Raw genomic sequence first — 288,358 nt, 5'->3', positions numbered from 1 at the left:
ATGCTCTACTGATGTATACTTTGCCAAAATACATTCTACTGTCATGTAGTACTAAAGAGAAAATAAAAAGAAGAGAGTGAGATAAATTCCCAGTCCCCCCTCAAATTCCTCTGATCTATACAATGTTGTTTTCCCTTAAAGCTGTAAGAATGTGGCAGAGCCCAGCAAATCTCCCCCCTGGCCACAGGTGGACTCACCTAGGGTCTGCTTACTGTTCACTGTGTCACCTGGACACAGTAAAGAGTGAAAGGACTCCCAGTCCTGTTTGTCACTGCCTCTTTATTCTGTGTTCTCTATGTCTTTGTGGCTTGGAGGGTACTTTTGGTGATGGTAATAAAGTATAAGATGAATGGATTTGTCTTTGGTCGTAGAATCTTTGTTCTAACTACTTCCATTCTGAATCGAACAAAAAAGCACTTTGAGTCCATTAACAACAGGTGGGCAGCAAAGCAGCCCACGCCAGCATCCACCAAAACGACAAGAGAAAAAATTACCAAAGGTTGTCAATTCACTAAAGTGCTGAGAACTGAAGGGAAAGAGAGGAAAGGACCAAAGAAGTCACAAAGGGAATTGAGTCGTACCCAAGCAGACGACAGACACCAAGAGCTGCCGCCACCCAGGAGCCATTGTTCAAGGTAAAGACACTTCACCCCAAAATCCGCGTCTGGAGACCTGGAGAGGAAGAAGGAGCTACCTGGGAGGGCACTGATAAAGCAAGGTTTGCAGAAGGCTCCAAGGGTCCATCTCTCTGAGACATTTTGGCCCCAAGCTTAAAAATCATCTGAAAAAACCAGAGTTCTTCCCAGGAAAGGGTAGAATGTTGACAATGGAACCGGAATCCCAGAGTAGAACGGATCCCTCACCAATCCTAAAAAGAGACTGCCAATACAAATGCCCACCCATGCGCTCAGCCCCTCCTGCAAGGCAACAGTAGAGGAATCCACTTAAATGCCACCTGTGCTAATCAACGTGGGCCTCCTCATGAGCATGCTTGGGCAACACAGGCTCTGCAGACCCCGGAGGAAGCATGGAGGCAACAGCCAACCTGAAGGAAAACACAGGACCCTAAAGCAGCAGCACCTCTAGAGGAACCCAGAGGTGTTCAACCCAGTCATCTTAAGGAGATTTGAAAAGAAATGGCTTCTGTAAAGAAGGTGCTTGGGTCAGGAGTGTGGCTCACGTGCAAGGCCCTGGGTTCAATACCCAGCACCACCCCCCCAAAATTTTGAAAATCAAAGAATAAGGTGCTATGAAAATATATTTGTTAACAAAACATAAGAGAGTATTCCAATGGGGAAAGCAAAAAGATAGATTGTATAAGAGAAAAACTGAGCAACATAGAAGATTAATCAGAGCCAACATCCATAGAGAGAACTGATTGGACACAAAGCCACAGAAAGGAGGGAGAAAAGAATTCCATAAATATTTCTGAGGTCGTTATGCTGAAAGGCCCACCACTCACTGAGCAGGATTCCAAAAAGACCAATATCTAGACATAACCTAGATATGTGAATAAGGAGAAGTTTCTAAAACTAGCCGAGGAAACAGTTTACCTATGAAGAATTGACCATCCTATCAAAAACAACTACGGATGCTAGAAAGCAGCAGTGGTCCCTATAAATTTTTGACTAAAGTTATTTTGAACCTAGAAGTCAGCCAAGGGAGAGGACAAAATAAAGATATCTTTGGACCTGCCAAGACCCAGAAATTTCACTTGAAAAGTTACCTGAGAATATAGGCCAGCAAGGATCTGTGGAAATAAACATCAACCAAACAGGAGTGAGCAGAGTATTTACTGGAGCCTTCTGTAATGAGCCACTAATAGATTTATTTTGGTCAGAGACTAAAAAAATAAATAAAAATAAAAAGGAGAAAAGCTTTATAGTGGAGAAAAGATGATTCTGGGTGCACCCTGACTAGAGGTCGTGGGCAGAGGGGAGCTGCAGGTAGACTGGCCGAAGGAGGCGTCCTGTAGGTTTGGTTAGAGGTACGCATTTGGCTTTTCTCTAGTTGGTTCCAAATTGCAAGTGGGGACAAAAGTTAGTGGTGCTGTCAGATATTAATTAAGTCCTGGATGTTTGGGGCCTATTGTTATCATAAGGCTTCCTGGGCTGGTTGCTAGAGATAATGGTCTGACTTCCCACAAGTCTGAATTATCAATGTGAATTAATTTCCTGGGCTGTTTACCGTGGATAACAGATTGGTCTCCTGGGCTGGTTGCTGAAGCTTGTGAATCAGAGTTCTGTTATTTTGTAGAGTCCGACCATTGCTTGTTTATATAGTCTCTCAAACCTAAGAAAGAGATGGGATCCAACAAACGGTGGACTAATGAGTACACTGAAAAAGTTCAGAGTGGCACAGTTGGGAAGAATTCTGTTCCCAAGTGGCCATTTTCCAAGTAGAATCACTAAGAAATGGGGTGTGCGAGTAATGTGGTAAAGGTATGTCAACAAGAAAACAGACATATGCAATTAGAAATCCCAGATGTTGCTGGAAGCCCAGGTATTAAATAAATGAAACTTAGACTATTTTGAAGAACCGATAGCCATACATCAGAAATCCGTCCGACTTTGGTGCATGAAACAATCTCCTTTGAGCAGCAAAGACTTCGTGACACAGGATTCCATCTCCTTCTCCATAAAGCCAAATGCTCTTCTCATTCTTCAGTGAATATTTTTTATTTTTTTAGGAAATCACAATACTATTAAAGCTATGCATTGACTTTCAATTTTCAACATCAACTTCTATGTAAACAAAGCGTGAAAGGATTAATTATGTCTACAATGTGACATGGAACTAATCTCCACTATGAGAGTGTCAAAGTCAGCCCCCACCAGTTGGGAGGAAGAGAAAGAAGGCAATGTGGTCCTCATGTCCTACAACATGTAGAAAAGCATGAAAGACTAAATTCATAAATCAAGGAATGAAGGTTTGGGTACGTTATTTTAAATCATAGAATAAATAAGAGAATAAGAATATAACAAAAATTGATAGGAAGGAAATCGGAGAAGATATATGCTTCATCTACCATAGTGAGGAGTCGATAAGTACTTCTTATTGATGAAACAAAAATAGAAATTCAAGAATATTATTTGAGTTATGACTAAAACAGGAAAAATGTGAATGAAGAACAGGAAAAGCAACAGGGATCGGAGGGTATGCTCTCCTTCCATACCCTTCTGTACTGTTTCAACTGTTATTTCCCTTGGCATATGTAGTTAATATTCTTTTCTTTCTTTTAAATTTAAAAAAGAGGTCAGGATTCAGAGGCAATACCCAAGCATTCCCATAGAGCTAGCTAACTTCTTTTTCTCAAAATAACCCCTACCTTGTTATTTGACTCAGCCTCACCCACTTCATGGTTTCAGTTCAGATTCTCCTTGGAGAGATGAGGGTAACATTTAATATACACTCGTTTTACTTTTATTTTATTTACAATACTGGGATTTGAAGCCAGGGGTACTTTACTACTGAGCTACATCTCCAACCTGTATGTGTATGTGTCAGGGGGTGGCACTAGAGAACAAAGCCAGGGCTGCTTTACCACTAGACATCCCCAGCCCCTTTTTTACTTTTTTGAGACAGGGTCTTTCTCAGTTGCTCAGGGTCTCACTAAGTTGTTGAGGCTGGCCTTGAACTTGCAAACCTCTTGCCTCAGCCTCTGGAGTCACCAGACTAATACATATTAATTGAGTAGAAGCGAAGCTCATGATTTCTCCATTCAATGAATATCCACAGAGCACCTATAACATGCAAGGCACTGGAGATACAGGAATGAACAAAACTATCCCTGTCCTTAGGGAAATTATTTATATTCTTGTGGGCAAGACAGACACCAAATTAAAAAAAAATATATATATATATATATATATATATATATATATATATATATATATATATAAACTTTACCCTTCCTTGACCTGCTGAGAAAAAAATACTGCAGGTTCTTGGGCCCAACAAACTCAGTGCCCACTTCTGTTACCAGTTACAAGATTCTGAACAAATGGCCAAACCCCTCAACTCCAGTGTCTCCATCTGTACACTGGGGCTTCCCACCTTTTAGGGCTCTTGAAAAAGCAAGAATGCATCTGGGCCACCATGTGGAGTTACACTCACTGGATTTTCTTTCTCTTATAAAACAGAAATCAAAGTTTCTAACTCTTTGGAAATGAACTTCTAACAATATAAATTATCACCCTGGTTCTGGTTTAATATGAGCCAAATAAAGAAGTCAGATTTAAAGATAACCTGAGAGACGTTTAGACTTTGACCTTTTGGTGTTGATGACTTTGAAAATCAGCAGAGTGAATCTTCATTCAAATAAGTTTCTCCTTCCCAAAGTGGATGCTATACTGTCAGTCGGGTTTCTGTTCCTGTGAATTAAATACCTGCCAACTTAGTGGAGGAAGTTTATTTTGGCTCACAGTTTCAGAGGTCTTTACTCATCGTCGGCTGACTCCACTGCTCTAGGCCTGAGATAAAGCAGAACTCATGGCAGAAGGGTGCAGAGAAGGAAAGCTCTTCAACTCAGGCAGCCAGGAAGGAGAAGAAGCACTGGGAGTCAGGTTCAAAATACATAATCCCCAAAGCACACTCCTAGTGACCCACTTCCTCCAGTCATGCCCCACCTGCATACAGTTATTACCTAGTAATACATTCAAATTATTAATCCACCAGGTGGATTAATCCATTGATAAGGTCACAGCTCTTGTATTAATCATTTCACCTCCTACATTAACACAAGAGCTTTGGGGAGAACACCTTATATCCAAATTATAACATATTTTGGACTTTAAATGTCTCACAAAGGCCCATGCATTGGAGGTTTTGTCCCCAGGGAAGCACTATTGGGAGGTGGTAGAACCTTTAAGAGGTGGGGCCTAATGGAAGACTTTTAGGTCATTGGGGGTGTGTCCTCCAAGGGGGTTGTTAAAACCCAGTCTCTTCTTCTTCCTCCCTTGTTCTTGCACATGAGGTAAGCAGTTTTGCTCTACTGTGAACTCCCACCATGATGTGCTACCTTCCCCAAAGCAACAATCATGGAATGGAACCTCTAAAACTAATTCAAAATTAACCTCTTTTTCATAAGTTGATTATCTCAGATAGTTGTTATACTAACGGAGAGCTAACTAACAGCGTGCTTGGAGAAACACTGTATCATAGGCTCTATAGTCAAATAGGAACACAGCATATTACAGCCCCCTCTTAGAAAGTCACAATGCAGGTGAGTATAAAGAAGACCTTGAGAAGTCCTGCCACAAACAGACAATTTCTCAGTCTACTTCATCACAATCCTCTCCACCCATTCACCCACCAAATAGATGGAGCACAGCCCTGCTAAAACATCCCCTACCCTAATCCACTGAATTGGTGCTTAGCAGATCACTTTACAAAATGCTGAATTAGAGGATTTATGGATTCTGTTTAGCTCAAGCCAGAGTTAGTGTTCACAAGTTCCTTAGCACTAAAAATAGTTCATAAGACTTAAGCAAGGCCCACGTGGCTAATAGCACACCCCACCACGTGCCCTGATTCTCTTGATGTTACTGTCCTTAACATCCTGTGGGTGGCACATGAGTGGTAGAATCCATCTGAGTCCAAGATGCAATGAACCTACCATGCAGTCTGTGAACCCTACTGGGGCCCCTCTGGGTCAGGTGTCAGGTCCAACAGAACCATCATGCCCTGCCATATAACCAGGGCTGGGAAATTCACCCCAAGAACACCCATTCGTCAAATAGCTGACTAACCCTGCAAACACCCCTAGAACACAAAGGCTATCCCAGTGGGAGGTGCTTGGCTTCCAATGGTACCCCTGGATGCAGCAGCAACACATGCCCTCAGCCCCCTTTGGGCTTCTAGAGCTGATTAAAATAAAAACTGCCCTTGGCCACACAGGCTTTGCCAGAAAAAGAGTTTTGGGGACAAAACTGTTGCTGCTGGGAAAAAATAGCAAATCAAAGGGCATGACTGGCATTTCCTTCTGTCTCCCCGACGTCTTCATTGTGAGCAGAAAGTGCAGTTTGAATAACACTGACAGCTGCGGGAGGCCCAAAACCCACAGTCCCTCCAAATGGCGAGTTCCATTGCTCCCTCCTCTCACTTGGTGGCATGCAGGCTGTCACCTGAAGCCTTGCCCAGCTTTGTTCCCTCTTACAGAGACTGGCTGGCAGCAAGCCTTGTGTTCTCTGACATTCACATGCCACATCAAGGAGCTGTGAAATTGACACAAAGCAGAAGGTAGAGGGACCGGTGGCTGCTTGGGGCGGGGGCGGGGGGGGGGGGTGATCAAAGCAGGAAAGTCCTCTCCCTCCAAAACATTCTTCCCCACTGGCTCCAAATGCTCAAAGCATCAGAGTAAGAGTTTTATTTCTTCAGCTGAAGGCAGGAACGGCAAGTAGGAGGTCCGGCAGGTGCCACTGTTCCCTCCTCTGTGTCTGGGCAGACGTCACTATCAATCTGGAACTGTCCTTTGCCTGCGTAGGTGACTCAGCACCCGTTTGCAGCCACTGCCCCACTAAACTTCTCCTGAAGTTGAATCCCACTAAGTAGATTTCCCACAGTTGTAGGAAATCATTTAAAATAACCATACCAGAAAAAAAAAAATATGCAGGGAAACAGATGAGAGATGAAAGAAAAATGTCAGGTTGTTGATAAACGCTGAAACTCGTGAGTCTGTGTGGATTCCTTATGCTTTTCTATTTATGTTTGAAACTTCCACAGGAAAAGTTTAAAACACACACACACACACACACACACACACACACACGTGTGTATACAGATACACCGTGCACTTGTAAGCCAGCCCTTCCTGTCTGCTGTCACTTTAAACAGTTATCAGCAATTTAAATTAGAATGTGAATGAGGGATTTTTTGCCATTTTTTTAGAGCAAATTTTGATAGAAAAAGAAGATGAGCTGATTGCTCAGCAGGCAGGCCAGCAGTTGGGAAGAAGAGAGAATCAAACATATTTAAGAGGCAGGGGTTCCCCCAAAACATGGAAGAGTGCTTGCTTGGCAGTTAGGGCTGGTAACATTGAGAGCAATCGGCCTGGGATTGAGAAGTTGGGTGCAGGAGTTGAACAGCCGCATGCCCTCGCCTCCTTGATTTCCGAAGCATTCATTTGTGCCATTAACCATCTCTCTTTTTGGCATCCACCAGCTTGAGAATTAGAAGCCAAGGTTTGGATTTGAGGTAGGAACTCTGAAAGTTTGTGCACCAGCCCACCTGTTGTTTCAACAAACCCAGTTTTCAAATTAATGGCTCTTCTTTTTTCTGATCCAAGGACACCCATGGAACTGGTCATAGCCTCCCCCTGATTCAGTATTAGAAGAGTTCATTTCTCACCATAATGAATAGAACTATTTTCATTCAAGCTTCAGATGAGACCGCCCTTCAAAATGCCGTGAAGTGGGAGAAGTTGGTTTTCCCTGCCCAGGAGCCCAACATCTCCTCTTTCCATTATGTTCCCCTATAAACTCAGACTGCTCCTCTCTTCAAAAAAAAAATCAATGAAAATGTAATTTTACTATAAATAAGAATATCAATTCTTAAAGAGTTCTGGAATCAAAGACGGGTTTAATGACTTGGAGTTATACACACAATGGGATATCTATGCAGCTGTCAAATGGGTGTATCAGATCCATAGAGCTGAAAGAAAAAGATTTCCAAGATACATTATTTAGCTCAGGCAAAAGTCCAGTTGCTCTCTGGGGACAAGATCATTCCCTGCCTGGAGATAAAGTCTTCACCTATTAATCACCAGAACTGATGGCTGACCAAGCCTGCCCCTCAGCAGAAAGCCAGAGCCAAATGGTTGAGCACAATAGGAAGCTGAGTTTGAAAATGGCCTTGTGCCTCATTTCAGGAAAAAGTAAAGCTCTTCCCCTCTGTGTGGACATCTGACAGCAGCTGAAAGGGACAAGGCAGGCATGGCTTTTGCATATCTACCCCGGCTTCTTCCCGATGGAAGGCAGTTGCCTTAAGTTCCAAACCTATAAGAAGTAAGTTTCTGAGCATCTCACATTTTCCTTGTTTTCTTCTTTTTATATCTGAGAGTTTAATAAAAGTCTTTGAAAATGTTAGGAGGTACCACTCATGTTAGAGACAAAGAAGGAAAGGAGATGTTGTGTTTCTTGGGTCCAAATTCCTAAGGGGAAGTCGTGTGCCCTCAGAAGAATGAGATCCACTAAGTAAAACCCATGACAGAAGGTGAGTCCTCCAGGGCCAGCTCCTTAGGGGTTCACTCGTTTCTGGGTACACGTTTACGACTCTTCTCTGCAAGATGTTCTATGGTTTTCTCAGCAAGGTGTGGCAGAGACTGCCACATCCTCCCCTAGTACTATGATTTTCTCTGATCTTTGGCCAGATAAATGTCTGTGGAAGAAAAGACCCCATTTCCCAGCCTCCTTTGCTAGTAAATGTGGTCAATCAACAAAGCCAAAAGAAAAGTAAGAGGATATGGTAAATGTGATTTCTGGGTAGAGCCCTTTAAGAGAGAGTTTCTCTTAAAGAGAGGACTCCTTCCTTTTTCCTACTGGCTGGAATGGAAGCACACTGGCTGGAGCTTGAGCAGCCCTTTTGGACCACAAGGTAAAAGCTTTATGTTGATGATAAAAGCCTGGGTTCCCAATAATTTTGGCACTGACATCCCAGTTTAAGACATCCTATATTTATGTGAGGAAATTTCCTTAATAAACTTTAATTCAAGCCACTGTTGTGCTGGATTTTCTGTCACTTATAGTCAAGCTTAAACCTGGATAATAGATATAGAAAAGTCTTCTATGGTCTTTTGCCTAAAATGAATTCAGTGACTTTATCAGGGTGTGTGTGTGTGTGTGTGTGTGTGTGTGTGTGTGTGTGTGAATCTTTTCAGAGTCCTGAGGGAGCTCAGCAGCCACTTTCATCGAACCAGGAGTCAGGGCACTATGGAGGGCTCCAGAGATGCCACCTCCTCTATTTTCACAGAAAATCCCTCTTCCCTAGAGGTGGCCTGAAATTCTGTTCTCTTTTCTGCAGCCCACCCATGGGAGCACTGGCCAGACGGCAGACTCTGTGCTCTGTGGGCAGCACGTGGGAAGGAGGCTCTCAGAGGCGTCTGCTGTACTCGGAGCAGCTTCACTGATTTCTTTGAAAGTTCTGGTGACTAAGTCAGGAGGGTCTGATAAAGAACCCAAATAGTGATTCTAGACTTTTTAATCCAACTTTAACCCAATTTAATCTAAATTTGAGTAAATTTTATCAGCATGGATCTTCCTTTTGGAGCCACTATCTCAGGTGAACCCACTGCCAAGATGCAAATTTTCATAAGAGCCCTAGCAAGAACAGCCATCATTCTCAAGGTTGAACCCATGTGAAAGCCCAGATTCATCCCAATCAGCAGTGGCTGGTTTTGCTGGCGAGGACATGGAAGATGGATGCACCCATGTCTGTTAGAGTCTATAAACAAGTCAAAATAACACCTGGCATTTAGCCAGGGGAATGTTAGAGTTCGTAAACAAGTCTGGATGGTGCCTGGCAAAATGCCAGAGGGAGTGGTTTGAGAAGTAACAAAAGCTAGCCATGAAGTGTGGAGATTCCTTATTGGTTGACTGATGTATCTAGTTTATGCTAATTAGATAAGCTGTGTGGAATGTATAAATACTGCTCCTGTCCTGCAATAAACGGCTTCCACTCCTGCTGTATCAACGTACACAAGTTATTCGTCACCCCCCCTGATTATTCTGCTGCAGCCGGACTGCTGCACATGTCCATTTACAAATTCCAAAGGAGTCCACTTTTGTTATTGAGCACCACTTCATGGTGGTGGTACGAAGTCATCTTACAATTGCCCCGGGAAGAATAAGAGAAAGAAGGTGAAGCTGTTTGTTCTGAAATGCAATGAGCCTGGGGAAACTGGTCACCCTCTCCAGGTCACAGCCAGCCGCCTTGACACATGGCACTGTGTGGCACTGTCTGACCCCTGCTTCAGCCTAGCAGAAGACTAGGGTACCTGGCACATGATAGTAAGACTACAACTGCTTCAGGTATTGAATTGTATTCCAATAATTAGAATGCAAAGATCTTATTCTTAAAAAAGATAAAACTATGGTAACTGAGAACAGATTCATGGTTGCCAGGGGTTACAGGTGAGGGGAAGGTGTGACTACCAAGGGACTCATCAGGCAGCTTTTTGATGAAATGATTCTCTAACTCGATCATGTAGGTGTGGTCCCATGAAGTTATACCTGTATGAAAACTCAGAGCTATCCATTTAAAAAAAAGTGCATTTATTGGATCATGGTTTTAAGTTTTTAATGTCTCTTCTTCTAACTGGTCAAAAGCTAAATGGACCCGTTGACTAGTTCACGACAAAACCAACAAGGAGACGTAGCCACTCCGCCCAGGCACCAAAAGCATCTAAATCCCAGGAGTGTTGAAACCTATACACAGAGGCCACCGTGTCACCTGGAGAAGGTCACAGGGATGAGCTCTTACACCACAAGGGGCAAAGTCATGGTAGAAGCGCAGTGGGACAGTAACTAGTCACAAGAGCTATTACATCTTCTTATAAAGGGACATTCTCAGTGCACAGTGATTCTCGGGAGCTCTCCAAAGTGTACAAAACAAAGAAATTTGCAAAAGAGAAAAAGAAAATGACCAGTTGGTTCGACCTGAATAACCAGAAAAGTTACCACTGCCAAAAGACAAAATAACAAAATACACAGTGTAAGCGTTGCAGTCTGTTCTGTGTAGACACTGCCCAGAGGCTTCCAATGACTTACAGAAATCTAGACGCAACCGTGGAGCTGGCAGAGAGGTTGGCACACAGAGAGGAGACCAATGAGGTTGTCTCCTACTAGCACAGTGCAATGAGAACAGAGAGTCAAAGGTAGGTTTATTTATGTGCAAGTACCAAAGTAGAGAACTTGTACCCCTCAGTGCTTGGGGACAACTGGTGCCCACTATCCCAAGGAAGCTCCCATCTGCACCCTTCCTAATGACATGTGTCCTTGCTCCAGGTGTGACGGCTGGGATGCTTGCTGTGCCCTCACCCCTTATCCTTGGATCACCCCAGACTCCAGGGGCAGCAGAGAAATGCGCTTCCTAGGCAAATCCCACGGACCACCTGAAGTACCCCCTGTCTCTCTATTTGCCTGCCTTGGGGCTTTTTATCCTAAATTCTTGGAGCTAGGAGCACAGACAGTTTGAAGGAAAAGGATTAATACCCTTAAAGGCAGCGCTCAAAGGAGGAAGTCAGAAATCCGTGAATCGGCACCCCAGCTCCCCCCAGAGGGATGCTTCTGACAGGTCCTCCTCCAGCCTGAGCCCCGCTGCCACCAGGTAACGGACCCCACCCTGATCTTCCTTCCTCCCTCCCTGCCTGCCTCTCCTGGCCCCCTGACTCCTTTTCCTTGGATCACATCACAAATAAACTCGCTGCTCCCAAGTCCTTGTTTTAGGATTAACTCTCAGGAAAACCCAGACTCCGAGAAATGGCTAGATGATTACTTCTTCTCCAGCTCACTCATTCCACGAGACCCCAGAGCCGCCTCTGGAACGTAACTGCACATTGTCATCAAACACCAATGGCTGGAAAACCTCCCTCTCTTAATGTCAGTAACTAAGCTAAGATGCTGGGGCTGCTTCTAATTAGGAAGCTGCAGTCATTTCTCTCTGCCATTTCAGGAAGCTGATGCTTTCCAGTTTCCAGGAGCCTCCCACCCGCCAGCCCAGGCTCCCCTGGGTCCCTGGCTGTACCCAGCAGGTCCTGACCACTTCTGTCTTCTGCCCTCGTTTGTGTAATGAGCCCCCGGAGGCTGGCGTTCTAAGCATCGCGGTGGCCACTGGCAGGCTTGCAATTTCTTCACTAATGAGGGAGGTGAAAGGGCCTGCCGAGCAGCCTCTGCTCCCCAGCGGACTCCAGGTGGCACATCCTCCTCCCTCCTGCCTCAGTCTGTTCCAGCCTGCTGCCTCCCCGGTGCAACTGCTCAGGTTAAGACGCGTCAAGATGGAAAGTTGCCACTTGATTAAGATAAAAATAAAATAATCAAAATATGTACCACGTTCCTCCTTTGAACAGATGGCCAGGGAGCTCGCCTCGTAACGCTGAACATCAAAAATGAATCAGAGGCTCATCTTCCCGCATAATCAAGAATGTGCTCACTGTTTGTACAACAGCCAGGCGGGAGCTGGAGATGCTACCAACAGAGGTTGAGAAATGACAGGGAAACCATCCATGGATTCCATCGTGAGCCGGCCTGAGCCTTTTCCACAGCCTGTGGGGCAACACCCGCCTACCTCACTCACCGTGTTCCTGTTGAGTCAGGGAGGGGACGCAGCGCTGCAAAATAAATGGAAGGTATGTCAGGAGGGCCCAGAGCGCCCCTTTATCAGGCTGTACCTGTTGACATTTTTTCTGAAGAAAGAGCATCGCTGCCACCTGATGCTCTTTATCTCGTGGAGACATCCCAGTTAGACACTTGTCACTTCACTCCAGTTACAGCCCTCCAGTGAGCACATTGGGCGATGATTTATTTGTTTTCTAGTCTTCACTCCCTGAAGCTCCCTAGACACGAGGATCAAGGATCGTTTCTTATGTGACTTGATATCACAGGGCCCAGCAAAGACCTCAATAAATGATGAATAAATAAATGAAAATCTGCAGAATGATTCAAAGAGCCTCCCAGGTAGTGGGGCTTCCTCCGTTCCCTTTGCTCTGTTCCCCATGGCCACCAGTTCAAACCTTCTAAAACCTTCAGTGAGGCAGAGCTACAGGTGCTGAGACAAAAAGAGGAAGACACAGAACCCTGTGTGTGGAAGATGCATGTGATTGATTTAAAATACAGGGAGGAATATCTACATTACGGTGTATCCATGTTCCTAAATACCCAAGATACCCAAGAGAATGAAAATGTTCATGTCCAGGAAGGGGATGGGAAAACAACTTGGCTTTTTATCACCATCATTCTGGACCTGAATTTTTACCTTAACAAGTGAATTTCTGTTTTTCCATTTAAAAGCTGGCTAATAATTATTTTAAGAATCACTGGTTAAATTACTCCCCCACTCAAAAATATTCGTTGATTGGCTATTTCCTTCAAGTCCATTAATCTCTTAAACCTCAACTTGACTTTCCAACCTTTCCTTGATTAAAGCCCTCCCCAGATCTTCTGGTTGGTAAATGAGGCTCTGTATTATGGGATCATTTGTGTTCGTCTGCAGAACTATTCACATATATCATGGTTCCCCTTCCAGGCACATGGGAGGATTGAATTTCCCTGGCTGCTCTGAAGCTGGCTGTGACCACATGTCACACCCCAAAAGTGCACCGAGGAAGGTAGACACACAGCTATGGTGGGCACCTTCTGAGATGACTCCCAGTGATCTTACCGCCTGGCATGTGTCCTCTGTGTGGTTCCCCAGAGTCTAGGCTGGTTCTAGTGAGGAGCTTCCTAAGAACAGATGATAGCAAAAGTGATGGGCTGTCACTGCCAAGGTTAGGTACTAGACAGTGGCTTCAGACTTGCTGGCATCTGTTCTCTCTCCTCCCTTCCCTCCATCTCTGTCTCCTTTCATACACTCACCCTTATGGAGGAGGCCATCCATGAGCCCTCAGGCCAACACATCCTGCCAATAATCAATAATCCTGCCAATAATGTGGGTGAGCTTGGAAGTGGACCCAGGACCAGTTGAACCTTGAGTGTGGCCCGAGCAGACCCCTTGACCACGGTATTGGAAGAGTCCCTGAGCCAGAGCACCCAGCTAAAGCACGTCTGGATTCCTGGCCCTCAGAAATGGTGACCTAAGTGCATGGTGTTTTGAGCTAAGTTCTAGCACATTGTGTTATACAAAAACAGAGAACCAAGACAGAGCCACTGCACTATCCCTTTCCACGTGGTGATCCTGAGAGTACAGGTAGAAAGGGACCTTATCCCTGGGCAGCTATGAGGAGTAAACCCCCTGACCAAACCATCCTGAACAAGTAGGATGGACAAGATAGGAAACCTTGGTCTATTGGGATTGTTTGTTATTGCAGCCTAACTCACTATTCTAACACATTACATATGTGAAAGTACTGAAATCTTGATTGACTGCCTCGTCTCTTGAGCTCTTGAGTCCACAGTTCCCTCATATGGGGAGGATGGCTTTGGGGATCAAACCCAGGGACCTGTGAATGCTAGGCAAGCACTCTACCACTGAGCTACTCTCTCAGGAAATTTCAATGTGCACTCCAAATTTAAAGAATTACTGTTATCACCTGAACATCGTTCCTATGTCCTGACCTTTGGACCCCATCTCTCCTCTCCAGAAATTCATATCCACACTCTTTCAATTCAACCTCTCCCATGAGCTACTCTCTAATTACTCTGGTTTATAACACCATCTCCTCCTCTGAGCACTAATCACCCCTCTACTTCTCTTTCCTAATACTAATTACAACTATAACTAATTGTGTGTCTATTTATCCAGTGTCTAGCATCCTTGTTAAAATATCAACCCCAAGAGGACAGAGATCCATCCGTTCTGTTCATCCTTATGTTCCCAGAAACAGGCACAGCACCTGACACAAACCTCTAAATGAACAAATGAGTGAATTCATACATTTTCATCCTCCCTCCACATGCACTTCAACACACCCCTAGAGTGTTCTGTTAGTTATTTTCATCTCTTACATTCATGGACTGTATCTCCTAAGTAGATTGAGTCCCTTGATGCAAGAATGGTGTCCTTCACTCAGTTAGTTCACCCCACAACCAGAATGGTGCTTTAACCTACAATAATACCTAACTCAGTGGTTTGCTCATATTTGGAACATGATAATAGATAAATTAATATGTCATGTGCTCAACAAGTCATTTATGATGAATTTAAAGGAGACAGTAGTGTGCATAATGAAGCAATAGAGTGAGTGAGTGAGGAGCAGGCGTTCAAGTAGACGAGAGTCTTCTTGGAGAAGGAGAGCTTAGGTAGACTTCATAAGAGGCAGAGAAATGACCTTGCACTTGGCTGGTTATGGTATAAGGACCAGGCTAGATACTATGTTTTATTTTGTTTAATTTTCAAATCAGCCCTACCTAGGTTCTATTACCCCCAGTTTATAAATGAGGGAAATAGGGCACAGAGAAGTTAAGTGATTTGCCCAAGTTCACAGAGCTAACAAATGGCTGAAGCAACAACAAATGCAGATCTGCCTCTCTCCAAAGCCCATCTGGTCCTACCACACCAAAATATAAGTTTGGATGTAAGCCTGGCTCTGTCATTGCTGGTTTTGTGGTCTTGGGAAACATACTTAACCTCTCTTGCCTCAGTTTCCCCATTGGGGTTAATCGGTACCTATCTCATAGGGTTGTTGTATTAAATGAGGTAACATGTACCGTGCACGCCTGTAATCCCAGTGGCTCAGGAGGCTGAGGCAGGAGGATCATGAATTCAAAGCCAGCCTCAGCAAAAAGCAAGGTGCTAAGCAACTCAGTGAGACCCTGTCTCTAAATAAAATATAAAATAGGGCTGGGGATGTGGCTCAGTGGTCAAGTGCCCCTGAGTTCAATCCCTGGTACCAAAAAAAAAAAAAACAAGGTAACATGTAAAGTACTCAGAACAGCACCTGGCCTGTGGTAGGGACTCAAAGAAAAGTCAGCCATTGTTTGTTACCTTTTCAAAAGTAGGTATCAGAAAAAAAGACTTTTCCCCCTCCTGAAACAAAATTTCTATTAGTGTCCCTTTCATTGACATCTACTTTTGTGTGTTATCCCTACAGCCTGAGCTTTAGGATCACAGGAAAGAGTTTCCCGGACAGACAAGGTCGGGTGGGAAATTCAGCCCATAGCACTCTATCCCCTCCTCTGAACACCAATCACCCCTCTGCTTCTCTTTCCTATCACTTATTACAGCTGTAACTAATTGTGTGCCCCTGGCCTCTCCCTGGCTCACACTTGGCCCTCCTCAGCCTGGACCCCCACTGCACTAGCTCAAGGGCTGGTGTGCGGCAGGCTCTCACACATTTCCCATGACTGTCAACCACTCTGACAGATCCTCACACAGGACAGGCTGGATAAATTGCAAGACCTGGTGCAAAACAAAAAAAATGTTCAAGACAGCAACAACACAGCACCAAACCAAGCTCAGGCCTTCGGTGGCCTCGCAGGCCCCCCTTGAAGCTGTCCCCATCCTCCCATCTCTCCAGCAGGGGCCAGAAGGGCTGGGAGAGTGGGAGGGGAAGGAGCCAAGCCATCCCCACGTGAGCTGCTCCATTCAAGCAAAGCCTATGTCCACACCCCCTTCCTACAAATGAACTCAGTATTTTGATTAAAAACCATGATAAACTTGTGGGTGCAACAAAAGAAGAAATTGACATTTTAATACAACTCATTAGAGCACCTTTATTAACTCCAGAAATAGAAAGAGGATATAAAATAAAAAAGATTAGTTTAAAATCAACACCAGGCTGGTGAGGACAGCCGTGATTCCAGGAACATTAATTGCTGGGTAGTCTCATTACTGATTAAATAAGAAATCTCAAATACCATTAAACAATTGTGATTAAATGTATGTCATTCTAATTGAATGTGTGGTTTATTGCCTTCCTCTGAATCGGCAGGTCACCTTCCTGTTTTGAATATTTGTAAAGGGCACATCTATGCGGTGACAGCGCAGAACCATTATTTCTCAGAGAGCCCTGAAACCCTCAGAGTTGTATCCTAAAATATGGCTGTATTTGCAGGTGGTGAAGGAACGGGCCGTACAATAGGGAACCTGAAATGATGAAAATAAATCCCAGCTAATGTCACGGCTGGGCACTTCTCTCTCATCTCATTACCAGCTCTGGGTTTTCTGATGCCAGAGTGGCTTGCCGTCTCTCTGCTTCTGCAGTCATTTGAGAACCAAGGAGAGCTGGGCATCTTCTTGGCTCAGGGAGAAAATTCCAAATCCTTGATACTGGACCTGGTTGCCAGGCACAGGGGGGTACACCTGCAATGCTGTAATCCCAATGACTCGGGGGGGCTGAGGTAGGAGAATTGCAAGTTCAAAGCCAGCCTCAACAATTTAGTGAGGCACTAGGCAACTTAGCAAGATCCTGTCTCAAAATAAAAAGGGGCTGGGGATGTGGCTCAGTGGTTAAGCCCCCCTGGTTCAATCCCTAGAAAGGAAAAGAAAAGAAACTGGAACTGGTTGAGATCACAGTGAAATGGAAATACTTTGGTCTAATCTCTCTTTCACTTCTACAAAGGAGCCTGGGCACAAGAGTCTTTTTCTATGGCCCCTTCTTTTTGGTTTTCCAAGGACAAGGACACAAAATTAATATTGTCACCATCCCAACTGATTTTTTATACTCACCTACCCCTTGGGCTATCATCTCTTCATTCTGCTCTTTCTTTGGCTTGAATTAAGAGCCCAAGTGAAGCAGGACATCTCCCATGTATGTCCATGGGCTGTCCCCTGTGACACATCGTCCCAAAAGGCATCTGAGTAGCACCAGCCCCAGGCCCACCCTGGAGAAAACTACAAAGTAAATTATTCTTAGCAGTTTTTCATGTGAAAACACACACACACACACACACACACACACAGAGTCACTATGATCTTTCTGAACTCCAGGTCTGATGATATTACCATTCTGTTCTAGGTAAAATCTGGCACTTTCCCACCAGCTGAGCCTCCAGGGTACTTCTGAACCCCTCGTTCTCCCACTCAGTATCTCAGTGACATCTCAAAGTGCACAGACTCTCAGTAGATCCCACACACCTCTGTGTTTGACTCACAATTATGAGGAAATAACTGGATATGCTGCTTCTCCAGAAAGCAATATCCCTCTGGTAAAGGCTCAGTCAGTCTCTGTTCCTAAGGGCTGGACTCCTGTACCACCAGGGGGCAGTCAATATGCTTTCCTCTGTTTGTGCCACCAGGTGGCCTCCAATACAGCCAGCTGGGAGGACAGAAGGTGCAGGCTGGTGGCCCTGTGGTCCTGAGAGAGATACTGCTACAGAGTGATATGGTGAGACCGGAACCACCCCAAAGCTGTCCACTGTCTTTGAGACCAGGATGACCTGGACCAGAAGCTGCGGAGGCGCCATGGCACTAGACCAATGGTAGGAGACCAGCCTGCAGGTGCAGCCTCAGATCCCTGTAGGTGGAAACCACAGGCTAAGACCTCCATCAGTTCTGGGGTTCCTGGAGTCACTGGGAGCAGAAGACTGCCCCAAATAATGACTATTTAAAAAAAAAAAAAAAGAACTTCTCACAGAGCTTGGCTAACAGGGACTCAGAGCTCAGCTTGATTTGATTAGCTACTGTACTGAAGTGTCATGGAGCCACCACACAACACCCTTTCCCCTCCTGCCTGCAGGATGGCTCCTCCCGCACCTCCTCCGGGAAGTCTTCCACACCACTCCCCCATGCTGCTCCTGTCCACACAGCTAGGAGAGCACTGATCACACCAGGTGCCAGCTGGGTGTAGACAGCCTCTCCCAGGCCAGGTGAAGCCCTTCCTTGTGTCCCCAGTGCCTAGAAGCATACACACAGAGCACATGCCCAGGAAATACTGAAGGCTGGAGGAGGGAGGGATGGAGGGAGGGAAGGAATATCAGGCTGCCTAGAACAACACACCAAGACACCCCCTACACATCATCACACAGGTGCCTATGACTCTTGGGCAACCCACCTCCTTCCTGGAGTCACTGAGAGGCAGTAAACACTAGTCACAAGCCCAGCCTCTGCAGCCAACTCATCTAGGTCCAAATCCTAGCTCTACCACATATTAGCTATATGACCTCCAGTAAATTTTTCAAACTCTCTGTGCTTTATCTGCAATAAAGAGAATAAAAGAACACCTAGTTCCTAGGGTGACTGTGAGGGCTTAATGAGGAGAGCATGGTAAGTGTTTAGCATGAGATGAGTGCTACAAGATGGTTGCATTACGATTACTTGAAAACCTGTCTCCCCGCTGGACCGGGAGTTCCCTGGGGATAAGAACTGTGTCTAATTTCTTTCTATACATATCCAGCACTTAGCACAGCCCCTGGCCTGGCTTAGAATAGGCATCAATAAATGTTTGATCAAAGAATGAAAGAATGGTGCAGAGTTTAGGTCAGAGCATATGCTGTTCGAGCCTGTGGAAGAGACAGAGGCCCCGAGGGCTGGGGGTGGTGTCAGCTTTAATTAAGACTGCTTGGGAAGGGGCGAGCAGGTTTGTCATTGGCTGGGAGGGATGAGACCAAATCTCCAGGGGAGTCTGGGCTGCTTTAGAGAAATTTCTTAGAAGCCCCAAAATATCAGGATAAAGAAGGTAGATACTGAAAACAAGAGAAAAATCTGTATCTGCCCTTCCCTTCCATCCTGCCCTGAGTTCAGGAAGCTCTCTTCTCCTCCCTTCCCAAACCCAGAAAGAGCAAGACACAGCAAGGCTAGCAATGGAAAGTGCCCTAGTCACTCCTTTTGTGTAAGAACACAGTCAGAAAAGGTAGACGCTAACATAGCTATGCTTCTGCATTCCTGGTCAGTGCTCCTCTGTCCACCTGAAATAAATGCCGACAGACGGACAATCACGTGATTGACAGCTTGCCCCCCCCCCCCAGATGCTCACAGAGAAAGGCTTTCTTTCCTGTCTCATCAATTCTTCTTCGGTACAAAACAAAAATCAATTACAGCTCACTTCAAATTTACAGCTTTCCCAATTTGGAAGTTCAACTTTTAAGCCTGCTTTAAATATTCTGTCTGAGGGCCCCAAGCCTAGAGCACCGAACCTCTAGACTACAAACACACCAAGAGAGGGTCTGTGGGGGGTAGTCCAGAGTGATGGCCACCTCTGAAGAGTTTCCCCACAGCAGAACTCGAAGTCAAAGGCCCCAGCCTGTTCTGGTTCCCAAATCTCATTTCATTTCTGCCATGTACCACCGGCTGGGAGGTGTGACAAATTGTCTTATCTTTGTCTAACCTTTGTTAGACCCATGCTTGCTTCAGGGTTTAACTTTAATATATGGCTTCAGTTTAATAGCAAAGTGGTTCTCTTAAAATGTCAAATTGTAAAATGCTGAGTCATTCACCAAGAAAAGCCGGGTCCTGAGTAGAAATTAGAATCACTGGGGCGCACAGAGCAATACCACATATCCTCGGTCTAAATCGAGGGAGACAGAGCTTCAAGTTCAGATCGAATTTAGGAGGTAGGACTGAGCTCCAAGGGGACTGTTTGCTCTAAAAGACAGGAATGAATCAGATGGAATGATCAGGCTTCAGTTGAAATATTGTCACTACTAAAAGTAAACACAGAGGCATAGATGTGACATTCAACATTTTATGTACTTAACAACTGACTAAGCTATACTAAATAAAACCAAAACTATGAAGAGAACCAAGCAAATAGTGCTGGAGATGTAAAAAAAAAGAAACAATCTTGCCAATATGCCTAGAAGGTGTTTTTATTTTGCTTGATCATTGCTTTGTCTTTATAAGTCAATTAAACGCCATGGTAATAAGTGTTTTAAGCGGAACCGTTAATGAGTCCTAAAATCAGTGGGCAAAATTCGATCAGAAACAGGATATTTAGAAAGTATCTACCTACGAAATACTTATTAATTTCATGAGTAAAAGTAGCAACTTCACAGTGGAGGAGTCTAGCAGCCCCCACCTTGAGTGAGAGGTCAAAGTCAACATCGCTAGTAATAGAGCAAACAGACCATGCACCCTGACATGATGCCCTGAGGAAAGCTATCCTTTCTATGGTATTCTGGCCGAAAGTACATGATCTGGGCCGGGGATGTGGCTCAAGCGGTAGCGTGCTCGCCTGGCATGCACGGGGCACTGGGTTCGATGCTCAGCACCACATAAAAATAAAATAGAGATGTTGTGTCCACCGAAAACTAAAAAATAAATATTAAAAAAATTCTCTCTCTAAAAAAAAAAAGTACATGATCTGTATTTAAGTCACAAGGAAACATCACATAAACCCAAATTGAGAACACTCTAGAAGATAAATGACCAGCATTTTTTTTTAAGTTTTCAAGGTCATGAGAGCCAAGAACTGGAGGACTACCCTCCTGTGGTCCTGGATTTGGATCCTGTTCCTGAAAAGAGACAGTAGTGGGAAAACTGGCAAGATTAGAATTAACTCTGTAGATTAGATAATAGTACTATATCAAGGTTGATTTCCTGATTTTGATCATCATACTCTTAAATCATACAAGATCACCATTTAGGGGAATCTAGCTAAGGGTTGTATGGGAACCCCTTGTACTATTTTGGCAATTAAATTAATCCAAGATGAAAAGTCAAAGTTTTAAGTGAATTTAAGAACCTCGAGCCAGGTGTGGTGGTGCATGCCTATAATTTCAGCAGCTCAGGAGGCTGAGGCAGGAGGATGATGAGTTCAAAGCCAGCCTCAGTAACTTAGCGAAGACCTAAGCAACTCAGCAAGACCCTGTCTCTAAGTAAAATATCATAAAGAACCTCAATTTAACGATTAGAAAGATAGAAAGGGAGGGGGACCCTTGTTCTGCAAAACTCCTGTTTCCCAGTCACAGAAAAAAAGAATTTTGTTAATGGTTAAGAATTATCAAAAATATATGAATCCAGCTATATAAATAATGAAGCATGTCACTGGGTTTGTTTGTTTTTTTTTTTCCTTCCCTAGAATTGGGTGAAATCTGCACATTTTTCAAGACAGCTCTCAGCTATGGAGCTGAGAGCACTGGTATGAAGGAATGCCGAGTGGCTCTTCTGCTTCCTTCATTGCAAAACAAAACCCTCACCCCCAGAGGGAAGCCAGAGACTGGCTGAGCTACCCTTACTCTGTCCTGCCCTCTATGAGGTGGATGCACCTTGGTGTCTGTGCTCAGAGGTACAAAGAGCACAGCTGCCTTACCACCACACAGGGGGCATGGGCACACCGCCCGAGGTTCACCATGGGCATTCTGCTGCACCCGCCTGCTGCACCTGCCTGCTCAAAGGGGACATCAGGCTAAGCAACCAGTCATACTCTGGACCGCCACATTTGACATCTCTGGCTTCGGTTGCCTTCCCTCCCTCTAGGGTTTCCAATCCTGCTGGGTAAGGCCTGGGATGGATGAGAGTCCTTGCAAGGGACCAGACAAGCCCCCCAGGCACCAGCACAGTCCTGCTACTTAAGCCTTTGAGCTGCCAGCTCCCCGCAGCCCCCAAATCCACTTGCACCTGCTCTTCAGCATGCTCCTCCCTGTCGGGCTGCTTGAGAGGCACACTTTACATTCTACATCAACAGGCCACGAGGCAAAGGCACAGCCTGGGGATGCTGGGTGTCTGGGTCCGGCAGAAGAGGTGGCTGGGAACCTGGGCTCTCTTACATGGAGACGGGCTGGGAGCCCTCCAGGCTGCTCCTACTCCTTCCTGAGCCCCCTCCAGAGAGAGATTTCACTCATTCCCCACCAACAATCCTCACACCTGCTACCAACAGCCTGTTTCTCACACACAAAAATTGCTTTCTGCTCTTGAGGGGCAGCAGAAGTCCCCAGTTCCTGTGGGCATCACGTTCCCTGGCTCACAGGGCAGGGGCCAGGCAGGCAGCATTTGTTAGCATCTACCCATCAAAGTCACTTTCTGACCTACCCACTCATCTCTTATCTCCCTGCTTCTGCTCCTCAGTCTCTGTGGGCAAATGGGGAACAGGGAGGCCTTCTGGATGCTGCTCTTACTCCTCATGAACAGCTGAGTTTACCAGTATGTATTGAGCCCCTCCTGTCTGTCAAATACCACAATTCTGTCCATGGGATCAGCAAAAGGCTAATTAGAATGCAAGTTCTGGCCCTAGAGTTTGCTAGCTGTGCATCCTTTGGTGAGTCTTCACCCTCTCTGATTCTACCTACTACCTATGTACAAAAGAGACTATCATATGTACCTTGCAGGGTTGTTCTGAGGCTCTGATGAGATGGTAACTATAAGGCACCTAGTGAAGAGTAATACCCATGTGGGATATTCAATAAATGCTTGGTTCCAACCTCCTTAGTAATATGATTGCTTATTAAGCATACCCATCTCTGATATAGGTATTTCATATACATTATATCATTTTGTCTGTCAGCCTATAAGGTGACCATCTTCTTGCATGTTAGGAGACTTGAGAGAGGCCAACTAACTTGCTGGAGATCATAGGGCCAGAAAGTAGAAAAGTCAAGACTCAAATCTTCAGGTCCCAAACACCGCGCTTCCTGGCCTTCACAGTGTGGTCTCCCTCCTGCTCTGTCACACCTCAGGACGTCCACAAAGGAGGCCACTGGGAGGCACCAGATCCCAGAACTAGAAGCAGGTACCAGAAAATACCCCAGTTCAGAACCCACAGGAGCAAACCCCATAGTGGGAGGAAAGGTCGAATGTATAGTCACAGACTTGGTTGGGGAGGTGGAGGGTACAGTCTCCCTGGCTGACTGAGCACATCTGGGGGACCTGGGTCAGGTGACACTCAGAGCCCTGCAAATGGTTGTGGGGGTCAGGGTGCTGCTTAGATTACCTTCCTTTTTCAAAGTGTGGCTCCAGAAGCCACAGCATCACCTGGAAGTTGGTTAGAAATGCAGACTCTCCATTAATCTCTAGGATATAAAGAACTCAAAAAAAGTTAACAGCAAAAAAGCAAATAATCCAATCAACAAATGGGCTAAGGAACTGAACAGATACTTCACAGAAGAAGAAATACAATCTATCAACAAATACATGAAAAAAATGTCCAACATCACTAGCAATTAGAGAAATGCAATCTGAACTACTCTAAGATTTCATCTCACTCCAGTCAAAATGGCAATTATTGAAGAATACAAGCAAAAATAAATATTGGCAAGGATGTGGAGGAAAGGGCACACTTATACATTGCTGGTGGAACTGCAAATTGGTGCAACCAAAATAGAAAGCAGTATGGAGATTCCTCAGAAAACTTGGAACGGAACCACCATTTGACCCAGCTATCTCACTCCTCAGTCTATACCCAAAGGTCTTAAAATCAGCATATGACAGTGACGCAGCCACATCAATGTTTATAGCAGCACAATTTGCAATAGCTAAACTATGGAACCAACCTAGGTGCCCTTCAACAGATGAATGGATAAATACATTGTGGTATATATACACAATGGAATATTACTTAGCCTGAAAAAATAAAATTATAGCATTTGCTGGTAAATGGAAGGAGCTGGAAAATATCGTGGAGTTACATTGGTTGTATGTGCCTCATCATAATGAGATCTTAATTGGAACAAGTTATGCTTATTCTATGTAATGCATATTTCAAATATACTCTGTTATGTAAAAATTAATTAATTAATTAATTAAACATAAAGTCCGTGGTAGGAAGAAAGTTTGTAAAATGTGGCTTTCCTATTAAAGAGTCTTCTGATTTAGAGTGGGGGAAAAAACAAGAAAAAGCATCATGAGAATCATCAGGTGTGCTACACAGATGACTCGATAATCCCTCACGAGAGCCCCCGAGACCCCACAGCACCATGGGAAGACTGGTGCTCCATTTCACTCCAGTAACTCCACAGGCCTAAGAGTCATGGCCAGAACTGCAGTTCCCTCAGGATTGAATCAATAGGCTTTATTCCAAAAGTCACGAGCAGGTGGCACACTGAGGGACCTTCCCAGGTCACAATGAGCCTGTTTCCTGAAAGCCATAGGTGGATTCAACTGTTCCATGTCTCTCTCCCCACCCCCTCACACACACACACACACACACACACACGAGCACAACCACAGTTGACTGGATGAAGGTGGTCATCTGACCCAAGCCAAGTCATTCAAATTCTTTTCCTGGAGTCTGGAATCAGGACTTAGAGGCATGAGTTGGGTTACTTGGAGAAGAGGGGGACTCAGGAGCCAGGAGGCTTCCATTTTACGCCATGCACAAGGCAAAATCTTGTGTACCTCTTGACACCTGACAAATGTTAACAACATCTGTTATTTGTGAACAAAGGCTGTTCAAGAGATACACTTGCAGCTTGAAGCAGAGGAAAAGGATGAACAAAGGGCCTGGGTTCCCAATAGCTTCAGTGTTCTCAGTCGCAACTCTTAAAAGGCCTGCTATTCCTGGAGTCTGTAAGATACTCTAGCATCCCAACAGCCATCCCTTGGTATCCATGGCGTTTGGTTCTAGGAGCCTCAGGATACCAAAATCCACAGACACTAAAGCCCTTTACATAAAATGATGTTGAATTTCCATACAACCTCTTCACACCCTCGTGTGTATCATTTCTGAATTACTTATACTGCCTAATACTATATAAATACTTTGAAAATAGTTATTATATGGAATCATGACCCCAAAAAAGTCTATTCATATTCAATACAGATTCCACTTTTTCCAAATATTTTCAATCCACAATTGGTTGAGTTCACAGACATGGAACCCATAGCTAAGAAGAGTGGGGTGTGTGTGTATGTGTGTGTGTGTGCGTGTATGTGTGTGTGTGTGTTTTGCACTAGCTACCATTGGTTTTTGTTATTAGTGAAAAAAAATCAAATAATCTTAAATAAGACTCCAGGTAAGAAAATTACATACCATTCAATGACTATTTGACATGGCTACAGTCTACCAATACTCTCCCTCCTTAAAAGGACTATGCAATGAGATTTAGTATCTGAAGGCAATGTTAGACTGATTTAAGTAATTTAAGACAAATAGAAATGATGAATAAGTAAGACGAACTAATTCCTAGACCTAGTTTCTTAAGGTAAAATAAAATCAAGTCCACTTAGAGTTTAAAAAACAAAATAACATCTGGCTAGAAACTATTGATAAAATATCTCCAAACTTCTCTCTAAATTACCTATTATACTAGGAGGGACAGAAATTTACAACAATGAAAACAAAGATTAACCAGCCACCTATTACCAGAATATAGAAGGAATTTCTATTAAATAAAGTTAATAAACTTTCATAGAGCCAAATAATCAATGATTCATCTTATGCAATTGAATAGGCCCATGTACCTAAACAATGATAGACTTTTCCCTTCCCTGACTTTCTACCCCAGTATAGAAGCCCAGGAGCAGGTCAAACAAAAATCTGCCTCTCTTCTGTGGGTGCTACTCTTTGGAGGGCCAGAGAATTGTTCTCTCTCCTCCAATTTATCTACATTCATTCATAGAATTCAATTGTTAGGAAACTGTAGAGCAGGAAGTGATGATAGAACATATTTTGGAAGGCATTTTTCCCATACATAATGCTTCATAGGCAAGACAAAGGCAATTAGTGCTACAGAATGAACCTACTCCATCAGTTCTGAGTGTTCAAGAATAGGCAGAAGCAGAAGGAAAGCCCACATCGGTCCAGCAGGACTACACAAGGAACACCCATCAGTTCTAGAGACTGGTTAGTAGCTGTGCATCTAAGTGGCCCTCTAGCCACAGACCTAGGTGTGGGGTAGTGAGCAAAACCAAGAAACCCACACAATCCACATTCCTTCTCTGTTAGCAAGCACCAAGTCTCCCTAGAGCTCAACTTGCTTAAATATCAATAAAGACGGGGTACTGCATGGGGCTACAGAAAAAACCAATATCGCATAAGGGGAAAGTGGCTCACCCAGAAGGCTAACCTAAAGAAGCATACCTCTGAGATGATTTACTATAGAAATCAGAAGAAAAGCCTAAGAAATGAGCATTATATCTATGAAAATCATAATATATCCCCATAAAATTGAAACAGAAAACCAGAGAGAAGCCCGAGATAAACTGATATCAGGATGAGTTTCAAAGACTGGCACTAAGATGACATTTTAGGTTCTTAGAAAATATGGTGGCTAGGTCTAATTCTGATTCTTAAAAAATGAAACAACACAAAACTGTTAGAATACCTAGATGCACCCATTAGGTAAAAAAAGATTGGAGTTTTTAAAAATCTTTAATATCTAAAATAATATCAAACAACATTCAGATCTCAGCCACTCAGGTTTCAGCCTCTTACTTGTGAAGGTTGTTCTTTTTTCAAATGTTGGAGCAAATCAGACCATCACAAACCCAGATGGATGGCATTCTATAACATTTTTTTTAGCAGAAATGTGGAAGTGTTAAAATAAATGCATTACCTCATTTCACTGTAGATTTACTTTCTTCTTTAAGTAGCAACAGTAAATATTTAAGAAAGCAAATCCCAGGGAAGTTCTCATAGAAATTTTGCAAGAATTTTATGAAAATCTTTTAGGAAAGGCCAAATGGTGGTTTCAGAATATTATTAGAGTAACTTTAGCTGCTGTACAAATACATACGACATTTGTATATTGGCTGAAATACAATAGAGTTTATCTATCAAAAAACATCTGTCACTTACAAAACAGCTCAAGGGGAATGCTTCAGAAGGCAAGAGTAGCCCTTCTACCTTTGGGCACCCAGGCTAGCAAGGGTTCTACAATCTTGATCATATGGCCTTCAAAGTTGTCACCATCCTATCCTGACACTCAGATGAAACAAGAAAAAACAGCACTGTCAAGGTTTGGATGTGAAGTGTCCCCTCAAAAGCTCCTGTTAATGTTGGAATATTCAGAGTTGAGGTAATTAGATTATAGGAGCTGTAACCTAATAAGCCCAGGCTAGCCTGAATGGACTAACCGGTGGGTAAATGGAGGCAGGTGGGGTATGGTTGGAGGAAGTGGGTGTCCCCTGGAAGGTTTTGTCTTCCCAGAAACCCCTTCCCCTTGCCCTCCACTGCTTCCTGGCTGCAATGAATAAAGCAGCACCTTCCACCATGCCCTTCCACCATAATTATTTTGCCTCACCTTGGGCCCCCAGCAATGGAGTTAGCCCACCATTAAATCTCTGAAACCATGATTCCAAATACAAACTTTTCCTCCTGTAAGTTACTGGGTATTTTAGTCATAGCAATGAAAAGCTGATTTGCATACAAGGATGCAAGACAATTCTTTCTATACATTCACCCTTTTCATAAACTATATTTTTCACTTTTTATTTCCTTTAACTTTTAGAGCAAAAAGAATTTGAATGTTCCTAACACAAAGAAATAATAAATGTTCAAGGTGGTAGAAATGCTAACTACTCTGATTTGATGTATATATGTATTGAAATATCACACTGAACCCCATAAGTACACTTTTTAGGAATCAAAGTTTTTAAATTTTTTCTTAATTAGTAAAAATTTTATTTATTGTAAAATATGATTGTTTAAATATGTATACATTGTCAAAGGTTAAATTAAATTAATTAACTTATGTATTACTTCGATAGATTTCTTTAACTCATTCCTCCTATCTAACAAACTTTGCATCCTTTGACCAACATCTCCTCCAAACATCTTCCCCCTTCCCTTCCCCAGCCCTTATACTCTAAGAGTTCAACTTTTTTAAATTCCAGGTATAGTAAGATCATGAAATCATTTGTCTTTCTTGCCTGGCTAACTTAACAATGTCCTACAGATCATTCATGTTGCTGCAAATCACAGAATTTCCTTTGTTTTTAAGACCGAATAGTATTCCATGCCACATTTTCTTTATCCATCCATATGCTGAAGGACACTTACATTGATTCCAAATCTTGATTACTGTGAACAGTATTGCAACAAACAGAGGAATGCAGAGATCTTTGACTTGATTTCATATCCTTTCAGATATATCTGCAGTAATAAAATTGCTGGATTGTATTATTATACAATTTTTAAAATTTTGAGGAATTTCCACATGGTTTTCTATAATGACCATATAAATTAACATTCCCACCAATATCATATATGGGTTCCCATTTCTCCACATTTTTGCCAAAACATGTCTTTCATCTTCTTGATAATAGCCATTCTAACAATGTGGAGTGTTTTTATAGTTCAATATTTATTTCTCAGATGATTAGCAATGATAAGTTTTTAATAAACCTATCTTATATTTGTATGTAATAAAATAAAGTTTATTAAGCAATAATTACAAATTATATATGAGAAGAAATAAATTAGTAGAATGGGCATGGCAGAAAGTCAAAAGTAGGGGCTGGAGTTGTGGCTCAGCAGTAGAGCTCTCATCTAGTATGCGGGAGGCCCTGGGTTCAATCCTTAGCACCACATAAAAATAAATAAATAAAATTGACAACTACAACTAAAAATTAAAAATATTTTTAAAAAAGAAAATCAAAAGTAGTATAGATGATAAACTTGCAGAATACAGAGAAAGAAAACAAAGAAGTGAAACTGTTGTTGGATTCTATGACAACTGTTTTCTACAGAATAACACTTGGGAAATAAGGTAGACTTTTAGAATCAGTGGCATCTTGTAACCACTGTGGACCAAGGAGCTGTCATGGTAAGGTTTTCATGGCCTGGGCATGGGTGAACTTGGTCTCAGCTGCTCATGTTGTAAGCACTTTAATTGAGTTATGTACATTGTTGTGATTACATGTGAATTTAATTGCCATTTAAAATGTCTTTTAAAAGATTACACTATGGTTTGGCATTGAAACAAGAAGTTATTGTGTATGCAGAAAGGCGTGGAATTGGAGCAGCAGGATGTAATTTGATGTTACTGAAGCAAAGATCTGTTATTGGAGCATGACCGCAATTTTTTTAAGTATTTTACAGGACCCAAGAAAGGAAGGTATCTTTTATCTTTAAGTAGAAGCTGTGTTGTGTTTTGTAACTGAGATGCATGCAAAAAAAAAAAAAATTGCCTATCTCATGCCAAACAAAGCAACTAAATAGAAAAGAAACTGCCAAGTTCCTCAAAAAAATCAATGAAACATACATTAAAAAAAAAAAAGCCAGTGTGATTGACAATTTCACAGGACTGTAATTATAGCATTACATCAATTTAATTGGCAGTTTTTCCTTCCTTACTTGTACATAATATAGTGTTTCTTACAATCACTAACAGTAAGATACAGTAAATATAAAAGTTGATAGCTACGGAAGACCAAGAATGAAAATTCAGCCCAAGAATTATTTTCTCAAGAATTCCAGATCAAAAGAGAAGCAATAATTGAAGATATACTAAAAGAAAACTTTCCAATAAGAAATCAGAAGAAGGAAAGCTAAGAAGAAAGAAATGAGTTCACCATGTTCCAGTAAAAGTAACCAAGAGGTGAGTGCAATGGTACACACCTATAGGACCAGCTACTCAAGAGGCTGAGGCAGATTGTTTGAGCCCAGGAGTTCAGGCCAGCCTGGGCAATATAGAAAAAAAAAAAGTAACCAGGAGAAACTCACATTCAGAAATATCCAGACAAGTTTTAAATTATAAACAAAGAACGGTTCCATGAACATCTAGACCAAAGAAAAAGGAGATGGAAAATCTAGGAAGGAATAAGAATCATGCTGACATTAGTCTCCTCTTCCACAATAGAGCAATCAATGCCTACGGATCTCCAACATGGAAAAGATGTAGACTCAAGAATTTTACTCCCAAATAGGTTTTACTTAGACAAAGAAATTCAGTATGTTTGCAATTCACATATTCTTCTTTATATCATTTTAATAAATATATTCCAACTGCCTGAATAATGAGTTGACATTAGGAACTCAAAAATGGGAGCATCAAAGTATTAGAAGGATGAGCCGTGAGCTTTGGACCCGATTCAACATAGAGATCATTCTAAAATAATTAAGTATGGTTAAAAGGCAGAATATAAGCTTCAAAAATACTCTAAAGAGCCATGCAACATCAAAAAATAGTAACCCATATCCCAAACTCATTTCTAACTAATAAACTTTCAAGTAGGAAGGGGACGCCAGGGGAGTAAAAATGTACAAAATTCTTCATCCCGCACAGTTGTGAGTCTAAAAATGCCACTTTATTCTTGTCTTCAGAGAAATATTGTTTGGTACTCACATTTTTAGAAGTATATTATATAGGAGAGTAGGGACTGTTTTCTAAAAGATAAATAACACTTGGCCCCTGCCTCAAGATATTTACAGTCCAAAGATCTTTGGCCAACACACCAGATAGATTTCAGTTTGTTACAAGAATAAGCAAATATTAAACTCCTTCACAAAAAGCCTGAAGACAGCCAGTATCCAAAAGATGTTTAGACCTTACTGCCTGCCAGTGTTTCCCATTCCTTCTGGCAAAGATTCCTACAATCTGGTGTGAAGGGACAGCAGCATTCCTGGTCACTGTGGTCCTCTGTATAACTGAGGGTAGGTCCACCTGATTTCAGTGTGATTCATGACAATCCACAAATGGACTGGTCTTGTTCAGTAGAACCACTAGTGTCCTGAAAAAGACATAAAAATTCAGACCACAGGAAAGCTTTTCATGGTAACTATTGTCACACACACAAAGTGCTGAGGCCCAAAATCAGTATATATACATTTTCCATCTACAATTTTAGAACTGCCATCCAAGTAGGTGCCATTTTCCAATTTTATAGCTAAGGAAACAGATACAACAAGACTGTTCTTCAGAATTACACAGCCAAACAGAAAGGGATCTCCAAGTTAGAAACTTCTGGCTCAAGAGTTCACTGTATCCTACCATTCCACTTTCCTAATCCAAGAAAAAAAGTGAAGAGAAAATTTTATTGAAGTATTAGTACATATCCTGCCTCTTTTACAAAATAATGAAAATAAAGCAATGCACTGAACTAAACATACTGTCACAGTAGCTCATTAACCTTCCCTAAAACATTCACAAATAGAATAGCAGGCTGTTCTAGGGCCAATGAGCTTTCTAACAAAAAAAGATTCTGAGATATTAGTCTGCAGTGTGCTGGTCTCAGGTTTGATTGGCAAGTACCAATTAAAGGGCCTCGGTCCTCTTTGTGTCTTGAGTATGAGTTCCCTGGGCTAACACTTCTCTTGCCAGGAAGGAGGATCAGATGAAGTCGCCGACTCCCTCTAGGTATTACAAGTTCTACTGACTTGCTCCTTCTGGCTTGCTGACTTGCTCCTTGAGGACAGGACAACATTGACAAGAGAAGAAAAGTGAGGGGAGAGGGGATCTGTAGTGTGAAATGTTAAACATCAGCAAGGAGGAATTTTTAATCTTAAAGCCCCCCCCCCCAAAAAAAAAGATTATTCACAATTTAATACGATGGTGTTTCCTCCTCTGTGTATGGAAGAGCATAGCTCACCTTAGGGTTGTTACAGAACTGGAGCCTTCCAGGAAACTGAGGCGGCACAAAGACCCCCTCCCCTTGAAACCCTGATTCTTCGGATCAGGTCAGAAAGATTTCAGACATGTTGCTCAGAGTAACAGGAATGAGTTTCTTGAATGGATAGGGAATAGGGAAGGGGGACACTTTCAAGAGGGAGAGCAGGTCCTCTCACAGAGGAGAGGGGAACAACATGCCTCTCCAGTACCCCAGTTTTATTGGGGTGAAGAGACGTTTCCAGAGAGTCCCACCCAGGTCCACCTCTTGACTTTTGACTAACAGAAGGATGACATCAGACTTTCAAGTCTCCACTGCCATGACCACTCTAGATCACTTTGGTCCAGGCTGACCAGTTCTAATTGGATTCTGAACCATAAAACCTCATCTTTATCTCCCAGAGTTTCAGGATCTGGTCTATGAAAAGGGTCATAAAGTCTCCCCCTTCAGGGTAACTTGGGTTCCTCTAATTCACATTATTTCAGCCTGCCCTTCTCCTGAAGATAACAGGTAAAGAATGTTCTAAGGAATGTGACATAGCCTGTCCACTCAAGCCAGGAAGGGCTGCAGATAAACTGCTTCTTGGAAAAGACAGCATGAGGGGGTCAGCTCAGTGGTCCCATTTTATAGAATAATCCCCTTAACCTTGTGTTCCCACCATTCACACCTGTTTGTCTCCTAACAGTATTACCCTACTCAGTGACTTGTTTCCCATAAACCTGTGCACACAGTCAGACCTCACCATGCCTTGGGGATTGATCCAACCCCAACCCCCAGGCCAATCGACACAGAGAAGCCATCGGCTGCAACTCCAGCACCAGCGTCCATCCCCACTCCACCGCGGTTCCTCCTCTCTGGGACTGTGGAGCCAGCCCCTGAGCCCACCGCAGGGCCGCGCCCTCCCTTGCTGCTCCGGGCCCAGCTGGCAGTGCAGCTGCTGCAGATGGGCGGCGGCTGCCACCTGTCGGAAGTCTCTCTCCCAACCGCACTCAGCCGCCCCGCCCCAAAAACCCTCCCGAGGATTATCTGCCTGGCGGGTGGCGGCTCTCCGGGCAGGGCTGCCTACAGAGAGAAGCATCTTTCTTTTAGGTCATTCAGGCCACGAACCCATGTAGGGAAGTGTGGATGTGTTTGGCATCCACCTTCCTCGGGGATCTGGCGGGCCTCCTGGGAATCCGGAAAGACTACCCAGCCTGGCCTCCGGGAATACTGCATTAACAACCTGAACCCCAAACCTGGGCGAGCCAGCTCTACCTGAACAGTCTTATCAGTTGGAAGGAACGCAGGCTACAGCAGAGATCTTTAACCCCAGATTCAAATGTCAGACCGCCTGCATTAGAATCCCCAGGGCAGAGACCCAGGCAACTCTTTTTGCAGAGTTCCCCCAGGCGATCCAAATGTGCAGGCAGGTTGTGGACCCTCCCAGTCAGAATCTAGATGACCTCTTCTGATTACCCCCACACACTCTTTATGGAATGAACCCAAAAATGACAGCTCACCACCACCCAGCCCAGGGGTTCCAACCTCCTAGCTCAGGCTATGCCTGGTGTCTTAGGAACTGTTTTCCCAAAACCCCTAGGCTGAAAGAAAGGTGTATGAGTTCTGTCCGTCACCAGGTGAGACACCGGATAAGTATGCCTAACAGCTTAGTAGCCACTGGAGTGCATATGCATTAACCCCAAAAATGATATTTTTATTTCATTCTTAAAATACCACAACTACTTACTAATGGGATGTAGCTATTGGGCACTGAAAAAATTCTCGAACCTTTTAATTGGATTAGACACTGTCACCCCATTTCCTTTCCTATATTGATTTTCCCATGATACTTGCTGTCACAGCAACCATTGAAAACCCAGCCTCTGGAAGATACTATATTATCACAAAGCATGTGGGGCTATGTTTTTTTTTAATTTTTTTTCTTTTCTTTTTTATTATTAGTTGTTCAAAACATTACAAAGCTCTTGACATATCAGATTTCATACATTTGATTCAAGTGGATTATGAACTCCCATTTTTACCCCGTATACAGATTACAGAATCGCATCGGTTACACATCCACGTTTTTATATACTGCCATACTAGTATATACTAGTGTCTGTTGTATTCTGCTGCCCTTCCTATCCCCTTCCTATCCCCCCTCCCCTCCCCTCCCCTCCCCTCTCCTCTCTCTACCCCATCTATCATAACTCATTTCTCTCTTGTTTTTTTTTCCCCCTTTTCCCTCACTTCCTCTTATATGTAATTTTGTATAACAATGAGGGTCTCCTTCCATTTCCATGCAATTTCCCTTCTCTCTCCCTGTCCCTCCCACCTCTCGTCCATGTGGGGCTATGTTGAAACTGCCAACCATCCTGAACTGCTTAGTAGTTTCAACATGTCTGACAGATGTCAAGTAGCATCATAACCTTTAACATTCCCACAGATGACCTGTGGACTCACTACAGCACCCCAAATACCTTGGCACAGACTTTGGGAACAGCATAGCCCCACCCTGCTCACCATCTCAGCTCATTCCATTCTCCCCAAGGTTCAAGGTGATTCTGCTGAAAGGACCTTCTTGCTTCCCTTGAATCCACCAAGCACTTTCATGCACTTTGTCCTTGTGCTTTCTCTGCCTGGAAGGCCCTTCCCCAGGTCTCAGCACGTCTAATGTCTCAACCTTCATGTCCCTGTTTAAATGTATCTCCTCCCTGAAGCCTTCTCCAGCCTCCAGCCTCCCCCAAACCACCCTCTGCATATTGGCCTTTTCCTTGTCTTTGTAGCTCTTACCACCATCTGAAACGATCCTGTTTACTTGCTTATTTTCTATCTTCCCACTAGAACATATGCTTTTGACAGCAGAACCCAAAATGCTCAGTAATAAGCAGTCAATAAATAATTGTTCTATGAATGAATGCAGCCACCACACCCAGATCAGATGAAAGGTCTGAATAATGTGCTTCATTTGTGCTATCCCTGTGCTCTTCACACAGCCTTCTGAAAATAGATATTAACCCCACTTGATAGATGAGGAAATCAACATCCAGAGAAGCCTTCAAGTCTTCATAACTGAACTGACTGAGCTAAGATTCAAATTCAGGTCTCCCCAGCTCCAAAGCCTGCTTTTTGTAAAACCACATTAACATCCTATTACATACCTTAAATATACACAGTAAAAAAAAAAAAATTAAACCATATTGCCTTCCATGTGCTTCCCATTACCTGCCTTGAAAAACTGAGGTCAGAGGCAAAGTCAGGAAATGGAACCCGGGAATTAATTCCTAGACTCAGTAGAGAACCTGGCCCAGTAGACATTTATCCTCTAAGGTCCCAGCCCCCCACCTCTGAGAGACCAGCAGAGGTGTACCCCAGGAAGGCCTTGCGCTGCTATTTCCCCTGACTGTGAGTACTGGGGAGCCTCTTGAAGCCATATCTTCTGGACTGGTGCTTATTCCCCTATAAACTTAATGACACATGTCACAGTCATGGCTGCCTCTCAGAGCCAAGCTCCTATGGTTTATCCTGACAGGTAGGAGGCGAGGGGGTGCTGCACTCCAGGATTTGGTGGAGCACAGTCATGCCCCTGTGCTGCACTGTGTACTGAGGGGACACACATTTAGACAGTCCCTCAATGGGACAGGATTATAAGGGCGCAGGTATCTGCAGTCCCCGGGGAATTTTAGGTTGCCACGGCTCCTTGAGAGGAACAGCAAAGGGGACACATGAGCCAGAGGTTGGATGACTGGACACTGAGTTTGAGAACTTTATACAAAATAGAGATCAAAATTTGGTCTGTAAAGTCAGGGAATCTGTGCTTTGTCATTTCCCCCTCTTCATATGGTTTGATTTTTCCGTTCCTGTTAAACTGGATGGTTCTGGCAGAAAAACAATTCACTTTTCCCTTCCTCGTGACTATACTCCCCTTTACCTGGTCCTGCTGACTGCTTTTTCTCTGAGGTAAAATTGTGTTGGTTCCTCCTCCAGGAAGCCTGCCCCGGCTCAAAATACCCCACTGCACCCTGGTGCTCACTTTGCTGCATTGTAATTATCTGTGTGGGGACCTGTCTCCCCACCCAGGCTGTGAGCTATTCTGAGGCAGGAACTCATTCACTGTTGTATCTCCAGCCCTTAGCACCATGCTGGACAGAGTTAAATAAATACCTGGGATAAGATGAGTTACTAAATTATCAGACTACATGATCTGACAGATGGTTACCATAGTTCTAATCTCTGTGCTACAAGCATTCATAAGACCTTGACGTTAGAGGTCATGTAGCCCAGCACACAGGTCCCTTGTCCCAAGATCCCTGCACTGAGAAGGGTAACCTGAAAAAAAAACCACAAAGGCTAAGAGAACAACATCCAAGGACAGGCTGAGCCACAGGCACTGTCATTTCTGAAGGCTGAGCTTGTGTCACTGACAGCTGTTCATGATCTTCTATCCCGGGTCAGAGCTCCAGCCTCTCCAGCTCTGCATCAGATCACTGTGATGGCTTCTTCTTGGCCTGGTGACATCACCTCCATGATCAGCAGAAACCTAGACTCCTGCCCAACAGAAATAGTTTTCCAGGAAAGCAATTAACATGAGACTGGTAGCAAGGAACAGGCAACATACAAGAACAAAGGAGACAGCATTTAACAGCAGAGTTTGCTCTGCCTTCCCTGGGACCCACACTGGGACCCATGGGTATTGGACTTTAGGCCCCAGCCTCTGCCCTGGTGCTTTGTTTCAGAAACACAGAGGACCTCTTTAATCATAAGCAGAAAGTATGGCTGGCATGGGAGTCTGTAGAAACCACCTGAGGTCAGCAAAGGAGAGAAATGCCACAGCTCAGGAGAAAGGCCAACTCTCACCTCTGCCCGCAGAGAAATGGCGGCTTCTCTGCAGCTGAACCTGAAGAGGCTACAGAGACAACAAACACAAGGTAACCAAGTGTCTAATGACAGGCAAGAGCAGAGAATGCAGGAAGGTCATGGGGACAAATGAGAAAGGACAGAAGAAAGAGACAGATGAGCACAGAGAGATGAAAGTTGAGAACTTAACGAATTGAACACGTTTTTGCAATTATTGAGAGTCGTGACAGCATGAGGAGGGTTATGAAAGATAACTAGAACGCTCTAGATCTCTTTGCTGTTATCTCCAAAGCCAGACTTCATCTACTTTTAGCTCCCCAACTGTAATCACCCAGGGCTTAGATCCCAAGCCCCTGCTAACCCAACTGCCGACATGTCCCATGGCCATTTGACTTATCACAGCTGCCTCACTGGGAGTCAAGAATGGCCCCTGAAGTGGAAGCCCTTCACTCTGGCCTCCCCATCATAGGCTTCTACAATGGCACCCACTTGCCTTCTTTGGACCAGTTGTTACTCATCTCCCCCTGACAAGCAGCCAGGAACCTTCAGGCTCTGGAGTCCAGAGGAGATGGTGCCTCATCCCCATCTAAGGCCTATCTCCCAAAACCAGCATGTGCCCCAAACCACCCTCTTCCATCCCACTTCCCTTCCAGAGGATGCCACTCCCACCCACTGCTGTCCTCATGGGCTCAAGCAAGACCCTCTCATGATGTCACACAATGACATGTTTCCCAAAGTCTGGCTGATTATGTTCTTGACTTCCTGGGTGAGACATCAAAGCTCAGCTCTAGGAGCCAAAAAGCTCAGGTTCTTTTTAGTCCCATTTGAATACAGGCTAAAATTTGGAGGTCCAATCCCACTAAGGTTCCCTTCACATGCCAATATCAACAGATTCTCTCAAAACTATCAGTTCAAAGTTGCAGTTTCATAAGATGACACTGCAGGGCTGGCTCTGCCTGTCCTGTGCAGCCCACCTGCAGCTCCCTTGTCCCACCACCTCCAAGCCCTTCCTTCTGTCTAGAGCATCCTACTCACCCCCGCTCAGAGGACTTGTACCCTGCCCTGAACATCTGGCTGAGACACACACCTGCCTGACACATAGGAGTTGCTCAACATGCTTCTCAACTGGAAGGGTGATTGAAGGTGGGCATGAGGAGATAAATCCTCCAGGGCTACAGTGGGAACACTTGCTGGTCACAAAAATCTAATTTTATTACAGATGCTGAATGCAGGAATTTAACTCTGGGAATATGCTGCCAAATTCACAAATGGGGAAATCTGCATTTGTGAGGTTCATCTATCAAATTACAGGAGAGACTGCATTTCACAAAGTTCCTTCCTTCCCTGGACTAAGTTCTCACCATTGGAAAAATAAGCAAATTTGACTTATGTCACTTAAAACACCTCCGTGTTCTTTCTTGAACTCAGAAAAGCCTGCATTCCAGCTTTAGGTAACAGGTCTGATCCCCTAGGGCTCAATGCTGGGTTCCTGAGTGGACTTGGAGAGTCAATGAGCTCACCTCTCACCAGAGACTGGTGAGAGACATGTACCTTTGAAGTTATTTAAGCCATTGTTTTCTTGGGAGTTTGTCTTACAACAACTTACAGCTCCTTGTGCCCTAAGGAATAACAAGAGCAAGCAATTTCCTGGCAGGAGTCACATCTGGTTTCAGCTCACAATAGAGATAATACCCTCTGAGGAGCAACTTAATATAATGTGGTGGTTCGGAGCACTCCCAGTAATACTAAAGTTTCCCCAGGGCCTCCCCAACACCACCTATGTTAAAGGACAGTATGGCCTCTCTTCCAACAGCTTAGTTATCTCTTTCCCCTTCCTTTTGTGTCCCCCTCTCCTTATCCCTTCAAGGCACAGAAGAGGGACCCAACAGTACCAGCCCACAGCCAGCAGCAACACTGGCCAGCTGAGTAACCTTGAACAAGACACTTGCCTCTCAGGGAAACCTTTCCCTCCTTCCTCATAGTCAAGAGCTGGGTGAGGTCAGTGGTTCTCAACCCCAGCTATGCACCAGAATCACCCAGGAAGCTTTAAAAAAAAAAAATTGGTCTGACATGGGAGTCAGCATCTCAATGAAAATCAAATTTCTGTTGGGTAGAGAATCTCTACCTTGGGAACTAAATCTAGTTCTCAGATTGACTTCATCAAACCATGTTGCTCTGGTCATAATCCAGCCCTGCACTGCCTTTGCTGGATTTCGTGTCTTATTTATAGCCTAACACTGAGAATACAATCAGATATCACACATTGTAGATTCTTGCTTTTCCCTATAAAATGCTGCTGTCTTCGTGACTAAAATCCCATATTTCTTGTGCTTTGTTTCAGAATGCATGAATGGAACTCTAATGGGGGAGGGGAACTAAGATCAGCTGCCTTTCAATCCTACAGGGTCTCCAACAGATTTCTATAGCAGAAAGAACAGGATCTGAAATAATTTGACCTGGATTTGAATCCCAGCATTGCCAATTATTCGCTGCATAGCTCCAGCAAGTGACATGGTAGCATCCCCTCTGAACAACATGGCCACTTTAACTGTGGCCCAATAGCATCCTGCATGTTGCACAGCCAGAAACGGCAACCCTGACTGAACCCCAGAGTCCAGTTTCTTTAGCTATAAACTGGGAGTGATAATAACTACTACACAGACCTGAGGCAACAATGTAAAACAGAAAGCACCTAGCATATATAAAGTGCTCGATAAATGTTCATCATTTTCTCCCATTTCCCCTAAAGTGCCCTATATCTCCAAACTTATGCATTTGTACCATGTGAGATCCTTGCAGGACCTGCGGAGAGGCAAGGCAGGCTGAGATGGGCACCCTGACCAGCAAGGCAGCCGCCAACAGCTGTGCAAGTGTGCATTACACACTCCTGTGCCTTTTGCTTTGTGATCTTCATAGGTTTGTCTGGTTCCTATCTATCACGGTTTTCTGGAAGATGTCTGTGGAGTGTCTGAAGTAGTGCCTTTTTCTAGATTTGCTCTATCAACCAGCAGCCATCCCACTCTCTATGCCCCAATGCAACATTATCACTCCTCTACCAACCAATCCACCCACCCACAAAGTTCTAAGGATGCCCCTCTCAGGGGTACACAAGGCATTCTTTGTGCCCTTCAACATTAATGACATGATGACAATGGGAAACACAGAGAAACAAATAGAGGGGTTGAATTCCAGCAAAAGCTGTCTTGCCACTTCCATTCTATGGGAGCTCCCTGCCCCCTCCAATGCAGACAGATCACCCAAGCTGCTAGGCAGGGTCTCTAACAGCCACTACACATGAGCTTCCATGTGGGGTAACTGACACCCACATCCATCCTGCCAGAGGTATCCCCAGACTGTTCTGTTTTGTATTACACCTCCCAGCCATAGCAACAGGACACAGATTCCTCAACAGTCAGCGCATAGATGGTCAAAGGTTTCTGATATGACTCAGCAACAAAAAAGGGGGACAAGGTATCAACTGGACTTCCACCTTAGGAAACAGAATTGTTAAATGCCAAGGAAATAAGTCAGTTGGTGGTGAGGGCAGAGGCTGAACTTGAGGTCAAGGAGGAGAGAGGTTGGAAGGACATCAGTGAGCCGGGGGTAAACCCAACAATGAAGCAGCAGCAGCCACAAGGGAAAGAATAGGCAGGAGTGGGGTGCAACACAAGGCAGTTGTCAGCCTCAAGCAGAGGCCCCAAGAGAAGCAAGGTCACCCCTGCTGTAGGGAACTCAGAACCAAAATGCAGGCTCTGTGGACATTCTTGCTGCCTTATTGCTCCACTGTCCTTTCTACTCCTTCCCCAACTTCACTTTAAAGGGGTCTGATTACCACAACTAAAGAACTCAGCTCAACGATGTAGCAAGTAGAGATGGGCAGAGAAAATCAGGAAAGGAAGCAATTGATAAGGAAGCCACCTCAGAGAAGAATAATTATTCCACAGTTTCTGGGAGTTATACCAGCATACATATAACCATTTGCAAATTCTTGTTTAGTGAAATGTTGAGAAACGTGGAAATTGAAGCCAAGTTCTCTTTCATGGGTCACTCTGCAGAGTTGTTCATTTTACTTGGAAGGCAAGATGAGAGGCTTTGCAATTAAGCTCTCCCAGTGGCCTCCCAGTGGCTCGCCTTGAAATACACCCTTGAGGCCACTAGAGGGAGATGCTTCCTCGTGAAAATTCACAGCCAGCTCCCACAACAGGACAGGGAAAGAAGCTGAGAAAAGTACACACAAAAACATGTCTCCTTCCGCATGGATGCCTATAAAATTCCAGGTAACTTTGTAATACTGAATATTCCTGGTAAACTATGGTACCTAGGAGAAGTAGCATTTTATTTTAATTTTTTATTGGTTGTTTTTAGTTATATATGATAGTAGAATCCATTTTGATATAATTATACAAGCATGGAATATATCTTATTCCAATAAGGACCCCCTTCTGGTGGATGTACACAATGGTGAGATTCACTGTGGTGTACTCATATATGTACACAGGAAAATTATGTCAGATTTATTTCACTTTTTCCTTTTCCTATCCCCCCTCCCTTCCCTCCATTCCCTGTTGTCTAATCCACCGAACTTCTCCCCCCATCCACCCACCCACCCACCTTATTGTGGTTTAGCTTCCACATATCAGTGAAAACATTCAACCTTTGGTTTGGGGGGATTGGTCTATAAAGTAGCATTTTAGAATAAGTCTTACTGTCATATCCTAAACTGAGCTGTTGGATTAAAGGAATTCACAGAAAATCTAGGTCAGGAGATATTACCCATGAAGAAAAGTAGGAATAGGAGTGACGAGAGCCAAAATCGAATTCTGCCTATGTTAGCTTTTGTCAAGTTTAGAATCTCCATGGCTCCAAGACTTCAGAGCCTCAAGAGATTTCCAAGTTTTACCATAACTTTTTTTCACTTGCACTTCAATGACAAAACCATCACCTTCTAGATCAAGTGGATAACTACATCACAACTAAACCTACCACCAAGGTTGTAGGGAGCACACTGTACTGACACCAGGTAACACTCCCAGATCTGCATGAGCAGAGGTCACCCAAGCCCAAGGGTCACACGACCCCCCACAGGACACACTCCAGGAAGCATCACCCACCCATAAAACAAATGCTGCCTGTATGACATTTAAGCTTTGTTTTGGTTTGGTTTGGGTTTTCCAGGAGTGAGAGCTATAAGGAACTGAAACATTGGTTATACTTTAATCACACAACTTAAGAAAATAACTAATTTAAATAGAATCTAAGAAATAAGTGATCAATTACTGAATCATACACTTACAATTACTTTCGACAACCCTATAGCCCCAGCCTCCAGCAGTGCAGAACGGAGCACACTGAAAAGGATCCTGAGGAATGTACTATGTGGCGCCACCACGGCTGGCCTGCAGGAGGGAAAGCACCTTTAACAGCAGAGCACCGTGTTCCTCTTACCTGTCTTCTCCCGAGGTCAGGCCTTGTAAATGAGAGCCAAGTCTGGGGTTTTATCAGAGGCTGCAATGCTTTGGATCTTAAATGTCTGCCAAGGCCACGGGCTGCAGGCCCAGTTGCCTTGGTCGTGGGACGCTTTGGGGAGGTGATTGTCCCCCTCCACAATGAGCAATATTTTGCCCTTTAACTTGTCATTATTTAGACGTTCATTAATGCTGTTAATTAGCATAAACTAAATTTCCTCCATTTCATTTCAGATACTCAGAATTGTTACAGACGCTGAATGCAGGAACTCTTGCTCAGCTCTGGGAACATGCTGCCAAATTACTCATGATTCACAAAAAAGGAAAGCTGCATTTGTAAGGTTCGTTTATTTAAATTACACTCTGGGTAATAAAGGGATGCCAGATGTGTTTCATTTCACAATCTACATATCATCTTTCCTCAATTCTTAACATAGCCCAGACAGGATTGCTTCCTGCCCTTAAATACTGAAAACACAAATATTAAAACAATGTCTTGAGCCCTGCAAGTCAATCTTCATGTCATTGGAGAGGAGGTAGAATTAGCATTCAAGAATGGTTTTGTAAGAAAACCCAATGGAGACAGAAGCAAGGTGCAGGGGCAAAATGGCAGAATAGCAGGATGGCAGAAAAGCCCTTGTCCAAGTTGCCAGTTTTGCTTATATCAACAGGTCACATTAAGTGACTGGCATCCGTAGTACATTATTGTTCATCGTGTCCTGAGGCAGGTTACAGAGTTAGCCACATTATGCAGCTTATTTCTCAGTTACATGCTATAGTTGCAATATGCAACTTTAGGAGTTTGTGTAGCTCTCAAGAAAGTCCATTGTTTAAAGTTACTTTTATGTGGACAGGTTCAGGTGCAGCAGAGCTTGGTGAAACATTGTGGTTGTCAAACGAGAGAATTCCTTTATTCCCAGGAGCTGAGTGCCTGACATCAAGATAGAGGCTGATCAGACTCTAGCACAGTATCCTCATGTAGGGCATTGCCACAGCAGCTAGGCATTGCACATGTATTGGTTACCTTACTAGTTCCTGGGGGGAAACTGCAAAATATTTCAAGTGTGGAAAACAGGGTACCTGTTACCCGCCAGGAATTTGCTCACCAGGGGAATGCAGTCCTGTACATTTCCATAGCCAGAGTCCTTACATGATTTATTCCAAAACATGCTGTCCCAGCAAGGAACCTCAATTGTAAAATAATCTTCCAAATGGGACATTAGGATGATGGGTGTCCCTCCTCACTTGTAGTATCATCAACTGACAAGCTGTTTTCACAGGAAACAGAATACCTGCAGAAGGAGTTATTAACCTCCTAGAAGGGAAGAACATAATCATTCCAAAGCTCCAGGGTCAACCACAGCAATACAGAAGCACCCTGTTCTTTAAAGAGCTCGCCGGAGGAAGAAAAGGACATTTTAATTCTGCTGAGGCCCTAAAACAGGGGTCAGCAAAATATGTCCTACAGGTCAAATCCAATTTTCTACCGGGATTCATAAATAAAGCTTTACAGTAACACAGATACAGCTAGTCAGTGACACACCGTCTATGCAGTTAATAGATTGTTTGACCCACACAGCCTAATATTGACTATGCGACCCTTCACAGAAAAGTTTGCCAACCCCTCTCTGGAAAATTTTCAGTTATACTCCAAAGATTTTTAGGAGCACAACAGAAGACAGCCGTCGTGCTAGGTGACTCAGGAGGCTGAGGCAAAAGGATAGCAAGTTCAAGACCAGCCTCAGCAACTTAAGGAGACTCTGTCTCAACAAAAATTTTAAAAGCTGGGGATGTAGCTCAGTGGCAAAGCATCCCTGGGTTCAATTCACAGTACCCCCCCCAAAAAAAAAAGCAATCATTTCTACAGCAAAATACCCTTACTCCATCCCTTTATCTCTTAGAAACAAACAACAAAATTAATTCCATCTGTACAATCCTCACACTCCCTCTAAAATCTGTATCATTCTTCTGAATTCAGAGAACAGAAAGTTTAGACATGGTCCTTATTAAATACTTCCATCCTGGTAGAAAACCTGGAGGGAGAGAGAAAGTTTAGGTTGGGTACCACTTAACCACCTTCTTACACTTCTAACTCTCTAACATCTATTTCTTTACAAAAGTGAAAAATACCTGGAGTAAAAAGGATAAATGTTCTACTTACAGAAATCAGAGAAGATAAGCAACTTGCCTCCAATTACACCAGACCAAAAAAAAAAAAAAAAGATGTTTCAGGAGGGCTGGGGTTGTGGCTCAGTGGTAGAGGGCTCACATAGCATGCACGAGGCACTGGGTTCAATCCTCAGCACCATATGAATGTCCAATAAAGATATTGTGTTCACCTAAAACTTAAGAATAAATATTTTTTTAAAAAAAAAAGATGAGGGCTGGGGATGTGGCTCAAGCGGTAGCGCGCTCGCCTGGCATGCGTGCGGCCCGGGTTTGATCCTCAGCACCACATACAAACAAAGATGTTGTGTCCGCCGAAAACTGAAAAATAAATATTAAAAAATTTAAAAAAAAAAGATGCTTCCAGAATTGAAGATTCATGCTACCCACCCTATCAAAGACCAATATTCAAGAGACAAAGAGTTGGTAGGAAGGAATCAGGTGTGTTGAAGGGCTGGCAACTTGAGAAGGTAGAGGGGTTGGCTGAGTCCCATCTCTGGGGCTCAGGGGTGCAAAGGGATTTTAAGGGAAGGAGAGAAGGAACAGGGCAGGAAGGGGAAGTACTGGGAAGGGTTTTCCTCATCCAGGCATTATCTCCTTTTTTCTTCTCTGAAACACTGTGCTGGACCTTGACCTCCTGGAGCTAGGTCCTGTCCTTGCAGACCTTAGTTTACTGCAAGTCCAGCCTCCCAGAAATTTATAGAACTAAAGACTAAATAGGGGTGTCACAAAGGTCACCAGATGTTCTGGGTTGGGTAAATCTAAAGAAAGCTTATTTAGTAATTTATGTTTTAACCATGTCAGTGGAACTTCTCTTGCAAAAAGGTTAGAGAAAGGCAGAAAGGCAGAGAGGGGAACATGAAGGACAACTGCAAAAGAGCAGCCCTGTTAGAAGGCAGGGTTTCCACAAGGCACAGCCAGTATGAAAAAGGCCTAATATAAGATAACTGTAGTTTTGTGGGTTAGTCTCTGTGTCCTCCATTCTGTATTATTGGTCTACCCATCTGTTTTGGTGCCAATATCATGCTGTTTTTGTCACTACTGCTCTGTAGTATAGTTTAAGGTCTGGTATAGTGATGCCACCTGCTTCACTCTTCCTGCTAAGGATTGCTTTAGCTATTCTGGGTCTCTTATTTTTCCAGATGAATTTCATGATTGCTTTTTCTATTTCTATGAGGAATGTCATTGGGATTTTGATCAGAATTGCATTAAATCTGTATAGTGCTTTTGGAAGTATGGTCATTTTGATAATATTAATTCTGCCTATCCAAGAGCAAGGTAGATCTTTCCATCTTCTAAGGCCTACTTTGATTTCTTTCTTTATTGTTCTATAATTTTCATTATATAAATCTTTCAATTCTTTTGTTAAGTTGATTCCCAAGTTTTTTGTTTGTTTGTTTGTTGTTGTTGTTGTTTTAAGGCTATTGTAAATGGGGTCGTTTTCCTCATTTCCTTCTCAGAGGCTTTGTCACTGATATATAGAAATGCCTTTGATTTATGGATGTTGGTTTTATATCCTGCTACTTTGCTGAATTCATTTGCTAGTTCTAGAAGTTTTCTGGTGGAATATTTTGGGTCTTCTAGGTATAGAATCATATCAACAGCAAATAGTGTCAATTTGAGTTCTTCTTTTCCTATGTGTATCCCTTTAATTTCTTTTGTCTATCTAATTGCTCTGGCTAGAGTTTCAAGAACCATGTTAAATAGAAGTGGTTAAAGAGGGCATCCCTGTCTTGTTCCAGTTTTTAGAGGGAATGCCTTTGATTTTTCTCCATTTAGAATGATTTTGGCCTGGGGCTTAGCATAGATAGCCTTTATGATGTTGAGATTTGTTCCTGTTATCCCTAATTTTTCTAGTGTTTTGAACATGAATGGGTGCTGTATTTTGTCAAATGCTTTCTCTGCATCTATCGAGATGATCATATGCTTCTTATCTTTAAGTCTATTGAGGTAGTAAATTACATTTATTGATTTCCATATGTTGAACCAACCTTGCATCCCTGGGATAAATCCCACTTAATCGTGATGCACAATCTTTTTGATATGTTTTTGTATTCAATTTGCCAGAATTTTATTGAGAATTTTTGCTTCTATGTTCATTAGAGATATTAGACAAAGGTGCCAAAAACATGCACTGGAGAAAAGATAGCCTCTTCAACAAATGGAGCTGGGAAAACTGGAAATCCATATGCAACAAAATGAAATTAAACCCCTATCTCTCACCATGCACAAAACTCAACTCAAAATGGATCAAGGACCTAGTAATAAAACCAGAGACCCTGCATCTAATAGAAGAAAAAGTAGGCCCTAATCTCCATCATGTGGGATTAGGCCCCAACTTACTTAATAATACTCCTTTGGTGCAAGAATGAAAATCAAGAATCAATAAATGGGATGGATTCAAACTAAAAAGTTTCTTCTCAGCAAAAGAAACAATTTGTGAGGTGAATAGAGAGCCTACATCTTGGGAGCAAATTTTTACTCCTCACACATCAGATAGAGCACTAATCTCTAGGGTTATATTAAAAAACTCAAAAAGCTAAGCACCAAAAAAACAAATAACCCAATCAACAAATGGGCCAAAGACCTGAATAGACACTTCTCAGAAGGTGATATGCAATCAATTAATAAATATATGAAAAAATGTTCATCATATCTATCAATTAGAGAAATGCAAATCAAAACTACTCTAAGATTTCATCTCACTCCAGTCAGAATGGCAGCTATTATGAATACAAATAACAATAAGTGTTGGCGAGGATGTGGGGAAAAAGGTACACTCATACATTGCTGGTGGGGCTGCAAATTGGTGCAGCTAATATGGAAAGGAATATGGATATTTCTTGGAAAACTGGGAATGGAACCACCATTTGACCCAGCTATCCCTCTCCTAGGTCTATACCCAAAGGACTTAAAAACAGCATTCTACAGAGACACAGCCACATCAATGTTTATAGCAATACAATTTGCAATAGCCAAACTGTGAAATCAACCTAGTTGCCCTTCAATAGATGAATGGATTTTAAAAAATGGCATATATACACAATGGAATATTACTCAGCAATAAAAGAGAATAAAATCATGGCATTTGCAGGTAAATGGATGGAGTTACAGAAGATAATGCTAGGTGAAGTTAGCCAATCCCCCAAAAAAAACAAATGCCGAATGTTTTCTCTGATATAAGAAGGCTGATTCATAGTGGGGTAGGGAAGGGGAGCATGGGAGGGATAGATAAACTCTAGATAGAGCAGAGGAGTATGAGGGGAAGGGAGGGGGTATGGGGTTAGAAATGATGGTGGAGGGGCTGGGGATATGACTCAAGCAGTAGCGCGCTCACCTGCATGTGCGGGGCACTGGGTTCGATCCTCAGCACCACATAAAAATAAAATAAAGATGTTGTGTCTCTCTCTTATCTCTCTCTCTCTCTCTTTAAAAAAAAAAAAGAAAGAAAGAAATGATGGTGGAATATGATGGTCATTATTATCCAAAGTACCTGTATAAAGATACTAATTGGTGTGACTAAACTTTGAATACAACCAGGGATATGAAAAGTTGTGCTCTATATGTGTAATTTGAATTGTAATGCATTCCACTGTCATATATAAATTTTTAAAAATTACTTTAAAAATAAATAAAATTTTAAAAAAAGAAAGAAAAAGGCCTAAATGCACTTGAGGTGCCAGGAGTTTAAGTCAGGAAGAGAGAAAACAGCTGGTGAACTAAAACTAATAGCTCCATATTCTCAGTAAGCCTCAGTCCCCACGCCTGCATCAACCCAATACACATCCCCATGTGGCCTTAGAAATACACCTCAGGCTGAACTCAGTGGCACACACCTGTAATCCTAGAGGCTGGGGAGGCTCAAGCAGAGGATTGAGAGTTCAAAGCCAGCCTTAGCAACTTAGTGAGGCCCTATCTCAAAATGAAAAATAAAAAGGGCTGGTGAAGTGGCTCAGTGGCTAAACACCCCTGGGTTCAATCCCTGGTACAAAAAATAAATAAATAATATATATATATATATTTAGATCATCAGATCTCCTGCTTCAGGGAGCATAGTTAGCACCAGCACCGTCATCCAATCCATCATGAAACACCCTTCGTCCCCTGGGCTGCTCCTGTTAATCACCAAGCTCAGCAGCAGTAGAACCCACTTTACCATGGTTTTGCTTAACCATGATCCAAAAGTATCACATTGAAAACCATTCTGGGAGCCTAGTATGTGAAAGGCCCTAGGTTCAAACCCCAGGACAGAAAAAAATCACCCACCGGGAGTCATCCACAAATTTTAAGTTACTTTTATACAGTTATAATTGTTCAATTTTATTGTTAATTTTTTACTATTCCTAAATTATTTAGATAGGTATATACAGTAAGGGTTCTTTTCTTACAGGCCAGGGGATTTCTCTAAAGGGTGTTAAAAGGAAAATTTGTTGAAACAATTAAATTCAGTACAGTTTCCTTGAGCAAAATAAAAGCAATTAGTGATCCAGGCAGTTCCCAGAAGCAGAGCAGTTCTGAGAACTCCAACCAACAATGTGATCAGTCAGCCTTCACAGGAAAACAGGTCCGGCCACACACAACAACTTGATTGGCTATAGCCTGGTCAATTAGTTACAGCTTAACTTGTTCACTGTGTATAGCCTCATCAGGTAACTGACTACAGGGTCTTCTGCAACCAGCTAATCCTTCCTATGAGTAAACTCTGTATTGGTCTGTTGGGCCCAATGCAGAAGCTCAATCCCAAACCATGGCTTCCTACAGAATTTTACATGGTCAACTTTGGAATGAGGACTCTCCAACAACCTGGCCAAAACTGTCTTAGAATTGTGCTTTACTCTGTGATTCTTTCTACCCACTCCGTCTTCCTGTTCCTTCTCCTTCATATTTCACAGGTATTTTCTCCCTATAATTCTCCAATTCGTACAATCCCATCTTGGCATCTGCTTCTCAGTGGACACAACACTGGACTACACTGATGGGACCTGATCTGGTCTCTTGGGCTCCAGACCCTTTACAACTTGGATGTATCCTGGCTTGCCTCCCAAAGACTCCCAACTGCTTCCAGATGAAAAGTCTCTGAGCATGGCCTCCATATACATTTCCTCTTGTTGCTGTACAGATTATCATTCAATGTCTTCAAGCAACAAAAATTTGCTACCTTACAGTTCTAGAGGTCAGAAGTCCAAAACAGGTTTCACTTAGCCGAATTCAAGGTATTGGTAGAGCTACATCTTTCTAGTGACTCTAAGCAAGAGTTCATTTCCTTACATTTTCCAGTTTCTGGAGTCTGTCCATTTTCCTTATCTATGGCTTCTTTGTTTTTCATTGTATTTATTTGAGGCAGGGACTCACTATGTTGCTGGGCTGGCCTCAAACTCCTGGCCTCAAGTAGTCCTCTTGCCTCAGTCTCCGCAGTGGCTGGGACTATGAGCATACCACCAGGCCCAGAAGTCCCTGCCTCCCACCTTGAAAGATAGCAACAGACTGGAGTCAAGACTTCCTATCATCACGTGACTCTGAATCTTCTGCCTCCCTTTTCCTCTTGCACAGGTAAGGATACATTAGGCTCACCTGGATACGCACCCTAAAGTTTGCTGATTAGCAATCTTCATTACCCCTTACTATCTAATACAATCACAGGTTCTAGGGATTAGGAGGAGGCATTATTCTGCCTACCACAGTCTCCACAGTCCTTCATAATCCACCTCCAACCCTCTTGCCCAACCCCATTTGAAGCCAGTTCAGAAACACATACAACATCCCAAGGAGTATTTCCTCCCTCAAGAAAACCATGTGTTTTCATATCACCTTGTGTTTCCTCAAGGACCCCCCAGAGGGTCCTTGCCAATATCTTCCATCTTCCAGTTAATTTAACTCATTAAAGAAGAAGCTCCACCCTAAGCCACCACAAACCACTGGAGAGCCTGTGCACAGCAGAGGCATATGGGAAGGCTTAGGTGCAGAGGATGAAATCCAGCCCACATTCAGCTCTTTAAGCCAGGCCTGCAACTGCAAGCATCAGGAAGAAGGTAGCATGCCCAGGGAAATGTGCTTTCCTAACTCATCTGGCCAGAGGAGTGATGTATAGAATAACTTTTACCTAAATCTTTCTTCCTCTAATTACACCATTTTCTAACTGCACAGCCCTGAGTTACATATTTCCTATTTGCTATTATGATATTGTATACATATTTACTATTATTACTATTAACATTTGTCAAAACCTATCACCCCTCACACTACAGCCCTCATCTTTCCATAAGGACATAGACATGTATTTTTTCCCATGTACAATTTTTTAGGCTTCAATAGGCACCTGTCAAATTGTTTGAAAATGTTTCTGAATCAAATTGTTCAGTATTTCTTCAGCAAGGCTACTGAGCACCATCTGCAAATCATGGCTGTGTAATAAGTTTTACACACAAATGCTACCACCAGAGGAGCCAAATGGTAAGGGTCTATACCCAGATTACCTGCAGAATAACAAATTATTGTGTTATGGTATTGTAGTCCTGGCAATGGGTGTCTCACTACATTTATCTCTTGACCAACTCTTAAGAAAATATTTGTAATGTTAAAAGAAGAACAAAACAGAAAATGCTGGGGTGGAGGAGAGCGGCCCCCTCCACTGAGTGAAAAAGATTGGGATTTAAACATCTTTTTAACAAATACAACACAGTAACATGCAGTGGCGGAGTCAGAGACAGCCTGGGTTAGAACTTCTTTTCACTTACCAGCTGTTAATCTTGCCAAGTTAAGGTGGTTGTTGTGAGGATGCAGTAGATCATCAGGCATAAATGGAGGCTTCTCAACTGAGACCAGAAGATGGGAAGGACTTTTTCCCCTTTCTTTTTCTTTTAGAGAGGTGATGAGGCAGCGCCTCTCTGGAATCAAACGGGCTCTTCTCCACCTTGGTCAAGATGAGGCCATGCTTTACAAAGTTCACATGACAAAATAGTTCACATAGAGCCAGGCAACAGGAATGAGGGCTTCAGGGGCTGGGGGGAAAGGTTGAAAGAGGAATCCAGGAGAAGAGAAGTCTAATGTTACCCTCAAACAGCTGAGAGGGATGGGGAGGGGCCATACCTGCCAAGTGCCTCTCACAATGGCAGAAATAGACCCATGTCTAGGAGCTACAGGGAGAAACCTAGATGCTTAATACAGAAAGAGTTCCTTGAAAAGAGGCCAAACAATTGTGGAATGGGTTGACCCAGCTGACCTCAAGCTTCGTTTGGATGTGATACTCATGGAGTCCTATACCGTGCGGCAGTTAGTCTTGTAACAGAGGCCAGGGGCCACTTCATGCTTTTCTTGCTTTGAGTATAAACCTTGCATGGTTGTTGGATTTTTTTTCTTATTTTTTCTTCTTGCTCTCCTCCTCCTCCTCCTCCTCCTCCTCCCTAACTGTGGAGGAAGTAAGATTAATATTCTTCCTGTCCTAGGTCCAGTCATCTGACCATAGGAATAAAGGAATCTAGACCTAGGAACTGGTGCCAGAAAGTCTGAGAAACAGCGCTCTCAAAATCACCATCAGAACATTAATCACGTCTACTGATAATTACACTCCAAGCCTAATCCCTGAATTTCCTTTTTAAAGACCTTTGTTCCCTCTTGTAGGGGAGATCAATGGTTGTCTACTGTTCTCTCCATTTGCTAACAAATCAGTAAAACTTCTTTTTCCTTTTTCTCAAAAACCTTGTCTTCATTATTTGGTTCAGCACCGGGGACAAGGACCAAACTTTTGGCATCTGTCTCACCACCTTTAAGAGCCCTTCCATCTCTGAGAATCTACAGAAAAGGAGAGAGGTGGTCAAGGGCTGCCTTCCCCCTTAGGGGTTCTTTGCCACTCATACCACTGCTTGACACCAGGGGGCGGGACTCCTGCCAAAGGAGCCATAGCACTGAGGATTCCAGAACCAGTGGGAAAAGTTAATTGCCCACCCTCAGCTAAAAGACTACCTGTGAGGTAAGAATAGTGTTGTGAGTCCAGCTTGGCTGTGCTCCCGCTGTTCCAAACACATTGCAAAAATAAAAATGAAAACTATAAGAAATAGACAGGCTGGAAAAAAAATGTATAAACATCTCTTTGAATTAGAAATGGAATAAAACCCCAAAGCAGTGAACAGGGTTGAAGGTATAGCATACATATATTGCTGTGTTCCAGATCCAGAAGCTGGCAACAGTGGGCAGGTGCTCAGTTTTGACAACAGGTGTAACAGAGCAAGAAGAGAAGAAAAAGGAAGAGGAGGAGAAGGAAGAAGAGGAAGATCATCAAAATCACTGTACTGCTTAAAGTCGACCTTGGATGAGGTTACCCCAAATTCAGAAAGGAGGCTGAAAAAAATTGCTCCAAATACTGCCTAAGGTTACAACTTCCTAAGAAACTCTGGGCCTGTGGAGGTGGAGGACAAAGCCTCTCTTCCAGGAACTGAGCCAAGCTACTCACTGTGCCCACATCCAGTCACCTACCACCATCATAAGTCCTACCTCCAGAACAAGGCTCAGGGGACACAGGATGCGGGAGAGACCAAGAGTTTAGGAAGCAACCACAAAACCTATCTCTAGACAGGTAGAGTTGAAAACATAGAAGAAAATGGGGACATGGATCCAAAAGCTTCCCAACTGAATGACCCTGCAAATCCAAAATTATAAAACACATAAAACCTCAGGTTAAGCAAAAGAGCCAGCAGCCTCAACAATCTGAACATGAATCACCCAAATGAAGGCAGCATAGCACACATACATAAGCAAGCTCGAGCAACAAATGAAAGCATGAAGTCTGTCGTGCAAATGGGCCAACAGCCAAGCAGCACATTCAGTTGGCCTAAAGTATCAATTCATGGACATTCTGCTAGAGCAGCGCCCACTGGTTAAACTCACCAAGAGAACCAGGACACACATTTGAGTTCTCATGGCCCTTTTCTCCTAGGGCAGCATAAAGCAGTCAAGCATAGCCAGACGTCAGACTCTAGGATTGTCTGAGACTGAGACCTTTGAAGCTGTTGAGTAGGGACACATTGACCTCTTCCTGGAGTAATCAGAGAAAGGGTTGCAATAGCAGAATCAGATGGCAAAACTGGGCTCACTGCTCTTAGTGGGAGGTAGTACAAACACTTTTCCATGAATTGATACTTAAGTCCAAGCCTTGGGGTTTCAGCTGTCTGACTTAGCAATCCAGTGACAGGGACATGTGCTCCCCTCTCCAGGTGTGATGGGGAATGAGGGCTCAAGGTTGGTATCCAATCTTTGCTTTTGACCAGGATTATTGATTGCCATATGCACAGTGCCCATTCCCATAAATCCCTACAGGAAGCTAATTTCTTTTCTGAGAAACCTATCTGTAAGGGATCTGTCCTAGACAAGTTGACCCTTGCATTTCAGTATCCATTTCAAAAGGAACAAATATGTATATGAAAAATATTTTTTAATATTGAAAATAAAAAATTTAGTGATTAAATTTAAAAACAACAAACATAAAAATATCAACTGTGGACACAGTTAGAGAGGGAATCAGTAATTTGAAAAGGAAGCCCTATAAAATTCAACCAGAATACAACCCAAGGAGCAAAGAGATATAAGTATTAAAGATTAGCTAAAATGGCAGGTGGACCAAGAAGATCTAACAAACATCCAGTAAGAGTTTCAGGAGAGAATGAAAGGATTGGCAAAGAAGTCTTTGCTTTCATCCTCTCTTCCTCTCACATCCCACATCCAATCCCTCAGCAGATTCTCTTCACTAAACCTTCAAAATACATTCTGCATCTGAACTTCTTCCCATGCCTCCACCATGATCCAAGCCACCAACACCTCTTGCCTTCTAACTGTAGCCCCCTCACAGCTTATAATCTCTGCAGGAGCCAACATGATCACTCTAAAACATAAATCTGGTCATTTTACCCCCTGCATAAAGCCCCTGACAGCTGCCAGTCACATTTAGGTCTACAATTTCCTTCACTCTCTGACCTTCAGTGGGCACTCCCTGGCCTCCTGCTGGCTCAGCTCCACTGCACCTACTTTCTTGCTGCTCCTGCAGCCTGAGGGGCACTCCCATCTCTGGGCATTTGCCTTTGATTTTGCCCCTGCCTAAACGAAACATCCTCTATATAACTGTATGGTTCCTTCACTCCCTCACTTCACTCTGGTCTCTCTGCTCAGATGTCCCTTCATCAGAGAAAGCCTCTGTATCCTTCTGTCTAAACGCCCCAGTCCCCAGCACTGTCACAACAGATGTATGGAGACAGAAAAACCTCTTCAGCAAATGGTGTTGATATCATGGGTGATCTGTAGGTGGTGGGGAGGATTGGTGTCTTATCTCCCACCATCACAAAATTAATCACTGATAAATCCAAGACCAAAATGGAAGGCAAAATTTCTATACTTTAAAAGAAAATGGAAGTGAATGTCTTTTTTGAAGGAAAGAATTTTTAAACCAAGTCTCAAAAAAAGGACTGACCATAAAAGGAAAGTATAAATGTGACTATGTTGGTATTTTAAATGCCTATTCAACAAAACATGCCACAGAGAAAGGTAAAAGGCAAGCCACATTTTAAAGAAAGATGTAACCAAATAGGGTAACAAGAAAATGTACAAAGAGGCATTTCGTACAACACGAAGCCAAAATAGCCACATCATAAATGTGAGAGAAAAAAATTAAAAGCTTATATTCACTAGTGTAAGGGAAATGTGCCTTTAAACAATGAGATGCTGACTGACACCAGATTTACAGAAATTAAAGTCTGATGATTGCAAGGATTAGCCAAGCTGTGGAGTACTATAGTCACTAGAGAGGAAGTGTCATTTAACCAGAGACTGAAACGTCAGAAGCTACACGGCGAGAAGCTGAGGGAAGAACTTGAGAAAACTTCTCTCAGTGAGGTCGTGAGCTGGGAAGAATTGGGGAAAATGAGAAAAGGGTGATGCAGCTGAAATTTGCCCCCAAGAAGTGGGGTGGGATCACGGAGTCACACACTGCTGAATGCAGAATAAGTGGGGACAGAATCTGAGTTTGCAGAGAAAAGCCTGTGCTTGGATGATGAGTTGAGCTACATGCAAATTGATTGTTGGTGGCCCGCCTCTCTCTACCTCCTTATTCTCTTCCTCCTAATGCCAGGAGCAGCCACTGAAATAAGGTGAAGATAACTTTAAGAAAAACAATTTCATGGACTGGGGTTGGGGCTCAGTGGTAGAGCGCTTGCCTCTCATGCATGAGGCGCTGGGTTTGATCCTCAGCACCACATAAAAATAAATAAAATAAATATATTGTGTCAATCTACAACTAAGAAAGTATTTTTTAAAAAAATCTCATATTATTCATCCATAAAAAGAATAAAATCCTGCCATTTGCAGCAAAATGGATGGAACTGAAGGACTCCATGTTAAGTGAAATAAGCCAGATAAGTACCACATGTTCTCTCTCATGTAGAAGTTTAAAAACTAAAAGCCCACTTGAATGTGGAATATTGATTACTAGAGACTTGGAAGGTAGGGTGGTGGATAAAAGGAGACTTAGATTTGATCAGTGCATACAGTTGTAAAATCATACTGAACCTCACTGATATATACAATTAATACAAGTTAAGCAAAAACAAAATAAATTTTTAAAACTTTCAGAATCAAAAATTCTTAACAGCTAAGCCCAGTGCAAGTGAGGGACTTTGCATTAGATTCATGATAAATCTGATTCTGCCTATACATATATCTACACATGCATACATATATGTAGATATGTAAATATGTATATATACATATATATCTATGGATATATCTATGTGTGTATATATGTATATTTACACACACACACACACAGAATCATGATGTGTGGTGAATTTGTTTCCTTCTGAATTGCCTGACTGTATCACTAAACTGGATGGCCCATGAGGGAGACGCCATTTTCCTCACCACCTATGGCAGTGCTTATCACAGACTAGGGTGCCAGGTGAATACTCAAATGTTGAATTAAACGTGTGAAGTTCACCAGCCCCAAGGAGTAAAATTGATGTCCTTGGAATCTTCCTCTGCCTGTCGCTCAGAACCTTGGCCTCTCTGGCTCTGAGCTCTGTAGCCCCACACCAGCCCTCCTCCCCTCTTCTGTCTCCCATGGTGGCCCTTCTCCCTTTCCTCTCCCATGAGGATCAAGTCCCTGAACACTCCCTGGGTGTCCTATGATCGTTGCTTTTCCACCACTGTGCCTTTGATGCTGAAATTCTCTTCTTCCCAGCATGTCCAAATCCTACACTTCCTTAGAGAACCAGGTCAAAAGCTCCTCCTTCTCTACCATGCACTCCCTAGGAAGAGAACTCCCACTCTGATTCCCATCTCTCTATCTACCTCATTTTATTGCTGTTTATGTTCCTTAAACACCAATACCACCCCCCGTGCCCAGCTGACAATCTCCAATAGTCTGTGTCGTGTTCACTCTGCTGCACTACGTCTGGCACTTACAACTGGACAGCCAGCATGGAGAGGGATATGGAAACTCAGGCACTTTGAGAAACTCCACATTGGGCCACATGATTGGCCAAAAAGCACCTGGAGATCATCCCTCGCACCCTGTTGTGGAGATGACTGCAGCAGAAGGCCAAGGCCTGAGGCTGATCACAGCAAGGCTGTCCAGGTCCTGCTGATGCTGCTGTTTGGAAGTGCACAGCTCTCTTCTGACTGCCCTCTTCATGACTCAGACCCTCTGCAACCCAGCTCCTGCAAGATCAGGCTCAGCCCAGGCATCTCGAAAGACAAGTGATAGCAGAGTAACCCAGTGCTGCTTTTTCCTCATGAAAAACCCTCGAGGGTAAGGTGTCTCCTCACCTAGAAACCTTGAGCCCTCTGTAGAGTGTCCCCAGGGCTCCCAGAGCAGTCTTGAGTAACCCAGTCCCACCTGGGCCCTCTGCTGATATCTAGAGGTCTAGAGGGTTTCTCTGTGTGTGTGTGTGTGTGTGTGTGTGTGTGAGAGAGAGAGAGAGAGAGAGAGAGAGAGACAGAGAGACAGAGAGACAGAGAGAGAGAGAAGTGGATATATATCTCACAGGGGTAAAGTCCTTGAGGAAAGTTCTGAGTGGTCTTTGTGATTCCTCCCACCCCACTAATTAATGCTGGCTGAATGAATGAATGAATGAATGAATAATGGTCCAACCCGAGGGCCTGGTCATTCGTTTGCTACACAAATATTTATTGAGTACCTACTATGGTATACCGTATAATAGAGGGTGCTGAAAAACACAATGTCAAACAAGATACTGTATTTGCTCCCAGGAAAATGGGAGAAGTACTGAGAAAAAGCTTCAGTACAGCTCTGGGGTCTGGCAAAGGACTTCCAGAGGCGTGGCACTGGCTGAGCTGGTGGACCAAGGTGAAGCTGGGGAATCTCAGGCAGAAGAACCTGAGGAGCATGTATGATCATCCTTTGGAACTTGGAGCTCAGCTGGAGGAGAGATAGGCAGAAGCAAATGCCCCCTCACTTCACATCCGCTCCTGCCCTTCCACTCCCACACACCCCACCCTCCAATTTCCTCAAGAATCTATCAACCAGGAACCCAGAGTCTCTGGGTGATCTGTCTGCTGAGTCCCAAGCCTTGTATTACTGTCCCATTAATCAGTGTCATCATCAGTGGGCACTGATCCAGCCCACACCAAGTGTACCGAGGCCTCTGTAGCTTTATCCACCGGTTCTTTGGCTTCCTTTGCAACACCCTGATCCATGAGGATCTGTGATGGTCAAACCAGGCACATTCTAAACCCTAGGAATTCTGTGTGGTTTATAGTTTGGCCATTGAAACCAAAGATATCATCATTTCACCCAAACCCCTAGCACCAGAGAACTCGTCTATCAATTTTTGCAAAACCATTTGGTTACCACGTCCTGTTAGCACTTTCCTGGAGGAAAGGCAGAATTTGTCTCCTAAGTCTATGTCTTCAGAAGAAGCAGGGCAGCATTCTACATCCTTCCAGCTTCATAACATCAGGAGAACCTCTCTTCACCTCCTGACTCATTCAGGAAACCCAGCCACACACATCCTCTATTCAGAACACCGAATCATGAGGGTTTGCCTTAAAGCTAACATTGGTGATGAAAGAAATAAAAGCATGAGGATCGTGTCATCCTTAGGACCACTGGCAAACACAAGCAAACTCTTAGAGGAAGCTGCTCTTTTCCCAAAAAAGACAACTTGGTGATCACAGAAATATAGCATTTTCATTTCTTAATTTCTGCCCCAGAATGTGACTCTGTTTTCTTTAAGAAGCCAAGACAGTTGACCTTCGGACAGGACACAGTTTATGGGGCAAGCAGGCACCCTGCTCTCTAATGCTTGGTCAGACACTCCAGAAGTTGTTACTGTGCTGCCCCATTTGGCAAGAGGGAAGGGGAGATGTCTGAGCTGGGACCTGAAGGATAGGCGATCCCTGGCAGGTGGGAGAGATTGGCAAGGGCTAATTAGTGGAGGGATTTTACGGGCCCTATTACACAGTCTGGATTTTATCCTATAGATAATGAGGAGCCACAGAAGAATTCCAAGTCCCGGTCTGTGGCGTCAGCTTTGCATGTTAGAACATTCACTCTAAGTAGGGATGAAGGATGGAAAAGACTAGGAGCAGAGACACCAGTTGATAGACACTCTCAGTGTAGCTGAGCAAGAAGTGCCAGGTGCTGCCACCAGACAGGGATGAGCAAGAAGGTAGAGAAAAACAGTGTGGCTCAAGGAGGGTGCGCCTGCAAGACTTGATAACCAGTCCACCGGGGGTTAGGAGGAGAAGGGCAAGGAGGGCATCTCGCATGCCGACCTGCCATCTTCCACGTCAGAATACAGGAGGAGAAACGGGTTTGGGAGGAAAGATAATAGCCACCTTGTAGACACGTGGAGTTGGATGTCTCCACAGGATACCCACGTGCCAATGAACAATCATTGGGTCTGGCACCCTTAGAGAGGGCTGGGCTGGAAACAACACAAAGGATTTCCAGTGATCCTGCCATCTCCATTTAATGAGTAAAATAAATAAATAAATAAATAAAGACCTTGGAGAAGTAACTTGTTCAGACTCGCACAGCAGCGAGTCATGGGTGCAGGAGAGAATTCTGACACTACACTGCAGGGGAGGGGAACAGAGGCAGAGGTCACCTCCTGGGAGGGGCAGGAAGGGGTCTTCTCATGGTGATTCCAGGGGTCTGGGGACCATCCAGCTAGAAGCATGCCATCTCTGGGGTCCCATGTCTTCAAAGACAGATTAGTGAATCTGAAAAGTGAGACCTGCTAATTCAGTTATTACCTCAGCCAAGTCACTCTCCCTCCTAGGACTCATTTTCTCAGCTGTCCAACAAAGTTGACAGAGGACCCCTGTGGTCTCTTATAATTCAAACATACAGGATTCAGTAATTTGACTCTAATTTTCTCATTTTTAAAATAATTTTCTTTTTCGGTACTGGGGATTGAACCCATGGCCTCATTCATGCTAGGCTAGTGCTCTACCACTGCGCCACACCCCTACCCCAATTCTTTCATTTTTAAATATAAGCCCAGGACCATTTCTTTTCTAAATACTTTGCTCCTGACTATAATATTAATATGTATTAATTGAGAAAATTTGGTAAAAGGGAAGAACTCAAAAAAAGAGATAAAAATCATAAATATCACCAGGTCGAGACAACATTGCTAATGTTTTTCTATCATTTCCACTGGTCTTCTTATATTGTGCAAAAAAAAATTTTTGTTGTTGTTTGTTTTTTATGAAAGGAATTAAGTACTAGTACTAGCCAGTATTAACAGCATCTGTGACCTGTTAGCCACAAGACCGAGTACTATTTAAACATATCACCAGTCTTTAGAGCAACCCTGTAGGGGAGAGATCAATGCCTCCATTTTACATAAAAGAAAACTGAAGCACAGCAACAGATAAAGCAACTTGCCTGCGGCCCTATAATCAGTGGGGAACAGACCAGAATTCCTACCAACCAGCTTCTGAACTATCCTGTTTTGTGTCTAGTTTGTTGTTATTGTTTTGTTTTGTTTTTTACTTAACTCATCTTTAACATCTTCCCATTTTTCAAATACTTTCTATACCACATTATTAGAAGTTTATCAGAAGGCTTCAAGATATTAATCACACAGTCCCTTACAGGTTAGCATTGAACATGTTTCCAATTTTCACCATCATGAACAATGCTGGGATCATCTTCATTCCATATTTTTTTTCCACTCAGCAGCAATAATTTCCTTAGAATAAATTCACAGAAGTTGACTATCTTTGTCAAAGGGCATGTGCATTCTTAAGGCTATTGATCAATAGGGTCAAGGTGCCCTCCAATAAATCCAACAGCTATTCTTCCTTTAATAATTTGTAAATGTTCCATTTACCTGCAACCCTATTAATGTTGGAAATGATCTTAGTTTTATTCATTTTCTCTGATGTCATAACTGAACTTTCTTGATTATTAATCAAGTAGCACTTTCTTCTAAAGTCATTGACCATTTATTTCATAGTTCACTTTCATAAGCACTTGGAAGACAGAAAATAAAGGAATGGGACCAAAGAGAAAGAAAAAGGAACATTAATTTTATTTATTTAACAAAAACCAAGTTTTGTTTGCATATTTAACATATGCGGGACGTGCTATAGGCACTGCAGGCATTAAAGAGAACAGGAACAAGCAGATTGTGAGCGCCTACTCTGTGCTCAACAGCAGGCACACTAAGTGCCATAAGAGACTCAAAAGAAAATACAATATATTTTTTTTAATTTCTCTCATTGGTTGTTCAAAACATTACATAGTTCTTGACATATCATATTTCACGCATTTGATTCAAATGGGTTATGAACTCCCATTTTTACCCCATATTCAGATTGCAGAATCACATCAGTTACACATCCACTGTTTTACATATTGCCATACTAGTGTCTGTTGTATTCTGCAGAAAATACAATATTTATCCTCCAGGAACTGCAAAGCCAGCTGGGAAGGAAGAAAGCTAACAGGAGAAGATATTTTGAACTGGATTCCTCCCTTTTATCTGTTCTTCCATGGAAGTGCGTTTCCATGTCCTCTCTGGCTTGGTCGGGACAGTCCTAAACCATTGCTGTTTGCCACATGCCTCTGTTCCCAGATCACCTGAGAACTCCAGGACAGGGATGGCATCTGACTCAGTTCCTGTCACAGTGTGTCAGTGATTGATTTCATAATCCTATTCAGTGATGTAGATTCAGAACAGGTGGCCATGTCCCCTACCCACTCCCTGCAGCCCACCCCATGTTAGTGCACTGGCACCTGAGAGCACCAGCAGCACAAGCTGGGTACTCAGATACAAGGTGACCGGAATCGACATTGAGTTAGCACAAACGACACTAATTGATCCATTTGATTAAATAACCGGCCACGCTCCCTTGAATGGCCAGAGAGTTGCTTCTTCACAGGGCTGTGTAGGGATTCAGGGGTTTGGGTTTTGTTTGTTTTTCACTTTCTCATCGCTGATGTTCACATCTCCTGCCTGGCCTTCCAGGCCCCGCAGGCCATGTGATCATCACCAGCCACCTCATCAGAGTACCTGGCTTGGAAAACCAGCTACAGTAGTCTGACCACGTCCATCTCCTGGGCAGCCACCATCCTGTGTTCCCCTTTCACTTGGTGCACTTGGCCCGCCCTCTTGCCAGCTCCATCCCCTTGCCCTGCTTGGAGCAGCCTACACCCAGCCACTGCAAGGTGTCCTTTCCTTTTTCTCTAAGGCATATCTCATAGGGCCACAGGCATTTCCAGAGTTTTCCATTTATTTCCCAAAGCTTCTAGGACCAGCACAGTGAAATAAACACACTGAATTCAAACACCTATGAGAACGCCACTGACTGGGATTTCAAGGGTGCTTCAAATTAGTGCGGGCTAGATGGGCTGGGAGGGACTAGCTGCCCAAAGGCAGGATTTGAACCTGACTTAAAGTCTAACCAAGATGCTCAGGAGGCTGAGACAGGAGGATCATGAGTTCCAGGCCAGCCTGGGCAACTTAAGAGACTTTGTCTCTTAAAATAAATAAATAAATAAATAAAACCTGTCAGTAGGATCTAGAATTCAATGATCATATGGGCAGGAGGGACTTGGCTTCCTTCCTCTTTTCTTCCCTTTCCACACTCCTCAGGGCTTTCAGCATGACAGAAAAGAGATGGATCGTTGTTAGCACAGTAGAGCATTGAAGGAAGACCGGTTTGACATGACTCTGAAGATGCTAGGGGCCTGAGTGCCTCAGGCACCCACAGGCCTCACGGTGGGACCCTGAGAGAGGTCAGCAGATAGAAAAATCTAAGAGGACGACTGAGGGAGAGGGAAAGGGTGGACCAGAACAGGAAGGAGGCTCCCAGAGATGTGACTCAGAGGTTAAAGTGAAGCATGTGGGGCGATCTTGCTGCATCCTCCGAGTGCCACATTTATCAGTTGATCACCCAGCTCTCTAACTGGTAACTCAATGCCCTCCCCAGGCCATCAAGGACCTAGAAGCCACAGTGTATATCATATCTGTCATTTATCAGGCAGACCCTGTACTAGGAGTTGCATCTGTGTTACTTCATCAAATGCCACCAGTTACTCTGTGCCCAAGATCCCCATTATCCAGTCTTTCAAGATGAGGGTCCCTCTTCCCATCCCAGGCCAGTTCTGTGTTCTCCCCCTTGGGACTTGTCTTCGTCAGTTTTCAACCTCTCCTTCTTTAGGATTCTCTGCTTTAATTATGCTCAAGTTTTATAGCATTTAAAAATAACAAGTAAGAAACTCCCTTCACCTGGCCCAGCCCCCAGCCTCCCTGCACCTGCCTCTCCTTCTCTTCCGCAACCTGTACTGCCCTCCCCACTTCCCCGCCTCTGCTTTCCAGTTCAATCCACTGCAGTCTCTGAACTCCTGTGCACCACTTCTTAGTCAAAACCACCAATACCTTCGGATTGCCTAATCCAGTGGGTAATTTTCTATACTTTTCTTACTGTTGCTTTTGATCCTATTGCCTGCTTTCTTGGTCTTGAAACTTTCCAGTCCCCAGTGATACTCTTTTTTTAAAATATTCTTTTAGTTGTTGATAGATAGACCTTTATTTTATTTATTAATATATGGTACTGAGAATGGAACCCAGTGCCTCACACATGCCAGGCAAGTGCTGAGCCACAGCCACATGATAACCTTTTTATATCATTGTGAGTCCCTACCTTGGACACCCCAATTAGTCACTGGGGTTCCCTGTCAATCAGTCCTTATTCTACTGTTTTTTTGCATCCTAAATAGAGTTCTTAGACAATAGCATCCATTGTTGAAATTTTCATTGTCATCTGTATTTTAATAGTATCCCAAATCTATACCCCTGGCCGGAACTTCCCTACTGATCATCAGATTTGCATATACAATTACACACTAGACATTTCCACAGAGACTTGCCAAAGGCACTTCAAACTAGACCCATCTAAAACTGAACTCATCATCTACATCCTTGCCCCAACCCTGCTCCTCCTATGATCCCCATCTTAGTCAAAGGCGCCACCAGCCATCTCCCCAGGCAGGCAAGACACCTGGAGTCATCCCTGACTCCGCCCCCTCTTCAGCAGTCTACCTCTGATAACTGCTCTTTTGATTGCCTTATTTTAATAAATCTGTCCCCACCCCTCTAGTTCCATACCTACTATTTTATGATAATTTATCATCACTTACCTGGACTATTGCCAAAGCCTTCTAACTGGATCTAGTTTCAAAGTTTTCACTCTCACATCCATTCCCCCCACCCCACCCCCAGTCACAAAAACCATCTAAACTCAGATCTGGCCATGTCACTCTCATGCATTAAAACTCTGTTGCCTATAAATAGGGTTCAAAATTCTTGGCATGACCCATAGGCCTCCCATGACGTGGTCCCTGTTTATTCATCAGCATCAGTGCCTGTCACTGTCTTGATCATGACACGTCAGTCATTCCCTGGTCACACCAGGCCGCTTCGCACCTCCACACTTCACTCCTCCAGGAATACGCGCCTCACCCTCCTCACCCTCCAAAACAGCTCACCCACCATGTGCACCAAAAATCCTTGTTTCCCTTTCTTCTTACTCCTCAGTCATCCTCTGCTTACCTCTGCTTTAGCATTTACCCACTATTTTGAAATGATCTGTGGATGGACTCCTCTCCAGACACCAAACCAAAAACTAGCTATTCGAAAGGAAGGACAACATATTGGTCTTTGTGTCCTTCCCCTAAGGCTTATCACAGTAACTGCCACACATTTGGCCCTCAAAATATATATGGAATTTATTAATTTTCACAGCAGGGCTATGAGGCACGTATTGCAAATGAAAAAAAAATCAGACTCAGCAGGTCACATGCTGGTAGATGGGAGGACAGTGATTTGAAACTAACTCTAAAGTCAGGATGTAACGGAGGGTCTTTCAGGTACATGCTGGAAAATATGAGCCAATCACAGAGATGGGAATGAGCATGAGATATCGGTGCTCCATCCCAAGGAGGTGGTCTGTGTGAGGAATCTGTGGAAATGAAGGTGACGGGAAGAAGAAATATGGACTTGAGGCCTTGGCATTGTTGGTTCTAAGCCCTAAAAGGCTAAACTGCCTAGTAGCGCCAGCCAGCAAAATCTAGATGCTGGGCCTGAGCCAGCCAGGGTCCCCATGGATGCTGCAATTCTGCTCCACAGCCATCTTCTGTCCTATGCTTATTCAGCCTTTGCTTGCTGAGCAAGTAGATACCACCTCTCTTGGGCATAAACTTCCAAGAGATTACTGGTATAGATTAAAATAAGGAATACCCATGGACTCTTCAGAGGATATTAGAAGAGAAATAAATTTTTACAGACCTATGTGAAAAAGAGCTAAAGCATCCCTTAGCCTCTCCTGGGAGAACCTGTCCCTCCCCTACTCACCCTCCAGCAGCCTTTCCCAACAACCCAAAATGCAGCAGGTAGCCAGCAAAAGGCGTCAAGAAGCAGAGGCACAGGACAAGGAAACCCCAGGTTCAGGAATCCACAGAATGAAGGGAATAGTCTGAGACAGCCATAATAAAGGGAGTCTGTTAGACATAGCTAAAAGTCCCACACCTGTGTGCATCGGAACTTGGCCCTCCCCTGCACACCTTTTTCAGAGTGCCTACATTGGAAGATGCTTCCTTCTGGACAAGGAAGACAAAGGACTTGGAGTTGGAATAATTACAGTTAGAGAAAACTAAAAATATCATCTGTGTTTACAAAACACAGGAGGAGGCAGCAAGGGTGTAGATAACAAAGGATAAAGATAGGATGCCCTACTCTATAACCCCATGCCAAACAAAGGGGCAGAACCAGAATGACCTCATCAGCAGGAACTCTCCAAGAACCCAGGCCAAGAGCCTGCCTTTTGTCCTCATCTGTCCTCTGGGGGGTCAAGGCAACCCTTCACTTCCCCAAAGCGTTCTAGAAACAGGAGAGCTCATTTCCTGCCTGGGGAAAGGACTGGAACAGAGGACTTCTGGAGCCCTGGGCAGCCTCAGCCCTACCCATATCCTCTATTCACCAAGGGAGACATTCACACATCTGCTCCTAGCCTTGTTTCTGTTCTGCAAACTGAGATAAGGGCCAAGTTTCATAAGAGAATGGAATTTGTTGTCGTCCTTCTCCACCTCCCTTTAGCCAACTCCACCCCAACTCAGCTGCCATGGAGGGCTCACCACCAGCTGGACAGATCACATCCTGGAGCCCCAGTGAAGCACACAGAGCCTTGACTCACTTTTCATTGCTCAAGAAGGGACAAAAGCCTGGGAAACTTGGAGTTCCCCTGTGGAGGAGGTGTGGGCAGCTCCCAGGCACCACCTCAGTGGAATCTCTCCAACAATAAGAAGGAAAACAAACATTTATGGAGAGCTTTCTCTATGCCAGCCATTGTGCCTTACCTGTATTATCTCAATAGAAGCTCTCAGCAACCTTATGAGATGATACTACTACTATCCCTATTTTATGGATGAGGAAATAGACTAGTTGAATACATTGGTTGGAGGTCATGTGGGTAGCAAATGGAAGCACAGAGATACAAACATGGACCTTTCTTCTCCACTTCAGAGATCCCTCTCTCATACACCACTCAGGGGAGCCATCTTTATTAGCGCCACATATGTCTTCCTTCTCCTTGCATGAACTATGATACTCCCCTTTTGATAATTGCTCACATTTTCTGGAGCGTAAGCCTCCTGAAGTTAGAATTTTTTTCAGTGCACTTTGGTAGTGATATCAAGAACATAAATGCTGGGGCTGGGGATGTGGCTCAAGCGGTAGCGCGCTCGCCTGGCATGCGTGCAGCCCGGGTTCGATCCTCAGCACCACATACAAACAAAGATGTTGTGTCCGCCAATAACTAAAAAAAATAAATATTAAAAAATTCTCTCTCTCTCTCTCTCTCTCTCTCTCTCTCTCTGTCTCTTTAAAAAAAATCTGTCTTAAAAAAAAAAAGAACATGAATGCTAACCAACAAAGTGAAGGATTCAAAACACCATGAGTATTTCGTAAATGCTATTTATCCGTTGTTATTAAAGTCATTAATGTTTCACATATCAGGTAATTCCTCTCCTATAGAGCAAGGTTTCACAATCTCAGCAATATGGACTGTTGGAGCCAAACAAACCTTTGTGTTGGAGACCTCCTGTACATTGCAAAAATGCTCCTGACCCCCCCGCTTACTAAATGCCAGTAGCACTCCCACCCCTGGCTGTGGCACCCCAAAATGCCCCCAGACATTGCCAGATGCTCTTGTGTGGCAAATCACCCCAATTGAGCACTATTGATCCAGTATAAGCAAATAAAATGATAGCACTTATTCTTTCAGAGTACACAGCAAGATAATTTATTCTATCCACAACAAAACAGCTTTTATTACTCCTAGTTAAAAAAATGAAAGTTCTTGAGAATTGCTTATGAAACTCCTGGAATACTAATTTCAGAAAATCAAAACAGTCTTCCTATTATGCCTGAAACAAATCACTATGTGTCTGCTGAGCTTTGTAATGAGATGTCATGAGCTAGTAAGGCCTGTGTTCAAATTCAGCTCCCAATCACTTATTGTAAAAAGATGGAGTAGAAATCAGTATGTGTACATTTCAACTCCTTTGCCTATTAACTAATGTCTCTGTTCCTGTAAAATGGGGAGATGGTTCCCAACTATCATAAAAATTAGATACTGGTAAAAGCAACCATCTAGCAAGGTTTGGATCAAGAGGACTTGAAAATAGTCACTTCTCTCAACTCTCCCACTGTTACCAGGCCCTTGAAAGCATCAGGCATGTCTTATTTCTGTTTTCTTCACTGTTCAGCAGGGCAGTTCTCAAATCTGGCTGCCCCTGAGAATACCGGTGGAGCTTCCAAAAATGCTGATGTCCCAGGGCTGCACACCAACTAAATCCGAATCACTGGCTTGAAAGCATGTTGTGAGTACTCAGATATTTATTCATGACAAGGTAATATTACCTTTCATATAATTTTGGTGCCAAAACTTTGATGGTAAGATATTTGTATAATTCTAAAAAAATCAATAATATTAATTATCAATACATTATAACTTAAGTAAATCAGCATTCCCAAATGGCATCCATTATATTCTTAAGAAGAACGTATTCCATTGGAACATTTAAATTTTATTAATTTCTTTTTTTAATATTTTATTTTTTAGTTGTAAACAATACCTTTATTTTGTTTATTTATTTTTATGTGATACTAAGAATCAAACCCAGGGCCTTGCATGTGCTAGGTGAGTACTCTACCGCTGAGCCATAACCCCAGCCCCAAAATTTTATTAATTTCAATGATCATTTAATTATCTTTTACATGCTATAAAAGAAACAAATCTTTGGGGTGGTAATTCTCAACTAAAGAAAATGTTCATAGATGATGACTTTTTACTTCTTAAGTCCATGCTTTCTCAAAATTTGAGGAAATTTTTTAAACTAATATATCAATAACAAATTACATAAGTGACAAAATTTCTTTGATATGCAAGACTAGAAATACAACCTATTCATTATCAAGAGAGTAGATATTGTCATTTGTTTTTGTTTTTAGGAAAGCTAAGCTGCTACAGAATACAGTTATGATATTTAAATGCTATCCCATGGTATCAAATCTGTACAAAAGAAAAAAATCACAGTTCACCATTAATGGCAGAAGTTAGTGGCATTTAAGGCAATTAAGTGATCTTCCTGTGACTCAGTTAATCAAATGTAATGAAAAGAGAAGGAATGGGGCAGGACTCAGGCTGGTTTTCAGTAGCTATGTGAGTAGTTGGGCCACCCCTTGGAAGTGCACATGACGGCAGCACCTCATAAACTTCACAGGAGCAGGGACTCTTCTTCCAGGGCCACCACCACACACTCAGAGACACTCGGCAAATATTTCAGAGACAACGAACCCATCTTTCTCCTACTATCTTGATCTTTCTAGCTTTATTTTCCCTAAGTCCTTAATTTCCTACTTTTTAAAGCTTGTATTTCTATAAGATTTTTTGTAAAGTACTGGAAAATCAATACACTTTTCAAAAACAGAACACAAAGGAAAATCCCCTGGGTGGTGTATTTCCTTGACTTTGCCCCTGGGGACGTGTCTCCATCACACCCTTGTCAGACCACCATGCTAACCCACAGCTCATCCTGGGGGGTACATTCATGCCCCACTGATTAATCTGTCATATTTTTTCACCACTGAGCTCTCTGGTTTTACAGTAGGGACAATGAATGCGGTTGAATTGCTTAAAAAAAAAATACTACACCTTTCAAAGAAATTTCTAAGCATGGCTAAACAGGAACTCCAAGGAGCCATGTATTTCTAGGCACTGACCTGGACTCGCTTAGCCCTCTTCAGGGCCCTGCCGTGGGTTCCTCTTGGGCAAATTCTTGACTCTCAGGGAAGAAACCCACACCAGCTGACCATGTAGTGACGAGCCCTCCTCCTCCTCCGCTGGGAATGTCTTTTCTCCTTCCTCTGCCATGTGAGAATGGAAGCACTGAGCCCTGACTTCTCTTCTTGTCTCATTTCACTTGTTCCCCACCAACTCACTCTCACCAGACCACTACTGCTGCACTCAGCACTTCAGCTGAGATGGATTTCCACCTTTGAGGTACTACCGACTCTAACATTGGGAAGAGCATCTCAGCACCCTTCCTAAGACACAACCCTCCAGCTCCTACTTTGATGCCAGCCAACCCTGCTTTGTGCCACAGCAATACTAGCATTGCCGGAACAGGATGCGAGGTAAATCTTTTAGATCCCTGGTTTCCAGACTTTGAATTGGAGACCCAGATAAGGTGCTGATTTTTCATTTTGCCGAATAAGAACATTAAGAAAGCAAATAGTTAAAAAGAGGGAAAATCTACTATATAATCTACAAAGAACTTAGCTCCATATAAAAAACACATTCTTACAAAATGTCAAAAAGCTGTAATGTTCGCATAAAAGGCAGGCCTTTAAACTGAATAAAAATTTTACTTTCTTCTTTAAAAGAAATCACTGTTTTGACCTCATTTCTGTCATTCCATGCAGACAAGTGAGCAGTTTTTCAAGCCTGTTACCAGTTTGGAGTTTGGCAACAACTGACCCTAAAGTGTCCCCTAAGGCAAGGTGGTGTTGAGAAGCTCACGTAACCCCTAACTCCAGCCTTCTGACTGCTGAAGCAGACCAGGCAATGTGAGTGAAGAAACCTGCAGATCCCACTGTGCTCTTGACATATGATTTATGATAAATGAAGCCACAGATGTGAGCACCAGAGAGTCTTGAGCCAAGGTTAACTATGTAATAGTGAACTTCACTCCATGTTCTATAAAATGCACAAGGCACGCTAGAATTAAAATGTGCTGCATCTTGACTACATTCGAATGTAAAGTGCTGAGCAGCAAACACAGATCAACTAGAGTGTGGAACTGTGTGGTAGAAGAAAACCCCAGCCAGTGGGAAGGAGGCCGGGACCGAGCCTGTCTTTGGGACCAAGTGGTTCTGTCACTTCGGGCAAGTTGTTTCATCTTTCTGTGCTCAGTTTTCTCAGATGTAAATGTGAGAGGTACATTAAAATTATTTCTTAGGGCCAGATGAGCCTGAAAATTCTTGATGTAATATAAAATAGTGTGTTCTCCCTCGGAGAATGTATAAGGCATCAAGGAATAAGAAGGATGGTCTGCAAATTCTAAAAGGCTGACCACCAAATTACCCCTAAAACACAGGGGTCCTCACAGTGGGATCCTTGAGAGCAAAAAAAACCACTGTTTGAGCCAGCGAGCCAAAGGCACAAGTTCATTCATAAAGCAGCACCTGTGAACTTGAGCATCCGTTGTGGGCAAAGGAGCCCCTTCCCCACCCTGGTGGCCCTTCTCCTAGAGCTAGCGCAGTGGCCTGCCATCAGGAAAAACAACCTAGGTAGTCCTGACTTTGCTTCAGGCTTGTTACATTATCTCCTTTAAACCTTGGCAAGATCCTGCAAGGTTGGTATGTATTACCCCCATGATATAAAGAAGTCAACCGAGGCTCCGATAGGTTAAGTACAGGTGTCTTACAAGGAACAGGATTCAAACTCAGGCCCCTCTAAGGCCTGCACTCTTTCCCCCGTGTTTGCCACGTAGGGTTCCTCACACCTCTCTCTCACTCAGGAGACAGATGATTAAATGATTAAATCCCAGAGTTCCTCAGACAGATGACTCCTGCCTCCACCAGTAGTCGCTTCGGTGACTTTAAAGGAACCTCCCTTTAGACTTGACCTTACAAGACCAGCTCTAGTATCTGATAGCTATCCATCCCAGGGAGACCAGCCATAACTCAGGTGCTCAGCAGCTTCCTTTGGCATGAAGAACTCCAGTATGAAAGCTCCAGGCAGACTGGCAAGTTTGGGGTACACAGTGGTCTTAGAACCTGGTGTTTCCAACTTGAATGATTAGTCTGACATCCAGTTCCAACCCAGTTTACTCAGATCAGCTGCTAAGCCCTGGCTGTTCCAGGTAGGGTCCAGGGACTGGCAGCATCATGATATCATCTGGGGGCCTGTTAGAGACGAGGACTGTCGGGCCCCACTCCAGACCCTCTGAATCAGAGTGCATGTTAACATTCTGCTCCCTGTGACTGGGACGCACATTAATGTTTTAAAAGCACTGCTCTGGAATTACCTAGGAGGTTTTTTAAAGTGTGAATTTGCAAGGACTAGAGTCCAGAATTCTAGAGAAAGGGGTGGAGGAGTAGAGGGAGGCCTCCAAAATGTCTATTTAAAAAAAAATTAGTTTTCTTTTGGTCCCACATCCTAAGAGAAATCAAACCCCTTTCTGGCTAGAATCAAAGAACAACTTTTATTTTATTTATTATTATTATTTTTTTTTTTTTGTCAATGGCTTCTCCTATAACTAGTAGACACTGCCTCCTCCCTAGGGGTAATGCCAGACTCTTCACAAAGGCTCTTAGACTGAGCGCAATAAATTGAATGTAGCAATGCTGCTGAAATCAGAGCTTTCTCTTCCTGGTTGTTCCCCATTCTCCCTGTTCCCAATCATCAAGGAGGTTTAGCCTATCATCCCCATATCAATAGCAGGACTCTTGTGTTTTATTTTCTCCTGATCCACTGCCTCAATCTGGTACAAGTGAAGGAAGGAAGGAAGGGAGGGAGAGAGGGAAGGAGGGAAAAAAAGAAATTAACATGTTAAAAATCTGTAAGTCAGGCCCATCCCATCCTCCAAAGCAGTTTACATATATTTCCCAATTAATACACATAAAAATATTTAAGATTGATATTTTTGCTCCAGTTTTCAGAAATGGACACTTTGTAGGTGGACCTCAGGGGCAGAGCACATGCTTAGCATGCTCAAGGTCTGGATTTAATTCTAGCACAGAGGGTAGAAAGGTGAACAGTGGAGACAAAAGTTTAAGTAGGTTAAAGGTTCTCTCAAATCCAGGATTCTGAACAGATATAATACTTAAGCCCTGACACAATCCTCCTACTATCCAACTTGCCTGCATGGCTAAAATATTTATTGTGAGATAATTCACATACCACAAAATTCAACTCAGGGGTTTTTAGTATATTCACAAGGTTATAATATCATAATCACTATTTCCAGAAACATTTTCTTTACCCCTAAAATAAACCCCAAACCAATTAGCAGTCGTTTTCCTTTCACCCTTTCCCCTAGTACCTGGAAACCACTTTCTATCTCCATGAATTTGCATAATCTGGATATTTTGTGTAAACGAAATCACACAATATGTGGTCTTTTGTGTCTGGCTTCTTTCACTCAGCATAATCTTTTTAAGGTTTACCCATGTTGTAGCATGTATCAGTATTTCATTCCTTTCCCATAGCTGTATAGTAGTCCATTGCATAGACATACCACATTTTGTTTCTCCATTCACAAGTAGATAGATAAAGGATTGTTTCCACTTTTTGGCTATTTTGAATAATGTTTCTATAAACATTCATGCAGAAGTTTTTGCATGGACATGTGCTTTTATTTGGGGGAGGCATATACCTAGCAGTGGAGTCCTTTGACTGTATAGTATGAACTCCATGTCTAATTTTCTGAAGAAATTTCAAATTGTTTTCTAAAATAATTGCATCATTTTATATTCCCCACCAGCAATGCATGAGGCTTTCAGTGTCTCCATATCTTTGCCAACACTTGTTATTCTGTGTTATTTTGATTATAGTCTGTAAAGTAGTATCTCATTGTATGGTATCGTGTGTGTGTGTGTGTGTGTGTGTGTGTGTACACCCACACTGGGATTGAACCTAGGGCCTTGTGAATACTAGGCAAGTGCTCTACAACAGTCCTTTTTTTTTTTTTGAGATAGTCTCACTAAGTTGCCAGAGCTCCCCTTGAACTTTAAATCTTACCTCGGTCTCCTAAGCAGCTAGAATTCTAGGATCACCACCCCACCCAGCTTGAGCATTTGTATTTCTTTTTGGAGAAAGTGTTCAAATCCTTTGCCATTTAATTAGATTATATGTCTTCTTCTGTTGAGTTACAAATGTTCTTTATATATTCTGGATAGTAGGCCCTTACAGATCCATGATTTGCAAATATCATCTCCCATTTTTTAAGTTCTCTTTTTCACTCATAGTACCCTTTGAAGTACAAAACCTTTTAGTTTTGATAAAGTCAAATTTACCTATTTTATTTTCTTTGCTTATTTTTGCTTTAGGCATCATACCTAATAAACCACTGCCTAAACTAAGGTCATGAAAATTTACATCTACAATTTTTTCTAAGAATTTCATAGTTTCACATTTAGTTCCCTGATTCATCTGGAATTAATTTTTAACAGCATAAGGCAGGGGTCCAGCTTCATTCTTTTGCATGTGGAAGTCAAGTTGTCCCAAGACCATCTTTGCTAAGTGCTTCTCTGTGTTTATTTTAGGGCATGCCTTAGACTAGGTAGGCACCTGGTCAGGTGGACAGTTTACAACTCTGCTTTAACCTTCACCTCCTGCCTGTCAAAGCTTCAAGTTCAGCCAAATGGGAGAGACATTTCTTGGGTATTTCCTGGGCATGTTCGTAGCCCCACACAAGCACATGGCTTTCAGGATTCCCAAGAATTTGTTTGAACTTTTTAAAGCCCACTGTGGACTTCTCATCCTCTAGTCTTTTGATTTTTGCTCAGTCTCTTGTTCGTCCCAATGGAATCATTGCCTCAGGAAGTGGCAAATGTTTAAAAATTCCTGCTGATTTTTTTCATGCTTTTATTAGCATATTATATTTATGCATACTATTTGGGTTCATTTTGACATAATCATATTGATTTTTTTTTTACAAAAATCATAGTGATAAGACTGTTCACACAGAGAAAGTTCTGAGTCAGGTGAAATAAAGACAAACTCAGAATTCAACTTTATAAAGCAACTTCCAAATACTGATACATAGTGGCAGTTTTCTATGATGAGAGATTTTTGGAAAGGTCCAAGCCCATGCTGTCCCCTTCCCTTGGCTGTTATTTTGCTGGTCTTCACAGTTACCATAGGTATAAGGTTGTTTGCTTACAAGGCCCCCATGGAGACGGGGCCAGGGAGTAGAACGAGGCAGGTTAAAATGCCTCAAGGCTTACTGTTCTTGGTGATATCCAACCACTTTTTTAAAATGAATATTTGTAGATTGTTGCTGGACTTTGTTTAATTTCCAGAGTTCTAAAAAAGTTGATCTTGGCCAGTGCTCTTATGGTTTTATGGAGGAATGGCTTTATCAGAGGTCCTCACTCTATTACTTTAAGTTCTTTTCTCGAAGGAACACTTTATAAATATTACCTTGATTCAATCCTACATTCTGGGGGTATTTTTGTTTTGTTTTGTTTTGTTTGTACTCACAAAGTACCCTATTTCTTTCCTCTTTTCTCCTTCAGTGAGTAAATTATAAAATTCAGAGGGGAGATGTGAAAAAAAATCCTATTTCCTGATTTTTTTTTTCTTTTTAATAGTTTCCTTGTATTATGGCACTATGGACCAAACTGTCAGGAACAAGGTGGACCTAAGCTGTTTCCTTCCAAAGAAATAAAGAAAAATCTATATTCAGTCTTTCTGGCTCTGTACCAGTCACGAAATGAACTCGAGATTGGAGACATTTCAATTAAGGAGGATTGGAAAAGGATGTATAATAATTCAACAAAAGAGGGCTCCTGCACCCAGATTTCTTGCAGGAGAAAGAACAGAGCTTTTAAACAGACCAAGTATGTGGTAATTACTTGTGTGAATTTCCCTCCGTTGGTGTTGAACACTTCTCAACTGCTTTCCCCAAATAGCAGATGCTGAGATGAGTGAGAGCAAAATGAAACTCTAAGTTGAACATTTCCCTTCTTGAGCAAAACTGGAGTAAGTAGGTAAAGGATCATTAGGGACAGGTGACTAGCAACTGGTGATTCATCATTGCTAGTGATGTCTTGAACCAAATTCCAGAAGGCAGTGTGCTTCCAGGAGGGGTGGGACAAAGATTTGCATGTCTGACCTCATGCAGAAGCTCAGCCCCAGAGCATATAAACAGGGGAGCGGTCTTTGTCAGCCTCACCAGTGCCAGGCTCAGCCACTTCCAAACACAGCAAGGCCATGGCAGTCCCCCGATCCATGTTGCTACAACTGGGGCTGTCTCTGTGCTGTGCACTGTACTTTTCTTCTGCCAGCCCTACACATTACAAAGACAACTGCATGGTCTTTGACACATTCGTCACCACCAACAACTCCAACATCACAGTCACCCCAGACGTCTTTGAGAACAACACAAACTACACAGGTGAGTAAAAGCCATTCTTTCTGCTGTCCCTTGTTCTCTGAGGGGTATGAGTCACAGGTTCAGAGCACACCCCTCCTTCCCTGCTTTCAGTTACGAAAAACATATGCTTTTAAATTGGTCGGGAAGTGAGGGAAGAAAGAGAAAGAACAAAACTATGTGAGAAAGTGGACCAAGGGGACTATTTCTGCAGGTTCCCTGGACCACAGAGGCATGGAAGTCCAAGGCCCAGATTAACTAAGCCCAGCAAAAGCACACCTGGCACAAATTCTCTGACAAATAAAATGGGCATTTTTATCATTTTAAGGGACATAACTGCGTTGCGGTATATAGTCTTTTTTTACATCCATTTGACAAATCAGTGACGCAGTGATGATCATACAATTCCAGGAGGCCTCATTTGCACTTAACCTAATGGGCAAAAAATCTTACCAACTAGACAGATGGGGAAAACATCACCATCCCACTTTATATGTGAGAAACTCGGAGCTGAAAGAGGTTAAATGCTGTGCTCAGGGTCTCACTGCTAGCAGGTGGCAGAACCAGCTCTTGATTCTTGGTCTTTCTATTCTTAATCCAATGTTTTCCTTAGAAGTGTCTAGAAAGTATTTTATAAATCCCCTTTGGGGAATCAGTCAAACTCAGAAGTCAAGGAACATGCTCTCTGTCCTGGATTGAACCTAGTAACCCCAGTACCACACACACAAAAAAAAAAGAATGTGGGTTCTAATTAGTTTCATGAGGCAGCAACAATGTTTGACATGATGCTTTATATGTAAGAATGTATTTAGTCCACAGACTGAGGCACAAATGCTAAGTGACTTCCTCAGGCCACAGGGCACCTGGAACTGTGGAGCTGGGATATGAACCAGAGACCTGACCCTGACTGCACATCTCTTAATTACAGAAATGAGAGCCAACACTCTTTACTACGTGCTGGGTACTATCTAAGGGATATTATTGTCCCATGAGAATGGAGGCACAGAGAAGTTCAAAATTTCCCTAAGGTCGCTAGAACGTAACAGAGCTAATATTTGATCCTAAATAACAAGATCTGTCTAGCTTCAGATCCAGTCTTCTTATCCCCTGTGCTATCCCGCCTCTCTTAAAAGTCTAACCACATCGTGCAGAGGACTCCAGGGTGACAGCTGCACTCACAGTCTCCAGATTCTTGACCTCAGCAGGTGAACAACCATGGCATGCCTTCACACACTCAGCCTAGCTTATCTGTTCTTTCTACTCTTTCCTGGGGACTGCCACTAAGTGCTTGAGTTGTGATGGGGCTAACTAGGTCCCACTCCCTCAGGCAGTGGATCTCATTCTAGCATGGCAGGGAGGATAGTATAATATAATGAGTACCAAGTAAGTATGTGCATGAATCAAGGATTCATAGGCACTGTGGCAAGAAGGCCAGCAGGGCCCTGATGTCATATGCCGTCCCATGGGGTGAAGGATTTTTGTTAGTGAAGTGGGAAAATGAGAAGCTTATCATGTGAAGACCCTGTGGAGACATGGCAGATTTCTGAAAGGAGGGCAACAGGAAGACAAGGTGATCCACTGGGGGAAAAGGCAATCACAGTGTTTACAGAGGCACCAGCAGGAGCCAGGAAAAGGGAAGGGGGAAAAGAATGAGGGTTCTTTGAATGTTTTCCCATCTATGCACATTATCAGATTCCATCTCAGAAGGGACATGTGAGGTCTCTGTGGTAATCTAACTCGTGATGGGAATACTTTTAAGTTGAAGATCAAAATCCTCTACCCACAGGGATAAGAAGAGCCAGATTCCACACCAACAACTACCCAGCAGGCTCCGTGGCTGCCTTTGTAGATCATCACTGCCAGGACTCAGGGCTTCTAGGGACTTTGAGTAAATGCCGACCCAAGCCAATTGCTTTCCTTATTTTGGTTTCAGAATTCTTTTATGTTTGAGCATTGTGTCGACATTAGTAAGACAAGTATAAATGACTTGGCAGATACCAAGAGACAGTCACAGCTCAGGCAATATCTTAGAACAGGTTCCCTGGGTCTGTTTTGATTTTAGGAGACAAAAACCCTTAATGCAGTGGCATTTACTCTAAGCCTGTGCTGGGTCAGCATCTGCCTCTATTTTTTTTTTCCTCTTTGGGCAAGAGGGATATGATTTGCTGGCCTTTCTTTCTTAACTTGCAGTTTAAAGTGCCACATCAGATGGACAACTTCTAAAATCAATCAGCAAGCAGTTATTTTTTTGCCCTCCAGGTGCCCAGAACTGGGATGGCCAGATACTGACACAGATGAAACCTCAAAGTATAATTTAGTTCTCAACTTTACAGTAAAAGATGTAAATGTTTCAGGTGTGAGAGGAAAAGCGGGCTAAATTGGTCCAGAGAAGGGACATGGGCAGGATGTTGGAGTGGAAGAGGGGATGGGAAGAAGGGAAGGATTCCAGACAGCAGCCAGACATGAATGAAGACCAGGGCCAGGGATGGGCCCGGAGTGGGCTAGGTACATTTGCAGAACGGGGAGAAATTATTCCTAGAGCAGAATACAAAGAGCAGAATGAAGCTTGGTTTTAGGGTCCTGAAAACCATGTGCTGGGTATTATTATTGACCAGATAGAAGCAGAAATATTAAAAAAAAAAAAGCAGGAATTTTTCAATGCTTTAGAAGGAGGAACACTTGGACAGGTATGTGTCCTGGTGCACAGGTTGTGGGAGAAAGTCTGGTCTGGCCACAGTGTTGTAAGGCAGCCTGAGGGAGAAAAGCTTGAGGCCAGAAATCCAGGGATACAGGTGCCTAGGAAGGGAGAAAAGAGGGTTTAATCCAGAGTGAAAGGGGGAAAGTAGAAAGAACAGGCAAGAACACATTCTTAGAGAACCGACAGAGTTAATGACTATCTGAATGATATCATCATGCGTCACCTTCCGCCATGATGTAGGACAAATGTTAGGGCTCCCTGAGCAAGTCGGGGCTGGTGGAATTGGATCAGCTGATTTTGATTGGCAAAGCAAACAACTAGCCAAGAGAAATGTAGTGTGCTAAAAATAATCACATCTGCAATTTATTTAGCATCCACAATGTGTTAGATTTTAACATTCTTCTCTTTAATCTTTCCAGGAACATCTCTAGATAGGTATCATGATCCCAGATAATGAGGGGTAATGTCCTTATCCCCAAACCCAGAACAGGTGTAAAGTGGGCATTCAAGAAATGGGTGTAGTGTGGATGAACACTAAGAAACAAAGGCTCAAAGGTGACACAGCCTGCTGCTGAGTTTTAGAGCTAGAATTCAGTTCAGGACTGTTTGAGCTACATGATCCACTTTCTCTATTCTGTGATGAAGTCTTTGAAGGCATTCAGGTGGTGAGAGATCCCTGCAGACAACATCAGCCTAATACTGAGAATTCACTCATGAGCCATCTTCTAAGGGAGGAAATGGAGAGATTGAAATATTCTCTTCAAATTTTCTCCCCCAATACATATAAGAATGCTGAAATTAACAAGTATCAGCAAGGTCCCTGTAAGTAAATGCCAGGCTGGATCACAAGGGAAGACTCATCTGAGCAGAGAATAAGCCTAAGGAGTTATTTGACAGGTATTTAGTTTAGGTCTCAGAGCCCCCCCCCAACCTCACCCCCTTCCCATACCTTCAACATCAGAGCCCAAGAGCATTAGCACTCCTGGGATGTACTTTGCTTTTACTTAGCAACAGTATTATATTCCTGGAGCACATCTCAAGAGCCCACCTGACACTTTCACATCCATTAACCATCCTCACACTCCCCTGGAGGAGGCCAAGCCAGCCCAGCTCAGAAAGGTTTGGAAATTTATTCCTAGGATCCCACCCCTCTGTAGCAAACCAAGGCTAGAAGACAGGTCTTTCAATCACCTTTCACTGTAGAAAATTTGGAAACACACCAAAAAAAAAAAAAGCACTAAGAAAATTAAAATCATCTAATCACTACCAAGAGGTCACCACAATTAACATCTCAATGTATTTCCTTCCAGACATTCTTCAACTTTTTCAAAAATAGTACCATGCTTTATGTACCCATTCTTTTTTTTAATTTTTTTTTATTCTACTTATGTACTTATTTATTCTTATGTGGTGTTGAGAATCAAACCCAGTGCCTCACACATTCTAGGCAAGCGCTCTACCACTGAGCCACAACCCAGTCCATCTATGTACCCAAGTGTCTTTCCTCACACTTATTTTGATTTTGTGCCCCATGCCCTGGCCCACACTGCAGGTGTCTGATGGCTTTCTCACTCTTTTCTCCTAGTATGGGTTCCTGTGAACGACAATGACAGCGCTGTGGTCCTGCAGGCCTTTGACAAGAACAGCCACTCAGTGGGCTTCTGGCAAGACGCAGATGAGGACTGCAACCGCAGCGCCCTGTATCACGTGACCAGCTTCAAGCACCCACTCCTCAAGGCAAACTGGATAGTCTCTGGTTCTGAAGACTTAACTGAAGTTGAGCTGCAGTAAGTACTTGTCTCACTTTGCTTTGGGCTTTTAGACTTTTATTTGGGTCTTTGCAGTTTTACATTGACCCAGAGGATTAAAGCACAATCTGGATGCAACGCAGAAAAACCAGAAGTGGTGCTTCTTTTCTGCTTACCATTCTCTGCCATGCCTTTCACCTGTGCATATGCATACAGGCATGCACGCGCATGCATGTGCATACATACACACACACACACACACACACACACATGCTACCACCACCACCACCACCACCACCACATCAGTTATGTTCCACATAAACAGAGAAAACTGGGCACCATTTTTCTTTCAGATTCTCTATATGCAAACTAGAGAATCACTGTTTAAAACACAGATTCATTTTGGAAACGGCTTATTAACAGGAAGGTGGTGATTGTGTAATAGAACAGGTTTCCCACTGTCACAGAAAATGAATGCCATCAGATTCTGAGGTGAGGCTACTTAAAGCTAGCATGACATTTGAACAACAAACCTTCCTCCCAGCTCTGGATTTGATATGAGCTTTACCTTAGGAACCAAGTGCTGGGATGTGTTTGTGTTCTCAGGCTGTCATTTTGTACTGAAAGGGCAGGCCTGACTACCAGGCTATGTCCACTGTGAACAGCCCAGTTTCTGGTAGCTGGTGACCCTGATGGTGAGTCTGTTGAGCTGTTTTGCTCTCTCCAGTCATGCTCTGGCCTGGTCTGACTTAATTGGTTTCGGAGGAGGGACTACAATGCCCACAGGGTGACATACAGGAGCAGAAGCCCAAGGGAACTGCTACTGTTCAGCCTCACAATGACAGCAGTTGCTTAGAAGCCAGCCAAGCCTAATTAGAATAAGAACTTTCCTCCCATCTCACCTCATTAAAGCCTCCACACCCCATGCAACAACAGAAAAAGGACCAAAATGACAATCTGCAAGAGAAATAGCACAATCCCACTGACAGCCTGGTCTCAGACCCCTCTAACTCACACACCCACTAGAACACGCCAGCCTCTGCTCATTCACAATGTACACGCTACTCTCATGGCCTTGATGGGCAAGACTGACTCTAAGGGAGGGAAAGACAGGACATAAGTGACTCCACTGTGGTGGGCACTGAGCTGAGTAGGGAAGAAAGGGAATGTGAGGAGGTCCCAGCCTGTGGGAGTTCACTGTGAGGTCAGAGAGACAAAGTCCAGACACCTCAGCTTCCCCTGTACTTCTCCCCTGATGGAGATCTGTCTGGGTTAGGAACAGGGAGAAATGACTTCATATAAAAAGTTACTATTGAGCCTATAGACAGGTACAGCCAGGAGACATGTCACCAGGTGTTATAGACAGAGCAACTGTCTTGAACAAAGACGAGAGACGTGTACTAGCCTGTGAGGAATTCAGCCTGGTGAAGCTGGTGGGGATGGGGAATGGGAAAGGCTGTCTGGAAGTAAGACCTTGAAGGATACTAGTCAAGACAACATAGAGCAGACCAATATTGAATGATCTGCTGATTGTGTCATGGAGAAAGTCAGCACAAAAGAGGTGAAGAGGGTGGGGTGCCCAGGAAAGGCAGAGATGTGAGCTGAACTTGTGTATCCTGCAGCTGAGATCCTCACCATCTGTCTCACTAATTTTCCCTCCACAGAGTCTTCACTGTCAATCTCAACCGGACGGCTACACTTTCTTCTCTGAAACTAGGAGGAAAAGGTGAGTTCCTCTGAGGCCCATTTGCATTTTTAGCAGTATACTCAACTGTCCAGGAAAATTACTTTGGGGGGGGGGGGGCTAGGAAAAAAAGGCACTGCTTATTATGTATTACCCAGATATCAGTTGAGGATCCCAGTACCTAGGAACCTCTATAAGATTTGCTCAAACTCTTATCTCATGCCCTTTGGAAAATAAAGCCCTCACCAAGATCTCTATAAATTCCTAAAGGCCTTATAGTCTCCGAGTTACTGTGACTCCAAACTCCTATTTCCATAGGATCTGTTTTTATCCATTATTACATAGACATCTATATGAAAATCAACATCCTTTTCCATTTTCACAGAGAATCTCTTCCCACACAGAGCCTTCATTGGGTAGAGTAAACAATTGGCCAAAGAATGTCAAATGGGGGTGAGGATGGGAGTGGAGAGTTATACCAAAAAAAAGTTGATATTATAGAAATATCGATAATTTTTCTGGATGCAGTGGTACATTCTATAATTCCAGTAACTCAGGAGGCTGAGGCCAGAGGATCTACATTTAGAAGGCAGACAGCAATTTGGGGAGACCCTTATCAATTTAGCAAGACTCAACCTTACTCCTTCCGGAGATTCCTCACCTATCTTCTCCCTTCTCTGTCCCCTTCCTTTTCTCTTGCCTCCTTGTACTTTTAACTCCCAGTAGGGAGTTAAACTCAAGAAAGGAAGTTCAGAAAACATGCAACTTGCCTAAGATGACACAGAAAATCTAGAGCAAAATAAGATCTTCCATTCTACATTTTATACTGTTTTTCACTTTTCTCACATTAAAACTAAAAAAAGATAATCTTGTCCGATGAAATGTTTAAACATAAGATTCACCCAAGAATGAGAAACATTAGTCTTTCTCAGTGTCCAGATAACAGGACTTCCTCAGGAGCCCAGAGCACTGAAAGACATCCAGCATGCTGCCTATTTTCCTGCCAGTCATGCATTGCAAAATGTGCTCAAAGGGAATAATTATTTCCAACAACAAATTTTAAAGTGATTATGCCTAATGAAACTATTATATGAAAGTCTTCACTGTTTCCTTGGTGGCTTTCCCTCTATGAGAGAACTGGGATGTTATTTTCTTCCTCGAGGACATTTTTGAGATGAATACTCATGTAAATGCTAAGAAGGGGAGGGGAAGTTCATTTCTAATTAGGCCCCCCTAGCTTTATGTTAATAAAAATCCAGTTTAAAAAAAAAAGAAAAAGAAAGTAGTTATGTTCCAACTCTTTGGCTCCACAAAATGCCAGAGAATATTTGTCCTAGGGAAATGTTAAATGAGATAAGTCAATGCCACCAAACTGGAAAGCACACCCCACGCCGGTGGAAGATTGCCTTGGTCTGGGTGAATTATTGGACATTGCCCTTCTTCCTCATCCTGTAGTTCCCTCTGTGGTCCACTCAAACCCTACTACTGCCAAGTTCTAATTTTTCTAGGATCAGACAAGCCCCCAGGACTACAAGTCTGGCTTTCTCTGCAAGACAACTTCAGAGAACCAATGTCTGGTCATGTCCCTGCATGTGAAAATGACCAGAGTTTCACAAACCAGAGCCAGGGGTTTCCATTAGTTTTAAAGCAGTTAAAGGTCTAAATGATATCAACTTCTCTCAAGTTCTTGACATTAGCAAGAAGAATAAAGGTCTGCCACTCTGGATCATATTTGCCCTGATTAATCTAATATTAAAGACATAAAGATATCTGAGGGCAGACTACCTGCCCCAACAATAAATTCAGCAGTCATATTTATTCAGTAGGTCTCCCCCTCACTTTGCAGGGCTGTGCACACCTCAGGGTGGAGGCTTATTTTTGTACTTAACACTCTACCCCCAGCTGTCCCCTCCTCTGCACATATCTGGCACTGGAGAGTGTTGACTGCATTTTACTCATGAACTCTGGTGCCGGAATTCTGTCAGGTGAGCTTCTTTTTTCTGGTGCCCACCCACCGTGCAGCAGAGGTTCTGAGATCATCAGTTGTTTTTTGTTTGTTTGTTTGTTTGTTTATTTTTTTCCAGTGACAGCCACACCCTGGACCTCCAACCACATGAACAGCCTGACCACAATCCCAACCATAACCAAGACCATAGCCAAGACCACAACCAATACCACCATCAAGACCACCACCATGACTACAAACATGACTACAACCATGACTACATCCAGGACCACATCCAGGACCACAACCCTAGCCACAACGAAAAGCTTGGCCGTCAGAGCACTCAGCAGTCCCATTGCAGGTGCCATCCACATCCTGCTTGTTTTTCTCACCAGCAAACTCCTCTTCTAAAGCAAACAGTGATTGCTCCACCTGCAGCGCATCCCTCCATGCTCAGCTCCCATGCCTGCCACGGCTGGACTGTGTGAGTGAAGGCTCCGCATTCTCCAGTGTGCACCCCACTGTCTCTGCCTCAGACCACAGACCTAGGGCACTCACTGGTGTATCTGGGTCACACAGATGTTCAACTGGGTCTTTCAGGACACAAATTATGTTTTTTGTAAATACTTAGACCTCCTCTGACTATCACCTGGAGTTCTGCCTCTCAGTTTAACACGTTGACAGCCAACCTGAGCTTTTGTTCATTACCAAAGGATTCCTTTGACCTCCCCCCCCACCCCCACCCCAGTTTCTGGGGGAAGAACCCTTTCTTCTTTTTAAGACAATCTCAGATTTCTGATCAAACCTGCTCAGGTAACTCATGGATGAAAGGGAAAGGAGAAATAGTCCTGAAGCTACTGGCAGCTTCCATTCTTATTCACACCAGTAGCTTATGAAGGGCAAGAGAATAAGAAGATACAATGTCTGAACAGGAAAAAAATGACAGGAAAAATTATGTCAAAAAGGCATTTTTTTTCCTAAGTTACACCGAGTAAATGATACTCCAAATAAACGTGATGAATGTGTTAAATTCAAAGATAAGTCTTTAATGAATGATTAATATAAAAAAAACAGAAAATTCTAGTTTTATTCATTTATGTATTAAAAAATTTATGGAATGAGTGTGTGTATGTCTTCAAGGTCAAACCTAAGGATAAATTTATCTCGGTTTTCATTTTCCCAAGTACAAACTTGTCATTTTCCTCTTAGTAGTTTTCCACTAAAAAAAAAGGGGGGTTGGGGAGCAAAATACAATATTTATAGTACAATATAAAACAACAACAACAACAACAAAAACCCATGGCATCTCCAGTAACAAGCTTAAAATAAGCAGCAAAGTTTTCTTTTAATAAGTATGCTAAGTTCCAGGGTGCCAGCACTCTCTCCTGATCCCTAAAATCATGTGCCTTGTGCAAGTTTGGACTCCATGTTTCCCTCTCCTCCTTAGAACATTCGGATGATATTCCTTACCACTCCCTGTTGTTTGGGACTGAAGAAAGCCCCACTGCAAATACTCAAGTCTGCTTATTCATTAAGGCTTGGCTTCATGAGTAACCTGCCACAGAGACAGGTTGGCTGTGATTCTTTTCTAGTGTCCAAAAAGGTCACTAAACAATTAATTTTCCCATCCAAAAATTTCCATCTACTAATTTAGGGGCTGGGAAAAGTGGTGTGCTCCTAAGCTCTTCAGAGGTAATGCTCCTGAATTTGGTGCCACACCTACCTGAGGGAGAAGTAACAATGGTTCCTGCAAAAGGCTGAGCAATTTTATGGGATGAGGGAGAGCCCATAAATATCCATTTGTCAACATTTCTCTTACACTTCATGATTATTAATATTTAACACCATAAGAAATATACTAGTTTTTGTACTATAAAAGTTCCTGCTTCGGTAAATATTTCAACCCTCTCCCCTTAGAAAATATATAAAAAGAATTTTACTACACTGAAGTCTTATATGTATAACACTTTTCTGATCTTGACAATGGCCAGCCCCAAATGCTTCAGGTTCAATTATCAACAAGTATATATGGAGCACCTACTACCTGCTACGTATTGTTCTAGGCTCTTGCATAAGGCGAAGATCCCTTCCCCAGTGGATCCCAGCCTCAAACTTTCCTCATAAAGTTTTCAATTCTTAAACATCTTCTATGTACAAATGCTGTTAGGTGCTTTTACACATGCCACAGGTAATATCCTCACACAAACACACTTACCTGATGATTATCGATATTTTAAAAGATTAAAAAAAAAACTGAAGTTCAGAGAAGTCATGTAAGTAGCTTCAATCACAGAGCTGGAAAAAGTCAGAATAGGAATACAGACCTTCAAAACCTCAGATTTCCCATTTAACCACGATGCCCTGAGTTGGCACTGACCCTACAGTCAACACTTGCCCTGCTTCCTTGTGTGAGTGTATAGCAACAGCAATAATAGTAGCAGTGATGACTATTCAGTATATAGTAGCCATTGTTCTAATATGTCTCCATGTGTGCCTCTCTGGGTTTGTCCTTGGAGTTTGTTAAAGTTTCTCGAATGTGGAAATTCATGACTTTTATCAACTTTGGTAAGTTGTCAACCATTCTCTTAGCATCCTTCTCTCCTCTTCTTCTAGAACTCTAATTATGCATATATTGGTACACTTGATGGATCTCACAGGTCTTTGAGACCTTGTTCATTTTTCTTCATTCTTTTTTCCTCCTGCTCTTCAAACTGAATAATTTCAACTGACCTGTCTTCAAGTTCACTGATGCAATAACCTCATCTGTTCAAATCTGCTGTTGAACCTCTCTAGTGAATTTTCTATGTTGGCTATTATACTTCTCAACTCCAAAATGTCTACTTGGTTTCTTATTATAATTTCTAGCTATTCATGGTAGGCTCTGTTATTCAGATGTCATTTTCCTGGTTTCCTGTAATTCTTTGTCTATGGTCTCCTTTTGCTCTTTCAGTATATTTAGGACAGTTAACTTAAGTTTTTGCCTAGTAAACTAGTCTCTGCCAGTTACTAGGCTTCCTCAGGGACAGTTTTGTCAATATTTTTTTTTCCTTTGGCTGGACTATACTTTCCTGTTAGAAACAACAATTGCCTATCTACCCAAAGGAATTCTGAGGAAGTAGGAAAGAAAATTGTGTGTGTGTTGTTTTCTTTGTAGGAGAAAAATAGCTGCTGTGGGGATAAATGAGTTAATATATATAAAGCATATAGAACAGTGACTGGCACAACATAAGCACTATCTAAATATTATACTTTAATGCCTGAAAGGCATGTGCTGATCGTGCAATACACGCTCTGATCATGTAGGAGTGCTTCAGTAGGAAGAGGAGAAACTGGCGGTCAGGCAAGAAGAAAGGAGTTATGTAATCTGAAGGAGCTATGTAAGCCTTTCTTCCTCCCGCCCCATTGATACTCTGTCCTTTACTCCAGTGCCAATCAAATAACGAGGACAAGGTTTTGAGAAGAAGGAAAACAAAGTTTTATTGATTTGCTAGCAAAGAATGCGGTAGACTTGGGTCTCAAGCCTGAGATTCTCTCCACCAGGAGGAACACATGGCTTGGTCTCAAGCCTGAGATTCTCTCCACCAGGAGGAACACATGGCTTGGTCTCAAGCCTGAGATTCTCTCCACCAGGAGGAATACCAGGAGGAATACAAAGGCTTGGGATCCAATTATCAGTAGATATAATTACTTAGTGTCCATCAGGTGTCCTTGGGAGAGCTTTGAGAGAGTGCTCCAGCTGCCAGGTGTGGAGTCTCTTTATTCTGTGGGCAGTGTATCACTGTGGGTAGTGAAGGACAAGAGAGCTTAGCCTAGGATGGGAGAAACCTTAGTCTTGTTTCCCCCACTGCTAGGGAGGAGGAGAGAGTAAGATAAAGAAAAGTTTGTTTGTTTGTTTGTTTTTGTTTTTTAAAAAGTCAGTTTTAAAATAAGCCACCTGTGGTTGAGCAGCAAGGTTTATATTCAAAGCATTAAGTGTTACATTTGCCCACTGTCAATTTTTACCTTCTATTTCTATGAGAAAATAGGTGATGACATCTCCAAGCTCGCTGAAAATGGGTGACAAAAGGGCTCCTTAGACTGGGGGGATTTTACCTGTTATTGTTATTTTTTTGTGAGATTTTACTGGAAGGGATGAACATGTAATATTAACCTTAGAGGGGACCTGGGAGAAGCAGGTCTGTGTACAGCAGTTATGATTTGACTGATTTGTTGTATATACTTATTTTAGTCAGCTTTTTCATCACTGTGACCAAAACATATGACAAGGACAATGTAGAGGAGAAAAAGTTTATTGGGGGCTCACAGTTTCAGAGGTTCAATCCATGATCAGCCAACTCCATAGCTCTGGGCCCAAGATGAAGTGAACATCATGGCAGAAGTGCATGGGGGAAGAAGGCAGCTCAGAACCCCGCAACAGGAAGCAGAGAGAGCTCCATTCATCAGTGACAAAATATAAGCCCCAAGGTCACACCCTTGTAGCTACTACCTGCCTATAGTTACCACCAAGTTAATCCATATCAGTAAATTAAACCACTGATTAAATTAAGGCTTTCAAACCCAATCATTTCACCTCTGAAAAATTCTTGCATTGGCCAACACATGAGCTTTTGGGGGACACATCATATCTAAACCATAACAACACTATTTTTATCTAGTGGGGTATTTTCTATTACAGACATATTTTCCCCTCTCCCCCTGGGGTACTATGAAGGGTCTGCCATACACTATTATAGGGGCTCAATGTAAGCCAACTTCTGGGGGCTACTGGTATTCAGAGGAGAGCACTTGGCAACACCTTATCCCATCACAAATGATTGTTTTAGCATAACTTAGCCATTCTTTTCCTAAAATTGATTAATTTTGTCCATTTTTTCTGTAGATTGGGATCTCCAGGATGCATGTAACTTTGTTGGATATCCAATGCTTTGCTCACTTGTTGAGTCACTTTTGTAATGAAACATGATTCATTGTCACTCTGCATTGAAGAGGGGAGACTGTATCTTGGGGTCAGCTCCTTTAAGAGGATTTTTACTATCTCCAAAGCTTTTTCTGTTCTGGTAGATAGCCTTAATTTATCCTGAGAAGGTGTTTATCACTACAAGCAAATGTCTGAAGTTTCCCCTGGCATTGGGAATTTGGATAGAATCTATCTGCCAATTATCAGAAGACTGAATTCCTATTGAATAAGACTGAATTCATATTGCGTTCCTTTTACAGCAGACCTACCTTTTAGTTTATGGATTATTTCTGGTACATAAGACACAGTTCTGAATCACCTGCTGAATTATCTATTGAATGTGAGCCCTTACAAGGACTTGAAATTCACCAGGGCACCTTCTGGCTGCCCTATCAGCATCCCTCCCACAGTGAATACTCTCATGTAGGTGTTTTCCCAAGCACCACATCAGTGCTTCCAGCAGGAGAATGAGCACCTGGGAACTCCGTCTTCACTTGGCAGTGCTATCCCAAGAGTCAAAACTCCATTCTTTGGTCCATTTCTCATCCTCCTCAGTAAAAAGAGGTTTGTGTTAGTCTAATTTAAGTTGAAGTATTAGGGTCCCAATAAACTCTTTGTTCTTTATGCCCCTTCTAACGGCCCTATCAGCAGCCTGATTTTCTTGCCACATAAGTGTCAGTCTTCTGACAGTGCATGATTGTCACCTGCTTTGATTCAGCCATAGCTGGTTTTCATGCCAATCTTCAAGAGCATGTTTAATGTCCTTGTTTTCATCAGCAGTAAAGAGATTCTCTTCTCTCTCTCTCTCTCTCTCTCTCTCTCTCTCTCTCTCTCTCTCTCTCTCTCTCTCTTCCTCTCCCTCTCCCTCTGTCTCTCAGAGAGCTCTATGTCTATGCAATAACATGAAAACATATTTTGAGTTTTCCCTCTAACAGTCTGAAAGCTCTTGTCAGAGCAGTTATCTTAGTTTTCTGGGCTAATTTTCCCAGCTGCAAAGCCTCAGTTTTTAGTAACTGCTGTTCTGTGACCATAGCTTATCCAATTATCACTGGCCATTGTCCATGAAGCTGTTGCTCCCTTCAGTGAAGAGGTCTCAATCTGGCTCTGTGATAGGCTGATCAAACAAATCTGACCTTCCAGAGTAAATAGTCTCCAAGATCGGTAAGCAGTCATGTTGTATTGGCCCATTATCATCTGCTGGCAACAGGGTTGCAAGATTTAAGGTGGACATGATTTCAAGACTGACATTTGCATTGTCTAATAGGATGACCTGGTATCTCTCTGTCCTCCCAACAGTCAGCCAATAGTCGTCCTTCTTTTTCACTAGACATGGGAATTGGTGATTCACAAATACAGTAATATATTGCCCTAGAGTGGACTTCTCAGCTTCTTGTAGTATCTCACAAATGACAGCCATACCCAGAGGCTGGGGATGGGGCATCCTTTTGTTTTGGTCAAGCTATTTTGATAAATAGGCTACTGGTCAGGGCATGCCTCTCAATGCCTGTAGGAGAACTCCAAGGGCTATTCCTTGATTCTCATGCACATGCAATCTAAACTCCTTTTATAAGTCAGACAGAACTAGGGCCAGGGCTGTGAGGAGGCTTCATTTTAACTTCTCAAAGGCAGCTTGGCATTCTGGGGTCCAAATCAAAGGTTCTATTTCTGCTCTTTTTAAGGTCTCATACAGAGGTTTAGCTATTGGTCCAAAATTCAGGATCCAAATATAGCAGAATCCTGCCATTTCCAAAAACTCAAATAACTGTTTCCAGTTCCTAGGTTCTCCAAGGTTCAAGATAGACAGTTTCTGATCTGGACATCAAACATTGGGTTCCTTGGCTAATCTGGAATACCAGATATAGGTGACTTGTTTACAAATCTGAGCTTTCATATGGACACTTTATATCCACAAGAGGCGAGGTGATCCACTGCAGTAATAGTGTTTGAAAGGCAGTGTTTGTAGGTGGGGCTGGCTATAAGCAGGTCATCCACATATTATAAAAGGATTCCTTGATTTAGTCATAACTCTCACAGGTCTTTTGCTAGGCTCTCATTAAACAGAGTAGAACAGTTTTTAAAGACACAGGACAGTCCAGCAATACTAGGTGGTTACTTTGGCAATGGACTCCTGCCTCTCAAAAGCAAAAATAATTGGGACTTTCCTCCCAGTGAGATGTAGATGCAGGTTTGTATTAGTCTAATATAAGATGAAGTATTAGGGGCCCAATAAACTGTGTTGTATTTAAATGTATCCCTTAAATCTAGCACTGTGAACCAACCGTATTTACTTGGCACTGCAGTCAGCAGGGTATATGGATTTGGCACTATGGTGTGAATATTCTGGACAATATTATTTATAGCTCTTAAGTCTTATACAACTCAGTACTAATCAGTTTGAGGTTTCTTACCAGGCAGCATAGAGGTACTGGGGATCTGGCAAAGCCTACTCAATTCATGTTTTAAAAATCTGTCTAGAAAAGGCTGGCTCCCTATCAATGCCTCTCTCTTAAGGGGGTATTGTTTCTTCTGGGGTGGGTTACCTCCTCAAGTAAAGTCCTGATTGGGATAGTGGTAATCATCCTTCCCCAGGGTCCTACGTGCCCATAGGGGCTTCCTCACTTTCTAGCAGGCCTTCAGCAGAGTGGGCAAGTGAAAGCTGGAATCAGAGCATGTTTTCTGGTGGCACTTACAAATGGAGTCATTGCTTTTGGGGTGAGAAGTTTATCTGTGCATTTAATGTTGTCCCAGGAGAAGAATTGGACATTCTGCCATGTACAGAAATTGCACTTTAATTTTTGTTCTTCTAGCTTGCTTTCAAGGGGTTGGAGTATTGAGTCTGACTTCTTTGAATGTGTCCCAGTGAAACTGGGACATATGGATCATCCCCATCCTGTTTTATGTACATAACATCCATAAAAATAGACAGAATGAAGTTAAATATATAAGTACTTGATATAAGTAGGAAATAATATATGCAAAAATTTCCATACTTATTAATACAAGACCAATACATAAAAATAACTTTAGACACAGATGCTTGAGTCCAACAAATTCAAAAAGCCTTTCACTGAAATGACAAAATACGTACACACTGCATGTTTAACGAGTTTTGGAAATTTTTTATAATTATTTTAATTGTTGAGCCCTTTATGTGTATTCATGTGTGTATTTTAAGCCTAAAAGATCTACAGTCAAACCTCAGTTCTTCCACTTACTGGATGGCTTTGAACAAAATTCTTAATCTCCTCAAACCCCAGATACTTCTTCAGTAAACTGGAGGTGATTCCTACCCTAAAAAGTTGGGGTGATGGAGACAACTGATGCATTATGAGGACTGGCATTATATTAATTCACAAAAAGCCAAAACATCAAGACAATCTCAAATAAGGTGGTTAAGTTGCCTTTTCTCTGTTCTAATCACTGTTTTCTCCTTCAAGAATGGAATCTTGACTTTCTCCCTACTTCACTGGGAATTATTGAGGGTTATTAAGTTAACAAATCAGGTCATTGTTTGCTGAAAAAACACAAATACTACCTGTGATACACAATGAGTTCAGTTTCACATTCCATTCACATTCTTGCTCTTAGGGTCAAAGAGACGAAATGATAAAAAGCATTGTTTGCAAAATCACCTAAGGCTCCCTGCTAGGGTAAACCTACACTCCAAGAGCTGGGGAAGAGCAATAACCATGTGCAGCTTTTCTGGGCTGCTAACTAATGATGATGTGGTCAGAGGACAGCTATTGATTAAAAGAACTTTAATTCAGAGTTCGTGCTTATCTTTATCTAAATTAATAGTTGAGGACCAGGAGATTATACTAAAGAATGGAAATGGAAAATTCCCAGGAAGATAAAGTTAGCCAGAAAAACAGGTTTGGTGGAAGTCTTGGGAAATCTTACTGTGTGGTGACTGTTCTCTAAACTGTAATGCATTAAGAATATCTGAAGTTCAGTATTAAATCTCAAAAAAATTGTCAAAACCATACTCTACCAATTCTTTAGAGATGGCAAGTGTATACATTTATTCAGTAAATAATTAGTTCTCTTGTGAGTTCCACACCACCACAGATCCAAAATATGAAGAAAACAAAAAAGTTTCTGTACTAAATACACACACTTTTTTTCTTACTATTAGTCCCTAAGCAAAACAGCATAACAGTGTTAACACCTTTACATTGCATTAGGTGTTATAAGTAACCTAGAGGTGATTTAAAGTCTACTAGAGGATATGCATAGGTTATATGCTAATATTATCATTTTATACAAGGGACTTGAGCATCCATGTTTTTGGTATCTGTGGGTGGTCCTAGAACCAATTTCCCATGGATAGGAGGGATGATTATATTCAGCACCTGCACTGTAGGAGGCACTAAGCTGGGTCCTGGGAAAACAAAAGTGAACTATACAGGCACGGCTTTGGTTCTCATGACATTGATATCTTCATGGTTGGGATGGATACTAAACTAGTATATAAATAAATAAAACAAAAGAAACCAATATAGAAAAAATTTTAACTGACAGAAAGGTGAGTGCAAAGTATATCAGCAAATAATAGAGGGCTTCTACCTATTCAGGGTGATCAAGGAAGGTGTCTTCAAGAAGGTGAAGGGAGGGCTGGAGTTGTAACTCAGTGGTAGATTGCTTGCCTACCACATGTGGGGCACTGGGTTCAAACCTCAGCACCACATAATAAGAAATAAATAAAAGTTGGGTTTTTTTTAAGTGACATTAAACTGAAGTCTGAAGAATGCTTAAGTCTTATGCAGGGGAATGAAGAGGGTAGGGAGGTGAGGGAGGGTAGCTTTCCAGGCAAAAGGGGAGCCGATGCAAAGGTCGAGGAAGGAATGAAATTGATATGCCCTCAGACTTGGAAGGCCAATGTGAACAAAACAGTGAATGGCTTGAGGCTGCAAGTAGGCAGTGGCTAGATCACACAGAGCTTGATAAACTAGTGTGAGGTGCTTGGATTGTATTCTAAAATCAAGAGGGATCTTTCAGGAGATTATATGGGGCCTGAGGAGATCTCAATTGCTCTTTCAGAAAGACCCATAGGAGTGTGGAAGAGAACCAAAGTACAAGTAGAAGACAAGTTAAAAGACCATGTCAGAACTCCAGGCCAAAACACGGCAGCTTAGACTAGGGTGATAGCATCAGAAATGAAGACAATCAACATGAAACATTTCGGAGGTAGAACCAGCAGAGCTTTCTGATAGATGAGATGTTAGAGGTAAGAAAAATCATTAATTCTTCTGTCTCAACAGCTGTTAAGCACAGGTGAGAGTGAGTTTGTGGCTATTTTGAAGGAAACAAACCAACTGATGAACCAATGGAAAGCAGAACTACTATGGTGACAATTCTGCATTTGGAGAACCACTTGCCTCTACCTTTCTTTTGTAGCAATAACAGTTCTCTCTGAGGCACTGTAGAGACCTTACCAGTTTATCTGGGACATTTTCCAAGTGTCTTACAGCAGAATCTTGCTGTAAAGTTAAATTGTGTGAAACTAACAACAATTTTTCTGTATGTGAGGAAAGCTAGAAATATCTCAGACATAACAAAAGCAAAATGAGAACGGTCTGTTTCTGATCTTTAGGATAATTTCAAGTCCAGGAGGAATTTGAAAATTTGGTATTTGCAAAGCCAAATGGATAACTTATCACAGGTCTAGTGTACCAGTGACTACATGTACTGAACTGATTGTAGTACTCTGGCCATTTTCATAACCCACCAGTGGTTACATCAATTAAGGCAATACCAATGAAAGCTGAGCTCTGGTCATTATGCTCATGAGATTCAGTGACTATATTCTTCTTAACTTCACCTTAGAATTGGTTTTACTTTCAAGAATTGTGCTTCCAAGATTTTTTTATATCCCTACCCACAAAACCCACAATTCCCTCTATAAACCACCACTGCTGCTCTGATATTTCACTCCTGCAAAATGAAATGGGCTTTATTCCTCTGGCATCAAAAACAGCATGATACACACTTTCTGTCTACCTTCCTAGCCTGTCTCCTGCTATCTCCATCACACTTTTCACACTATCAATGTAAATGTAATCTCCCCCCCTAGAGTGTGACCTAGACCTAGTGACCTGCTTCTAAGAAGTAAAATATAGAAAAACTGGTTAGGCTATAAACGACTATGACATCAGTTTTGCAGGCACTTCCCTTGCCCTTTATCTGCCCACTTGGATGGAGCAAGCTGTCATGCAGGAGAAGCTTTATAAAATACCTACATGGCAAAAAACAGGAACTGAAGCTTCAGTCCAATCCCCCACGTGGAACTGGATCCTGCCGACAACCATGTGAGTTAGTTGGGAAGATCCTTCCAGGTAGATCCTTGAGATGACTGCAGCCTTTTCAGAGACCTTGGACCAAAGGTCACAACTAAGCCACCCCTGGCTCATGGCCCACAGAAACTGAGATAATAAATATATGCTGCTGTAAATCATGTTTAAGCTATGCTTTGGGTAATTTGTTACTCAGCAATAGGTAACTAATAACCTCACCAAGTAGGATGATTGTAGGGATAAAATGAGGTACTATAAAAAGTACTCAGCAAAATGCCTGATGCCACATTAGGCACTGCACAATGTTAACTTGATCCTCCTTCCCCCATCTCTTTATTTCTACTGCCACCACCATGGTCCAGGCACCCATCACTCCATGAATAGATTCCTGTAGTAGCTTTGTACCTGGTTTCCTTTCTTTCCTTTGTCCAGTTGGTTACCTTCTTTAAAAAACAAAATTTCAACAGCTTCCTTACTTAAAAGACAAATCAAATTGACATTCAAGGATGTCCGGACTGTCCCCATTCTGTATTTCCAAGCTCATGTCCCACAACACTGTCCTACTTCACCATTATTCTACTAAGATTAACCTATTCACTATATCCCCAATATGCCTGCATATTCCCACCCTAGTAGCCTTGCCAAGTAACTTTTACCCTTTGGCATTCAGTCCCAAAGTTTTGTGCAGTGGCAGTATCGTAGCCAATGAGTCTCGTAGTCTCTCTTTTCTCCTGAATTCCAGACGGCCACTCTCCTTCCCAATCACTGTCAGTACCATTAAGGACTTACCTCCTTTACAAAGCTTCCAAACCTCATTACCCCGGAATGATCTTCTCCCTTCTCTATAATAATAATATTTACTCATTTGGTATTTAAAATCATCTAAGTATAAAATAGGCAGAAATAATTCAGAAAGTACCTAATCCAAGGACTTAACTTTACAGGTAAAGAAACTGAACACCAGAGATAAGCATCAGTCAACTAAATATTAACACCTCTAGGGCCATAATTGAGCCTCAAAACTTTCAGGTTATTCAAGTCTAAAAATATGTGCCAAGTTCTCATTATGTATGTAACACTATAAAATTTCAACAATTTTTAGCAATACACCATTCATTTATTCAATGAACAAAAATTGAGTACTATTTACTAGCCACTTTGCTTAAAATAAGGACTTTGCCCACCAGGAATTTACAATAAAAAGGGAAGAAAAACATGAAAAGTAATAATTGTAAGTTTGATATGGTCTCTGAAAGGAAGAAAAAAAATCACCTATACCTGTTTTTGGTCCTCCCATCCATTTACTCATCTATTCACTCATGAATTTGGTGGATGAATGGATGAATGACTAGATAGATAAACAAATAAAATTCTTTTCCTAAGGAGAGAAGGTAGGGGGAAAATGTTTCCCTTGATGCAACTCATGAGCAACCAACACCTTGAGTGTCATTATTATCAAGAAAAACATTTCTCTAACATATCAGATTTGAAAATTTGGCATCTTTTTAAAAATCTGGAAATATAAATACATTGTCCTTTTTTGAGTCTATGTTTTGAAGTCAGAAAAAATCTCCATTTTTAATTTATTTGCTGAGTAATCTTAAGCAAGTAGCTTAAACCCTCTCAATTTTCTTATCTGTAAAATGGGAATAGTAACTACCTTACATGGTGTTTGTGAGAGTTAAAACATAAAGTAACTTCATAAATAGTAGCTATACTGCCTTTCAATCATTACAAAACAGTCTACATAGATAAAAACTGAGTTTGATAACTACAACACATTCAAATTTAAGTGGGCAGTGATTATGAAAATTTGTAATAAAATTCCTATAGTTACTTCCTCTCCAGAATAAGTCTTCCTTTGCAAAATTTTCTAGAATCATGATCACTGCATAAGTTTTTTATTTCTTCCAGGTAGCAACATTCTGAGAATCCAGAAAAAAATAGATACTATGTGGAGAGAAATATAAAATCCTCCGTTTAATAAGTTTAGAATATAAATGAACACAAGAGAATAGCTCTTTGTGCACAGCAAGCAAATACATTCTTGTGGACTTAGTCATGAAGAAAAGACACCAGAGATGAATGCCAAGAATATAGTTCAACTTATACAGGTGGGTTTAATGATCAGAATAAAATGGGATCAGTCAGGAAAAACTGCATACAGGAAATACTTCACAGAGTACCAGATCCTTTTTAACATGGTTTAAAATACATCGTTATTCTGCAGTCTTCCAAGTTTAAATTATTCAGGTGGCTATAAAGTCTGGTGTTCTAGACAAATACATATAATAATATACTTATACTGTATAGTATGTTCAATTGTTGTTCCTCACTAGCAATTCATAGTTCAATACCCATGTAAAGCTGCAATGACTAATGTCCATGAAAGCAGCATTTACGTCCATCTTTGTATATGTATTGGCATTGTACCACCTTAGATAATTTGTGTGTTTAACTTTCACTCAATAAATTTGTGCCTTTAGCATACCAAAAAATAGTAACCAAGGGAGTTCAAACTATATATATTGTCTCCAGATTTTGTAGTCATCTGAATTTTTATTTTTTTATTTTTTATTTCTTTTTTGCTACACTGGGGATTGAACCCAGGGCCTAGCACATGCTAAACAAGTGCTCTACCACTGAGCTACATCCCCAACCCTTTTTATTTTATTCTGAGACAGAGTATCACTAAATTGCCTAGGCTAGCATTGAACTTGTAATCTTCCTGCCTCAGCCTCCCAGTAGCTGGGACTGTAGGCATGTACTACCACACCAGTGCTTAATTTTATTTTTTTATAAAATTCATCTACTTTAAATTGCATAAGCATTTCTACCGTTTATATTAAGAAAAATGAATTCTAAAAATGAGATAAGAGAATACAAGAAAAATAGATTTTTCTTTCAAATATTAACACACCAAAACATTTTGCTGAAAATAAAGTGATTTTTAATCTATAGATAAAGGACTCTCTAAATGATATTCAGGATACATTACAAGCTTTATTTTATTAGATTTAAATTCACAACAGGTCTTATAATGATTTCAATAAATCAGGCACTTCAGAACACAATGTAATACAACAATTATGTGGTGACTACTTAATATTCCAAGAGGATAAAGATCTTTTTTAAATGTGGAAGGAAATTAGTCTTTCTACAGTGTTAATCCCTAAGAACTATTCTCCTTTATAGACTACAATATTATTGTCAGTTTCATGCACTTTTACTTTATAAAGAACTCCCACAGGAAGAAATTTTTGGAGGTTTTCCCAGATATATACAGCTACATTTTCTGTCGTGCTGTAGAGAAAAAAAAAAAAAAAGAAATTGAAAACACAAAAAATAACCAAAATTTCATATCTAATAGTCACAGAAAACAAATTCTAGTGCTCAAAGATATCATTAAACTAGAACTTTAGAAATCACACAAAAATCAGATAAAATGTTAAAATCAATTCTTCTTTCTTACTATCTCTATAAAGCAAGATGGTGACACCCACCTTACAACATCTGCAAAATATGGTACATCTAGATCCAGATTCTTGTGATCAAGGGGCTTCATGATAGCCTCCTACACACAAAACAAAGGGGAAAACCACTGATTTTATTCATGACTCAAATTCCATACGGTTCTACCTAAGTCTCTAAATCTTACCCTATCATTTAGCCACTAGCTCAGTACTGGTAAGTGATATATCCATGTCTTATAAAGCAATCTTTCCAAGGTTTAAAGCTGTAAAAAATAAAGTCAGGTCCAGTTCCCTGCAATGATTAGTTATCCTTGTTACTGAATGCAAAGAGGTGAGAAACTAAAAATTAGAATTGCCAGGGTTTTCTCGAAATACAAGCCACTGTGATTCAAAATTCAATTTAACACTTCTTGAATTCTGTCAAAAAAGTTACCAGAAATGCTTTTCCACAACAGTGCCACCTATGAAACAATGCCACAATATCATTAGGACAAACATCCAATAGCAGTATATTTTATAAAACAGACCTGGACTGGAATTATGTAAGTAGCTAAATTTCTGCTATAATAATTTAAGAATGATCTTGGGCTCTCAGAAGAAAAATTACAAATGTGTAAAGACTATGTTACCATTTAGATATGAGGTATCCCTCCAAAAGCTCCTGTGTAAGACAATGCAAGAATGTTCAGAAGTGAAATGATTAGATGAGAGATGTGACCTAATCATATTAATTAATTAATATGATTAACCAGTGGATTAATCCACTGATATGAATTAACTGGGTGGTAACTATAAGCAGGAAGGTGTGGTTAGAGGAGATGTGTCACTGGGGGTAATGCCTTTATAGTTTATATTTTTTCTCTGGTAAACAAAGGGCTCTATCACTTTCTGTCTCCCCATAACCCCTCCGTCTCTCTCCCCACTCCTTCTCATTCTCTCTCTCTCTCTCTTGTAAACACACAATTACTTCCTAATGCTTACATATATTAACACAATGTTTTTCCTCATCATTAGCAATGATTGTAATTGCTTTTTTTAAATAGGGTTTTCCTTTAAGTTCTTGTACAAAAAATCAAGCATTTGTGAAACAATCTAATTTTCTATATTATATGTTTTAAGGGTGCATTAATAATAATAACAATCATTTCATGAGTAAAACTAGAACAATATTTTTTAAAGGTACATCTGGATCCACTAGCTTTTAAAAATGATCAAACAATCAGGCATGGTAGTGCATGCCAGTAGTACCAGACACTTGGAAGCTTGCAAGTGCAAGGCCAGCCTGAACAACTTAACTCAATAACTTAGCATCTCCAAAATAAAAAACAAAAAGGACTGGGGTTGTAGCTACACAGTACAGCGTGCTGGGTTCAATCCCCTGCACAAAAATAAATAGATGATATAAAATGGATCAAATGAAAAGATATTTTGAATGAATACCAAAAAAAAAAAAAAAAAAAAAGATATCAGCTATTTCTCCCTCTGGAAATAGCCCACAGTCTCCCATGAATGTATATTCCTTGCTTTACCCCCAAAGCTTCTCTCTCACTCTTAAGATAGCCCACATTCTTCCTTGAATGTGCCTCTGTTTTCCTAAGTAAATTTCTATGTCTTTGAAAAAAATAAAAAGGAAGGAAGGACGGTAGGTAAAACAAATACCTTTGCTTTATCTTCAATCTCAGTTCAGTTTCAGCTTCTCCACAGAAGCCTCTTCTGCAGACTGCTTGTGCCATAAGCACACAAATAGGCGTGTACAGTGTACGTTAGGTATACAAAGGAGGAAAAGAGCACAGCAAGCCCCTATGTAGTATTCAACTATATGTGGGCTTTAGAGCTCTAATTATTGTTTTACATGGTATAATACTTGGTGTATATATATTGTATGTCCTTAGAAGACACAAGAATTCTGTCTTCATAATTTTCCCATAGTTCTTTCAGCACAGTGCTATTTGTTTGTTCACTCATTCTCTTATTGCAACCAACAACTTTTGAGCATTTACTTTTCTTTAACTCCTGAAAAGGTAACACAAGTACCCTGTGGGTTATGTCTCGTTCATCTTTGTATTCCTAGCCCTGAGCTCAAGAACTGTTGCAAAGTAGGCAAGAGTTTGAATATATGGATACGTAATGGGAAGAAATAATGTTTATTAACATCATTTTTATGAAACAAATGTCAAATTTTAGAATAAAAGTAAGCTGCAGAGTTGATGTGAAGAACCAAATAAATGATAGCCTAATAAAATCAGCTAGATGGAAAAAAGCCTACTCTCAACTTTACAACATGACCTGGGGCAAGTCAGTTAACTGCCTGGCATCTCTCAATCTTAATCTATGGAATGGAAAAAATGGTTTGGATGATCTCTAAGATCTCTTACAATGCAAGAATTATATGATAACACAATCAGTAAGTTCTTTATTAAATATTTGCTTCTGTGTTATCTCTGTAAAGAACTGTCCCTAAGTTTATAGTAAAGACAAAGTGAATAATAAAGGGTGATGTTAAAATATAAGGGCAAAGGTATAAGGAATATTCAAAAAGGAAACAGAAAACTTCAAGGAGAAAATTGTGTCCTGAAATAAGGATAGAATTTGTGAAGTGGAGGAAATCAGTATATTCCGACAAGGAATACAAGGTAAGCATGCTACTTGCACATCACCCCATCATTACAACACAGCTTTGACTACTTTCCATTAAGGAGACTTTTAGAAGGCCATGAGAGCAATTTCTCCAACTATCCTCCCAGGCCCACACCCAACTCCACTCACAAAGTCATGGAACCCCAAGTGATAACTGACTGGGGAGGTGGAAAGGAAGTCACCAAAAATTATGCTGAGGATATAGCACAGAGGGCATTTACCTCCATATATTTTTTGAGGTCAGTCAAATTCATAACCATTCCTGTAACAGGATCAATCTAAAGAAGAAACAAGGGTAAATATTATTCTGAGAGGCTCTTCACATCAAAACTGCTGGTAAACTATCTTAGAGGCTGTGCAACATGCAAACTGTGCCCATATTTGCCTGCATCCCAGAGACGACACTGATCTCAACACAAAAGCACACATGCATCAGGCATTCTTTTCACTGCACAGCTCTTCCACCTGTCCACAGACAGCACACAAAGACGACACTTAGGAAAAGAAAAGACCTAGAATGGCAGCAGTTCACCACACACAAAAGCCAACACTGATGAAACTGAAACACAAGTTTTCAACATAGAATCCACCAAGGAGACTGAAAGAAAACTCAGCAATATAAACAAAACCACACAAATATGTTCAGCACATACCTCTCCATATACTGTCACCTCAACTATGGGAAAGAAAACAAAATTAAAAAAAAAAAAACAAACATGATTTTCAAAAGATTAATATGAAAGCACATATTAGCAACATAAATTATTAGATGTCTGGCCCCCAAAGCTATACTTATATTTTACCCAAAAACATTTGTCCTTTTAGCTATCTATGTAGGAGGCTAAGGCAGGAAGATCACGGGTTCAAGGCCAGGCTGGCCAACTTAGTGAGACGCTGCCTCAGAATTAAAAAAAAAAAAAAAAGATTTTTTAAAAAATAAGGACTGGGGATATAGCTTTCAGAGGTAGAGTGCTTTCCCAGCAAGTGCAAACCCTGTGTTCAATCACCAGTACTGAAAAAAATATATATCCTTTCAGTTAAGACCATTTTATCAACCAAAACAAGACTCAACCAAGACAGAAGAGCTTAGTACTAGCTTTGACTAAGTAGAGGAAATTAGCCAATGCCCAAAGGGGTATAAATTCTTATCTGTTTATACATGTTTACATGTTTATATATTCTGCTTATATATTTATCAAGGTGTATCTGGATCTCTACCTGTAAAAGCAAAAATGTACATGCAGGTGTCCATCTATACACCAAACTGGCCCATTTCTGGACAGCACCTCTGAGCAAGCAAAATTACTACTGGGCCTTAACCTCATCCCTTTAACAAGAATGAATACACAGTTTACAGTAATACTTTGTTAAATAACAAGCATTTGCAAAGCATTTGAAAAAATTCAATCAATGCTTTACAAATTAATAGCTTCTATGAACTTGTACTTTTTCAGCTCCACACAAAAACCATTAGGTATTGTATGATAAGTGAGTACACCAAGAGTGAGAGGTATCATAGATAAACTAAGAGACAGTAACTAAATTAGAAATCTTGATTTTTCTGACCCCTTGTCTGGTCTTTTTTAATGCCACCATCCCAAACGTTGCTATCCTCTATAGCTTTTATAGCTGTTTTTTTGAGTCTTCAGCTGTGTCTCAAAGAATCAAGTCTCTTATCCTTATACAAGTTACTTACTTTCTTGGAACACGGCTGGCAAAGTTTTAGACACAAACTATTTTTCTGCCATACAGTATTCTCAGGCAATATTCCCCTTTTATTACTCATTGTTTACTCAAAGAATACAATCTGGAGCTGGGATTGTGGCTCAGTGGTAGAGCACTTGCCTAACATGTGTGAGGCACTGGGCTCGATCCTTAGCACCACATAAAAGTAAATAAAGGTTAAAAAAATAAATCTTTTTAAAAATGTGAAGGATGTTATAAAAAATATAATCAATTTTTTATTTTTTGTTTTTTAATTTAAACTGATTTTTAACTTACACATAAATATCACACATAAAAAAATTAAAATAAATAAAATTGTACATAATAATGGCATGCCATGTGATGTTTCATTACATGTATACACAGTAATAATGCCTCAACTTTTACTGCCCACTGAAGTTCCCAAGGGATATTCAAATTAGATGAAAATTCAAAATTAACAACACTTAGCTGTTGTTAATGTTTAAGTTAGGTTAAACATATCTATTCATCTGTGAGGTGAAATGTCAAGACACATCCAACTAAGGCAACAGAGCTTTTCATTTTTTGAAGTTCCATTTAACTTCTGATTCAAGGCTCAACGCATTCATTCTATCCTTAAGGCCCCTTACTAGTCACACTTGCATTTGCTGAACACTCTTTCACCCTTATTGAAGGGATAACATTTCATCCTCTCCATATACTGTTTTTTCTCTCACCTTTATAATTGTTCTCTCACCTTTATAATTGTGCCCATGGCCATTCGGATTATTGCATTTCCCAAACAGTTTTAAGTTTTCCTCATCACTCAAAGATTTGCTGAGCAAAAGAAAAAGAAAATCAGCATGACACAGTATCAAATTCAGACTCCCTCTCTGTTCCTTACATTATCTGCTCTGGTCTTTGAAGAGTTTCAAAATTTATTGTTACTGTAACTCACCAAATAGAAAAATCACTTTGATTTCATTACTCACCTGTACATGGGGAACAAATGTACACTCCCTAATTAGACTACTGTACTGCAAAAAAAAAAAAAAAAAAAAATAGCATAAACAAACCTTAAATTCAATCCCTCTGCTGCACAGGAAGATTCCAACTACCTTGATAATGGTCCTTTCATTTTTCAATTCAACAAGGATTTACTGATAACCTACTATGGAAAAGGCAAGAGTAGAATGAAGCAAGGACATACAATTATAAACACAAGTAGATGTTTGTCCTCAAGCAGCTTAAAATCTCATTTGCCTGAAAAATAATCCCATGACTTCAGTTTCCTCTTTAAAAATCTTGCTCTACTCTGCCTCAACTTTTACTGCCCACTGAAGTTTCCAAGGGATATTCAAATTAGATGAAAATTCAAAATTAACAACATTTAGCTGTTGTTCCAGGCAGAACACAATTTAATGAATTTATATATCTATACCCACTCAATCTCAGCTTCTGAGTTCTTAGCTCCCTCATACGTTTGAGCTTCCTATTATAGAATCCCTTTCTTTTTATGGTTGTTATTATTTCTCCCATTTTCTCCTACTTCTCACTCTAAGAGCGCTACAATTCACAAAGCTTTTGCACAAAATTCTCTCAGAAATACAGATTCTTGTACTTAACTCGTCACAAAATTGGCCACATTGTAAGCTCCAGATAGGAAGCAGTGACAAGTGTGTATGGGTCCCTGTCATCTAGTAGAGGGCCTTATCAGCACAAAACAAACCCTTTCCAGCAATGGATGGATGAATCCTGTTATGCTCATTTTACAGACAAGGAAACGCAGGCTCAGGGAGTGGAACTAGCTAGAGAGGAGTGCAAGAATCCTCAAAATCAACTAATTATTTGGTGCAGGAAGGCAGTCTGAGTGCTCGGGGTGCAAATCCCAGCTGTGCGCCTGCTTAGAGAACAGAACATCAGGGCTCATTTCATCTTTAGTAGAAAGAAGACAAAACTAGCCTTGTCATTATATTAGATTCGGTAGCTCAAGCTCCTAGCATACAGAATTAGCTAAAGTCTATGGTGTTTGCGATGCTCTGGGTACTGTGTAATATAGGAGAGTTAACTTCCGCTTAACTTCACACCACGGGGTAAACTAGGTGACTCAGGGTCAGAAGCCAGTGAGTGGAGCCTCTGGTTCGGAACCTGGGGCGACCCCTCCGCACTGGGCAGCGTTAACCAGCACGCTTCACGCTCCAGGGGAGTTCGGCCAAGTCCTGAACCCACTGCTTTCCTGCGCAGGTCCCCAACTAGGGCCCCGGCGCGCGCGCACAACCCACCCTAAGGCCGCCGCCCCAGCCCCACCCGCTCGGGCTCGAGCCCGCGCAAGCAAGCGCGCACGCCGGCCCCGCCCCCGTGGCGCTTCACGGCGGGGCGGGTGCCCGCCTGCTGCCATCACACTTGTGGGCGCGCCCCACCTGTGCAGCCGGTGGCTCGCGCTGAAGGAGACTAGGCGGGACACTCGCGCCCGGCGGCCACCGCCCGGAACCACCTTGCTCATGGTCTTCGGCCCCGCACCGGGCGGCCTGCGTCTTGTCTCTCCGCCTGCAGCGGCTGCGCAGTGCCAGCTTGCGCGTCCCGGAAGCGGTCTTCCAGGTTACCGCCCATCTCGTCCGCGGGCGCCACACTCCGCCCGCTGGAGGCGGTTATCTGTGTCTAGCTATCTAAACACCTTCGAGCAATGGGTCGGGAGTTAAAGTCCTTAATTTTGTAAGTCTGCGCAGTCAGAGGCCACCCATGTGCTTAGGGCTTGTATGGGCACATTTTGTGTCCTGCAATGACCTCTGAGCCGTCCCTCTAGAAAACTCTGTCAGGGTTAATTAGAATAGAAAGCTTCAGTGGCTGTGTGCTCTTATCAGGTGAATCCCAGAGCTGCAGTCCACAAACTGCTTAATAACACCCGAAATTTGAGGGCATCTGTAGGACCAAGGGGCAATCGGAGATGACAGAACTATAACTTTCGGACTATTGTGTAAGACTCTAATTTAAATTCCAGGAGTTGAGGCTGGGGCTGTGGCTCAGTGTGCCTAGCATGTGTGAGGCACTGGGTTCCATCCTCAACACCATATAAATAAATAAATAAATTCTAAAGTCACACTTAACCAACCACAAGCGTGCATGGGCCCATTGTTAAATGGGTTGGCATAGCCCAAACACATACACCCATGTGACACATTAACAGGAAGAATGGATGCCTTCGGAGCAAAAGGGCCTTGTTTCCTCACATCTACTGGCAAGGATGTTCCCAGTACTGTTCACCTTTTGAATCTGTTTTCTCGTTAAATATGTACTAGACACCTGCCAGGTGCCTGGCACTGTTCCAGCCACTGGGGACGACAGCTTACATTGTATATGAGAGAAATCAGATGATAGAAAGCAAGACAAGTCAGTGATTGGTAAGAGACTAGGAAGTTTCCTGTACATTTAAGAAAAGGAAGATAAAAATAACAGGGATGGTAGAAACAAGCCCCAGTGGTGTTCTCTTAAATATCTTCTGTCTCTAGCCATATCTTGTGTTTATTAATGCTATATAGCAAACATTATTCACTCATTTTTCAAATGCTTCTCTCTCCACTGGGCTGTAAAGAGAGGACTTAACAGAACTTAAAATTTTAAAGATTTTTTGAGATAAAGCCTACTCCGAGATTAAAAATTTTTTTAAAGCCCAGATAAGTGAATTACTTATACAAGATCACTCAGAAAAGAAACAATATTTCCCAGATATTGACTATATTACAGCTATATGCTCTCTAATAATCAATGGTTACACACTTCACTCATTCTGAAAATGTTTTAAATAGAATATACAAAAACAGAAGGAATTTATGAGAAATTGTTTTAATTACACGTTTTAGTAAAATATTTCATTGCATTTGCAGTCTTTCCTCTAATTTGTTCAAGCTAATTCTACACAAAGGTATTCACCAAATTCACCTTCAATAGTCCAGTTAAAGTTGTATTGAAACTCCTCCCAAAATCATAAATTTAAGTTCTAACCCATAGACCCTCTGAATATAGGTTGGGAAGGTTTTTGCAGATGTAATTAGGTGAGATGCAGTCATTAGTGTGGGCCCCAATTGAAGATGACGAGTGGATAACCTTATAAAAAGGGAAAATAGTCAAGTGTGGTAATCAGTACATACTTGTAGTCCCAGCTATTCAGGAAGCTGACACATAAGAATGGCTTGAGTCTCAGAGTTAGGGGCCAGCCCAAACAATAAAAATAAGTAAATAACATAGTAAGACCCCATCTCAATAAAATAAGTTAATAATAAAAAGGGAAAATTTTACACAGAGACAGACTCATATACAGGGAATGCCATGTCAAGTACAGGGACAATGCCATCTACAAATCAAGGAGAGAGGCCTGAAAACAAATCCTTCCCTCACAGCCCTTGGAAGGAACAAACCAACCTTAATGTCACACTTGCATCTTTCAGCTATAATTCCTGCTTCACTCACACAAGATCTACTAGCTCTGTGCTTGGTTCCTTTTCTCAGGTTTCTTTACTCAGAGGCAGCTCCTATCAGCTCCTATTAAGAGGACCCATAAGATAGTGAAATGGACACATATTAGCTTGTAACCCCCATAGCCATCACCCTCCAGCCCTTATTTACTCAATAAGTTAAAAAATGTTTACTCAACATCCTAATGTCAGACACTTATGCCAGAATAACATAATGATGAATAATGAACATAAAGTTCAGTTAGTGGACGAGTCAAAAAGAAATAATATCATGACAAACTAAAAAAGACTAGTTCTGTCTCAGAAGGTAAAGGAAGGCTTCAGAGAGAAGCTGAACTGGATTTTTAAAGGACTTTACCAGATGGATAAGTAACAATTGTAGGAAGAAGATGGCAAGAACAAGGGAAATGTGGAAAATTTCCACATAAATGTAGCTCATTTAGTGCCTATTGACAAGTTATTGGTTACAATAGAGACTGGGTGAGAGATGATATTGTAAACATTGGAGACCAAATTATTGAAGGGCTGTGAATGTCCCTCTTTAAGTATAAAGGAAAGAAGGCTCCACCCGCCTACTATCTCCTTCCTCATTTCTCTCCAATAAAAGGGAATTTTCATTTCTTGAATCATTTCCAGGTACATTTCCTGAGCCTTCTTTACTCACAGGCAAGGTAAGAATGTGTGAAAGTACCAAAGATGGCTGTGGCTTATGGTCTGGAACTATGTTCCCGTGGGGAGGGGGGACTGGGCCCAAACTCCTCACCTCTTGTAGTCCTGGCCATCTAATTCACCTTCTCTTCTGCTTCTTGCCCCTGTGTGCTGCTTTTCAGGTCTAGATTCTAAGCCTGCTATCATTGGCATTCATATTTCTTCTAACCCAGGCATTGATCATCTCTCTTCTTTTCCCCTCACTCATACACTATATACTCCCTTTCTTTGAGTCTCTGGAACCTGGCTAGTGATTGATGGGCTAGGGAAGAGGCCCTACCTCTGTGCTGCACCTTAGTTATATGCTCAATTTACTGGAACTTTCTGCATTGTATTACCAGGCACAGTGCTTAGATTATACAATGCCATTGATCTTTTTTATCTTTTTCTTTGGTGTGTGTGTATGTGTGTGTGTGTGTGTGTGTAATTTGGGTTTTTTTTTTGTTTTGTTTTGTTTTGTTTTGTGTGTGTGTCTTCTTCAGGAACCTTGGCAGGGCCAAGGCAAAACTCAGGCATCCTTGAGTCAAAAATCTTATGAGTATACTGCCAGCGTTTGTATATTTGAACATCACTCCCTGTATATGAATGGAGTAAGAAATATAAAACAGAGGAATGATGACATCAGATCTGTATGCTTCCCAGAGGTCAACCAGAGTCATCTTTACCCATGTCTAGCTGATAGATTAAACTTCCCTAATTTGTCTGAGAAAGTACAATGAATGCCTTTTCAGGGACTTCTGTGAACTTATCAGAACTTATGCTTCATGACTGCCTTGGGCTCTTCGCTTCCTCATCTGCTACATTGGTTCTGTTAACCCCTTCTTGCCATTCTATAGATGCTTTTGTGTTTTGCATCTCACAAAACCAGACATGGTTCTTGGCCCTTTTACTTGTTGTCACAATACAAACGCCCCACACAAGACATTTATATGCTTTGAATGCTTCACTAAAGAGCTCAGGGTTTGTGAAGTTTGAAATAACTCTTAAGAAAAATTAAAGAGGAAACCAATTATGTTGGTCCAGGACTATACAGAAAACCTAACTAGGAGTTCATAGGTGCCCCCAAATTACATGTTTGGCAGCCTTCTTCAACAACAATCAATATGTAGACAGAGCCTGGACAGTTTAACTAGCCCAAGATTGGGGTTCACCCAGGGGAAGGGGGTGTAGCTGAAGGGAAATAAAACTAGGGGTTTTGAGGGTGTTGGCAAGAGTGTGGTTTACTCTGCTCCTTAAGGCTTCTGGTAAAAACTGCTGGGGTTTAGAAATGTGGAGATTATATGGTCTCTAGTGCCACCTGTTGCCCAACTAAATAAAGAACTACTGGCTTTTCATCCATCTCTAAGAACTATTACCTGGAGATTAGAAGAAATGACTGGTTTTAGTCATAACAACCACCTCCAAAGGCTGAGCTGGGAAAAGGTGGGGATGAGAGAAGGTAGTCTGCAGGAGGGTCAACAATTACAGTAGCATCTGCAGTGGACATCAGAGAAAGAGCCAGTTTAGAGAAGGCCTCCAAGCATGAATGGGCTAGCTTCCTGCTATCCATACCTTAGACAATGATAACAGGCTGGTTGTGATGGAGAGAACAAGGTGCTTTTCAGATCTGGATCTAAGCCTACTATCTATGATCACTTATAATTCTCACAGGACCTCTGTCATCCACCTATATTTTTTTAATTTTTATTTTTTCTAAGTAGTTATACATGACAGTGGAATGCATTTTGATACATCATACATAAATGGAGTATAACTTCTCATTCTTATGGTTGTACATGATGTAGAATTACAAAGATCATGTAATCATATACACATATAGCTTAATAATGTCCAATTAATTCTACTATCATTCCTACCCCCATACCTCCTCCCCTCCCCTCACCCTATTCTGCCCAATCCAAAGTTCTTCCATTCTTCCCTACCACCACCACCCCCCAATTATGAATCAGCAACCACTTATCAGAGAAAACATTCAGCCTTGGTTTGGAAATGTTAGCTTATTTCGCTTAGCATGATATTCTCCAACTCCATCCGTTTACCTGCAAATGCCATAATATCATTCTTCTTTAAGACTGAGTAATATTCCATTGTGTATATGTACCACATTTTCTTTATCCATTCGTCTGTTGAAGGCACCTAGGTTGGTTCCATAGCTTAGCTATTGTGAATTGAGCTGCTATAAACATTGATGTGGTTGTGTCACTGTAGTATGCTGATTTTAAGAGCTTTGGATATAAACCTAGGACTGGGTCAAATGGTGGTTCCATTCCAAGTTTTCCAAGGAATCTTCATACTGCTTTCCAGGGTGGTTGCACAACCACATTATTGCTTGTATTCTTGATAATTGTCATTCTGACTGGAGATGAAATCTTAGAGTAGTTTTGATTTGCATTTCTCTAATTTCTAGAGATGTTGAACATTTTTTCATTTTTTATTTGTTGATCAATTTTATTTCTTCTTCTGTGAAGTATCTATTTAGTTCCTTAGCCCATTTATTCATTGGGTTATTTGGTTTTTATTGTTGTTAAATTTTCTGAGTTCTTTATATATCTTGGAGATTGATGCTCCATCTGAGATGCATGTGGTAAAGATTTTTTCTAATTTTGTTGGCTCTCTCTTCACATTATTGATTATTTCCTTTGCTGAGAAGAAGCTTTTTAGTTTGAATCCATCCCAGTAATTGATTCTTTTTTAAAAAAATATTTATTTTTTAGTTGTACATAGTACCTTTATTTATTTTTATGTGGTGCTGAGGATCAAACCTAGGTCCTTGCACGTGCTAGGCGAGCGCTCTACTGCTGAGCCACAACCGCAATCCCCAGGAATTGATTCTTGATTTTACTTTTTGAACTTTAAGGACTCTTGTTAAGGATAAAGATTTGGGCCTACTTTTTCTTCTGTTAGGGCAGGGTCTCTGTTCTAGTGTCATAGTCTTTGATCCACTTTGAGTTTTGTGCAGGGTGAGAGACAGAGTTTTAATTTCATTTTGCTATATGTGCTTTCCAATTTTCCTAGCACCATTTATTGAAGAGGCTATTTTTCTCCAATGTATGTTTTTGGCATTTTGGCCTAGTTTGAGAAAACCATATTTATGTGGATTTGTCTCTGTGTATTCTCTTCTGTACCATTGGTCTACATGTCTATTTTAGTGCCAATACCAGGCCATTTTTGTTACTATTGCTCTGTAGTATAGTTTAAGCTCTGGTATTGTGATGCCTCCTGTTTTATTATTCTTCCTGAGGATTGCTTTGGCTATTCTGGGCCTCTTATTTTTCCAAAGGAATTTCATGACTATTTTTTCTATTTCTAAGAAGAATGTTATCATGGGTGGGGTTGTAGCTCTGTGGTAGAGCGCTTGCCTTTCATGCATGGGCACTGGGTTCAATCCTCACCACCACATAAATAAATAAAATAAAGGTATTGTGTCCATCTACAACTAAAATTTTAGAAAAAAAGGAAGAATGTCATCAGAACTTTCATAGGAATTGCACTAAATCTGTGTAGCTCTTTTGGTGGTATGGCCATTTTGACAATATTAATTATGCCTGTTCAAGAACATGGGAGACCTTTCCATCTTCTAAGTTCTTCAATTTTTCGTTAGTGTTCTGTAGTTTTCATTGTAGAGGTCTTTCACCTCTTTTGTTAGAATAATCCCCAAGTATTTTTTGAGGCTATTGTGAATGGGGTAGTTTTCCCAATTTCTCTTTCAGTTGATTCATCACTCATGTATAGAAATGCATTTGATTTATCGGTACTGATTTTCTATCCTGCTACTTTGCTGAATTCATTTATTAGTTCTAGAAGTTTTCTGGTCGAATTTTTTGGATCTTCTAAATATAGAACCATGTCATTGGCAAATAGTGATAGTTTGAGTTCTTTTTTTCCTATTCATAGTCCTTCAATTTCTTTCATCTAATTGCTCTGCTAGAGTTTCAAGGACTATGTTGAATAGAAGTGGTAAAAGAGGGCATCCATATCTTGTTCCAGTTTTTAGAGGGAATGCTTTCAATTTTTTTTCCATTTAGAATAATGTTGGCCTTGGGCTTAGCATAGATAGCCTTTACAATGACTTTTATAATGTACTACTGAACATACCTCATCCATCTATCTGATGGTGGCAAGGACTCCATTTTAGTTTTCTTTCATGTATTCTTATTATTAGCTAGAGGGAAATATATCCAATAAATGTATATTTAAAACTCTTCTCAAAAGGCTATATTACCCTTGCTTAATGATTTCAAGGACAATCCCTAAGAAAATATAAAACCATAATTTTCTTACAAATTCTGTTTTTAATAGGAAACTTAAAACCAAAGTCTGTGGTTTGGGAAGTAAGATGCCTTCTTCTCTCTTTTCCACAGAGTACATTCACTTTAAATCTAGTTCCCAGACCTTGAAGTTATCCCATCAGATAGGTACAAATGTGCCGTGGAACCCATAAGGCATTTGCACAGGTACCTCTGCTCGGCCAAGTTCTTCAAAGTTCCTGGCATCCAAGACAAGGAGAAAATTGTTTTCATTCTAGAAAAGGAAAGACAATATGAACATTCCCTTCAAAAATCAGTCTATCTCCTCTGGGTGATAAAGTTCCTAAGAAAGAGACCATGTCTTATTCACTTTATTTATCTAGCATCAGCATCTAGTACAATGCCTCACCTATTCACTCACTAAATGTTTGCTGAATTGCTGAACTCGACTGAAAATAAAATTGTGGCTGAGTATTTTTACATTTAAAGCAAATTAAATTCTTTACATCAGTCACCTTCATAGGATCTCTTTGAATCTAACAGTCATTTTACCTGGCCCTTTCCAATCCCCTAAGAGACACAGAAATTTTTTCTTCTGAACTAGAAATGCCTCAATTTTTGTGTTACTTTAGAGCTGTTCAAAGAGCAGCATTGCAAAGCAGACTGAGATTGCCCTTATCTAATTACATGAGTGCCACATGTATGGCATGAGGACCAAACCCTTGGCACATATTACTAATTAATCACAGTATTTTTCCACCAAACCATTTCATGGCCAAGAATCCTATACCCCAGGCAGCCACTAATAAATGATCAAAGCTGGTACTCAAAGTGAACCTATTTGCCATTATATTGCCCCTGACAAGGAAGTCATTCAGTAAATAACAGTATTGAGATACTATGCCAGGGCTTAGGATATTGGACTTTGAGGTCAGGACTTTGAAACTGGCAATATAGATAATTGGCAACATAACTGGCAACATAAAAATTATATAAATATTAGACAAGAAGCCAGTAGACTTACATACTGGCTTTACCACTAGGAGATCTGCTACAAGTCTCCTTCAACTACTTTAAGCTATAAATTCCATATTTTTAAAGTGGAATCCCAAAAAGTTGCTTTGATAACTAAGATACTATGATTAAAGCACTTTGTAGTGCACACCTGTAATCCCAGTGGCTTGAGAGTTCAAAGCCAGCCTCAGCAAAAGTGAGGCCCTAAGCAACTCAGTGAGACTTTGTCTCTAAATAAAATACAAAACAGGGCTGGGGATGAGGCTCAGTGGTCAAATGCCCCTGAGTTCAATCCCCAGTACCCTCCCAAAAAAATACTTTGTAAATAACAAATTCCTATGCAAATGTGAGTTATTATTATGATTCTACAAATAGAACTTTAAAACAATAATAAAGTATAGACCTTGATAAAAGGATTGGTCAAAGGTAAGAAGGGGAAGAAAAGGAAGATGGTGCCATATAGGAATCAAAATAAACTATGGACTGCATCATTCAATATCATCCTCAAACAACTCAATGCTACTTTTTTTCTGACTGGTGTTAGGGAAATATATTACCTGCTTGGGAGTGATCACCACAGAAAGAATAACTCCATCATCTTCTTCTTTAGCTCCTGGTACTGGAACAAAAATAGGTTCTGAGGGATAAAAGCCATCTTCTCTCCAAACCTGCAAAGTCCAAAAAAAGTATTTTATAAAAGGCCATTCATGGTGGGAAGCTTTCTATAGCTTCTGTTACTCCCAGTATGAAGTGGCTGTTGATAGAATATTGCAACAATAAAAAAAAATCAGGCTGAGTTGAATACAGGAGAGGATTGGGAAGCTTTGGCAGCCCCAGATTCCATCACCATCAAACATTATTTGTGTGATTATAATTTCCCATCAACCTGAAATATTTTTCCAACAACCTCAACCTCACATATTCTCCTACAATAACATCAAACATAGAATTGGTTTTTCTGGGTTTGGTGTTCATTTAGATTTCCTAAAGGAAACATATTCACTTTTCTTTTTTTTAATATTTTTTAGTTATCAATGGTCCTTTATTTATTTATTTATTTATTTATTTATTTATTTATATGTTGTGTTGAGAATCGAACCCAGTGCCTCACATATGCTCTTACACTGAGCCACAACCCCAGCCCCATACCCGCATCCCAGATGATTCCATGGTTCTCAAACTTAGGAAAAGAAAATGGTTTAGCTGTTTAAATATTAAACTATCAAGAATGACCTTAAGCAAAGCAAACTAATTCTAAGGACAGAAAAGGTCTATGAAAATTTCAGAAAAAGATAAAGGTTTTTGTTACCTTCAGTGACTTGTTTACCACATCAACCTTCATCAGAGAATCCCCCACCAAATGCCGAAAGCCACAGGCATAGAAGAAATTATACTTTTTGCCACTGAACTGGCCATAGTTGATCTGAGGAAATTCAATGCCTCCTTCTTCCTCTAGGTCCTCATGATGTAGATTTTCATGAGAGCACCAGATCTAAAAGAGGTCCCAAAAGGATCTGAAGTGGTTGTTTAATTGTCATTTATTTTCTTTAGTGTAGGTCAGTGACATATCATTTTTATATTGTTACTCTTTCCATCATGACTGCATAGAACATTATCAGATTTTGTGAATAAGTTGTCAAGTGACATGGGAGACGGAAGTAGCTTTTTATTCCACTAAAGACATTGATGGCTGCACATTGATATGTCTGTGGTAAGTGCAACTCATTTAGAAGGTGAGATGGTCAATGATAATCTCAAATGATTAGACAATGCACAACAATTAGAAAGTTTATATATCTGTTTCAAAACACAAAAAGGATAGTCAACACAGTGTTCATTCCTACTCAGTTTCTATGATTCTTGTGTAAGCAAGGTTTCATGACCTTACCCTGCTCAGCTAAATGTTATAAAACCTATTGGGCACCAAAAACATTCTGGAGAAGAGCCAAAGACTAAAGTAACACCACTGAAGTCAAAGTTTTAGTCTACTGTCCATTCATAGCATACCTTCCCATCACTCTGTTTCACAGCACTGGCTGAAGAATAGGACAATGGACTGAGGTTCTCTCCTGCAGGGTCATTCTCACTGATATGTAAGGGCAACACAAACCTTCGAGGGAAAGATAGGGCTACCGAATTATAGACCTGTTGAGGAGACAGAAATAAACAGATGAAAAATTGTCATACATAATAGGATTACAGCACACCCCAATAATTTGGATGCAGTCAACATTATTGGCATTCTTAAGTAATTATATAAACAATAATTTCCATTCATTCATTCAACAAATATTTGTTGACTATCTACCATAGGTTAATTACTATTTTAGACACTGGGGATATGCAGTGAACAAAGCAAAGTCTTTGGCTTCATGCAACTTATTCTAGTAGCAGAATAATAATAAATATTAAAATTATACAATATATGTTATTTAATTGGCTTCAGATGACCAAATGATTAAAGCCAGAGGTCTGCAGGACTAAATAGCAAGGAGAGGTGCTCTCTACTTCAGATTGGTTGTGAAGTAAAGGATCAACCTACAGGCCTGGATTGCTCAACCCCTGCATATTGTTGAGAAATGCCTGTTTTCATGACTAACCCTTGGCTGAGTCCTGGGAGCTGAGTTCTTGGAATGTTGTGTGTGTGTGTGTGTGTGTGTGTGTGTGTGTGTGTGTGTGAAGCCTTGAATCACACAGGTATTTTATGCTAACAATGTAACTGAAACAAACACCTGAATTCTCCTGGCAGTCTGGAACTTTAGTAACTAAAATTTGTCCTGTAGGGGCTATATTCCTACATGACCACTCCCAGATGCAATTAACTTAAAAATTTAGTGATTAGGTTTAATGGCCAAAAATGCACAGATGAAGAAAGAATTTTTAGATACTAAGGCAGTAGAAAAAAATAACCCCCCAAGAAAATGCTTAGAAAGAAACAAGGATAGAAAATACTAATAGGAATAAAATGACAGAAGGATAGGGTGAAAAGTACTAATGTAAGTGTACTGTAGTCCCCCTAAAAAGGAGAAAATGGTAGTGTCTTCATAATATCCCTGAGGCAAACTTCCAGTTCTTTGAAGTGGGACCTCATAGATCTGTATTCCAGGAATAAGAATAAAGCTTCAGCTATAAAGTTGAGTTACAGCTGCCAGACATGGGAATACTCATTGCTCGCAGTACAAATATTACCATATGCAATATTTGAAGAACTAATGGGTGAAATGTTTCAAAATTATAGAAAGACATCAGACAATATATTCAAGAATCCTTAAAAATCCAAGTGAAAAAATTAAAAGGAAAGCATTTAAGATATTATAGCTTTTTAAAAAACAAAGAGAAAAATTTTAAAGCAGCCAGAGGAGGGAAAAAGATAAACTCAAAGAAACAAAGATTAGATTAACAAATGATTTCTCAACAGGAATCAGAAGACAATAAAATGATATCTTAAAAGGGTTCAAAGAAAATAATTAACAACAGGGCTGGGGTTGTGGCTCAGTGGTACAGCACTTGCCTAGCACATGTGAGGCCCTGGGTCCAATTCTCAGCACCACATATAAATGAATAAAATAAAGGTCTATTGACAACTAAAAAATTATTAAAAGAAAATTTTTTTAAAAAAAAAAGAAAATAACTAACAAATTAGAGTTCTTTATCCATAAAAACATTCTTCCAAGAAGGAACAAAAATACATTTTTTCTAACAAATAAATATCCATCAATAGATGAACAGATAGCAAAATGCAGAATCAAACAGAAAAATATTCAACCTAAAAAAGGGACAAAATTCTGATACATGCTACAATATGAATAAATTTTGAAAATATTATGTATGTAAAATAAGTCATACACAAAAGGATGTATGTATGTAAAATATGCAGATTCATGTACGAGCATATCTGAAATAGAACAATTACCAAAGGATGTTCTTTAGTTAGAAGAACATGTTTCCAGATAGAAATGTCTGAAAGACTAGGAAGAATTAAAAGCAATAAAAAAGGTATAAATGAGGTCAAAAGGGGTAGTATGGATAATTATGATTACATAAGGAAATGATAATAATAATGCCTTTTAGTATTTAAAAAAGAGAGAGAATTAAAATATACAAGTAGAGTAGAATATAAGCCAGGAGTAAACAAAGGGACTTAAAGTACTGCAGAGTCCTTGCATTGTCTGACAAGAAGTAAAAAGACCAATTTACAATGTATTTTAATAATTGCTTATATATTTAAGTCTCTAAAATAATTGCTCAAAGAACATAAAACTACCAAAGTAATGGGCAAGGTTTGGGGGAGTGGAGAGGCAAATTAAAAAATAAAATGTAGAGAAGGTGAAAAAAGAGGAGAAAAAGAATCATTATACAAATAAGAAACAAATCGCAAGATGACATATTTAAACCCTGATATATTAGTGCTTGATTCAACTAAATAGCTCAATTAAAAGTAAGGAATTACCACAGTGGATTTTTAAAATACATGCTGCTTACAAATACAAATTTTGAAAGATTAAAAGTAAAAGGATAGAAAAGTTATAGCCCGCAAACAGCAAGTAAAAAGTAAATTTTAAGACAAAAAACATTGTTCAGAGGTAAATATTCAACAAACTAGAAAAGTAAAACAATTCTAAATTCATATGCACATAATAACAGAGCACCAAATATGTTAAAGCAAAAATTAGAAGGACTATATGGATTAAACAAAAAAATCTATATGATATTTTAAAATATATCTTTTAATAACCAATAGATCAGAAATCAATAAGGACAGAGAACATTTGAATATTATTAGCCAATGTTATCCAATTGACAAACATGAAAATTACATCCAAAATACAGAATATATCTCCTTTTAAGATGCATATTTTTAATACGGCATTTTTTTAGTTGTAGATGGACACAATATCTGTATTTATTTATTTTTATGTGATGCTGAAAATCAAATCCAGTGCCTCACACCGGCGAGGGAGGTGCTCTATCATTGATCTACAGCTCCAGCCCCTAAGATGGTACATTTTTTAAATGAACTTACTTTGGCTCTTAAAGCAAATCTCAATACATTGCAAAGTATTAAAATCATACAGTAAAATTAAACTAGAAATCAGTGACAAAAACAACCCAGAAAAATCCCTGTATGTTTGAGAATAAGAAATAAAGAAATACTTCATGTTTGTATAAATAAGTCAAAATATACTCTACGGTCAGGTATTTCTAAAAAGGACAAATAAAATTTTTTAGAAAGAAATAAAGGTATGTATTTCAAAGAAGAAAAGTCAGTGAAAATCAGAAAATGCTTTAACTTAAAATTTAAAAAGTAATAAAATACATCAAAACTTGTGGCGTGCAGCTAAAGCTCTCTTAGAGAAAAATTTACAACAGCGAAAGTTTAAGCTAGAAGGAAAAAAGATGAAAAACAACAAACTAAGTTAAAATAACTGTAGCACATCAGCATGATGAAAGCAGAAAAGAAAATAATAAGAGAAAAAAATGGTAAAACTGAAAACACACGCACACACATTAAAGAATATCAACAAAATCACAAAGATGATCTTTTGGAAAAGCCTTATTAAATCAATTAGATCCTGACAAGCTAAACAAACAAGACAGACAATGAAAACAACCATATTAGGAATAAAAAAAAAAAATGTGAGAAGGGGTAGGGCAGCCCATCAATTGACTACATGCATCTAAAAAATACCAGATGATCATAGTATAGGTAACTTCTACCAATAAAATTGAAGTTTTAGATGACATGGATTAATTTCTACAAAAACACAATTTACCAAATCTGACACAATAAGAAACAGAGAATTGGAATAATCCTATACCATTAAAAATAGAATTCATAATTTAAGGTTTATCTGTGGAGAAATTCACAGGCCCAAAAGGCTTTACTATTAAATTATTACAAAAAATTTAAGAAATAATGCCAATTCTATATAATCTCACCAGAAAGAAGAAAAAGAAAGAAAAATTTCCAACTTGTCTGAGATCAGCAAAACCTTGAAACCCATACCTTATAAGGGCATTATAGAAAAAAATTACAAGTCAATTTTATTCATGAACACATGTAAATTATTAGCAATATTTAAATATTAGCAATGCAAATCTACCAATGCATTAAAAAGAAAATACAAAAAAAAAAAAAAAAGCAAATACCATGCAACCAACTGGAATTTACTTTAGGAATGGAAGTAAAATTCAAAATTCAATCAATGACTGTTCTAAACATTCCTTAAGAATCAATCATTGTGGGCTGGGGTTGTAGCTCAGCGGTAGAGCACTAGCCCAGCATGTGTGAGGCCCTGGGTTTGATCCTCAGCACCACATAAAAATAAATAAATAAAATAAAGTCATTGTGTCCAACTACACCTAAAAATTAAAAATAAAAAAGAATCATTCTACTTTACCACATTAATGGGATAAAGGATAAAATTTATGTTATTATCTCAGCAGTGCAGAAAAACTTTTGATGATATCCAATATCCATCCATGATAAAATTCTTAATAATATAGGAATAAAAGGATACTTTCCTAATCCAATAAAGTGTGTCTTCATTTTAAAATTTATTAATAATTTATGTTCATGCACAACCTGCACACAAATGTTTATAACAGCTTTATTCACAATCACTGAAAATTATAAGCAAACAAGATGTTCTGTAGAGGAATGGATACTCAACTTTAGTACAAGAGAATATTACTCAATTATAAAAAGAAATGAGCTATCAAGACATAAAAAGACATGGAGGAACCTTAAATGCATACTGCTAAAACAAGTCAGTCTGAAAAGCTTATAGATAATATGATTCCATCTATATGATATTTTGGAATAGACAAAACTATAGATATAGCAAAAAGATTAGTTAAGACAAAGAGTGAGCTCCAATGTAAATTATGGACTTGCTAGTAATAATCGGTATTGGTTCATCAGTTTTGTCAAATGTACCATAACAATGCAAGATGTTAGTGGGGGGGGGGACTGGTTGGAGAGGGAATATATGGAAACTCTCTATACTTTCTTCTTAATTTTTTCTTTAAACCTAAAACTTCTCTAAAACATAAATCTATTAACTTATTTTAATATACAGTAAACAGCATGCTTAATGATAAAATGCTGAAAGCTTTTCCTCTCAGATTGGGACTCAGACAAGGACATCACTATCACCACTTACATTCAATAATGTACTGGAGATCCAGTGACATAAGACAAGGAAAAGAAAAGATCAAATAAACAGTTTAGAAAGGAAGAAAAGAAAATGTCTTTTTTTGCATATGATAAAGATAGTGATATGGAAAATCTAAAAGAATCTATGGATTTTTAGAATTTATAAGACCCTTACATTATTGACTACAAGATGAATAAAAATCAGTTGCTGAGGAGGATTCAAGATGGCAGACTAGAGAGAGGCTGCATTCTGTGTCACTCTGTGACCTGGGATTCAAGTAGTGGGAATACTGTTTCTCTGCAAGTGATTAGTGGACCCCTGAGAGCTCCTCCATTGAGGAATCATGGCTGCAGTGCCAGCACAGGACTCCTGTCCACTCTCCCACGTAGGACCTCCTGGTACCCAAGAAGGACCATCAGCATCAGCGCCTGCGCAAGACTCCTGACTGCTGCCCACATGAAGGATTGCTGGCTACAGTTCCCATGTGGAAGCCCATCTACCAATGTGGGGCTCTGCCTGTGGCCTCCATCTTGGGACACAGCAACCACAACCATAGTCCCCTACATGCAGTAGCCTGCACCTGGGGACACTGCACAGGGTCCGGAGACAGCTGCCAGCCACAACACTACATGCCACAGAGCTGCATCTCTGAACACACGGTACATTGCCACCACCCAGCCTCACCCAACCTGGCACCCATGGGTGAAAGCAGCCGCCTCCATCTTGGGACACCTTCGTCACCATCTTTAGTTGGGGCAACCCCCAGCTTGGAACACTGGCTGGGGCTTAGAAGCAATATCAAGGTACTTAAAATCCCCAACTCCCTCCTCTTCCAGACAGCTAACCTGGCACAGTAATTGCGGCTATGTAGCCAGTCCATATCTCGCAAAACCTGGTCCTGACCAACTGCTCTCTGACAGGTGCGTAGCCCACAAGACTCCAGAGAGAAAGGTTCCTTATTGGTAAGTAGAAATGGAAGGGGTGAGTGAGATACAGTTTAGAAACTAAATTAGGGACTAGGAATTGTGAGGTTTACAGACAATATAAAGAGATAAGACCACAGGCCCACATCACACAAGCCAGCTCCAAAGGAGATCCTTGGGGTGCATTTTTTTTTCCTTTATACTAAAGGAAAAACCAAACAAAGGAGAAACCAAGTCAAGTTAAATACCAAAAATAAACAAAAATTACCAGGAAAACAAATCATGTCTCAATAATAACCCTGAACATTAATGGCCTAAACTCACCAATCAAAAGACATGGACTGGCAGATTGGATTTAAAATATATATATATATGCTGCCTTAAAGAGACTCAGCTCATAGGAAAAAGACACGCACAGACTGAAGGTGAAAGGTTAGGAAAAAACATACCACTCACATGGACTATGGAAACAAGCAGGTGTTTCCATACTCATATCAAATAAAGTAGACCTCAAGCCAAAGTTAATCAAAGGGGATAAAGAAGGACATTTTATACTGCTTAAGCGAACCATACATCAACAAGACATAACGATTATAAATATATGTATATATGTCCCAAACAATGGAGCATCTCCATTTATCAAACTCTTCTCAAGTTCAAGAGTCAAATAGACAACAACACAATTATCCTGGGTGACTTTAACACACCTCTTTCACCACTGGATAGATCTTCCAAACAAAAGCTAAACAAAGAAAATATAGAACTCAATAACACAATAAATAACTTAGACTTAACTAACATATATAGAATATTTCATCTTTCAACAAGAGAATACACTTTCTTCTCAGCAGCACATGGATCCTTCTCTAAAACAGACCATATACTATGCCACAAAGCAAGTCTCAGCAAATACAAAAAAGAGAGAGATAGAAAGATAGAGATACTACACTGCATTCTATCAGATCATAATGGAATGAAACTATAAATCAATGATAAAATAAAAAATAGAAGCTACTCCAATACCTGGAGACTAAATCATATGTAATTAAATGAACAATGGGTTGCAAAAAGCATCAAAGAGGAGATTAAAAAATTCTTAGAGGTAAATGAGAACACTGATACAACATATTGAAATCTCTAGGACACTATGAAGGCAGTACTAAGAGGAAGGTTCATTGCATAGATCTCATTCCTTAAAAGAAGAAAAAGTCAACAAATAAATGACCTAACACTACATCTCAAAGCCGTAGAAAAAGAAGAACAAATCAACATCAAAAGCAGTAGAAGACAGGAAATAAATGAAATCAATGAAATGGAAACAAAAGAAACAATTGAAAAAAAATGACAAATCAAAAAATTGGTTCTTTGAAAATAATAAATAAAATTAATAAACCCTTAGCCATGCTAACAAACAGAAGGAGAGAGAAAACTCAAATTACTAACATACATGATGAAAAATGAAATATCACACCAGACACTATAGAAATACAGAAGATAATTAGAAATTATTTTGGAAATTTGTACTCCAATAAAACAGAAAATATTGAAGGCATTGACAAATTTCAGAGTCATATGATTTGCCCTAACTGAATCAGGATGATATACACAAGTTAAACAGATCAATTTCAAGCAATGAAATACAATAGGGATGCAGCCACATCAATGTTTATAGCAGCACAATTCACAATAGCTAAATGTGGAACCAACCTAGTTGCCCTTCAGTAGATGAATGGATAAAGAAACTGTGGTATATATACACAATGGAATACTACTCAGCATTAAAAAAGAATAAAATCATGGCATTTGCAGGTAAATGGATGGAGTAGGAGAATATAATGCTAAGTAAAGTAAGCCATTCCCAAAAAAAAAACAAGATATGTAATATCCTTATAATGAAAAGTACAACATTACTGAGAGAAATTAAACAGGACCCCAATAAATGGAGGAATATTCCACATTCATGGATTAGAAGACTCAACACTGTAAAGATAACAGTCATCCTCAAGTTGACATATACTTGCAATGATCCCAGTCAGGTTTTTTTCCTTTGCAAAAACTGACAAATTGATTTGAAAATTTATGGGTATACAGAGAGCTAAGAAAAACACAGGCAATTTTAAAAATGAAAACAGCTAAAAAACTTAAACTACAGATATCAGAACCTACATAAAGCTATAAATAGTTAGGAAGTATAGGTAAACTTATTAATAGGTACTGTTTTAAGATATTTTAAAATAAAACTATAAATGAAAAGTAAAACTAAAGACAAAGCAAATTTATATTATATAATACAAGAGCAAGTTTTACCTTGTATTTAGTATCAGGAAAAAGTGAATCTCTTCAGCCAGATGAACTAATACACTGGTGGTCCATTTTAATATCCTTCCAGCAAATGTTCAATATATTCAGTGCTTAAATGTAATATAGAACTACTCACAATGGCTTCACAGCACCTATCTTAGCTGTCTTTACCATGTTTTCTATTTACTAAGCATTAAGTAAGCTACTTCAAATTATTTTTTAATATTAAATAAACAAATGACAAACCTGTATCTTCAATGCTCTAAAACTACTCTCCCTCCTTGTTTGCTACAAGAGGGCAAGGGAAACGGATAATTCCAAAGCCAAAGCCAGATTTTGACTGCATCACAGCTATCCTGCCAACTGACAAATCAGTGACGTTTACCTGATCGAGCCCTTCCCCAGATTTCCTGAGATTCTGTAGTTGGTAAATATCTAGGTTTCTTCCATTATCTTGACAGCACATATCAATTATAATACAGCCCTCATCCTCAAAGGCATTGATTTGATGAAAAGTAATAAAAGGTTTGCTGTAGTACATCCCTGGAAGAAGCTGCAGGGGAAAACACAAACTGAGGTTGGTTGGTTGGTTTAACATTTTCTTTTCTTTCCTTTAGGGAACAGATCCACAAAATTCAAATTAAGGATACCCCTACTCCTTATATTGTACACCCAGTAGTTACAAAAGTAGAATCCATAATGTAGAAACAAATGTGCTTTAATTTAATTGCTTGCTTAATTATTTGATATAGAACAGTCAACTGCAACAACTAATTAGAAAGTCCTCATGAAATATGGTCCAATGTTTTAAAGGATAAATAAATTCTTAACTACATAGTTAAATAGAAAATACTACTACTTCGTAAACCTATTAACTAATTAACTAATTTTTTTCAAAGAATTAATTATTTTTCAAAGTAATGCACTCATTATTAAAATTTTTTAATGAAATTCAGGTAGAGCAAAATTAGAATAGTACTACTTGGAAAGGTTAAAATGTAACAGCACTGTTATTAATCAGGAGTATAAAAAGATATTCAACTAACATGGCTTGGACTTTGGTGGGGTTATCATATTGACATGTTGATAAGTCACAGAAGGAACTAATGGAAGTATCACTGCAAAAGTTACAGAGGATCTCTCATGAGTACTATTCTCTTTCGCAACTACTATGATAGGGAAATCCATGATAAGAGAGTTTCCTAGATGCCATTTTAATTGAATCAGATAATTAAAAGAATAAAAACATTTTCTATAATTTTCCAATATGTAAATACACTGTAGTAATTAATAACTAGCCCAACCAACAAAAGAAGGTGATATTCTTGATTAAGGGTGTCTTAAATAATGCTGGTGACGATTTAAAAAAAATCAACCACAAGGAAATTCACATTTGAGTCCAACCATTTTCATGATAAATATTCTCAAAATACTCCACCTGTCCAGTGTGTTTATCCACCACATAAAATCGGGTATTATACTGAGGTTCCCAGCTTATCCCATCTGAAAAGGCCTTTCCTCGAATTTTAGAAGTGACAATTTTCCACAGGTTCATCTTTAGAGGCTGTTCGATGAAGATTATATAGTTCTTTGTCATTCCTAAAAGGTTCCATCAAACAATAAAATATTATTTAGCAAACTGGAATCGTATGAAATGTGACAGTTACAGAACCAGTGCCTGGACATATTATTGCTGACCTAAACAAACGACAGCCAGAAATACTTCTTCACTATTTCCCAGCTTTGCTAGACATATTTCCTGTTCCTACATAAAAAGGGGAACTGCTTAGAATAGCTTGGGTTGAATGTCCTCAGCTTATCTGACATCTTTTTTATATTTAGACTATTTTGGTTTATGAACAAAGTAAAGTGTCATTTATGACCTGTACATTTATCCTTATTCCTTTTCTATTTATACTGGGGGTATATATACACCTAGGAGCATGGCCAGAACTATTTAAAATACAGAAAATAAATATTCTGAATAGAAGTTGAAGGAATCTGTGTAGAATATGAATTTGCCCCAAAATATATAGTCTAGACCTTTTCATGTATGATGATTACTTGTGGGCTTTAAAGTTGCCAAAACTGTGAACTGTCACTTAACTTTTTGGTAATTTCTTGCACTGAAGTTAGAAAGCTAGCAGTTAGCTAAGTTCATTTTATTTAGTCAAGCACTTCTTCTAGCATAAGAAGTGCTTGACTAAATAAGATGAACTTAGCTGGTATTAAAATGCAAACCTAGTATTATCACAACACTCTTAACAAACTATTAACACAGCACTTGCCAAAACAGGGCCCAGTGCAATTTGCCTCCTCTCTGGACTCACCAAAGCTGTGGTAGTAAGAAGGTTTCATTTTCTCTTCAGAAGAAATAGAACATATCACCTGGGCTCCATGTATTGTTTCCCCAAGGTCCACCTTCTCTGGAGGAACCCGAATAATATTATAGCAGGAACCTGGAAAACAGACCTGTCTTTACTGTTTACATACATTTTAGAATAATAAGGAAAAAAAAAAAACCTTACCCTTGTCAAGGACTTGGCAGTTAGTAGGCAAACTATAAATAGTTATTGATAGATTAATTAACATCATATTTGATAAATCAGTCAATGAATGAATAACTATTTGGATGATATTTAAAAATTTTTATCTTGGTATTAGAATTGCCAGTGTGGGTCATGATAAACTTGGGTAACATAGAATTTTGCAATCTTCAGTCTTCTTTTGGAACAAAATAACTAGCTAGTTCTTGATCTGCTTATTCTGTAATTACATAATGAGTACTTCTAAACTCCAGACACTGTGCTAAATGTTCTAAGCATTATATCCCAGGGATTTGTATATAATAGTGTAAAAATCTCTTCTTTTATAAAGCTTAAATTCTAATAAATCGTATAAGTAAAAAGTACAATGCGTCAGGTGGTAATAAGTAAAATAGAAAATAAGCCAGGGAATGGTGATCAATAGTGACTGTGTAAGGGTAGGGCTACTGTTTGCACTTTTAAATCTAGTAGTCTGGGAAGGCTTCACTGAGTAAGTGGCATATAAATAAAGACCTGAAGGAAATGAAGAAGACAGCCTTGAGGTTTATCTGAGAGAAACTCATTCCAGACAGAGGGAAAAGCAAATGCAAAGATTCTCAGCCAGGAGCAAATTTGGAGTGTTCAAATAATAGCTGAGACCAGAGTGGTTCTATCATAAGGAGGAGAGTCTAAGAGATGAGGCCAGAGAGGTGGGAGTGGCTTAAAAAGGACTACTCTGGATGCTTATACACTAAAGTGCACCAAGAGCAGCAGTAAGGAAACTAATAGGCTTCTGCAATCATTTTAAATTAAAGAAGATGGTGACTTGAAATAGACTGGCAGCCATGGAGTGGTATGACATGGTTAGACTTTGGAGACATATTGAAGGCATTGCTGAAATTACTTTTTAATCAATTAAATATGGATGTCAGAGAGATATGTGAAGGATGACTCCTAAGTTATTGTCATGAGCAACTATAAAAATGGAGTTCCCATAAACTGAGATGAGAAAGACTTATTTTAAGAAGAGAAAATTCATGGGGAAAGATCAGGAATTTGGTTTTCGACAAATTAATTTTGCAATGTCTATTAGACATCTGGTTAAAAAAAAAAAAGATCACTGGGACTGAGGTTATGGCTCAGTGGTAGAGTGCTTGCCTTGCACGAGTGAGTCCCTGGGTTCCATCCTTAGCACCACATATTTAAAAAACAAATAAAATAAGGTATTGTGTCCATCTACAACTAAAAAAAATTTTTTTTTAAATCACTGACTAAGCAACTAGATATAAATTACTGAGTAGACCCAGTTGGAGATATGGACATGTTTAAGACCCTATTACACATTTATAAAACATCATGCTTCAATGATTAAAGAAATGACAAACTCTATGGTTCAAGAGCACTGACTATCTTTAACCGATTAGTATGAAAGACATATTTTAAATAAGTTATTAAAAAACAGATCAATTATGTTTAAAGGATTTTGTTAATTTTAAAAATGCTTTTAAAATATCTGGGAAAGCTAATAAAATTGAAAGTTTTCTGTTTCCAAAAGATGGAAATTAATGGCAAGCACTTTATTACAATGAGAATCACTAAATTTCCCCCAAATGTAACCTAAGTAGTTGAGCTCCCTGGAGCTACATGTACATTGAGTTTCAGTTCAAAAACTTCTCATTAAACCAAATAATCCAGTGAGAAAAAAGAAACAGTTTCAGTGTTAGTTGGGATTAGAAGACAAAGGAAACATTTCCTGTCTCTGTAATTGGATTAAGTGGCAATTACTCAATTCACTGAATTTAAACACATTAGTCAATGAACTGTGGTAACTGCAAGTTTTAAAGGCATTAGTCAAGGCAAACACACCCAGGAAACACCCAACAGAGGGAATACTCAAGAAGATAAGACCCGTCCAATACTGTTAGACTAACTGGCAGGCCCACCAGAAGTTTGTGTAAACAGCAACTCAATGCAAAGTAATCACAAGGCACAGCCCCTTGTGATTAGAGCTGGATTTCTCAGGGAGATGCAGGAACACAGAGATCACCCAAGGATCATATTTAAAAATGCAAATTTCTGGCCCTCTTTCAGTTCTACTGAATCAGAACCTGAAGATAAATAAAACTCAGTGATCTACAATGCTGGCAAGCATTCCAGATGATTCTTAGACACACTGAGGCTGAGGATCACAGATCTGATGACTATTTGTTCTAACATAAGTAATCCTGAATGGTTCAACAATATTTTTCATATGAATGAGTTACAAAGTGATTTACTTGATCAACAGAGTTGATTAAGAAGTATACTTTTGAAAGGCAGCAGAATACAACAGACACTAGTATGACAATATGTAAATCAATGGATGTGTAACTGATGTGATTCTGCAATCTGTATACAGGGTAAAAATGGGAGTTCATAACCCACTTGAATCAAAGTGTGAAATATGATATATCAAGAACTATGTAATGTTTTGAACAACCAACAATAAAAATTTAAAAAAAGAAGTATACTTTTCATCAAAAAATACAGGTAGACAAAATAACCACTGAATCAGTATATCCATTTGCTGAAATATTTTACCTAGAAAGATGTTTGCTGTTCCCTATAACATTTCTGAAGAATTCACCTCTTCCTGGAATTACAGAAGAGGAGTGGAAGCTGGATGCTAGGGTGTCCAGGGCATCCTATCTGTACTTTAGCCAGTAAAACACAAAACTGCCATATTCATCTTCATATAGATTCAGATGTGTACATATGAAATACACAGGAACAACCCACAAAGCCAATTACTCACCAAAAGTATACCATTAACTTATACAAAGGTTTCATAGGTCGTAGATGGTAAGTTAATTGATACCTAAATAGAAAGATAATCAGAAATATCTAGTACTTATACTAACACACTCCTTTTCAAACAGAGATATGTATACTCAGGTATAGAGACATGAGTTTGCATGTTCTAAGAGAATGGATAGATAGGTGAAAAGTTCCTTAACAAGTGAAGGAAGAAATAGTGACTAGGTAAAGACTGGGTTATAGTGACTAGGTAAAAAAAATAGCAATGCCATCTTCTGATGGATTAGTAATCCATTGTGATGGATTACTAATGAGATGGTCTAATAGCAAACCTTTGAGTGTGAGTTGGGCTTGGAATCAGGTCTGGTAAGACATGGAAGCTTACCTAAGCAAGTGACTTAAATTTCCTCAAGATTCATTGCCCTCATGGAGAAAATGATAACACTTCCTCAGGAAGCCATTATAAGGATTAAATGAGAAAATATAGAGGAGAATGCTTAACACTGTCACATGGCAGTTACTTGATATACATTAATGATCATTACTGTTAGAAATTTCTGGAACAGATTGATATGCAATAGTGAAAGCATGTGAATGACCAGGAAAGAGATGTGGTATAAATAATTGTGAATGCAACTCCACTATGATTTTAACTTTCTTTGTAGTACATTATTCTCATGACAAAAATAAATTCCTTTCTATGTAATAGTCGATGTACCTTCCCTATATGTGCTTGCTGCAGCATTCTAAATTTCTTATACTTACGGTATGGTACTTCTTAAAAATTCAAGTTCAAGATATATTTACTGAAAATCCCTACAACACTTGTAAAACAAAGTCATGACGGAACATAAAAATGTAAGTTATGCTGAAAAGGACAAATAGAAAATCAGCTGCTAAGCAAAGGTGCAAAAGGACCAGAGAACAGATACTTAATCATATATTTAAGCTCAGTAATGCCACTTTGGAAATTTCCTTCTGAATCTTTCAAGTGAAGTTTCATGTGTTTACATCTTAACCATAATAAAACAATAGAAGAGGAAGACAGTTAACTCCCAATTATTTCTAAAAATACCTCCATCCCAACTTTACCTTGTGGTCCATAGGAATTCCCCATATTGTATGCTGTTCCATCTGGATCATAATGAGGATGTGCAGTTGCTCCATTTACAGCAATAAATTTGCTCCAATCCACCTGCAAATTTAAGATCATTAGAGATTTTTAAATATTACATGCACAGATCTCTACTGATATGCATAAGTAGTAGAGACATGTAAATTATTTTTAAATAATATATGAAAACTACAGTATAAGCCCTAATTTCTTACCTCTGAGAAATCAAAATTAGTTTTCCCACTAAAGAAAAAGAAATTGAATCTAAAAGCCAAAACCCACCACCAACAACAATAACCTAAATAGATTTATCCAAGATTAAGGGAAAGTTCAAAAGAAGCAAAAGAATTAAAATTAAAATTTTAGTCAATGTGTTAAAACAATATGGATCTGAGGCTGTGGTTGTAGCTCTGTGGCAGAGTGCTTGCCTAGAGTGTGAAGCACTGAGTTCAATCCTCAGCACCACATAAAAATAAATAATAAATAAAGGTATTGTCTCCATCTATATTTTTAAAAATATATTTTTAAAAATATTTGAAAAAAAATATGGATCTAGACAATCTCCAGTTCAATACTATTCTGCTAGAAAGAACATAAGCCTATCAAAGTAAATCAGTAATATTCTATTTCTCCTCTACCCTAACCTTCAGATATTAGGATTAAGTTTTCTACCTTTAAGTAAAACCAACCCCATATTCCATTCTAATCAGGACAAAGGATGAATGTGTTCTGAATCAATGGATAACTCTGTTTTTGTGATTAAGCCTCCAGTTTCTCCTACTATTCTAAAAAAGCATTTTGAATGGAAAGAAATGTTCGGATCTATTTTATTCATTTTTTAACCTATACATTACCTTTTCTATTTTTTCCAGAGTTTCAATGTCCACTTTATTCATAAAATTGGTCTCAGTGCTCATGTAGTAATCACCCTTGTACTGCACATAGTTGACATTGGTGTTGTCTGTCATGGCTGAAACCAACCATCAGAATTATTTTAGCATTAAGAATTTACTGTAGTAGACACTAAGTATATATTTACAGAGAGAAAATAGCTTCAACATCCTCTCACACCAAACAAAACATGTTTTTCAAAATTTATATTTGCATGGATTATAATATAATAATTTTAAATAATGGTCACTATCACCTACAAAATTCTGGGCATGTGAAAGGCTGCTTACCAGGCCGTTCAAACTTTGACAAGAAACGTTCAAAAATATTTTTGCATGGATCAGGAAAAGCCAGTGTGCCAAATTCTGAGATCACAATTCGATTTCCAACACTGTTGGTCTTATATGTATCACTCTGTAGAAACTTGCTCCTGTATGTCACTGTGCCTTTCTCCATCCTGAACTGATGAAGCAAAGCCATTCCATCAAACCAGTGACTGTACCTGCAAATTCGAGAAAAGAACAGAAAAACATGTATCAGTAAGAAAAGCATGCAGTCAAAATTAAAGGTGGAATAACACATCCACATTTCAAACGAAGAGATAAGAAGATTACATGGACTCCCAGTACTACCTGATTATTCAGAAAGTTTAAAATTCAGGGAAGATGGCATTTTGAATATCCTTTTTGTATGCTTTTCTTCTATTAATCTTCCCTACATCAGTTTAATACTGGGGATTGAACCTCAGGAACAACAGCAACTTATGTTCTCCTAAACGTTACCCTTGTTAAAAATCTCACATTCCATAAGGCTAAAGAAAAACCCTACAGTGTGAATCTTAAGATAATTCTGAAATTTACCCTGCAGCCAAGAGACTAGCTTAAGAGGTTATAGAAAACTTGGCACCTTACAAATTAGAACAAGTTCCTAAGCTTTTCGAAATAGTTATCTTCATAGCTTATATATATATTAAATTTTCCGTTTACTTTAAATTTTTTCAAATTTTTCACAATTGTATAAAGTAAAATAAACAGGATGACTGTCCTTCCTGCATAATCATTTTTTTTAGAGAGAGAGAGTGAATTTTTTTAATATTTATTTTTTAGTATTCGGCAGACACAACATCTTTGTTTGTATGTGGTGCTGAGGATCGAACCCGGGCCGCACGCATGCCAGGCGATCGTGCTACCGCTTGAGCCACATCTCCAGCCCCCTGCATAATCATTTTTGTCCTTATAATTATACTAGAAATGTTCTACTTAAATGATAGAATATTGAAAAACTGTGAGAAAAAATTTGTGGTTTTGCTTTTAAAAGGGCTTATTATGTGGTCCTTTCATATGCTTGACAGAGTGAATGCTTAATGATAGGTAAACAAAGCTAACATCATTGTCTTAAAAGGCAATGGATGGGCTGAGGTTGTGGCTCAGTGGTAGAGCATTTGCCTATCTTGTGTGAGGCACTGGGTTCAATCCTCAGCACTGCACATAAATAAATAAAGTCCATTGAGAATTAAGAAAATACTTTAAAAAAAAAAGACAATGGTTCCTCAAAGTAGAGATTAGGAAAGATATTTGTTCACCCATGTTCATAGTGGTTTTACTCACAACAGCCAAAAGGTGTAAGCAGCTTAAGTTTCTACTGATGGTTGAATGGATAAACAAAATGTTTACATTGTGGGGCTTCAAGCATGCCACCCTAAAATATGTCGCTTTGACATACTGATTATTTTGTGTTAAAAGCACTTGAAAAACACCAACTGCAAGAAGAGCACTCTGACCTTCCCTTTTCTTTCTGAAAGCAGAAAATAACTCCCACGAGAAAGGTACTTTCTATGTGCCAGAAGGAAGACATTTCTATTGCTGGAGATGGGGCATGAAGGCCAAGAGAAATCTGTAACAAACTTTGGTAAACTTGTTTCATATCACTTTCCTACAATTAACTGCTCTAGACTTAACCCTTGTCTTGTCATATTTCCACAATTTACCACTCTTTGTCCAACCCAGCATATAATCTTTTAGTTCTGATACTTTAGGTCATCATTTTTCTTGTGAGGGTTCCCCAGTTGATGTAACAATTATTAAATAATGTTTGTATGCTTTCTTCTATTAATCTTCCCTACATCAGTTTAATACTGGGGATTGAACCAAGGGGCACCCTACCTACACCCTCAGCCCTTTTATTTTTTATTTTGAGACAAACTTGTGATCTTCCTGACTCAGTCTCCTCTGAGTTGTTGGAATTATAGGCCTGCACCACCTCCCCTAGCAGATAAGGTTTTTGTTGTTTTGTATCATTTTGTTTTAAGTTGTAGATGAACACAATACCTTTATTTTATTTATTTATTTTTATGTGGTGCCAAGAATCAAACCCAGTCCTTCACACATGCTAAGTAAGCACTCTACCACAGAGCTACAACCACAGCCTCCAGATGAGATATTTAAAGTAGTCAAAATCATAGCAACAGGAAGAAGAATGCTGTGTGTTGGGCTGGTGGGGAAGGATAATTGGTGTGTTGTTGTGTTAACTGGTAAAGAGTGTCAGTTTTGCAAGACAAGAACATTCTGAAAGTCTGTTTCACAATAATGCAAATACACTTAACACTACTGAACTGCACACATTAAATGATTAAGGCATATGGAAATTTTTATGTTTCATGTATCTTACCACAGTTTTTTAAATTCAGGAAAAAAAAGAAAAAGGCACTCTTAAACCAATCATTTCAGATGGCACCTTTATTATACACTAACTTCAGTAAGTTCTTGGGTCTATACCTGGACTTTTTATTCCATGTCATTTATCTATTCACCTATTCATGAACCAGCATCACAGTGTTTTAATCGTAGAGGATTTATAGTATATTTTGATGTCTGCTCACTACTCCTGAAAATTTTTCATTTTCAATGTTTTCTTGACTATTCTTGAATATTTATTTCTTCTAATGAACTTTACTATCAATTTGTCTAATTGCCTTAAATAGCTTGTTGGAGTTTTTATTAAGATTGCATTAGGCCTTGGGTTCAATTCCTAACACCACAGGGAAAAAAAAAAGAAGAAGAATGGACTTTGGGCTGGGGTTGTAGGTCAGTGGTAGAGCATTTGCCCAGCACATGTAAGGCACTGGGTTTCAATCCTCAGCACCACATAAAAATAAATACATAAAATAAAGATATTGTGTCCATCTACAACTAAAAAACAATTTAACAAAAAAGATTGCATTAGATTTATAAATTAACTTACACAGAACTGAAATCTTTATAATGTTGAATCATTCTACTCAAGAACAGGGGATGGGCTTTCCATTTGTTCAAGTGCACCTTTCAAGAGTTTTAAAGTTAGCACATTTCTTGGTAAGTTAGTTTCAAAGTATTTAATCTTCTTTGTCACAATTGGAAATGAAGTTTTTCCTATCATTATGTTACTGCTTGTGTCTATGACGGCTACTGATTTTAGTATGTTGATTTTATACCCTGTTACCTTATGTTTATTGTTAAGATTGAGTTTATTATTGATTCTCTATAGTTTTGTAGGTTTGGTACTATATCATCTGCAAAGAAGAGTAAGTTTTACTTCTTTACTAAGCCTTCTGCCCTTAATTAGTGTCAGTGGTCTAATTGTATTGCTTATAACTGGTATAATGTTGAACAGCAGTGGAGATACTAACATCCTCTCCTTGTTCCTGGAGTTAGAAAAAATGCTTGTAGTAATTCTCAACTTAGTATTACTCAACTTACTTACTGTAGTATTACTCAACTTACTTACTTAGTTTTAGCACAAAATATTGAGACAGAGATAGAACCATAGAGATAGATACGTATGATATGATAAATATGATATGTATACTAAGCATATATGCAAACATAGTTAAGAAACTGCAGCGTGTGGTGGTGCATGCCTGTAATCCCAGCTACTCTGGAGGCTGAGGCAGGAGGATCTCAAGTGCAAAGCCAGCCTCAGCAAAAGCAAGGCACTAAGCAACTCAGTGAGACCCTGTCTCTAAATAAAATTCAAAACAGGACTCAGAATGTGGCTCAGTGGCCGAAATGCCCCTGAGTTTAATCCTTGGTACCCCTCCCCAAAAAAGAAACTATTCATTAAGTCCTATTTTCTTGAGCAGGTTTTTTGAGCAATTGATGTTGACTTTTGACAAGTATCTTTCAACCTTTATGGAGATAATTCTATGTTTATTTTTCCAGAGATCTATTAATGTGGTTATATAATAATATATGTATATAATGAATCTATCTTGCATTCTTGGAATTACTCCCACCTGATTATAGTGAATTTTATTTTTAATATGATGTTAGATTTTTCTTGTTAATAAAATATCTTAGTCCTATGTTAATATTATATATTTTGTATTTTATCATGGGTTTTTACAAATAAAATTAGTCTATAATTTCATTTTTGCACTATCTTTATCCTGTTTAAATACCAATATCATAAAAATTTGGGAATTTTCCCTTTATTTTCAATGCTCTATAAAAATTATAAAGCATTAGAACTACTTCATATCTGAAGGTTTGAGAGACTTCGGTAAAATAATCTAGACCTTGTGCCCTTCTCCTCTTCCTCCTTCTTCTTCGAATATGTCTTTATTGACATTCTCTATTTCTTCTACATAAACTGGTCTTTTTAAACTTTATATCTCTACCAATTTTAGCAATCTGTTTTTCCCTAGAAAATTATCCATTTCATCAAGGTTTTGAAATGTATGTGCTTAGAGATTTACAAAGTCTGACCTTGAACTTGGTATCCTCCTGCCTCAGCCTCCTGAGTTGCTGGGATTATAGGCATGAGCTACTAAGCCCTGTTGATAGTGTAAAGTTTTTTGTTTGTTTGTTTTTTAATCAAAACAACAACAATAAATCTACATATGGCTGCAATTATTTAAAACAATTCTATGGAAACAGGGTAGAGAACTGGCAAGAAATACACCAAAGTGCAATAGGGGATGTGTCAAGTGGTACATGCTTTTCCCCCTCTCTACATTAAAAATATTTTATATAAATAACAATTTTTATAATGAGTAATTTTTTTCCAATACTTAAAAATGATAAAAAAAAAAAAGCAGAATCCTTCCAGAACATAGGCATTTTGTTTCACATCCCTACTAGACACACAGACATGATATCCTCAAGAGTTTATATCTATTCATCGAGTGCTATCTGGGTGCAGTACACTATTCTGGATATTAAAGATATCAAGTGATTAAAAAGCCTCTGCTTTCATGGAACTTATATTCTAATAGAGACAACACAGCTAACACACAAATCAACAAACAAAACCACAGACAATGACAGTGCTGTATAGAGAATTAAATTGGTAATATAATAATTTCTAGTGTTTTTAGATTGGAAGATAGAGAAGACTCAAAGAACAGGAGATCTAGTGTGCATCTGGACGATAAGAATGAGACCTGGAAAGATTGGGGAAGATAGTTAAGAGAGTTAATGCTAAGATGCTGAGCAAAAATAGATGTGGCTGATAGCTAAATTATGGAGCCAACTCAGATGTCCTTCAGTAGATGAATGGATAGGGAAACTTTGGTATACATACACAATGGAACATTATTCAGCATTAAAAGAGAATAAAATCATGGCATTTGAAGGTAAAAGGATGGAGTTGGAGAAAATCATGTTAAGTGAAGTACGCCAATTCCAAAAAACCAAGTGTTTTTGGAATGTTTTCTTTGATATGAGGATGCTGATCATAATGGCAATGAGGGGTGGGGGTGGAGCATTGGAGGAATGGAGGAACTTTAGATAGGGCAAAGGGGAGGGAGGGAGGGGAAGTAAGGGAGCAAGGAAGTAGGAATGATGGTGGAATGAGTTAGACATCATTACCCTAAGTACATGTATGAAGACACGAATGGTGTGAAAATACTTTGTGTACAATCAGTGACTTGAAAAATTGTGCTCTATATGTGTAATATGAAATGAATTGCATTCTGCCATCATGTATAACAAATTAGAATAAATAAATAATTTAATTAAAAAAAAAAAAGATGTGGCCAGTATAAGGAACTGAAAGAGGGCATTGCATCTGGGGAGTATGGGGTGCAAGCAAGAATGGTAGGAGGTAAAGACACTGCTGTCCTTCAACTTGTGATGCAACAGCTTGGTAGTCACACAGTCCTGCCACTTCTCTTTTGGCATAAACTTTGAGGGCTTCAAATTTACAATATTCTGCAGAATAGGAAAAGAAAGACATTTAAAAAACAATTAAGTCTTGTTGTTTTTTTTTCTCCACTAGGCTATACTTTCTGTCCTGTAATCACAGGAACTGAATGACAATGTTTGCATAAGAGAAAAAGAAGATATTAATTCCTATTCCACAGAATCAGCCCGTTCCCAAAAATCTACATTGTTCTCCAAAATGTAGGCTTACTTATCCTTCCCAAATTCGAATTTTCCAGGTCCAACCCGAAGTAGATAGCCATGGAGCCACTCAGGAATGTGTCCCTTGACTTGAGCAGAGATGATCTGCACAGTCTCCTCCACCGTGGTCAGCAGTGGTGCAATACATGGCAAATTCTGCCGCTGCCCCAAGAGGGTTTTTTTCTGATGAGTATTTTCCATGTATGTCTTCAAAACTGTGAAGAGAAAGCCAAAGGACAACACAAAAAAAAATTGCCAGATTTTCTATAAACATGCCTATTGACCCATAAGCAATAATCTATAGACTGACAGCTTAAGGGAAATGTGAACCTAACATCAAATGGTCTCCAAATCCTTCCCTCTGCTTCCTCATTCTCAGACTACCAAAACTGGTTCTCCACTTTTGAGCCACAAAAATCTTTCTTTTGTTTCTTGCAGTACTAATCTGCCTAAGAATTAACTCAAGACTTTATTTTCTCATTCCTCATAGTTGAGCAATGCTTATCTTTTTACAAGGATCACTCTACATGCTAACCCTAGATGTGCTAATAACAACTTCACTGTTAAAATTTAAAATGATTGGGCTGAGGTTGTAGCTCAGTGGTGGAGCACTTGCCTAGCATGTGTGAAGCACTGGGTTTGATCATCAGCACCACATAAAAATAAATAAAGGTATTGTGTCCATCTATAACAACAACATCAAAATTTAAATGACCACCATTCAATATTATCATAATGACCTTGACCCCAGTATTTTAGATATACTAGAATGTGATCTCAAAAATTTATAGTGATTTCTGTGAATTTGATATGATGTCAAATTTAATTTTTTCTATTTTTTAATATTTCTTTTAGTTGTAGATGGACACAATAACTTTATTTTATTTATTTATTTTTATGTGGTGCTGAGGATCAAACCCAGTGCCTCACACATGCGAGGCAAGCACTCTACCACTGAGCTACAGCCCTAGCCCCTAATTTCTTCCATTTTAATAGCATGTAGATGAAAGGAGATGGTATTTTCTATGAAAGTGGTATAATAAATTAATTTATGCAGTGATACTCATTATGAGATTACCAGAAGTTCAAAAACTACAAGAAGTAAAACTCATATATTCAGAAGCTGAAATTATCCCTAATATTTCATACTTACTGAGTGTTCACAAGACAGTATTGCTTAATGCAGAAGGGTAATCAATGCAAATAATCAATCAAATATATAAAATACAATCCTTTATTTTTTTCATAAAAGTTTAACAGTGATACAGAAGTTGAAAGTAGAAAAATAAACAAACACATATGGATATCATTCCCCTGACTAAATGAGATTTGCATTCTTTAGGCAGATATTCAGTTCAGAGGCACACGAGAACTTTTACTTTCCTGCATGTAACAATTCAGTCAAGCCCAACTATTTCCTGATTTCCCAAATAAAATTCACTTTCATTCTGTATGTCCTTCCCAAAACTTCTCCTTTAAAAAACTCTACATATTGCACAAGTTCTATCTCAAATGTTACTTCCTTTAAAAGGAAGCACAGTGTAATATTTAAGACTGTAGGCTCAAATTCTGCCTGGCTCCAGACTTCTTGGTTTCAAATCTTGGTCACTTCCCAAACAGACTCTCAACCTCTCTGTCCTATTTCCTCCTTTATATTTGGGGAAATAATAATTCTCATCATACCTAAAGCTATAAGTAAATGAGTTAGAATACAATAAATACTCAAAAGTATTAGGTATTATCATTTATATAGCTTTTAATGAATAATCCAATAAGATTTACTATATATCTTCTTTCTTGGAATTACTTTATTCATTTAACAAGTGCCAGGCACTGCTGAAGGATAAAAAGCATTAGAAACTTCACTCTACTCTGCTTAGTAAAAAAACAGATTATTGATAATAAGTGATTTGTTAAACATTGTTTCTCAAAGTCCAGTCCGAGGACTATTTGCAAAGAAATAGTACCTGATGTTGTTGCTAAAATGCAAACTCCTGGACACAACTCTGTACATAATAAATCAGAATCTCTGGAAGAAAGCAATCCGGTATTCTTAGGCATATTTAAGTTTGGGAACCATATTATTAGAGGTTTTTTAAAAAATTTTTTAGTTGTAGATGGACACAATACCTTTTTATTTATTTATTTTTATGTGGTGCTGAGGATTGAACCCAGTGCACCTCACACATTCTAGGAAAGCGCTCTACCACTGAGCCATGACTCCAGCCCTTAAAAGAGGTATTAAGATGCTGCTTTTTAAAAAAAAAAAAAAAGAGAGAGAGAGAGAGAAAGAAGCAAACCTATTTATTTTATCCTACTTTTATTAACATTATATAGATTTGTCTTATTTTCCTTCTTATTCTTCTCTTAAATTAAAATAAATTCCTTGAAGTCAGGTATTGTACTCATCTCACTTTTTTAAGTAAAATTAAATTGGATAACCTGATTAGGTGCTTATCTGAGTACAGATGCATTTGAAACATTTACATTTTAGAAAGTATTTTTATGTCTATATGTTCTATACTCCATGTTGTTGGCAATATAGTACATGCTCTTCAAACTTTCTGTGGTACTTGATATTGTTGTCAACATCTCTTCAAACCCCTTTCTATTCTTGGCTTCCGACACACTGTACTATTCTGACTTTCCTGCTCTCTTTCTCACAACTCTGTGCTTTATGCCAGCTTTGTTGCTTATTAACTGACAACTTGGGCATATTCCTTAATCTCTCTGAACTTCAGGTTTTTCAATGATAAAGTGGGAATAAAAAGAGGTTAACACTTCCTGTTCATGTCGATCTCATAATTAAATATAATGATACTTTCTAAATGTTAATTCCCTTTATTGGCTCCTTTTCCCTTATCACCACATAAATCTTCCTAAGGTGTCACCTTGAACCTTTATTCTTTCATCTCAGCATTTTCACTTGTAATCTCTATCTAGTTTCAATTCACCAATTACTTCTAGCAAGTGACTCTTAAACATGTCAAAATATAATTCTTTATTTACCCCTTCCAAATAAATTTTTTCACCAGCCACATCACCCAGCTGATCTCTGTAAGCTTTGAATTCATTTTGTGCACTCCCCTCGCATTCACTAAATGGTTAAGTTTTGCTGACTATACCAACACTGGGCCAGTAGGGGATGTTAAGGAGAGAACATAGGTGGCCAATATAAATTATTAGGGCTCAAAAGTCTGCAAGAGTGCCTAGGGGAAATTGTAAAGATTTTGAACAGCTCCTCCCTCCTGGACAACTCCCTCTATTTTTTTCCTGAACCGGTCCTCAGCACAGATGCCTCAACTTCACTTTCATACCAGTCACTTCCTTCTTACTGTTCTAATTTGGGCTCTCACCTCTTAACTGGATATTATAGCAGCCTCCTAATTGGAAGGAGAAATTAGGGAATCAAATTATTTTCTACACCACAGCTTCCTAATTAGTGGGCTTATTATCCCCTTTGTGTTTGGGATGGCCAAAGGCCTTCAGCTCTAAATAGCACATCTGCAGGACTGCAGATCCCATCCAATTTTGCATGGTTAAAAATATTACCATATTTTTATGTCATTCTGCCTCTTGATAATGTCTTTTACTCCAGCCTACCTGGACCAGTCCTATTTTCTTCTTATCATAATCATAACATTCTCATTCACGAGGATAACATTCTCATAACACAAGGATATTTCTCGTGTTCTTCAGATGGAATTCACATATCTAACTCATCCTTCAAGATCCAGTTTCCATGTCACCTGCTTCCTAAGCATGGCATTCCCATTTCCTATAGCAAGAACTGATTCTCCTGAGTCTGAAATCACAAAGAAGCAATTTATAGCTCTTATAGTCCTTGTGTTATTTCCTGTCTTGTATGTTTTAGATGAATATGTTCTACAAACTCTACCACCAGTATTCCTCGAGTACAGGATCTGGCTTTTGTCTCCCCTCTTCTTCCAGTACCTATTACTTTGCATAATGCAAGCAAAGTTATTGGATTAAATAATTATACAATTCATAGTGCATATGGGTTAGATTTCTGACAGTTCTATATGAGCCAATTCCAAGAAATAAAATCATGAAACAATAGTAGAAATATAATTGAAAAAGAAGGTTTGAAGGCAATTCCCCAGAATGCAAATAGAAAAACCAAATATTTACATTAGAACATGTGGCAGTGATTTCCAATTTAGAAAAGTCTGAATAGTAAATATCCTTCCTATTATAGATCCAAGAAAATCCCTAAACCTGAATCCTACCCCTATATTTTGTATAAAACATGAACATGAGGACTGTTTCCCTAACAATAAACAAACAAATCCTGACTGGGCCTTCCTTCACTTCTGGCTCTGCAGAGTTGCTGCCTGTATCTGCTCTGCACAGAAAGGGAAAGCTTCAAAAGCCTTCAGTAATCTTCGGGAACGAAGCAGAGAGTCTTAAGTACAGACTGGCAGGAAAAGGAAAAGAAAGGGTAAATCCCCTACCTGGGAGCCGGTACACTGCCACAGAAAGAAAACCTACTGCAGTGGTAGAACGATTCCTGACAAAATGGAGAAATATTTGAAAACACATTTTTTAATTTGTTCAGTAGCTGCAGATCCTGTGATTTCAAACGCTTACACTCACCGGCAGTCACAGTTGGAAGAAACACTAAACAATGAACGCTCACAGAACTTCCTGGGTTGTCCCTGACTCTCCAGGGTTGTCCCTGGCTCAGTGACAGAATGGGATGGGGAGGGGAGGTAAGGGGTGGAGCTTCAAAACACCAGTAATCTCTCCTTGTCTCATCTCCAGAGCAAATATCCCAACAAACTATCTATAATAAGGAGTCTTTCGTTTTGAAATATTAAAATTGTATCACCAATAGTAGACTCCCTTTTTAAACTTTCTTCTATCTTTACACTATTGGTAGGTCAGTTGATTTGGATCCAAGGTGATCACCTTCATTGTGCCATTCCTCTCTTCTGAAAGATTCAAACACAAAATAAAGTCCAAATTTAAGACTGTCAATAAAGGATTCTACAATCAAGAAACAACTTACCTTTCATTCTTTGCCTTTCTATCATTTCATACCTTTTCAATCGTTGATTTTACAAACATTTTTTGACAACATAGTACCACAGGGCATACCCTGTGAAGGTATGCCCACCATAAAAAATACATATATGATTTTATTACTTTAACAAACATTTTTGAACACCAGTCTATTGAATACTATGATACAAAGTAAGAATACCAAAAAACAAGAGTCAGCCCCTGCTCTCCAGCAGTTTAGATGATAACTATTCCCCATTATGAATTCTCATCTCTGCAAAGTGCCTAACTACCATGATGTGCTGTGGTTCTTCTATGCCCTTAAACAAGCTTTTCCCTGTCTGAAATAGTCTACCTTCTTTCATTTTCAGAAATCCAACTCAAAATCTACTTCCCAAGGGCTGTGGATGTAGTTCAGTGGTAGAGTGCTTGCATAGCATGCTCATGGACCTGGGTTCAATCTCCACCACTGCAAAAAAAAAAAAAAAAAATTTTTGACCCCCTTTCCAGTTCTAGTAACTCCCATAGAGATGCTTTAAACATTAGCATGTCATGTCTTCCTAGCAAAATTTTAAGTGTATTTCAATAAAGGAGTGGTGAAAAATGTCAAAAGGCAGTTTATTAAACTATTCTATACTTTCCACAGTGCCTAACATAGTATAATACACAAAGCTGATTCAATATATGTTGTGATTAGTGTCAATGATAAATAATTTTAAAATGTTTGAAATTTATTAAAATGATAAAGAGTGATTCCTGCAACAGTATATTGCAGTTGTGAAATTATTCTTATTTATATGGGTGGTACAAAAATCATCAAAATGTGACTTTTAAAAAATAAGCCTTAATTATTAAGGTTTTAGGCATTTTGGTACTAGAAGGTGGCCATTCTGAATAGTAAAGACACTGTGACTTAAAATATGAGTTCCTTAGTCTTAATCTCAACAAATGAAATTACCCAATAAATTTTCTGGAATTATAAAGGGAATAACCAGATGCTGAACAATAATGATACTATAAAATATATAACAAGTATATTATAAAATTCAATTTGAAATAATCTGTTGACCTTATTTTTAATAATAATAATAATAATAATAATAATAAATGCTTAGCAAAACTAAGAGTATTTCTTAAAGATAGTAGGTCAACAGAGTCATCTTTCTATTTCAAACATAAAGAACTCTAATAAAATGACTCAAGATTCAGGTGAGGGGCTGGGAATGTGGCTCAAGCGGTAGCGCGCTCACCTGGCATTCTCGGGGTGCTGGGTTCAATCCTCAGCACCACATAAAAATAAAATAAAGATGTGTGTCCACCAAAAACTAAAAAATATAAATATTAAAAAGTTCTCTCTCTCTCTCTCTCTTTAAAAAAAAAAGGATTCAGGTGATATGTCATATTAACTCAAATATCATCTTTGGTTGTTATTAAATTTTTTAAAATTTCATTTCTTTTTTTATTAGTATTTTTTAATTGTAGTGAACACAATACCTTTATTTTATTTATTTATTTTTATGTGGTGCTGAAGATCGAACCCAGGGCCTCACACATGCTAGGCGAGTGCTCCACCACTGAGCCACAACCCCAGGCGCCTAAAAATTTCATTTCTAAGTTATTTTGTTGACCTCTAATCTATCCTATTCCAGCAGTGTATATCTCAACCAACCCAATAATTTTTTCCATATACCCTTTTATTCTAATTTGTTATATATATATATGACAGCAGAATGCATTACAGTTCATATTACACATATAGAGCACAATTTTTCATATCTCTGTTTGTATACAAAGTATATTCACACCATTCATGTCTTCATACATGTACTTAGGGTAATGATGTCCATCTTATTCCAACTTCTTTCCTACCCCCACATATACCCAACTTTTTAAATTTATTTATAAATTTATAAATTTTTTCATCCTCTCCAGTATGAGTATTGATATAATGTTTATGCCTTAAAACAGTGAGATTTAATTTTAGAGCTTAGAACACAGCAAGGCAAACAAGCTATCTTCTTTAAAAATACCAATTCTCTGTGATACTGTTTGCAAATGTGTCCAAATTTGTTATTGCTTTTACTGGAAAAACAGACATATAGAAAAATGAATTATCTGTGATTGAAAAATGGGTACTGTGATTTTTATAAATCTGACAATTATAGTTTTCCTATGCAATTTATATATCAATATAGTTTGAATAAAATTATAGCAGTACTTTATTTACATCAAAGGAAGAATATTTTTAGCCTGATGAATAACACTAGAGATCTTCTAAATTCAATTTCTAAATTACACAATTGAAATGACCTGGACATCCTGTTGTTAAGCTAATCTCCTTACTGCTGTATCATTAATCTCTAGTCCATACCACACTGCTCTAAGGCTTCTAAATATAATCACTAACTGCATACATTGATCTGGTTGATGTGTATAAAAAGCCACTCACACAAGGTTCTAGTTAGTAATTTCTGGGTTTTATTTTAGCACAGAAACATATTTTAAACCAAGTTTGTATTAGTTATATATAATAATGGTGAAAATAATCAAATAATATTAAATAACAATAGCACATAGTTATACTGTTTTACATACTTAGAAACTGAACAAATTACCTTTAATGCTTTAATATTCTTTTATAAGACTGGCCATAAAAAATTTTACATTATGTCCCAAATTATTTGCTTTTTAAACAAAACATTCTGTAAGAAAAAAGTATAATATTGTTACACATAATCAAATTAACTGAATTCTCCTTTAGAAGCTTAAGAAAGGTTTTAGGAAAAAGAAGAAAGAAAAGAATTCATGTATGATTTAAATAATTTACATTTTTATAAAATATGCCAAACATTTGACCTTTAAGAGAAAAGTTACATATTTCATATTAACGTTAAGTTTAAAGGCCCTTTTAAATCTAGAAAAACATTCAAGGAGTTTCCTCTTCTTTAAGATCTACATTTTTTTTAACAACTAGAAAGCCTTCAGAACATACATGTCATTCTTTCATTATAACAATATGTTTCAATCCCCAGCTTATCTTAAGTTTAAACATTTTATCCGTGCAGTGTATTTGCAATCACTGTAAACCTCTGTCTCAGGAGCTCTCTTTTTTGTATGAGAAAGTTTTCAATAATATCTGCTTCTTTAAAGAGTCCGTCTATCTCATCAATGTAAGATGCATCTATTGCTGCTCTCTCACTAATAGGGAATAAAAAGTTTTATGGTAAACTAAATAGTTGCATAGTCTATAAACATTATCATGATAATGTTCTTTATTAAACAAGATTTGTTAATTATTTCATTTAAATGACTATGTGCATGAGATAGCTTTATTAATTTACTAAGAAAATGTTAAATTAGTCTCAAAAACATTTTTGACTACTCACAGTCTCCTGACACAGCAGAAAGCATGCATAATACTTATAATCTTATACATTATAATACTAATATTAAATTATATAAGTGATTTTTACAGCCATACAAACTATTACTCAAGTATGATGACTATCTAGTAGTTTTTTTAAAAATCGCCTTATATTCACCATAATCTTACGCCAATTAAATACCTAAATTCAGTCTTCAAATACAAAGATAAAAAGACACGATAGGGGCTTGGGTTGTGGCTCAGTAGTAGAGTGCTCGTCTAGCACATTCAAGGCCCTCGGTTAGATCCTCAGCACCACATAAAAACAAATAAACCAAATAAAGGTATTGTGTCCAACTACAACTAAAAAATATATATATTTTAAAAAGACATGATAAAATATAAGATAAAGTATATGAAATAACATCATATTTAATATCACGCTATAATAATTAACTTCACTGAATGGTATTTTTCTCAAAAAGGCATTTATATAAAAGTTTAAATGCAATATCATCTAAGTAAGAGGTCAAGACATATGCAGTCTAGTTTTGGCTTTGGCATTACCAAAACAAAGGATGTTTAGTGGAAAATTTGGGTTTATTCCCTGAAAATAACCAACTAATATATCACAAGGAATTGAGATAGAATAAAAAAATTTCCAAAGTTTAATTACTTGAAAGGTTTCTCAGCAACAGAATTAAACTTCCCATTACAGAATTTCCAAGAGACAAATACTATTTCTAACATAAAGACCCAAGAAAATATACTTTAATACTTGCCTTAAGATCTTTGCATACGTAGACAACATTAGATTAATTTCCTTGCTCATATCTGTTTAAAGAATCGTTGATTAAGTTATGAAATATAATAAACATGCATGATATAATCAGTATATAGAAATATAATCATTTTATATATCACCATTTAAATCTTTCTCTAAGGTTTCATCTTTATAAAACAGTCCAGAACATTCAGAGAAAGATGAATCCGATTTTCCAAGAGAGGACAGCTGTGGGCTATCTGGCATTTGAGACTAAAAGAAGAAAGTAAAGAAGTATCATTATGTTTATTTAAAAAGCAAAATATATTATATATATTTTTTTCTAATATATATATACAATATATATATTAGAAAAATCAAACAGAAATTACATACTAGTCATTTGAAATTTTTTTATCAAGGAAACTTTTAGGACTAAGAAGTACTTTGCTCAACTTTTAGGACTAAGAAGTATGTTGCTAAACTTTCAGGACTAAAAAGTACCTTTGTCTTGATTTTAGATTAGATTTTGAATATGGTTTTAATCCCTTGATGAAAATTTATCTTGTATCTTGAGCCATTGGAGATGTTCACAGCAACACTGTTATGGTTTAGATCTGAAATGTTCCCCCAAAACTCATCTGTTGAAGGCTTGGTCCCCAGTGCAGTAATGTCCAAAGATGGAAAAATGGGGAAGTAATTGGATCATGAGGGCTCTGTCCTTATCAGTGAGTTAATCCACTGACATCTGAATAGACTACTGGAGTTGATGAGAACTGTAAACAGGTGGGGCATCATTGAAGGAAGCAGGTCACTGGAGTCATGCCTTGGAGTCAATATCTTGTTCCTGAACCTTCCCTCCCACCCCCCCCCTACATCCCCCTGCTTCCTGGTTGCCATAAACTGACAAGTTTTCTTCTACCATACCTTTCCACCATGTGTTCTACCTCACCTTAGGCCTAGCAGACCATGAACTGAAACCATGAACCTAAGAACCTAAGAAATTGTTTTTCTCAGGTATTTGTCACAGTGACAAAAAGCTAACACAAATATAGTGGTTATCATTGGAAAAATAACCAAATACTTGCAAAATTTTGCAACATATTATAATTTTCAAGGGGGCAAATAATGTCCCAAATGCAACAGATTAATTGGTGAAGGCAGTGATGAAGGACTAAATACAGAGCTTTTCTTTTAAAAGATTAATAACTATAGTACCTAGGTGTCTTACTTATCATTGCAAAAAAAAAGTCCTATGTATCATAAAGGTCTGGACTCACTTCTGTCTCTAGATCACAAACTAGCAAAAAGAAGTCTCCCAATAGTTTCCTGGAAATCTAAAATTAGTGAAAAAACAACTGGAGTCCACATAGTTCCTTCTAGGACAATCCTAGCTCTGGGTATATGTATTAAATTCCATTCAACAACAAAAGTTTGGGTTTTTGTGGGTTTTTTGGTTTTTGTTGTTTTGTTTTGGTACTAGAGATTAAACTCCAGGGTGCTCTACCACTAAGCCCCTTTTTAAATCTTTTTTTATTTTTATTTTCAGACAGAGTTTCACTAAATTGCCCAAACTGGCCTTGAACTTGCAACCCTCCTGCCTCAACCTCCAGAGTAGCTGGGATAACAGGTGTGCACCACTGTGCTCAATGATTGGCACATTCTTAAAAGGAAGAAATTTAAGAAGTATGTAAAATAGAATAAAAGATTAAGACTCTAGGAACACACAGCTTACCTCCAATTCTCTTGTTCTCTTGCAATTTCTAGAATCAGGCTTTACAAGATGATTTGCCATAATATTCTGGAGGCAAAAACTGTAAGTTTAGAACAGTATCAAATTTACGTACAGTTCTCTTGAATCCCTTCCTTTTCCTGCTATTTATTTAGGGTCTCACAATTGACCATTTACTTAAATTTAATTTCCCCTTTCTTTAATTTATCCTAACAACTGTTTAGGATAAGACTTTGATTTTTTTAAGACTTTGATTACTGCACTGCCTTCATTCAAAAACCTTTCACTATCCATTGCTTCAAGGTAAGTTCAAATTCTAATATATGCTCTACCATCTGAAGCCAACCTACTATTCTCATCATTCTCAACTCTTCCTTTATATACACTCAGCAGCCAAACTAGTCTCTGGCATTTGTATCTTGTTTTAGGACTAGCTCATTTGGATTCTTCTAACTTCACAAAATCTTAATGTTGAAGTAGATCTTACAGTTCATCAGATCTTACAGTTTATCTTATTCAATGTATCTTTTTTTCCACAATTGAGAAAACAGGAACAGAGATGTTTAACCAAGTTCAAACAAGTCAGCCTGTGCCAGACCAGAAACAACTCTTCTAGTTTGAAGTTGCTTCTATAGTCCTATCTTATCTTACCATAGCATAATATTGTTTTCCCATAAAATGTTTGGTTTTGGTTTTTGGTCGGTTTTCTTTTCTTTTCCCTAAATTCTAAAGGTATTTTTTTTCTAGAAGTTTGTGATACTCAGTTTAAACTTAAATAAAAAGTGTTGGAACCTAAGAGAGTGTAGTCTCTACATCAGAGTGATCTACATTCAAGTTATCAAGTTACTTTTTTAAAAACTATGCTGAGTTGGACAATTACAGTGAATCTAATTAGTCACATTACTATGCATATATGACAGCAAAAGCAAAACCAATTTGTAAAGAAAGATATTTGTAATATATGAAAAATGTTCAACATTTCTAACAATTAAGGAAATGTAAATCAAAACCACATTGAGATTCCATCTCACTCCAGTCAAAATGGTAATTATGAAATGTTGGTGAGGATGTGGGGAGAAAGGTACATTCACAAATTGCTGATGGGACTCCAAATTAGTGCAGTCACTCTGGAAGGCAGTATGCAGATTACTCAAAAAACTAGGAACAGAACCATCATATGATCCAGCTATCCCACTCATTCATATATACCCAAAAGATCAACCACATCAATGTTTATAGCAGCTAAATTCACAACAGCCAGACTATGTAATTAACCTAGGTGGCCTTTAATAGATGAATGGATAAAGAAAATGTAGCATATATACAATGGAGTATTACTCAGCCATGAAAAAGTATAAAATTCTGTCACTTGCTGGTAAATGGATGGAACTGGAGACTATAATGCTAAGTGAAATAAATCAGACTCAGAAAGTCCAGGGTCAAATTATTTCTGGAAACTAATCTAAAATGGGTTGAGGGAGAGGGGGAAAAAATGGTAGGTGGGGAATGCCATCAAAATGAAAGATAGTCGAGCAGAAAGAGGGATTGAGGGGAAGGGAGGAGAAGTGGGATAACAGGGAAAACGGGGGAATAAATCTGACCTAACTTTCCAATGTACATATATGAATACAATACAATGAATCTCCTCATTATATATATCCACAAGATACTAAATTTTTTTAAGAACTGTAAATAGAGATCAGTAGAGTAGATGAAAAGGAACAGAGGAGGGGGGGTAAATACTGAGGACTGAATTGGAGCAAACTATACTCTATGCATTTATAATTACGTCAAAATAAACCTTAATGTTATATGTAACTATTATGAACCAATTAAAAAGTTTAAAAGTAGAAAAATGTTTAGTGAATTCAGTATAGTATTTCCACACCCCTGCTAATATCTTTATAGTATATAAGTTTAAGTACTATCATAGTAACATAACACATAGAAAATACTACACATGCACAACAGCGCCGACTTTGCCTTGGGAGCGGGAAAATGTGTCAGAGAAGCCAGCAGGCAAGCACTGATCCCCTCCCTTCCCCTCTCCATGTTCCCTTTTCCTTTTACATCCCCGCTCCTTTCTCAAAGTAACACAATGTGCACTTCTGTCTCTGTAAAAAAAATGTTTGTCTTCCGGTCACAACTTAAGGCCTTGAACTAATTCAGGCCTGACGGACAGGCGGGTTCTCATCCTGTGACAAATATCAGTCACCGCCACTGTCCGCGCTATGCATCTTAGGCGTTGGAAACTAGGTTACTACGAACAACTAACCCCCAGGCCGTATAACACTGTTTTCTTCAATTCTTTTTTCTCAGCGCTACGCTGGCTCTTCAGGCCACTTCTCTCGCCTCCCCTGTCCTCCCGCCCTTCTTCCCAGCCTGTGCTTCGCCCCACTAAAGACCCTGAACAGCCGCTCCCATCCACTCCCACTGCCTCCTGTCCACTCAGGACACACTCTCTGGCGAACTCGTCCCTCCAGTCCCACCACAGAACAGTCTACAAAGCGGCGTCAGGACCTTCCTCGTCAGCAAAAGCACAGCAGTGAGGCCAGACGCGCGTGACTGCGCAGACTCGGCGAGGAGGCCTGGCTCCCGGCAGTCAGCGCGCGGGTCATGTGACGACCCCTGGGCCTCTAGGAGACTGAGGGGCCTCTTGCCGCTTCAGGAAGGAGGCTTGCTCCCGCTCGCCTCGAGCAAGAGTCTTTATGGAACGGGGGTCTTTCCTTTTGTGTGTGTGTGTGTGTGTAAAAGAATTTAAGTGTGTGTGTGTGTGAAAGGATTTAAGTGTGTGTGTGTGTGTGTGTAAAAGAATTTAAATATAAATTCCCCATCCGTGTGATCAAGCTTCTAAATTGATGGGTTCGTTCCCGTCATGTTGTCCTGATACAACTAATTTTTCAGAATCCTACCTTTTAACAGAATTCCTTACTGGATATGTCAATAAGTTTAGTTGACTTAATTGGCAGTAGGTTTCAAAAGTTATTTGTAATAAACGTGGCTCACACACGTGTGGCTTACCCCTATTGGGTGCTTTAACATGGCGACTTTGACCTGCCCTTTCACAAATAAACATTCTAACTTTATGCCTGGGTAGTTGGTGTGGAAGAAAAAACAGCATTATCACTTCATAAGGCAAAGATCAATAACAGCTCCATGAACTTACAGGTACACAATCTTACACCTTAGGGAACTATGTTCAATTCATACACATTTTTCATTTTTTCCCCTTTTGCATTTAAATCTGTTGTCTTCAAGATTTGGAAGTGTTGTATGTACATGTTTTTTACTGATTATAAAAAGCCAACTGTTTAAAGTAAGTCCCTGGAAAATAGACACTGGGATGATTTGCTAATATTGTGAAATATAAGCTGCATGATACTACTAAACTCCACGATTTGGTGAAGTTATTGATAGTTAAGAATCCCAGTCACTGTATGAGGACTAATTGCAATCTGTTGAAAATTTACCTTCAATAGTAAAATGAAGGGAAAAGTGAGAAAGTTTTTATAAAGTCAAGTGTATTCACTTTAAAGGACTAGCCTTTATTACAATATTTGCTCTTCCTTTTGAGGGGGGTGGCATAAAGTGTCCTTTCATGAAATAAAGATGTAAATATTTTTAAATGTTTTAATGTCCTTAATTGTTAAAATATAAAGTTGTCCACTCAGTGTTTATCTCTTTTCCATTGTCATTATTGCTGTTATTTTTAATGGTCCATTAAATTCAAGAGACTGGGAAATGCTGACCTATTTTTCTCTCCCAGCCTTCACATTGTATGATATCTAAATAGATGGTTATCTGCCTGATTTTCATCCTGTAACAAATGGTTCTAAAATATTTCCAAGAAAAAAAATTATTCCAAAAACCCAATGTATTTATGCTGTCATCATCCAATTCAGAGTATACAATAACATTTCATTTTATTTTTAAAAACTCTTCATTGTATAAGAGAACACAAGCTAAATTGATACAAATAATGGATAAGAATAAGCAAGAAAATGTGGAGGGTTATATTGACCCAATGGTTTGAAATGTTCAAAGGAGGATCATCATGGTTGTCTCATTTAATGTTTTAAAAAGACGGATGTACACAGGACACTGAGACATTTGGATTGCTCTATATCAAAGGGGGAAAAACTTAGATATGAATAAATTCTACATCTTGGAGCTAGAAAAAAAATCACTGAGAATGTCTTTGGTATTCTGCTTCTAATCACTTCTTGATCCTACTTCATGCTTTCCTGTTAATTGACCCAAATGGACAATACAACTGGAGGATGAAAATTAGCTATTTCAAATTCAGGCAAATATCCTTCTTAAAAATGTTTTTTTTCCCTTTCTGATAAGTCACCACAGCAAGACCTCTAACCACCCTGCCACAGACTTCCTTTATAATCACTGCTGTGGACATGAAGTTTTTGTGAATTTAGGAAATGCAAACCCTATCTTGTTAAACACACACACATACACACACACACACACACTGAATAACTGCTTATGTAGGCATTTTGTTTCCCAACTCTAGAACCCCTCTGCTTTTGTATCATTTCTATACTGACCAAAAAAAAAACACGCATTCCAATTTTCCTTGCTAGTAAAGTAATACTATTTAGCACAAGTTCATAAAACAATGCTTAAGAAGTTTTGTTTCAGCCAGGTGCAGTGGCACACACCTGTAAGCCCAGCTATTTGAGAGGCTTTTTAAGAACAGTCTTAGCAACTTAGTGGGACCCCCGTTTCAAAATAGAATGGGCCAAGGATGTAGCTCAGTGATAAAGAATCCCAGGTGCAATCCTCAGTCCCCCACAAAACATTTTTGTTTGGGTTATTTTCAAGGTTGTAATGTTCGTACTCAGCTCTTCAAAGTTTTTGTTTTTAGTTGTAGTTGGACACAATACCTTTATTTTATTTATTTTCATGTGGTGCATGAGGAGCTAACCCAGTACCTCACACATGCTAAGCGAGTGCTCTACCTCTGAGCCACAACCCCAGCCCCTCGAAGTTATGTTGTAGAAAACCATTTTTAAAGAATTGAATATAATCCCTAAGAGACATCTCCCTAAATCATATTTCAAATATTTTCATTAGGAATTTTGGCACCATTCCAGAAATAGAAAGTTTTAGCACTAGGAACTACAAGTAAATATTTTTCTTGTGTCAGAGCAAATTTCCCTTGTTGCACAAAATAATAAAATTAATAAAATCCTAATGGTGGTATGTGTTGTGGTTTGCATCTAAAATGGCAAATAAAAGAGAAGTTTTATAAAAATGTATTGCTTCTATCCATTGATGTAAATCTTTTTGTTATCTCAAATTGGAGATGTTTTAATTGTATTTATTTATTTATGGTACTGGGGATTGAACCCAGGGATGCCCTACCAAGATATACATTCCCACCCCTTTTTATTTTTATTTAGAGACAGGGGTCTCACTAAGTTGCTGAGGCTGGCCTCAAACTTGTGACTCTCCTTCCTCAACCTCCCAAGTAGCTGGGATTATGCACAGCTGCAATTTTATTTTTCAAATACAGAAGAACAACTCCTCCTCCTCCTCCTCCTCCTCCTCCTCCTCCTCCTCCTCCTTCTTTTCTTAAGAAACAAATCATAATGACTTCTATCAATTATTCTTTGACATCATGTTGAGCTTGGGAGGGAGAAGTCCTGGATTAGGTCATAAAGAGAAAGGAAGGAAGGAAGCAAGCAATATTACACAAAATATTATATCCAAAAAAAATTTCCATTACATTTCAGGGGTATTTTAGGTGGTATGATTATATTTTAGGAATTACTCCAGTATAACTGATTCTTCTACACTATTAGACAAGAAAGAAGTTTTGTGATCAAAAATACTCAAAACTGAGAGACTGATGTGAGAAAAGAAGATGCTTCTTTGGACTAAGCAAGTGCAACTTTCTTAAAATGCTTTCACAATGTACTTCTGAAAGAGATACAGGTTTTGGAAGGACGCCAGCTCTTACAGAAGAAATTATTTCATTAGGCAGTGATTTTATATTGAAAGAAATACCCTGTTTTATAACATTTTGAGTTCTATTGCCCTAGGAAAGAGCCAGTATTTGAAGGCGGGTCCAAGGCGTGCCAGGGGTAGTCTCCTCCCCCTTCGGAACCTTCTTCCTCATTCCTTCCAGTGTACTTGGCCCTTTGCTTCCCAGGACTGCTGGATGCAGATCTGCAGCAAGGAATTTTGCTCTCCCGTGCCATCTGCATTGCTGGCTGTCCACTCCAACTACTGAAGAGGCTGCCACCTTTTACAGTCTCCACGGTCTTAGGAAAATAAAAACGACCTCAAACCTCCAAGATCACTTCCTCTTCCAGAAAACTATTTGGTACAGGTAAGCAATATTATTCCTCTTTATTTAGAAATCCAAGCGTGGCAATTAGAGTTGATAAAAAGCTATCAAGAAGAGTTTTAAGTCCTTTCTCATCACTAAGGCAGTCAGTAACAAGGAAATAAGAAAAGTTTGAGCAGAAACTGTTAAAGAGTTTCACCTTAGGGCAGAGATTCTCCAACTTTTGGGTCTCTTGCCCGCTCTACTGTCTTAAAAATTATTGAGAACTCTCAGGAGTTTTTGTTTCCCTGGGTTATTTACTGCCTTACTATAATTTACTGTACTAGAAAGTAAAACTTGGAAATTTCAAAATTAGTTACATACTAATTTATCTTAAAATAATAGTAAGCATATTACACTATTATAATTGACATTTTAAAATTAAAGATAGCTATGTGTTCCAACAGGGAGCCCAGTGTGAAAGAATAACTTCATTTTTCACTTTTGCAAATCTCTTTAGTGTCTGGCGTTATAGAAGACATAGGGAATCTTTTTTTGCATACAGTCTCTGTCACACAGAATGTAGCTCTGGTAAACTCTTTTGTATCCTCGTGAGAGACTGAGAAAGAAAAAGACAAATCATACCCTAGAATTATTATAATATAGCTTTGACTTTGCAAAACCCTGAGAATTGTTACTTTAGAGTGATATAATAAATAAGCTTTTCTTTAAAGGAAGTCTTGACTCCAAATCAATTATACTAAAAGCAAGCAAACACCTGGCACAAATATATCTGAAGGTATCTGTAACATCACCTTTGGGCTGGGCTACCATTGAATAATATTATGACATTTCCCAGGAGAATTCCATTTCACAATAAGGGAAGGGCTGAATAACTCTATTTCAAAGTTGAATAACAAAAAATTAGGACATCCTTAAACCCTTTCTATTTTTTATTTTTGTATTCAGCTATTTCAAGTTCTGCTAAATACTCCTTCAAAATGTCTTTTTCCCCTACAGTGTATTCTTTTTATTGCTTATAAAACTAAATTCAGACTTCTCTATATGACTTCCAAAACCCTCCATAATCTTGTGTTCACTGCAATACAGCAAAACTGTTCCACTACAGTCAAAAACGAGGTCCATTCAGTCCACCACCCATAACCACTTTGTTCTGGTTATCACATAAATGCTCTTCCATGATGCTCTCTACTTACCCTTAACCATGCCCTTCTCCCTCTGTTCAAATCTTGAGCACTCTTTGGGATTAAATTCAATTCTCTTTTTCACATAAGGTCATTTCAACTACATCAGTTCCATTTGACTTTTTATTTTACGTCTATATTTAGTAGTTGAGTCTATCTTTTATAATTAACTAACTCATTTCCTAGTTCATTCATTTTACCCTTATCTCTTCCACATCTGCATACACACATTCACAAGATGGCAGAGTTTTCAAAAGCAAAATGTTGTATAGAACTGAAAAGTTGGGTTTTGATCTTTTCTGTTGAGATGGCTCTCTACCTGATTGTAGGGAAATTAATTATGTAGCATGCTTCCTCATTTCATCCCACATTCATCCAGAGAATTAGAATTTTGCAGAAAGGCACTAATAAAAACATTTTTGGGGGTTAGGGCTGTAGCTCAGAGGCAGAGTACTTGCCTAGCATGTGTGAGGCACTGGTTTTGATCATCAGCACCACATAAAAATGAAACAAATAAAATAAAGGCATGCTGTCCATGTACAACTACAAAAAAAGTTTTTAATTTTTTTAAAAGAATTCCAAAGAAAAGATAAACATAATCATAGTAGCTTTTAAAATTCAAGGCATTTTTACATTTAATCTAATACTGTGCTTTTAAACTCCTGGTGACTTAACAATGCTGGTTGTATTTTAAGTAGCCAATAAATATATGTGCTGTGTCAAAATTATAAGGAAGTGGTCCCTGGGGCATTTGCCACAAATAAATGGTTGTTTCCTGGCAGCCTTAACTAGAGTCTAGAACTGCAGAATGCTGGGGCTTGAAAAGACCTTCAAGCTTCACTATCCAACTTCCTTGTTGTCCAAATGAGGAAACTGAGACCCTCAGAGTTAAGTGACTTGCCTCAGACAAAATTGGAACTCACGTGGCCTAATTTCTATCATGATATTCTGCCATCCATTCTCCTCTGGCTAGTTTTGAAAAAATTATATAACTAAGACTTTATTTTTATTTCAAAAAACCTGTTGTCACTACATATTCCTGGGAGGAGCTTTCTGAGGTAGTTTATAATTCTTTTCTTAAAAAAAGTCAATAGCCCAAGAATCTTTAGATGAATGTTGAAAACATTTTATCCAATGGGAACTATAATTTTTATATACTAGAGTTGTGAAAGCAAAGCAAAGGAACATGAATAAGAAAAGATAAGAGAAAAATTAGAAGGAGTAAAGGACAAGAACACAACACTTGTAATCGTAAATGAATTGAGATCTAACAAAGTGGTAAGAAAAAAAACAAATGAAAAATTCAAAATTAACACAGAAATGAAAAAGAAACTATCAAGGAAAAAAAGAAGGAAGAGGATATTTTTAAAAGTCATTCTAATTTTTTTAAATTTATAATCTTCCCTCATTTTCTTTCTCTTTCTCCTTGGCTTTTAGACAGAGGAAAAGGTTTTGTTGTTGTTGTTTTTTTTTCCAGTACTGGGGATAGAACTCAGGGGTGCTCTACCACTGAGCTGCACAGGGTCTTGCTAAGTTGCTGAAGCTGGTCTCAAATTTGTGATCCTCCTGCCTCAACTTCTAGAACCGCTGGGATTACAGACCTGTGCCACCACACCCAGCAGTGGAGGAAAAGTTTTAAGAAAGAAAAAGGAAATTCTATTAATAATTTTTATACTATTATCTTGGCAACAAGCAAATATTTATTCATTTAATATTTATTTAACTCTTAATACGTTGTAAGCTCTTTCCAGGTGTCGAAGATTTAGGGGGAAAAGAATGACGTTTTCTAAAGAAATTCAGACTGAAACTAGGCAAACCTGCCTGGAATCAAAGTAATGTTAATTCAGGGTAGTAAGAGTTATTTCAGAAGCCCAAACAGGGAAGAGAGGGAAGGGGGCTCTGAATAGAGAATGACCAGCTAGGAGTAGAGGAGTAAGGAAGGTTTGCCTAGAGGAGATATAAAGGCATGAAGGAAAGAAGAGTTTGGTGGATGAACAAAACAGAGGAATTCTGACCTGGCGGGGGAATTACTCTGGTAATAATATGTAATCTGGGAGAGTCTGAAAGCAAGTACTAAATAGAAGCACTAAAATAGAAGATGTGAGAAGTGTTGAGGCTTGATTTAAAACAGTGCTGGCAATATGAAGAGGTGATACCAAATTTTAGAGACATTTCTGAATCAGAATCTCATGTTATCAGATAAGAAAAAGGTTAGACAAAGGAATCAAGATTGACTCCCAGGTCTGGGGTTGTGGTTTAGTGTTAAGAGTGCTTGCCTAGCAATGTGTGAGGCACTGGGTTCAATACCTGGCACCACATAAAAATAAACAAGTAAAGGTATTATGTCCATCTATAACTAAAAATATATTAAAAAAAAAAAAAAAGAATGACTCCCAGGTCTTGAAAAGTTACTTGGACATGCTTTGGAAGATAATTCATTAGCTATCTTACCATTCAAATTGGATTGGAAGCTAGAACTTGACATTTGTGAATTATGTATTCTCCAACAACTACCATGTTCCTAAACTTGTTATGTTGCTTCCTAAAAGTAGTTTGGGATAGCTTTCTTTCTCCCCCATCCCCACATTCTGTCCTGGGTTTTACTAACTTACCTTCTGCTACCTCCAGTTGGTTTGTATAAATTGTTCTACAGTGACCACAACTTCCTAATTGCCAAATTCAGTGAACTTATTCAAGCTTGTATCTAAATTATGGGCTCTGCAGCTTCTGAGTTCAAAGAGCCTCTCCTCGAAATTCCTGAGAACCTTGGCTTATGTGTCACATCCCTCTTAGATTTGCAAAACTGAACTAAATGTTTTTCCACTTAGGCTGTTTTTCATTCTTTCTCTTCATTGCTAATGAGGTAGTCAATCACTCAACAAATTGCCCAAGTCAGAAACTTTGAAGTCATCCTCAGTTCCCCCTCTTCCTATTGACTCACAACCAATCAAAAAAAAAAAAAAAAAATCCTGCTATTGAATTCACTACCTTAGTTTATGGCCTCATCAACTTCTGTTAAAATTGCTTCCACGGATATTGCTCAGTGGTAGAGCATTTCCTTGTAAGCATGAGCTCCTGAATTCAATCCCCAGCAACACAAAAAATTAATAAATGAAGTTGCTTTTGAAGTTGTCTCTGTCCCAGACTTGCCCAATGGAATCCATTCTCCATACTGCTACCAGAGTGGGTTTTTAAGTCATCAATTTAACTGTCTTTCTCTTGCTTAAAATGTCCTTTTTTAAGTGAAAAAAAAAAAGAAAAATTTAACCTCTTTAGCTTGTTAAGCAAAGCTTTTGTAATCTGACTATCCTTCCTAGGTTTTTGTCAAGGCAACTACACTGCAAGTTCTGTTTTCTGTGAATTGAATCAAACAAAATCAAACAAATGTAATATAAAAATGATAATCTTGGAATAATAAATGGAAATAATGTGAATTCTTTCAAATTAAATAGTTTATCTAGAATGACATAATATCAAAGCCGGCAAGCCAAGGGAGTTGTTAACTGTTACATTACTATACACATGGAAGTGTCTCTTGTAGAATTATCTGCCTCCACATCAAAATCATATAAGTTAATCTATTCTTTATGTATCTCAAAAGTTCTTAAGAAGTCCAGATTATTATTGTGGTATGTTTTCAACATAACAAGTTTAAATATTTTTATATCTGGTTACAACCTTATCAACATGTTAAGTGGTATTATTACTGCTTATTCTAAAAACATCTCCAAATATTAAGTTGGAATAAAAGTTAGATGCAAGAAAAAGAAATGTCAAAGTACAACCATGACAAGCTGTGTGGACAAAGCATTCTATAAACCAGTAGTAATCATGCCTGGAAAGTAGACAAAAAGAACATATACACTTTGGTGGTGACAGCATGCACTACAAGAATATCTCTTCCCATGCTTTTACATTTGTTCCCAAGGAAAAAATAATCTCAAACTATGTGAGGTCTTCAGAGACACATCCTTCCTGGAATGTGATTACACTTGCATTACTTATGATGAGGCCTCAAACAACCCTCCCTGCTTGGTAGCCTTTGTTTACAAGGTCCTTCTTTGTGGACACTCTCCCCTGGCCTTGAAAATACTGCCTCGCCTTTAATGCCGCACAGTCATCACTTTCTCTGAGAAATCTTCTCCAATACCACTAAACTGATGATCTCTTGTAAATTCAGCCCTTACAGTAACTATTTCATAACTGTGTATTTGTCTCCCTCACTAGCATCTGGGTCACTGGAGGACAGGAGCAAATTTTCATATGTGGGTGTTTCATCAGCTTCTGACCCCAAACCTGATGCATAGTGAATACTCTCTGACTGATGAAAGTTTAAAAATTATGTAGTAGAGCCAGGCATGGTGGCACATGCCAGCTACTCAGGAAGAAGAATTTCAAGTTTGAGGCCAGCCTGGGAAACTTAGCAAGACCCTGTCTCAAAATTTAAAATAAAATAAATTTTTAAAGGAGCTAGAGATGTAGCTTGGCAGTAGAGCATGTCTGGGTTCAATTCCCAGTACTGAAAAAAAAATTCTATAGTAATTACTTTATTCTTGCGGTAGTTAAAAATAGCTATCTTATTTTTAAGGTGACTGTGTCCTTCTCTAACTATTAGTTAATTTAATCCAATTCCTGCTCATGTTGCTCAGTACATTTCAAGTGAATTACTTCAATAAATGTGTAAATTAAAAGTAGAAAAGACCAACTGTAGTCATTATTTCACCCATTTATAACCAATCAAAATAGAGTCCCGGCATAACAAATGTCTGCCAAAATGAATTCTGACACTGATAACAGGAACTATGTTAAGTAATAAAGCGATAAAAATGAATAAAGACAATGCCCTCATGGAGCTCACAATCTAGCTATTATAGGTCTGATTTTTAATCTTAAAGTTTGTTTACTTTTAGTAAAAACAAATGTTTAGATTTATCTCAGAAACTTTTTTATCCTCTGTTTTATTATTTTCTTCTCAATCTCTCTTATCCCCCATTTTAAGAAATTAATTGATAATTCTAAACGATTTGTCTTCATTTTATTTATATAAAATACATTTACTAACTATTCACATTTGGATGTAAGGAACTGAACCTACATGAAATTGTTCAAAGCTCACCAAGTAACAAAAGAATTTTAGGATAGCTTAATTTGAATTAAGTTTTTTTAACTCAGTTTTAATTTCTTGTTTCCTCTACTATATATGCTTGCTTGACCTCAGATTTTCTAGGAAAAAAATTGAGTCAGTTCTTTACATATGAGCACAGATTTATAAGTACTCCCCTATATACCATTGTTTTGGTCAGTTTTCTATGATTGTAACAGTATACCTGAGACTAAGTAGTTTATTAAGAAAAGAAATTTATTTGGGCTCACAGTTCTGGAGACTGGAAAGTTCAAGATTGGGTAGCCACGTTTGATAAGGGCTTCATGCCACTTCAACTCATAATAAAAAGGAGAAGGGCAAGCGACGAAACACAAATGATGGACTTATTTTAACAACTCACTCACTTTTCTCATGTGAGAAAAGCACCAGTGTGCTCTGCCTCCATTAGGTCCCACCTCCCAATATTGCCACACTGGGGACTAAGCCTCAACATGAATTTTGGTGGGGACAAATCATTAATGACTATGATTTTGCCACCTTGCTTGGAGCCCCAACTGTAACCACCCTCAGGAGCACAAAGCACTTCTAAACTTCAGAGAAGAGCTTCCTGATCTTTTTTTTTTTTTTTTTTTTTTTTTGGTGTAGGAAAGTTCTAAATTTTCCTCTGAAAGTTCAGTATTTGAGTTTTTTGAAATAAAGTGGCCATAGATAGATTAAGAGGAGAAAAAGCCATAACAGACTTCCTAACAAGCTAGTGAAGCCTGTAGCCCCTTCTCAGAACAATGTATTTACATCTGTAAAATTAAATACTGAGAGTCAGGCACAGTGGCAGACGCCTATAATCCTAGCAACTTAGGAGACTGAGGCAGGAGGATCCCAAGTTCAAAGCCAGCCTCAGAAAAACTGAGGTGCTAAGCAACTCAGCAATACCCTGTCTCTAGATAAAATACAAAATAGGGCTGGGGATATTGTGGGAGGCCAACCTTACAGGCGACTGAGTTACACTCCCCAGCTGGGTGCTGAGGCGCTCAGAAATGGGTGTGTCTTGCTACAGCCCCATGGGTGAAGCTATGCTCACCTGTTCCTTTGTAATATAACCCCTTGCCCTGTTGAGGATAGAATCTTCCATGGAAGTGCCTTGTGTGTGTCCCCTCCTCTTACTGTGCCCTTGGGTGTGGCCTACCCAGGTGTCAGTCAACCTGCTGACAGTGGACATCATGAAGACAGACTCAGCCCCTGAAACCTGACCCCTTGCCTCATTTGAATAGCTTCTCCTCAATAAAAGGGGTCAGCGCGTGTGTGCTCTCTCTCTCTCTCTTTCTGCGGACCCTTAAGGTCAGAGGAGCCGTCACAGCGACCCCAAAGAAAAAGGTATTTGTGTCTCTTGTGTGGTTATTTCGTGCAGCCCAGTTAGCCCATAGAGTGACCCCTGAGCCTTTTAGTCGCGAGAACAGAAACCCGGCAGGATATGGCTAAGTTTTCCAGTGCCCCTGAGTTAAATCCCTGGTACCAATAAATAAATAAATGCTTAGACTTACAAAGGAAACTCACTATATTAAAACTGAGTTACAATAATTTAATCAAAATTTAAAATAGATGTGATTTTTAACACATTAAACAAGATCTCTTGGTAAGACTAATAACTTCTGTAATTTCAAAATAGAGCTTAAGCCATATTTCAAGATCTCTGTAACAATTGAAACAACAGGAAATGTGTGTTTCTATTAGTGACAGTCACAGATGCACTGATAATTCTGTGGTTTGTTTCCTGCACAAATAATCAGAAGAAGGCTAAATTTCAGTTAGAAGTTGGTTAACATAAATATGTATTTTTCCCATTCAAGTTCATAGATTTCTCATACTTAGAACCCTTAATCCATGACAAAATACTGGAAGGATACACACCATATTGGAGTGGGATAAGGTGGGGAAGAGTTAAGAGCAAAAAGAAGCAATTAGAATTTTTTCAAATTCTGTATTGTTTGATATTTTTACAGAAAGGTCATATTTAGGTACTATTTATGTAAAAACATGGTCTAATCCAGACTCCATATCCAAAGCTGTTGCTGCTGCTCAAAGAAAAGGCCATCAAATGCCAGAGCCTTTCAACCTTCCCTGACCCTGCCCCAACCCCCTGGTGGAAAAGCCATTTTTATCGTTGCCTCAGTTTTAATACTTTGCCAATGAAGTTGTGAACCTTTGGCTTCTCATTCGTGGGAACCCATTTGTTGTAAGACAGGAATGAACAAGTCCCTAGTTAAAGAACAGGATTAGATGTGTTTCTGACATCCTCATTTGCAGTATGTTTATAAGGATAATATGTTTATATTAACCAATGAACACTAGGACAATTAATTCAGTTCAATTGTGAGCCATTTTTCCACAATAATATTGTTTAATGAGAAAGTGCTTTCTCTATTCCAAATATCTGATGATTCTTAAGAGAATGTTTAAATATGGGTACTCATACTGAGTAATAAACTGACTTCTAAATTTGCAGATAGGTCAAGATAACAATAAAAGTTTCCTTTTATATAAAAAGAACAATCATTGCCTCTTAACAACAGATGACTCTTTGCTTCCATTAGGAATAAAGATGGCTGCCGCGCCCACAGAAAATAATTATATCAACTTTGTGAAAATGATATTTATTGATGATACACTTTACTTCAAAGGTTAGTCGTAAAGCAATAGGACAAACATATTTGAGGCTTAGATAAATGTATTCAACTAGAAAGGTTGTGAGGTAAACTATTAAGTAATTCCTTTTTGTCATGAGATTCCGATGTAATATTAAGATCTCTCTTCTCTCAAAAAATTTGAATCTCTAGAAATTAACCACAACACTTCCAAAGTCCCAGTACTAGTTCCCAGCACATGTCTTAGCACTTTAATTAGTAGTAGCCCACTCTCAAGGTGGCAGCAGGTAAACATCCTGCAAGTCCCACAAAACTGGGTACACGGAGGAAATACTATCTCCCAAAGCAAATTGGTAGATTATGAAATCCCCTGGATATAGAGTTTTGTAAGTGAGTTATACCATCTTATGTAAATGTATTGAATAAAAATTCATTCTTATGATTACTCTTTCATGGGCAATTTGACTTCAGTAGAAAGTTTAGCTTCATTTGAAAGCTTCATAAAAAATCCTTAGGTGACTTTCCATTTGAGCAACAAATTTAAGAATAAAACTTATGACTTTATAAAATTTCTGTTTAGTTATGTATTGAACTTTATAAATCCTAAACTTAAGTTTTAAATCTAACTTACCTAGCAACACATTAAGTCTAATGAGCTTCATTTTATCAGCCTTTTGGATAATAATAAAATATTTTTTGATGGAGGCCAATAGGCCACCAGAAAAACAGAGGTTAAAGATGGGAGCAGCAGAACAGAGTTATCAAAGGCTAGGGTAAGAGGAAATTCTGTGTAGAAATATATAATTTAACATATTTTTTTCTCCTTTTTCTCTCCTTTAGCTGAAGACGATGGTAAAATATAAATATATTTCTCCTTATTTGTAAAGTAGGTAGCTGCCTTGGCACATCCATATCACTCTTGTCAGCTGGGAGATACTGTCCACATGGTACCAACCTATTTGAGAAGGCATCATTCCTCAAAGAAATGTGGAGTAAACAGCACAGCATCGGAACGAAGATGACCATAAGGGATACAAAAAGAACCACTATAAAATTTGCTTCCTACACCTTAGGAATTTCTAACTCTTAGAAGTTACAAAATAAACCTTACCTATTACACAGGTCCTAAGATGATCAGGGAGGCATAGATTGTCTGGAGGGAATAGGAAAAGGAGAGCAATGTATAAGAATTGTCCAAAATCAATATCTCCCTTCTTAAACCTCCTCTCTTAGAAATGCTTTGGGGAAAAGTCTGGGAAGCTCCCACGGGAAAGAGTATTCTGAAAGTCAAGAACCTAGGGGGGCAGGGGTTGTGGCTCAGCAGTAGAGTGCTCGCCTCGTACATATGAGGCCCTGGATTCGATCCTTAGCACCACATAAAAATAAATTAATAAAAAATAGGTATTGTGCCAAACTACACCAAAAAAATAAAATACTTTAAAAATAAAAAGAACCTAGGGATGGGTAATGTAAGCAGACCACATTTAAAGGCCAAGATATGAAAGGAAACATGGCATATATGAGGAACTAAGGGTAATTCGGGATAGGAGTAGAGTGGGAGGAGGAGAACAATGAGAGAGGCTAGTGAGAAACAAGGTACGGATTAAGAAGTTCTCTTATGCAAAGGTAAGGGATTTGGACCTTGTCTTGGGGGTAATAGAGATTTTCTAAACACAGGACTAATTTCAGAACATTTCAGAGTGTGGTTCATGTATATGGCTGGATGCAGCCTGATGACACTAGAATCTCCAATTTCTTCTTTCCTGTTACTCTATCATCCCCTAGTTGTTTGACTCATTCTTACTATTCAAAATCATCATACTACCTGGGTCTATAACCCAGTTATCAAGAAAGGTCATTAAAGGAAGACCAGCCCATTCCTTTTAAAGGCTTTACTTGGAAGCTATACACATCAATTCCACTCATATTCCATTGACTATACACATGGCCACATCAACTGCAAGGAAATCTGGAAAATATATTTTTATTCTGGGTGGCCATGTGCCTCATTAGAATTCAGGGATAACAGGATCATCTTTTAAAATATCCTTCTAGCTTCAGTATAATGAATTGATGGTGTAGGATGAGGATGTGGGGGATTAAAAAAAGGAATTTAACAGTTAAGGGACTATTATTTTAGTCTCTAAATGAAATTGTGTGGAGTGACAATGAGAAGCTGCAAATGGATTTTAGAAATACTTGAGAGAACCAATGAGACATTATTTGGGGTTAGACTTGAAAGGGGATATAGAGTAAGGCAGAAAAGATGATGCCTACTTCCCCCACCACTACCCCTGGACCAGAAAGCATCAATTAGGTTTAGCAGCAGGAAGTTTGGTGCTTGTAGTGAAAGCAGTTTGATAGAGAAATGGAGGCAGAGCAGATTTTAATAAGTAAAAGAGTAAATGGAAAGTAAAGAAATAATATAGACAATTCTTGCCAGAAGCTTGGCTGTTCAAAGAGGGAAAGTAGGCTATAGGTGTACAGTGAGGTGGGCTTGATGGAGGAGTTTTCAATATCAAAGAGCTTTAGGTTTTTCTGATTATAAAAATAATGTGTTTGTGCATAATGTGTCAAAAGGCATTCTACTGTCATGTATAACTAACTAGAACAAATTACAAAATAATCTATTTATTATGATTCATTCTAACAAAGAAGATGCTTTCTGGCCCTTGATCTTCAAGGCTGCAAGATGCAACGTGGTGCTGGTCCTTTCAACAACAGCACTCAGAAGCCAGGCTTGGAGTTTTGTAGTCAAAAGATTAACAAGTTCAAAATGTAAAATACCAACATAAAAGATAGACAAAATGGATTTGACTGCATAGGGAAGGAAGAGAAGACAAGAGAAGATTAGGAAGGAAATATTAGAGTCAGGAGACTGGAGGACTTAGTGAAGTCTGAGAATATATGTAGTTGGAGTAAAAGCATAAACAAACCAGAAGGACAGGAGACTGATCAGAAAGTGGATATCTGAAGTGAACATTTCAGAGGGTGGTTCTGAGTAGTAACAGGCAACAGTGAGCCTCTGGAAGCAAGCTAAAAACAACAGTCAACTTGATCATAGCCACTTCTGGAACAGAAGATTGTAATCGTTATTGAAAATAGAACTGTACAGAGGGTCTATTTGTACTCTTAGAAAAATATATTTTAATAACATTTAATGTATATTGTAGACAACCTGGAATCAGATTACTTTGGCAAGATTGAACTTAGACTCTCAATCTTAAGAAATTTGAATGACCAAGTTCTCTTTGTTGATCGGAGAGAGCAACCTGTGTTTGAAGATATGACTGATTATGACATTTTAGGTATGTTTTTTTTGTATCTTCAAATTCAGAGATAATTAATGATTTCTTCTCATTCCATTTTACTGCCTACATATTTCTATACAAGACCCAATCCTTATATAAAAAGCCATAGATGTAATAATAATTTCTCCTATAAAACACTTTATGAGTTAGGGTGAAAAATTTGATCTAATAAACACATTGCTGGAGTTTACATCATTCTGCATCTACATTTGGATCACCAATCCCTTCATTTTAATTGTATTAACTGTATAAGATCTCTATAGAGTTGGATCCTTAATCCTTGCTGGTTATAGCTGAAAATATTGATAACATTTGGTAACATTTTAAAACTCAAAATTAAACATTAATATGCAAGCATTTCAAATGAGTCAGTCTTCTACCAAAAACTTCAAAGATTGTCTTAGAAAATGAGTAAATTTATTATGTCTCTTAAGGTATGAATTCCACATATCAGAGTTTGGGACCAGGTTGAAGTAGTGAATATACATTCTTGAAAAAAATGGAACTTATACCTTAATAAATATATTTTAATCATCTAGTTAGCATTCAAAAGCTAAAAACAATCTTAGAATTCAGAATATATTTAACATGTTCAAAAAGTTGTCCCATATGTGTTGTACATTCATTTAAATGTGTTTTAAAGAGGCCTGGTATGGATAATTATAAATGTATTGCACTCCACTATTGTCATGTATGTAAGAAATAAATTTAAAAAGAAAGAAAAAAAAAAGAGGCCTGGTATGTAGCTCAGTGATAGACTGCTTACCTTGCAAACCCAAGACACTCATTCCACCCCAAGTACTGCAACAACAACAACAAACATCTTTTAAATGTGTTTAAGGAATCTGGCCAGCTGTGTGTAGTCCCCTTTTGCTCTCTGGTCAAATCTCAGAGTGCAGAATTGGCAGTGGGTCTAAGGACTGTTCTTTGGTTACATTTCCAAAATATCAATGCACAAAAATTCTTCTAACTAGTATTCTCATTTATTAATGTTTATTTCAGGTAATGAACCCCGAACTACATTTGAAATATACATATATAAAGATAGCCAACCTAGAGGTCTGGCTGTAGCCATCTCTGTGAAGTGTGAGAAATATTACACTCTTTCCTGTGAGAACAAAAATATTTCTTTTAAGGTAAGACTGAGCCTGACTTTGTTTTTAGCCATATTAATGGACAAAATTAGAAAACTCAAATATCCTCAGTTCAGCCTTTGATCTAGAACAGAAAGAGCAAGAAACAGAACCATTGAGATGGACAGTTAACAAAAAATTGTCAAACTCTTCAACCTCTTGCTATAACACTATGGTTTTTCTGATCCTGTCACAGAACAAATAGGCACACTTGTTTCATAACCTGAATGTCTTAATAGCCAACCTGTATACAAATAGTAGTATAGAATAAGTATGTGAATTATAAATTCATTTAATAGTAGCATATGACTTTCTAGATAAACTCTTGCTACATAGATTGAAGCTAATTGTCCTGGAAATCTGCTACTTTATAAACTATGATGAAGATATTTTAATCCCTAATTGTTCTGTTCTTGCTTCTTAGCCTAAGTCTTAGCCACATCCTTCAGTTTTCAGTTGATGTATCTTATTTTTAACATTGATCTAATTGAATAAAATTAATAACATCAGCTGTAAAATAATGCTATGATTTTCTCAAAGTCAAATTCAAAATATTTCTGGCCATTACTTTTTTCTCCATTATTCTCCATTATTCTGTATTATTTTTCTCTGTTTTCTGTAGCATTGTTAGATAAACAACTACAGACTGCGCCAGAAAATTCCTTCCCAATGAGAGCAGCCAGAGTTTGCTAACAAATTGACAGTTCTTTAAAGGAGAATCACATGTAGTAAAGACTCTGAGTGGGAGTTTTTCAACTAAGAACCACTGTCAGAATCACCACTCCCAATGAAAAAAGTTAGGGTATGACCTCAGTGGAGAGGCCAAGGGGCAACTTGAAAGAAAAAAAAAAGCTATTCTAAAATATAATCCAAGTAAGAACAGTGATTGTGCAACAGATAAAGCCTCCAGACAAATTTCTGAGCCATTCCCTTCTTACTAGAGTGAACCCCTTCAGATGGCAATTTACAGTTCCTACCCCAGAAGCTTAGTTATCGTATTGGAATTTGAGGCCTGGAATGGAAGGGCAGAGTGGAAAGGATTAAGCAGTTAAGTGAACAAGAAAATTGGAAGGGAAAGAAATGGCCAACCTCAGGCTTTGTGGGTAGAAGAAAACTACTTCAGCTGAAGAGGCAGATTCAGAATCTGAATAATATGGAATTTCACATGAATTCTTGTTGAGAGAGACTGACTAGGGTATTAAGATCAAAGTAAAGCTTGGAATGTAGTAGGAATTGGAACAAATCCAGGTTTAGGAGACCCTGAAGCTTATACAATTTTCGTGACCCATTTAAAGAAATAAAATATAAAATTATATTTTATAAAGTATAAAATATTTATAAAATATAAAACAGAGGCATAAACTACAATTTATTTAGGATTTTTTTAAATGAGGGTCTTAGGCCTTGCTGGCACTGTGGAACACACCTTAATTCCAGCAACTTGACCGCCAGGACAGGAGGATTGCAAGTGCCAGGCCTGCCTTGGCAACTTAATGAGACTCTGATTGAAAATTTAAAAAAATAAAAAAGTACAAGAGGCAAAGCTCAGTGGTAAAGCACCCCTGGGTTCAATCCCTAGCACTAAAAAAAAGAAAAGAGGTCCTTAGAAGAGAAACTTACATGTGATCAGTCCTGGCATTGAAGCTTCAATAGCTTCTTAGGGAATTTATTTCTGGAAGGAACTCAGCAAATATTAATTGAATGGATGGATGGGGAAAAAAAGGGAAGGGGAGAGGAAGGGAAGAGAGGTGAGGTGGAAGGAGTATGCTAGGACCAGTATTAGCTCCTGTTCTTTAATCCCTTTTCCTCCACTAATAATAATCTTAGAGGAGGTTACTGTAGAATAGGGTCTAGATAATAAGACATGTCTGGCTGCCATTTTAAGCTCACCTTTCTGTGTTAGATATTAGCTCTGAATTTCTTTGCACAAGAACATTTAAAACACCAAGAGGGCTTTTCTTCAGGAATTACTATCAGTACCTGTTTCTCATCTATATATCCAGACTTTGCAGTGGAATCAGAAGTGTACAAAAGAGCTGATGTTAGGTCCAGTTTAACTTTACCTGCATCCAATTCATCCCTCCTCATATAAATAATCCTTGGCCCTTAGAGCATGTGTTTCACCAGATAGCCTTTCAAAGTTGTGGATCTCCAAGGTCACACTATCAATTTGCCGTGTACTTTCCCTGGGATGACTTTAAGTGGCCACGACCAACACTCAGGAAAATTCCAAGGATTTTCTTGTCTCACTTCTGAAATGTGACATTGAAAATGATTAAAGAGATCACCTATTTTATCCACACTCCCACCTTCAACTATAATTTTCCACGCTAGGCTTGATCTAACAAGTTCATTTTCCTCTGTGATATTACTAAAGCTTTTGATACTTTGGCCAAGAATTGTTTCTTACTTATACATTAGACTTCAGCTTAGTCCCAGATTGACTCCTACAATTTAAGGTTTCTTCCTAGATTGTGGTTTGCTGTAGACAGCTGCAAAAGAAAATATAAGTGACGGAACTAATTTCTACGGTTATCAACTCAGGATCCTCACTTGTTGGTAAAGGAAAAGGTTATATAACTAAGTTGGAAGTACTCATCTCCACCAGTGCTCCAGAGTCTTCAAGGCATCTTAGGAGGAAGGTGGATGGATGCTATTTCAATTCTAAAAGTTTACTCATCAGGCCCTACGATGATGAGAATCTTTGCTACTATGGGGTCAAAATTTAGTACAAAATGTCTACTGGTTCCAGGATTAACATGGAAGAAACTTGGACAGTTCCCACATTTTCTAGTCTATGCTGAATAGTAAACATGGTGCAATACTAGGAAATGTGGGTACTACTTACAGTTAGATGACCAGCAGGATTATAGTTGCAAGTAATCTAACCATTCCTCACAAGACCCTGTCCTCTGGTTAAAAGATACAGGAATCAATGTGTGCCTTTCAGGGCACACAGCTCAGCCAAGTAGGCTATATTCATGATAAAAATTCAAGACCACTCTGCACCAGTATGATTCACAGAGAAAAAGTCAAGGGCTGTTGACTGAGCCAGTATAGCAGGGATATACAAGAACCCAGGACCCAGCCTTAAGAACAATTATTGTATCTAATTATAGTAAATTGTAGTTTTAGGATCCAATGAAAGAAGAGACTGAGATTTTTGGCATATCCTGCCTCTCTCAGAATTGACTCAGACACTCGAGCTACCAAGGTTTATAGAAGGATGTTTTTGTCAGCTTTTTGTTGCTGTAACCAAAATACCCAATAAGAATAACTTAGAGAAGGAAAAGTTTATTTTGGCTCACAGTTTTTGAGGTTCAGTTCATGATTGGCAGCTCCACTGCTCTGGGCCCAAAGTGGGCAGAACATCATGGCCCAAGTACATGGTTAAGGAAAATTACTCAGCTCATGGTAGATAGAAAGCAGAGGGTGAGGCAAAGCACCAGGGACAAAATATAAACTCCAAAGGCATATCACCAGTGACCTACTTCCTTTAGCCACACCCTACCTGTCTATAGTTACCACCCAGTAAGTCCATTCAATTTTTTTTAATGGTTCTTAGGATTGAACCTGGGCTTTGTGCATGCTAGGCAATTGCTCTACCACTGAACCAAAGCTCCAGCCCTGTCTATTCAAATTATTAATCTACCTAATGGATTGACCCACTAATTAGGTTATAGCTCTCATAATCTAATCATTTCACCTCTGATCATTTTCCTACATTAGCCAGAGCTGTGGGAGTACACCTTATAAGCTGTAACAGAGGAGGTCATCAATATCTTTAGATGTGAATGATTGGAGGAGACAGGAACTGATATTAGCTCCAAAAGGAGTGGTCTTTGCTAGAACTCCATTTCATCTTGAGCAGATGTGGGCTCCACTTAATGGAAGTGGAGAGAAGGAAGCTATCCAACAATAGGGAAATCAAGAAGTCTGAATGTGGATGTGTATTCATGGTGGAAAAGAGTCAGAGTGGACAGGAAGAATGGGAGGTTAGAAATTAAGGAGAGGAGATCAATACTTCTATATTTAGAGATTCTTTTTCTTAACTTTCAAGAAGAAAAACTATTTTAGTTCTGTTCAATAGTATATTTCTAAATAAACTGCATATATTCAAATTGCTCATATCCTAAAAAAGTTAGTTAATTTTGTGTTCTTTTTCTCTATAGGAAATCCATCCTCCTGATAATATTAATGAGACAAAAAGTGACATCATATTCTTTCAGAGAGCTGTTCCAGGACATGATGATAAGAGGCAATTTGAATCTTCATTGTATGAAGGATACTTTCTAGCTTGTAAAAAAGAGAAAGATCTTTACAAACTTACTTTGAAAAAACAGGATGACTCTAGAGATAAATCTATAATGTTCACTGTTCTAAACAAGAACTAAACATTAAAATTTGTTTTCTGAGTTTTTTTAATTGATTTTATTTTTTAAATACCCAACAGCAGAATGCATTACAATTCTTATTACACATATAGAGCACAATTTTTTATATCTTTGTAAAGTATGTTCATGCCAATTCATGTATTCATACATGTACTCTGTTTTTTTGCATTACAATTCTTATTACATATATATATAGCACAATTTTTCATATCTCTGTTTGTATATAATGTTTTCTGAATTTTTGTGTTTCAGAAAGATTGTAAGAGTTTATGAGCTTTATCATAGTCCTTTGTGTTGCTATAGTGAAATACTGGAGGCTGAGTAACTTATAAAGAGGTTTAGTTGTCTCATGATTCTAGTACCTGGAGGATCAAAATAGCACATTGCTAGCATCCTGCTAAGGGCACCCCGTGACTGTATCAAAACATGGTAGAGACATGGAAGAGAAATAGCCACAGACAGAAGGTGCCAAACACATGGATTAGACTCACTTTATAATAACTTACTCTTGAGAGGTGGGCATTGGTTCATTCCAAAGTTGGGTCCTTCATGATCTAACCATTCCCCACCAAACCCACCTTTAAGGTTGTACTGTAAGGGTCCGGCGAACGTCGGAGGAAGAGACCACCAAGAGACCGGCTCATGCAACAGCAAAAGGGGTTTATTGAGGATCCAATCCAGCACGCTGGGGCTCTGTGCTCACTCAACAAGGGAGAGCGGCCCAGAGCCCCGAGCAGAGGTTAAGCAGTGCTTAAGCACACTTTTTGGGGAGGGCGGGGGCTTTGTATACATCAGAACAAATCATCATGAGGCATGGGAAAATCGAACAATAACTCTCAAACTTAATTAGCACATTCATTGGCGGGAACAGGTCGGGCGGGGGTGATAGGTCAGTTCTAAAGCGGGGTACACATTCAAACTGATTGGTTTAGGCCCTGAGATGCCTACGTGCCAAACTGCACAGGGTCCTAGGTTATTAAACAACTAGATGGTCAGGGGGAATATTTACTGGGCAGTCCTAGGAATTGTCCTAACAGCTACAGGAATTTCAGGTTTTAGGTGTAGCATAGGAACTTAACAATACCTGGTCCTTTACATTTTAACTCAGGCTTTGCAGCTTAGAAACTTTACAACACCCGGTCTTTTACACTTTAACTTCAATTTCTTTTACCCTTACAGTACCACCTCAATTTTGTTACCTCAGAGACCAAAAGCTTATAGCATGAACCTTTAGGAAACAAACCATATACAAACCATAGCAAGCCTACACATGTAGTGATGAAATAAAATTAACAAGGATCTCAAAATGCATAATTTAAAAATGAGTAAGTGGTGCCTAGGGATGAATGCAGTTCAGTAGTAGAGCACTTGCCTAACATGTGAGACCCTGGGTTTGATCCCCAGCATTGTAATGAAAATAAATAAGTTGGTTGGGGTGTAACTCAGTGGTAGAGCACTTGCCTAGCTCGTGTGTGACCCTGAGTTCAGTCCCTAGTACTGAAAAAAAAAAAAAGTCTCCCAGAACTGAATTATCTAAGTGAATAAAATATTTTTACAATATAAAAAATTCAGGCTGGATCTGGGGCTCAGCAGTAGAGCACTCGTCTAGCAAGTGCAAGGCCCTGAATTCGATCCTCGGCACCACATATAAATAAATAAATAAAATAAAGGTATTATGTCCAACTACTTCTAAAAAATAAATGTTTAAAAATAAAAATGCATAGTTTTAAGATAATACAACATTGTGCTGAGCGTGGTGGTGCACGCCTGTAATCCCAGCGGCTCAGGAGGCTAAGGCAGGAGGATCACAAGTTCAAAGCCAGCCTTAGCAAAAAGTGATGCACTAAGCAACTCAGCAAGACCCTGTCTCTAGATAAAATACAAAAAAGGGCTGGATGTGGCTCAGTAGTTAAGTGCCTCTGGGTTCAATCCCTGACACCAAAAAATAAATAATAAAATATATATACCATTGTGTTGGTACATATATTGTACTCAAAAAAATTGGTTTGAATCTTTTGGGTTATTGGTCCTAATAATGAAAGATTTTGATATTTGACTTGTTTTTGGTGGGGAGGGATGGATATTGAACTCAGGGGTACTTTACCACTGAGTTACATCCCCAGCCCTTTTGTTTTTTATTTTGAGACGGGGTCTTGGTCAGTTGGTAAGGCTAACCTGGAACTTGCAATCCTTCTGCCCAGACCACCCAAGTTGCTGGGATTACAGGTGTGCACCACAGATCTGGCCTTGGATTTTAAAAAATATCCTTAACATTATTGAACTTTCTGGGACCCTTCGCTTGACTAATTTCTGAATTTCTTCTGAAGTCAGGATATCATTAAAAGTCAGTTTGATCCTGAATACAGCAACATAAAAAAGGATTATATACTCTGACAGTGTCATTCATCCCAGAAATGCAAAAATGGTCTAACTTCCTAAAATCAATTAACACAATTCACATATTAATACAGTAAAGGATTAAACCACATTACCATATCAATAGATTCAGAAAAAAAGGATTTGACTAAATCTAAATCATAATAAGAATTCTCAACAAACTTGAAAGAGAACTTCCTCAACGTGATAATTGTCATCTATAAATACCTATAACTAACATCATACTTAATGATGAAACACTGAATGCTTTCCCCTGTGATCAGGAGTATGCAAGCATGTCAGTTCTTATAGCTTCTATTCAGTGTTATACTGGAGGTTCCTGTCAGTGCAGCCAGACAAGAGAAAGAAATAAAAGGCATCCAGATTAGAAATGAAGAAGTCTTTTTTTTTAAGAAAATCATGATTTTGTATGTAGAAAATCCTACATAATATACATGCGCATGCGCAGACACACACACACACACACACACACACACACACACACCCCTGCATACGCGCGTGCACGCACACACTCATCTGTTAGAATTAATAAACGAGTTCAGCAACTTGCAGAATATGATAACATCAACATGTTAAAAAATTGTGCTTCTACATACCGGCAAAAATCTGCAAATAAAACTTAAAAAACAATTCGATTTACAATAGTACTAAAAATATTAAAATACAGTAGCCCCTCATCTGCAGTTTCTCTTTCTGTGGTTTCAGTTACCTAAGAACAACCATGGTCAAAAAATATCAAATGAAAATTCCAGGGATAAACAACTCATAAATTTTTAATTGTGCACCATTCTGAGTAGCATAATGAAATCCCTCACAATCTAGCTTTGTTCAGCCTGAGACATGAGTCATCCCTTTGTCCATGCTATATATATGCCACCCACACTTTTGGTAACCTAGTAGCCATCTTGGTTATCAGATTTACTGTCACATACAGTATAATGCTTGTGTTTACAGGGGCAAGGATGGAGGGTTCAGGGTGCAGAGTCCAGGGCTCATCTCACCTCCAGGAGTCATTATATTGCCACAGAGACAAGATCAATGTGTAGCTTCACTGTCATGTTATTGAAAAATGATTTATTGGAAGGATCAAAGCTTTGGCTTCTCTCTCCTTCCCTCCTCCTGGGTAACACACTATCTTGGGGGTTTATCAATTTCATATTATTTGAAGCCATCACTTTATAATTTACTTACATACTATACTTATTATTTATTGTCTCTATTCCCCAGTAGAATTTTGGTCCACAGGGCAGGAGTCTCTCTCTGTTCTATTCACTATTACATCCCAAGCACCCAGAGCAAAACCTGCTACTTAACTGGTGGTGCTCAATTTATGAATATATATAAGTGAATGAAGAAGAAAAATATAAATTCCAGGGAGTAATACTTTCTTACAGACAAAGCAAGTCAATCGATAAAATGTACACATTTCCAAACTCTGCAAAGACTTGAAGATTCTAGTCAAGAGCCTCAGCTCTTTGAACTGAGGGGCAGAGGATCTACCTAATCTGTAACTTAGGATTTTGCCTGTCATTTAGCCATGGCTGTTGGCCTCAGTATCTTTCATGGTTAAAGGTTTACTACAGAAGAGAGAACACCAAACACCTGCTAGACATAGGGCTGCTAAGGACAGCTTTGCAGGTGGTACATGATGTACAGAACAAACATAGGGCCCTCCCTGCTCAGCATTCCTTATCTACTTTGATAAAACCTCACACCCTCAAATTCCAGAAAGTAGACAGGCTCTACCCTTCCCTGGGGCACCCTGAAAGGAATGGTTATATCCAAGCTAGGGATCTGGAAATTCTTCCCTATTAATGCCTATTATATGTCAGGCATTATATTATTTAGCTACACAAATATCTATAAGTCAAGTTCCTAACAAACAGGCTCCCAAGGCCAAGTTAATCTATGGGAGGTGTTCTCAAGTTGCTTAAAAAGCAATAACAACCATAGTGCTAGGGCGAGGACAGAATTTCCTCACTCCTCTAAGTAGTGATTAAGGGTAGGCTGCCTGCCAAACTCACAAGCTTCACCAGAGTGTGGTTTCCTGGTTCCTTCCTGTCTTTGCAGTCTGGCAGTCTGGCAAATATATATATATATATCCTTAAAACTTTATTCTCATTAACAAATGACCCAAGATTCATGTTTCATGGCACGTACAAAACAAGGGCTGCTTGATTAACAGAAAAGGGAGCTTTTTGCCAAGATCTCTCCCTCCCTCCAAAGAATAAACTTCCAACTGCCAATCAGTCTTTGACCTGCTACCTCACCTCCTTACCCCACTGTCCAACTAGCCCATCAAGTTGGAAGCTTTGTGTTGCATCCCTGAAGCTCAAATGTTATTTTCACCCACAGATAGAAGAAAAATCAACTGAAGAATTATTTGAGTAATGTCTCTTATGCATCCAACAAATCTTTACTGAGCACCCACTGTGAACCAGCCTCATTTGTAGGTGCTAAGGATTCAGTAAATGAGAGAGACAGATTCTGGTTCACAAGGAGCTTACATTTTAGTAGAGAGAAATTAAGACAGACAAATATTTTTTAGAGATCAAAATATCAAATAGTAGCCAGGTGTGGTGACGTATACCTGTAATCCCAGCAACTCAGGAGGCTAAGGCAGGCAGATTATGAGTTCAAATCCAGCCTCAGCGACTTAGCAAGGCCCTAAGCAACTTAGAACCTGACTTAAAATAAAAGGACTGGGCATGTGGCTCAGTGGTAAAGTGCCCCTGGGTTTAATACCTGGTACCAAATAAAATAAAATCAGCAAAAAATGCTATGGGGAGAAAGGCACAATGGCGCATGCTAGTAATCCCAGCAGCTCAGGAGGCTGGAGGATCCAAGTTCAAAGCCAGCCTCAGCAACGGCAAAGCACTTAAGCAACTCCGTGAGACCCTATCTCTAAATAAAATACAAAATAGGGCTGGTGATGTGGCTCAGTGGTCAAGTGCCTCTGAGTTCAATTCCTGGTACAAAAAAAAAAAATGCTATGTGGAGAATTAAGAACCTCTATGACAAAGTGATAGTTAAACTAAGATCTGAAGTCCAAGACAAAAGTTCCTATGCCAAGAATATGAAGACGAGCATCTCAGGCAAAGAGGAGAGCTAGTGCTGAGGTTGGAAACTAGAGCAAGTTTGGGCTGTACATAAGGCAGGGAAAGCTGCTACAGTCCCCAGTGAACAGCAAAAAGAAGAGTGGTCATGGATGAGGTGGAGAAGCAGTCCGGACTAGTCAGAGGCTCCATGAACTCAGGAAATGCTGTGTTTTGGATAAGGTCCATGTATTAAAAGCTTGGTCCCCAGGATGCCACTATTAGGAGGTGATGTAACCTTTAAGTGGGGCCTACTGGGAGGTATTTATGTCATTGGAGGTATGCCCTCAAAAGGGATTGTGGTCTCTTCCTCTTCCTCTCTTGCTCTAATTTCTGGTGAATGGTTTGCTCCACTATGTGCCCCCTCTATAACATGCTGCCCTCAGTCAGGGCCTGGAACTCCCAGAATCATTAACCAAAATCAACCTTATCTCTTTCTAAGCTAATTGCCTCTGGTATTTTGTTATATGACAGAAAGCTAACTGATTCCGGAAATGAATGTAAATTTGATCTAAATGCTAATGAAGGGTTTTTAGCAGGAGGGATGATGCACCCTGATTTATGTTTCTAAGATTACTTAGGTCACTGGGAGGAGAATCGATTTTAACTTGTCAAAGATGGAAGCAGGGAAACCATTTGGGAGAAAATGCACTAGCCCAGGAGGAGAAGGATGATAGCAGAGTAGGATGCAGGAGTGGAGGGAGAGGGAACCCAGAATCGAATGTTGTGGAGGAAAGTAGGAAGGATCTGTCAATGGGTTAGACATAGGATACGAATAGGGGAGAATCCAGGACGACTCCCGGTTTTGGGTCTGACCACACTGTGCTCACAGATAACCTGGCCTATGAGAGTTGTTTCCCAGGCAAGCTGAATAGCTAAAGGACCTAGCTAATCTGCCATCTACTTTCCCTGTAAAAACATGCCCTGCATTTGCAATGGAACTTTTCATGTGCAGAATCATACATAGGTAGACCTCCTCAACAAGGCATCTGCCAGGGGCAGTGGCACACACTTGTAATCCCAGCTACTCAGGAGGCTGAGGCAGGAGGATCACAAGTGCAAGGCCAGCCTCAGAAACTTAGTGAGGCCCTAACCATCTTAGTGAGGCCCTCAGCAACTTAGGGAGATCTGTCTCAAAAAATAAAGGGCCGGGGATATAGTTCAGGGTAAAGTGACCCTGGGTTCAATCCTAGTACCAAAAGAAAAGGCCTTCTCCAGACAGCTCTGGAATTGATTATGAAATTTTCCTGTTTAAAATAATGACTATGAAGAAAGTGTATATTCAATGCCTGAAGCAAGTGAGGCATAAACCTATTGCATACATATTCATAATAATGTAAGCAACCAATGTACATGCTTATTGTTAAAGTCATGTGAGACCCAAAATTAACTGCAGCTCATATTGTTCAAATCCTTTCACAGAATTTAATATAAGGAACACGTCTTGTTTATAATCATAATGCCCTGATTTCAAAATATTTAGAGGCACTATAATCCCCATTATACAGAAGCGTAAACTGAAGTACAGAGGAAATAATAAATGGAAACTTAAGAAGTGAAATGTTGGAAGGGGCCCAGCGGCCCACCTGCCCGGTAGACAGACCACCCAATTGGAGGAGGGGCCCAGCCGCCGCCTGCGCCTGCACCATAGGCAGACCACGCGACCTGGAGAAGGGGCTCAGCGGCCCGCCTGCGCAGCAGACAGAGCTCCCCAGTTGGAGGAGCCCAGTCTCCTGCCTGTGGAGTAGACAGACCACCCCAACTGGAGGAGGGGCCCTGCCGCACGCCTGTGCAGTCACCTGACCAAGCTCTTGACAAACATAAGGTTTCCCCAACACCCCCCACTTCATCAAACACCTTATGAGAAAAACTGATGGAACTCATCTTGGAAAATCCCACCAACCCTTAAAACCCACCAACCAGTTGGCGTGGCTACCAGCGCGGTTCTGCAGTGGATCAGGCACCTGGTTTACATCTCAGAGAATAAAAGTAGAGAGGCCAAAGGTGGAAGCTCAAGTCCTCTCACACTGACTACCACCACCATCCTGAACCCAGAGACTCAAGCTAGGAATAGACAATGCCACCAACTGGAAGAAATGAAAACAGAGTTCTGAGAGACATTTTTTTTTCTTTCTTTTTTTATCTTCTCTCTCTCTTTTCATCCATTCATCCAGTCTCCTCTACCCTTCCCCCTCTGGTCCTCGCAACTTCAACGTATGTGAAACCAAAAATTGTGCATGAAAAAGGTCTTTAACAACTGAATCACCAGAATAATATACTATAGAGGAATTGCATATGCCCCACCTCCCTCCCCCCTTTTTATTTCTTTTCTTTTTTCTCTTATTTTCTTTTTCCTGCTCTCTTTTTTCTCTTCCTTTCCTTGTTATTTGTTTTCCTCCCTCTTACTCCCTCTATCCCACTTGAAACCCCCTAAAATTTACTATTCATAAGTAGGGTAATCTTATAAATACAGATAGAAATTTGAATCTATACATTATTCCATAAATTACCCATCTATTGGTTAGAGCTTTCCAAAGTTACTAAGTTAGATTAACCCCATACCCTCACTCCTTTCCCCCAAAACATAACATCCTACACCTGAAATTCAGTTTTCTTCAAGCTACCAGAAACAGTATGCCTTTCATGAAACTAATGACTATATTTGTAAACGATAATAGAAACCAACATTTGTAGACATAGAGTCTAGCTATAAATGTAGTAATAAGGAAAACGTGTGCTTAGATAATGTACTATTGATATTGAGAACTGTTAACATTGTCTTTCTCCACAAAAGGGAGACTTTGAAACTATACAAGAGCAATATAAATATAAAGGGGAAAAATTCAATAACACAACAGTTTCACAAAGCAGAAAGAAACGTGAGCAGTATGAAAAGACAAGGAAAGAAAGGACCACAATCAATGCAGGTCAACTCAACTTTAGAAGAGGTAATATCTGCAGCAGATGGAATGTCAGATAAAGAATGCAGGATATACATGCTTCAGATGATCTGGAGTCTCAAGGAAGACATTAGACAGCAAAATCAGATGATGAAAGATCACTTTGACATTGAATTAAATAAACAAATCTAAGAAGCAAAAGATCAACTATACAGGGAGATAGAGGTTATAAAAAACAAACAGAAACCCTAGAAATGCAGGAAGCAATAAACCAAATTAAAAACTCAAATGAGTGTACTACCAGCAGAGTAGAACACTTAGAAGATAGAACATCAGACAATGAAGACAATGTATTTCAACTTGAAAAGAACATAAACAGCTCAGCAAGACTGTTAAGAAACCATGAGCAGAACATCCAAGAAATATGGGATAACATAAAGAGACCAAACTTAAGAGTCATTGGGATACAGGAAGGTATAGAACTCCATACCAAAGGAATGAGCAATCTATTCAATGAAATAATACGAGAAAACTTCCCAGACTTGAAGAATGAGACAGAATCCCAAATCCTAGAAGCCTACAGGACGCCGAATGTGCAAAATCATAAGAGATCCACACCTAGACACATTATGAAGATGCCCAACATACAGAATAAGGAGAGAATTTTAAAAGCTACAAGAGAAAGGAAGCAGATTACATTTAGGGGTAAACCAATCAGGATAACAGCTGATCTTTCAACACAGACTCTGAAAGCTAGAAGATCCTGGAACAACATATTTCAAACGCTGAAAGAAAATGGGTTCCAACCAAGAATTGTGTATCCAGTGAAATTAAGCTTCAGGATGGAAGATGAAATTAAAACCTTCCACGATAAACAAAAGTTAAAAGAATTTACAGCTAGAAAACCAGCTCTTCAAAACATTCTCGGCAAAACGTTACAGGAAGAGGAAATGGAGAATAACAATGAAAACCAACAGCAGGAGGTAGTACAGTAAAGGGAAAAAATAATCAAAGAGGAAAAAAAACCATGTTAAGTAACATAAATAAACAAATATGGCTGGAAGTACAATCCATATCTCAATAATAACCCTAAATGTTAATGGCTTAAACTCACCAATTAAGAGACACAGGCTAGTAGAATGGATCAAAAAAAAAAAAAAAAAAAAAGATCCAACAATATGCTGCCTACAGGATTCGCATTTGATAGGAAAAGACATACATAGACTGAAGGTGAAAGGTTGGGAAAAATCATATCACTCATATGGACCTCGGAAACAAGCAGGAGTGTCCATACTCATATCAAATAAAATAGACTTCAAGCCAAAGTTAATCAAAGGGGATAAAGAAGGACACTACATACTGCTCAAGGGAACCATACACCAACAAGACAACATGACATAACAATCATAAATATATATGCCCCAAACAATTGTGCAGCTATGTTCGTCAAACAAACTCTTCTCAAGTTCAAGAGTCTAATAGACCACCATACAATAATTATGGGAGACTTCAACACACCTCTCTCACCACTGGACAGATCTTCCAAACAAAAGTTGAATAAAGAAACTATAGAACTCAATAATACAATTAATAACATAGACGTAATTGACATATATAGAATATACCACCCAACATCAAGCAGTTACACTTTTTTCTCAGCAGCACATGGATCCTTCTCAAAAATAGATCATATATTATGTCACAGGGCAACTCTTAGAAATTATAAAGGAGTAGAGATAATACCATGCATCCTATCTGATCATAATGGAATGAAACTGGAAATCAACGATAAAAGAAGGAAGGAAAAATCATGCATCACTTGGAGAATGAAAAATAGGTTACTGAATGATCAATGGGTTACAGAAGACATCAAGGAGGAAATTAAAAAATTCTTAGAGATAAATGAAAACACAGACACAACATTATCGGAATCTATGGGACACAATGAAAGCAGTTCTAAGAGGAAAATTCATTGCTTGGAGTTCATTCCTTATAAAAAGAAAAAACCAACAAATAAATGATCTCACACTTCATCTCAAAACCCTAGAAAAAGAAGAGCAAAACAACAGCAAAAGTAATAGAAGGCAAGAAATAATTAAAATCAGAGCTGAAATCAATGAAATTGAAACAAAAGAAACAATTGAAAAAATTGACAAAATTAAAAGTTGGTTCTTTGAAAAAATAAATAAGATCGACAGACCCTTAGCCATGCTAATGAAGAGAAGAAGAGAGAGAACTCAAATTACTAGCATACGGAATGAAAAAGGCAATATCACAATAGACACTTCAGAAATACAGAAGATAATCAGAAATTATTTTGAATCCTTATACTCTAATAAAATAGAAGATAGTGAAGGCATCGATAAATTTCTTAAGTCATATGATCTGCCCAGATTGAGTCAGGAGGATATACACAACCTAAATAGACCAATATCAATTGAGGAAATAGAAGAAGCCATCAAAAGACTACCAACTAAGAAAAGCCCAGGACCGGATGGATATACAGCAGAATTTTACAAAACCTTTAAAGAAGAACTAATACCAATACTTTTCAAGCTACTTCAGGAAATAGAAAAAGAGGGAGAACTTCCAAATTCATTCTACAAGGCCAACATCACCCTGATTCCTAAACCAGACAAAGACACTTCAAAGAAAGAAAACTACAGACCAATATCTCTAATGAACATAGATGCAAAAATCCTCAATAAAATTCTGGCAAATCGGATACAGAAACATATCAAAAAGATCGTGCATCATGATCAAGTAGGATTCATCCCTGGGATGCAAGCCTGGTTCAATATACGGAAATCAATAAATGTTATTCACCACATCAATAGACTTAAAGATAAGAACCATATGATCATCTCAATAGATGCAGAAAAAGCATTCGACAAAGTACAGCATCACTTTATGTTCAAAACACTAGAAAAACTAGGGATAACAGGAACATACCTCAACATTGTAAAAGCAATCTATGCTAAGCCTCAGGCTAGCATCATTCTGAATGGAGAAAAATTGAAGGCATTCCCTCTAAAATCTGGAACAAGACAGGGATGCCCTCTCTCACCACTTCTGTTAAACGTAGTTCTCGAAACACTGGCCAGAGCATTTAGACAGACGAAAGAAATTAAAGGCATAAAAATAGGAAAAGAAGAACTTAAATTATCACTATTTGCAGATGATATGATTCTATACCTAGCAGACCCAAAAGGCTCTACAAAGAAACTATTAGAGCTAATAAATGAATTCAGCAAAGTGGCAGGATATAAAATCAACACACATAAATCAAAGGCATTTCTGTATATCAGTGACAAATCTTCTGAAATGGAAATGAGGACAACCACCCGATTCACAATATCCTCAAAAAAAATAAAATACTTGGGAATCAACCTAACAAACGAGGTGAAAGACTTATACAATGAAAACTACAGAACCCTAAAGAGAGAAATAGAAGAAGATCTTAGAAGATGGAAAAATATACCCTGTTCATGGATAGGCAGAACTAACATCATCAAAATGGCGATATTACCAAAAGTTCTCTATAGGTTTAATGCAATGCCAATCCAAATCCCAACGGCATTTCTTGTAGAAATAGATAAAGCAATTATGAAATTCATATGGAAAAATAAAAGACCCAGAATAGCAAAAACAACTCTAAGCAGGAAGTGTGAATCAGGCGGTATAGCGATACCAGACCTCAAACTATACTACAGAGCAATAGTAACAAAAACAGCATGGTACTGGTACCAAAACAGGCGGGTGGACCAATGGTACAGAATAGAGGACACAGAAACCAATCCACAAAACTACAACTATCCTATATTTGATAAAGGGGCTAAAAGCATGAAATGGAGGAAGGATAGCATCTTCAACAAATGGTGCTGGGAAAACTGGAAATCCATATGCAACAAAATGAAACTGAATCCCTTTCTCTCGCCATGCACAAAAGTTAACTCAAAATGGATCAAGGAGCTTGATATCAAATAAGAGACACGGCGTCTGATACAAGAAAAAGTTGGCTACGATCTACATACTGTGGGGTCAGACTCCAAATTCCTCAATAGGACACCCATAGCACAAGAGTTAATAACAAGAATCAACAAATGGGACTTACTCAAACTAAAAAGTTTTTTCTCAGCAAGAGAAACAATAAGAGAGGTAAATAGGGAGCCTACATCCTGGGAACAAATTTTTACTCCCCACACTTCAGATAGAGCCCTAATATCCAGAGTATACAAAGAACTCAAAAAATTAAACAATAAGAAAACAAATAACCCAATCAACAAATGGGCCAAGGACCTGAACAGACACTTCTCAGAGGAGGACATACAATCAATCAACAAGTACATGAAAAAATGCTCACCATCTCTAGCAGTCAGAGAAATGAAAATCAAAACCACCCTAAGATACCATCTCACTCCAGTAAGATTGGCAGCCATTATGAAGTCAAACAACAACAAGTGCTGGCGAGGATGTGGGGAAAAGGGTACACTTGTACATTGCTGGTGGGACTGCAAATTGGTGCAGCCAATTTGGAAAGCAGTATGGAGATTCCTTGGAAAGCTGGGAATGGAACCACCATTTGACCCAGCCATTCCCCTTCTCAGTCTATTCCCTAAAGACCTAAAAAGAGCATACTACAGGGATACTGCTACATCGATGTTCATAGCAGCCCAATTCACAATAGCTAGACTGTGGAACCAACCTAGATGCCCTTCAATAGATGAAGGGATAAAAAAAAATGTGGCATTTATACACAATGGAGTATTACTCTGCACTAAAAAATGACAAAATCATGGAATTTGCAGGGAAATGGATGGCATTAGAGCAGATTATGCTAAGTGAAACTAGCCAATCCCTAAAAAACAAATGCCAAATGTCTTCTTTGATATAAGGAGAACAACTAAGAACAGAGCAGGGAGGAAGATCATGAGAAGAAGATTAATATTAAACAGGGACAAGAGGTGGGAGGGAAAGAGAGAGAGAAGGGAAATTGCCTGGAAATGGAAGGAGACCCTCATTGTTACACAAAATTACATATAAGAGGAAGTGAGGGGAAAGGGAAAAAAACAAGGGGGAGAAATGAATTACAGTAGATGGGGTAGAGAGAGAAGACAGGAGGGGAGGGGAGGGGAGGGGGGATAGTAGAGCATAGGAAAGGCAGCAGAATACAATAGTCACTAGTATGGCAGTATGTAAAAACGTGGATGTGTAACCGATGTGATTCTGCAATCTGTATATGGGGTAAAAATGGGAGTTCATAACCCACTTGAATCGAATGTATGAAATATGATATGTCAAGAGCTTTGTAATGTTTTGAACAACCAATAATAAAAATTTTTTTAAAAAAAAAAAGAAGTGAAATGTTTACTCCAAGGTCACACAGCTAGTCCCTGGCAGTGCCAGACCTTCTGGCCCTTCTGGTCAACCCAGTGCTCTTTCCACCAGGCTATATGGTTTTCCTAATAATTATTACAGTACTGAGTATCCTTGGACCCCATGGAGAAGAGATAAATGAATTTCTAAAAAAAAGACTTTTTGAGATCTTAGAAAAGGCACACAACCAACATCCAGGGAGCATGCCAGGAAGACAGCAGGAAGACCCTGCCCTTGAGACATTTAGAGTCAGAGAGCTGGTCATTTGGCAGATATTGCTAAGCACCTACTATATGCCAGGCATTGTACCAGACACCAGGCATACAAAGATGAACCACGCATAGTACCTTCTTTCAAGGAAATATGACTCTGTGAGGGAAAAAAAGCGTACTTGAAAAACGTTAAAAACATACAAAAAAAGACACTGTGGACTAGTTCTTTACCATATCAAAAGCATTCATCAATCCCATAAAATTCTGCTTCTCCAATTGGCTCTGTCCTTTCTTTTAATTAATCACACTAGTTATGTGGCACCGGGCCACTGAATAAAAGCAATTGCTTATTTATTTTATCATTGCTAGTAATTCTAATAACTATTGCAGTTATTCATGGTTTCACAGAAGTACAATCATTTATGCTGACAGCAAGTGTCAGACACAACAATGGCACATTAAACACAAAAATGTTTTCTAATGATGGTGGTAATGCTGATGGAGCCATGCCACGTGGAGTTAGTGAATTCTTCCTAGAGTAGGTGATTTAATAATCAGATTCTGGGTAAGAGGCTTGTTCTGGTGAAGAAAAAGACAAAACAATTACTACCTACTGTCAACTTCTCAAAAATGTTTTGACATACATTATTAGTTTTTTTCTATAGTAAAAAAAAAAAGAGTAAGTCTGTAGGGGAAATTTTGTATTTCAGTAAAAAATTATACATTGTGTTGAGATGATCCCTTCATTTATCTGACTCCAAATCCATAGAAGTTATTTTCCATTCTGTAAGTTATAAATGACTAATAACAGTGCAAAGTAATTTTTTATCTATAGACATGCAAGTTCCATCCTATCTGATGGAAGAGCCACTGACTTCCTCCCTCCCTCCTAGAAAACCAGCTTTGCCTCTGCTTTTACTTTTATTTTAATATTTCTCACTTGTAAATGTGTCCATTCTTCAGAACCTCTTTTAAAACAATTGCAGAATTTGGCACTGGGTTGGATCCTCAGCACCACATAAAAAAATAAACAAATAAAATAAACTCATAAAAAAATAAAATTGCTGTCCTTTAAAAAACAAATTTCCTGGTTCCTTCTCCTGTGGTTCGGATCTTGAATGACCCCAAAGGCCTATGTGTTGAAGGCTTGGTTGCCAGTCCCTGGAACTAGTGGGAAGTGGTAGAACCTGTAAGAGGTGGAGCCTAATGGAAGGAAGTTAGGGCACTGGAGCTGTGCCCTTGGAAGGTACACTGGGACCCTGGCCCCTTCCTCTCTTTTTACTTCCCAGCCACCATGAAGTAAAGAGAGCTCCTCCATTACTGTACCCACATCAGGATGTAGTGGGCTACCAGAGGCCCCAATTAACAAGGCCAAGAAACTGTGGACTGAAACCATGAGCCAAAATAAACATTTCTTCTTATAAGTTGATGATCTCAGGTACATTATCATAGTGATAAAAAGTTGACAAGCATACTCTTATAGATTAATGAATAGAATAAAATTTTAACACATGATCATTTTTATGTCTGTATGAGGGTCATAGTTTTATCTTAATTTGAACATTGTCTTTCAAGCAGATAAAAGAGAGATAGACAATATAAGAAAATGGGGGAGCTGGGGTTATGGCTCAGCGGTAGAGTGCTCGCCTTGCACATGCAAGGCCCTGGGTTCGATCCTCAGCACTATATATATATATATATATATATATATATATATATATATGTAAAGTTATTGTGTCCAACTACAACTACAAAAATTTTTTTAAATTTATTTTAAATTAAAAAAAACAAAGTGGGAGACACTAAGACAGAAGACAAAAAGATAAGGAGATTATCTGGTAAAATCTGAGGGAATCATTTAGAAGTCAAATCTTTAAAGTTAACTGGATATAAACTTTTCTTTCGGGTTGTGGTATAAGTGTGTGTTGGGAAAATATAATTAAAAATATTTTCCCAACCCAGAAAACCTCTCAACAAAGCAAGAGAAAGAAAACATTTTTATTATTGAATAAGCCTTAAACCAGAGTGTGATGCACATTCCATGCAGCCCATTAGCAGATGCAAAGACAGAAAGGAATCTCACCCTTTCACATAGTCAAGCAGAAAAACCCATTCCATACGTGTTCTCAAGACCAACCGTAAACAGTCCTCAAGTAAGAGGACCTGGCAGCACCACTTATTACACATAGTTCATCCTAAATTTACCAGGTAATAGGGGCAGCCATCTGTGCTACTTAATTGATTTCAGACAAAGGAGAAATAAACTTATCCTATCTTTCTGACAGAAGATAGTTTTGTACCTGCAAAAAGAGTCAGGTATTCACTGAAGTTAGTCTCCTACCCTCCCATCAAAACTGGAATATCAAGATACTATCTTCCCTGGATGATTTCATTGCAAAAAAAAAAAAAAATGGTTTCCAAGTGTTTAAAAAAAAACATCCCTGGGCAAAGGCTTATTTAAATTTTAAAAGGATTTCATATACTTCAAAGAATAAGAAAGAACTTACAAGTTTTCTAAAGTAAATACTCTAAGAGACCAGAGCATCTCTCTTCCCTTATTTTTAACAGGGAGAACTGAGTCTCTTATTTAAGTTTGAATTTGCCTTACTTACTCAGGTAACTGTACTGCTCACCTGCACAGTTGGAGGCGTGGCCAATGCCCTCCCCACAAATTGTGATGCTCAGACCCCCACATGCAAGTCCAGTTCCATCTCTTAAGGCCCCAACCCTCTCTGAGGCATTCAGAAGTCCCTGTGTGACTATACCTGTCCAAGAGGTTTGGGTCTGCTTGGCATTGAGACTGAAGGATGGCATCGTTGCTACTAGACAGGTTGTTCCTGGAAGAGTCACTCTTGGAGCTGGTGTCACAGATGTCTTGAGGAAAGTTAAAGGGACTTTCCACTCTCTACAACAGTCTAAAGAGTTCCTCAGGAGAGGTCAAGCTCATGCCCCACTATTGGGTTCCGTCAGGGGTTCTCCAACTCAAACTCTTTTGATGTAGCTACTTCCCCAGCATGTGAGTCTTCCCTGAGAAAGTGGGTTCCAGCCCAGGCTACTAACAGACTAAGAGCTGTGTTTTTTTCTCTTCCTCAATTCATCAGGGCAGAGACTCAATCACTGACTCCAACTCTAGCCATTATTGCAGTTCTATGGCAGGGAAACAAACTCCTAGTCTTCCCTGCCACTGAATCTAAAACTGATGTTCTAGATTGCTGGAAACTGATGAAAAACCATGCTGTTTTCCTCCAATCAAGGCTCCCTTACCTTGAATGTTGGGGCATGAGATTGGACTCCTATAGCCTGTCCTTTCAAGAGATTCCTGAGTTCCTATAAATTTTCTACCTCCTTCTCTTTTTTTTTAAGTTGGATAGACACAATACCTTTAATTTGTTTACTTATTTTTTATGTGGTGCTGAGGATCAAATCCAGTGCCTCACAAGTGCTAGGCAAGTGTTCTACCACTGAACCATGACCCCAGCCCCCTCTACCTCCTTCTTAAACATTAAACAAATTGGAATATGGACTGCGGATGTAGTTCAGTGGCAGAGTACTTTCCTAGAATACATGAGGCTTTGCATACCTAAGTTCTATCTCCAGTTCTTTTTTTTAAATATTTATCTTTTAGTTTTTTTAGGTAGACATAATATCTTTATTTTACATTTATATGGTGCTGAGGATTGAACCCAGTGCCTTGCGCAAGTTAGGCGAGCACTCTACCACTGAGCCACAACCCCAGCCCTATCTCCAGTTCTTAAAAAAATGAATTTAAAAAAAAAAAGAGGGAAGGGAGGTATCTTAGCACGTTTCCTATTGTTATAACAAAATACCTGAGACCAGGTACTTTGTGAAGAATAGAAGTTTAGGGCTGGTTGTGGCTCAGTGGTAAAGCGCTTGCCTAGCAGCGTGAGACTCTGGGTTTAATCCAGGAAACACATAAAAATAAACAAATAAAATAAAGGTATTGTGTCCATCTACAACTACAAATTTTTTTTTTTTAAAAAAAGAATAGAAGTTTATTGGATCACAGTTTTGGAGACTAAGTCCAAGAAGAGAATTGGCATCTGTTCAGCATACGGGGAAGGCCTGGGCCTTCTTGCTACACCAACACAGGGGGCATCACATGGTGATGAGAAAGCATATTAGCACAGTTCTTTCTTCCTCTTCTTATATAGCCACTAAATACTGTTGGGAGACCTCATTTTCATGACCTCAAGTTCTGCAGGCATCTAACAACACTTAAAATTAATTAGCTTAGAACTTGAGAAAGAATCTGTGTATTCTCAATTCCCAAATTCAGCTTTGAAATTAAAGTTTACTTCTTCTTTGCAAAGAAGAAAAGAAATGAGTTAAGTTTTAGAAAGAGACATTGAAACCTTGAGACAGATAATTAGATTAACTAGCATTACTACTAGTTAATCTACTGGCATTCAAAAGCAATCACACTGTCCCCCCAATGTACAGACTTTTTTTGAGAGAGCACAGGACTAATTCATTCCAAAATTCACCTCCAAATTGGAATTAAATTCATTTCCAACACTCCCCAAATAGAATAGTTTTTGCTAAGGTTCTGAGTCCTTTCCCTAATCATCTTTCCTTTTTAATTGCTAATATAAATGTTTCTAATAATTCATATTTGTTTAAAGAATATAAAAGAAAGTTCAAAACAAAATGGATTAACTGGGCTGGGGTTGTGGCTCAGTGATAGAATGCTCGCCTAGCATGTGTGAGGCACTGGGTTTGATCCTCAACACCACATAAAAATAAAAAATAAAGGTATTGTGTCCACCTACAACTAAAAAATATTTTTTTTAAAAAATGGATTAACTATTATGATGAATCAAATACTCACAGATTTTGCATATTGTCATTGCTCACTTTTTTGCAGCTGCCAAATTGAGCAATAGGTGTGGGGAATTCCACCCAATTTCAAGGGAAATGACCTCAAGAGAAAGTAATTATCCCTTTGAGCAGCTCTACTACCCGGGTGACTGATCTTGGTTCATAAGTTTCAGGGTCTTGCTGACTCACTTCTCTAGTTAAGATGTTTATCGCCTGGAGCATAACACTTAGGCCACCGAATCCATTTCTACTTTGAATATGCCAAAATTAAAAGCATCACAGGAAGAGGAATCCCTCTTACATGTTAGTTACAACATAAATATAAGTGAAAGAGAAAAAAAAAAAGAGCTTGTGCTTTTTCAGGAATCCTTTCTTTATCTGGCATTATTGAATACTGGTGTGTTTTTGTTTTTGTTTTTGGTGGTGGGTACTGGGGTTTAAACCCAGGAGTGCTTTACCACTGAGCCACATCCCCAGGCCTTTTTTTTTTTTTTTTTTTTTTTTTGAATGCTTTTTATTTTTATACTAACTTGCACAGGGCCTTGCAAAGTTGCTGAGATTGGCTTTGAACTTATTACGATCCTCCTACCTCAGCCTCCCAAGTCGCTGGGATTACAGACAGGGGCCACTGTACCTGGCACTGGGATGGGCTTTATGTTGAAAAGGAGAAAGAAGACCATTGACTGTCTATTATTGGGCTCTCTTGTTTGAGCTTAATGGTTCATCAGGGGACATGGATCTAGGCTTCAAGTTTAAGGGTCAGATCCTTAAATTTGTCCCATTAGCCATTAGAGATTCAGTTTGGCTATGCTCTTTAAAAAAAAAAAAATTTTAAGATACTGATGGGCCTTTATTTTATTCATTTATTTATTTGTGGTGCTGAAAATCAAATCCGGTACCTCACACTGGCTAGGCAAGCACTCTACCGCTGAGTCACAACCCCAGCCCCAGGGCTATTGAGAGCCACAGCCGAAAGGGGACCCAGCAAACTTCCAGCTGCCAGCAAACTTCCAGCTGCCAGCTGATTGGCTCCTCTGCAGTGATGCTCATTGGGCTGTTTCCCCGCCCTTTCAGACCACGGAGCTGCTCATTGGGGGACTTTTTTTGGCTCTGCCCAGAGACCCAGCCAATCAGCCTCAAGAGCAGGAGGAGTGGGGGAGGTGGAGAGGCTTGTGGGAAGCCGGTGGTGGCAGTTGGGCTCTGGAGGTTTTTCCTGAGGAGCTGTGTGGTTTGGTGTGTGTTCTAAAAATAAAGTTCCATTCTTTTGAAAAAGGGCTCCTGAATTGTGCCCAGCCAGACTGCGGCACATGGCTATGCTCTTAAGGACTAGTTTATAAACTAAAATGTTGATGCATTCATTTTTTTATGCACACACACAATACAAATGTCAAAGAGGAAAAAAATAATCCAGTGCCCATCATTAGTCAAGATACTTCCTAATTTTTAAAAAATTGCTTAGAAACAAAACCCATCCACCCAAACAATGGTGCATGCCTATAATCCCAGGGATTTGGGAGGCTGAGGTAGGAGGATTCAAGTTAGGGAGACACTATCCCAAAATAAAATGGGCTAAGGATATACCTCATAGTAAATCACCCCTGGGTTCAATCACCAGTACCAAAAAAGAAGAAGGAGAAGGAAAAGAAGAAGAAGAAGACTACAAAGAAGAAAGCCATTACCAGAAGTCTAGTTTTGAGCACAATGCCTGTCTATTGTCTTACCTGCCTCCCCAATGAGCCTGTGAGCTTCTGGTGTCTTCTTCATCCTTGTATCCCCAGAGCCCAGCATAAGTGCTTGGTACATAGTAAATGCTTAAATAATTTTTATATATGAATGAATAATAAGATAATGTATGTGAAATCCCAGTTTTGATTATGAATAAGGAATGGCATCGTTGAGCTATGGCAGATGAATGTACCTAGCCATATTCACAGTGGAAGCAGTGGAAGTATGAAAGCAAATCCTGGGAAGCAAGTGAAAATGCACATGAGCGGGGTAGGTGGCGCAGGCTGGAATCTCAGCAAACTCAGGAGGCTGAGGCGGGAGGAACCCAAGTCCTGGGTCAGTTTCAGCAGCTTAGTGAGACCCTGTCTCAAAATAAAAAATAAAAAGGACTAGGGATGATGCTCCTCTGTGGCAAAGTCCTCAGTACCATAAAAAAAAAAAAAAGGTTGCACATGTATAAAGTCAAGATTAATGACACAATGCCAATTAATGTTTTTAGACAACATTGTGAGAAACAGAATATAAGATATAAAAAGCATTTTAATATGGGGCTGGGGTTGTGACTCAGCAGTGGAACGCTCTCCTAGCACATGTGAGGCCCTGGGTTCCATCCTCAGCACCACATAAAAATAAATAAAATACAGGTATTGTGTCCAACTACAACTAAAAAAAAAAATATTTTTAAAAAGCATTTTAGGGGCTGGGGATGTGGCTCAAGCGGTAGCGCGATCGCCTGGCATGCGTGCGGCCTGGGTTCGATCCTCAGCACCACATACAAACAAAGATGTTGTGTCCGCCGAGAACTAAAATAAATAAATATTAAAAGATTCTCTCTCTCTCTCTCTCTCTCTCTCTCTCAAAAAAAAAAAAAAACCATTTTAGTATAAAAATAATGTAAAAGGAAAGAAGGGAAAATCCACAATTAAAATATATATCTGTCACCAGGTGTTCATCAACTCAGAAACGTGGGGTCTAAAATTTAAAAGCTGAGAAATTCTCCATGAATTTTTTTTTTTTTTTTTTTTTTGCAGTGCCAGCAATAGAACTCTGGTCCTCATGAATGTCAGGCAAGTAAGTGCTCTACCACTGAGTCGAATGCCCAGCTCTCCATAGAAGGTTTAAATTTTTTTCTATTTGCATTTATTTTACGTAACATGGAAATGAGAAAAAAAATTGGGGTAAGTTTACTAGTTAAAATTTCCCAGATCTTGTAAAAAGACAGAGGTCATATTGATGGTGTTTAGGTGGGATGTTGAGAATATTTGGGTTAAAATGTATACTGATATGTGGTTCAGTGGCAGAGCGTTCGCCTAGCACATGTGAGGCCCTGGGTTCCATCCTCAGCACCACATAAAAATAAATAAAATAAAGGTATTGTGTCCATCTAAAAAAAAAAAATTTAAACCTTTAAATAAAAAAGTACACTGAGTCCAAGATAACTTAGTGGTTATCTCTCATCTGGCCTGAAGAATATTTTGATTTGCTAAGCTTGTTAGATAAAACAAAAGAGCTAAGTAGTTTTTAAAAATTATTGTGTTCTCCAAGCTTCTAAGTCACAGAGGAAATAAACCAATGACACATAATCCCATAATTCTGCTCTGACAGCCTCGAGGGAAAATAACAAGTTTGGAGAGGGGAGGAAATGCTCTAGCCTCAAATTTGACAAGGCTACTAACATAGTTTAATTATGGTTGAGGCGGCAACATTGACATTATGTAAGCGATCACTCACACCCATCTTTTTGGGAAAAGAATATTCATAAATAGGACAATTGATAGACAAGAAAGTGCCACTTCCTTCCTTATTCACAGTAGCAGCTATCAGTCAAATTTCCTTTTAAGAATGTGGTATAAGAATTATTGGTATTGGTAAAATATTGAGACAGCAAGGAAAGATTTGGATTTGGAAACTGGTTCTTAAATTCTTTTGCAATGATTATCTCTTTCTTTCCACTAGGCGGCGCAGTTTTCTTGTTTCTTAATCAGTCTCCCCTGCCCGCTTCACCGACCCCCACCACCACCCACCACCACCACCACCCGCTCCCTCTGTAGCGAGAGAATAAAGGAGGAGGGGCGGGAGAGAGTGCAAGGGAAAGAAACAAGGAAAATCACGCGGGTAGTTGCTTTCCTTCATCTCTCTCCCCATGTCTGTCTCTCTGTGTGTCTTTTTCTTTCATTCATTTGAATCCCAAAAACAAACTGGACAGAATGCTTAGGAAAACTAGTCCTTAAGCATAGTCCTGGTGCTAGAGTTGGGAAGAAATAAGAAAAACCTTACCTGGATTTCTTTTTTTTTTTTTAAGCACTATTTTTTCCATAGTAGAGTAGCTGAGACTAATAGAAACCCAGGCAATAGGAGTAGGAAGGAGGTGCAATTTCAACAGAGCAGAAATATGCTAAATGAAAATTTGCTCGAAACTGGGAGTGTGTTTGGGATATGTTGGCATTATTCTGCCCTCCAGATGTAGACTTTAAAGGAGGAGTCAACCATGAGGCCACCATACAGTAAGCAGAACCAAAAGAGATACTGGTTTACTGTGCCTGGTAACAAACAATGACTCTGAAGAGACACCACCTTGTTTAAAATTGAGTATGATGGGAAAAAGCAGCATGGAAACTATTTAAAAAAACAAAGCAAAGCTTAAAACAAGAGAAAGGAAAATATTCTAGCAGTGCAAAAGCTCTGCATTCACCTGAAATTTTTTTTCCCCCAGTAACCAGGGGGAGTAGGGGAAGATGTGGGAGACATTGGAAAATTGTTGGTTGTATTAAGTGGAATTGAGGAAGACATGAACTCTAACAGAAAAAAATTAATATAGGCTAAAATGAAAGGTAAAACAGATGTAATGAAGAAGGAAAAGACTGAAAAGAAATGAAAAACATAGAAAAAGGACTTAAAGCAAAATTAATTCTGTCAAAATTATAACAAAAGACATATTTGAATAAATTTTTCAGAAGCAGAGGACAAGAACAGACAAAAAAAAAAAATGCTTACCAAAAGACAAAGATGTAATCCCAATATGTTTCTCATACTATTATTTATGATAGGAAAAAAGATACAATTGGTTGGGTGCAATGAAACACACCTGTATTTCCAGCTGCTCAGTGTACTAAAGCAGGAAGATCACAAATTCAAGTCCAGCCTCCATCACATAGAAATATCCTGTCTCAAAATAAATTAAAAAGTCCAGAGATGGAGCTTGGTGGTAAAGTGCTTGCCTAGCATGCGCAAAGCCCTGGGTTGTACCCCCAGTATAAAAAAAAAAGCCTAAAAATTTAACTGAAAGACCAGTTTAACCAATCATGGGACATTCATACACATTAGGTGGGTTTCCTTTAGGTTGCAAATAACAGCATATCCATTACTCTATCACACAAAAAAGAACACTAGAGCAGAATATGTCCTATTAAAGGTAGTAGGTGGACCCAGCTGGGTGCATGCAACAGATCACTGATGACATCCAACACCCGGGTTCCTTCTGCCTTTCTGTTATATCATTGTGGGCATATTGGCTTGTCACTTCTAGGTGGGTTGACTTGTGTCACAGTATGGTTGAAATAGCTTCAAGTATCACATTCTTATTTGACTGATTTTAAAGACAGGAAAAGGTTTCAGTAGGGAAGTTAAAGCCTTGGTTGAGAACATCTTTTTCAGAGAACATCTTTTTCAGAAAATGTAAAATCCTTTTACATTTTATTGACAAGAACTGAAAAACATGGCCACCTCTTGCTGTAAGAGAGGCTTAGAAAAAGAGAGGGTCCATGTTTTCAGTAAGCAGTAACAACAGAGAAAGAGGCTGGGGATAACAGGTGTACAACTCCAAAATAATAAGGAGTATTTCATGCATATTAAAGCGTGCACATCTATCTGTGACAATCTCATCATCTTCTTCGGATAGAGTTTTAAATTGGAATTCCTAGGTAAATTATCACTAGTCTTTTAAAAGCCCTGGTTATATAATGCAATTAATTTCCAGAAAGCAAGTACCATTGTATGTATGTCAATGTATGTGTCTTTCCTTTCCTTCTGAGTGAGTACTGAGTGATGTCCTTTGTTGAGGGTTCCTGTTTGTTTTAGCTGAAAAGCAGCAATAGGCATAAAAGGAAGAGCCAGGATTCTTTCTTAAATAGCAAAGATATGCATATTAAAACTAAGATAAAGCAAGATTTCCTGTTCTTTCTCATTTCCATTAATTGGAGATACTCACCTTAAAATAATGGGATTTTTTTTAATGAGGAATAAACATAAGGGAAAAAAGAACAATGTATCACTACTTTCAGGTGACATGAGCACATAATTAGACAATATAAGTAAGTAAAATAAAAACCATTAGAAAAAAGAGAGGTGGAGAAACAGAATAAGCAATATGCAAGGAGATGAGTGAGTACTCATGGTGTAAATTTTACATTTGGTGGGGGGGGCGGTACCAGGGATTGAACACAGGGGTACTTAACCACTGAGCCACATCCCCAGACCTTTTTTGTATTTTTTATTTAGAGATAGGGTTGCTGAGTTTCTTAGGACCCCACTATGTTCTGAGGCTGGCTTTGAACTCATGATCCTCCTGCCTCAGCCTCCCAAGACACTGAGATTGCAGGCATGAGCCACCACATCTGGCTAAGTTTTACATTTTTTAATAATAAAAGATCTTTTCCCAATTTTTACTTGTATCAAGATACATATAACATAAAATTTACTAAATTAACCATTTTAAATGCACAATTTGGTATTAAATACATTCATAATGTTGTACAACCATCACCATCTCCCAAACTCTTTTCCTCTTGGCAAAACTGAAACTCCATACCCATTAAACAATAACTTCCCATTTCTTCCTCCTCCCATCCCTGGGGACCACCATTCTACTTAATGTGTCTATCCCTTTGACCTCTCTAAGTACCTCACATATAGTATTATGGTTTAGATCTGGAATGTTCCCCAACATCACATTTTGAATACATGATCCCCAGTGCAGCAAGGTTCAGAGGTGATGCTTTTAGGCAATGATTGTATCACGAAGGCCCTGACTACGTGTTGGACCTAGTTGGAGGAAGTAGGTTAATAGGAGTGTGCCCTGGAAGGGCTTATCATCTCCCCAGCTTTCTTTTCTCCTCTCCTTCTTCTCCTCTTGGTAAGAGCCATAGCCAAGTAGTATGATGCATGGCATTTTTGGTTGAAAGGTGACGCCAGCAAGCCATTGAGATGATATGATTATGTTAAGATCTGCATTCATATGGATATTAGACTCCTGTTGTCCACCTCGGCCTGCTACAGGACTCCTGGAGAGTTCCCATTGGTTGGGGAAGTGCGGTAGGAGGGAATTCCGGAGGAGGGACTTCCTGTTGGGGTCCGGGAGAGCGCCGCGTGTGTTGGTTGGCAATTTTCCCGGGAGCGTACGGGGCATTGGCGGCAGTTTCAAAAATAAAGTTTGTTCCTGTTTGAGTGGCTCGTGATTTTGTGCCTAGCCAGACTGCGGCAATTGGTGGCCCATGCGGGGGACACCTGAAGCTTGGAGGTGAGTAAAATTGCTCGCCCCTGAGGGAAGGCGAGAGAATGGGTGACCATTTCAAAAAACAATGTGTTCTTGTTTTGATTTATTTTGTTTTTGTTTCAAGCTGCCTATCCCTAGAACTTTCTCAGGCAAAGTAGGAAAAATGGTTGGCTCAAGGTTTGAAGTTGTTCGGCCCCGAGAAAGAGAAAATTGATACAACGATTTTTTGTTCCATTCTGTTTTGGTTTTGTTTTAAGTTATCTTGTTGGGTTGCGTTATCTTTATAGTAGATTAGAAATTAATAAAAAACAAACCGAAAGACTGTTAAGTAAATTGTTAGAGGTCCAGACTATGGTAGAAAACATGTTAGGTCAAGCAAAAGAGAAGGTCTCTCGAGCTAGTCAGATAGAGGAAAATTTAAAGGAAGAAAGCTTAGAGGAAAAACAACCATTAGGGGGGGAGCTACAACAGGAGGCTGCTACTAACTCCATTCTATCACCAGAGGGCGTAATTCAACCAACAGCTCCATCTAGAGAGACAGCTGAGTGGCCCTCAACCCACGTAGTTGATAGACAGAATCCTGAGGCAGGACCTCAAAGATTAGCATGCCCTGTACTTGAGCAGGCAGGAAGGCAACGAATTCACCGTGCTTTAGATTTCAAAACAGTGAAGCAATTAAAGGAGGCTGTAACAACCTATGGTCCACAAGCACCCTTCACCATAAGCATGGTCGAATCCATTACCAACTTGGACATGATGCCAGCAGATTGGGCTATATATGTCGATCTGTGCTAAATGGAGGACAATATTTACTATGGAAGGTTGCCAATGAGGAATTTTGCAGGGAGACAGCTACACGAAATGCAGCAGCCGGTTACCCTCAAAGTAGGAAAAGGACCTTATGAGAGTCAACAGCAACAAATTGAATATGATCCTGGCGTATACGCACAAATTGCTGTAGATGCGGTTAGGGCATGGAAAACTTTACAGGGGCATGGAGATTTACAAGGACAATTATCTAAGGTAATACAAGGAACTAATGAACCTTACGCTGAATTTGTAGATAGGCTTATTCAAACAGCTTCCAGAATTTTTGGGGATACAGAACAAGCAATGCCATTAAAAAAACAACTGGCTTATGACCAAGCAAATTGTTGCTGCAGAGAGGTCATTAGACCATGGAGACATGAAGATTTAAACACATATATTAAATTATGTAGAGACATTAATGAACAAGGGCAAGTCTTGGCAGCTGCCGTACAACAGGCTTTAGATGCCAGGCCAAAAACATGCTACAGTTGTAAACAAACAGGACATTTTAAAAGGAGTTGCCCCATAGGAGGAGGGTTTAACAAAGCTAGGTATAGAATACCGGGTATTTGCCCACGATGCCATAGAGGGAGATATTGGGCTAATGAATGCCGTTCTCAAACCACCATAGAGGTATTCCGTTATCAAAAAATGGACAAGGACCAAGTATTTACCCACAATATCATGGAGAAAGGCATCAGGCTCCATTGCCAAAAAACGGACTGGGGGGCCCAATGCTCTGGGGCCCACAACCACAAATATATGGGGCAATGGAGGAACCCAGCAACACCATCAGGGTAGTGCCCAGGACACATTATCCATTAAATCCCTCATCAGACAAACTAGAGGGAGCACAGGGTTGGACATCTGCGTCTCCGCCAGAGCAGTACTAACTCCAGAGATGGGAGTTCAAATCATTCCCACAGGAGTAAAAGGACCTCTTCCCCAAGGAACAGTAGGCTTATTATTGGGACACAGTTCTTCTACACTAAAAGGACTTATGATAAGTCCTGGGGTAATTGATCCCAATTATGAAGGTAAAATAAAAATTATAGCTAGTTCTCCAAGAGGTATATCAGTAATTTCACCAGGATATAGAACAGCACAGTTATTAATAATACCCAGCCTACATGATAAATTTTCCAGTCATACTGTAGAAAGAGGTTCCAGGGGATTAGGCTCCACAGGTGTGGATTGGGCTATGCTGTCTTTACATTTAGATTCTCGCCCAATGCTAAAACTAAATATTCAAGGACATGAATTTAATGGGCTACTGGACACAGGTGCTGACCTTAGCATCATATCTCATCAAGAATGGCCAAAACCATTCCCTCTAAAATCTGGAACAAGACAGGGATGCCCTCTCTCACCACTTCTGTTCAACATAGTTCTCGAAACACTGGCCAGAGCAATTAGACAGACGAAAGAAATTAAAGGCATCAAAATAGGAAAAGAAGAACTTAAATTATCACTATTTGCAGATGACATGATTCTATACCTAGCAGACCCAAAAGGGTCTACAAAGAAACTATTAGAGCTAATAAATGAATTCAGCAAAGTGGCAGGATATAAAATCAACACGCATAAATCAAAGGCATTCCTGTATATCAGCGACAAATCCTCTGAAATGGAAATGAGGACAACCACTCCATTCACAATATCTTCAAAAAAAATAAAATACTTGGGAATCAACCTAACAAAAGAGGTGAAAGACTTATACAATGAAAACTACAGAACCCTAAAGAGAGAAATAGAAGAAGATCTTAGAAGATGGAAAAATATACCCTGTTCATGGATAGGCAGAACTAACATCATCAAAATGGCGATATTACCAAAAGTTCTCTATAGGTTTAATGCAATGCCAATCCAAATCCCAACGGCATTTCTTGTAGAAATAGAGAAAGCAATCATGAAATTCATATGGAAAAATAAACGACCCAGAATAGCAAAAACAATGCTAAGCAGGAAGTGTGAATCAGGCGGTATAGCGATACCAGACTTCAAACTATACTACAGAGCAATAGTAACAAAAACAGCATGGTACTGGTACCAAAACAGGCAGGTGGACCAATGGTACAGAATAGAGGACACAGAAACCAATCCACAAAACTACAACTACCTTATATTTGATAAAGGGGCTAAAAGCATGAAATGGAGGAAGGATAGCATCTTCAACAAATGGTGCTGGGAAAACTGGAAATCCATATGCAACAAAATGAAACTGAATCCCTTTCTCTCGCCATACACAAAAGTTAATTCAAAATGGATCAAGGAGCTTGATATCAAATAAGAGACACGCCGTCTGATAGAAGAAAAAGTTGGCTACGATCTACATACTGTGGGGTAGGGCTCCAAATTCCTCAATAGGACACCCATAGCACAAAAGTTAATAACTAGAATCAACAAATGGGACTTACTCAAACTAAAAAGTTTTTTCTCAGCAAAAGAAACAATAAGAGAGGTAAATAGAGAGCCTAAATCCTGGGAACAAATCTTTACTCCTCACACTTCAGATAGAGCCCTAATATCCAGAGTATACAAAGAACTCAAAAAATTAGACAATAAGAGAACAAACAACCCAATAAACAAATGGGCCAAGGACCTGAACAGACACTTCTCAGAGGAGGACATACAATCAATCAACAAGTACATGAAAAAATGCTCACCATCTCTAGCTGTCAGAGAAATGCAAATCAAAACCACCCTAAGATACCATCTCACTCCAGTTAGATTGGCAGCCATTATGAAGTCAAACAACAACAAGTGCTGGCGAGGATGTGGGGAAAAGGGTACACTTGTACATTGCTGGTGGGACTGCAAATTGGTGCAGCCAATTTGGAAAGCAGTATGGAGATTTCTTGGAAAGCTGGGAATGGAGCCACCATTTGACCCAGCTATTCCCCTTCTCGGTCTATTCCCTAAAGACCTAAAAAGAGCATGCTACAGGGACACTGCTACATCGATGTTCATAGCAGCACAATTCACAATAGCAAGACTGTGGAACCAACCTAGATGCCCTTCAATAGATGAATGGATAAAAAAAAAGTGGCATTTATACACAATGGAGTATTACTCTGCATTAAAAAATGACAAAATCATAGAATTTACAGGGAAATGGATGGCATTAGAGCAGATTATGCTAAGTGAAGCTAGCCAGTCCCTAAAAAACAAATGCCAAATGTCTTCTTTGATATAAGGAGAGTAACTAAGAACAGAGTAGGGTTGAAGAGCATGAGAAGAAGATTAACATTAAACAGGGATGAGAGGTGGGAGGGAAATGGAGAGAGAAGGGAAATTGCATGGAAATGGAAGGAGACCCTCAGAGTTATACAAAAGTACATACAAGAGGAAGTGAGGGGAAAGGGAAAAATAATACAAGGGGGACAAATGAATGTCAGTAGAGGGGGCAGAGAGAGAAGGGGGAGGGGAGGGGAGGGGAGGGGGGATAGTAGAGGATAGGAAAGGCAGCAGAACACAACAGACACTAGTATGGCAATATGTAAATCAATGGATGTGTAACTGATGTGATTCTGCAATCTGTATATGGGGTAAAAATGGGAGCTCATAACCCACTTGAATCAAAGTGTGAAATATGATATATCAAGAACTATGTAATGTTTTGAACAGCCAACAATAAAAAATTTTTAAAAAAATAAGAGAGAGGTGAGAGAGAGAGAGAGAGAGACAGAAATTTTGATATTTATTTTTTAGTTTTTGGCAGACACAACATCTTTGTTTGTATGTGGTGCTGAGGATCGAACCCGGGCCGCACGCATGCCAGGCGAGTGTGCTACCTCTTGAGCCACATCCCCAGCCCACTGATTTTTATATAAACTTTATGCATATATGTTTCATCAAATTTTAAAAGATTTAATGACAATACTCTTAAAATATGAATTTTCCTAAGCATATAAACACTTTAATAGTTATGTTGGCTTTGCACTACTCTATGTGACAAGATACCTAAGATAACTTAGAAGGAGATGATATTTATTTTTACTTGTGGTTTCAGTCTATGGTCACTTGACCCTGTTGCTTTGGGCCTGTGGTGAGGCAGAACATTATGCTGGGCAGCATGTGGTAGAGCAAAGCTGCTCACTTTATGGTGGTCAGGAAAGGGAGAGAGGAGAGGGGAGGGAGAGAAGGGAAGGTTGGGATCCCAATATCCCTTTAAAGGCACCCCCCCAAATAACCTAACTTCCTCTCACATAGTTCCACCTCTTAAAGGTTCCACAGCCTCCCATTGGCACCACAGGTCGGCAACCAAGCCTTTATCACATGTGCCTTTGGGGGATATTTAATATCAGACCATAACAATGGTGATGATGTAGAAGGAACCTGAAGCATCTAGGCTGCTAACATATCACTTGTCCCCCTATACTTTTAAAAATTATTTTTAAATTGTTGTTTTTAGATATACGTGACAGTAGGGTACATTTGGACATATTATACATACATGGTGTACAACCCCTTACAGTTTTGATCCCATTCTTGTGGTTGAACATGATATGGAGTTACACTGATTATGTATTCATATATGAGCATAGGAAAGTTATGTCTGATTCATTCTACTGTCTTTCCTATTCCCATCCTCCCTCTTTGTCTAATCCAATGAATTTCTATACTTCCCCTCCCTACCCTCCCTTGTTATGGGTTAGCATCCACATATCAGAGAGAACATGTGACCTTTCATTTTTTGGGGACTGGCTTATTTCACTTGGCATGATATTCCTTAGTTCCATCCATTTAAAAGCAAATGCCGTAATTTAATTCTTCTTTATGGCTGAGCAATATTTAAAAAAAAAAAAAACTTTATATATTGTTGATGGACCTTTATTTCCCTCATTTATATGCAGGGAGAATTGAACCCTGTATCTCACACATGCTAGGCAAGTGCGCTACCACTGAACTACAATTCCAGTTTTAGCTGCGTAATATTTCATTGTGTACATATACCACATATTCTTTACCCATTCATCTATTGAAGGGCACTTAGTTTATTTCCATAGCTTGGCTATTGTGAATTGAGCTGCTATGAACATTGATGTTGCTGTATCACTATAGTATGCTGATTTTAATTCCTTTAGGTGTAAATGGAGGAGTGGGATAACTGGGTCAAATGGTGGTTCCATTCCAAGTTTTCTAAGGAGTCTCCATATTGCTTTCCAGAGTGATTGCACCAATTTGCAGTCCCACCCGCAATTAATGAGTGTTCCTTTTCCCCCATATCCTCGCCAACATTTATTATTACTTGTCTTTTTTTTAAAGAGAGCGAGAGAGAATTTTTTAATATTTATTTTTTTAGTTTTCAGTGGACACAACGTCTATATTTTATTATTTTTATGTGGTGCTGAGGATTGAACCCAGCGCCCCGCACATGCCAGGCGAGCGCGCTACTGCTTGAGCCATGTCCCCAGCCCCAATTGACTTGTATTCTTGATAATTGCCATTCTGACTGGATTGAGATGAAATCTCAGTGTAGTTTTAATTTTCATTTATCTAATTGTTAGAGGTTTTGAGCATTTTTTCACATATTTTTGACCATTCACATTTCTTCTGTGGAGTGCCTACTCAGTTCCTTTGCCTGTGTATTTTTTTTTTTTGCGGGGGGCGGGGGGGTTGAGCTTTTTGAGTTCTTTGTATATCCTGGAGATTAATACTCTATTTGAGGTCATCCCCTTACACTTGCCCAACAAACATCCTATTCTAGAATGTTAGCTATTTGACTATTAGCTAGAGGTGGAAGGAAGGAAAGGAGAAAACTTCAACACTTTGGTGTCAGACTGACAGCGGTTGAAATCCTGTCTCTTTCTTACTTGTCTTGTGATTCTGGATCAGATACACTGAGCCTCAGGCCATCCTTTGTAAATTAGGGGTAATGGTGGCAACCATCTCACAGGGTTTCATTTTTGCGGGGGTGGGGAGCAGGGGTGAAAGATTAAGTATAATCCTGATTATAAAATGCTTAGTATACAGAGGGCATGTCTTAAGCACTACTTAGTAAATAATGACAGCTATTATTAGCTGACTGGGACATCTTCAGCTGACTGGGGGAATAAAAGCAACTTCAGAATTTCTAGTAGAAAAGACTCATGGGCAGCATTCACATTGGGGAAGGCACTGCTTCTACACTGATTCTGTGCTTAGCTGGAGAAAATGAGGATGGGTTTGAGAAGATGTGGAGGAATTAGAGTCTTCCCCTTCAACCCTATAAGCACTTCTCTTATCCCAGAGATACACAGGAGATTTCTCTAACAGTCCCTTCCCCTGAGTTTCCCCCATCCAACCACCTAACTGGCCTACAAATACAAAATAGCCCCTACAAAGTGGATGTAACCCATGTGATTCTGCAATCTGTATACGGGGTAAAAATGGGAGTTCATAATCTGCTTGAATCAAATGTATGAAATATGATATGTCAAGAGCTTTGTAATGTTTTGAACAACTAATAATAATAAAAAAAATAGTAAAAAAACAAAACAAAAAAAAAAGAATGGCCAAAACATTGGCCATTACAACAAGCCACTCAAATGCTTCGAGGCCTAGGAGTGGCAACAAATCCCCATAGAAGTGCAATGGTATTAGATTGGAAGGATCCTGAAGGATGTGAAGGAACTATACAGCCATATGTATTGGATCATCTTCCTATAAATTTATGGGGACGAGATGTCCTAGATCAATTAGGTTTGACATTAACAAATAACATCAATCCTAACGTGCCCACTACTAGGGCTAGACAAGGCTTTAGGAAAGAAAAAAGATTAAGAGAACAAAAACAAGGTATAACAGCACCAATTCAAATAGATCAAGGAATAAATAGACATGGATTGGGTTTTCAGAAAGGGCCACTGAGACAATCAAAATTACTTGGAAATCAGAAAGACCAGTATGGGTTCCTCAGTGGCCCCTGACTAAAGAAAAGATACAAGTAGCCCGTGACCTGGTCAAACAACAATTAGCGAAGGGACATATACAACCTTCCATATCTCCCCATAATACTCACATTTTTGTCATTAAAAAGAAATCTGGTAAATGGAGATTATTGCAAGATTTAAGAGCCATTAATAATGAGATGGTTATTATGGGACCTGCTCAATCAGGGATTCCCCAATTGTCTGCTTTGCCAAAAACCTGGTATGTTTTAGCTATAGATATTAAAGATTGTTTTTTTTCAATTCCAATTCATCCTGAGGATAGTCCACGTTTTGCATTTACTATCCCTGCACTAAATCATGAAGGTCCTGATCAGAGATATGAATGGAAAGCACTCCCTCAAGGGATGGCTAACAGTCCAACTATGTGTCAAATCTATGTTAACAAAGCAATCCAGCCACTTAGAAATCAAAATCCTGAACTACAAATATTTCACTATATGGATGATGTATTATTGGCACATAAAGATAAAAACACATTGCTAGAATGTTATGCCACACTTACAAATTTATTTAAAAATTATAATCTAGAGATAGCAATAGATAAAGTACAATTAAATTTTCCAATTAATTATTTAGGAGTTCTATTATCCTCAACCATGGTCCGTCCACCAAAAATTCAAATACGAGTAGATCAACTCAAATCACTTAATGACTTTCAAAAGTTATTGGGAGACATAAATTGGATAAGGCCTTATCTAGGCATACCAACAGGAGAGTTGGGACCTTTATTTGATATCCTAAAAGGTCCATCAGATCCAAATTCACCGTGCATGTTAACGCCTGAAGCAAGAAAGGCATTAAAAATCATTGAAACATATATGGAAAATATGCATTTGGATAGAATTGATATAAGTTTGCCTTTATTATTTATTGTACTACCAACAAAAAATATTCCTACAGGAGTATTTTGGCAAGAAGGTCCATTATTGTGGATACATTTATCTTATTCTCCTAACACTATTCTTACTAGGTATCCTGAGGCTGTAGGACAATTAATACTCAAAAGAATAAGAGCAGCAAAGGGAGTGTTTGGGATTTCTCCCAATAAAATTATTACTCCATATACTATGGATCAAATTGATGAGTTAGCTAATGAGTTAAATACTTGGGCAATAATCATGTGTAAATCTAATGTTTCATTTGATAATCACTTACCATCTAATCCTTTGTTGTCTTTTTGGTCTTCGCATCCTGTAGTTTTTCCAAAAATGACAAAAAAAAAAAAAAACCCTATCATAAATGCTCCAAATATATTCACTCATGGGTCAAATAATGGTACAGTAGCAGTAGTTACCCCTGATCAAACTTTTACATTTTTAGTACCCAAACAATCAGCTCAAAAGGTAGAGCTTAATGCAGTATTACAAGCTTTTGTGATGTTTAAAGATTCTGTATTTAATTTATTTTCTGATAGTCAGTATGTAGTTAATGCTATAGTATCCCTTGAAGATGCTGGTAGGATTTCCCCTTCCTCTACTGTTTTCTCTTTGCTTTCCACTATACAAAGTCTAATCTGGGACAGAAAAGATCCATTCTTTATAGGACATATCAGGGCACATACAGGATTGCCTGGAGCCTGGATTGTTTGGGCAATGAATTAGCAGATAAATCTACACATGACATACATATTTTCTCCACAATAGAAGAAGCTATAAATTTTCATAAAAAGTTCCATGTCAATGCTAATACTTTACAAAAGCATTTTAAAATAACTAAGGAACAAGCCAGATATACAATAAAACAATGTCAAAATTGTGTGACCTTTTTACCACAAGTTAATCTTGGAGTCAATCCTAGAGGACTGATACCTAACCATATTTGGCACATGGACGTCACACACTTGCCAGAATTTGGAAAATTAAAATATTTGCATGTTACAGTTGATACTTCTTCTGGATTTTTGATGGGCTCCCTTCATGCCGGAGAAAAAACTAAAGATGTTATAGCTCATTGCTTACAAAATTTTGCCACTGTGGGCGTACCAAAACAGTTAAAAACAGATAATGGTCCTGGCTATACCTCTAACTCTTTTAAATAATTTTGCTCATCATTTGGCATTACTCACATAACAGGAATTCCATACAATCCACAGGGACAAGGCATAGTTGAAAGAGCTCATCAAACTATTAAAATGTACTTATTAAAACAAAAAGAGGGAATTGGAAAGGGGTATATATCCCCCAAAGATAAACTTCAAATAACCCTTTTTACTCTAAACTTTTTAAATTTGGATTCATCAGGGCTTAGTGCTGTGGAAAGACATATGTATCCAAAAAATGTACATAAGCCTAAGGTACTTTGGAAGGATATTCTAACAGGACAATGGAAAGGTCCTGACCCAGTGATTGTCTGGAGTCGGGGTTCTGTTTGTGTGTTTCCACAAGGAGAACAACAGCCGATTTGGATTCCAGAGAGACTAACCAAAACAATTTCTACAGACCAAAAAGAAGATGATTTGACTCAAATCCATAACAGCTAATATCCAGAGCTCCAGCTTGGCTATTCTTACATCTGCGACAGTGATTAACCGGGATGCTTTTTTCAATATCTATTTTATTATTGCTTTTTCCCACATTATAAAGTTCTATTTTATTTTTGAGCTCATACAGACCTAGGTTAATGTTTTTCTGATCAGTTTTATTTTTTGACTGTGGAGTTTTTAAACATTGCAATGGAGATTTCACTTATGTAAAGCTACAAGGCCTTTACTATTGTCTTATGTGTTGTATGTTATGTGTGCACATTTCTGTTTTGTGTTGTATGTCTGTATGTGCATATGTCCATATATCATATATGAGGAGCGCTCATGAATAAATGGATCCGAATTTTTTTTTATTATTCACGTGATTTTAATGGTTTAATTTAAATTGGGTAAACAGCTGTTGAGTATTGTTTTAATATGTGAACAAATAAGGAGATTAACAGATCTGTTTGTTTACTTTCACCTTTCCTTTTCATTATATATAATAATTCTGTTCAGGATAATGTAAATTGTTCAGAAAATTGTTTTCTTAGTACCTGTTGGAATGTTACATAATTTTTTTTTAGCATCATTGTCAGAATTCCTATCTTCAACCCAGTGCCGGTGAAGACAAAGATGAAACCAAACTAAGCTTCTTCGATAGTTATCACAACAAACTGTATAAACTGATGCATCAATGAATAATAACTCAACAAGCAATGCTCATTCAAGGAGTCAATTTATTTTGGGAGGAAATGGACACTGATAGATTCCTCCGCTTTGAACTGCTTGCAGAACTTGCCTGGACTGTGTATCACTTGTATGCATTGTGATCTATCTGTTGATGCAGCAAATTATGGTAGTGCTGGCGTATTTTTGCTGATGTGTCACCAGTGATGCAATTTTTCCTAGGAGCCGTCAATTGACTTGGTGTCGTGGCATTTCTGTATCCTCCTCCCTTCTACTAATGATGGTCTAAATTTGGGGGCCAACAGAGGTGAGGCAAAGAACCTCACCCCCCTACTGGTGCATAGGCCTATCCACAAGTATGGCTATATGCTGGACCGGTACTCAGTGACGGGTATGATCCAATTGCAGTGGTATCAACCTAAGACAGGAGGCTGACGCCTAGAGGTCAGTTCATCCAATGATGGGTAAGAACCATATGTTGAATTGGACAACCTAACAGGCAGGGTCCCTAAGCCACATTGCTTGTTGGTTAATTAAACAGAAGGGGGGAGATGCTAAGAGCCATAGCCAAGTAGTATGATGCATGGCATTTTTGGTTGAAAGGTGACGCCAGCAAGCCATTGAGATGATATGATTATGTTAAGATCTGCATTCATATGGATATTAGACTCCTGCTGTCCACCTCGGCCTGCTACAGGACTCCTGGAGAGTTCCCATTGGTTGGGGAAGTGCGGTAGGAGGGAATTCCAGAGGAGGGACTTCCTGTTGGGGTCCGGGAGAGCGCCGCGTGTGTTGGTTGGCAATTTTCCCGGGAGCGTACGGGGCATTGGCGGCAGTTTCGAAAATAAAGTTTGTTCCTGTTTGAGTGGCTCGTGATTTTGTGCCTAGCCAGACTGCGGCATCCTCTCCCTCCCTCCCTCCTTCCTGTTGAGCAGCTTTCCTCCACCACACCCTTCCTCCCAGATGTTTCTGCCTTGCAGCCACTCAACCATGGACTCAATCTTCTGAAACCATGAGCCAAAATAAATCTTGCCTTCTCTACGTTGTTCTTGTAAGGTATTTTGGTCACAGTGACAAAAAGGTGACTAGCACATACAGTATTTGTCTTTTTGTGACCGACTTATTTCACTTAGCAGAACGTTCTGAAGATTCATTCCTGTCATAGCGTCTGTCCACATTTCCTTTCTTTTTAAGAGGGATAATATTCCCCTGTGTGTATATACCACAGTTTGCTTATTTATTCTTCCACTGATGAGCACTGGGGTTGTTTCCACCTGTTAGCTATAGTGAATAATACTGCTGTGAACATGGTATACAACCCTGTTTTCATTTCTTTGGGGTATTCAGCCTGATGTGGATTCAATCTGATGTGGAATTACTGGATCATATGGTAATTCTATTTTTGAGGAACCACCATACACTCTGCACAGTGGCTTTACACAAGCATTTCATTTCTCCACATACTCCCCTAATATTTATTATTTTCTGCTTTGGGCTTTAAAATAACAAAAAAACAAATAGTCATTCTAATGAGTAAGAAATGATATTTCATCGTAGCTATTTTTTTTAAGTAAGGAATTTTTTTTCAGTTGTATACACTACCTTTATTTTGTTTATTTATTTTTATGTGGTGCTGAGGATCGAACCCAGAGTCTTGCGCATGCTAGGCAAGCGCTCTACCACTGAGCCACAACCCCAGCTGGCCTTTCATGTGTGTGTGTGTGTGTGTGTGTTTGGTACCAGGGATTGTGAAAAACCAGCCTCTACCTCAGAGCAAACCAATTACAGACTGAAGGTAAAAGGATGGGAGAAAACATATTCACATGGATCTCATAAACAAGCAGGGGTTTCTAGCCTCCTATCCAATAAAGTGAACTTCAAGCTAAAGTTAATCAGAAGGGACAAAGAAGAACATTTCATACTGATTAAAGGAATTATACATCAACAAGAAATAACAATTGTAAATATTTATGCCGCAAACAATGGAGCATCTATGTACATCCAACAAACCCTTCTCAGTGTTAAGAATCAAATAGACCTCAACACAATAATACCAGGTTACTTTAACATACCTCTCTCACCTCTGGATAGATCCTCCAAACAAAAACTAAATAAAGAAGCTATAGAACTAAAATATACAATTAATAATTTAGACTTTACAGACATATATAGAATATTTCGTCCATCAATGACTGAATACACCTTCTTCTCAGCAGCACATGGAGCCTTCTCTAAAACAGAACATATCTTAGGCCACAAAGCAACTCTTAGCAAATATAAAAAAATAGAGATAATATCTTGTAGTCTATCAGAACATAATGGAATAAAACTAGAAATCAATGATAAAATGGAATGAAATTAGAAATCAATGATAAAATAAAAAACAGAAGCTACTTTAACACCCGGAGATGAAATAATATGCTATCAAATGGCAAAGGAATAGCAGAAGAAATCAGGGATGAAATTAAGAAATATTTAGATGTAAATGAGAATATTGATACAACATCAAAATCTCTAGTAGGCTAAAATTTCCTTTATTCTAAGTTTTATGCCTATGTCTAATGATATTATAATTTATTTCTCAAAATCTTTTATTGTGTGTGTGTGGTGCAGGGGATTAGAACACAGGGCCTTGTGCATGCAAGGCAAGCACTCTACCAAGTAAGCTATATCCCCAGCCCCTCAATATCTTCTCTCTCATCTTAAACCATTATAGGTGAAGACCCCTTGGATCTATTATAAGAAGACTTCCTGGGCTAGACTCATCTTCTAAAGGATTCGATTTTTGATATGGTGTGATCTTGTTATATTTTATAAAAAATGAATCTCATATTCTATCTTATACAAATTATATGTCTGAAAGTGATAGAATTGGATATATTGTGCCTTCTATCACTTCCAGCAATGTATAAAACTGGGAAACTTAGATTTACTAAAAAAGACACCAATAAAAGCCTTGGAACCACACTAGAAATGGCTGTTTGGGGATTCTAACATGATATGCAATTCTTAAGCGTCAGGTACACAGCTGTGGAGAAGCCTAATACAAAGGTGCTTAAGATCCTAGGACCTGAAAATCCAGCCCCATTGAGAAGTGACCCTGACAACTCAATAGGTCTCCAGAGAAAGGAATATCTTTCCTCAGTAAACAGTTATTTCTCATGAGTTTATGGATGAAGACTGCCAGGCATAAACTACTTCTTCAAAGACATTCTGATCCCTGACCAGACAACTGACTTATATTTAGGTTTACACCTATTTTATGTTTATATTGTGTATCTGAAAATTCCAGGATCTGCATTCTTTTTAGATGTGGTCCTGTTTCTTGTGCTGACTCACTTAAGGTATTCCTCTATGCATTTAAAAAAAAAGGATTACAATTTTTTTCTGCAAGTTCATATTAATCAAAAGATTGTAGGGATTTTTGAGGCCTGTGTTAGGGGAATCTTCCTTCAGTGAGGATTTGTGTTTATTTCTACCAAGCACTGCAGGTCTTACCAACTAGGTAAATGTTAAATTTGTAGCATGTAATCTTTTCAGACACGCAGACAGTATTAATTCAGGATCCAGACCACATGTGGACTGCTCCTTAACCACATATTCTCAAAGACTTTCTTTCCTCCAATCAGAACCAAGGTAAGACATCTTTTCTCTGCTCTCTGCATTTTCAGGTAAAAAATTTTTTCTAATTCACTCTTAGAGAGAGGGTAAGATTATAGTTCCTGGATTTATGAAGTCTCCGCTCTAACTCCCCAATCTGAGCCCAAGGATTTGCTCCTGGTCCCTGTATCTCCATCTCCAGACCAGAACTCTAGTTCACCTAGAGTAGGTGATGCTCCCAGTACAACTGATGCCCTCAGCATTTGCTTAGCTCTCTACTTGCATGCTTATTCTGCTCTGACTTTAGAGATTTCAAGCTCACAAGTGTATTTATTTTTTGTATAACTTTATTTATTTATTTATTTATTTATTTAGTGCTGAGGATCGAACCCAGGGCCTTGCACGTGTGAGGGGAGCACTCTATCACTGAGCAGTAACACCAGCCCTACAAGTGTTTTTAACAGTATTCCTGTTAACATTCCTACAGGCTTCATATTAAAATGCTTTCTAAAATTGTTCACCACGTTGCAGAAACAGAAGTCTATAAATTTTCTTCTTGGCCTATCTCACAAATTCAAAACTTCAGTTATTACATATCCCTCCCAGTATTAATTTCCCTTCAGAAATTCCCTCTGATCACCTCTTATCCACCTATTTAAAACAAAAAACTTTGAGAATAGATTTCTTCCTTGCTCTATCTTTAACACCCCAGTATAATTTGTTAACTCCAAGTTCAGAATATCTCTTGAATGTGTCTCCTTCATTCTGGGTACTAAATTTCTGAATTTATCATTTATGTTCTGACTTATTAGTTTCCTTTTTCATGCTTACCTTCCTCAAATCCATACTTCACACAGCTACAAGCATAACTTATTTAAAATAAGTGGCACATACCTGTAATACCAGCAATTCAGGAGGTTGAGGCAGGAGGATTACAAGTTTGAGGCTAGTCTTAAGAATTTAGCAAGACTCTTTAAAAAAAAAGGATGGGGGTGGGAGAATGTAGCTCAGTGGTAAAGTGCCCCTGGGTTCAAGCCCCAGTACCAAAAATAAATAAAAATTTAACTATGTACTTTGCATAACTAAGTCTTCAGTTGAAGACACCTTATCACCATCAAGATAGTGTCTCAATTATTTGCCATAGCATATAAGTTCCCCCACAACAACTTGCTTGCTCTGCTACAGTAACACCAAATTACATGCCGTCTTGTTTCATCTACCATCCTCCTGTCTTCACACCTCCCTCCAGCTTCCTTGGCCACTGTCAGCTTCTTATCCCAGCTCAAAAATCTTCTTTCCTGGGATGGGGTTGTGGTTCAGTGGTAGAATGCTTACAAGGCATTTGTGAGGCACTGGTTCAAACTTCAGCACCACATAAAAAATAAATAAATAAAACAAAGGTATTGTGTCCATCTACAACTAAAAAATATTTTAAATATAATTTTTTAAAAATGATTTAAAAAAATCTTTTCCAGAAAACTTAAGGCAAATTTCTTACTGTCCACTTTATCACAGCAGTATGTGCTTAACCATGATTTCACTTGTCACTGTAACCATTCATCTGTTGCCTCAATTAACTATAAATTCCTTTAAAAGTCAGAGAAAATTCCCTTTTTATCCATGGTGCCAATTACATGAGATACTTACATCTATGAAATGAACGAATGGTTTTGACTTAAACTTTATCTTTAGAAATTGACTCCTAGCTGGGCACAGTGGTGCACGCCTGTAATTCCAGCAACTCGGAGGATCATGAGTTCAAAGTCAGCTTCCGCAAAAGGAAGTCATCTCTATATTCAGAAGCTTTCCATTCCAAGTTTTCCAAGGAATCTCCATACTGCTTTCCATATTGGCTGCACCAATTTGCAGCCCCACCAGCAATGTCTGAGTGTACCTTTTTCCCCACATCCTCGCCAACACTTATTGTTTTGTCTTCATAATAGCTGCCATTCTAACTGGAGTGAGATGGTATCTTAGAATAGTTTTGATTTGCATTTCTCTAATTGCTAGAGATGATGAACACTTTTTCATATATTTGTTGATTCAATACCCTCTTCTGAGAAGTGTCTGTTCATGTCATTGGCCCATTTATTGATTGGGTTATTTGTTTTTTGGTGTTTAGCTCTTGAGTTCTTTATATACCCTAGAGATTAGTGATCTGATATGTGAGGGGTAAAAATTTGCTCCCAAGGTGTAGGCCCTCTATTCACCTCACAGATTGTTTCTTTTGCCGAGAAGAAACTTTTTTAGTTTTAGTCCATCTCATTTATTGATTCTTGGTTTTAATTCTTCGGTGAGTGAAACATGCTAGCTCAATATTCTATATTATTAGGAAAAACACTTAAGCTGGCACTCACAAATCATCATGAGCTAGATATTTCTAATTCATACTACAAATCTTCATATACTATTCATAACAACCTATTTATACTTATTATTTCTACTAATCACATGTAAGTCTTTTTCATTATAGTACTTTGTGTCTGATTTACTTAACTCCTAAATCCCAGAACAAAACTTAAACAGTTCCATTTTAGAGTTATGAATGCAACAATTAATTCTAATAAATAAAATTAGGGCCAAGCACAGTAGTGTACACCTGTAGTCCCAGCTACTTGGGAGGCTGAAAGCAGGAGGATCACTTCAGCTCAGGAGTTCAAGACCAGCCTTGGCAAAATAGTGAGATACCAACTTAAAAAAAAAAAAAAAAAAAAAAAAAAACACAAACAAAAAAGACTAAGCACAGCTAATACATAAAAGAGTAGAATACATTTTTATTATACAACATTTTATTTTAAAAAAAAATTTTTCTTTTCATGGAATACATTTTCTTATTACCAATTCCCACAGTGGGCAAGTAATTTATTAGTTTTATATTTGTGGACAGATTATTTTAGGACAAGTAAAACACATTGGAGAATTACATCTGTTTAGAATTTGTAATATTCTGATGTGTCTACAAGGAAGACTTCTTCTCTAACTTGAGCATCTCTATATTCAGAAGCTTTCCAATCTTTCCTTCCTAGGATACAGAAATCTGTAATTTGAGATTTTAGCATCTCCTATAAAGTTTCCCTAGGACATAAAACCATCAGTAGCTGGTATCAACTGGACAGACGGAGAAGTTTCCAAAAGTAAACACCATCTAATTTTTTGCAAAGTCATGAATTAACAGTCTTTCCCTTTGTCCATTATTTCCAAGACAAATGCAGAAATGATCATATACTGATAATATTAAAGCTAAATTCTCTTTAAGAGACTGACAAAAGCAAAAGCTCATATGTAAAGTTTAGTCATACTGTGAATCTCATGAACTTGAAGACAACCCCATTAACTCACTAGAATGCAGAACTCGTTCTCATAATTTCTTGAATACATTTCCTCTCAAACCTCTTCCTCAACAATTAAATTCTAAAATAACCACGTGATTAGAAGAAGGTTTGCCCACCAATGAACTTTCTGTTATTTCCTCCTTATTGTGAGCTGAATGACAGAGCAGAGGCAGAGGCATACAATCAATTCTCAAGTCAAAACGGTCAAAGCTTCCACAGCATGGCAACAGCTTTGCAGATGCCCACGTCATGATAGTTGAAATAACAAAGCCCAGCAAAGGTTAAAGCTGAGAGTGCCAAAAGGCCTGCCTTGGCAGCTTTCTGTGATGCATCCCCATGAACATAATCAGTGACAATTTGTCCAAGGCCCCTACAGGGGGGAAAAAAAAAATCACACATGAGTGAAGTTGGAAGGCTAATAGATAATGTATCTAAAAACAACAGCAACAGAAAAAACCCAGTAGTTTAAAAATGCAATTTCTCTCTGTCCAGCCAGTAACTGTTTGCTTCTTTAGGGGATAGGTGGAATTATTTCCATATTTTTGTTGAGACAATAAACCAAACTCATGGTAATAAAAGTCATAAACCAAAATGAAGAAATATCAAGATTTTCGTAATATGTCATAAAAATATACTCATACTCTTTGGAAATCAATTTTCCAGAGTCATTTATATCAGAAACAATAACTGAATGCTCCCCTGTTTACAAAGTATAGTTATAGTTTAACTATAGAGCTTTTCATTAATTTGAAAAATATTCAAATTGATATTTGAATAGGAGATACTATGTGCCAGTACACAAAATGAAAATAATCATTCCATGCCTTTATGGGATAAATATTCTAAAAAGAAGAAAGAAAAAAATTAAATATATGTGTTAGTATGAAGAAATATATTAGACAATATATATTGTCTACCTCAGTGGTAGAGCCCTTGCCTTGCTTGTCTGAGATTCTAAGTTCAATCCCTAGCTGCAATAATATTAACTGAAGAAATATATTAGAAAGAATGACTTAAAGAACAGTCCAAATAAACGTGACAATGACTGGTATCTCTGAAGGACATATAGGTGGAGCATACAAAGAACAGTATGGGGGACACAAGGAACAGTATAGCTGGAGCACATAGGAAAAGATTAGAGGAAATGAGGAAAGATCAAAGGAAGGCAGAGGTAGATTGCTTAGGGCTTTGAAGTCACAGAAATTTAAATTTTATTTGAAATAGGAAACCAGGAGCATGTTTTAAGCAGGGAGGATCCTAAGTAAGGAGTGATCTAATTTTACTATTTTTATAGATAGTAATTTTATTGATAAATAATTTATACCATAAACTTCACCTTTTTATCTATACAATTCAGTGATTTTTATTATAGTCACAGAGTTGTGAACTATCATCACTATTTAATTCCAGAATATTTTTGTCATCCCCAAATAGAAACTTTCTACCATCAGCCATTACCCAACAACTAATTTGCTTCTGTCTCTGGATTTGCCTATTCCTTGTAAATGTTTCATATAAATGAAATCATGCAATACGTGGCCTTTGAGTCAAACTTTTTTTATTTAGCATTTTTTCAATGTTTACCCACATTGCAGCATGTATCAGCACCTCATTCCTCTTTATAGCTGAATAATATTCCATTGTATGAGTATGCCATATTTTATTCAGGTATTTATCAGTTGATGAACATTAGGATTGTTTACACTTTTTAGCTATTATAATGTGCTATAAACATTCTTAAATAAGTTTGCAGGTGGAAACATTTTCAATTCTCTTGGGTATACACTTAAAAGTAGAATTACTGAGTAACATGATTACTAACTTTCGTTGGAACTGCTAAGGTATATCTAAATGTATAACATTTTTACATTCCTAGCAGAAATATATGAGAGTATCAACTTCTCTACATCTTTAGAAACACTTGTAATTGTCCGTTTTCTTTTCCACAGCCATCCTGAGTAGGTGTTTGGTAGTTTTATCATTGTGGGGTTTTTTAATCTGCATTTCTGTAATGACAAATAATATTGTCCAATTTTTCATGTGTTTATTGACCATTTATATCCTCTTTGGAAAAATCTGATTTAACTTTAAAAAGGTCACTTTGGCTATTGTGTGCGAATGGAAAGCAGGAAGAGATAAAAACAAAAGCAGAAAGTAACTGAAGTGACTTAAGCAAGACTGTTGGTTTAAAGAGACTCTGACCAAGGAGGTGATGTTAACTCACAATTCAGGCTACGTTTTGAAGAGAGAACTAATGGAAACTAAAAGGTAAGACAAAAAGAAATATCTAGAATTAATTCTAGGATTTTTAGATTGAGCAACTAGATTTAATAGAGGAGGAGGTTTTAAGGGGAAATCAAGAGAAATCTGGAAGAGAAAAAGAATGATTTGGGCAATATTAAATTGGGCATGATGCTCAGACATCCAAATAGACATGTCAATTAGACAACGGGATAAACAAGTATGCAGCTCAGGAAACGAGGTCAAAGCTGAGTTTGTCTGGGTAAACTATATAGAACATCAAGAAAGTCAAGATTAGCCAGGCATGGTGATGCAAGGCTGAGGCAAGAAGACTGTGTGTGTACAGAACCAGCCTCAGTAACTTAGCAAAACACGGTCAAAATAAAATATAAAAAGAGCTGGGAATATGGCTCAGTGGTCAAGTGCCCCTGGGTTCAATCTGCAGTACCACCCCCCCCACACGCACACCAAAAAAAGCTCCTCAGGAGCCTGAAGCAGGAGGATCATGAGTCAAAGGCCAGCCAGGGCAACTTAGCAAGACCCTGTCTCAAATTTTTTAAAAATATATATTTTTTAAAGGGCTCAGTGATAGGGGCTTACCTAGCAAGCACAAGGCTAGGGGTTCAATCTTCAATTGCCAGCACCCCCTCCCCCACAAAAAAAGTCAAGAAAGTCAAGATTGAGCTCTGGTGACTTTATCATTCGGAGATCAGAAAAGAGGAGAAAGAGCTGAGAGGAAACATCTACAAAGAATCCAGAAAGAGAAAAGTTGACTTAAGGAGAGACCAGTCAATTGAGTTGAATGCTGCTGAAAGTTCAAGTGGAGGACAGAGAATAGACAACAGGATTTGGAAAGATCAAGGTCTTTGGTAAGAATGACTTAAGTGAACTGTTGAGAAAAAAGCCTAATACAGTTTAAAGAAATTGGATGCTGGGGCTGGGATTTGGCTCAGCGGTAGAGTGTTTGCCTAGCACGTGCGAGGCCCTGGGTTCAATCCTCAGCACCACGTAGAAACAAACAAATAAACAAAATAAAAGTATTAAAAAAAAAAAAGAAAGAAATTAGATGCTGAGGAACTGGAGCATAGACAACTCTTTCAAGTAATTTTTTCTGTGAAAAGGATAAGAGAATTAGTAAATGGAAGGAAATGGAGTCAAGAAATCAACTGAGATGAAAATGTATTTCTTTAGGATTATTCTCTTAGATAGACCTCCCTTCCAGGAACCATACTTATTTCTTAACCCAGTCTTAGAAAGCCTGGTAAGTAAAACCCCCCTTTAACATTAGTTAGAAATTTAGTCTGACATGTCACTTAACCTCCCTGGGATTTAGTTTCCACATTGGTAGAATCACAGGGTTGGTTAAGATATTCCAAGACTTTCTAGTTCTAACAATCTTAAAACACCTTCCCCCTCCCACCAATTATATTACATTGTCCTTGAAAAACAACAACTGAGTCAGGTGTGATGGTACCTCACACCTACAATTCCAGCTATTTGGGAGGCTGATGAGAAGAGACTGAAAGTTCAAGGCCGGTCTAGGCAACTTAGGGAGACTCTATCTCAAAATAAAATTAAAAGGGCTGGGGGTATACCTCAATGGCAGAGTGCTTGCCTAGCATGTGCATGGTTCTGGATTCTATCTGCAATATCTCCAAAAAAAAAGAAAAGAAAAAGAAACAACTCAGGAAATTCAACCTGTTATTTAAACTCCTTTATACGTTTCATTAACTTAGCAAGTCTTAAAAGATAAGTAAATGGAAAATGGATATGCACTCATTCAACAAGTATTCACAATATGCTATGTGTCAGCTACTATTAAGTACAAAAGATACAAGAGCAAATAAAAATAATTTTAAAAATGCATTTTTTTTAAGGCAAGAGTAAACTATAGTATCTAGGGATGCACATTTGAGGGATAAAACTATGACAAAATGCAAGGAAGTGATTACTATAAAAATCAGGATAATGATTCCAGAGGGAGAAGGAATACTGAGCAGTTATGACTGAGATGAAATACAACGCAGAGGCTACTTGAATAGGTAGCAAAGTTCTATTTTTGATCTGGGTGCTATTACCCTTATAATTCATTAAACTATAGATCTAATTTTTGTGATTTTTCTGAATCTGTACTTTCATTATGGTGTTAAGGGTGGGAAATGACAAATATACAAATTAATAAACAGCTGATATTGTATATTAAAAGGTTATAAGCACTATTGATAAAAATAAAACAGAAAGATAAGGAATATCAGAAAAGATAAGAAACATTACACTTCTGAGGAATTAGTTTGGGAAGGATTTGTTGAAAGAGTGACATTTAAGATGTGAAGGAGATGATGGAACAAGCCAAGTATGTAACTACCAAACTTTCAGATAGAAAGAACATTAAGAGTAAAGCTAGGGTCATGGCTCAGTGGTAGAGTGATTACCTATCATGTGTGAGGCACTGGGTTCAATCCTCAGCACTTCATAAAAATAAATTAAATAAATAAATAGATAGATAAAATACAAGGTATGTGTCCATCTACAACTTAAAGAAAAAAAAAAAAAAGAGTAAAGCCCTGAAGCCTGAAGTGTCCCCAGTGTGTTTGAGAAATATCAAAGAATAATCTGATTAAAAAAAAAAGAATAGCTGGAGATGAGGGAAGCAGAGGACCAGATCATGTAAAGTCTGAGGGCAGAATCTATTTATTTACTTATTTTTATTAGAGACAGGTCTTGCCAAGTATGGTGGTGCACACCTGTAATAGTAGCTACTTGGAAAGCTAAGGCAGGAGAAAGTCCCAAGTTTGAGGCTAGCTGAGTAATTTAGCAAGACCCGGTCTCAAAATTAAAAAGTCAAAAGCGGCTGGGAATGTAGGTCACTTCTAAGAGTGCCCCTGGGTTCAATCCCAGTACCACAAAAAGAGAGGAGATGGAGAGAGACACTGTGTTGCTATGTTGCCCAGGCTGATCTTGAACTCAATATTTTCTCCTGTCACCTGGATGTGGTGGCACATGCCTGTAATCCCAGAGACTCAAGAGGCTGAAGGAGGAGGATCACAAGTTTGAGGCCAGCAATTAAGCAAGGCCCTAAGCAACTTAGTGAGACCCTGTCTCAAAATAAAAAATAAAAAGGGCTGGAGATGTGGCTGTAGCTCAGTGGTTAAGTGCCCCTAGATTCAATCTCTATTTAAATTAGAAAAAAAATCTCCTGTCAGCCTCCCCAATAATAGTTCGGACTATAGGCATATGCCACCATGTCCTAGGTCATGTACAGTCTGTAGAGCACTGAAAAATTCTTTTAGTTTGAGTAAGATTAGGAGATAAAAAAGGGTTTGATAAGGGGAATGTCTTTTCCTAACTTAATATTTTAACAGGATCACTGGATATGTTGTGTTGGGAACAGATAGTAAAGGAAGAAGTTAGGAGATTACTAGTGGAATTAAGGATGAGATCAGGTTTGACTTGAACAAACAGAAGCAAAATGGAAACATTGTCAATTAAGATAGGTAAGGGTACAGGAGGACCAGATTTGGAAAAGACAGGAACTCAATTTTATTTATATTCAAAAGCCTGTTTAGATATGAAAATGAAAACATCAAATAGACAATGAATATATGTATCTGGATATATAGTTTTCTACAAGTCTTGAATATCTCAATCAACTTCTCCCTCATATACAATACAAAACTCACAAGCCAAGCAAACTGAGCAGACAACATAATACTGAAGAGACTGTTATACTTGCCAGTGACTATGAAGAGTGAGGACTGCAGCCAAGGAGTAGTCCATTGCAGAGCAAGGATTCAAATATGCAGCTGGAAGCAGGCCCAGGAGCAAAACACTGACAACCCTCTCACTAGTCCAGTGAAGAGATGCAGCCTTGGAACCAGCTGTAAAAACAGACCAAATTCCATAGAGTTAAGAGAAGAGGGCTGGGGTTATGGCTCAGCAGTAGAGCGCTCACCTAGCACGTGCGAGGCCCTGGGTTCGATCCTCAGCACCACATAAAAATAAATAAACAAAATAAAGGTATTGTGTACAACTAAAAGATAAACATTTAAAAAAAAAAAAAAAAAGAGAAGAGACACACAGCTCTCATGTTCAACATTTAGCACATAATAACCTAAAATGAGAGAACGGCAAACAGTATACATGCAACATTTAACTGAGCAAAAAGAGATTAAGATATAAAAACAGGTCACTGAGAGAAAGAACATTCCTTTGTTGAAGTCTTTTAGCACTAGGGTGTCTCATGCCTATACATATTAATTAGAAGACAAACATACTTTGCTTATTAGCAAGAAGGCAGAATTAAGCCAACCTTGGACTTCAGTGAAATAGGTACCTTATGAATATAAGTTAGCAACATCTGAGGAATTACTTGTTTTTTTAGATCTTCTAACCTTTGCAAGTAATGTAGTATTATCCTCTGAAAATAAAGTTAAATCTACCAACTCAAAGCAAAGCAAAGGTCTGAGGTCAACTTCAGAGATCATGGTCCTTCTTCTGACCTGGACTTACAAATAAGTCCAAAACAAATGAAACACAAAAAATATTATTAGGGGCTGGGGATGTGGCTCAAGCAGTAGCGTGCTTGCCTGCCATGCGCGGGGCTCTGGGTTCAATCCTCAGCACCACATAAAAATAAAATAAAGATGTTGTGTCCACCGAAAACTAAAAAATAAATATTAAAAAAAAAAAAAAAACTCTTATTAAAGTAAAAAACAGTAGGGACTTTAAATATCTCTTTGAAAGACTATCTTTTTTTGGTTACAGACCCCTTTGGGAATCTAATAAAAGGATGGAGGAGTTTCTTCCCAGAAAAATGTACATAAATACATATTTATGTATACAACTTCAGAGACTTTTCTTCAGCCCTGTGTACTCCAGAACCACTTTGCTAAATCCAACCATACTAAGCAAAGGAATCCACAAACAAAAAGTTTTTTCAAAGCTGGGTATGGTGGTATATGCCTATCATCCAATGATGTAAGAGACTGAGACAGGAGGCTCACAAGTTTGAGGCAAGTCTGGGCAATTTAGCAAGACCACGTGTCAAACTAAAATAAAAAGAGCTGGGGATATAGTTCAGTGGTATAGCAACCCTGGATTCAATCACCAATAATAGGAAGAAGAAGCAGAAAAACTATTCTCACTTAGGCTCTCATAACTAATGAGTGAAGTCTTTATATAAAACACTGTTCCCAGTAGCTTGGGAGACTGAAGCAGGAGGACTGCACATTCAAAGCCTGCCTCAGAACCTAATGAAGTCCTAAAGCAATTCTGCAAGATCATCTCAAAATAAAATATAAAAAAGGGCCGGCGATGTGGCTCAGTGGGTTAAGCACCACTGGGTTCAGTCACTGGTTACTAACTGCCACTCCCCAAAAGCCAATCACTGATCTCTCCAGACTTTAAAAATAAAAATATGGTTGGGTCATTATTTACTTCCTCATTTTTTGGGGGGGTGGAGGGTGGGGATAGGTACTAGGGATCAAACCCAAAGACCCTACACCAGTAAGCTACAACCACAGTCCTTTTTATTTCAAGACAAGTTGCTTAGGGCCTCACTAAGTTGCTGAGGCTGACCTCAAACTTGCAATCCTCCTGCCTCAGCCTCTTGAGTTGCTGAGATTACAGGTGTTCATCACCACATCCAGTTCATCTTCAGATTTTCTAAGACTAATCTGAATAATACTAAATAGCATTCCTCTAAGAAATGCCATATGGTTTTAAAGTAACCTAAAAAAAAAAAAAAAAAATCCCAGCTATAAATACACATTACAGTGCACGGACATGACTTTTTAAATTGTCTCAATTATCTACATCTGGCTCCTATCCATTAGCTAAATATACACAAGTGATTAAATTGTACTGAGCAGAATCTTCCTAAGCATTTTCCTTTTTAAAGAAATTTTTAAAAAATTTTAAAGACCTAATTAGGCCAGAAGGTTCTCTCTGAGTATAAATGGTATTATTCAACTATGCTGTCATTGTCTGCCTAAAATTAGCTCTTCATTTGATACAGGTGGACAGGAGAGTCCCCCTAATAGACCTCAAGCCCTACCAAAGACATGATAATGAACCCAGGTTAGAGCCAAGAAAACAGCAGTGATGGAAAAACATACAATGGCGGTTTGGTGACAGGTGAATGTGCTGTGTTGCAGTCCATCCTGGGGTAGGTCGGTCCTGGAGAAATGCTGAGATGTGAGCAGGTCTGACCAATGGGGTTCGGAGGAACAGAGCTGAGGAAAGAAACATTAGAGGGATCATAAGCACCTCTTCTTTAACAGAACTGACAGACTTTCTAAGTGATCATAATAAACAAACTACTTAACCCTAAACAGGAGATAATATCTCATCTACAAAATGAAGATAGTATTGATTTCACTGGGTTAACTATGAACTCAATCAGGTAATCATCAAAAGACTGAAGACTCAATGAAACACTTATGCAAAAGGACCTCACTTTTATCTACTTTAAAAAAAGGTAGCTTCTTCTCTATTCTCATCTATTTATCCAATATTTACTAAAATCAAGACTATGCTTGGTTCAGGAGCAAGACAGATAAAAGACAAAGTCTCTGCTCTTGAAGAATTCAGTCCAGTCTGAAAAGTTCACATATTAACTTCTTCCATTTCAAGACCAATGTCTCTACTTAATACTGTCGAACCATTTCTATCCCTGTTGGACCCTATCTCTTGGTTGAAAAATAGACCTAATTCACCCAGGTGCACCACTTTTTACCTCTGACATAATAATCAGCTTAATTAAATGGGGTCTCTAAGCCTCAATTTCCTCATCTGTTAAAGAATAATAGTACTTACTTCACAATGTTAAAAAATTGATAATATATATAAGGGATTTAGCACAGTTTTCATAAAATTGAAGACACACAAGAATTCATTATTATTTTATCTCCTGTATCTTTAATTTCTCCTTCCATTTGGCTATCTTCCCTCAATGTAATATACTTAACCCTTACTTTAATCCCATGTCATTTAAGAAATGCCGCACACACTTTCCCAGCTCTTTCTTTCTTTTCTTTCCATCTTAACTCAGGGAGATGACACTGCGCCCAGACTTCTACCAGTGTCTCCCTGACTTGTATCTGAGTCTACTATATCTTCCATCAGAGCCATGTACTATATTGTTACCAAATTGATAAGTTTAAATTGCAAATCTGTCAAACATTTTTTTTTATTTTTTTAAGAGAGAAAGAGAATTTTTTAATATTTATTTTTCAGTTCTCAGCGGACACAACATCTTTGTTTGTATGTGGTGCTGAGGATTGAACCCGGGCCACACGCATGCCAGGCGAGCGCGCTACCGCATGAGCCACATCCCCAGCCCCTGACAAACATTTCAATGGCAACCCTTTAGGAGTTGGAGGACAGCCTGGACAAAAATATGAAGATTCTGTCTCAAAAAAAAGAAAAAAAGAAAGAAAAAGTCAGGCACAGTGGTGCATGCCAGCAGCCTGGGAGGCTGAGACAGAAGAATTGTAAGCTCAAGGCTAGCCTCATCAATTTATCAAAGCCCTAAGCAACTTAATGAGACCCTGTTTCAAAATAAAAAGGAATGGGGATGTGCTCAATGGTAAAGCACCCTGGGTTTGATCCCCAGTACAAAAAACAAAAACCAAACCAAACCAAACAAACAAACAAACAAAAGCTACACTTCAATAAGGTAAGGCACACAATCTTATATTAAGATCAGTTCTTGGGGTTGTGGTTGAGTGGTAGAGTGCTCGCCTAGCACTTGTGAGGCACTGGGTTTGATCCTTAGCACCATGTAAAAATAAAAATAAATAAAGGTATTTGTCTATGTACAAGTAAAAAATATTTTTAAAAAAAGGATGGATTCTTTTATGATTCAGTTTCACTTCACATTTCTAAACTCATTTCTCACCTTGATCTTCATGTTCTCACACTATTTGTTTTCTCTCATACCATGCAGATTCTATGCCTTCATCATTGTTTTTGCTCATTTCAGCAGATCCTTATTTCCTTACTTTCTTTATCCTCAAGACTCAAATCAGGCATACCTCTTTAGGAGCCAAGTACTGGCCAAATAACACTGTTATACTGTGTGCATGCATAAATATATAATAAAAAAGCCCAAAATTATGTATAACAATAATACATAATTATTAAATTATTAAATCTTAGATCTTTAAGAAAAAAAAAAAAAAAAGAAAGAAAGTAAGAAAGAGAGGAGGGGTGGTACACGCCTATAATCCCAGCAAATCAAGAGCCTGAGGCAGGAGAATCTCAAATTCCAGGTCAGCCGCCACAACTTAGTGAGACCCGGTCTCAAAATAAAAAGCAAAAAGGGCTGGGGATGTAGCTCATTAGTAAAGAACCCCTGGGTTCAATCCCTAGTAGTAAAAACAAAAACAAACAAAAAAAACCAAGACAGGGTAATCCTTCCAAACTACAGCTAAAAATATTCCTTCTCTGAACTCACATAACAATTTACTTACACAACAAATTTTTGCTTTATGTTAGATTATTGTTATCAACATTTTCCCTAAAAAATGAAAGTTCTTCGAGGGCAGGCGTTACGTCTTATTCAAACTTGTATCCAGCCTTACTTCAGCACTGGTAGAACATAAATGCCCAGTTACAAGATTATCGAACTGATCCCCTACATCACTCTTAAACACAACTCGTTAGGAGAAACCTGAGAAACCACGCATTGGGACTCTTTCTCCTGGTGCAAGGTAAGAAAAAACAAAGAGTTCCTATGTGGAATATCCTCGGGAACACTGTAACTTCCAGAGGAACTTTCTTCCAAATTACCCCATTACCACTTCAGCCTTAAACAGGTGTGATACGCGCTCAGGTGAACATTTGGGCCCGCAGGCCACAGTGGTCACTGCGGTGATTCGCACAGAGGCCTGAGGCGCAGCAGAGAGGGAAGACCTTCTACTCAAGATGTCTCCCCACAGGTCAGAAGAGTCTTCACTCCCATCCCCTTCCTCGGTTGGAGGCTGCGCTAAACAACTCTACCTGCCAGGACCCCTCACCTCGGCCTCCTTGAGCACCGCAGAGGACACCGAGCCTCAGGAGAACCGCCATCTCGCTTTTGAGGGCTCAAGGTCGTCCATCAACCCGGAAGCAGTTATGCGACAACTCCCACCCCACAACGACCACAGGAAACGCGGAGAAAAACGCTAAGTGAACCGGAAATAGGAGTCTGACGCACTCACTGCGCACGCTCACTCACCCGAGTCTGATTCTGAGAATGGCGGAGCTTGGGGAGGCGGACGAAGCGGAGTTACAGCGCCTGGTGGCCGCTGAACAGCAGAAAGCGCAGTTCACTGCACAGGTGAGAGGGCCGGGATCAGCCTTGGGAGTTGTAAGAAAAGGAAGGTGAAGTACAGGTCCCGGACCCGTGGAGCTCTGTATTACTGACGAAGTGGTGAGGCAACTGGAAGCTGGATCCCGGCTGTGACCCGGTCCCCTACAGTAGTGCTCAGGTAGGGGATAGAACTTAAAAGCATGGGATCCTTACCAGCCAGGGGACCGTGTGGGCTCCCATCTGCCTCTGCCTTTTGAAGGCCACGTGCCAGGAGGCGAGACACCCACCCACTTTGTTTTGATTTCGTTGTCGCTTTCTGCCTCTGTGGATTGGTGAAGATCGTTTGCGATAATGTATTTGAAAATAGTGGGCACTAAAACATTATTGGAGAAAGCTCAGCTCTTAAGAATTCATTGCAGGACTGGGATTGTGGCTCAGCGGTAGAGCACTAGTCTAGCACGTGTGAGGCCCTGGTTCGATCCTCAGCACCACATAAAAATAAAGATATTGTGTGTTCAACTACTTCTAAAAAAAAATGTTAAAAAAAAAAAAAGAATTCATTGCAAAGCAAGGGTTTTGTTTTGTTTTGGAGAACTTAAGGGGAGATTCAAACCCCAGCGTGGCCTTTGCTGGCTGCATGACCTTGGACATTATAATTAGAGTTATTTAGTACCTAGCCTCTCAATAATACCTCGGGTAAATGTTTATTTTGTCCCTTTTGCTGGGCAGTAGGAGGAGGCAACTATGCAGGAAGAGTAGCAAGAACCTGTTAGAAATTTTTGGGTCTTGAATATTCTGAAAATGCACACTTTTTCTGTGCCCATATATGCATTTTTTTCTGGAGAATGAATCCGTATTCTTAATGTTTCCATGGCCCCCACAATGTTAAGAACTAACATTGTCTTCAGGGCACAGGTTCTGAATGAGTGCTGCTACTTTCCTGTTTTTACCTTGTGCTGGCTGCCTTGGGGGATATTAAAGAAGGTATTAGCACTACCTGAGAATTTACCATCTGTAGGGATGAGGATCTGGGCCAAGTGGAGACATGTAACAAAGAGCCCAAAGTGATTTCCCATGGTTCATTGGTTGAAAGGATGGTTTTGTGAGGAAATTGAAAATAAAGAAGTAAGAGAGTGATCACTTAGGGTTATCTACAAACCCCAATGGTTAATATTTTTCTTCCCCCTTAGGTGCACCACTTCATGGAGCTATGTTGGGATAAATGTGTGGAGAAGCCAGGGAATCGCCTAGACTCTCGAACTGAAAATTGTCTCTCTAGCTGTGTGGACCGCTTCATTGACACTACTCTTGCCATCACCAGTCGGTTTGCCCAGATTGTACAGAAAGGAGGGCAGTAGGCCACCCCTTAAGAAAATGACAAAAGCAGTGGACTTGTTATTAAGCAGATTGAAGTGCAAGTGGGGGAGGAATTGTCAACTGATTGTCAAGTCAGCATCAGGCTGTTACCAAGTTTGTTGGTGCTAAAAAGTAACAGATCGAATGTTCAAAAAGTGAAATTTTATTTATTTGGAATTCAGAAATTCCAGGTTGTATCACACCAGTTATTCAATAAACATGAATTCTCCAACTTTTTTTTTTCCTTTAAATTTCATTTTAGGATTTAATATTGAGATATCTGGCAGGAACAATAGAAATAAACATGTTCCAAGGCTAGTAGTGCAAATAGGAGATGATAGGTTTTGAAGAGCCACCCTAAGCCATAGTTAAAAGGGTTGGAAGTAGATCAAAGTCTTAGCTTAAGGCATAGAAGAGAATCTGGAGTTGAAAGATGAATAACAAAACAGCTTTATTGCTTATACTTGACCAAGAAAAGATAAAACATGGAAAGGAAAAAAAAAACAGGCAAAATATGTATTCCTTGGGAAAGAGATAAGCCTGCTAGTATGGTAGGAGGGAAAGGTCAAGACCCAAAGAGCCAACTTCCTGGAGGTGCCTTATTCTACTGGGCTCATTTTCCCAAATCTGTGCTTTCAATCAGTACTTAAGAGCACAAAACAATGCTAAAAAAATACACACTAATAACTCCTTCCAACAAAGACTTCAGTTGCTCCAAGAAGGTTAAGAGGTAGTAATTAAAAGACTCTTCTTACCCCCCCTATTAGGTTTCCACTTATGCCAAGGACAAAAAATATATACCATGGAACATTGACAACTGAGTACCAAAGTATTAGTATTTCAAATAAATATCCCAAAAGGTAGCACCCACTCATAATCAAAGGATAGGGCACCTCTGGCCAACCATGTATTTTAAAACCAAGCATTTATTAGAAATTGTTCCATAAAGAGAACTAATTTTAGTAGTTAGAACTATAAAATAAACTTCATGGAATGTCATCATAGTTGTATTCTATTGCTGGTGTCTTAAATTGTCATGCTACCATGAAGTACTCTATTACACATGGGGAAAGGCCAGGGAGATTAACTTAAGCTGCTCTAGAACTTACAACTGATTAATGGCAGAACTAAGACCAAAAGTCTTGAGTTTTTAAGCCTTTTTCTTAGCTCATAAAGTGACAATAAGGAAGAAAATGACAATATGCCACTTGACCTTTTCTCCCATAATGAAAAATTCACCTGTGTTCTGCCAGCCTTCTCTCAGTGATATTTTGGTTTCTGAAGAAATAACATAGTAGGGATCACAGTATGGCAAAGAGAAATAATGTGGTCTTTACTTGGTGCTTTAACTCAAAAAGGCAGAGTGGGAAGAAGTAGATATGTCCCTGAGAAGCCTGTTTCATTTTGGAACTGATTCAACTTAGTTTCAGGGAAAATCTAAATTCATTACTAGAATTAGAAACGAACAAGGATGACAAAGGGCTGGGAGTATAGCTCAGTGGTAGAGTGCTTGCCTAGCATGCATAAGACCTTGGGAACAATCCCCAGACTTGGGGGTGGGGACAATATTTAGACATTTAGATGGCTGTTGCTACCCTGAATCCCTTTCAGAGCATTATTAGCATAACTAATTCCTAATTCTTCCCCATTTGGTAGATGTTATGACAACTGAAGAAATAATTTTGAACACAAGTCTGTTTAGGCAATATACAGCAATGGAACTAGAAAACCATTTACTATTAAGTTACCATGTGTTACAAGTATACTAAGTGTAGCTATAGATCCTGTCCAGCAGGGAAATTTGGGAAAACCCTAGACTCTCTTTTAACAGTTGTCTTTGGATCTTAACATGAAACAGTTTGTTCTTAAGCCATTTTCTCATTAAATAAACCAGACCACAGTTGTGGGGTCAAAAAAACCCCAAGGATCAAAGCACCAAGGCTGAAGACAAATCAGTTAGGATACCTGCTGTATAAACATAGTGTTTGCTTTATCAAACCATTCTACTTAACACTGCTTTCCAATCAATCCCTCTTGATCTTAGCCCTCAGTTTCCCCAACTTCAACATTCCAATTGGTGTACCCAGGTCATTATTGGATTCAGCTTTCTGGGTTCTTTAATTTACTATATATGTCCTCTACACTAAATGTGATTAATTGCAAAAAAATAATCTCTTCAAGAAACCTTCATAACAAAATACCAGATTCCCTATTAACAAGAAAAGGGGATCAAGTTTAACAGGCCAAAACAGAAGACAGGAGTCTGTCAAAACATATAGATGGCACAAGACAGCTCTGACCTCAGACCCCCTGTGCTGAAGGAGTCACTGGCAAAACTCCAGGTGTAAGAGCTGTAAATAACCAGAGTCAAATGAGAAATACAAGAATGTTTCCCATTTAGTCATCCTCTGAGCTCTCCGCAGACCTTTCATCTGTAGCCACTTTCCAATTTGTGCGTTTGTTTGTCCTCTCCTGTATTTCATTGTTAACTACGGGGATATGGACATTTTTCTCTCTCTTTTTCCTTTTGGTTTTCTCATTGTCTCTTTCCTCACTCTCCTCAGAACTGCTGGATGCTGAATCATCTGACTGGGAAGTGTCACTTTCTGCCCCTACAAATAAAGCAGATTTTTTGAGAGACTTTTTCCTAGATTTTTTCTTGCGCTTATGTGGCTGTTTTCTTTTCCGGGTACTAGAAGCCCCAGTTTCTTCTGAGAACTCGCTTGAGGAATCTGCTGTTACATCTGTGGCTTCCTTCTTGCTTTTCTTCTGTTTTTTGTGTGATCTTTTTTTCTGCTTCTTTTTGTGAGATTTCTTTGACTTCTTATGTTTGCGGGATTCATGAGTAGATGATTTTACCTGGGGAGATGTTTTTTTCCCATTGGTAATATCTTGCTGATCACTACTAATAAGAGTTAAAAACAAACAAATAAAAAAAAAAAAAAACCAGAATCTTTTATGTAGAAAAGGTACACATAAACATTTTAATATTCTGCATTCTAGATAAGAAATTGTTAACATTTGAATTTTAAATCAATTTTGACAAAGGATTACTATGAGTCTTACACACTTACATTGAGTATTTGTTTCATCTTTAAAATGAAGATAAAAATTCTAATATTGTACCATATTGTACAGAATAGTTAAACACCAGTCTCCCCTTATCCATGGTTTCATTTTCTGTGGTTTGTTGGCCAATCATAGGGCAAAAATACTAAATGGAAAATTTCAGAAATAAATATTCACAAGTTTTCAATTGCATGCCATTCTGAGTTGTATGATGAAATTCCTCACAGTCCCTCTTTGTCCCACTTGGTATGCAAATCACCTTGTCCAGCTACCCAACCCTTAGTCATTTAGAAGCCATCTGGGTTATCAGCTCTATCATGGTACAGCAGTGCTTATTTCAAGTAAACCTTATTTTACTTAACAGTGGCCCCAAAGCACAAGAGTAGTGATGCTGGCAGTTCAGATATACCAAAGAGAAGCCATAAAATGCTTCCTTTAAGTGAAAAGATAAAAGATAAAAAGTTTGTTACAGGTACGTATTATGTGCAGGAAAAAAAAAAAAAGAGTAATATAGTGCTTGAGGTTCAGTACTATCTGAGATTTCAGGCATCCACTGCAGGTCTTAGAACACATCTACCATACATAGGGAAGGACTATTATATATAAAAATCAAAATATTTACAAATATGCCAAATATCAATCAAAAACAGACAAAATAGGGACTGCCTCCCAACCAAATCTTTTTGTTGTTGTTGTTGTGGGGGCAGGAAATAGGGGCTTTCTATGTTGACCAGGCTGGTCTCACTTCCTGGGCTCAAGTGATCCTACTGCCTCAAACATCGGAATAGCTAGGACTAAAAGTATAAACCACCACACCTAATTCTAGCTACATTTTCAGTGGCAAATATTTTTAAAAATTAGGAAGGCAATTTATAATATAGACTGTTTATGCTACCTTAATTTTCAACTTCTTTTTCAGTAAACCTAATTACCTTACCTGTCTGTTTCAAACTCTTCAGGGTACAATTCTTTATAACCACTGTGACCCCATCTGTAAGGTGACACATTATATTGTTAAAGCAATGCATACATTTTGGGAAATCAAAAAGATTAATTTATGCCATATATACACATTCATACACATGGGACAAAGAAAATAGACATATAGTACAGCCATATCCTTATTATAGCTCAGTAATAGCTACATTTTCTGTATTGTACACTATCATTTCAGACACAAAGGATTCCTCTGTCCATTTGTAAAAGAATTATCCATTCTTTTTTAAGATACTGCTCTTTAGGTAAAAAGCACTTTTCCCAAAAAATAATGTCATTGGGGCAATTATTTTCTTAAATAACAGCAATTTAAAAATATTTATTGAAATATAATTCACATACCGAGAAATTTGCCCTTTCAAAATGTGGTGCCTCTAACCCATGACAACTATTAATCTGCTATCAATCTCTACTCATTTGCCTATCTTGGACATACCATGTAAAAATAAATCATGTCACTTTTTGTGTCTGGCTTTTCTTTCATCTTGCATAAGATTTAAGGTTCTTCTATGTTGTAGTACATATCAGTAATTCATTCCTCTTACTGCCAAAAATATATCCCCTTGTACAGATATCCCACATTTTGTTTATCAATTCATCAGGAAATATTTGGGTTTCTACTTTTTTGGCAATTATGAACAAAGCTGCTATAAACACCTGTGACCAGGTTTTTGTTAGGTCACTAATTCTCAAGTACATATTCTCAGGCCAAATACCATTAAAGATTATAAAAAAATTAATCACAAACCTGTCTGGCATGTTAGCTTCATAATCATATAGCTTCTTATTCCAGGATTTAGCTTTCAGAAAATCATCTTCCAGAGTCCCAGCAATTTCATTCTTTGGCCTCCAGTAGTCTCTTTGACTTTCTTCATCAAAACCATCACTACGCATCCGACTACAGAAGAAAACAGAACTTTTAGACTTCAAAACAATCTGTATGGTTACTTTATGAAGTATCATGCATAAAACACAGAACAGGCTGAGAGGAGGAAAAAAACAACCAAATATTGTTTAAAAAATAAAAATAACATGTATTAGAAATTATCTGTTCATTTCTACTAACAGTTTCATCTGAAATGTCCTCCAAAGACCCATGAGTTGAGGCTTGATCCCCAGAATGACACTATTGGGAGGTAATGGAACCTTTAAGAGATGAGGCCTAGTAGAAGGTCTTTAGATCATTGGTGGGTGTGCCCTCAAGGAGAATAAGGGAAATCAGTCCTTCCTATTCTCTCCTTTTCTGCTTCCTGCACATGAAGTGAGCAATTTTGCTATACTATGCATTCTGGACATGACAAGCTACCTCACCTCAGGCACAAAGCAATAGTGCCAATCTACTATGAAACCTCCAAAACTATAAGCCAAAATAAATCTTTTCTCTTTAGAAATTAATCATCTCAGGTATGTTGTTATTGTAATAAAGCTAACAAAACTCTATTTATTTGTAAAGGCCAACAACAAATCTTAGGGCTGGGGTTGTGGCTCAGAATTGAATCCAGTGGCTCACAACCACTCAGCACCACATAAAAATAAATAAATAAATAAAAAGGTTCATCCACAAAATATATGTGTGTGTGTGTGGTTATACATATATAAACAATAACAAATCTTGACTGTTACTACTCCCATTATAGAGTATAGATGAAATCATTTTTGGACTGTGTCATGCTGTAGGCTCACTCACTAATTCTTCACCAGGAGGGCATGCAAAGTGAGAAGCACAGCAAAATCGCAGTTGGGGACATTTTACTCTAGAGATTCTGAAATACACCTCCTGCTCTTGCAAATCAGCAACTTGCTGTAATAAGGCCATAGTAACAATGGGAATAAGGACTAATCCATGGTAATATTGGGGCAGGAAAAAATGTTGATAACCACTGATCTGGCCTCTGCTTACAATCTCCACTAACCAGCCACTAAGCCACCTCATGAGTTATTAAAAATGTTTAAGGCTCTCCTACATGCCAGGCACTACTGTTCTAGCTGGTAGGAACAGAACAGCAAATGACATTATCAGAATTCTTGTCCCTAAAAAGATTGTTTTAAAATTTATTCACTTTCAGTTGCAGCAAATCTAGGGGCTGAGACAGAAGGACTTCAACTTAGCAAGGTCCTAAGCAACTTCATGAGACCCTGTCTCAAAATAAAAAAAGGGATAGGAATGTAGCTCAGTGGTAAAGTGCCCCTGGGTTCAATCCCCAGTACTAAAAAAAAAAAAAAAAAGATTTACCATTCATTCACCATGACAGCATTAGGAGAAGTCTACTCCAAGAGAAATCGTTTTATTTGTGGATTGCCACTTGGAATTAACCAGTACAAAATAATCATTACCTGTACTAACTCTACTTCTGAATTCTCAAAGGACCACCTTCAGAAAGGAAAAAAAAAAAAAAACCCTGGCAGATATTTATTTATATTGTGACTGTCTTTTTCCCATGTACATCCTAAATACTTCTTACTTGAAGCTATTCACACATAGGTAATCATACACTGAAGTCCACATACTCCATAGGCATACATACTCTCCTTAAATATCTCATTATTAACTGTTAATTTCCACCACCACCCCCCAAAAAAGCTTTAGAAATCAGAATTATGACTTTATATTCATTTCTCTTAAACATAGCTCCTACACTTACAGGCATGAGTGAAGCCTAAGAGATGTTCCAAGTTCCTCAGACATTCCTATACCTCCACAGATAAAAGAAAACTAAGCTTGTATAATCCTTCACATTCATACTCAAAATTATTACAAAGGAAATGTGGAAAGCTATTGATCTGGCAAAGACAGTAAGTAGACGGAGCAAAGAAAAAGGCTGAAAGAATGAAAAGTTAAAGGGAAATGAAATGATTGATTAATTAAATGACCAAAAGATTCCAATAGAAAACTGTAAGTTTAAAAACTATTAGACAAGGTCAGAATCTACGACCCTAAGTATTTACAACTGTCCACAGCCAAACTTTTTTTTAAGTTTTCCATTGCAAATAAGTATTGCTGGGCATAGTGGCACATGACTATAACCCAAGTGATTCAGGAGGCTTAGGCAAAAAGATCACAAGTTTGAGATCAGCCTTGGCAACTTAGTGAGACCTTTCTCAAATAAAAGATACAAAGGGTTGGGGATTTAGTTCAGAGGTAGAATGCCCACTGATATGGTTCAAGCCCCAGTACCACAAAATAAACTTGAATAAATTAAATGAAAAGGATTGGTATTCCAGCAATTCGGGACACAGAGGCAGGAGGATTTCCAGTCCAAGCCCAGCCTTGGCAACTTAGCAAGACCCTGCCTCAAAAAAAAAAAAAAATGCTGGGAATGTAGCTCAGCTGTAGGAGTAAGAAATTTTAGAATAAGTACTAGCATGTGTGAGGCCCTCAATTCAATCCCCAGCACTGGAAAAAAAAAAAAAAAAAAAAAAAGGGCAAATAAATACAAAGTGTCTAGCATATGGAATATGGATCATAGTCATTATCTTTATGTTTGGGTGTAGATTTGTGAAAAAGGGAAGGCTTAATATAACTCACATGACTGAATTTATCTATCTTAACATATCAAAATATTTTTAAGCAAAAGTTGATGATTATTAAGAAGATGAGAAATATTCTGGTTCTCAGAGCTGCAACTTCACCTTGAACTGCTGGGTAACATTTTCCTTTTCGTCCCCTGGTAAGCATCCTCCATCTGTTTCTCTAGTTCTCTTATTTTCCACATATCTGACTCCTCCTGAATCTAGATTTATTTTTAAAAGGAAAGAAACAAAAATAAGTCACTAAAAATAACACTTTACATTGCAGAAAAGTATCTGAAAATACAGTCTGCACTAATTATAGGTTACAGACTGGACTATGATCAGGCACCTAGAAAATAAATTCTGGCTTCTCTAGAAAGTGGTTGAACAATTTAATAGATGAAATCTCAAGTATGTAGAATTCTACAGCAACAGAACTTTTTAACCCCTGCATAATCAGACTTACTACCCTACCAATTTTACAATTGTGCTGCAATTAACAAATAACAACAATTTCTAAGATACAACATAATTTTAACTACATAATCTCAATTGACTCGTAAGCAACTTTATGAGGAAAACGAGGCAGGTATCATTATTACGTTTTACTGAGAAAAAACAAAAGCTCAGAGAAAGTAAAAAAAAAAAAAACTAAAATTTCTAAGCCAAGACTCTTTTGACATTATAATTCTTGTCAAAAACAAAAACAGTATGGTTGCTAGAGAATTTCCTAGAAAGCAAAGTACAACTGCCCACGAACAAGAACACATTTTATTTCTAATTTCTCCTGCATAATTGTTTTAAATCTGTGCTAGGTTTATCATTTTTAGCTACCACTCTCAAATCTTAAGTCCCCCATACAACTAGAAGTAGGTTAACACAATTGCACATCAGCATAAGTAGCAGTTATAACCTCACCCACAATTAAAAACTCAAGTGATCTGATAGTGGTATTATTTATGATAAAACCAATGGTACAATTTACTGAAGAACACTAAACTAGGGGTCTTGGCCCCTCCTTTTCATTATATGTACTCTCCTAGGTGATCTTATCTACCTACTCTTATGACCTCTATCATTTATCTACATATCAATTTTCATTTATGTCCACTCCCAACTTTTCTCCTTTCTTCCAAATTCAAACTTTCAATTGTAAGCCCCACACTATAAAATGGTCAAAACCAAACTAAATAAAGTTCTCATCATATTTATCTTTCATTGTTATTGTTCCCTGTTTTAATTAATGGGACCATCATTATCATCTACCTAGTCACACACACTGATTCCACTCTTATCACTATCATCCCATCAGTCTCCAAGACTTTTGGACTGTATCTCCTAAATTGCTCTTCTGATCCCCACAGTCACTGCTTTCATTCAAACCCTCATCATCTCTCACCTGGAACACTATATTCATTTCCTCAATGATCCCTCTACTGTTTCTCCCATCTGATTTATTCCCTACCCAGTTAATAAATCATCTTTCTAAAATACAAATATAATCATGTCATGCCCTGCTGAAAATATTTGAAGGCTTTTTTATTGCTTTGAGGTAAAAGTGTAATTTCTAAACATCACAAACTAACCCTAATTTGCCATTCAGATCTTATCTAATACTATATTCCCTATTTTCTAGATGCACACCAAGTGATTCATGCCCTTTTTTTTTTTTTTTTGGTGGTACTGGGCATTGAACCCAGGGCTTTGCACATGCTAGGAAAGTACTCTACTACTGAGCTACGGCTGCAGCCCATGCCTTATTGTTTCCATAGATGATACTCTGTTCAGAATGATCTTTTATATCAAATAAAATTATAGCAATTCATCAAGAACCAGTTAAAATATCAGCAGTTCAAATACATTCATTCTGCAGGAACTTTTCTAATTTCCCAAGGCAGAGTTCAATATTCCTTCTTCAGTGCTCTAACACACTTTGTAACTGTCTCTACTAAATAGTACTTACCAAACTGTACTGTAATTATCTATTGATTCATACTGGTACTTCCCAACTGTGCCAGAATAATGCTTAGTATACTACATGGGCTAAGAGTTGAGCAATGACTGGGATGTACCTCCCACCTTATTGTGAGCATCTGTATGCCGGATGACATTCCTCAGGAGGACTTTCCCCAATGGAACCCGAGACATTCTTCAATCTGAAAGGAATAAATAAATAACACTTAATAATCTCTTTGATTGTCTCATCTTTTGTTAAATTTTATAAAGAAGTATGAGGTAAAAGAAAGATCACTGAACTAGAAGTCAAAGGTCCTGAGGAATAGTTTTTCCTTCACCATTAAAAGAAAGAAATATCTGATCACAATTAATATAAGGATATAAAGAAATAATGCACATTAAAGTCCTTTAAAACTCTGTAAGACTGCACAAAATTAAGTGCTTTCATAGGCTCAGATTTATTTAATCTTCACAACTCTACGCTTTAATAAGGCAAATAGCTGTCCCTCAGTATCTACAAGGGATTGGTTCCAGGACCCTGAAGATATCAAAATCCAAAGATGCTCAAGTCTCTAATATAAAATGGAGTAGTACTTACATTTAGCCTATGTACATCCTTCTGTATACTTTAAATCATCTCTAGATTACTTATAATACCTAATACAATGCAATGTAAATAGTTGCTAAAGTGTATTCTTTAGATAATAACAACAAGAAAAACATCTGTACAGGTTCAGTACAGAGGCAATTTTTTTCTCAATATTTTCAATTGGCTGTTGGTTGAACCCGAAAACGCGAAGATGCGGAACAGAGGATACCGAAGGGCCGACTGCATCTCCATTCCTATTTTGTAGATGAAGTTCCCTTAAAAAGTCGTAACTTGCCCCAGGCCTCATAATCCCAGGCAAACGATGTGTGTCAATGTCCAGTTTAGAAATCAAATCTCGAATCCCAAAATTAGTTTGCGATGAAGCAAATACCTAGATTTAAGAGTGTCAGAAACCACAAAAGTCAACAGTAACAAAAACTGATGCCTAAAAACATCAAATGCAAAGATGGGTTTAATTTCTTAATTCGGGGCCTTTTATTTTCTATTCTGTATGGAAGTTTCCAAAAACTAGATGACAAAGCTATGCACATGTGCAGCTAGCAGGGGCTTTGTGTAACCACCCCAACGCTCACTCACCCCTCGATCCTGAGGAAATCAGGCATCTTGTTAGTGTGAGACGAAGAACCACTCCATTACAAGATCTCCTCCGACCCAGGAAGCCAAGGAGTCAGGGCTCAAAGGCAGCTCTGCAGCTTCACCCGAGTCCTTCGTGAAACGTAGCCTTCCCACCGGTTATTCTGCCCTCACCCGTGGCCCAGGCCACGGCTGCCTTCCCCCAGCCCAGATCTCTCTCCCGGACTGAGACCAGAGGGAGCGCCGGTACGGAATCCGGACCGCCGGGCTGACCCAAGCATGCCCCGCTCACACTCTGCTGGGATAGCCCCCCGGAGTAGGGTTTCACTCCCCAGAAAGGATGAAGACGCTTGGGATGGGTACGACCTTCCGTTGGGCCCCAAAAGTGTCTAGGGTGCTTGAAATGGGGGTTGAGGTTTCCAAGTAGAAAACAGAGAAAATACCCCCATCTTTGTCACCGGGGTCCCTGTCCCCCAGCGGCCTTGGAGCTCCCGGTGTTTTTCCCTCCAAACGCCCGCCCCACACAAATACACACAAACACACCCATACCGTGCGCCGCAGCCTCGCGTGGCGGGGGTGGGGGGAGGAAGCGATCTGGGAGAAAAAGGAGGAGGCTTCCCTTCCAGGCCGGAAGTCGTGCTCGCGAGAAATCTTTCCTTCCTATCGGAGACCCAAGACTCCCTCTGGGAGGGTTTCCTGGGCACTCTAGGGGCCGACGCCTACGGAAAGGAAGCAGGCGCTTTCTTGGAAGAGAACACCGGTCTGGTCCAGCTGAAGTGCAAGCCCGGCACCACAAGGGGGACATTCCGGAACTGCATGTAAAGAGACCTTCTCTGGCTGGAGCTTCCCGGGCTTAATTACAAGTTGTACCGTCTGGTTACCGTGGTAACAGGCGTCGCGGTTAGTCTAGGAACCGAGAGAAGAGGTGGGTTCCCAAGCTTTTGGAATGATTGTTCGTTGGGTTTGGTTGTCTATTTAATCTAACCCTAATGTAGTATTCAAAGACTCGAAGCCTCCTCTTTTCCTCATTCTGTGGACGCTATGAGACACCTCTCCAGTAGGAAGAGGGTAGGGGGACCAGGAGGGTTATCTCAAGAGATAGAAATATTATTACTCTTATGTAATGTTTACCAAGTGTTCCAGCTTCTGTATTTTAAGGAGCTAATTATTTAATCCTGACATTAATTGTCAGAGATAGGAGTTATCTTCATTTTGAGTAGAATAGAGACATATTTACATTTCTTACTCAAGGTCACATAGCTAGCAGGAGATAGAATTAAGATTAGAATCTATGCATACTGGCTCAGAGTCCTTGATCTTAACCACTAAACTACACTGAGGATTAAGAAGATCTCATGTGGACCTTACCCCACACACAAACTTGTCTATTTCAGTACTGGGGAGGCTCCAGTCAACCAATATTCAGGTGTTGGGATCACCTAGATCACCAGAAAACCCAGACAGAAGATGACTGCTATGCTCACTTAGGGTTTGTGAAGGTCTAGGTAGAGGTAAGGCCTTATCTGAGAGGTCAACTTAAGAATTTAGGAAGGGATGTAGAATAAGGAAATGATAAAGTCGTGCTGGGCCACAATCTTTTAGACACAGGTGTTAAGGTTAGCTTACCTTAACTTCACCAAAAAAATTCCTGATGAGTTCCCCCTCCCCTAATAAAAATAAATAAGTCAATAGTTACACAGACAGATTTTTCTTTAAGTTATATCTTTCCACAGGCTTTAGAGGCCTATTTTACTATCAATCATGAAGACATCCTCAAAAGGTCTACTCACCCAGCTTACTCAGTTCTGGACCCTTCTAGACGATCTGGCTGAAAATGACCCTGAGGGCTATAAAAACTTTATTGAACAAGAGCTGAACGAGGGAAAACAGCTATGTGCTGGCCCAGAACCACAGTTCTGTGTACAGACCAGGATGCTGGTATGTATGTAGAGTTAGTGCTAGGGATGGGGAGGTCTTGAATGAATGAATGATCCTGGAATAACCAAAGAATGAATACCTTACCCTTAGCAATTGTTATTTTCATACAAGAAAACTTGATGAAATCTGCCTTTTTAAATAGAAAATGGAACATAGTGTGGAAGATTGTGTTGAAGGAGTAAGAATGGGAAATTCATACTTGATATGTTTTGGAAATCTCAAAATGAGTCACTTTTTCTGCTAGAAGGAAAAGATGATGTAGTGATTTAATAGAGAATTGTAAAGTTGAATCTTTTTCAAATAAAGAACTTATTTAAGATGTAAAGTGGTGAAATGGGGTCAAATGCACCTAGATCAACCACTTAGATAAATTCTCCCTTCTGCTGTCAAGTGTTTTTTGGGAGGGAACAGCAGCTAGATTCATGCTGAAAAAGTCAAGAGCTTTGGGAAAATCAAGTATAATTTATCAAACATGGTTTTAATACATGGAATGACTTAGTGCCTAAAATTCCCCCTCTTCCAGCTTTATTGTGAGTTGCTTTGAGGATATTATCAAAACCTAAGTTAAGAAAACTAAATTTTTAAGGTTTTGAGACATCAAAATTATTTGCTTTCCAGAAACCAAAAGAAAAAATGCTTTTTATCAACCTTTGTCAGTGGAAAAGGATCCCTGCTCCCAAATCACTCACTCATCCAGTACCTCTAATTGTTGGCAGACCAGAAGACATCTCTGAGACATCAGGTACAATGGGTTAAAGGAGAGAAAACATATTTTTAAAATTTTACTGGGAATTAGCATGGATCAGAGTTTACTTGGTAAAGGTATTTCAAGTAAAATATTTTATTTGATCATAACATAATTAATGTCAGGGCTGGGGTTGTGGCTCAGCGGTAGAGCGCTCATCTAACACGTGCAAGGCCCTGGGTTCGATCCTCAGCACCACATATAAATAAATAAACAAAATAAAGGTGTTGTGTACAACTAAAAAATAAATAAATAAATATTAAAAAAATAACATAATTAATGACAAATGAATTACCATGCAAATTTAACACTGTTCAAATTTCCTAATAATATGAGCCACTTTTAACCCATATGAAGATGCTAAGCAATGCCTTCATTGGAATTTTGTGTATATAATGCTATTGTGATTGGATCTGAAAAATACAGACTTTATTGGGAATATAGTTTAATATATAACCTGACACTATCATGAGAGAAAGAATTTATCTTCACTTTATACCCTCTGAATTACACACAGATACTTATACAGTCATCGATGTTGCCTACAATCCTGATATTCTCCAGACAACAGAAAAGGACCAAGTGAAAAAAGATCAGTTAGTAAAGATGACTATGAAATGCATTGAAGAACAACTCCAATTCACTCTCTCACACACTTACCATATTACCAAATTCAGAATAAAAGGAAGCATTCAAAGAACAAAACAAAATCTAATGGGAATACAGGCTGAATGCACAGATTTAAAAGAGAGAATGAGAAAGGGTAAGTAGATGAATATAAATCAAAATCTAAACTTTTGATTTAAAATTTTCTTGCAACCTGTGTATGTTTTGCAATCTAGAAGTCTTCAATGATGAGAAACTTAAAAGAAAAATATAAAAATTAGATATTAGAAATGTTAAAGAATCCATGAAGACTTCTAAATTGTTCAACCAGATTTTTTTTGTTGTTGTTTGGATGCACTAGGGAGCAGACATAGGAGCTCCCATACTTGGCAAGGCTTCTATCACTGACCTACATCCCCAGATTCTTTTGGCTTAATATTCCTAAACTAATTTAACTGCAGCTTTATCTTCCATCTCAGCTAACAATACATACCTTGCAGCTCAAACCTGATAGCATTTTGTAATTTTTATCTCTCCTCCTTTTTTTTTCATAAAGAACATAGTCTTGGACAGATAAGAAGCAGTACTGTGAGCAATCCAGATCAATTTCCTCAGCTGCTACTGCCCAAAGACCAAGTTTCAGGCAAAGCGGGACGTTTGATAGAAGAGATTTCTAGTACTGAAATACAGGTGGAGATGAAGATACCAGTCTATGAATTAAAAATTGTGAAGGATCAGAATGAGAAACCTCTGAAAATTGAATTAAAAGTTGAATTACCTGGTATTAATTCAGTGTCTCTCTGTGACCTTAGCGTTTCTGAGGTAAGTTCAGAAGGTAATATGGTAGTCCCTAGATATCCATGGGAGATTGTTTTCATGAACTCCTACAGTTACCTAAATTCAAGGATGCTCAAGTCCCTTATATGAAAATGATATAGTTATATTAAATTTGTATATAACCTATGGGAGTACCCTATGCACATCTTCCTATATACTTTCAATCATCCCTAGATAACTTATAAACCTAATACAATGGAAATCCTACGTAAGTAGTTGTGCATTAGCTTTGTTACTATAACAATTTCCTGAAATAATCAACTTTCAAAGAAAAATGAATGATTCACAGTTTCAAAAGGTCCCATCCATGATCAATTGATCCTGTTTTTAGACTTGTGGCAAGGCAGCACATCACAGCAGGAGCATGTAGCAGAGCAAAACCACTCATCTTATAGTGATAGGGAAAAAGAAAGTACCCAAGGTCCAGTCTGCTTCAGGGGCATGCCTCAATGACATAAAGACCTGCCACTAGGCCCTATCTTCTAAAGGTTCCACCGCCTTACTTCCCACTAGCTGCTTCCCTGGGGAGCAGTCCTTTACACATGAACCTTTGGGGGATACTTAAGATCCAAATTATAGCAAGTAGTTGAACTATCTTGTTTCAGAAATAATGAAAAGAACAAAAGCCTATTACATGTTCAATAAAGATGCAGTCATCATTTCCAATGAATTCTACATTTCCAGTCCAAGATAAAATTGAATCCATGGATGCAGAACCTTTAGATTCAGAGGGTCAGCATTCACTGTTATGAACTTCAGAATTTCATGGGCTTACCATTTGCTCAGGTTTATCAGCTATACCTGTTCTGCTCCATGAGTCTGTCACATTCTGAGATCCAGATGGAGTAATTACCATCTGAGATATTCCATTCTTGTGGTAGAGGAAAAGTAGAAATGGTAACCCATGCAATGGGGCTAAAACTTCCATTCAGACAGTATGGATCACTTCTGATTGCATTGCATTAGCCAAAGTACAAGGCCAAATCTTCCAATCAGTAAGACTGGGTAAAGACAGAAGTCCCTGGCAGGAATGATTCTCTTATAAAGAGCAGATAATTGAGGACTCGGGAAATAGCTCAGTGGTAAAGTTTACCATGCATGAGGCCCTGAGTTCAACCCCCAGCACCACACAAAAAAAAGTATGAATAAACTTATGCTGGGTGTAGTGGTACATACTTGTAATCCCAATAGCTTGGGAGCCTAAGGCAAGAGGATCACAAGTTCAGAGCCAGCCGCAGAAACTTTGTGGAGACCCTGTCTCAAAATTTAAAAAAAAAAAAAAAAAAATTAAAAGGCTGGAGATATGGCTCCTGGATTAAATCCCTGGTACAAAAAAAAAAAAAAAAAGGCACATAAGGGGCTGGGGATGTGGCTCAAGCGGTAGCACGCTCGCCTGGCATGCGTGCGGCCCGGGTTCGATCCTCAACACCACATACAAACAAAGATGTTGTGTCCACTGAAAACTAAAATAAATAAATAAATATTTAAAAAAAAAAAAAAGGCACATAATTGGAAACATTCCTACAGTCTGTCACTCTACCCTGATCAGATATTTGTTCCTCTGCTCAAGGAAAACACATCTATTCCCAGTATCAGGCTCTAAAGTACAGGATTTTGCCATTGTAATCTGTGTTGCTCCTGAATCACAGCCTGAAGACATAACAAGTTATTTATTCCTCCAGCCCCATCCACTGTATAATGTGGAATGGGGAGAGGAAAGCCATAATTTACAGTGTAAGTTCAGAAATGGGAAAAATGAGACTCACTGATGTTACCTGGTGCACAGCAATTCTGAAATACTAGTAGGCAAACCCTGTGAAGGCCCTTTACGTGAAGGTGAAGGATATTCTTAGCTCCCCAGTTTCATGATCTTCAGCTCCAGATGCAGGAGGTTTTTTTTTTCCTTCTCCATTATCCACCTTGGCTGTATCTTAAATATTATAGACTATGCCTTTCTCGTGTGCTGAGCAGCTTTCTCAGCCTGACCTGCTCATGAAGTGTCAGAGGCCCAAAGGATATTTAAAATTTTGAAGTCAGTTCCTTTTAGTCCAAGTTGTTTTTGTTTTGCTTACATTCAGTGCACACCCACAATTCCTTTTTAGACATGCCCATGTTTCAAAACCTATCTCTTGAGACTTAATTGCTGTCATTTTAGCCAAATGAAAGGATTTACTGAAGTCTACCTTAATCCACTCAAGAGGTTTTAACAGCAGGCATAAAGATCTGTGATTTAATCTTATCTCTAAACTGTCAAAATCAGGCTTTGTTAATAAAAATTTCTCAATTTTTATCCTTTATTGGCTGAAAACAAAAATATGTTCAATTTTTCAGTTTTCAATTATTAGAAATTTTGGGCTCCTATTCTATGTATTCTCTTTCAGTTCTACTTGCAACATGGGTGTTGTGGTTTGGATGCCCCCAAAGCTCACTTGTGAGACAATGCAATCAAGTTCAGAGGAGAAATGATTGGGTTGTGAGAGTCTTAACCCAATCAGTGAATTAATCATCTGATAAGGATTAACTGAGTGGTAACTGAAGGCTGATAGGGTGTGGCTGGAGGAGGTGGGCATTAGGGGCGTGGCTTTGGGTATATTTTTTTGTATCTGGAGAGTGGAGTCTCTCTCTCCCCTTCCTGATGTGAGCTGCTTCCCTCTATCATACTCTCCTGCCATGATGTTCAGCCTCACCTCAAGCCTTGAGGAATGGAGCCAGCCTTCTATGGACTAAGACCTCTGAAACCGTGAGCCTTCAAATAAACTTTTCCTCCTTACAGTTGTTCTGGTCAGATCCTTTAGTCACAGCAGCAAAAAAAGCTGACTGAAACACTGCGCAATTATTTTCTATACTAATTTTTCCTGTAATATCTTGTGAAATACAGAGCATAAGAATGGCATATTCTAGCAGGGCACAGTGGTGCATGCCTGTAATCCCAGGAGATTGGGAGGCTGAGACAGGAGGATTGCAAATTCAAAGCCAGCCTCAGCAAAAGCAAGGCACTAAGCAACTCAATGAGACCCTGACTCTAAATAAAATACAAAATAGATCTGGGGATGTGGCTCAGTGGTCAAGTACCTCTGAGTGAAATCCTGGGTAGCTCCCCGACCCCAAAAAAAGAATGGCGTATTTTAAAATATTCTTTTTAAGATGTAGCCAAGGTGGATACTGCATAGCAAAATACTTCCCAACAGATCATGAAAAACAATGAACTAGGGAGCTAAGGAATAAAGAAATATTTTAAGGAACCTAAGATGCTAACATTCTACTTCCCATTTCATCTAAATCCACCAATTCATTAGGTATATTATTTGTCTTCCAAATGATCATGATAGATTCACTAAGAGCTTTATCACTGTGAAACATCTTTCAAGTCCAAGTAAGTTTCCTTGCTGTTTTCTGGTTGACTCTTAAAACAATACCACATAATTTAGTATGGCAATATCCTACTTCTAGTACTCTATCAGTTAACATCTGACATACTGAGCAGCAATAACAATCTCAAAATGTCAGGAATTTACATCAGAAATTTTATTGCTCATTATAAGTCACATGGCAATAAAGTGATTCTCCTCTTATAGAAGTGAATAACTGGGAGCAAAATCCACAGCATAAACTTTAACCAGGAAATATTTCTATTTTCACCTTTTAATAATCTCTCAATTTATTATTCTTAGGATGATTTACTGATCGAGGTCTCTGAAAAGTACAGATTACATCTGAATCTTCCAGAATCTGTTAATATTGAAATGACTACTGCAAAATTTATCAAAGAGAAATCTACATTAATGATCATGATGCCACTGGTATAAAACAGCTGCACTATGTTTGGGATTTTTTAATGCTATAAGTCATGTAAATTATAGATAAAGAGGTAGTGGTTTAAATATTAATTACATATTTTTAAGAGGTCACTTTGATGTATTGACATTTTGCCTTCAGCTGTTTTATCTATTTTTCACTCACTTTTTCTTCTCAAATAAAGTTGTCATCAACGCCAAACTATTAAAAACAGTGAATCCATGAGGTACTTATTTTAAAAATAATTGAGTTGACCTTAATAACTTAAATATTTTGGGGGAAAATTCTCATTATTTCCAAATAGCATGTAGGAAATCTTGTCTTACTGCTTGAAAAAATTTCTTTTAAAATCTCTAGCAAAGTTTTACATTAGGAAAAACTACCAGACTGTGCAAAGTTTTCTAAAACCAGGATAGGCTTTAGTAAAGTTTCCTCCAGCAATAAAGATACAGGGCCAAATATAATACCCAAATCTATGCATCTATGAACTTGTGTACTTCAGTTAAACAGCCATCCAATCAGACCTTTTAATATCAGGTATGGACTTGTCTGTTAATGGATACAGTGATGCAGTAATAGTAATGATGTTATTGCTCATCATAAGCAGAATAGATCCATCTCTAATTTGAGGGAAAAAGTTGATTTTAGGAAAAGTACCTTTCTCCCCAGAAATGAAGTAATGTACATTTGTGTGTGTGTGTGTGTGTGTGTATGTGGTGGTGATGCTGGGGATTGAACCCAGGACCTTGTGCATGCAAAGCAAGCACTCTACCAACTGAGCTACACCCCCAGCCCTGAAGTAATATATTTTCAACTTCCATTAATCTAAGGTGTCAGATACAATCTGATATAGCAATATGCACATCAAATTTTGAACATTCCTTAATCATCTTTTCTAGATAAAACAGCTTCTTTAATTATTACAAAGTCTATAAATTTTAAAACCTTTAACTTTAGAAACTAATGTTGTATAGATAAAAGAAATAATTTGTGTGATGTTAAGCAAATATAATTTTCTTAAACCTGGCCTGGATTTGAATTCTATTAGCAATACAAAAATTTATCTTCTGAAAAGTTTCAGCAGTGATATCATGCCCTAAAATTAACAAACCTATTAAATTGTTATTTCTCAAAACATTTGGAATGCCTTCACCATATCTTTTCTTCTACAAAAACAGTCAAAATGTATTTTCTAGGAAATCCTCCTAACCACAAGGAACTGACTGAATCTCTCCTTTTGCACTCAGTACACACGTGCTTGTTGCATCACTATATCTGTGTATTCATTAATAAAATGCATATCAACAGCTAATATATTTAATAATACAATGTTAAATTTACATTCTTGATAGTTTCTTAAATATCACTCATTCTTAATGGATTTTATATTAAGAAAAATACTTTTGCCTCCTCCTTCCTACAAAAAAGCACTATGTTCCCAGAAAGGGCATTAATAATGAAATATGTGCTGGCTTAAATTTGAATCTTATTAAGATATAACACCTTTATTTTATTTGTTTGTTTTTATGTGGTGCTGAGGATCAAACCCAGCACCTCACACTCTACCACTGAGCCACAACCTCAACCCCTTTATTAAGACTTCTTTTAGAATGAAATTATGTCATTTGCTGGTAAATGGATGGAACAAGAGTCTACCATGTTAAGCCAATCCCCAAAAAAACAATAGCCAAATGTTCTCTGATATACAGATGCTAACACACAATAAGGGGGTGGAAGGGAAGAATAGAAGTTCACTGGATTAGACAAAGGGAAATGAAGGGAAGGGAGGGAGGTTGGGAATAGCAAAGAGAGTAGAATGAATTCAACATAACTTTCCTATGTTCGTATATGAATGAATACATAACAAGTATAATTCCATATCATATACAACTACAAGAATGGGAAGTCATACTCCATGTTATGTATATCATAATACATTCTACTGTCACATAAAACTTAAAAGGAACAAATAAAAAGAAAAAAAGATTTCTTCCATTTCTTCTCAAAATTTGAAATTTAAAGAGTAAGTTTTTCTACAAATTTAGTTTTAGGTCCCTTATCAGTAGTGATTATGATTTCCCCATATATTCCAACTCATGCGTTAATAGGTAATGACTTTCCTTTGCAACATATTCCTATTGTCTCTCACACAGTTACTCCTTTTATAGAATATGCTTCAGGATACCATAACTTTAACTCACAAACCTCAGAATTGAGACTAAATTATTAAACAGAGCCAGATCTCACTTTCTTTCCATTTTGATAATAAGTACCATGTCTGAACACAGGCTGCTTCAGTAACTTCTTAAGCTTAAAGACTTGGCTATCCTCCTAAACTCAGACCTTTACCAATTTATCTGTATTGAGAGTTTATGAGTATATAGCTGACACTGAAACTTAAATCATTTTTTAAAAATTCCCAAAAGATGAAAAATTAGACCACACACATTGAAAACAAAGTTTAATTTTAAAACAATCTAATTTAAACCAAAATCCATGACTTTTTCTTTTCTAGCTTTCTTCTTTTAGTTCTGGTAAGATAGATATACTGAGTCCAGATTTAGATTATAGCTGAGATTAATTTTTAACTCAGAACAACTTTTTATTATATGGGAACTTTTTATTTTTCTTTCAAGGGAACAACAGAGCCATAAGCATTAGCAAAGAATAAATTATCTTTGAAATTTCTTGTTTGAACCAAATTTGGCTCATACTAATTTTGGTCCCTTGTGATAAACTTGTTCTTTTTGCATAATCTTCAACCTGAAATTACTAAATACTGTGAAAAATCAGAATAATATGTTGAATTATTTTCATAACAATATAGCAAGGTGAATGTTTGAGGAATATATAGAGTATCACTTATGCACCATATAATAAATGAACATTCAGAAACAGATTCAACACTGAAATACTTAAAGCAAATTTCAGGGGATAGTTGCACATATTACATATACAAGGAAGCACTGGTCAGGTTTATTTTAAGTAGTTATAATAAATAATTCCAAACATTTATTAAAACGTGTCAATTCAATAGAAAGTCTGGAACTGTGATAAAGTTCCCAATTCATTTTTATTGTTCTGGATAGCATATCCTCCTCCTCTCCAAGAGAAAGGCAAAATAATAAAGTTGAAAAAAGTATTTAGACTGATAAGGTAGCCATAACTAATTTTTTCTCTCAAATAGGATTTCAGGGCTATCTTATTTTACATGAGACAATGCTAGGGTAGGGAAAAAAACGACTATATTAACCATTTTTACTTTATCCAAACAAATTATCATTTTGTTTTGGACATCATTTATATTTATTTTTTCAGACAGGGACTGAATACATTGTCCAGGTTGGTCCCAAACTCCTGAGCTCAAAAGATCCTCTAGTGGAGCCAGGGAAGAGTCCCTGGGTTATTAACCTCCGAACTTAGTGCCTGCCAGTGTGAGTGGGTGTGTGAGGGAGAGCATGCCTGCTTGGGTAGGCACAGGTGCTAAGCAGCTGTGGTTGCCCCATATTCTGACTTAAAAGCAGTTTGACTTTGTAGAGTTAACTTATGTCATTGTAATGATTTCACTTTTAACTGTGACATTTTTATCAAATGTGTGAATAAATACATAAAGATTGGTACAAGGACTGGGGATGTGGCTCAAGCAGTAACGCGTTCACCTGGCATACATAAAGATTGAAAAATAAATATTAAAAAAATTCTCTCTCTCTCTCTCTCTCTTCAAAAAAAAAAAAAAAGATCCTCTAGCCTCCTGAGTAGCTGGGACAACAAGGGTAACAACGGTGCCTGGCTTGGGCTTCATTTTTTAGCATTCTAAACAAATCACCAGTGTATCCCTTCTCTTTTCAGACAGGACTTGCTGATAAATGGAGTTTGGCACACATCCAACTTTAGTAACCATATTTTACATATGTACACTTATTCCGTATATATTCCATAATTATTTCATAGTTTTCCAGTTATTTGAATAATAAATCCTGATAACTAAGTTCACTTGCAATCAACTCTCAGTTAATCTTAGAAAATTCTACCTCCACAACTTCTTTTTTTTCTTTTTTTGGTGGTGTTGGGGATTGAATACCCATGGCTTTGTGCATACGAGATAAGCACTCTACCAACTGAGCTATATCCCCAGCCCTTCCACAACTTCTTAATTGTATTAAAATTTTATAAGCATGTTCTTTTATTTGGAAGTAACTATAGAATTCTACTTTCAGAATTACACATTTAAGTTGTTTAAATAAATACCCACATAAATTCTCATTTATACCAAGAAATGATTTATATTTATATCGTAAGAGGGGGAAAATCATTTCATTTAGAGATTCATAGAAAAATAAAGACCAACCAGTGAAGAGGTGTAAAAAAATGTGGACTCTTAAAGTTTCAGCTATTTTCCCTGAAGTTCTATACCCTTCCCATGAATGATAAACCAAAACCAAGTTCATATAATAGAAAATTTTGAACCAGTGTTAAAAATTCTAAAATAAAGCTTGATTCAGTTCAGATCTTTCTCTTGAGAAGTAATTTTCCTGACTTCTCTTTAAAACTGTAAGGTTTTACTCAGGTTACTTGTCTCTAGGGAACCAGGTTTCTACCTATTCTATATCTCCTATAGAAATACTTATCCTCAGGCTAGGCCACATGTCCCATGACTAAAAGTACACAGATTAAAATCTGGTGTTTAGTTACCAAATGTGTAAATATTTGGGTATAACTGGCATTTAAAAAAAATTTCAGTAATGCCCATTAGAAATAATTTATCTAGATAGACTCAAAAATTAACTGGTTAACTTTAAAACAACCACCTGTTTAATAACATAAATATCTCAATAAGAATGAACCAATGTGACCAGGGAGAATACAGAAATTCTTGGGTTAATTATAACAACATGGTGATAGGTTTCTCAAGGTACTTTCTAAACTCAGCAAGCCACTGGGCTCCAACTGCTCCATCCACAACTCGATGATCACAACTCAGTGTAACAGACATCATGCTAGCCACATCAAATCTAGAAAGAGTAAAAATATTATTAGTTACTCTGAAAGCAATAAACAGATTTTAGCCAGCAATCACCCACATGCTGATTCCTACCCTATAATCCAACCCAAGTAATATTATTATTTTCCACCTACTTTTCATGTCCTCTATATCTTTTTTAAATATTTTTTTAGTTGTTGATAGACCTTTATTTTATTTACTTATATGTGGTTCTGAGAATCAAACCTAGTGCCTCACACGTGCTACTGCTGAACCACAGTCCCAGCCCCTCTATATCTTTTTAAAAAATTTTTATTTATTCTGATTTTTTTATACATGACAGTAGAATGCATTTTGATTCATAGAACACAAAAGGTCATGTTCTCTATATCTTTAGTTCAAATTAAAAGCTTGAAGAAAAAGACCAGAGAGACACCTGGGAACAGGGGTTGGCAAATTATACCACATGTGCCATTATCCTGTCCTCTGCCTGTTTTTATAGAGTTTTTTTTTCTTTTTTAAAATTTTAATCCTTTCATATATTATTTATGCCTGCTTTCATACTACAATGGTAGGGTTTTGCAATAGAGTCCACATGCTCAGAAATATTTATTATCTGACCCTTGTAAGTGTGCTAAACTCTCATCTAGAATAAATCTCAAATATGATCCCATCAATAGGATCTCATTTTATTTTTCTTATTTTTTAATTTAATTTCACTTTTTGGGGTACTGGGGATTGAACTCAGGGGCACCTAACCACTGAGCCACATCCCCATCCCTAATTTGTATTTTATTTAGAGACAGGATCTCACTGAGTTGCTTAGCGCCCGGCTTTTGCTGAGGCTGGATTTGAACTCCTGATCCTCCTGCCTCAGCCTCCCAAGCCAAGCCACTGGGATTATAGGCATGCACTACTGAGCCCAGCAGGATCCCATTTTAAATAGGATTACTGCATTTAGTAAAATACAAGTTTCTGCTCTAAGGAATTTCATCCTATATTTGCATCTGACTCTATTAAAGCTCTAGTACACCATGCCAGTAAGTACCTATAAAACCAAACTCAGAAACAGATGCATAATGTAATGAAAGTCAGCTTATAATTCCTTCTCCAATTTGGCACTTACCCTTTTTCATTGTCTGCTGGAACCAGCTTATCCTCTGAAGCACCAATTGCCAAAATACACGCCTGAGGTGGATTAATAATAGCAGAGAAATTCTTAATTCCAAACATACCTAAATTGGAGATTGTAAAAGTGCCACCCTAAAGGAAAAAAGATTAAAAACAGATCATATTAATTGCTTGCCAGTGTAAATTAGAAAAAATTACAAATATTCTGTGAAAGGTCTTACGACAATTTTGTATTGGCTTCTGCACACTAGTTGGAAAATGTCTTATTTTCAGCATTTGACATGTGACTCAATTTTCCTTTATTTTTAGGACCTAGTATCAGTTAAAACTATGTGGCAGAATCAAACAGTGGAAAATAAAATAAGCATTAGGCTGACCTTAAAAATAACATAAGCCTTAAAGGTCAGTATGTACTATCTCACCTGGAACTCTTGCGGCTGTAGTTTACCCTCTCTTGCTTTAGCTGCTAAAGAAATAACATCATTAGCAATGGTTTCCAGTCCTTTTATATGTGCATTAAACACAATAGGTGTGATGAGTCCTGCAGGAGTGCTGACAGCAACACTGACATCGACAACATGATTTCTGTTTAAAAAGAAAAAAGAAATGAAAAATAATCAATACTGATATTTTTTTAAGAGCCTATGGACAGGGTATGTAGCTCAGTGACAGAGTACTTGTCTAGTACGCAAGGCCTTGTGTATAATCCTCAATACCACAAAAAAATTTAAAAATTTTTAAACAGCACCACGTTAAGGAGGAATATGAATATTTAGAAATTTTTAGAGCCAGTTTGTGCTTCAGTTCAAGGTGTCTGTTCTAGTTTATACATTTTGCTGTGCCCTCTCCTTGACTTACACTTTTTAAAAATGATTATGAGAAAAAAAGAAAATTTTATCAGTAAATTGGAGTCACACCACTCTAACTTCCTCCACCATTCTTGACCAAAAACATGGGTGTAGCTAGCAAAAAACAAAAAACACAACATTCAGTAAGAATTAACTATCTGAACTCAAAGACTAAATGGAGGTGCACAGGCTGGAGCTGAATCTCTGTAGGCAGCAGTTGAGCAGATGAAAAAAAGAGTGAAAGAACAGAACGGCATTAGAAGGGAAAAAGGAGTACTCAGGACATAGAGGTGGTGCTATCTCAGAACTTAAAATTAGGTTTCCAAATTTTTCCAGAGTAAATCACCAGAAGCACCTATGTATCTGGGTTTCATCTCAGATTTATTTTTTGCAGTGCTGGGACTCAAACCCAGGAGGAGTTACATCCTCAGCTGTCGTTTCAGAATATTTTTTAATACCAAAAATAATTATTTTTGTAATTTGAGTATTTTAAGAAACAAAACTATCATTTTGAAGTGGAGATAAGCAAAATAATATTTTAAGACAGATGCAGTGGGCTGAGGCTGTTATTCTGTGGTAGAGCACTTGCCTAGTGTGTGTGAGGCACTGGGTTCAAGTCTCAGCACCACATGAAAATAAACAAATAAAATAAAGGCATTCTATCCATCTACAACTACAAAAAAAATTTTTTTAAAAAGATAGATGTAATAACTACAATGTGATATGAAAATAATTTTATTTGTTACTAACCACAAGTACTATGACATTTCTTTATATGTTCTCTACATTTATGAAAGGAAGAGATAATAAATGTTCATAGAGGTTTAAAAAAAAGGTGACTTTTTTCCCCCATCCAAGTTCTGAATTGTACCTACAGTCTCTATGGGGTCTTTAAGGGATCCTGCCCAAGTGTTCTTCAATTGAGAAAAAGTCAAAATTCCACATGAAGGCATGGCTCTGCTCTAAAGAAAGAACTCCAGTCATTTCAGCCTTTCCTAGGGATAAGTTCTAGAAGACTGCAGGTACCAAGTCCCCCAATTTGCCCAAGCTGGCTAGAGCCAGGCTTTTGTTACTTGCAAACACAGAGACCTCTACCAGTAATATTGTGGTCCTTATCAGTTACCATAACTGGGCTTTATTAATCGAATATTTCAAAATAGCTAGTAGAGCCAGGTATGGTGGTACATGTCTGTAATCCCATCTACCCAGTAGTCTAAGGTCCGCCAGGGTAACTTAACAAAACCCTGTCTCAAAACAAAAAGGCTTGGGGCTGATATAGCTCAGTTGATAGAGTGCGTTACCTCGCATGTACAAGGCCCTGGGTTCCATCCCCAGCACCACAAAAAAAAAAAAAAAAAAAAGGCACCCTGAGATTCAATCCCCAGTACTGACACACTCCTTTCCCCAGAAAAACAGAAAAAAAGCTAGTAGAGAGAATTCTGAATTGTTCACAACCCCCCCAAATGACAAATGTCTAAAGTGACAGATATGCCATTTAACCTGATCTGATTATTATACATTGTATTCATACAATAATATGTCACACTCAACCCTATAGATACATATAACTATGTGCCAATTAAAAATATTTGAAGTTATTGTCATTACAATATTACTTGCTTAATAACCTTCTCCCTGAAATAGGGATGGTATTTCCTAACTTGTTTATCACTGAATCCAGCAAACAGTACATATTGAATAAGTATTTGTTGAAAGGCTGTATGAACAAATAAATGAAGGGTGTTTGTGAGAATTACTAAACAATTCAACTAAAAAGAACAAATAATTAAAAATTTAAAAAAATAAACAATTCATAGAACTTGCCCTGCAACCTTGATCCTTTCTTTATATGTTATTTTCTTTATGTAGTCTTAAAAGTAGATGGCACTCACTTAATATCAATTTGAATGGCTATTTAAAACACATATACAATAACAAGTGTTAGCAAGGATGTGGAGAAAACTGGAACTCTTATCCACTGTGAGTGGGAAGGTAAAACGGTGCAACCACTTTGAGAAGTAGTATAGAAATTTCTTTAAAAATTAAATGTTTACCCAATGAATGACTCAGTGATTCTATTCCTAAGAATGTACTCCAAAGAAATTAAAACATTTCTACACAAAATATTGTATGCAAATGTTCATTATTCATAATAGCAAAAAAGGGGAAACCAAACGTCCATCAACTGATGAATGCAAAAACAAAACATGGTACACCTATACAGAAACAAATGAATACTATTTAGCAATAGAAAACAATAAACTTCTGATGCATGTCCATGGGGAATCTTGGAAACATTGTTAAGTGAAAGAAGCCAGATGCAAAACAAGGCACATTTTATGATTCCACTTCTATAAGTATAGAAAAGATAAACATATAGAGTCAGCAGAACATATTGCTGAGAAGACTGAGGATAGGAGCAGTAATTCAAATTCAAATGGACAACAGTGATCTTTGTGGAAGTAATGGAAATTTCGAAAATTAGAACATGGCAGACTGCACAACTCTGTAAATTTACAGAAATCAAGGACTGTTGAGCTGTGGAATTTTATGGTATGTAAACTACTGTAAATTAAAGCTGTTTTAAAAATTGCCTATATGATGGGCAGAAGGGATTGAACAGAATACAAGAAACTATACTTGCCTTCAGAATACTTAAAATTAAAAAACCAAAACCAGTGCTTAACAGATGTTTGCTGCATGAATGCAAGAACCAAATGAGAAATACATACACTATTCAGAAGGATATTCAGAGAGCATAATTTTCCGTAGGTACTCAAAGAAGAGGAACTTGAACTAGGCTTTAAAAAGACAGGTATGCTTTAAACAGGATAGAACAGTATAATGTTGCGGTTCAAGACTAGGTTTTAGTCTTGGTTCAGAGAGTTGGGGGTACTATAGTTTGAATCTGCAATGTCTCACAAAGACCCATGTGTTAAAGGCTCGGTCCCAGCCATTGGTGCTGTTGGGAGGAGGTGGAACCTTTAAGAGGTAGAGCCCAGTAGAAGGAAGTTAGGTTACTGGAGTGTGCCCCTGAAGGAGATATTAGGATGAGCACCTCCAGGTCTTTTTCTTAGCTTCCCAGCAGTTATGAGATGAATAGGCTGCTTCTACCATGTCAGGCCCGAAGGACCATGGACTGAAACCTATAAAACCATGAGCCAAAATAAACCTTTTCTAGAAGTTGTGTGTCTCAAATATTTTGTCACAGTGACAGAAAGCTAAGTAATATAGCTGGGATTCAAATCTTGGCCGGTTCACCTTTCTCTAGATATGTAGCAGATTACTTCTCTGTGCCTCAATTACCTTATATGCAATGGAGGCAAAAATGGTACCTACTTTACAATATACTCATGAGAATTAAATAATGAATATAAATTCCCTAAGCACTCATTAAGTGTTAGCAATCAATCTAAAATCAAAGAAAGGAAAAGCCCAAATAACATTCTGAGAAGAGGAAAGTTAATGGCATATACAGCAACAGTGGCTAACTCAAACTGGCACAAGAAGGTTTTACAGAAGATCAGAAAGCAAGCCTTGACTGAATTATGGATGGCTATGAATGCCAGAAATTACAAGCTACTTCTGCTCAGTCCCCAGAAAGCTATCCATGAGTTGATGGTGTGGACAGTACTAAAAACAGGAAGACAGACTTAAAGTCTGTTGACTGGTAGTCCTCCAAAAGATACGTCTATATCTTAATTCCCAGATTCATCAATGCAGACTTAGTTGGAAAAACATCTTTGGAGGTATATTTAACTTCCTGAGATAAGATCATCCTCAATTATCTGGATGGCTCTAAATATAAGCGAGGGTCTGTTTAAGAAAAGAGAATACAAAGAAAAAGACCATGTAAAGATGAAAGTAAAAATTGAACTTATGCAACCTCAAAACAAGAAATGCCTATATTTTGGAACTGGAAAAGGCAAGAAAAGATACTCCCATAGAATCTTTGGAGGGAGCAAAATCCTGTAAATACCCTGAATTTGGACTCCTGGCCTCCAGAACTGTGAGAGAGTAAATTTATGTTGTTTTTTTTAATTTGTTTTTGCTGGTGCTCGAGATCAAATCCAGAGTCATGTGCATACCAGGCAAGGATTCTACCATTGTGCTAAACTCCAAGTCCTAAATTTCAATTCCGAGCCATCAATTTTGTGGTAATTTATAACAACAACACTATGAGACTAATATGCTTATAAGGAATATTAAACTCGTAGATGTTCTCCAAGAGGGGAGTGACCAAGGAAAAAGTTAGAACCAACAAACCATCCAGTATGTGGAGATTGAGAAAAAATTCATGATGAGAACACAGAATATTATTCCCCCTCCTTATGTCATCATTAAAACCAGTGAGTATAGTATTTATGGTAAACTACATATTTTAATTAGACCCAATTATTTTACAGAAGAGAAGACTATAAAAAATTAAAATATTTAACATAAATATTACATTAATGTTATATTTCCATATAGCATTTTATATATTCAATGTTAATATTTTAGAAATTTCTATCATGTGGAGGTGATTGGAGAGTGATATTCCCGGTGAGAGCATGGAAGTTTTAGATTACTCCATACCTCTTTATCCAGTGTTCATCTATGTATTTTGTAATATTCTTTCTATAAGCCAGTAAACATAGGTAAGTGTATCCCTGCATTCTATGAGCTGTCCTAGCCAATTATCAAACCCAAGATGGAAGTCACGAGAAGCTCAGTTTGTAGTCAGTAGCTCAGCAGCAAAGGTAGACAAATTCAAGACTGGCATCTGAGGTGAGAGCAGTGTTAGTGGGACTGAGTCCCCAGTCTGTGGGATCTGACTCTAACCCCAGGTAGAGGGTCAGAATTGAATTGAATTGAAGGAAACCTACACACTCCAGAACTGACTGCTTGGTTGATGTGTGGGGAACCAACACCCCCCAACACACACACACATACATCTAGTCACAGATGTAGTGCTATAAGTGTGTGAGAGCATAGCAGAAAGGGAAAGAGCTTCGCTTTTTGTTTTTTTTTTTCCTTTTCATAAAAATAATAATTATAAGAAGAAGAAAGAGCATCTATCTCATATTAGAAACGGGCTACCTTAGGAGTCAGAATCCTGGTTCCAATCATAGTTATGACACTTACTAACATATTAACACAGGGCAATTTACTTAATCCACTGAGCCTCAGTTTCCTCATCTAGAAAATGGAGGGAAAGCACTTACTCATAAAGTGGCCATTAAGGATGGCATTAGAGCAGATTATGCTAAGTGAAGCTAGCCAATCCCTAAAAAACAAATGCCAAATGTCTTCTTTGATATAAGGAGAGTAACTAAGAAGAGAGTAGGGAGGAAGAGCAGGAGAAGAAGATTAACATTAAATAGGGATGAGAGGTGGGAGGGAAAGGGAGAGAGAAGGGAAATTGCATGGAAATGGAAGGAGACCCTCAGGGTTATACAAAAGTACATACAAGAGGAAGTGAGGGGAAAGGGAAAAATAATACAAGGGGGAGAAATGAATGACAGTAGAGGGGGTAGAGAGAGAAGAGGAGAGGGGAGGGGAGGGGAGGGGGGATAGTAGAGGATAGGAAAGGCAGCAGAACACAACAGACACTAGTATGGCAATATGTAAATCAATGGATGTGTAACTGATGTGATTCTGCAATCTGTATATGGGGTAAAAATGGGAGTTCATAACCCACTTGAATCAAAGTGTGAAATATGATATATCAAGAAATTTGTAATGTTTTGAACAACCAACAATAAAAAAAGTAAAAAAAAAATAATAAAGTGGCCATTAAGAATTAAATATGAAATCCTTATGTGAAATATACTTAAGTACCACGGTGACAATAACAAACACTATTTTCAACTGTATACTAATTTCCCTTTTCTGAGCTCATACAAAGAATTTATAACCTTTACTAGCTAAACTAGTACTATCTCATAAATGGTTTTGTGTAGTTTTAAAATTGTTTCACCTACGAATGTCATATCCCCCTCTAACTCTTACTTATACATTAGATAACATAAGAAAACTGCTGGGCTAGGGTGTGGCTCAGTGGTAGTGGTGTGAGGTGTGTGTGAGGGGTTCAATCCTCAGCACCACATAAAAATTAAAAATAATTTTTTTTTTAAAAAAGGAATTGTGTCCATCTACAACAAAAAGAAAGAAAGAAAGAAAACTGCTGATAGATATAAGCCTCTAGTTATACTTACTGTCTTATAACTGTGTCCATCCAAGAAGAATTTGCTTCAGGAACTTTTAAACAAGCCAGAGCTGATGCTTTTATGATGAAGTCATTAACAGAAATTTTGCTTTTTCCTTCTAACATCTGTAATGACAAGAAACTATGATAGTTTTCTTAAGTTCTCTCCCCAATGTCTGAGATTGTACACCTAATGTTGAGAAAGGAACTAGGGGGATGAAAATATACAAGTGATCCAAAGTGGGAAGGATGAAATGAAACCTAAAGTTGTTCTTCAATCTTGTTTAATGTAGGCCTTAACAGCTATTCATTTCCTGTTAAGTACTGCTTTAGATGCATCCCATAAATTATGATATGTCTTAATTTTCACTCATCTCAACAAGATCAAAATTGATCCTTTGAAAAGATCAGTCAAATGACAACCACAATGACAAATGTTTGGCTGACAGAAAAAGAGAAGACTCAAATTTTAAAATCAGGAATGAAACAAGAGATGTTACTATCTACCTTATATAAATAAAGGATTATAAGAAATACTATGAATAACCATATTCGAACAAATTAGATAACTCTGATTGAGCCAGGTGTGGTGGTACAGGCCTATAATCCCAGCTACTGGTGAGGGTGAGGCAGGAAGACTGCAAATTTGAAGTCAGCCTAGGTAATTTATCAAGACCCTGTCTCAAATTTAAAAAGAAATAGCCGGGGAAGTAAGTAGCTCAATGGCAGAGCACCCCTGGATTCAATTCCTAGTACAATAAAAAAAACAAATAAATCCTTAGATTAATGTATAGATTTAATCCTTAGATTAAAAAAAAAATAAATCTTTAAATTAATGTATATCTGTTAAGGCCTACATTAAACAAGATGGAAGAACCAACTTCTGGTTTCATTTCATCCTTCCCACCTTGGATCGCTTGTATATTTTCATCCCCCTAGTCCCTTTCTCAACATTAAATGGATAGTGTTTAGCACAGTTGCAGGAACTAGGACCAATATATAAAACTCAGTTTTATTTTTGTTTGTATGGTAGCACTGTACAATCTGAAAATGAAATTTAGAAAACAATTCCATTCATATAAGCACCAAAAAGAATAAAGTATCTAGGAATAAATTCAACAAAAAATATGTAAAACTTCTCTAAAATTTACTTAAATGACTGAAGAAATTAAAATACCTAAATAAATGCCAGAACATCACATAATCATGGATGGGAAGACAATATTGTTAAAATGGCAACAACGCCCAAATTGATCTACAAATTTAATGCAATCCTTACCAAAATCTCAACTGGCTTTGTTGCAGAAATTTACAAGCTAATCTAAAATTCATTCATAATGGCAAGATATCCAGAAATGAGCAAAGATGACTTAACTTCATCATTTAAAACTTACTGCAGACCAGCATAGTAGTGTATACCTATAATCCCAGCAACTCAGGAGGATGAGTCAGGAGGATCAAAAGTTCAAGGCTAGCCTCAGCAACTTAGTGAAGCCCTAAGCAACTTAAAAAGGGCTAGGGATGTAGCTCAGTGGTATAGCAACCCTGGGTTCAATCCCCAGTATGTGCATACATATGTACTTATGTATGTATGCATCTACCTCTCTACCCATAAAACTTACTACAAAGTTAGAGTAATCAGGATTGTGATATTGGCTAGAGGGTACACACACAGATCAATGGAATAGACTTAAGAATCTTGAAACAAATTCTCACATGTATGGTCAATTGATTTTGACAAGGATGCCAAGACAATTCAATGGAGAAAGAATTATCTTTTCAAATAAATGTTGCTGGGACAACTGAATGTAAACATGCAAAAGAATGAAGTTGACTCCTACTTATATTTGTGCAGAAATACACAATAAAACTATAAAACTCTTACAAGGAAACAGGTATGAATCTTCATAACCTTAGACAACGACTTTTTAACAGTAGTCTACTTTATGCTTTGAATATAAACTTTGCTCTCAGCCACTGCAACTTATTTTTAAAATGGATATGTATAATGGTTAATTTGAATTGTCAACTTGATTGGATTAAGAGATGGTGAAGATTAAGAGGCTTTGGGTGTGTCAGTGAGGGTAGGTCTAGGAATGACTAACATGTGAGATAGCCAACTGAAAGAGACCCTCCCTAAACTTGGGCAGCACCATCCAAATAGGATAATGGCTTGAATGGAATAAAAGTTGAAGAACAAGGAAGCGAGGAACTCAATTCTTCTTGAGATGCAAACTCGATTCTTGAATTGGTTCTTGATTGCTACAGTGATCATCTGAGGATATCAGACTCTCACTTCTTCACTCTTCCAAGCAGACTGCCAGAGATTCTCCAGAAGCCTTCACTCTTGGACTAGGGTAGCACTGTTGATCTCTCTTGTCCTGGGGCTTCAATCTCTTGGAATGCACACCTACTGGTTTTTCCAGCTCTCCAGCCAGCAACTATGGACTATCTAGCTTTTGGTCACATAAGCCAACCTAATAAGTCCCCTTTTTATAATTATACTTCCTGTTAATTCTGTTCCTCTAGAGAACCCCGACTAATATAACACATTTCTTTCTTTTTCTCTCTCCCTGCTCCTCCCTAATCTTTCCCATTCCCTAACCTCAGGGGAAACAGGATTACCTTTCTTCCTTTCTTAGGCAGATTTATCTCTCCTTAAGTCTATACACCCACCATAGAAAAGACTATCCAGACTTTGGGGATAGTACCAGAAGATCTCAGAAATGACTATCTTCCAAATTAACAAGTGAATTATAACTCCAACAGAGAACATGTAGCCTTTGAATCACCTCTTTAAAAGCCTCCTGTTCCTGCTGATGGGCAGAATCACAGCCTTTGGGACAGGAGTCCCCAGTGTTTTTCCTTTGCTAGCAAAGCAATAAAATTTCTTATTCATTTTTTCTCAAAACTGTGTTCTTGTTATTGGATTGGCATTAAGGACAAGAACCGAGCTTTTAGCAGATAAAATGCCAAAAGGGGGGAAAAATTTGGATAAATAGACATACTAAAAGTTTACACTTCAAAGGATCCCATCATCAAGACAGCAAGACTAAAAGCTAAAAAATGGAAAAAAAAAAAAAAAACTTTAGCAACCATTTATCTACAGTAAGGGATCTGCAGAGTAAATGAAGAAATCATATATATAATAATAAAAAGATAACCATATTATAGAAAAAAAGCAAATTAACTGAGTAAACATTTCTACAAAGAAGATTTAAGAATGCCAACTTGTGGAAAGCTGTTGAATCTGAGTAGCCTCCAGGGAAATGCAAATTAAAACCACAATGAACACTTGACACTTACTAGGATGACTCAAAAAGATAATCAAGTATTATTAGTAATGATATGAAGAAATTAGTACAATCACACATTGTTGATAGTAATATAAAAAGGCAAGTCCACTTCAGAAAACAATCTGGCACTTCCTCAAAAAGTAAACAAAAGGCTGGGAGGGAGTGTTGCTCAATGGAGGAGTACTTGCCTAGCATGTACAAGGCCCTGGACTCATCCAGCACCACACATAAACACACACACATAAGTTAAACATAAGAGTTGTCAAATGATCCAGAAATTCCACTCCTAGGCATAAATGTAATAAAACAAATGAAAACTTAGGTCCCCACAAAAATCTGTACATAAAAATTTCATGTCAACATTATTCACAATAGATAAAAAGAGGAAACAATCCATGTCACATTTTGTTGAGTTGTCCATCATCAATTGATGAACAACTCAACAAAATGTGACATATCTCATTATAGTAAAATACTATTCAGCGGTTTAAAAAAATAAAATACTGATACATGCTACATTGTGGATGAACTCTGAAAACATCTTAAATGAAAGAAGCCATTCAGAAAAGACTACATAATCATATGATTCCATTTATAGGAAATATCCATAATAGACCAACCTATAGAAACAAAAAGTAGATGAGTGGATTGGGGATGTAGCTCAATGGCAGAGTACTTGCCTAGCATGTGTGAGGCACTGGATTTGATTCTAGCACTGCACACAAATAAAAAATAAAGGTCCATTGACAACTAAAAAATTATTTAAAAAAAAGGTAGATGAGTGGTTTTTTAGGATTGGAATGATGGGAGGTCTGATAGGATAGTGGCTAAGGGGTATAAGATTTCTCTCTCTCTTTTTTTAATTACCTACTAGTGATTAACCTAGGAGCATTCTACCTCTGAGCTACACCTCCAGCCCTTTTTATTTTAGAGATAAGGTCTAGCTAAGCTGCACAGGCTAGCCTCAATCTTACAATCCACTGTTTCAGTCTCCCAAGTACCTGGGATTACAGGTATACACAACCACACCTGGTTTAAGGAGTGGAAGAATTCTTTCTGGGGTGAGAACAATGTTCTAAAACTTACTATGGTGATGGTTGTACAACTCTGTGAATATACTAAAACCCACTGAATTGTACACTTTAAATGGATGAAAATGGGGGCTGGGGTTGTAGCTCAGTGTTGAGTGTTTACCTAGCATGTGTGAGGCACTGGATTCAATCCTCAACACCACATAAAAAAATAAATAAAATAAAGATATCGTGTCCATTTACAATTAAAAAAAATTTTTAAATGGATGAATAGTATGGCATTATAATTATAACTGAATTATAACTCAATAAAGCTGTTCAAAAGAATTTGAATAAAATACATCGTACAGGGGCTAGGGTTGTGACTCAGCGGTAGAGTGCTCGCTTGGCACGTGGGAGGTGCTGGGTTCGATCCTCAGCACCACATACAATAAATAAATAAAATAAAAGTTAGAAAAAAAAAAAAAAACATTGTACATACATTTGCCTAATTTCCAAGTAAATTTGTGAGAAAAGAGCTTTAATACTTTGACAAAAAAGCTTGCTATCATCTTTAACTCCTATAGCCATCTGCAGAGGTCTGGCGCTGTTTCACTCATGCATTCAGCTACGTATCTCACATTTAAGAGTCTATGCTGGGCACTAACAGTGAAGCTCTGGTACGAAACAGTAGGCAAAATGCATAAAAATTCTGCTCTCTGGGAGCTTATGCTCCAAAGAGGATAAATAATAAATATATGAAACATATATTAGATAGTGTCAAGTCTAAGGAGAAAAAGTGGGGAAGGAGAATTAAGAGCCTTAGGCACTCCATAATTAGCATGAACTTACTTCAACATCTCTGCCAATAAAAACAATTCCAACTTTGAATGGTTCAACCAAGTTATGTCCTTTGTGAATTCCCCAACTACTCTCACTGGTTTCTCCTTCTCTAAACTCCAATAACACTTAAATCTATATAGATCCTTTACCTGTAATAATCTGTACAATGAAATTTAGCAATTGATGAGTATTACCATAAAGAAACTGATCCATGTCCAGCATGGTGGCTCATGCCGGTAATCCCAGCAATTCAGAAGGCTGAGGCAGGAGGATCACAAGTTCAAAGCCAACCTCAGCAATTTAGCGAGGCCCTAAGCAACATACCAGAGCTTAGTAAGACCCTATCACAAAAAATAAAAAGGATGTAGTTCAGTGGTAAACTGCAGCTGGGTTAAATCCCCAGTAGAAAAAAACAAAAAGAGAGAGAGACTGATCAACAAATGAATATTTTTACTTTGACAAAAATCTTGTAGCTATAGCTCAGTGATATAGAACACTTGCCTAAAATATTCATGATGCCCTGGGTTCAGTCCCCAGCGTCACCAAAAAGAAGAAAAAAAAAAAAGCCTTCCATATTTTCACAAGTATTCTAGCCCCAATTAAATTAGGAACTCATAACAATAAAAGACTGTGCCTTATATCATGTTTCCAAAAGTGCCTTATGCTAATCCTAAACACCAAGTAAGTGCATAATACTTAACTATAAACAAAAAGTAAATATAATGTTTCTTTCCTTTCTTTTTTGATATTAAACCATAGGTTTTATTAATGATAAATGTCTGCATTTGTTTTAAAAAGCTTAGCTCTTACTAAACATAATTTTTAAACAAAAACTAATAAGCAAGAATTTGCCATATAACTACATCCATAAATAAGACTTTTAGCCTAATCCAATATTGAAAACTAAATAATGAATATAGATTAAAAAAACAATGCTGAAACTGTCTCCTATTACTGAATATAATGTATTTAGAAAGACACAAGCATACTGAACACAGAAAAACAATTTTGTGGATTTAGTCTACAACACTAGTATGAAGAATGACATGCAATTCAGTATTTTAAAAATATTTTTAAATGGAATCACTTGAACAATGGTTTTATTTTGTTTCATTTGAGAAGACAATCTGTGTTTCACAAACTGATCCTCCTTTCGTACTAAAGAGCAAACTGTGTAAGTTCTCTCTTCTCTTCCCAGAAACTACTTATAGATCACGTCACACAATGACAACATGGAATAATTTTTCTGGTTAAGTATCATGACCAAAAATTATCAGTATTTTAAAAAAATTTCTTTTAGTTATAGATGGACAAAATACCTTTATCTTATTATTTATTTCTATGTGGTGCTGAGGATCAAACCCAGTGCTGCATATGCACCAGGCTAGTGCTCTATCACTAAGCTGCAACCTCAGCCCCCGGTATTTAAAAAAAAAATAAATATCAACTGCAAATCTAGAAAAGTTCTTTTAAAGAATTATGCAAACCCAGCACATATGCAGTACAGCTATTATACAAGCTAAGCAGTATGACTTATAAATGTGTATATAACAACCACATGCACTAAAGACTACCTTCTACAAAGTTTAATAGTGTTGCTAAGTTAATAAATCTTTCAGGGCTGGGGATGTGGCTCAAGCGGTAACGTGCTCTCCTGGCATGCGCAGGGTGCTGGGTTCGATTCTCAGCACCACATAAAAATAAAATAAAGATGATGTGTCCACCAAAAAATTGAAAAATAAATATTAAAAAATTCTCTCTCTCTCTTTAAAAAAATATTAAAAAAAATAAATCTTTCAAAGCAGTGAAGAATTATATAAACAGAGTTTCCAAAAGATAATAATTGCTTAAACTGTTAAAAGAACCCTGAGTCAGAACTTAATAGCTTCCTAAAATTATATCTATAATGTTTCTTACTTACCAAAAAAAAAACCTCAAATATTACATCCCAGTGACTTTGCTAGGCTAAAATCTATGTCTGGCAAAGTTGACTTTAAGTGACAAGTTTTAATCAAGGGTTAGAAAATGAAAATTCTCTAGGATATTGACAGCAAGTTAAAATTAAAATGATATTCATTTTTTTTTATCACCAATTGGCATACTGTAATAAAATACACAGACAAAAATGTAACTGTTTAGTGGAGAAAAATATTTTATAATTTATAGATTTGGAATTTCTGGAAGTTTTACCTTATTCAGTTCTTTCCGTACCAACAAAACTTCTCCCATATTTACATCAATAGAAAGGTAATAATGAGGTATGGTTTGTTTCGATTGCATTAACCGTTGTGCAATAACCTGAAACCAGAGATTCAAAAATCAATTATCTTGAGTTGAGAGGAGACCTTCCCTAATTCAGATCTGTTTGCCTCTTCATTCTGCTTACCTCATAATGCTAACCCCAAGCATTATCAGAATAGGAAGATATATACACAGTGATTTCTTTATCCTAAGTATTCAACTAACCAAACAAGTTTTCCTTAATCATCTAATATTCCCAAACAAAAAGGACTGTTAATGTTTTAAATTATGAATACAACAAAACAACTAGAGTAAATATGCCTCCAACAGCTCTGGATCCAGATTTTGGTAATGCTCTTACTCGACGAATGTTGCTTATTGGGATATCTGTGAAGACACCTGTAGGAATGGGTGCCACTCCTGGACTTGGTGGAGGCACAGCAGCTGCTGGAGCCTGTAGGTGGAAAGAAAAAGCTCTCAGTAACTATGGCTCAATCTAAGCATAAATACCTGTTACACTACCAGTGACTCTTTACAGATGGCAAAGTAAAAACTAAAAGTTCTGTAGAACAGCTAGTTATATCCCCAGGAAGCAAAAGGGACTTGAATTAGATTTAAGAGATATTATTAATTGGTTTTACTTAGAATTCTGAAATCATGTTTTAAGTATCATTTTTCTTTGAGCCTAGATTATGTCAAAATAATATTATTTTTGCAAAATTATCCTCAATAAAGCAATCAAAGCATTCTTAAATTAAAAGGATTAAGAGATGAATATAAACAAACTAGTCAATTTCCTGAACAATGTTAAGGAAAAACAAGACTAAATCTTTCATTTTAAAGAGAACATCTGGGGCCGGGATTATGGCTCAACAGCAGAGCACATGCCTCTCACGTGTAAGGCCCTGGGTTCAATCCTCAGCATCACATAAAAATGAATAAATAAAAAATAAAGGTACTGTGTCCAACTACAACTAAAAAAAATAAACATTAAATAAAGAGAACATTGAATAACTAAAAAATTTTCCTCATATTTCGCTGATTATCTTAACATCTTACCCAATAAAACAGAATTTGGACATATAGATTTAGTCCTTCTGTAGACTCATTAAACACATAAACTTAAAGACAACCAACTTGCAAATATGTTTTTAAAAATGGGCTGAGCTGGTCATGGTGATACATGCCTATAATTGCAGCAATTCAGGAGGTTGAGGCAAGAGGACCACAGGCCAGACTCAGCAACTTAGTGAGGCCGTAATAACTTAGTAAGACCCTGTCTCAAAATTGAAAAAAAAGGTGGGGTATGTAGCTCAGTGATAAAGAGCCCCAGGGTTCAATCCCCAGTATCAAAAAGGAAAAAAAAAAAAGGCAAGGGCGGAGGGATGAATACACAAATGCAAATTGTTAAGCCACTGATATTAGAAGAAAATGCAGTTTTGATTAAATTATTTTATTAATACTGTATGAAATGGTATAACAGGCAGGACAAAAACACTCTTCAGGGACAAACTGAAAAAAGTAGAGTCAAATATAACTCACAGGAGCAACTTTAGTAGGCACAAAAGAGTCAATGTCCTTCTTGATAATTCTGCCATCTGGTCCCGTCCCTAGAAGAAATATATAAATATCACATATGCGACAGCATGCCACTAGATCTCCAAGGAGATCAACATTGTCCTGAAGTGCAAGTTCCTAAGGGTTTGCTACCAAAAACACTCTATAGGGGTTGCAGTCTTATCCCTAGTCCTTCAAGTTCTCCCTTAAAATATCAGCGTTTATTCATTAATCTTTTTATTTTTTGTTTTTTAAGTACAGGAGGTTTAATCCAGAGACAGATGCGAGGCAAGTATTACTCCACTGAGCTACATCCCCAGCACTTTTTATTTTATTTTGAGATAGGGTTTCACTAAGTTACCAAGCTGGCTTGAACTTGTGATCGACCTGCTTTAGCCTCCTCAAGTAGCTGGGATTAAACATATGCCAAATTTCTCTCTCTCTTTTTTTTTTTCCTTCCATACCAGGGATTGAACCCAGGGGGCTCTTAGCCACTGAGCCACATCCCCAGCCCTTCTACATTTTTTATTTTGAGCCAGGGCCTCGCCTAGTTGCTGAGGCTGGCTTAGAACTTGCAATCCTCCTGCCTCAGTCTCCCAAGCCCCAGGGATTACAGGCATGTGCCACTGCACCTGGCCTATTTCTCTTTTAGATTTCCATCTAAATAAGCTGTGCTTTTTTTTTTTTTCATCTCCTTTTAACTTGGGAAATACTGGCAAAAAATAATGCTGAGCACAGTTTACACATCTGTAAGAAAAACTGTTCCCTACTTGTTAGCTAAATAAATAAAAAGAAAGAAAAAAATAACAGAAACAAAAAATTCTCAACCTGAAATAGAATCTCACTTTACTTCATAAAGAATTCCCTCTACAGGGTTGACAGATATGTGAGTAATTGTCTGGACAAATTGGGCTCGTCAAATTTTCACCCCTCAATAGCATGAATTTTAACTTTAATTATCTCATCTTGAGGACTATTCATTCCTTAGGTGGTCTCAGACATTCACAGCTTTCTCACAGTAGCCAAAGCTACTGGTTAGAGACAAAGAATCGGGTACAATGCCACTTATGAGGAAGGACCTCTCCAAGTACTCTCCATAGATTTAAGAGATTTAGTATTATTTTTATTTAATTTCCCCCCCTCCTCCAATCTGTAACAGCATACATTTAATGTTAGACCCAAGGACATAATCCTGACCTTTAATTTTGATAGATTCAGACTTTAGTTATTATAATACCTTTTATACTGGCCCACTTCTAGAAAAAATTTGGTCAAATTGATTCATCTTCCCCCATGGCAGACTTTTAAAAGGGCTCTCGTTGTGTGCAGTTCTTCCCAATTCCTTTCCTTCAATATGAAAACTGAGTTGGCTAGGACTGTGTTTATCCTCACCAGGAGCTCTAGAACAGAGGTGTCAGCATCCCTATTAGATTATCTTCTTTTATAAAAGATAGAAACCATAACCTCCCCTTATAACCAAAACTGAGCTAGACACTGAGATGTGCAGCCCCACCAGGGAGGAAACCTGTAGCATCACCTGCCTTATTCCAAGCTTCAGCCTTCCTAACCAATAGTAATTAATGAAATCTTTTACCCTTCTTTGCCTCTCTGCCTAAGAAGACATAGCAGACACTCATGAAGCAAAATGACATAAAGGGAAGAACAGTGAACTAGCAGTAAAGTATGGAGGGTTCTTATCTAACATAAACTAGACAAATGACTATAGTTACATAGTCTCATCTAGTCCTCATTTTCACTTGTAGATCAGAGATTATAATATCAACCCCCCGTTCACAGGAAAGTTTTGAAGACAAAATGGGATAGTGATGTAAAAAGTTCTGTGCACCAAAGAAATATAAAATATTATATGGGCAGCCTTGAGTCTAATCAAACTCTGAACCAAGGTTTAGGGTTCAACATAGTTTTTCCCTAACTAATTATATTTTGGTCAAATTTGCAAAACAATCTGTTGATTTACTCAACTTTTCCCTTAGTTTTTCCTTAATTGGGCTTATTTTCTTTCTCACATAATGCTGCTCAGAGTTGGGATGTGGATTAAGTATCCTTGCTACTCCTCCTAGCTAATTCTAAAACTTTCTATCTCCTCAAAAACCTCAACCCCTTTTGAAGTTCATGTCATCTAGTTATACAGCCTATTCTTCTTCATGTCTGTCTCTCATCTACCAATTCATAACTATTCCCATTTACTCAGATTAATTGCATCTTAACACACTGTCCTCTTGGGAACCACAGTCCACTCAAAACCCAGATTTCTAAGTTACTCAGCTCCAACTTTTCCCTCCCACCCACAAGAACACCCCCAACCTCTAAGGTCAAATCCTAGACTATATTATTACTAGTACTTAAACTAGTACTAGTAATTCTAAATATCTCTGAATCTAGAATTCAAGCAACCATCTTGCTAATGCCATCACTGTGATATAATAAAAAATATATTTGATCTTTGTTCTAGGTTCCTGGAATGGACCTCCTGAAACCTTTGGAATTTCCTGAGTGGTAAGTGTCTTCTATTACTCATAACAAGCCCCTTCATACCACACCAGAGTTTTTGCTAAGGAAGTGCCTTAGGTTGGGCTCTTAGATAGCTACTAGGATCAGGGCTAGTCAGCCAGAAAGACCAAACACATGATTGAGGGTAATTAACTTTCAATCCCCTTTCCCTTCTTTCTCCCCATCTCCTTCCTCCTCTGCTGCCCCACTTCCTGGGAGAGAAGGAAGATTGGAGATTGAGTTCAATGACAAAATGGAAAACGGTTTAGTCAATCATGTCTTTGTAATGACATGTCTATGAAAATAAACATTTTTCCTCCAGTACTGGGAACTGACAAAACGTCTACCACTGAGCTATATACCCAACACTGAAAATAAAAAATTCTTTAACAGTGATATTCAGAGAGCTTCCAGGTTACTAAACATATCCATGTGCTGTGAGGATGGCATGCCAGAGAAGGCATGGAAGTTCTGTGTACCCCTCCCCACTATACCTTGCCCTATGCATCTCATCCATTTGGCTGTTTCTGAGCTATATCCTTTATAACAAATCAATAGTAGTAAGTAGTGTTTACTTGAGTTCTGTGAGTTGTTCTAGCAAATCACCAAACCTGAGAAGAGGTTCTTGGGGATTCCTGATTACTAACTAATGATTAAGACATAAAGATGACACCCAGGCCTTGCAACTGAAAGTAACTGAAGTAAAGGGAGTCTTGCAGGACTGAGCCCTGTGGACTCATGCCAAATCTAGGTAGCTAATGTCAAAATTGGACTGAATTCCTGGACACCCAGCTGGCATCAAAGAATTGAAGGATATGGGGACACCAAGCATTTGGTGTCAGAAAACACACAATAACTGATACTGATACTGATACTCTGAGCTCACTTAGCCCAGACCACACCCTTCCCCCAATGAAAAAATAATCACTTCTGCCTCATCAAGATACCACTCCACTGATTCCTTTACTCTCATTATCCATGACCTCCCTCTGGTCTTCACTTTCCTCCTAACCCAGTTTACATTCTATGGATTATTCTTATAATCCTCCTTTGCAAAACCCTAAGACTATTTATCTTTCTCAGTGTCAACACTGAGACAACTTAATGTTGCTATATAGAAATACCTGACAGAAACACAAACCTAAAACAGATACACAAAACTGCCCAGAAATGCAATAATTTCCTTTAAATTCACCTTTCTGATCTCTGAGGCTACTACTTTCTAATTGCTCTAACCACAAAATTTTCCTCACTCATTAACCAGCTAGTATCTTCATTTCACATTTATTTATCAAACAGTAGTGACCAAAAAGGAACTCTTGTCATCTTTTACCACCAAACTGATAAAGCCATCCTATATTTTCTCTCCTATGAAAATAGATAAAAATGTTCTTAATTTCTATAAAGGCCAATTACATTCCTTCTTTTTTTTTTAATGTGGTGTTGGGGATCAAACCTAGTGCCTCTCGCATACTAGACAAGTGCTCTACCACTGAACCACAGCCACAGCTCTTTTGAATTCCTTCTTAAGAACTTTGTTCCTTGTGAAACCATCCTGCTCATAATCCCCTTCTATGTCATCCACTGATCCCTTTCTATTAGGCCACTGATTCTAAAGGAGAGCAATTTAGCTCCCCAGGGAATCCATGATAATGTCTTAAGACATTTCTGTTTGTCCTAAGTAGAGATTGGTACTACCACCTTACTAGATTGAGGCCAAGAACATTACATCATATGATGTACAGGTCACAGCCCACACACAACAAAAAATTATCTGGTCAAAAAAATCAATAGTGCCACTACTGAGGAACTCCATACTAGATTCATTCTAACACTTATCTTCAAAAGCCCTCCCTACATATATTTTACTTTATTATTATTTAATTTTACTTTTTTTTTTTTTCCCCCAGGATTGAGTGTAGAATCCAGGAATGCTTTTCCATTGAGCTACATCCCTAGCCCTTCTTATTTTTATTTTCAGATAGGGTCTTGTGAAGTTGCCCAGGCTGGCCTCAAACTTATGCTCCTCCTGCCTCAGCCTCCTAAACTGCTGAGATTACAGGCACTTGCCACCATGACCAGCAAAAAACCCTCTTAGGTCCACATCCATCTAAAGCTATCATTATTCCTATGCCTTTCTTCATAGCAAGCTTTTTTTTTTTTTTTTTCCTTTTCAGTACCAGGGATTAAACTAAGGGGCACTTACTATCTCTAGCCGTTTTTTGTATTTTATTTAGAGACAGGGTCTCACTGAGTTGCTTAGGGCTTCACTAAGTTGCTGATGCTGGCTTTAAACTCCTGATCCTCCTATCTGAACCTCTTGAACCACTGGGATAGAAGACGTGAGCCACCATGCCCAGCAACAGCTAGACTTCTTGAATGAGTTGTCCACAATCCTCTCTCCATTTCACATCTACTTCTTGACTTATTCAGATAGGTTTCCACTCAATCATTCTTCTGAAATTACTGTTGTCCTCTATAAAATCCTTGATTGAGTTCTGTTGATTCCAGGTAAAAAATGTGTCTTAAAGTTGTTCATTTCTTTTTATTTTCACCACCCTTGTCTAAGCTACCATCATTAGCTCCAGCCATCTTAACAGATAACTTGGCTTTCATTTAATCCATTTCCTCAAAGCAACCAAAATATTCTCTTACAAAACATAAATCATTTTATTTCACTTCCTTGCTTATGTCTTTCAATGACTTCCTATTATACTTTAAATGAAATTTCAACTCTTGATCAAGATCTATAAGGTTCATAATAATCTCATCTCTGTGCTTCTTCCCCAACTCATTCATCTTCTACCACTAGACCAGACCCACTGCTCCCCATGTTCCATTACATTCTTCAAACATGTCAAGCTCTTTTCCATTTTAGACTGTATACTGCTGGTCTCTCTGCCCCAAATGATCTTTCCTCTGTACTTCACATGCTTGGCCCAAAGCTGACTCCTCATCTTTCAATCAGATCAAATGTCACTTCATCCAAAAGATCTTCTCTAACCACCATGTCTAAAAGTAGTCATGACCGTTCATATATTTATCCTGTCACTAGTGTATCACTCAGCTTATTTCTTTCTTAACAGTGAAATCATCATTTAATAAAATACATTACCGTAACAGCTAATACCTAAAATTCTTTCTCTGCACATGCATTTATTTACTCATGTAATCCTCACAACAAATCAGGTATTATTTTTATACACAAATGAAGAGAATGAGACACAAAGTTCACATGGCTAGTACTAAAAGAGCTAACATTTAAACTCAAGCAATCAAGCTCCAGAGCCCATACTTCATGCACATAACATAATTTGATCATTCTCATTCTCCAGAACCTTCCCTTTCCCTCTTCTCCTCCCTCCCTCTGATCAGAGCCCACTCTTAATTACTAAGCTATATATCTCCTTTCTGTTCACTTTTTTTTTTTTGGTACCAGGGATTGAACCCAGGGCCACTTAAGCACTAAGCCACATCTCCAGCCCTTTTTATTTTTTGAGTCAAGGTCTTACTAAGTTGCTTAGGGCCTCCTAAATTGCTGAGGCTGGCTTTGTACTTGTGATCCTCCTGCCTAAGCCTCCCAAGCTGCTGGGATAATAGGCAGGTGCCACTGCACCCAGCTTATTTCTTTATTGTCGACCATGCAGGCAAATGAAACTGAAATCTTATGAACAAGGATCTGATGTATATAGAACTTGGTGAATATTTGCTTAAATAATAATAAATGAATAACCTAACTGTCTGCATAGTAAAAATAATGGGATTTTCCCTTCTTATCTCATTAGTTAGTGTTGCCAACTATCTAATGAATGGTCTTTCTTAACTTGTTTAAATTTTTCAGATATAAATAATAATCTAGTCCCTCTTCTGTCTTCAAAATTTATTCCCACTAACACTGCTATCTTGACTCTAATCATATATACGAAAGAAATGGCAACATACAAGTGAAATAGCATAAGACGGACAAAAAAAAAAAAAAAAAAGAGTCTGCCAATATTATAAGAATCCTGTGAAGTCCAAACAATTTATAACCTTCTATCCTTGTATCTTGGGATTGGCTTGACTTTTAACTACAAAATAGTAGTTTGCAGGCAGATGATAACCAGCACTGAGTGCCCATAGCTGGGCAACTGGGGAACCAGCCATATTTTTCCTTAGTAATTATGGCATAAGGTGGTGGGAAAAAAAAACAGACTTTAGAGATATAAAAAATCCAGATTCAAATTGCAACTTCATTATGTAACAAATAGGAATACTCCTTAAGATTCTGTTCTTACCCAAAAAAATGATTAATTCTTACTTTAGAAACTGTTGTTCAAATTAAATGTGGTACATTAAATGACCAACACATAGCATTAGCCATCAAACCAGGTTCCAAGAATACTAATTCCCCTCCTTTTCCAAGTAAGTATTTAAATCACTTTACATTAAACTAGCTTAAGTTTATCCAAGAATACAAGAATTTATGTGCCAGGTAATAGTAACAATATGAATGACAACAAATACATACTGAGTACTTACATGCTAGATACTTTTCTAAGCACTTCACCTTTATAACACATTTAATTCTCATCATTCTCTATATACATTACTATCTTAAATTCATCTAAAGACATAGATAAGCTAAGTAGTCATTCACCTAAAGATGAAAACATAGAAAACAATAAAAAGCTAAGATTCCAAACCCAAGTGATTTATCACTGTGCTACATCCCCAGCCATTTTTATTTTTTATTTTGAGACAAGGTCTTGCTAAATTGCTTAGGGTCTTGCTGAGTTGCTGGGGCTAGCCTTGCCTTAGCCTCCTGAGTCACTGGGATTACAGGCATGCACCACCCCACAGCTGGCTAAGCTGTATGTTTACTTTGGGGAAAAAAAGATTGAATAAAGCTTTTTCCCTTGCCCTTAGGGAGCTTTAGTTCAGTTTTATACGAATTTTATTATTTTAAGTCATTTAAAATCACCCCTACTTCATGTTTTGTTTTGTTACATTCAGTAAACCTAGCACTAATAAAAAATATCCTCTTATTACAAAACCAGGTCCTAAAACCCAACTTTGCTAAGCAAGAATGTGTATTTTCACCAACAATTAAGCAGTTCCCATGAAGGTAGGGCAATTTTTAAAAGGTATCTAAATTCTTCAGGAAGATCCTAAGAAGACTAAATAAAACATAATAATGTTTTCCTACTCTGTGGAGACAATAAAGGGATATTTTCCTCCCTCATCATCCTATTATTCTACTTAAGACAATTATATACAGTTGTACGCAATGGTTTCAAAGAGGAAATTCAACTATATTTTAACTTTACAACTCCATGCTATAGACAGAGTCTTACCTTTTACTTGTGTAAGGTCAATTCCTTTTTCTGTTGCCAACTTCTTTGCAAGAGGGCTAACAAATACCCTTCCCTTTGGTCCAGCAGGAGCAGTTGGAAAGGTGGCTGAGGGTGTAGGAGCTAAAGGTGCAGGAGTTGGAGGAACAGGGGCCACCTTTGAAAAAAGTTTCAAATTATTAATTCATCACGCAAAGATTGGTCTGAAAGATTTAAGTGTATATTTTATGAATAAATTAAAAGGTATTTTAATTAAATAACATGCATCCTTTTCCCCAAAGATCTTTCATTCTGCTTAACCAACACAGTGTAACAATAGGAACAGCAAAAACAATCCTTTATGACAAAGACAGAACAAAGTCAAGTTATCTTAGGAAAACATGGAGAGGTATTGAATTTAATACTGCTGACCAGTGTATAATATCCTTACAGCCTCTCTTCACTTCAATCACTTGACATTACTTTATACTGATTAAGTACATCACCAACTAGCTTTTGTCTTTATTTAATCAAATTTCAAAATACAAAATTATGCTAGAATGTTCCAAGTTGAAAAGTATCTTAAAAAAATAAACTAACACTGCTACTTTCTAGCTCCCTGTGAATGAAGGACACTCAGAAATCAAATTTTCTCCTACAGTAATGTGCATCTAGTCTGAACTCACATGATTCTAGCATCTGCAGAAGCTTCATTGTGTTATCTATCTATGCTTGGAGTTCACACAAGTTCATTTTTTAGATGTATACTGTACAATACACATTGTATATGGTAATATGCCAAATTCTATGCAAAACAAGTATGCTTGTCAAGCTTCCAGTGCATTACAAATATATACTCGACCTACTATAAAATGTAAATACCTAAAAGGATAAGAAATGTCAGGCATCATATAGTAAATGTGACTATGTCACCTCCACATTTTTCTCAGCAGGACTCAAGACAGCAGTGGGAAAAAAGCTAGAAGGCTCAAACTACTGACCATTAAAAGCAAGGCACAGTGCCAACTAACCCTACAAATATTAACCAACTATCCCCTTCCCTATTCATATAATCTTGGAGCTCAAAGGAACCTAGGACATCATCTAATCACATCCCTTTAATTTATTCTTTAACAGGATAAATGTTCCCTTGATTCTGGAGCCATACCTACCGGAGGTGGGGTAGGTGGTGGTGCTTGTGGTTTTAAATCAGTTACTTCAGTTGGCCTATAATCAGCAAATGCTGCTATATCTGACTCTTTTTCTACGATGATACAAAGTGGGGTTCCCAGAGGGACATCTCTTGTGCCTTCAGGAACCAGGATTTTTGCCAGATAACCTTCTTCCTGTACTTCAAAACCTTAAATAGAAAGAAAAAAATTATGGTAATTAAAAGACTCTACTATTAATACAAACAGTAGAGTTTTAAGTACAGGCTTTTTTCATTCTAACTAGTTACATAGCCTTTTTATAAGCTATTTAACCTGGACCTCAGTTTCTTTATAAAATGGGCAAAATGATACTACAATCATCATTGGATTTAACCATTTATAGATCAAAATTTTATACTGTTCCTGAGTTAAGTCTATGATAATTGCATCTATACTGAAGATGTATATAGACTTTTTTCTCTTGTCATTATTCCCTAAACAATATAGTGTAACAACTACTTACTTAGTTTTTACTGTATTAGGTATTAGAAGTAACCTAGAAATGAGTTAAAGTATATAGGAGGGGTCAGGGAATAGCTCAGTAGCAGAGGTCTTGCCTAGTATGCACAAGTCCCTAGGTTCAATCCCCAGCACATCAAAAAGAAAAAACAAAAAACAAATATATGGCAAATATGAGAGAATACATATAAATTCTATGCAAATATTATGCCATTTTATATAAGAGACTTAATTATCTGCAGATTGGGGGGGCAATTCCCCGCCTCCCTCTAGATAACAAGGGATGACTATACCTACCTCAGGTATTTTAATGAATTTAGAAACAATACCTGGTACAAATACAGCTGACCCTCCAAATCCACAGGACTAAAATCATTTGAAAAAAATAATGCATCTGAGCTTAACATGTACAGATTTTTATTCTGGAACCAATTCCCTGTGGATTCTGAGGAGCAACTGTATCTGCTAAATAAAACTATCAGAGATTAGAGAAAATGATTAGTTCTCAAAGTTATTAAAAATATCTCCAAGGGCAGATCCCATGCAGACTTACAAGACTTCAAGATAGTGTCAGCTGTACACATAAAAATCACAGCCACATGGACATCAAATTAAAAAACATCCGATGAACAGTGATGTTGAAGTTCAATTCTAAAAGTTTCCTTGGGGCTTTTCAGAGAGGTTATATTTAGTGTTATACTAAATATTTCAATGTGAAGAAATGCAACATTACTGAAATGTCTACGGTGTTGACAACTTATATTTTATTCAGCTACTGCTTTTCTTATAAGGAACCAAAAATTAGAGTTGCAAAAGTAAAACTAAAAGAAGCCACTGGAGAAGATAAATAAGTTTTGACTCCTAGATAAATAACCATCTTCCCCCCAAAAACACCCATTTATGGAGAACTACAATTTACAAAAGAAAAAGAACTGTTCTGGTAGAGTAGGGGAGGAAATGGGGCATTGTAGGGTCCTATTCTTTAATTCTCCTTTGCCAAGATGCCAGTGAGTAATGATGGGGTTTAAGAGAATACAATCTGCCAAGTACTACTGCAGAAGATGCCTAGGATCTTCTACTACATCTCTGTAGAATGGACAGGATCCCTTTATTGACGACTATGGAGAAAAGGGCAAGAAATTCATAATACCTACAAATATCCTAAATATTATCACAAATATAAGGTTATCTATATGCATTTTATTTCTGAGCATAAAAACAAATAAAAAAAGGGGGAACATGGAAATGTAATAATGGAACAGATTAATATGCATGTCATTTTCAAACTATGAAAACAATCTAAACCCTGGTTTTCAGCTTTCCCTTGAAGCCATCTTAAATTTTTTTATATTTTCCTGCCTTGGGAGTGATTTTCTCCTCTTCTGTTTTTTTGCCCAGTTTAGACAATGGCAGTTATGATATAGCTTTTCAGTAACATAAAAATAAGGCTAAGAAGCAAACTCTGGCCTAAGAATAATCTGAGTTGACATTCTTCTTGATTCAATGAATGTGATATGTACCTGACAAATTTGACCATATACATTTTTGTTATAAAACTCTTGTCCCAGGAAATGAATCCTAAAAATTGTAAAATTTTCACATCATCATTCACTTGTGACAAGAAAGAATGATAATCCTCTTGCTCACTGGAAAACTTAGTGCCTCAACCATTAAGAGCTGAAGAAATCTCACCTATAGTGGCCTTGTCAGTCTCTATTTCTGCCAATAAGTCTCCTTCACTTAGCTTCTCACCCACTTTTTTTTCCCATCTCTGAACTGTACCCATTGTCATTGTAGGAGAAAGGGCAGGAAGAAGTACCTGTAGAAGTAAATACATAATACTGCTTAATATTAAGAAGCATTGGACACAAAGCACTCAGGCAACCTTATACAGTTTCAGGGAGTGATAGTGACTTTGAGAGTCCAAACAGTCATCACATCGAAAGCTCAGTGCCTCAAGAGCTTTCCACCAGTTAAATACTCCTTCAGATCATCTCAAGCTTTAAAGTGTACCAGCCATACGCAGACACACCATCCAAAGTTCAAAGTAACAGGTAGATGGGAAGAAATTTTTTTCCATTTAGTCAATTTCCCCAATAAATATCTAATCATAGAGTATCTTTTCATCTTTCTATAACATTTAGGTTAAGATAGAATTTTGGAGGGGCTAAGATTGTGGCTCAGAGGTACAGCACTTGCCTAACATGCGTGAGGTTCTGGGTCCTATCTTCAGCACCACATAAAAATAAAATAAACGTATTGTGTCCACTTAGAACTAAAAAATAAATAAAAGATAGAATTTTTTTTGCCAGGTATGGTGGTGCAAGCCTGAAATCACAGCCATTCAGGAGACTGAGTAAGAAGATCACAAGTTCCAGGCCAACCTGAACAACTTAGTGAGATCCTGTCTCAAAATAAAAGATAAAAAGGACTGGAGATGCAGTCAGTGGTAGAGCATTTGCACAGTATTTACAAGGCTCTGCACCACACACACAAAAAGATGGAAGTTTTTTTGTTTTTTTTTTTACAAACTGATCTGGTCCGAACTCTTCTGCTAAAATTTTACTGTGCTCCATACATCTTTTCACCCAAAGGAAACCACATTTGTCCCAAACTTCCTAGACATAAGATTTACAAAACCAGTAAGAACTATTCTTTGGAGACTATAGTTAATAAAAATGTACATTGATTCAATTTCACCATTCACAATGTATACATATTTCAAAACATTATAAATTCAAAGAATTTACGTCCATTTAAATTAATTCTTTAAACTAAAAATTTTTTAAAACTGTAGGTCTTTTTTTTTTTTATTTTGGGTTTTTCTTTGTGGGAGGGTGCTAGGGATTAAACAAGGGCTTCATGAATGCTAAACAGTGCTCTACTGCTGAGCTACACTCCCAGTTCCTCAAAAACTGTTCTTATAATAGTCGTTTCCACACCAACAAAATGGAAACATCTGAATTAAAAATTAAAAATACCTCTGGTTGGTCTTGAGTTGGAAGGAGACACAAAAATTAAAGAACCTGGCAGGGGGCTGGGGTTGTGGCTCAGCAACAGAGAGCTTGCCTAGCACAGGTGAGGTCTTGGGTTCCATTCTCAGCACCACATAAAATAATTAATTAATTAATTAACAATATTGTATCCAACTACAACTAAAAAAAAATATATTAAAAAAAAAAGAACCTGGCAGTTATTAACCATCTCTGGTCACTTTGGGGAAAAACACTGCAGAGGATATTGTTTGGCTTCCTGGACTGGCTGTTGCAAATTATGGGTTAAAGTTCTCTTTATGTGTATATTACTCCTTATATATATTTTATTTGTTTTTAATGTGTTGCTGTAGAATGAACCCAGGGCCTTGTGCATGCTAAACACATGCTTTAACACCAAGCTATATCTGTAGCCCCTTTGCCATTTGAGTTGGTATATAGTCAATCTCCCAAAAATCATATAAGAGCACATAGCGGAATATCTTCAGATTTGGCAAAGGATTCTTAGATTTGACACCAAAATACAAGCAAGCAAAGAAAAATTTAGATAACATGCATTTCATCAAAATAAAAATGGTCTTGGATCTTTGCACCTTTAGTGGACCTTCTGTAAAAATTAATTAATTAAAAATTGGTTTCTTAGTTTTATAGTTTGCGTGCACACTGAATGTGGATGGTTATTCAGTCCATCAGTTATAATGGACTTCATCTGCTGTCTTCTTAGGCTTTTGTATCTAATTAGCAATACTGAATAGTCTGATGTTGAGGGGAAAGTAATTTCAATCAAAGATGTCTCCAGAAGAGGGGGAAAAGTAAAACAAGACTGAAAATTCTTTAAAAATGCTTTGTTTTTTCAAAATTTGCCATCTTCATCTGTTTCTTAAAAATGACTGGAGCTGGGCTTGGTGGTGCATGCCTGTAATTCCAGTGGCTCAGGAAGTTGAAGCAGGAGGATCAGAGCCATCCTCGGACTGAGACCCTGTCGCTAATATAAAAAAGAGCCGGCGATGTGGCTCAGGGGTTAAGCACCCCTGGGTTCAATCAAAAAAACCAAAGACTAGAGCCGATAATCTCAATAATTAAGGCACAACCCAACACTTATACATTTGCATACAAAGCTGAAGACATAAAATGGAGAGAAATGAGGTCTTATGTAATGAGATAGAATCTGTTGAACAGGATGAAATAACTGTGTGAATTGTAAGACCAGGTAAAATTTCATCATAAGTGATTGTTACTAATAGTCCTTGAAGTGGAACATTATTTCCAATGAAGAAAATGATTCTTAAACAAAATTTTCAAGAAAAAATAAGTTAAAGCAAGTTCAGATATTAATCCTTTAGGAAAAGGATAACTAGTTTTTTATCCAATTTCAACATTAAAAATATACAAATATACACAGGACTACTCTAATATAAACTGATTTAATTTCTTAGAAAGTGACTTAGTACAATCAACAGTGACTGCATTTATAGCTTTCAGTTTTGTTGCAGTGCTATTCTATGTGTTTACTGCCCACTTACTCTTTATTGTCATTTATGAATACTACAGAAGTACTTCACCTATTCTGCAAAAGTAGACCAACACATGTCAAAGGAAAACACTCTTAGGCAGGAGTTCAGGGACACCAAGGTGGCAGAGGCAGGGTATAAAAGAAGGATGCGCTGGAGGACAACACAGGGAGGTGAGTTATGTCTCTGTTGACATTACCATGCCAATTCCTGCCATGGGTTCAGTATTTTAAAATGACCAATGGAGTAAACTGAGCAGTATTCTAATTAGGTTTTCTAAAATAACTAATGGAGAAAATTGAAAATATTCTAACCAGGTCTCATAAGGTGACCAGTAAGATCTTCCATCAGGTCCATATAGGGAAGAAAATGCCTCACAGCTCATCTGCTATCTTCTTAGACTTTTAAATAAAACACTAATTTCCAGACATTGCGGCCTTGAAGCTCTCTCTTACTAGGCTCACTCTGCTCTACCTTACAGAGTGCTACTTCCATCTTCACCTTCAATAAATCTATACTTCACCTGTTACTTATGTGTCTTGCTCAATTCTTTGTTCGGGACACCAAGGACCTGGAACCCAACTGGACACCCTGACAATAACAACACCAACTGAGGACTTTTAACAGATGGCACTCCATTTGTACAGGGAATAAACATAAGTAAAATCACCTTCAAAATCTGGAACATAATGTTTTATGGGTTTTTGGCGGGGGGAGTACCAAGGATTGAACTCAGGGGAATTCAACCACTGAACCACATCCCCAGCCCTAATTTTTATTTTATTTAGAGACAGGGTCTCACTAAGTTGCTTAGTGCCTCGCTGTCGCTGAGGCTGGCTTTGAACTTGAGATCCTCCTGCCTCAGTTAGCCTCCTGAGCCATTGGGATTACAAGCATGCACCTTGACACTCAGCTCTTTTTGTGTTTTTTTTTTTCCCCTTAGGGCTTTATGGTTATATATAGTAGCTGGGTTTATCCCAACAAACACACACATGCATGGAAATCTATTTCAATTCATGAGTCCCCGATTTCCCTCCTGTCCTCCCCACCCTGCTTCCCTTTTCCTCTGCTAGTCCACTAGACTTCCTTTTAATCATCTATTAACTTGTATTTGATTGGTTCCTTACGTAATTTTATTCTTCCCTCCCCCTTTCCTTTATTTTACTCTAGCTTCCACATGAGAAAAAAAACATTCAACCTTTGAGTTTCTGAGTTTGACTAATTTCACTCAGAATGATAATCTCCATTTCCACCCATTTACTGGCAAATGCCATAATTTCATGCTTTTTATTGATTGAGTTGAATGATTGTGCGTGTATGTGTGTGTGTGTGTGTGTGTGTATATATATATATATATATATATCACAATTAAAAATTTTTGTAGTTGTAGATAGACAGCATGCCTTCATTTTATTTGTTTACTTTTATATGGTGCTATGGATCAAACCCATGGTTTCACATGTGCCAGGCAAGTGCTCTGCCACTGAGCTACAACCCCAGGCATATATCACAATTTCTTAATCCATTCATCTATCGACAGGCTTCTGGTTTGATTCCATAATTTAGTTATTGTGAATAAACACTGATGCTATAAACACTGATGTGGCTATGGCGCTGTAGTTTGCCAATTTTAGGTCTTTTGGGAAAATACTCTGGAATGGGATATCTGGGTCATATGGTGGTTCCATCCCTAGTTTTAGAGGAATCTCCACACTGCTTTCTAGAGTAGCTGTACTAGTCCACAGTCCCACTGACAATGCATAATTGTGGAACATAATGTTCTTGAGTAAGAATTGCCAAGCATTATACTGTGTAATACACGGAGGCTGAGTGGAGAAAGGTTAAAAGAATTGTCTAAGTTACATACCTGGAAATAACAACTAAGATCAAAGGTTATCAATTTTCATGGTTAAATCTCCATATACTCACAAATGACAAAACCTAACCAAATTTAATGCCTGTTTCCAGTATGTGATAGCCATCTATGAAAAATGTATAGATAGTAAATCGTTTAGAGCAAATACTCAGCTGAGCCTCACCTGCATATGGGTGGGATATGAACTACCAGGAGCCTGAGCAGAAGGCGTGGATGGAGATGCAGCAGCAGTAGCAGCAGCAGTAGAAGCAGCTGGAGTTGGTGCTGAGGCTGCTTGTGGGGTAGGAGCTGCTGAGGAATCCAAAGTATAATTTTTAAAGGCCTCAATATCTTCAGGTCTAAGGAAAAGAAAGAATGTGTAAATATAAAGGAGTTATAAAGTAAATTCAGCTCCCACAGAAGTCTTCAAAAGTCTCTACTAGGGACTGGGGATATATATATAGCTCAGTTGGTAGAGTGCTTGCCTCACACATGCACAAGGCCCTGGGTTCAATCCCCAGCACCACACACACACACACACACACACACACAGCCTTTACTTATTTCTCAATTCTTAGTTAAAATATTCTGAGAAGCACTGAACTTTCACAAATTGTGAGGGTTCTACTTACTTTCCAACTGTGATACAAATAATGGCTCCAACTGGAACATCTCTAGTACCTTCAGCAACAAGGATCTTTGCCATGTAACACTCCTCCATGCTCTCAAATCCAACAGTGGCTTTATCAGTTTCAACCTTTTAACACAAAGCAGAAACTTAAGTTTTCTTTGTACTGCCAGTACCCAGAACTGTCTAGAATTATACAGTTCAACAGTCATATGACAATAAAGCCATTATCATGGACTTGAAAGAAAGAATTCTTTTAAAATACATTGAGTAAAGAAAGAGCAGTTTGGGCCAGGGCGGTGGTACACACCTGTAATCCCAGCAGCTCTGAGGCAGGAGAATCTTTTTTCTTTTTTTTTTTTATTGGTTGTTCAAAACAATACAAAGCTCTTGACATATCATATTTCATACATTAGATTCAAGTGGGTTATGGGCAGGAGAATCTTGAGTTCAAAGCCAGCCTCAATAACTAACAAAGGCCTAAGCAACTCAGTGAAATTCTGTCTCTAAATAAAATACATAAAAAGGCTGGGGATATGGCTCAGTGGTTAAGTGCCTCTGAGTTCAATCCCGGTACCAAAAAAGAAAAAAAAGATCAGTTTAGCCAGCTGCTGACCGACCACTTATTTAACCAATTCTAATATCACGTTGCAGGGGGAAAAAAATCTGTTTCTTAAGCAAAGGGTATATTATGCATCCACAAAGCTACAAAGCTGTTCAGCATATCCAGCCCCTTCGAACTCATCTCCATATTTTAAAACTTACTTCTGCAATTAGATCGCCCTCATTGATTTTTTCTCCTTCTTTTTTCTCCCAACGGGCAATTGTGCCTGCCTGCATTGTGGGGGAAAGAGAAGGCAACGGAACCTGGAAGAGAAAAAGAAAAAGCATTAAATCAACAAGAGCTGCTTAATTCTCAGTCTCCTTTAAGGTTTCACTCAATTCAATTTCATGCAAAAAGTTTACTGAGTCCCATTACACACTGGGTCCTGGAGATAGAAAGGGAGTTCTTGCCTACCAGAAGTTTATTATTTCCAGTGGCAGGCTTCCTCCTCCACAGTCTAGTGGGTCTGACAAAGCCCTAACCTCAGCAGATGTTTAACACACAGCCCCAGGCTTGGAACTCTCCTTTGAATGGAACAGACCTTAAGAAGGGCGTTCAAGAGCTGCAGCAAAGTTAGGTATTGGACAAGGCGCGATGACAGATACTGGGGAGGAGTTGGAAGATCACTGGGGCCTCTGGAGGTTCCCAAGGCCAAGAACAGTGCCCTGAAGGGCAACCGGGTCCCAGGTTGATAGCTTACCTTCTGATGCGGGGGGAGACTATAACTGCGGCGGCTAGACGAGCCCAGAAGTTGCAACAGTAAGCGGTTCCGCGGAGTGGCGCCAGAGTTGGGGCTCCAGCCGCCCAATGCCCGGACCCCGCCATACCTTGTGGTTGTGCTGTTGCAACGAGCGGGGCCAGACCGCCGGCTCACACACTGAGCTGCAGATCCCTCCCGCGAGGCCGTCCATCGAGCTCCGAGTCCAGTCCTTGGGGCTGCATTCTGGGCCCGTCGCGCACAGACGCGCCACATAATGCCACTGATCCCCCCACGCCCCAAAACCTACACGGTCTCCGGAGTGACCTCTCCTAGAGCAGCGCGGCTTTGCCGTCAGCCACTCTGCGCAGCCGCACGTTGTCGTAAAACCGATTCGGCGAATTCACGCCGCCCCTCCGCAGTCCAGTACTGCGCCCCACCAACGCTCTTCCTCCGCCGGGACCTGGTCTGGGAGGCTCTAGGCGGGTGAGGCGGCTACTTAGGACCCACCCGAATAGGCGTGTTTCAGCGAAGCTGCCGCAGGCGCCCAGTTTGGAAGGCCAAAGAATGGGAGAAGGGAGGAAGGTGACGGAGTTCTAAGAGAGGCATCCCAGAAGATAGAAAAGGCGGAGAGAGCCTGGCTAATAGCGGCGTTGTGGGAGATGCTGGGGGGAGGGGGGTGGCCTTGTTTTGACGAGGAGCTGGGTACGCGCCCGAAGAGTGGCCGGGCGATCGATGGGAGCCTTAGATCAGGGGGCAGCGGCTTGGAGTGTCGCTTCACGGGAATAAGGTGCCAGGAACCGCCTGCGGGGCTGTCCAAGGGTTCGGGAG

General features: G+C 38.7%; 10 protein-coding genes and 1 non-coding gene across 22 annotated transcripts; 4 read left to right on the top strand and 7 right to left on the bottom strand.

Annotated features, from left to right (window-relative positions):
• The first annotated feature begins 75,491 nt into the window (after positions 1 to 75,491).
• On the top strand, positions 75,492 to 84,137 carry Plet1 (placenta expressed transcript 1). The gene is made up of 4 exons (XM_027930767.2): positions 75,492 to 75,675; positions 79,935 to 80,136; positions 81,762 to 81,823; positions 83,866 to 84,137. Exons 1-4 carry the CDS (start codon positions 75,492 to 75,494, stop codon positions 84,135 to 84,137), a joined length of 720 nt encoding a protein of 239 aa, XP_027786568.2.
• A 13,817-nt stretch (positions 84,138 to 97,954) lies between these two features.
• Pts (6-pyruvoyltetrahydropterin synthase) lies at positions 97,955 to 105,348 on the bottom strand. Of its 3 annotated transcripts, none has more exons than XM_027930749.2 (7): positions 105,193 to 105,221; positions 103,765 to 103,809; positions 103,530 to 103,609; positions 101,740 to 101,762; positions 101,308 to 101,364; positions 98,480 to 98,550; positions 97,955 to 98,279 (listed from the first exon to the last, which is right to left on the bottom strand). In XM_027930749.2, the coding sequence occupies exons 2-7, from the start codon at positions 103,770 to 103,772 to the stop codon at positions 98,156 to 98,158; spliced, it is 363 nt and encodes a 120-aa protein (XP_027786550.1). In that variant the 5' UTR covers positions 103,773 to 103,809; positions 105,193 to 105,221; the 3' UTR covers positions 97,955 to 98,155. The 3 variants fall into 3 exon arrangements, with proteins under 3 accessions (XP_027786550.1, XP_027786551.1, XP_027786549.1); XM_027930750.2 differs by having other exon boundaries at positions 103,765 to 103,804; positions 105,193 to 105,211; XM_027930748.2 differs by lacking the exon at positions 103,765 to 103,809 and having other exon boundaries at positions 105,193 to 105,348.
• Positions 105,349 to 112,221: 6,873 nt separating this feature from the next.
• Positions 112,222 to 142,089, bottom strand: Bco2 (beta-carotene oxygenase 2). 2 transcript variants are annotated; one of them, XM_027930678.2, is made up of 12 exons: positions 141,776 to 142,089; positions 137,311 to 137,515; positions 131,211 to 131,422; positions 130,884 to 130,999; positions 130,008 to 130,110; positions 125,925 to 126,053; positions 125,033 to 125,193; positions 123,980 to 124,147; positions 115,218 to 115,355; positions 114,520 to 114,702; positions 113,768 to 113,878; positions 112,222 to 112,470 (listed from the first exon to the last, which is right to left on the bottom strand). In XM_027930678.2, exons 1-12 carry the CDS (start codon positions 141,861 to 141,863, stop codon positions 112,357 to 112,359), a joined length of 1,728 nt encoding a protein of 575 aa, XP_027786479.1. In that variant the 5' UTR covers positions 141,864 to 142,089; the 3' UTR covers positions 112,222 to 112,356. The 2 variants fall into 2 exon arrangements, with proteins under 2 accessions (XP_027786479.1, XP_071472809.1); XM_071616708.1 differs by having other exon boundaries at positions 141,918 to 142,067.
• Positions 142,090 to 144,975: 2,886 nt separating this feature from the next.
• On the bottom strand, positions 144,976 to 207,219 carry Tex12 (testis expressed 12). The gene is made up of 5 exons (XM_071617172.1): positions 207,195 to 207,219; positions 148,188 to 148,266; positions 146,614 to 146,725; positions 146,472 to 146,523; positions 144,976 to 145,523 (listed from the first exon to the last, which is right to left on the bottom strand). Exons 2-5 carry the CDS (start codon positions 148,245 to 148,247, stop codon positions 145,379 to 145,381), a joined length of 369 nt encoding a protein of 122 aa, XP_071473273.1. The 5' UTR covers positions 148,248 to 148,266; positions 207,195 to 207,219; the 3' UTR covers positions 144,976 to 145,378.
• On the top strand, positions 154,321 to 172,280 carry Il18 (interleukin 18). The gene is made up of 6 exons (XM_027930807.2): positions 154,321 to 154,536; positions 163,371 to 163,457; positions 164,262 to 164,273; positions 166,595 to 166,729; positions 167,735 to 167,868; positions 172,038 to 172,280. The coding sequence occupies exons 2-6, from the start codon at positions 163,379 to 163,381 to the stop codon at positions 172,257 to 172,259; spliced, it is 582 nt and encodes a 193-aa protein (XP_027786608.1). The 5' UTR covers positions 154,321 to 154,536; positions 163,371 to 163,378; the 3' UTR covers positions 172,260 to 172,280.
• An 8,325-nt stretch (positions 207,220 to 215,544) lies between the features above and the next one.
• Sdhd (succinate dehydrogenase complex subunit D) lies at positions 215,545 to 227,491 on the bottom strand. Of its 2 annotated transcripts, XM_027930527.3 has the most exons (4): positions 227,384 to 227,491; positions 224,480 to 224,596; positions 222,097 to 222,241; positions 215,545 to 216,492 (listed from the first exon to the last, which is right to left on the bottom strand). In XM_027930527.3, exons 1-4 carry the CDS (start codon positions 227,433 to 227,435, stop codon positions 216,327 to 216,329), a joined length of 480 nt encoding a protein of 159 aa, XP_027786328.1. In that variant the 5' UTR covers positions 227,436 to 227,491; the 3' UTR covers positions 215,545 to 216,326. The 2 variants fall into 2 exon arrangements, with proteins under 2 accessions (XP_027786328.1, XP_027786329.1); XM_027930528.3 differs by lacking the exon at positions 222,097 to 222,241.
• Positions 227,492 to 227,514: 23 nt separating this feature from the next.
• On the top strand, positions 227,515 to 229,246 carry Timm8b (translocase of inner mitochondrial membrane 8 homolog B). 2 transcript variants are annotated; one of them, XR_011708602.1, is made up of 2 exons: positions 227,515 to 227,836; positions 228,849 to 228,931. XR_011708602.1 is itself a non-coding variant. In XM_027930533.2 (2 exons), the coding sequence occupies exons 1-2, from the start codon at positions 227,602 to 227,604 to the stop codon at positions 229,014 to 229,016; spliced, it is 252 nt and encodes an 83-aa protein (XP_027786334.1). In that variant the 5' UTR covers positions 227,549 to 227,601; the 3' UTR covers positions 229,017 to 229,246. The 2 variants fall into 2 exon arrangements, 1 of the variants encoding a protein (XP_027786334.1); XM_027930533.2 differs by having other exon boundaries at positions 227,549 to 227,685; positions 228,849 to 229,246.
• On the bottom strand, positions 229,162 to 240,462 carry Nkapd1 (NKAP domain containing 1). Of its 6 annotated transcripts, none has more exons than XM_071616704.1 (7): positions 240,278 to 240,461; positions 239,364 to 239,525; positions 238,669 to 238,745; positions 236,710 to 236,810; positions 233,828 to 233,977; positions 233,021 to 233,074; positions 229,162 to 231,919 (listed from the first exon to the last, which is right to left on the bottom strand). In XM_071616704.1, the coding sequence occupies exons 3-7, from the start codon at positions 238,735 to 238,737 to the stop codon at positions 231,412 to 231,414; spliced, it is 882 nt and encodes a 293-aa protein (XP_071472805.1). In that variant the 5' UTR covers positions 238,738 to 238,745; positions 239,364 to 239,525; positions 240,278 to 240,461; the 3' UTR covers positions 229,162 to 231,411. The 6 variants fall into 6 exon arrangements, with proteins under 6 accessions (XP_071472805.1, XP_071472806.1, XP_027786333.2 ...); XM_071616705.1 differs by lacking the exon at positions 240,278 to 240,461 and adding an exon at positions 239,732 to 240,267; XM_027930532.2 differs by lacking the exon at positions 239,364 to 239,525 and having other exon boundaries at positions 229,162 to 231,916; positions 240,278 to 240,462.
• Positions 240,380 to 247,862, top strand: Pih1d2 (PIH1 domain containing 2). The gene is made up of 6 exons (XM_027930529.3): positions 240,380 to 240,653; positions 241,462 to 241,666; positions 242,285 to 242,408; positions 242,929 to 243,174; positions 243,574 to 243,839; positions 247,526 to 247,862. The coding sequence occupies exons 2-6, from the start codon at positions 241,490 to 241,492 to the stop codon at positions 247,658 to 247,660; spliced, it is 948 nt and encodes a 315-aa protein (XP_027786330.2). The 5' UTR covers positions 240,380 to 240,653; positions 241,462 to 241,489; the 3' UTR covers positions 247,661 to 247,862.
• A 504-nt stretch (positions 247,863 to 248,366) lies between these two features.
• Trnaa-ugc (transfer RNA alanine (anticodon UGC)) lies at positions 248,367 to 248,439 on the bottom strand. Its single transcript has one exon. It is a non-coding gene; the product is annotated as a tRNA-Ala (tRNA).
• A 3,999-nt stretch (positions 248,440 to 252,438) lies between these two features.
• On the bottom strand, positions 252,439 to 287,906 carry Dlat (dihydrolipoamide S-acetyltransferase). Of its 2 annotated transcripts, none has more exons than XM_027930567.2 (14): positions 287,531 to 287,906; positions 286,992 to 287,093; positions 286,231 to 286,355; positions 285,783 to 285,957; positions 280,932 to 281,058; positions 278,742 to 278,929; positions 277,594 to 277,747; positions 269,732 to 269,799; positions 268,551 to 268,643; positions 268,139 to 268,246; positions 260,810 to 260,925; positions 254,184 to 254,346; positions 253,757 to 253,893; positions 252,439 to 252,661 (listed from the first exon to the last, which is right to left on the bottom strand). In XM_027930567.2, the coding sequence occupies exons 1-14, from the start codon at positions 287,801 to 287,803 to the stop codon at positions 252,532 to 252,534; spliced, it is 1,959 nt and encodes a 652-aa protein (XP_027786368.2). In that variant the 5' UTR covers positions 287,804 to 287,906; the 3' UTR covers positions 252,439 to 252,531. The 2 variants fall into 2 exon arrangements, with proteins under 2 accessions (XP_027786368.2, XP_071472801.1); XM_071616700.1 differs by having other exon boundaries at positions 287,658 to 287,827.
• Positions 287,907 to 288,358: the final 452 nt, after the last annotated feature.

This window comes from Marmota flaviventris, chromosome 9, assembly GCF_047511675.1.
Source record: "Marmota flaviventris isolate mMarFla1 chromosome 9, mMarFla1.hap1, whole genome shotgun sequence".
NCBI classification, from domain to species: Eukaryota; Metazoa; Chordata; class Mammalia; order Rodentia; family Sciuridae; genus Marmota; species Marmota flaviventris.
The sequence above is the reverse complement of the archived record's forward strand: the minus strand, read 5'-3'. Positions and strand labels throughout refer to the sequence as shown.

What these genes read in the sequence shown, in the direction of transcription:
- Pts (XM_027930748.2), bottom strand. Translation starts at nt 105,275, where the DNA reads ATGAGCAAGGTGGTTCCGGGCGGTGGCCGCCGGGCGCGAGTGTCCCGC. An exon ending in CCATGGGCACAATTATAAAG is followed by an intron (nt 101,763 to 103,529) that starts GTGAGAGAACAA and finishes TCTTTCCCATAG; the next exon opens with TTGAGGTGACAGTATATGGA. An exon ending in TATTTTGCAGATGTTGTAAG is followed by an intron (nt 98,280 to 98,479) that starts GTGGGTGTCACC and finishes TTTTCTCTACAG; the next exon opens with CACGACAGAAAATGTAGCTG.
- Sdhd (XM_027930527.3), bottom strand. Translation starts at nt 227,435, where the DNA reads ATGGCGGTTCTCCTGAGGCTCGGTGTCCTCTGCGGTGCTCAAGGAGGC. An exon ending in CGGTGCTCAAGGAGGCCGAG is followed by an intron (nt 224,597 to 227,383) that starts GTGAGGGGTCCT and finishes TTCTTTCCTCAG; the next exon opens with CTCTGTTCCTCCGAACCCCA. An exon ending in CCTGTCACCAAACCGCCATT is followed by an intron (nt 222,242 to 224,479) that starts GTATGTTTTTCC and finishes CTGTTTTTACAG; the next exon opens with CTGGTTCCAAGGCTGCATCT.
- Pih1d2 (XM_027930529.3), top strand. Translation starts at nt 241,490, where the DNA reads ATGAAGACATCCTCAAAAGGTCTACTCACCCAGCTTACTCAGTTCTGG. An exon ending in AAAAGAGAGAATGAGAAAGG is followed by an intron (nt 243,175 to 243,573) that starts GTAAGTAGATGA and finishes TTTTTCATAAAG; the next exon opens with AACATAGTCTTGGACAGATA. An exon ending in GTGACCTTAGCGTTTCTGAG is followed by an intron (nt 243,840 to 247,525) that starts GTAAGTTCAGAA and finishes TATTATTCTTAG; the next exon opens with GATGATTTACTGATCGAGGT.
- Il18 (XM_027930807.2), top strand. Translation starts at nt 163,379, where the DNA reads ATGGCTGCCGCGCCCACAGAAAATAATTATATCAACTTTGTGAAAATG. An exon ending in GACTGATTATGACATTTTAG is followed by an intron (nt 166,730 to 167,734) that starts GTATGTTTTTTT and finishes TGTTTATTTCAG; the next exon opens with GTAATGAACCCCGAACTACA. An exon ending in ACAAAAATATTTCTTTTAAG is followed by an intron (nt 167,869 to 172,037) that starts GTAAGACTGAGC and finishes TTTTCTCTATAG; the next exon opens with GAAATCCATCCTCCTGATAA.
- Bco2 (XM_027930678.2), bottom strand. Translation starts at nt 141,863, where the DNA reads ATGTGTTTTCAAATATTTCTCCATTTTGTCAGGAATCGTTCTACCACT. An exon ending in GTCAAAGTTTGAACGGCCTG is followed by an intron (nt 131,000 to 131,210) that starts GTAAGCAGCCTT and finishes GGTTGGTTTCAG; the next exon opens with CCATGACAGACAACACCAAT. An exon ending in GAATTCCTATGGACCACAAG is followed by an intron (nt 126,054 to 130,007) that starts GTAAAGTTGGGA and finishes TCTGTTTTCCAG; the next exon opens with GTTCCTGCTATAATATTATT.
- Tex12 (XM_071617172.1), bottom strand. Translation starts at nt 148,247, where the DNA reads ATGGCAAATCATCTTGTAAAGCCTGATTCTAGAAATTGCAAGAGAACA. An exon ending in CTTAGAGAAAGATTTAAATG is followed by an intron (nt 146,524 to 146,613) that starts GTGATATATAAA and finishes TTCTTTAAACAG; the next exon opens with ATATGAGCAAGGAAATTAAT. An exon ending in ACGTATGCAAAGATCTTAAG is followed by an intron (nt 145,524 to 146,471) that starts GCAAGTATTAAA and finishes ATTCCCTATTAG; the next exon opens with TGAGAGAGCAGCAATAGATG.
- Dlat (XM_027930567.2), bottom strand. Translation starts at nt 287,803, where the DNA reads ATGTGGCGCGTCTGTGCGCGACGGGCCCAGAATGCAGCCCCAAGGACT. An exon ending in CACCACCTACCCCACCTCCG is followed by an intron (nt 277,748 to 278,741) that starts GTAGGTATGGCT and finishes CTTTTTTCAAAG; the next exon opens with GTGGCCCCTGTTCCTCCAAC. An exon ending in CCAGCAGACAATGAAAAAGG is followed by an intron (nt 252,662 to 253,756) that starts GTAAGTGCCAAA and finishes TACTCTTTCTAG; the next exon opens with ATTTGATGTGGCTAGCATGA.
- Plet1 (XM_027930767.2), top strand. Translation starts at nt 75,492, where the DNA reads ATGGCAGTCCCCCGATCCATGTTGCTACAACTGGGGCTGTCTCTGTGC. An exon ending in GAACAACACAAACTACACAG is followed by an intron (nt 75,676 to 79,934) that starts GTGAGTAAAAGC and finishes CTTTTCTCCTAG; the next exon opens with TATGGGTTCCTGTGAACGAC. An exon ending in TTAACTGAAGTTGAGCTGCA is followed by an intron (nt 80,137 to 81,761) that starts GTAAGTACTTGT and finishes TTCCCTCCACAG; the next exon opens with AGTCTTCACTGTCAATCTCA.
- Timm8b (XM_027930533.2), top strand. Translation starts at nt 227,602, where the DNA reads ATGGCGGAGCTTGGGGAGGCGGACGAAGCGGAGTTACAGCGCCTGGTG. An exon ending in AAGCGCAGTTCACTGCACAG is followed by an intron (nt 227,686 to 228,848) that starts GTGAGAGGGCCG and finishes CTTCCCCCTTAG; the next exon opens with GTGCACCACTTCATGGAGCT.
- Nkapd1 (XM_071616704.1), bottom strand. Translation starts at nt 238,737, where the DNA reads ATGTCTCGGGTTCCATTGGGGAAAGTCCTCCTGAGGAATGTCATCCGG. An exon ending in ATGTTACCCAGCAGTTCAAG is followed by an intron (nt 233,978 to 236,709) that starts GTGAAGTTGCAG and finishes TTTCTTCTGTAG; the next exon opens with TCGGATGCGTAGTGATGGTT. An exon ending in GAAGAGTTTGAAACAGACAG is followed by an intron (nt 231,920 to 233,020) that starts GTAAGGTAATTA and finishes AACTCTTATTAG; the next exon opens with TAGTGATCAGCAAGATATTA.